This window comes from Cyclopterus lumpus, chromosome 1 (assembly GCF_009769545.1).
Source record: "Cyclopterus lumpus isolate fCycLum1 chromosome 1, fCycLum1.pri, whole genome shotgun sequence".
Lineage (NCBI taxonomy): Eukaryota > Metazoa > Chordata > Actinopteri > Perciformes > Cyclopteridae > Cyclopterus > Cyclopterus lumpus.
The window spans coordinates 10,943,335-11,226,101 of NC_046966.1; the positions used below are offsets into that span (position 1 = coordinate 10,943,335).

The 282,767-nt window shown below is 42.1% G+C and overlaps 22 protein-coding genes and 1 long non-coding RNA gene across 36 annotated transcripts; 12 read left to right on the forward strand and 11 right to left on the reverse strand.

Moving 5' to 3' along the window:
- The first annotated feature begins 12,945 nt into the window (after nucleotides 1-12,945).
- On the forward strand, nucleotides 12,946-16,091 carry fgf8b (fibroblast growth factor 8 b). The gene is made up of 5 exons (XM_034533824.1): nucleotides 12,946-13,004; nucleotides 13,090-13,126; nucleotides 13,745-13,925; nucleotides 15,463-15,569; nucleotides 15,795-16,091. The coding sequence occupies exons 1-5, from the start codon at nucleotides 12,946-12,948 to the stop codon at nucleotides 16,089-16,091; spliced, it is 681 nt and encodes a 226-aa protein (XP_034389715.1).
- A 1,768-nt stretch (nucleotides 16,092-17,859) lies between these two features.
- Nucleotides 17,860-20,615, reverse strand: dpcd (deleted in primary ciliary dyskinesia homolog (mouse)). Of its 2 annotated transcripts, none has more exons than XM_034533803.1 (6): nucleotides 20,510-20,615; nucleotides 19,835-19,915; nucleotides 19,617-19,741; nucleotides 19,384-19,517; nucleotides 19,133-19,235; nucleotides 17,860-18,670 (listed from the first exon to the last, which is right to left on the reverse strand). In XM_034533803.1, the coding sequence occupies exons 1-6, from the start codon at nucleotides 20,571-20,573 to the stop codon at nucleotides 18,566-18,568; spliced, it is 612 nt and encodes a 203-aa protein (XP_034389694.1). In that variant the 5' UTR covers nucleotides 20,574-20,615; the 3' UTR covers nucleotides 17,860-18,565. The 2 variants fall into 2 exon arrangements, with proteins under 2 accessions (XP_034389694.1, XP_034389702.1); XM_034533811.1 differs by having other exon boundaries at nucleotides 19,835-19,885; nucleotides 20,510-20,610.
- Nucleotides 20,616-20,818: 203 nt separating this feature from the next.
- Nucleotides 20,819-25,596, forward strand: poll (polymerase (DNA directed), lambda). The gene is made up of 9 exons (XM_034541985.1): nucleotides 20,819-20,862; nucleotides 21,443-21,586; nucleotides 21,663-21,960; nucleotides 22,212-22,329; nucleotides 22,483-22,821; nucleotides 23,008-23,181; nucleotides 23,545-23,673; nucleotides 24,330-24,498; nucleotides 24,587-25,596. Exons 2-9 carry the CDS (start codon nucleotides 21,472-21,474, stop codon nucleotides 24,946-24,948), a joined length of 1,704 nt encoding a protein of 567 aa, XP_034397876.1. The 5' UTR covers nucleotides 20,819-20,862; nucleotides 21,443-21,471; the 3' UTR covers nucleotides 24,949-25,596.
- Nucleotides 25,597-25,968: 372 nt separating this feature from the next.
- On the forward strand, nucleotides 25,969-37,959 carry wbp1lb (WW domain binding protein 1-like b). The gene is made up of 4 exons (XM_034538429.1): nucleotides 25,969-26,381; nucleotides 31,193-31,295; nucleotides 32,752-32,913; nucleotides 34,458-37,959. The coding sequence occupies exons 1-4, from the start codon at nucleotides 26,295-26,297 to the stop codon at nucleotides 35,276-35,278; spliced, it is 1,173 nt and encodes a 390-aa protein (XP_034394320.1). The 5' UTR covers nucleotides 25,969-26,294; the 3' UTR covers nucleotides 35,279-37,959.
- A 69-nt stretch (nucleotides 37,960-38,028) lies between these two features.
- On the forward strand, nucleotides 38,029-41,984 carry as3mt (arsenite methyltransferase). Its single transcript, XM_034538430.1, has 11 exons — nucleotides 38,029-38,195; nucleotides 38,542-38,590; nucleotides 38,797-38,924; nucleotides 39,029-39,179; nucleotides 39,384-39,520; nucleotides 39,611-39,680; nucleotides 39,852-39,933; nucleotides 40,013-40,144; nucleotides 40,325-40,464; nucleotides 40,554-40,676; nucleotides 41,586-41,984. The coding sequence occupies exons 1-11, from the start codon at nucleotides 38,179-38,181 to the stop codon at nucleotides 41,691-41,693; spliced, it is 1,137 nt and encodes a 378-aa protein (XP_034394321.1). The 5' UTR covers nucleotides 38,029-38,178; the 3' UTR covers nucleotides 41,694-41,984.
- Nucleotides 41,985-42,953: 969 nt separating this feature from the next.
- On the forward strand, nucleotides 42,954-75,133 carry cnnm2b (cyclin and CBS domain divalent metal cation transport mediator 2b). Of its 2 annotated transcripts, XM_034544652.1 has the most exons (8): nucleotides 42,954-44,564; nucleotides 63,747-63,890; nucleotides 65,654-65,791; nucleotides 67,853-68,022; nucleotides 69,189-69,282; nucleotides 70,126-70,188; nucleotides 72,406-72,584; nucleotides 73,170-75,133. In XM_034544652.1, exons 1-8 carry the CDS (start codon nucleotides 43,067-43,069, stop codon nucleotides 73,455-73,457), a joined length of 2,574 nt encoding a protein of 857 aa, XP_034400543.1. In that variant the 5' UTR covers nucleotides 42,954-43,066; the 3' UTR covers nucleotides 73,458-75,133. The 2 variants fall into 2 exon arrangements, with proteins under 2 accessions (XP_034400543.1, XP_034400549.1); XM_034544658.1 differs by lacking the exon at nucleotides 70,126-70,188.
- Nucleotides 75,134-79,301: 4,168 nt separating this feature from the next.
- nt5c2b (5'-nucleotidase, cytosolic IIb) lies at nucleotides 79,302-100,944 on the reverse strand. 4 transcript variants are annotated; one of them, XM_034531352.1, is made up of 18 exons: nucleotides 100,576-100,944; nucleotides 97,284-97,403; nucleotides 93,481-93,554; nucleotides 88,668-88,785; nucleotides 88,277-88,372; nucleotides 88,038-88,129; nucleotides 87,777-87,834; nucleotides 87,074-87,329; nucleotides 86,273-86,326; nucleotides 86,075-86,158; nucleotides 85,914-85,955; nucleotides 85,695-85,802; nucleotides 84,812-84,878; nucleotides 84,532-84,702; nucleotides 84,122-84,173; nucleotides 83,740-83,800; nucleotides 83,240-83,416; nucleotides 79,302-82,353 (listed from the first exon to the last, which is right to left on the reverse strand). In XM_034531352.1, the coding sequence occupies exons 8-18, from the start codon at nucleotides 87,218-87,220 to the stop codon at nucleotides 82,108-82,110; spliced, it is 1,209 nt and encodes a 402-aa protein (XP_034387243.1). In that variant the 5' UTR covers nucleotides 87,221-87,329; nucleotides 87,777-87,834; nucleotides 88,038-88,129; nucleotides 88,277-88,372; nucleotides 88,668-88,785; nucleotides 93,481-93,554; nucleotides 97,284-97,403; nucleotides 100,576-100,944; the 3' UTR covers nucleotides 79,302-82,107. The 4 variants fall into 4 exon arrangements, with proteins under 4 accessions (XP_034387243.1, XP_034387218.1, XP_034387227.1 ...); XM_034531327.1 differs by having other exon boundaries at nucleotides 87,074-87,167; nucleotides 100,576-100,792; XM_034531336.1 differs by having other exon boundaries at nucleotides 79,302-82,372; nucleotides 87,074-87,167; nucleotides 100,576-100,792.
- A 2,784-nt stretch (nucleotides 100,945-103,728) lies between these two features.
- inab (internexin neuronal intermediate filament protein, alpha b) lies at nucleotides 103,729-105,900 on the forward strand. The gene is made up of 3 exons (XM_034534936.1): nucleotides 103,729-104,766; nucleotides 105,228-105,352; nucleotides 105,539-105,900. Exons 1-3 carry the CDS (start codon nucleotides 103,729-103,731, stop codon nucleotides 105,822-105,824), a joined length of 1,449 nt encoding a protein of 482 aa, XP_034390827.1. The 3' UTR covers nucleotides 105,825-105,900.
- A 10,828-nt stretch (nucleotides 105,901-116,728) lies between these two features.
- LOC117737062 lies at nucleotides 116,729-125,892 on the reverse strand. The gene is made up of 3 exons (XR_004610012.1): nucleotides 125,783-125,892; nucleotides 121,569-121,735; nucleotides 116,729-116,821 (listed from the first exon to the last, which is right to left on the reverse strand). It is a non-coding gene; the product is annotated as an uncharacterized LOC117737062 (long non-coding RNA).
- On the forward strand, nucleotides 125,500-131,631 carry taf5 (TAF5 RNA polymerase II, TATA box binding protein (TBP)-associated factor). Its single transcript, XM_034542719.1, has 11 exons — nucleotides 125,500-125,944; nucleotides 126,529-126,757; nucleotides 126,877-127,192; nucleotides 127,306-127,469; nucleotides 127,965-128,100; nucleotides 128,184-128,304; nucleotides 128,423-128,552; nucleotides 129,745-129,909; nucleotides 130,031-130,208; nucleotides 130,656-130,833; nucleotides 131,024-131,631. The coding sequence occupies exons 1-11, from the start codon at nucleotides 125,518-125,520 to the stop codon at nucleotides 131,236-131,238; spliced, it is 2,259 nt and encodes a 752-aa protein (XP_034398610.1). The 5' UTR covers nucleotides 125,500-125,517; the 3' UTR covers nucleotides 131,239-131,631.
- atp5md (ATP synthase membrane subunit DAPIT) lies at nucleotides 131,621-133,161 on the reverse strand. The gene is made up of 4 exons (XM_034542721.1): nucleotides 133,061-133,161; nucleotides 132,060-132,161; nucleotides 131,845-131,938; nucleotides 131,621-131,748 (listed from the first exon to the last, which is right to left on the reverse strand). Exons 2-3 carry the CDS (start codon nucleotides 132,141-132,143, stop codon nucleotides 131,849-131,851), a joined length of 174 nt encoding a protein of 57 aa, XP_034398612.1. The 5' UTR covers nucleotides 132,144-132,161; nucleotides 133,061-133,161; the 3' UTR covers nucleotides 131,621-131,748; nucleotides 131,845-131,848.
- A 139-nt stretch (nucleotides 133,162-133,300) lies between these two features.
- On the forward strand, nucleotides 133,301-147,065 carry pdcd11 (programmed cell death 11). Of its 9 annotated transcripts, none has more exons than XM_034550329.1 (36): nucleotides 133,301-133,335; nucleotides 133,860-133,997; nucleotides 134,317-134,457; nucleotides 134,622-134,786; nucleotides 134,926-135,087; nucleotides 135,174-135,294; nucleotides 135,462-135,637; nucleotides 136,508-136,615; nucleotides 136,803-137,015; nucleotides 137,134-137,258; nucleotides 137,357-137,417; nucleotides 137,874-138,020; nucleotides 138,125-138,376; nucleotides 138,520-138,645; nucleotides 138,735-138,929; nucleotides 139,132-139,302; nucleotides 139,403-139,616; nucleotides 139,700-139,849; nucleotides 140,493-140,605; nucleotides 140,844-141,322; nucleotides 141,504-141,566; nucleotides 141,959-142,058; nucleotides 142,217-142,306; nucleotides 142,446-142,548; nucleotides 142,668-142,845; nucleotides 143,188-143,244; nucleotides 143,328-143,450; nucleotides 143,658-143,780; nucleotides 144,020-144,188; nucleotides 144,405-144,536; nucleotides 144,651-144,794; nucleotides 144,991-145,241; nucleotides 145,424-145,592; nucleotides 145,712-145,865; nucleotides 146,102-146,267; nucleotides 146,485-147,065. In XM_034550329.1, exons 2-36 carry the CDS (start codon nucleotides 133,896-133,898, stop codon nucleotides 146,654-146,656), a joined length of 5,415 nt encoding a protein of 1,804 aa, XP_034406220.1. In that variant the 5' UTR covers nucleotides 133,301-133,335; nucleotides 133,860-133,895; the 3' UTR covers nucleotides 146,657-147,065. The 9 variants fall into 9 exon arrangements, with proteins under 9 accessions (XP_034406220.1, XP_034406777.1, XP_034406304.1 ...); XM_034550886.1 differs by having other exon boundaries at nucleotides 144,654-144,794; XM_034550413.1 differs by having other exon boundaries at nucleotides 133,302-133,335; nucleotides 133,876-133,997.
- A 646-nt stretch (nucleotides 147,066-147,711) lies between these two features.
- zgc:175214 (uncharacterized protein LOC557610 homolog) lies at nucleotides 147,712-153,648 on the reverse strand. The gene is given in 8 exon segments (XM_034551124.1): nucleotides 147,712-147,865; nucleotides 147,868-147,947; nucleotides 148,430-148,512; nucleotides 149,101-149,142; nucleotides 149,650-149,692; nucleotides 150,469-150,622; nucleotides 151,742-152,110; nucleotides 152,304-153,648. Coding segments are annotated over 7 exon segments (465 nt in total). The 5' UTR covers nucleotides 151,767-152,110; nucleotides 152,304-153,648; the 3' UTR covers nucleotides 147,712-147,827.
- Nucleotides 153,649-154,487: 839 nt separating this feature from the next.
- On the reverse strand, nucleotides 154,488-158,584 carry LOC117743163 (calcium homeostasis modulator protein 1). Its single transcript, XM_034551007.1, has 3 exons — nucleotides 158,216-158,584; nucleotides 156,906-157,501; nucleotides 154,488-155,659 (listed from the first exon to the last, which is right to left on the reverse strand). The coding sequence occupies exons 2-3, from the start codon at nucleotides 157,449-157,451 to the stop codon at nucleotides 155,150-155,152; spliced, it is 1,056 nt and encodes a 351-aa protein (XP_034406898.1). The 5' UTR covers nucleotides 157,452-157,501; nucleotides 158,216-158,584; the 3' UTR covers nucleotides 154,488-155,149.
- A 470-nt stretch (nucleotides 158,585-159,054) lies between these two features.
- On the forward strand, nucleotides 159,055-162,109 carry LOC117731042 (inositol 1,4,5-trisphosphate receptor-interacting protein). The gene is made up of 2 exons (XM_034533172.1): nucleotides 159,055-159,218; nucleotides 159,535-162,109. The coding sequence occupies exon 2, from the start codon at nucleotides 159,544-159,546 to the stop codon at nucleotides 161,485-161,487; it is 1,944 nt and encodes a 647-aa protein (XP_034389063.1). The 5' UTR covers nucleotides 159,055-159,218; nucleotides 159,535-159,543; the 3' UTR covers nucleotides 161,488-162,109.
- zp3c (zona pellucida glycoprotein 3c) lies at nucleotides 161,669-162,825 on the reverse strand. The gene is given in 6 exon segments (XM_034555832.1): nucleotides 161,669-161,740; nucleotides 161,743-161,763; nucleotides 161,843-162,080; nucleotides 162,082-162,089; nucleotides 162,500-162,687; nucleotides 162,690-162,825. Coding segments are annotated over 6 exon segments (663 nt in total).
- Nucleotides 162,826-163,049: 224 nt separating this feature from the next.
- On the forward strand, nucleotides 163,050-167,801 carry LOC117731050 (ras-related protein Rab-40C). Its single transcript, XM_034533184.1, has 7 exons — nucleotides 163,050-163,102; nucleotides 163,445-163,722; nucleotides 163,808-163,868; nucleotides 163,975-164,035; nucleotides 164,121-164,198; nucleotides 164,383-164,605; nucleotides 165,769-167,801. Exons 2-7 carry the CDS (start codon nucleotides 163,569-163,571, stop codon nucleotides 166,068-166,070), a joined length of 879 nt encoding a protein of 292 aa, XP_034389075.1. The 5' UTR covers nucleotides 163,050-163,102; nucleotides 163,445-163,568; the 3' UTR covers nucleotides 166,071-167,801.
- A 1,276-nt stretch (nucleotides 167,802-169,077) lies between these two features.
- Nucleotides 169,078-171,042, forward strand: wfikkn1 (WAP, follistatin/kazal, immunoglobulin, kunitz and netrin domain containing 1). Its single transcript, XM_034537346.1, has 2 exons — nucleotides 169,078-169,344; nucleotides 169,459-171,042. The coding sequence occupies exons 1-2, from the start codon at nucleotides 169,078-169,080 to the stop codon at nucleotides 170,974-170,976; spliced, it is 1,785 nt and encodes a 594-aa protein (XP_034393237.1). The 3' UTR covers nucleotides 170,977-171,042.
- Nucleotides 171,043-171,580: 538 nt separating this feature from the next.
- Nucleotides 171,581-174,400, reverse strand: mettl26 (methyltransferase like 26). Its single transcript, XM_034537356.1, has 6 exons — nucleotides 174,061-174,400; nucleotides 173,670-173,832; nucleotides 172,537-172,596; nucleotides 172,353-172,420; nucleotides 172,008-172,086; nucleotides 171,581-171,874 (listed from the first exon to the last, which is right to left on the reverse strand). Exons 1-6 carry the CDS (start codon nucleotides 174,252-174,254, stop codon nucleotides 171,818-171,820), a joined length of 621 nt encoding a protein of 206 aa, XP_034393247.1. The 5' UTR covers nucleotides 174,255-174,400; the 3' UTR covers nucleotides 171,581-171,817.
- A 904-nt stretch (nucleotides 174,401-175,304) lies between these two features.
- On the reverse strand, nucleotides 175,305-192,362 carry LOC117725101 (girdin-like). The gene is made up of 29 exons (XM_034528584.1): nucleotides 192,303-192,362; nucleotides 192,125-192,216; nucleotides 190,526-190,631; nucleotides 188,403-188,472; nucleotides 187,760-187,818; nucleotides 187,577-187,660; nucleotides 187,114-187,254; nucleotides 186,697-186,872; nucleotides 185,711-185,792; nucleotides 184,745-184,903; nucleotides 184,445-184,591; nucleotides 184,139-184,283; nucleotides 183,090-183,767; nucleotides 182,802-183,007; nucleotides 182,481-182,675; nucleotides 181,637-181,767; nucleotides 181,393-181,534; nucleotides 181,102-181,275; nucleotides 180,760-180,921; nucleotides 180,355-180,632; nucleotides 180,114-180,257; nucleotides 179,798-179,984; nucleotides 179,408-179,553; nucleotides 179,113-179,205; nucleotides 178,423-178,634; nucleotides 177,775-177,852; nucleotides 176,957-177,208; nucleotides 176,688-176,753; nucleotides 175,305-176,398 (listed from the first exon to the last, which is right to left on the reverse strand). Exons 1-29 carry the CDS (start codon nucleotides 192,360-192,362, stop codon nucleotides 175,305-175,307), a joined length of 5,559 nt encoding a protein of 1,852 aa, XP_034384475.1.
- Nucleotides 192,363-195,169: 2,807 nt separating this feature from the next.
- Nucleotides 195,170-201,896, reverse strand: pld5 (phospholipase D family member 5). The gene is made up of 10 exons (XM_034540005.1): nucleotides 201,858-201,896; nucleotides 200,567-200,703; nucleotides 199,702-199,885; nucleotides 199,410-199,518; nucleotides 198,858-198,985; nucleotides 197,233-197,430; nucleotides 196,270-196,421; nucleotides 195,901-196,066; nucleotides 195,669-195,759; nucleotides 195,170-195,417 (listed from the first exon to the last, which is right to left on the reverse strand). Exons 1-10 carry the CDS (start codon nucleotides 201,888-201,890, stop codon nucleotides 195,170-195,172), a joined length of 1,446 nt encoding a protein of 481 aa, XP_034395896.1. The 5' UTR covers nucleotides 201,891-201,896.
- Nucleotides 201,897-209,831: 7,935 nt separating this feature from the next.
- Nucleotides 209,832-219,513, reverse strand: cep170ab (centrosomal protein 170Ab). The gene is made up of 18 exons (XM_034530299.1): nucleotides 219,409-219,513; nucleotides 219,223-219,312; nucleotides 218,427-218,505; nucleotides 218,159-218,217; nucleotides 217,562-217,721; nucleotides 217,062-217,199; nucleotides 216,469-216,909; nucleotides 215,941-216,311; nucleotides 215,683-215,811; nucleotides 215,448-215,580; nucleotides 213,699-215,168; nucleotides 212,932-213,175; nucleotides 212,600-212,708; nucleotides 212,369-212,509; nucleotides 211,845-211,933; nucleotides 211,363-211,456; nucleotides 210,211-210,262; nucleotides 209,832-210,088 (listed from the first exon to the last, which is right to left on the reverse strand). The coding sequence occupies exons 1-18, from the start codon at nucleotides 219,511-219,513 to the stop codon at nucleotides 209,832-209,834; spliced, it is 4,161 nt and encodes a 1,386-aa protein (XP_034386190.1).
- Nucleotides 219,514-223,230: 3,717 nt separating this feature from the next.
- Nucleotides 223,231-257,780, forward strand: LOC117733326 (B-cell lymphoma/leukemia 11A-like). Its single transcript, XM_034536891.1, has 3 exons — nucleotides 223,231-223,601; nucleotides 226,238-226,630; nucleotides 253,134-257,780. The coding sequence occupies exons 1-3, from the start codon at nucleotides 223,547-223,549 to the stop codon at nucleotides 255,119-255,121; spliced, it is 2,436 nt and encodes an 811-aa protein (XP_034392782.1). The 5' UTR covers nucleotides 223,231-223,546; the 3' UTR covers nucleotides 255,122-257,780.
- The last annotated feature ends 24,987 nt before the right edge of the window (nucleotides 257,781-282,767 follow it).

The window sequence follows — 282,767 nt, forward strand, 5'->3', positions numbered from 1 at the left end:
AAGACGGGGAGTCCTGTTTCTATGATGCAACTGTTGGGTTTTACAGTGACTTTTACTGCAGTCTTGAGACTGGTTTTGTCCGAGGGAACTGGATAAGGATGAAAGCTTGCAATCCAGGTGCATCACAAAAACGCTTATCACAAAGCATAATTTAATGGATGGATACATAAATAGATGGACACATAGATAGATAATAGAGTATGGCCTAACTTTAACTATATATATACAACTAATGCATTAAAAGCGATCTCTTTTTGTATTCTCAGTGGCTTGTGAGGCTAATTATGCTCCCTGTCCCACACACACTTGTAAATGGTCTAGTTCCAATAGGTGAAGTGACAAGGTGTTTTTGTGATTGCATGTCAATCCCAAAAGGGGATTTACTTGCTCCCCTCCACACGGAGGTCAGACTGCATACAGGGTCAAAAACAGAGCAGCATCCCTGAAGCTGTCAGCCCTTTAGCAGGGCAAATACTTATTGTGACACGTAGGCACATGGGCCTTTGTATTGAAAGTAACACTGTCTGAAAATATATGCAGCCTAATTGGAATTAGACTTCTATCTTGTTTTTATTCAATTACATTCCACATAACACCTATGGGGGTGTGATAGAGATATGATATTTAAAGTATAAACATGGTCATTACAACTTCCAGAACACCTGTAATCTGATACATTTGGCTTGTAGATATAATCTTTTATTCCTAATCCAAGACATCTCATAACTTAGCTTTTATCTGAAAAGAGATACACAGCTTTAAGAGCTTGTGTGATTTTCGCTTGCCTATTTTCTAGTATTTTATTGGTTGGAAATATATCACCTATTCATTTTGAGCCTATGTGACAATGGACTAGTCAACTCAAGGGCCAGAAAGCCACAGCACAATGCCCAAATGCTGTAATGTCATTGAGAAGTAAAATCTGGAACTGTTCAGCAGATGAAGGAGTGACTTTGTGAGTCCTCAGAGTATTTATTTCTTTTTATACCCCAACGAGCTTTAGTCGGTATTATTGGTAGTTATGGAGCAGAAAATGGTATTCCCAGAAAAATCACCCTGGGTGCTGTCACACCGCAGGAAATCTTACAAGTCATTTAATCTAGTTAGGGCTCTCAAAATGTTATTTTTCTTAAAAAGACAGCTGAAAAAAAATCTGCCTGTGGGGAGAAGTCATTTAACATACTTCCAATGCAAATACAGAGAGAAAACAATTACATAAGAATTTCTTTAAATTAATGAATTTCTGAAACTATTGGAGCAATCTGTCGTGTTTTACAGTATTGTTTCATATTCCAGCTAAATCTATGAGACACCCGACACTAAACTGGGAATACGTGGAATAACCTGATTTTTATATTTCATATGTTTTAAGAAAAATATGATTTCCTTGTTATGACACACCTTTTATATTGCAGACACAGTCACCATCTCGCATAGTTAATTTATTTTATGGAACAGGTCCAATTTTACATCTCCATGACATCTGTCCTCGACTGTCTAGACCATAGTAATAACACATATAAATTCCTGAAGTGACTGGCATTCCCATTTGATGGAAGCTGATCTGCTGTGTGCTTGCCAGGACTGAGTGAACAAGATCACGGCCATTATTCCTGTTAGACAATATGTTTGAAGGAGTCACAAAGTTTGAATGTTCAAAATCCTTGTACTTTTTTAAATATCACTGCAGCTGTAAAAATGGTGTGAAGCGTACTTATGTCATTTAAAAGCATCTCTAATGCTCCTTTTAGCGTTAATCTTCTAAAACCTCCCATCAGCACACAAGCAATCTTCATTTTCTTTTGTCGTTTTCTTATCTCTATAGCTGTTAAATGAATTGTTTTCCAAGCATGCACACCTTCAGCCAAGTTGAAGTACAGCTGCAGTCAAGTAATGTCACGGATAAACTATTATGGTCCAGATGTTTTGAAAAATATGTATCACAGATGTTAAATGGTGTATTCATAGATGTGTTATGAATGTGTCAAATATCTTGTAAATGTAAGCCTTTGCCACATCTTTTGAATTAAGAGGAACTTGAAATAGTGTAAAAATCTGGTTTCTCAATGTGTCAGGTCTTTTAACGGGTTATTGGACTATCGCGACAAATTTATAGAGCCCAAACCCATCCAGCAATTTACCAAAGTAATGAGAGCGACACTGTAACTAGGTTGACAGTCAGCTAACCACTGTGACTGTCTAACAATCACAGATTTAAACATTGGTTAGAAGGCCACTCTGTTTTACCTCAATATTCGTTTAGGAAAGGAATACTTGCTAAAAGTGAGAAGAGAAGACAGATGTCACTCTCACATTTGAGATCTATTTGCCATACAAACCGGAGTGGGAACAATCTTTTCATATACCCCTCGGCAATAAAGCAAATTCAGCTAATTTCACTGCTTCCACGTGAGTAGTGTTCACTTTGACGTACTATGACACTATTACTGACTCGCTTCAACTTCAAATGTGTTGCACCCATCGGTGAAAAGCAAACTATTCTGCAGACAGCGTACACCAGTCAAGCCTTAGAGAGTGATTCATCTATGTGAAGATGCTTTGCTGGGTTGGACAGGAAACACGTGTGCAGTCATCAGTTGGCTCAGTGTTAGGTAAAGACATTTTATCAATCAAAAAGTGGATTCCAGAGATAATAATCAGACCAAATTAACAAAAAGCGATATTGTACTCATATTTAAAGATACTATTTATTCTGAAAATGTAAGCCTGACATTTGCACATGAACGTTTGAAGGGTTTCAAGGGTTAAGCCTCAGTTGGTTGGAGGAGATAGGAGCTGAGAGCAGCCCATGAATCCTGCAGTCTCTGCAGGCACAGCATGGTAAAATAATTAAGCTAGCCTTTGAAGGGGACTAAACAAACACAACACCACTCAACAACAGCCCTGTCCACTCTCTGTACTTTCTTCTCTCCCGGCCTTCGAGTGGACTTTCCTTTTCTGCTTTCTCACTCTGTTACCTGCGGCAATTAGCCCCTTGTGTTAACCAGCCGCCCACCACCCATATTTCTCAACCCTTCATCTTCCTTTTTCACATTTTGTGGTCTCTGTGCAGATTCTCCCACTCAGGAGCGGTGGGAAGTGGGAGGGAGGCTGAGAGAGAGAAGGGCCAGGTGATTCACAGGTCAGTTTTTAACATCATCTACAGTTGGCTTTAAACTGAGTGGGGAAACAGAGCTGCTGGAATACTTAACAAGTAATCTATAAGCGTTATGATACTATTAAAGTCCCCACTATTAAGTGGCCTTTAAAACACTTGACAATAAGAGACTGGAAAACTTGTGATCTGATTCTTCTTGGTCGGCCTATTTTAGGTTCGGTTGATGTTGTTTAAACGTGACAGAACGGGAACGTATCTCCCTGCTGATATTCTGAGCATGAATACCTTTCAATATATGATCCTGTCAGAAGCGTAAGATGATGATGAATATATGTTGTCTGATACAAAATACTACTGAGTCGTGTACACTGTACATCACTGAATCGAATGGAAAAGAATAGTTTGACATGTCTTCGGAAATACACTCATTCGCTTTCTTGCCAAGAGTTAGATGAGAAAATTTAAGCCACTCTCATGTCTGTAGGTTAAATGTGAAGATACCACAACCAGCAGCACTTAGCTAGCTTAGCATAAAGACTGGCCCTGTCCAAAAATGTTTGTTTTAATTCCAATTATCAGCATCTTAGCTCACTAAATCATATCATATCTCATCTGCTTAAAAACAAAACCAAACTGAAGTGAATCAGTCACTCCTGCTCAGGATTGTGTACGCATTAAACAAATGAGATAAAGCCTTTGAGCAGTTAGCTAGCTGTTTAGCCCAACCTCCACTTAGCCCAGCCTCCACTCTACACAGAGCTCACAATATGACAAGTGAGGCAGCTGATTTCATACCATTCTATCGAAACCTGTTAACGTACAAAACATGTTTGTGTATGGAGGGAAAACACAAATGGCTCACACATGATATTAATTAGAATACATGTCCATCAGTGATGCGACCACCAAAACCACACATGGCACTTGTTAGCTAGGAGGTTTAGCACACCAAGGAAAGTCAATTACACCAAATTGAGCATCTGCGTACTTGACTACTCTTATTCCCACATGCACTCCATGGCCAAAGATACACATCCTAAACTTGAGATTGCCATAAGTGCACACTTATGGCAATCTCAAGCAATCATAATACCAAGTCACTACATTGATACATCCTAGCAAGCGTAACACTGTCCAACACAAACAAATCAACTAATAGAGACAGTGCACAGTGTGGCTGGTATGTCCAGAGTCGCAACAATAGAATTAGAAAGCCTAAAACTGAGCACTTATAAAACAGAGGAGCTATTTGAGCAGTACCCGTGGGGGTGGTATGGATTGTCACCAATTGCTCATATGTTTTATTATGTCTGACCACTTGGAGGAGTGTAAGGAGGAATTTCTAACCCAGGACGGTGATCTCACCATAGAGTGGACTGATGGTGATGATGCATGGGGGACATTACGTTCAGCTCCAAAACTCCAGCTCCTCTTTCTTATTTTTCAGAAGCTGAGGCCGAAGTCCGTTATGCTGGAGATGGGAAATGTGTCTATTAGTCTTTGTTTTATGCTGCTGTTAAAGTGCATAAAACCTGAGTCACTATTGTATCAGTGCTGCTTCACAAATACAGTAGATTATGTTTCACACTGAGCTGAGATCTTAAATGAATGAATAGCTGTGTATTAACGATATGCAGATAGATGCTAATTATTTTTTAATCTGCCAATGTTGCAGCAGTGGAAATCGAAATTAAGAAGCAGTGGGAGTAATTTAGAGTACAATGTTTTCTTTAAACAAATCCTCCACCAATTTATCATTGTACACCTATAACAGTGTTGGACTGAAAAATGATACAAAATCATTGCAGCAGAACCAGAAATATTATCCTTTTTTATTTACACTCAACTTTCTTGCACAGATGTGTTATGCTAGTAGCAGCTAATGTAGCCTCGAGCCGCTAGCGTCAAGAAAAATGAGGTAGGCCTACATGCTACAGAGGTCTGGTAACTTCACTTCACTAACTCCACACCCCAGATTGTTCTTCTCCTTATCATCGCCAATGTCACTTGAGGCAATTAATCTTTAGTCTTTGTGCGAGTCCCTCAGGAGCCACAAAGGGCTTTAAACAACGTTTTACACAAATGGAGTCGTACTCCACAAGGCCTGTAAACAGACAAAGATGTGTAAAATCAGTGGAGTTAAGGAGCTGTGCGTTCACAACAATTAATGGATGGCCTTTTGGTCTCAGCAGCCCCCATATGGAAACATAGGCAGCTGTTTTCAGCACATAAGCTGAATCAAGGCCTGCACATTGTGTCCAGTGGAGAGTTGAACAGGTAGCACAGGCTGCACTGCAGTAAACAAGTTGCTAGTAGAAAGGAAGCTGAAAGGGCAGACATTTTAACCCAGGAATTAATGAAGACCAAATGTGTGTTCGAACACAATGCGAGTCAAACTTTAGAAGTGCTACAATGGCATACTCTACGAATTCTATGGAGAGACGTGAGTGAGTGTGAATAGATGCAACTTTGCCCCGGGCGGCACAAGCTAGGACAAAGATGTTTCAACGTGAGTAAAAGATGTGTGTTTTAATCAATCTACTTGACTTAATCTAATGAGTCTAATGAGTTATACCATTGTGTTAATGTTCTACCATTTTATTTGATTGGGAAATGCAGACAACTTGTAATGGATTCTCTTTTTTAATTACATTTTTTAAATTTACATTTACATTGTTTTATGTCTTTTGAGTTAAAGATTTACAGATGTATGTATACTATACTGATGGAGTGTTATGTCTGATAACTCTGATATCTTTGACATCTTTGAATGACTTTGTAGATGAAGAGTCTTTCCAAACATTTAAGGATGACGTCAAAAAGGAAATAAGTAAAGAAAATAGTCATGAAATAATTCAATAAAAACCCAAAAGTTGTTGTTTTTTCATTTTGGTCACGTTATTATGAGACTAGAGAGTTTATTTCCTGAATTCCATAGTTGACCTCCATTAACGCCCAGGATTTCTTCCTGCATGTCAAATGTGTCATTTTAGTTGTGAAAAGCAGCATGTGAAATCTGTTGCAGGAGGAGATGTTGTTTAACAGACGTTTGAACGTGAAGCTGAGTTGATAGATACAAGTTGTAACTACAAGAAAACTTAAGAGAAAGAGAAACAAGCAAGCAAGAGAGAGACAAAGACAAAGTAAAATAAAGGTAGAGGGAAAGAGGGAAGGAGGGAAGGAGAACAAGAGTAAGAGAGAGGCATGGGTAGGTATGATTCCCAGAGGACCATTGAATTTCCCTTCTTTCTTCTCTGTGTTTTTCATGGTCCTCTCACTCCCGGGTCTACACAGCTGTTTCAGGTCCGGGGGCTTCTTTCTCCAGAGCCCAGATGAAAGAGCCGCCCTAAGCAGCCCTGCAGGTAGGTCTGTTAAAGCCATTGCTCTGGCTGTCCACTGCACAACACATGAAATAAAAAAAAAGGCAGAAAGAAAAAGTGGGGGGAGTGGTGGGTGGGTGGGGGAGTGTAGAAGAGGGGAAAAGAGGATGATATGAAAACAGGGGTAAAGAGAAATTCAAAGAAGCGGTAGAGAAGGAACAGAGGACACAGATGACAGAAGATGGAGAGATGGAGGAGTGAGAGGGAAACCAGAGAGGGAGGGGAGGATACCTGCCCTCGGCCACCCCAGACCTCCTCCTCTTCATCCCCCTCAGCACCCCCTGAAACCAGGAATGATGTCTGCTTTTATTGACTTTGTTAAACCATTTTCAATGCTCCTTCCTATGTGTTTACAAGACAGTAAATCATGCTCCACTTGGGGTGGGGGGTTATGGGGTGAAATATGGGGGAAACATCCAAGTCGCTGGGAAGGAGGACTACTTCAACAGAGCCAACGACAACTTTGCAGCTTCTACCTCACTGCAGGCACGCCACGCCACACACAAACCTCTCCGCAGGGAATTGAAGGGGATGCCACTGTGGGCCCCTTTGTCTTCATCGCTTTCAGTTTCTTCTGTTCTGACGAGAGCAAATGAGTAATTTAAGACTCACTGAATGATGAAACTGTTTATGAGATTCTTGAAAACAAGCAGAAACACTAATAGAAATAGCAAAACAGAATTGCTACACTCAACAGTTGTTAAAAGCTTCAGGAGCGAGCTTTATTTAATAGCACTAGGAACACCGCTAACAATGCTAACACATTTGGGTTATGGCAAAATTGTGTCCCCTTAATCACTTCTACACACCGTTGTTTCATCCAGTTAAAAAGCCATTCAAACTCTCCGCTACGCTCAAACACAAGTAAGTCAAACGTCATTCGGTGGCGAGAACTATGACTCGCTTTTCCAAATTTTCACACCATAACAATTTTTTTAAGGCGCCACCACATACACACTCATGCACACAGCACACTCACCAGATCGTCATCACTGTGTGAGTTAGCTACTCCGGGGGACTGAAAGCCCCCCCCCCCCCCCCGACCCACTGATTACCTCATTTCAATGGCACAATTACATTTTTCCATGAGTCCAAATTAATTACTAAGATGACAACAAAAAATAAGACTCTAGAAGGTAAAGAATAGGCAACATTTTCTTGACTGCCGTCAATCAAATAATAACTAAATGTACTTCTGGTTTTCCTAGAAATATGTTGCAGACAGTCATGCATATGCAAGTACGTTATGTACAAGAACGTGTCTACATTACTATTGTGATGGGAAAAAAACTTGTATCATCATTGCTTTCTCATAAATCACCCCTCATAAGGGGATTATAAATTGTTTCTCATGTTAATTACTGAGTTTTCACTTTTAAATAAACAATAATCTGCACTTACAGATATCAATATGCCATTAATAAATGTGATGAACCCTCATGTGTGCTGCTATAAATGTTATTATATCATTAATAAACTAATACATCATCAAGTCTGTTGTCTGTTGTTATATGTATGGTGCCTGTTGTTATATGGACATACACATTGCACAGAGGGTGGTCAGTAGGGGCCAAAAAGCTAATGTTAGCCCTGCCTGCTGCTAACAGATTCAACCACCCATTTATATGTCATTATTAGATGGTAATAAATCATCAAGTCTGCAGTTATAAAGGTTAATAAGTAATTGATAACAGATTGAGGCTCCAATTTTTTGGTAAGCCTACAGCCAAAGTGAATAAGCCTGCTATAAGTTGTAATATGTCTTTAATAAACCAAGTCTGTAGTTGTAAATGCCAATAAGTTGTTAATAAATAAATGTCCAGATCGTGTGCCATTTTGAAGAAGGTCAGAGGTCAAATGATCCATTGGATGAGTGTTTGGAGGAGTGTTCATAATGAACTGCAAAGTGCAAAGAAGACAAAGCAAGAGCTGGAGGAGAACCAAACACAGCCGCAACTAAATATCTATTATTATACAGCATAAATAATAATGAACATTAATAAAGCAATTCATTACAACTTGTAGATACACTATTAAGGATAAGTTAATCAGGGTGATATCCATTTTCCTATCAGTTGCCATCATAAATGTTCATCTAAATAAAAAAAGATATATGACAAAAAATAATTGTGTTTTAAAAGTCATTAATCCTCCATGTCATCCTGCACCAGGAACAAACTGTCAGCACACTCTGCAGCCAGTTCAGGGTGAGTGTGGGGAAGTGGTTACCGGCACATGATGCGGTTCCTGTTGTTGCAACAGAGCAGCAGTGCATAATTACAACAGGTGATTAAAGAGTTTCGTCTTCTTCTAAAATGTCGCTGCGGTTTAGGCAGCGAGGAACACTGCTACCAGATGACCCTGGGAATTGCAACATCCCACATTTTCTTTCCATTCTCATATTCTGTCCGTCTTCCTCACTGGCTCCGATTTTTTTCCTCGTCCTCCATGGTGTCTACCTTTCCATTGGCTCTGCCTTACGCAAGAGTGTGTGTTTTTATGTCTCACATTAGCTCGGAGGAATAATACCTCTCACTGAATGGTAGTCTGCTCTGGGGCCTTTTCAGACATTCAGTCACTCTCCCTCTAAGAATAACCAATGTGCGTCTTTGCCAAAAAGTTCCTCTTTTTCACAGTGATTGCTGTTTTTGTGCCTCATTCGCTGATATCAGGGCTTTGTATTAGTTAGCAAACTGTGATCCAAATTTGAAAAGCAGCATTGAGAGACTAAGAGAAAAGACAAAAGGAGTCGGGATCTGAGGCTAAACTTGGACCTGTGTCAACTCTTCTCAAACTCATTAAGACGGCAGAAACTCTGGTCACAGGAGAATCTCAGGAGTGAGACAGCAGCCGGTTATGTATGTTAAAAAAAGAAAAGAATAAAAAATGATCATGTTTCAGAGGGAACCTTTCATGTACAGTCTGGAGAATTTTAGCCAAACCTGTCTGACAGGTCACCTTAACAAACGCCATTTATGTTTGCAGAGACGGAATTGTTTCTAAATTGTAAATGGCTGTTGTAGATTGCAGTGAAATAAAAAAGATATATCGAATGCACAGCACTGGACCAAATGTTCTCAGTCAAGTTTTTTTTAAGCAGTAAAGACTGTAAGGCTACGGCTGTATGTGAGAATAACCAGCTAGGATGTTATGTGTAATCAAAGAAATAGTTCCACATTTTGGGAAATGAACTCATTTGCTTCCTGCTGAGCGTTAGATGAAAAGACTCCTGTGTCTGCACACTAAATATGAAGCAGCCAGCCATTGGTTAACTTAGCTTAGCATTAAGACTGGAAATGGCTAGTCTGGCTGTGTCTGAAGGTTAAAACAACCTACCAGCTCCTCTAAAGCTCACTGATTAACACGCTATGACTTGTTTCTTTAATCCACAGGTTGAGGTTTTACTCTGGTTGATAACTATTTCTTGGCCGGGTGTAGTGAGTTCCTGGAGTTACTATGAGGTTGCCCGGCAACGAGTGTAGACTTATATTGAGTGAGTGGGATCAATCTTCTCATCTAACTCGCAGCATGAAAGCAAATATGCGTATTTCTCAAATTTGTAGCACTTTCTTTCAGAAAAGAGATCAGGTAAGAATCAGTTAAGGTCCCAATGTGAAATGTATGTTTCAGCCAAAGTGACACTTTTTCAACAAAGTTATTTCCTCTGTTCGAAACACGTCTCTTTCCTTTAATTTTCCTCAGAAGGTATCACTGACAATGTGGGAAATAAACAGCTTTCATAGCAATCAAGACTTCTGTCATTGTCTGATCTTGGCTGACCCAAGAACATTACTAGAGTATAAGCATGTGTAGCTCAGAGAGAATACAACCAATATGATGCAATGAAATAGTGTCATGCTTTCTGGCATATGCCACTCAGCTATATTGAAAGAGGGATTGTTGACATATTGAATATTTGAGTTGATGGAAACAACACATTTAATTTGCACATTTTTAATATGTCACTTATTTGCTTCAGAGAAAAAAAAGAAAAAGATACGTTTGAGTTATGTCCAGCAGATTGTTACAATGTTACAGCTATATACGAAAACCCATCATCTCTCCAGGTTTCCTATTCCCAATCAAATTTTCTTTAAATGACTTGTGACAGAACTAATCTGTGGGTTCAGACAGTCAAACAAGCACTTTTGATGAGTCATTGTGTGGTCTTCATAAAACTCAATCTCTTTAATTATCATGCATGTGGATTTCAGATTTAGGATGTGCGATCATTGCTTCACAGGGGTCAAAATATGAAAGAACAAAGAGCTGAATTGTTCCAGGTGGCAAAATCACTTGTTACAATGTCCCACTGGAACTAATAAGGCAGGTCCATTTTCACCCCCTAAATCTCCTGCATTGGCTGAAATGACTGATTTACGGCTGAGACATTGACCAAATTCACATGATTATATATATAATAAAGCCTACTTTACTCTTGTACAGCTGTGCTGTGCGACGGGTGCAGAAGTTTCCCATAGTGTTCATACAACATGGGCCTGCAGTTGTGAACACTCAGAGGTAACAGTCAAAAGTTGGTTTGGGCTCATTAAGACAATTATCTATACTGTAGATAATGACTTCTGTTATTATTTAAAGCGTGCATGTAGCGGATGCTAACGATTTTGTGTTCAGCTTTGGCCTATACAATTTCACACAATTTATTTTACCCGCACACACAGGACAGTGATGAGAGTGGGGTTGAATGTAACATTTATTTCACATTTCAATCCTTTTCATCACTGAAGTTAAGTGTGGTGCAAATGTATTACATATTACATGTAGAATAAATGTAACACAGGTGTAACATGTTACATTTTTATGAGATTTAGAAAAAGGTTATCTATTATAAGCTATGAGAGTGCGTGTATATTCTTAATGTAGAGAGGGAAAAAAGCTGCTTCCAAATCTTTGTTCACAGACGTTTTCTTCTTGTGTTGGATTAAAAAAAGCACATGATCGATCAAGTTTAGATTATGGTACTGAAAACCGGCCCCGTACTTCCCTATCAGACGAGTGTGTAAAAGTCATGTCTCCTTGAAGAAAACCCCGCCGCTGTAATGTATTACTTTGTTGTCACAAAGAATAATTACAATATAATTGCATGATGTAGTGTATGAGGCCGTGCTGTGAAAGTATAGCAGACCAGGCCTTGGACACCCTTTTGAAAATCAAACCATGGTTTATGAAAAGTTATGGAAGAGTGATTGTGAGCGAGAGAGCATTTGTATCCAAGGCAAAGGCCTTAGATGTTATGTGAAAACCATTCTGTGTCATGTGTTCAAATGGAATACATATTACTTACATATGTAGGATGAAAAAGTACATCACAGTCTGTCCTGAGGGACCACAAAACAACCTCTAACCTGCAGTCAGGGAATAAGTTAATGTAACTGTAGATTTTCTTAAGTACAAGCCAGGGAATGTTTCCATGTGGACTATTCTGCTTCGAGAAAATCTAGTGCACTGAGGTTTTACATGGATGAAAATACAGTAATATGACATGTGCATCAATTAGATTTACGTGAGTGTGAATAAATGTGTATAGTTAAAAACATTTTGGACGACATGCTGCTATTTTTGTGTTGATCTAACCCACAAATAAGCTCCTCTCTTCACGACAGACTGTATTTCATATCATCATCTCTCATCTTGTTTAGTTATACATTTAACTCATTGATGGATTTCGTGTGTGGATTTGTGAGCAGATAGGTGGAGACAAAGTGTTTAATAAGTATTCAGTTTCAAATTGGCTGCAGCTCGAACGCTCCGCCTGCTCTCGCCGAGGATATTGACTTTCCCGCAAGTTAAAGTATTTAAATGTGGAGGGAGACAGATGCTGCATGTGGACTGGAGGCGGCCACAAGAAATGCACGTGTGGGAGGAAGGTTGACGTTGGAGTTTTACTATCTGTGCATCTCATGGAGCGACGGCCGTGGCATCATTTCTCAAACTATACATCAGACCAATAAAGTCGTGTTGGTACTCGTGGGATTCATTCAACTTAAAAAAAATAATAGATTATTTAATTATTCAATCATTTTCACAGCGCTCATCTGACCGTTGATGCGTAGAAATCCGTGCGTAAAACTACAAATACTGACCACTGCTCTGCAGATTGCCAGAGAGGCTTTTTTTCGACTTCAAACGAGAATCAAGAGCTACATCACTGGGAGAGTGTTTGACACGGAGAGTTTTGATGGAGGTGGTTTGGTGACAGCGACACCGGACTTTCAGTTTGGATTGGCACCGCAGCACCCTTAAATCTTCTGGACTTTTTACTGCGTGGATCCCGTATCTGCGTGGGACCCTGACAGTTTGGGATCTCTTAATTGTCACGGCTATCACCGTCTATATGTCACAACAAGGGGATACAAGTGAGCTGAAATTCCCACCAGGAGGAACTTTATTTACGAGAGCTTCCAGCACCGAATCAGTGGAGTATTCATGAAGCAATATTTGAACTATTACAAGATGAGGCTGAGAACATCGAGGTTAGGCTATCTGTAAGTAAAGAGTGTTAAGATAAAATAGCTGCCTGTGTATTTCACAGGTTAGATGTTCTAATTGTTTTCTCTTCTTTTCCCTAAGGTTACTTCAGTTCACAGCGCTTTGCTTTTACGCACAGGTAACTCATATTTTCACTCCAATAAAAAAACATAAATGATGCGTAAAGTTCTATAATTAATAGGTACAACTTAACAGGTATGCAGACGCCGTGCTTAAGCGCCTTATAGTTCAGCGTCATATATCTGCAATGGTCTGCAATAACAATGACAACATTTTATTATGAGTGCTACGGCAATTGGCAACAATTCAAACATCTTGAAAAGAGGTAAGCTCCAGCCCAAAAAGTAATTGTTAAAACACATGTGGATTGAGAACGGCTGAAATGAGAAAAAAAGAAGTCAAGAAGAGGTGAAAGATCATCGGTGGTAAAAAAAAAAAACTACCTATGAGAGGGAAATGGCATCACCGAGGGACCATGAACGCATCTCCAAAAAGATACTGTAGGCTTGCTTGTACAAATAAATGGAAGAAGAAACAGTAGGATGTATTATGTATATGTAATGACTGGCATAATGAACTGTGGTCCTGGGCCTTGGCACTTTGACTGGCAAAGTAAGCTTTAGTCTCCTCACAGTTGACTTGTTCAGCCTTTTCCCAGGTTGTAAAACAAAAAAACCCTGCGACATTAAAAAGTAATTTCATATTTCGTGACGTGTGTTTTTCTATTGTCCGACAGAACACTGTGCAGTCCCCTCCTAATTTCAAGCACCACGTCACCGAGCAGAGTCGACTGTCGGACCGCACGAGCCGCAGGTTGACGCGAACCTACCAGCTGTACAGCCGCACCAGCGGGAAGCACGTCCAGGTCCTGGCCAACAAGCGGGTCAACGCCAACGGGGACGACGGGGCGGTGCACGGTAGGACACGATGGGACAGGGCTGCATGCTCCAATGTTTAGAGAGAGAAAGCACGCCTTCATAATCACACAAAACACATTTCAGTGTCTATCTAAATACCAGCCAGTAGCAATCTATCACAATGCTTAATTGATTGAAATATTTAAAATATCGCGAGAATATAGGCGGATCTAGCTTTTAAATGTCGGCTAAATAGCCTAGCAAAACTCGTAGGCTACTTGAGGTTTAAGTAGGATTACGTATTAAAGTATAGTTTTATTCTAAATCGCGGAGCAAACGTCCACATGTGTTAATCTATTTAGGGAGATCGCTTGTTATTGTCTTTGAAATTATGAAGAATATTAAATGCTAAAGCCCCAGTGTTTATTGCCCGATCAGTCCAAACCGATGACAGCTAAAGGTCATCCTTTCTTACACTTCAATGCTTTTAGACCTCGGGAAAACAATTAAATAGGAAACCTGTTCACGTTACGAACACAGGAATTGTTTAAATCCGATGGCGCGTGGGCGGTGTTGAAAAGCTGTAAAAAAAGAAAGAAAATATGTTGGCAGCCTGCAGGAAAATGTTTGATCCAGGAGAAACAGTCCTTGCGATTGTAAACATCAGTTGTGGCATCGGTGTTGCCATCCTTTGTGGCCTTATGAAGATGATTTATTAGTTAGTGTGTGTGTACTCTATAGAAAGTATGTGACACCTGTTATGATGGACTTCAGTCTTTGCTTCTAGCATGGGAAACTGTCTTGAACTTAAAGAGAGCAGCAATCCTGTCACCAAAGGATTTGTGGTGTGCCGCGCCATCTTTCCACCACAGCCACCACCACCATCATCCCCTTCTCAATGCCTGCTGGCTGCTTTTTGGAGACGCATTTTATGAGGAATTTTCATTGCTTTACAACTCAATGTATGACTCAATTTATAAGGAGTGCTGAAGTCAGCATCTTCACTTTATACCTTTTCCTCTCCTTGCCTCTCCTGTGTGTTCTTTTGTCTTTTTAATTTCTCTGCCCCACACACACACACGCGCACACACACACACACACACACACACACACACACACACACACACACACACACACACAGAGGGAGAGAGAGTCGGTCATGCACACATTGGCTACACATCCTAAGTGGGTGTCACTCTTGTAACCGTCCCAAATCTGACCGCTGCTCTGTGCTTGTGGCCGTGTCCCTGGCCGCAGTATTCTCACAGCATTTACAGACATTCAACAACAACAATCGTGCCGTACAAAATCACTATCATTTGGTACTATTTTGCAAGGCGTGCACGCTTTGTTAGCAGCGTCTACTAGACCATAAAAGGGTTAAGAGTGAATTTATAAGTCATCTTTATGATTCTGGGTCACTGCTCATGAAAAACTATTTAATCAAATTTAATGATGACATGATGTAATTCAAGTGTATTACAGTCTCCACCATAGGAGAGTATTTGTCTCACACACTGTAACATAATAATCTGCATGCCTGCACCGAGTCAGAACTGTGTCATCTCATTATTTGTGATCTGTTTTGTCTGCGCAGCTAAACTGGAGGTGGAGACGGACTCCTTTGGAAGTCGTGTTCGCATTAAAGGGGTCAAGACGGGATACTACATATGTATGAACAAAAGGGGGAAGCTGATCGGGAAGGTAATGTGTAATTCATAGTGTTGTGGCTCCAGACAGCAACATCTTGAGGTGTGTTTGTGTCTTTGAAATGTTAGTCTAGATTTGTAAAGTATTTAGACACAATCAAAGGCAGAACAAATTAGACTTTTTTTATTTCTCTGAGCAGCCTTCTCAAGTTTTTAAAGGGTATTTGACTAAAATTGCCCAACATACCTCAACTTCTCCCCCTCTCTTTCTCTTTCCCAGCGGAAAGGACGAGGCAAAGACTGCATCTTCACCGAGATTGTTCTGGAAAACAACTACACGGCGCTGCAGAACGCCAAGTACGGCGGCTGGTACATGGCTTTCACACGCAAGGGCCGTCCGAGGAAGGCCTCAAAGACTAAGCAGCATCAGAGGGAGGCCCACTTCATGAAGCGTCTACCCAGGGGGCACTTGCTGAGCGAGAGGAGACCGTTTGATGTCCTTCCTCTCCGTGTCCCCACGCACCCTTTGAGCAAGCGGACTAAACATTCCCATCACCAGCGCTCAGGGGGCCGCTGAGCACTGAAACCACTGAGGGAGAACTGTTGACGAACCAGCACAGAAGAACCACTACAAGGGGAAACAAGTGCTCTCAGAGAAATTAACTTTTACAGTCAAGTGCCCATACACGTTTTGCCTCATTTTGTGGACTTTGTGTAATTCTTTGTACTGGATTGTATGTAACCATTGATTATCTAATCTGCTAGTTATTTCCAATTCAGACAAATTATAGGACAGATTTTTACTAGTGAAATTGGGAGGGGGGGGGGGGGGGGGGGGGGTTCAAGCTCAAAAGAGCTCAACAATACTTTCATGAATAAAAAACTCTGATTAGAAGTTAGCCAGCTCAGCAACAAAGAATGTTTAAAATAGAAATGAGTACAATGAAGCTAGAAAAGGCAGCTATCTGTGGATTTTCTTGTGGTTGCAGCATCTGAGTCTCAGTTGACATGCTATCCTGCCTTTAGGAGGCCATTCTGGAGAATTTGTAACCGTTTTTTTTCTACATATATATATTTTTACTGTAAAAATGTAAATGAATGATGGAAATATTTATTGTAGAGTGTATATTAAAACCACTAAAGAATCACTTCACAAGCTGCAAGGCTTTTCTCGTGTGGTTGTTTTGGGATGGAAAGCTAGTATACATTGTTGGTTGCCCCCCAAAACTGTTTTTTTTTTCTTCTCCAAGCTGGAGACCCAGATAACTGAGGGGCAATATCTGTGACAGGCTACTGAATTCAATGTGCTCAGCAAGTGAGACTTGGGCCTGAATGGCCTGAGCTATGCATTAAAAGCGATGAGGTCAGCCCACCATTTTGGCCCAAACAAAGGTTACCACCATGTAGTTGCATTTCTCACGATCGCACACCGTAACCCTCTGATCAAATGGGCCCTTTGTGAAACCTCATATAAAAGGGCATGTTATACAATAGTGGGTTCGAATAATAACACGAGGAGGGGTCAGTTATCAAAAAGAAGCCAGTCACACAGGGAGGGGTAAGGGGGGTGGGGAGGTTTGCGGAGAGGGAGTTGAAGGGTTGCAGAAAAAGCATCGGGTCCTGTGTGGCAAAATGTGGCATCGGCTGAAAGAGGGGGAATGGCTGGGAAGAGGCATTCGCGAATGAAAGGGAGGCAGAAAAGAAACCCTCTTCCCAGAAGCAGTTGAGCATGACCATCAGAGGCCAAACGACAGGGGAGGAAGAAGACCCTGAACAGAGGGACTCGGCTGCTCTCACAGTGCATGAGCTGGATGTCCAATTTGTTAGTTGGTGTTTGCTGCTGTGGGTTTTTGTTTTGACAGCAGCTCGAGCTTTGCACAGCAGACTGTGAAGCATTAAACTACTGTCCCGGGACAGAGGATGTCGTATGTGTGTACAGATTGTAAAGCCCTCTGAGGCAAATTTGTAATTTTGGGCAATATAAAATAAATTGAATTGAATAACAAAATTTAAGACTTCAGAATGAATGCTAGGTATAATTAGGGCATCGACTCAGCAGAACAGGCCAATCGCCTACTTATTACAATATATATTGAAGTAGCATTAATCCAGCTCCTGTTCAACTATGGATGAATGCATTTTTGTCAAATGTTTAACCAAAAAAAGTCCTTCACAAGAATTTGCAAAACAACAGGACAAGCCGGTTCTTGTGTTCCTGTTCTTTCCATCTGGAAGACAAAGCACAATAGTGAGAGAGACCTGTGGTTTTGTCTCTGTCTCAGTATTTCTGCCTGAACAACGTTTGTTTAACAGAACTTGGCAAAAAGTAGACAAATACTTTTGAATCATGGATCTGTACAAATCTTTTTTTCCTGGACATGACATATATTTAAATAAAATCCAATCGTAAAACAGTTTTTGTAATTGTCCTTGTTAGACAATAATATAAAATCCTATTGGAACGAGGCCCTGCGACCGTTTCACATTTTTCTAACTTGTGTGCATGTAGTTTTAGCAAAACAGTAACACTAGCTTGCTCGCTGACCAGAGTTTCAGTAATGGCTTTCAGGGTGGCCTGCTACATGCGAGGAACATGAGGGTATTCAGTTAACACAAATGGGATGTGCTCGTAGCAGTGACCCTGGAACGAACAGGGATGAGGCATTGTGCGTTTTGAGTGTTTTACAAGGACATCAATGAAAGGAGGGAGGTAGGTTATGTGACCCCCATCAAAATTGCAAAATACTGTTGTGATACAATTAAACTTTTTGATGTAAATAATTAAATATTTATACTATTATAAAAGAATTAATTTGGGAAAACACTCATGGATCAGCAACAAAGTGTATCAATCAGGTTGTGAGACTTAAAAATGTAATATATTTCACTGAATATGTCTGTATCAAATATAAATGGCAAGAGAAATGTAAACACTAACCGCACTAATAAATGAACCCCCAATATATAAAGACAATTGAGACGCCATAAACCATTGAAAAGGCACTGTTTAAATACAACGCAGTATTATCCTCTTGCTCCCACAGTCCAAATTCACTGAGTTTTGCAGTCAACATCCCCTTCGCCGGTCCCCTTCAGTTTCTTCAGCTCCTTCAGTAGCTCCTGTTCAAGGGTTAAGATCTCTTTGGGTTTCTTGTACTGAGAGAGAAGAGAGAAGAAAAATAATTACTTCAACATTCTCCCCGTCTCCTTCCTGCAAATCCCTCCTGGTAATCCTGTTGAAAAGAGCATGCAGTATATAAAGCAATTATCACAAAAAGAGCAATTGTTGTTGGCATTAAACATATTAGAACTGAGTGACAGGTGCACAGAGGTATAGCTTTAGTATAAAAATAACATAAATAAACATATGTATCTAATCCTTATGATTAGCATAACATGTTTTAATAATCAGGAAAACTTCTTTTTTTCCCCAGATACTTTTGCAACTATTTGGATTGCTGAGGTCAGATACTGTTTTGGTCCCTGCACTCAATGTTTTAGGTTCAGACACAAATCTAAGAATCAACCTATAATGTTTGGATCTTTATATTAAAGCATTACTCAACATAACATTAGTGGTATAGATTAATTTATTTGTCAATGTTGTGTAGGACTTACGCTGACAATTAAAGTGTTGTTGGCGTGAGTGAGGCTGAGGGCGGAGTTGTCCAATGGCAGCTGACTGCGATCTAAATCAGTAATACTGAACTTCTTATAATACCTGGGAGGACATGGAAAGGGTGTCATATGGTTATCACACTACGGTATAGCCAAAGTTATTGTAAACAGTGCCATCTATAGGGAGGACAACAGGATTACATGCAACAAGAGTGCAATAGGAATGAAAATATGTTTTCATGCATATTTACTTTTTGTTTGAGGTTTTTATGATAATGCTTCTGTCAGATGGCTCCACAAAAACACTAAAGACATCTTTGGGGTAGGGAAGGTTGCGAACTCTCCACTGAAAGCTGGTCTTTGTGTCTTTACGCAAGAACACAGGCTGTGGAGACAAGAAACATTCAAATCTATTTAACATACCATTAACTAGTGTTTTAATCAACAGCACTTTGAGTCATAGAAACCATAAAAGAAAACCCACATTGGAGCAGTTCTCCTTGATCACCTCCGAATCCGAAGAAGTGACAGGGCCTGCAGGTGACTCCCCAACCTCTACCTGCCATTCGCCCTGAGCTCCAAGTGTGCTTTTATGACGCCACTTTCGAACTGAAAAGTACAACAAAAAAATTCTAAGATACATAAACGTGTGCCCCTAAAATTCTACACGTGGCTGTGTGACACTCAAAACCTGTTACTTACCAATGAGCTCATCTGTTTTCAAGTCATACTCCTCAGTCATTTCTTTTCCATCTGTGAAGAGGAAGTGGATCTTCCTTTTATCTGGATGTAGAATTTGAAAAGAGTTTGTCATAACAACAGCAGCATACTATATTGTTATTGCACATGTTATGCTACTAACATAGACATGTGACCCCTTCTTAGAATAGCAATATATTAAATGTGTCTTCACATTTAACAAACTAAAATATGAATACATTTTTGGTAAAATGAAAACTGCTGTAGTTGCTGTAAATGCAAACCAGCATGGATGGATAAAGGGCTGTTTCAGGCAGGTAGACCATTCGTTGATTAGAGAGATCTCACAATGAGATAGATTAGATGCTTAACTAACTAGGTCGTGAAGACACCCAAAGAGCAGCGAGTCACATTGTGGGTTATTTACCTATTTTTTAGGTTGCAACTTCTCGCGACAGGGTGTTGACACATTATCAAAAAGTATTTCATAGTAAGGCGTCTATTTATGTTAACATAGGATGTGTAAATTGTGCCACCTGCGTGTTGCCTCGTGAGATTAATATTAGCTGTAGCTAAAGCTAGCGGTCTGAGTGAATGAATATTACTAACTTCAGGTAAGACGACACTATCGTTATCGTTATTTTAATGACTTGCTTTTCTTCTCTGTAAGCTACTCACCATCGTGTATGAAAGCTGTTTTTTTTGATGATCTTAGGATATCAACCCAGCTCTGCACATCCATGTTTCTGAAGATGTTTGAGTTGCACAGGGCCACTTCCGGACTCAAACCGTAACCACAGCAACCGAGGTTAATACACAAAATAAATAAAAATAAACATTTATAGAATAAATAAAACCATTAAATCGTAAACGTTACTATAATAACCACGATGTAACAACAAGTGTAATATGTAGATTGTTGGGGGATTGATTTAGACACATTTACTAAATTAAAACCAATTGACCCGGAAGAAAAACATTGAATTGTTCTCTCTTCCTGTTTGTGCTCGTATGGTTCCATCTGTACTGGGGTAAGAGCAACAAACACAACAGCTTAAATTTGGATATGTTCGAATTAATTGATTAATTGAAAAGTCAAACTGTCAATTTACTGACCGTTTGCTGTTTAGCACGTTAGCACAGGCTAAGGGAAGTTAGCTAATGCTAACAAGTCACTCAGATATCACAGACACTGCTGTGTCAGCTAAGCTAACTGTATATCTGCATACGAGCCGAGTGCTCTGTCTGCATACATGTGTGCGTTTACTGTTGATACTTGAGTTCATATAGATGATAATACTTGCATGCTTTTAATAGTTAATATTTTGAATGCAAGACCTTTTTACAGTGTAATATTGCTACTGTCAAATGGTAACTTGAAAACTACGACATAATTCAAAGTATAAAAAGCAAACAAATCAAGATTTTAACATTTAATACATACATGCAGTCATTATAACAGTGTGAACTCACTAGATACTCAGACACTGTTATAATTAATATATTTGTTTGCACAATTGATAGTACACAGCATATGTTCCAGATTTGTGTTTTTCTTCTTCTTTTTTACTAAGTTATTCAACTCAATAATTCTGCTCTCTGTCACGGAAGGCCACTGGCGCCCCCCTTCAAGAAACAAGATGGAGCATCGTCACGGGATTATGAAAGCCTTTCCCAAAGTCAAGCGAGCTAGAGTGTTACAAGGAAAGGATGCACCCCCAGTAAAGAAGAAACCTGAAGAAGTTGATACCACAGGTTGTGAGTGTGTGAGTGTGAGTGAGTGAGTGAATAATATTTTTTTATTGTAACACGTTCTTCTCTTTTGTCCCAGGAAACTCTTTTGATGGTGTCACAGTGTACATCCTGCCTGCTGGAATAGGAAATGCCAGATGCCAGATCTTTCAAAGACAAATTCGGCAGAATGGAGGACAGACGGAGAGTTCACTGTGTGCCAGTGTCACTCATGTTGTTGTGGATGACAACATGGACAGTGACAGGGCACAACGCTTACTACAAGTGGATAGTATGCCACCTGGAGTCCAACTAGTGAAATGCATTTGGTTGAGTTTGTGCATCAGTGAGAAACAACTGCTTGATGTTGACAGCTACAGCCTTCTTTTACCCAAGAGGTTAATGACCTAATATTACTGTTTTAGAATGCTAACTTGTATCTGTATCTCATGATGATTCTGGTTTATCAAACACACAGACGTGTGCTTGTCAATACACAGAGAAGCAAGCCATGGTGAATTTATATCACATTTACCACTTAAAATTGTAGTACATTACGAAAGCGGGTTGACATGGAGACACAAATATATGTTAGAAAATGCGATGACTCATCAGTTTTTAAACATCTTTTGATGTCCTCCCCACTTAGAGAATCTGAAACACTGCATGAAAATATTAAAGAAGAGCTGCTGAATGTCAAGCCCGCTGACGGAACTATTGCAGAGCCAGTGTTGGATCAGACCAAGCAAGAGAAGACCATAGACATGGTAGGTGTCCAAGTCACGTGTACAGGTTTGACATGTTTTGCAGGATTTCAGTCCGTAATCCTTTTCTACAATAAAGGACAAAAGCTTGACCACAGAACACATACAAACAACTATCTTTGTGTTTTATAGTTTAACATTACATTTTATTCTCAGACAGTTACAGACACTAAAGAGGAAGTGCAAGGTGAAGAAGATGGGGTCTCACAAAGTGACCTGGAAGCTCTGATCACTGGCCAGCACCCGAAAGAGGAGACTCCTGGCCTCAGCCTAGACCCGAGTCGAGACTCTGCTGCTCAGAAGGTGATATCAGGGAAGTGGGTCTGTGCCCAGTCCTCTCAGTCCAAAATGAATAACTTCAACAAACACATCACAGACAAACTAGAAGTGCTGGCCAAGGCCTACACACACCAAGGGGACAGGTGGCGGGCGCTGGGCTATTCCAAGGCTGTCAATGCACTGAAGAGTTACCACAAGCCTATCACATCATATCAGGTAACCTAATGCAGTTGCTGTTAATATCATGTTGTTTGTAGTGTCAGTAATGTGTTGTTGAATTTACTGTAGCGAGTACTTTTTATTGGATGACAGGCAAGTAGACGGATTGTTTTTAAAAAACAATACAGGGATTTTTTTGCGTATTTTCCTTTTTTAATCTGAAGTTGTTTTTATTTGTTTTAGGAGGCTTGTCAGATTCCAGGAATTGGTAAACGAATGGCCGACAAAATTGACGAGATCATGGAGAGCGGTCACCTGCGGAAGCTCGACCACCTCGGGGAGGCTGTGCCAGTTTTGGAGCTTTTTACTAATGTCTGGGGTGCAGGAATTAAAACTGCACGGCAGTGGTACCAACAGGTAAGACTCACACTCACACACTCACAATCAAAATACCACAGGCATATTATTGCATTTAATGTGAAATTTGCACTTCAACACTGACAAGATACGCTCTTAAACTAAACAAGTGTTTGATAATACGAAGAAAATACAGTCCAGATTAAAACTGGATTATGACCTGACTAATAATTGGGCCAGGCCTTTATAGTACCAATATTAGCTTATTGAGAGCGTTTTGAGGTAAAAATGTACCTTAGAGCTGTGGGCTATAACATTTGATCTAGTTGATAACTACGGCAAGAATGACACAGGAGGCAAAGGTATAATATACCACATACTGTTATCTTTGAAGATTTCTTAAAAATGCTATTTGTCTTTTAGGGCTTTCGCACATTGGAGGACATCCGCACAAAAGCCCACCTGAGTAACACTCAGAAAATAGGACTCAAGCACTACGATGACATTTTAGACCGCATGCCCAGAGAAGAAGCAGCAGCCATAGAGAAAGTGGTAATGCATTTTCATTTGTTGCAACATCTACATGTATCATTCTGTGATGACGACTGAAATATATTTGGATTACACCTCAATAATATGTTTATTCAAGCACATAAAGGTGAGATAAGATAAGATTCCCCCGTTTTAACCCTCAGTAATTTGGCAAAAGAAGAAAAAGTGTGTGTCAACTTTCCTTGACTGCTTGATAATGGTGAAACCAGACTGTGTTCTCACAAAGTGGAGTATCCCAAAGGAGAAAACCAACTCCTGAAACCTAAAAAAGTAGCTGCATCTTAAGTTAGCCAGATACCTGTTCACTCCAGAGCGTTGAGTACAACGCTAGTTGTTTTCATATTGTATTAACTGGATTTTATTTTTCCTTCAAAGCTGCCAGATAGAAAGTGCACATTAGATAGATGACTAAAGCATGTGTACTCCCTCAGGCTTGTCAAAGTAAGTAAGTGATGCTTTAGCAAGCCTACCTCCCAGTATTTGGCTGTAAATAGGTACAAGCTTACTTGTTTGCCAGTGGCACCGTAAAGAAAAGAGAACATACAAAGTAAACACTTTTTTTCTATTATGGATAGATGCCAAAGATTTAAAAATCTCTAGCTCGAGGATAGATGATAGCCTATATTTCATTTCTTTTTTTTTGGGTGTATGTGCAGCTGAAGAATGCTGCCCAGGCCGTAGACCCAGGCCTGGTGGCGATGGCATGTGGCTCCTATCGTCGGGGAAAGGCCACATGTGGAGATGTTGACGTACTTGTATCTCATCCTGATGGCAAGTCCCACAAGGGGGTGTTCAGTAAATTGTTAAAGAGCCTCCATGACAGTGGTAAGCTCCACCTTCTTTAGCAGGTCTTATTCTTACCTTTGTTTTCCTGAAGAGAAACCTAAAAAAAAAACAATGGTTTATTTCTCAGGGTTTTTGACAGACGATCTGGTGAGCCACGAAGAAAATGGTGAGCAGAAGAAATACATGGGTGTGTGCCGTTTGCCAGGACCTGGCCACCGCCATCGCAGGCTGGACATCATCGTAGTGCCCTACAATGAGTTTGCCTGCGCTCTCATGTATTTCACTGGATCGGCACACTTTAACCGCTCAATGAGAGCGCTGGCAAAGACAAAAAAAATGAGTTTATCGGAGCATTCGTTGAATAAAGATGTGGTGCGTCAGGGTAGCTTGAAGGTCTATAGCGGCACTCCAATTACTACACCGACAGAGAAGGATGTGTTTAGTCTTATAGGCATACCATATAGACAGCCCCATGAAAGGGACTGGTGAGCATTTGCTAATCACCAAACCAATCACAATGTCTTGTCAGGTTTTATAGAAAATTATATGATGACAATGCAAACTGCAATTAACAGACACTTTTATTGATGTATTACTGCTCCACAGATCATGCAGGAGCCTTGGTTTACTTGAATGCTGATTTTATTCTACATATTAAAGGGGGGGGGGGTTCACTCAAATGCAAAACAAATTATTTTCTTACTTTTCCTTATGTCCTCTGTCCTCCAGTCCCATATTGTTTAGATGTCCACCTCTAAAACTCCTGCTGCCACCCTGATACAATTAATTGAATTTAGTTGTAGGCTCCAGAGCCTTTAAACATTTGAATTTGAATTTGGTAGGGACAGTATTCTCAGCCGAAGGTCGCCAGATTAAGCTGAGTACCCAAGAACATTGTTGAAACATTCTTTGCTATTAAGTTTGACAAATTACAATAATAAAACCTCTATTATAAAAACCTGGCAGCAAAGGTTACAAAGCCAAGTATCTAAAAAACGTGTGGACTAACCACATAAAAGTGGAAAAATATGTGATATTGCAAGTTGAGTGAACTGGGCTTTTTAAAGACATTTTAATATAGCAGCTGCCTAAACCTGTATATTTTATGGCAATAAAACATATGAAATGGTGATGTCAGATCTCTTACTACGTTTTCATAATTTTTTTTATGAACACATTAGTTTACTTTTCTTTGTCTGAAAATTAGAAGATTATTATATTTGCAGAATAAACTGGCTTGTAGGTTTGTGACATAACTTGACAGCCCTTTGGTACAATGTAGAACTTCTCCCTATTCACTATCATCACATTTGACATCGAATACGGCCTCGTAATGGTGGATCACCATGTTAATAGGTCACGAGGAAAGAGACGACTCTCTTTTGAACGTGGGTCCTTAAAAACTCGATGAGGCGAAAACAAGAAGACAACAAGACCACGCACTAGAGACGCACCGATCGGTGATTGGTCCATCTCTTCCCAACTGGCCGGGCTGTCCAATCGCGGATCAGTCCGCAAAACCAGTGGCGATCCACGCAACTAGACGCCCATCACGTTGCGCACATGGATCGTGTCGAAGTGACCACGCCACACCCAGCAGACCGAGGCAGGGTGCCCGTGCCGGAGGAACGGCTTGTGTAACAGCTGTATCAGCCAGTGGCACCGACAGCAGCACCCGCGCCTTGTCGGAAATGTCCAGTGAGCAGAAGAGGCGTTGCATGCAGCGGCTTCTCGGCCCGACAGGGGCCGCGAAATAGTTGCGGAGAACCGTTTGTGAACAACAGGGTTCGCATGCGTATGTTTTTCGCCGAAACTGTAGCTACTTTCTTGGAGGAATGAGAGGCGTGTGTTCGGCCATGACAATGGGATTGTTTTTGCACGCTGTCGGCCCCGTCACCCCCAGCGAACCCGCAGCAGACAAGGTAAGTTGAGGTTGTGCAGTCAACAACTAGCGTTAGGGTCTCTCTCTCTCTCTCTCTCTCTCCCCCTCTCTCTCGTCCTCTCACAGGGCTGTTAGCTAGCTAGTTATCCGGATAATTGAGTAAACTATACACTTACTGGCTTATTAAACACCAAGCCCCGTCATTATTGCAGCAACTTATAGGTGTCGTGGTGTGATAGTGACTCACTCTAACTTGTACCGGGCTGTCAAGAAGGATAGCATGCCCACTGAGCTCGTGGCTAGCTGCATTAGCTCTCGTCCCTCGCTCTGAAGTAAAGGGACGCTCGTGAGTCAGTCGGGCCTTCGCTCTCCTGTGTTTATGGTAAAGGTTGACATCTGAGCCACTAGCGGGTTGCATAAACACCAAAAGCAGTTATTCAGGTATGAATACAGCCACACCGGGGGACATAACAACTAGCAATTATTGAAAAATAAATTGTGTGTGTATATAATATATATATAAGCTATATGGACTCGTGTCTGAAGAAATACAGTTCGTTATTATAATTATACACTTTATTATTGGTACAGGGGTCTTGCCAGTAAAACAGTTCTGGTAGTCCATGAACGTAATAGCTATTCTGTGCCAAGATGTTCGATGTTATTGCCAGTGTGTTGACAGTCTTATTGTTGCTATTTACACCTAAAATGACCCAGCCACCAGTCACTTGGCAGTTTTGTTCTCTATACAAAGGAACATGTTTTAAGATATTTGTTACAATGTGTCGATGTGTCATATGCAGATATTGAAGCACCGTGTCCAGGCTTTCGTCTGTCATTTGTACAATTCACACATATGTTCATCTCTTCATGCAGATAATGGAATGTAATAACATGATTTTTTTTCTTTTGGAGATCAGAGTAAAATGTGTACTTCTGAATGGACTGGATGGCAGTTTTTTTTACATTACAGCCAAGACTCCACAAGCAACTTTTCAATTCACTGTTTCAGTTTGAGTGAATATATCTGAAGAGATAGAAGTGAGCTTTAAATAACTATACTTTCTCAAAACAAAATGATACATGATGTTGTGTTTCTCATTGTTCATATATAATTTGAGTGGGTGGGTTGATGTAAGTATTAAGGATCCAGTACTGTTCCTGATCAACAAATGACAATATTTAGTCAGCAATTATTCTTGGCCATGTGACTGTTCAGTGAAAACTTAGGGGCGTGCACAGTGCATTGAGGAGCACTAACATTGAGCTGTGTAGGTTTGTTTAAGAACATGATGAGTATGAAACCACAAAAGTGCAAACTACAAAGTAAGTCTAATTTGTAACTGTATTTTGAAGAGCAGCAGATTGTGCATTATGTTGTATTTAGCATGTTTGACAGTAGCACGAGTGAAGAGATGCAGCAGCTGCATTCATGCATCTGCATTTTTGCTGATTACAGACTCATGGATGCGTCAGAACTACTTTTTCATGAACAGAGTTTTTCATGATAATCTATCTTTAGGACTTCATTGGCATCCATATCCCTGGAGAAAATACACATGGATAGCTTTGATTGATATGCTACAGACCTAAATACTTGCAGTGTTGTGTTGCCATTACTGTAGATGTGAGCTATTTGTCGGGGAGACAGTTATCAGTTAATACCCGTATCAGCACTTTAGTCCTTTCATATACAAGCTATCAACCTGTTGGTTTTATCAGTAGTTTATGTGCTAAACAAATCTGAAGGTTTACATAAGTGATGATATTTTAAGTTCCTCTGCTGTCCAAATGTCCTGCTGAGGCACACACCTTTGGACGAAATTGGGTTTCTACTTCATTCTTTATGGGTAAAAAAAAAAAATCCTGTCTGTATCTGCCATTTATCAGTGCACGATTGCACATGTGAGCATAAACCAGAGAGTTATGAACGATATATTTGCAGGCAGTCAGTTGTCTTTACTTTTTGAAACAGAACAGAAGTATGTAAGTTGTTGGTGCATGTAAGGCTGATGACCCTCGGCTACAGGGAGACGGTAGTTACATCACCTGGTCCTGAGCTATATCTGCTATTTGCATTCACCTCTCTGAGATTTCACACAATACAGAGTCAGCTTTAGTTTATCTGTGTAACCAGTAACCACTTGCATCTGTCAGACATTATGATTAACAGTATTCATTAGCTCTGTTCTCGTCAGCCATTTACAGCATAGATGATCCACTCCATTATACACTCAGTCTACTATTTTTGTCCTATTCATTATCCAAAACAAATGGTTTTTTTTTGGTCAAAGTCTATGGCTCCATAGCCACAAAAAGCCGCAAAACCTGGACCCCTTTCATGCGCTGCTATCTGTATGCAGCAAAGGCTGAGGACCCAAACAAACTAGATGGTAATCTGTATTGAATTGCAAAAAGGGCCCAGTCTGCCAAGTGGAGAGCATATGGTGGAGAGTCAGGGAAAACAGTTATCGGAGACAAAGTGGAGTAACAGAATATCATTTGTTTATTACACAGTCAATTAAATCCCTCTGGTTGTGGTGATGTTTTTTTACTTAGATGTCATGTTGATGAGGTTGAAACAGCTGTTCAGAAAAGACTATCCTGTTGAGGTTGCAGACACATTTAATGTCAGCAATTTAGTTTGTGCTGATCTGGTGCGTGACGAATCATTCCTGTGTAACTACTCTGTCTGGCTTTCTCAGTGCGTTTCTTGCCGTTCTCTCCAGGCCTCACACTTATCACACGACTCTCACCGCTCTGTGCGCCTTATTATCAGGCAGCGGCCCAGCTAGGAACTTGCCCTCCACTGCTGCTTGGAAATTTCCGTAGAGCAATCCTTGTCCACTGTTTGGGCCTGGATTAGAGTGGGGTGAGGGTGTGCGTGTGTGTACGTGCGTGTGTGTACGTGTGTGTGTGTGTGGACAGAGAAAGAGAGAGGGGGAGGCAGAGAGAGAGAGAAGGAGGCAGGGAGAGGGAGAGAGAGTGAGAGTATGTTTGAGAACTGTTTGACTTCTTTTGTGGGATAATGACCCGTGAGTTTTGAAGGACGTTTCTGGGATTTTTGGATCCTGGATCATCATGCCTCACGATCTGGGACCTGTGCTGGTAATCTAAACTATCCCTCTCTAGAATTGTGGCTAGCTAATCATTAAGCTAATCTAGAAGAAAGACTTTGAGGTATCTTGCTGGAAAAACCCACAGACCTTTCTCTTGAAAGGATTTTGATTACAGTGCTCCCTTGTCTTTAGGCAGTATGCGGATCTATCTGTTCAGATTATCGTCTCTCCCTTAGTGAGGTAAGCTTTTGATCAGGGAAAACCGCTAGTTTGTTATATTTACAGCTCAAACAGGAATATATTGTTGGAGTGGAGAGAAATGATGATCGAATTGATTCTGATAGTTTATAGTTCTGATTAGGCCTCAGCTAAACCTTAAATGGAAAATATGTATTAGATCTGTGGTAACACACTGACTGGTTTTGTGCTGGCTGAAATTCAGAAAGTTGCACTTGATATGGGCCTTACACACTGATGGAATTCAAGCAGCTTACCAGCAGCACAAGTGGTGAGGTTTTGTTTACTCCAGAGCTAAGTATACATGTTGGCTAGAAGATATCTGCAGTGTTATCATTATTCTGAAACAAAGATCAGAGCTAGGCATGTACAAATAATGCTCTGTTACAATCATATATGCTAGTCTACATCTTGATGTATGCATACTGACTTTCTTTCTTACTTTTATTAGCATACATGGTCTTTGTCATTTTACTAGTGTGGACACTACACTACTTAAAACTCCATTTAGAAATCGGTAGTTGTTTATGAAACTGGGACACGTTACATTTCTCAATAAACTGAAGAAAAAAGTAAACGATGAACTACAGAACAATTTAGATTAGAAGTAGGACTTTTTCACAGAAGACATGTTGACATGGGAAATCAGTGGGAACAATTTAGTTTCACAAGATGTAGTAGCAGTGTTAGCGACACCAATGAGAGCATGGTGCTCTAAAGATGACTGTTGGTCAGTTCAAACCACTTTAGTTTATGTGTGCTAAGGATCAACAAAAGCTCTAGTTGACCATGAAAATATGATGATTGAAAAAAAAATAAAGCTAGATCGAAACATCTTGATCTGAAATTGAGAGGCCTACAATGAGTTGAAAAATGACTGAAACCAAATAGAATTAATGAAACTGTAAAATTCAGAATAAACAAGTAAAGCTATGAATAACAAAAAATTGCAAAAATGCATAATTCATTTTGAGGGACCTCCAATGCAAGGCCACAGTGGGATTAGTGTGCTCCCTCTTTTAAGTGACAATAGCTGCATGAACACGAATAGCAGCATTCCAAAAACATGGAAAAAAAGATGGCCTTAGTTAACCATTTCATTTTTCATCCCCTGACTGGGCTGTATAGTCAGAGGCTGAAATGACAGAATGTCCTCTTCTATAATGTTGCTGTATTAAACTTAAAATCCCTCCTTTATTACACACTGGTGATCTCATTTAAACTAGTTCTGCAGCTCCTAAAAGCAGTTGACACATGGTGAACAATTCCAGGACCAATTCTTTTTTTACTTTCTAGTTGGACTTCATGTTTGTCCATTTACAGATTTCGTTTTACTTTGGCAATACACAGTGTTCCTGTTGATCAGTGTAAAACACAGAACAAATGTAATTTCACCCTGTGTGAGTCAGAAAACAAGCATGAAACATGGTGGGGGGGCTCTGCTCTTTTTTTTTCTATTGGCACTGCATACTGTAACCGGACGCCTGTTTGTTATTTTAAGTTTAGATATTGATAATACTTTCTTGTTTAAAGTGACACTGCTTCTCTCTTGCAGAGCCTACTGCACTGTGAAGGTGTGAACAACCAGAGTTACATCTGTGAGTCCGGACACTGCTGCGGGAATTCTCAGTGCTGCAGCTACTACTATGAGCTCTGGTGTAAGTATCTGCTATATTTAACAGTATGCTACCATTTTGCTCCTTTTGTTTTTTGATGCTTCCCCGGATTAACTGGTTAGATGTTGGAGGTCAAAGGTCAAGGTCACGGTCACTGCAACTAAATATGAAAGAAAGTCATACAATTGAGATTCAGGGGCATTCTGTGTAAGGCCTGGTGGTGTGAGCTGACCCTCCCTGGGTTGGATCCAGCCTGATCCAGATAACATTTTGGACTCAAATATCCCGTCAAGAGTCACTTGAAGAGTTTCTTGGTTGGCGATATCAGACGCTCAAATGATGTGCAGGATGTCATTCTACCCAGCGAGCAGAGTGGGTACAATTTACAGGTGGGTGAAAAATACATTGACCCATAAATGAGCAGCGTTTTAAATAATGTAACCTTCATTTGAAACAAATTGTAAGTTATTTGATATGTCTTTTTTTTCCAGATACAGCTGACAATCATGTGTTTGAGGCTACAGAAATGCAAGCTGGACAATAGATGATGAGCTGGAATTTGACAAAGACTACACAGATGCACACATGAAACTATTTTCACACATGCTTCCTAGATTAGTGGATGATTTGAAGGAGGATCAAGCTTTTGTCAAAATAAATGTTATGTTTAATTTAATGTCAAGCACTTTGAGCTAATTTTAACTCATTTTGAGTTATAAAAACACAGAAAATAAAAGTGATATGGGGTTGTAAGTGTCCCAGTTACTTTCCTTTCCCCACCTTGACGAAACAGATCTACAGCTCTTAACTTGTTGAATGTCATCTATTAGCTGTACCTCATTCCCATGTTTGCACATGTAACATGATGTGATGTACTGTAAGCACATGTGTGAATGCAGTATTAAATATCTAACTTCACACAGGTTATGTTTGAAGAGCTTTCTTGAAAAGACTGTGACAATGTTGCCTCAATTGTTTCATGAGGCAGCCATGGAATCCGATCTTTGACAGTGTCGCTGTCTAATCTGAAGAGTGGAGAGCAAAAGGGGCAAAATACAATATAGGAACTCAGCGGCTATCATCTCAAGATGTTTGTGAAACAATCCAGCCAAACAAGCCGTCGCTCAACTCTGGAAGTCTCGGCATGGATAACTGCTAAACCGGAGGCCAAGAAATATATCCCCTTGCCCCCATGGTGTTACCCATCGTCGGTTCGATAGCGATGGGCTCTTTTATTGCGTCTTGTTTATTCCAAAATGATTCAATGATCAAGTCACTATGATGTAATGTGATTAGTTGTGTTATGTTAACTCACATTTACTGCTGGTACAGTTCACTGGATATCGTAGAGCACAGCTTCTCCTGTCTAAACCTATGTATCAGCGTGTGAGTTTATTTAAAAATATCAAGCCAACGATCATGTTTACTTTTTATCTATTTTGTTGTTGAGTTCCACTGTAAATACAACATGACAGTGTTGATCTTCCTCTCACTTCAGGGTTTTGGTTGGTATGGGCCATAATCTTCCTTTTGAGCTGCTGCTGTGTGTGTCACCATCGCCGCACCAAGCACCGGCTGCAGCAGCAGCAACGGCAGCACGAGATCAACCTCATTGCTTACCGCGAAGCACACAACTACCCCTCGGTGCCCTTCTACTTCAGTAAGAGATACTGTACCACCCCGACACACACACCATGTTGATTCAACCTGATATGGACCTTTGTTTGGGTTATATATATTTCATACCTATGAATTATATTCATGACTGACAATTACTTTGAACGGATATGAGTTCTGAGTACTTAAAGATTCACTAATCAACATTGTCATATTACCAATGGACCCAATGAGTATATAGTGTAAAAGGGATTGGTTAATGACACAGCCACCAAGAATCATCCCCTGACTGCAGTTCTCTGCAACTCTATGGAGTTGTTTAGCGTTTTTAGTTCATTTCTTTTGTTTTTCGGCCTGCAACTTTAATGTTTTAGTTGAATCTCACTGCGCTCATCTACTATGTTGTCAGCTGCAACAAGCAACGTGTTCTGGTGAACATAGTGGAGTATTTAGCAGCTAACGAGACAGATGTTTTTCTCAGTAGTTGGAGCTGAAAGTAGAGTGAATATCTGACTAACATTTGTCAGGTGGACAGAAAACCCCACTCCAAATGAATGCTAATGTTGTGTTTGTAGCTGCCCCCAAGTGGCAAAAACAGAAAGAAATGGACTTAAAAGTAGAATTACTACTTAGTGAACATCTATTCACACCAAGTGTTAGTGTTGTAATTATAGACAAGTTAATTTAATACACTGAACATAAATGTGTGGATACCATCAGCAAAACTAAATATGTTTTCTCAAAAGTTATATTTGTTCATGCAGGTTCACTTATCATTGTCAATTCAGCTTGAGTGAGTAAATAAGGTCAGAATATCCACATTGATGGAAACTATTCATAGTTGTGTCTGGTTTATTAAAGGGAGTTCCTTCTCCTATATTTCCCAAACATCTTGGAGCAGAAACAGTTTTGGTGTGCGGAAGCATTTTTTGGTACCAAGCAAACATAATGTCACACAGTATATAAATTGTTTAGTCATTTAATCTTTTTGTAGATATTTGTATTACTGCCCAGCTGCAGTGTATGACTCACAGTACTCCTGCGTCAGGTCTGATGTTGAGGTGAAGATGTAGTCCAGTAGCTTCCTTCATTGTTTCTCAAGAGAATGGGGGGCTGCAGCCTGAAATCATCTTTTTCAAGAATTTCTAATCAGTAGTTTTCTAGTCACATCAAACTAGGGCATTTTAAGTTAGTGACAAACAAAGCAGTGGCCCTTGGCTAAAATGTAATGTTTGCACTGACATGTATCCCTGGTGTCACACAGTATCAGAATCTTCCCTGTTTGCATGCCCCAGTTTTCAGGAAACGGCCTGCATCGCTCCCTTGGTACCTCGCCGGTGTTGCAACACTATCTGCACAGTGCTGCACCAGCCTTCAGCGCAGAATTGACCCAGAAATGAGCTTGTTTTGTCACATTTTTCCCCCTATTGCTTTGGGAATGTTTGATTCGTGGTCTGGGAAGTTCAGTGAGGTCATACTGAAATTTGTTGGGGTCAGACGGTGTTTATATGAAGGGAAAACCAACCCATGTACATTTTGCTTGCTCTTTTTGTGCATTTGCAAATGTAATGTTTTTTTTCTCTTTAGGGTTTCTGCCCAACTACCTCCTGCCTGACTATGAAGAGGTGGTCAACCGGCCGCAGACTCCTCCCCCGCCCTACAGTGCCTTACACACTGGTCCGTCCGCAGTGGCTTCTAGCCCGCTGGCTCATGAGCAGCAGGGACACTGTCCAACCATCCAGCCCACCCCAGTGCCCCCGGTCTCTGACACTCTGTGTTGCAGACCCAGCATTGAGGAACCACAAACCCCCACCTTAGACTTAAGGCCAAAGCCTGACAACAAGCCCATGCAGACAGCACAAGAGGCAGGCATGATACTGCTGCCAGATGGGCTCAACAATAGGGAGGGGCTTACGAGCCAGGAGAAAAGAAATGAAAGTGGGGACGACACCTGCAAGGACCAACTGCTGAAGGGCCTGTCAGAGGGTTCTGTTGAGGACAAAGACCGTCTCCCCAATGGAAGGAGGAGGCGATTCACAGGAGACTCTGGAATTGAGGTGTGTGTCTGCAGCACACGTGGGAGCAGCGGTTTTAGTGGAGCTGGAGGGACAGGCCAGGAAGGCAAAGAGTTGAGGGAGCTAGAGAGCCTGCTGGGGCGTGATGAAAATGACGAGGAGGAGGTGGGCGACTTCTGCGACAGCTGCGGTCATCGAGCCTCCTTCGGTGTAGAGGAGGAGCAAGTGCTGGGCGGGCTGGATAGGCGGGTAGCACATGGGTCGTTGGTACTTCCTCAGCCAGCTCAACAGATAGGCAGCGCCTCGCTCCACCCTCCAGTGTGCCTCCTCCTCCACACCATCAACGAGCAAGAGGGGCCACACCTCAGTACCAGCACTGAGCCACAGGGCTGAACCGCAGTCAACGCACAGTTGTGTCACAGAGGGAAGGAGAGAACACTTGAGACAGCATGGAGGCCTGTGCTTTTGTATCTGAGCAAGTGTTTTATGTCTAAATACTTTCTGAGTGAGTATTTTATGAATGTGCTCATCTTAGATAAAACAGGTGTGGGAGCAGGAAGTGTAATCTCTACTGACTGTGGACTGAGATCCAAAGTTTGAGAAAGCCTGATCCTCCTCCACACACTGGAACAGTGGCCTTAACCTGTGTATTTGGGGTTATGTTTGGGCAGTCCATGCCCTTTAACAGCCTGTGGCAATTGAGACTTGTGTGTGTGTGTACACAAACACACACAGAGTCTGACACACAGTGAAAGATGTCATAGCTGAAGCTGGCACGACAGGACAGGACGTTCCCTGCTCTCCTCACCGGGTGCTTGCAACAATTCTGGAAAGCCGTCCTCTACAGGCACACAACTATGTAGTGAAAAAAAAACAGCAGGAACATTTTGAATGAGTGCAATGTGGATTTACCAGTGTGTGCTTATGCGAACTGGTACTGTACAGGGACACAAGAACAAGACTGTGAGACGTCCTGTTAGATTCACAATTCTTAAGTGCTTTTTCAGCGATTTAAAGACCGCTCTGCCTTGTATCTGTTTTTGTTGCTCTCTATCTGCCCCGCTAGTGATAGAGAAGGATAAGTGCATTTACAAATCTTATTGTTAGCATTTCCTATTTTGCACAAAGTGTATTTAACTTTATAAATTAAGCTTTCAGCCTCTAAAAAAATAAAACAGAACATGCATTCATTAATTCAGTCTTAAATTTCAGTACATGACTTGATGTCTTTTGTTGCAACATCTGTAACAAATGGACCTCTGTAGATTGTTAGTAGCGAATGCAACAGATTCACTTTGGAAACAATAATTTTGTATTAATTTAATAAATGTTTGTAGTACGTGCCTACCTAAGGAAAGCGCAGAACTCGACGAACAATGATACGTTTTTGTGAAACTGACAACATAAGACAATAGGTACCAAAAACAGGAAAAGAATAAAAGGCTTCTTCGAGATTGAGATGGGCAAACGTCAGACCTCAAACTTTGTGTTTCAGCCACTTGAATAGATTACCACCTTCACCAGCGATACAGTATGAAACATTTACACTCTGTTTTGGATTTTCATAGTACTACATCATTTAACATGCTTTGGTCATTCATTAATTCAACTATTATAGGAGCTTCATGAATAGTTCATTAAGGCTTATTCCAGTCAACTGGACTAGTGTGACTTTCACCATATGAATTGTTCTTTTCTTCTTTTTTAAGAATGTGTGGCCCTGTCAATCTTTTGCAATTCTCCTAATCAATCTGAGAGAGGAAATGCTCCTAATAGCCTAAAATATGTGTTTAGTGTATGTGTGTATTCATCCCATACTCAACTTTATATGAAGGCAATTATCCCATAATGTAGCCAACAAAATGCCATTAACAGCTGCGTTGTTGACTGAACAAAGTATCTCTTTGAGGACTTAAGGACTTCTTGATTTAGTTTAGAAATAAAATAAAAATAAGCAAAGAATCAGACAAGGTTATAAAACAGTTTGATGGAAGTCTTTGGTTATGCTTATTATCTGAATATCTATGAGCAAGAGTTTACATCACAAGATTTTTTTTTTCATGATGGACATACAGTACAAGTTAACAGGCAATATTTATAATTCTGAGGATTGAAAACAAAAACCACATAGTTACATTATATGTATCTTCTCAATGCCTTTTGGAGTATGACTGTTTTAAATCTAACTTTGTAATCCAAAGTGTACAGGGGCTTTAATAAAGTAGATGTTGATTGTTGATGAATGTGCCACGACAAAAATGCCACTGATTATATTATGAGCTTTTCTGTCTGAAACAAGTTACATTTTAGTTTGCCTACTCTCTGAAACTAACTGGAATATGGTCATGCTACATGTCATTGTATCATGCAAATATATGTTTTCAGATTTCCTTGGAGTACCCTCCAAAATGCACAAATTGCAGGGTCTGCAAAGCACAAATGTTTCCGCCAATTGGTCTCATAGATTTCTATTTCTACCCTAAAACAATCTAACAGAAAACTTCTAGCACAAGTTAAATTGTAACATGAACGTTTTGTATTTACATTAAGATGATTGAATCTTACCCATGAATGCATCAACACATTCTTAAGTGCTTTATATGTTAATGCTTTGTGTGACCTAGAAAGTGATATTGTGGTACATGAAGTACCCAGACAAGCTATTTTTTCATATCGGCTGAATCCTTTGAAAACATAAAATATTGGAACTGTAAAGAAATTCTGAACCACTTTATATTTAAAAATGTGTATAATATTCTATAACATGTTTGTGAACCAAATAGTTGCTTTCATATTTTGTATGAAATCATTAGCTTTATTGTTATGGACAGATGGCTTTTCTCATGTGTATTTTTTTTTCTGTTAAGAAAACGACTTAAGTTGTGTGAAGGGTAAGTGTGACAATGCAGTAGATCACTTGTTATCTTGTTACCCAACACGCGTTTTCTTTCTTCACCAGTGTGTGTGTGAAAGGTGTCTTGACCATCTTCTTTGAATGTTATGATTACAACAAGCCATTTATTACAACAACCACGCTGTATGAATGTTCAATAAACATGCCTTTTTAAAATCAAGCTGGCCCATTTGAAGTTGTTTTCGTTTATTAACTATATACGACATGAGCGGTGACCAACTGTTGTCTTTCGACCAGGGTTCAGCTGTGATTACAGGCCATGGAGGACAGGGTGTGCTCTTCGGGAGGAAGTCTCACATGAAGTGTGTGCAGAGAGCAAACCATCGCTGAAAGCCTTCCTCGACACATTGTGGACTTTGACTCGGGAACACTCGGGAACATGGCTGATGGAAACAGGTAAGAGAAAAACCCGCACACCTGCTCGTGTCTCATTTATCGGATCGTATTTTCATGACACGTTAACTTGAGCATTGTGAAACCGGGTCAATATTTCAACCATCACCCGTGACGTTAACGTAAGGCGGTATCAGTGGTTTTATAGTAACGTTGACGTTACATTACGTTAGTTACGTAAGAACGTGTAACTGTAGACTTGTGGAATACAGCTTTAACCGATAATGTGCTGTAGTTAGCCAGCAACGTCAGTTAGCCGCTAGCTAACAGTCGGTAAAGTTAACCGTCACGTAGCGTTTCGTGTAATTTGAAGTTAACGAACGAAACCTTTCCTTTTCTTTTTTTTAAGTGCGCGTGCAGGAGGCTTCGTTGACACAAGCATTCACGTGGATGTCAAGGTATAACGTGTATCACTTATTAGACCTATAGCGCTGCACATGTCATGGTCGCTAGCCTGTCCGCTAAAACACTGGCAACTTTGATTAAAAACATACTTTTGTCTTCCAGTCCTGTTCTTGAGGTGAAAGTACAGCTAATGTTGTTATGAGTCAATCATTGCACCGCTGACCAACCATAGCCAGCGTGTCTGCTCTGAAACCTTTAGGACTATTACGGCAAAGTGCTGAAGAATTCGGCGGACCTGAAGAGCAATGCCTGTGTGCTTCCGGCCAAACCCATCCCCGCCTTCATCCGCCAGGCTCTGAAGAAAGTGCACCCTGAAGTCACCGCCAGGTCACTGGACTGTTGTCTCACTCTTAGTTTGTTGCTCCAGATGTGTTGACACCGCAACAGTCACGGATCCACAGATGCTTACAGTGGGTGTCCTTTACCCTCAGGTACTATGGCTGTGGTCTGGTGGTGCCCGAGTGTTTGGAGGGCTGCAGGATCCTGGACCTGGGCAGTGGGAGTGGAAGGGACTGCTACATGCTGAGTCAGCTGGTTGGTGAGAAGGGCCACATCACTGGCATTGACATGACGGAGGACCAGGTAATGTGTATAAGCTTCACATTAAGGCCACAGTGCAGTGCCCAGTCAGCTGACAATGATGTATACAGAAAAATAAAAATAGCTCCCTTGGGACTGTCACAGTCTTGCAAACCACACCTTTCCCATTCTGCATTTAGATAAACAAAATGCTGCTGACTCAAACTGCAAATACAGCTTTAAATGCAACACTGTGCTCTCTTCTAGCTTGACGTGGCCAGAACATATGTGGACTATCACGTGAAAGAGTTTGGCTACAAGAAGCCCAATGTTCGTTTCATCCAGGGCTACATTGAGGCCCTGACAGAATCGGGTTTGGAAAAGAGCTCATTTGATATCATTATGTGAGAAGTCATTTACTCTCTCTTTGTTTTGTAATTTTATGCTTTGTAATTCTAAAGAAATTAAGTTGAAAAGGTGATTTTCTGCTACAGTTCCAACTGCGTGGTGAATCTCTCTCCAGACAAGAAGAGAGTTCTGGCTGAAGCCTACAGCGTGCTCAAGGTACACTGCCTTTGGGTTGACCTTTGGCCTCTCCTTACAATCTAGTTCAACTTGACGACAATGCTGTGACAAAAGGCAAAAAAGAAAATTGTTTGTGAATCATAAAACCTATTAGTCTATGTAGTTTGCATTGATAATCACTACATGCATTGCTTGAATGTTGATCTTTAGGATGGAGGTGAGCTGTACTTCAGTGACGTCTACAGCAGTGGAAGACTAACAGAGGAAATTAAAAATCACAAAGTCCTGTGGGGTGCGTCAAATTAATATCCTACTGCCATAAAAGCTCACAGACACGTGCCAGAATATCACAATGTAATTCCTCTTTGCAGGGGAGTGTCTTGGTGGAGCGCTCTGGTGGAAAGACCTGCTGCAATTGGCTGAAGAAGTGGGCTTCAGCCCACCACGGCTGGTTACAGCCAGCGTCATCACGGTTGACAACAAAGAGCTGCAGGACATTCTGGGTTTGAGACTATTGTTTTTTTGTTATTTAATCATTTATTTTCAACAAGATATTCTTCACTATGGTTTTTAAGGATCAGTTGTTAGTTGTTCAGGGGATATGTCACACAAAACATTATAGATTGTTGTTTAGATTTTCTGATGCATTTCACAATTCTTTCTTATCTGCCCTGGCAAAACAGGTGACTTCAAGTTTGTCTCTGCCACATACCGCCTGTTCAAGGTCCCTAAAGGCAACACCAAGCCCTGTCAGGTCATATATAACGGGAGCATTACAGGGGTAGAGGACAGCTTCCAGTTTGACTGTCAATACACATTCAAGGTCGGCACATCCCACCTTACAATAACAGCTCAATATCTTTAGCTCATGCATTGTATGCAAATGATGTCAGATGTAAGTGTATTTCACAGGTTGATAATGTGGTGGAGGTTGATGGAGAGGTGGCCACCATCCTGACCCAGTCCAGATTTACGGAAGACTTCACTTTACAGCCACCGGGACGTCCCTGTGAGCCCTGTGGAGCCAAACCTAAGGTCAGCGTTGCAGCTTAATTCCGGGAAATGTCTTTGTGTGATTTTCCTTTGAGCACTAGAGGTCAGTGTGTTGGTCGTATCCGTTTCAAGTGTGTGACACACCCAGAGAGCCCCACTGTCTAAACTGTGCACAGAGTCACACACGCATGTGTGCACCAGGACGCATGCTGCAAGTTCTTACACACACAAACACTCAAACATACTTACGCACACATCCACACGCACAAGGTCAAGCAGCTGTCTTGGAGTCATAACCAGACTGTGGAGTCATGCTGGGGAACCTTGAACAGGAAGGAATGTTCTCTTTTCAGCTAATGGAATGCCATCTTATGAGCGCTCATGGTCGTCCTGTGCACACACACACATACATCTACAAACACCACTATATGTTTTTCAATGACTACCCTAATGCTGTAATCACTCATTATATTTTATTCTACTATTGAAGGTTTTTTTTGTGGAGAAAAGAAGTCAATTTAAAATGCCAGTGATGTATCTAAATTGGTCCCAGGATTTAGCCTTTGGACTGCCCCTCTGAAGTAAAACGTGGTCAAGATACTTTTCCCTAATCAACACGGCTAGTTGGTGATAATAGTAATAAAAGGCCTTTGGTCTTGTTCTTGAAAGTACAGCTACTGTGAAATACTAATTTAATGAACAACCAGTGCGTGATAAAAGACACACTGATATCAGGTGTAAACATGCATTTAAAACCCTCGGTGTACAACAATCTTTATTCTGCCATTACATTTAATGTTCAGCATAATAATTGGTGTTTAATTCTAAGAATCAACTTTTCTGAATTCTTTACACACTGTCTTGCATGAACGTATTATGCATGTAATACTTGAAAAGAACTGGATGTAGTAAACTCTGACTGATTTCTACCTTGTTGGACAACTGACACAGGCAGGCATTGTGGATCCTTTCGAGCTGGTCCTTCAGCTGAAGAAACAAAGTCCGGGTTCAGCCACAGGGGGGTGCTGCAGCACACAGTCCGCTGCCTGCTGCAAATGATGGTGGGAAGAGCGCTGAGAAATACAGGCCCAGCATCATACTGTGTATGAATAATGAAAGATGTTCAAATGTACTGACTTAAATCATGCCTTATGATGCAATGGCAATATGTTGTGTCTTATTAACATTTTAAATTATATTTCAGGCAGGAATTAAAAGGAATCACTTATACATAAACATGTGTCTTATTGATGTTCTGTGAATACTTGCTTGTCAATCCTTCAACTTGCAAAACAGAAAAGACTGTAAACGTTCATTTAATTTATTTGACTAATAAAAAATCAAAATGCCCACAGATTCAAAACCTATTTATAATCTTGAACAGTATTGGTGCCTTCTTCCTATATGGCTATTTGTCCCAATCTTAAACATCTGAATTATGTATGCATGCCATTTACACCTTCATCAGGACTTTTCCACCTTTGCTACCTGTGTTTTAATACCTCAAATTATATTGATTTGTTTAGGCAGTTTATTGACAGGTTTTGCATTAGTGTGAGTTTCACAGAAGTGCTCAAACTAATAACAGCATTATTATATGTTAATTTGTGTTATTTCTGTCATGGGACAATACATATTAAAGTCATTATACATTTTTTCACATAATATTGTGAATTATTTACACCAGTATTGCATAAGGTGTCTTTAAGCCAAGAACAAGTGTGCAAGGTATATGTTTAATATGAATTAGGCCTTCTGTTGTCATCACTGATGACTAAACACCTTCTCTGAAACTATATATTGTAAGCAATGGTTCATAACCTTGGTGTTGAGACACCCCATGGGGTTCGAAGATGCATCTGAGGGATCAAAAAAGGAGAGAAACAAATATATATTTCTGCTACAAAATAAAACTTTTTTGTTTACAACTTTTCTATAATCATGCTTTATCTCATGAAATATAGAAGACTTTCTTCAGTAAATATTATTATTACTATTATTTAGTTATGCATATTGCGCAGTAGCTCATGTTTCTGTGTCTGTCTTTATTGACGAGTACTCATTATAATCATGTACAATCATGTTATCTCCTGTAGTAGGATGTATGTTTAAAAAAAGTCAGCAGAGTCTCGACTGTCCCTTAACATGAGGTGCACTTGTTTTGGAATTTGATTCGCCAAGGAGGCTGCGCACGCCCCGCCCCCGGCCCAACGGCCTCTCTTGATTGGTCGCCGCCGTCGCCTGTCTCGGGGACATCAGGGGAGGCACGAGTTGGCCCATAAGCCTGCGCTCGCGAGTCATCAGTGTCGGACACGTAGTGGGAACGAGCAGGTCCCGATGCACAAGTCACGGCATCCCTCGGCGGAGATGAAGGCGGACTCCGACTGGCTCTGATTTTTAAAAGCCCTTTTCATTCAGGACGTTGGTTGCCAATGGTTATCGACATGGCAGAGCCGTTATCCCAAGCGCCCACCGCTGCAAAAATGGCGTCACTTAACCGGGTCCGAGTTTTGGCGATGATTTTCTTAACTGTCACTGGCTGTTGTGTCACCCCGACAAGTGGCAAGGAAGGGTCCGAGGAGACCGTCATCATAGGGCTCCGACTGGAGGACACGGACGACATTTCCTTCATGGATAGGGGCTACCTGCGGGTGAGTGAGCGCTCTCGGGTGAAATTAAGGGTGTACGGGCTGAACATCAACAACGAGACCTGGTCCAAAATTTCTTTCACGGAACACGAGCGGAGCCGGACGGTAGGGAGCCTTGACAGCTCCTCGGGGGATAACCAGAGCCAAGAGGACTCGTCCGGCTTGCACCCTTGCGGTATTAGGACTTCGGATATAATTATATTGCCCAGCATCATCCTGAATCGAAAGACGACCGGAATAGTGGAAATTGAGGTCAAACCGCTGCGAAAGACGGAGAGGAGTAAATCGTATTACCTTTGCATCGCCACCGCGTCCCCGGCCTTGGGCGGGATGCTCGACCCGTGGACGGAGAACACCTGGATCTACCACGATGGGGACGACACCAAAGTGATCGTGGTGGAGGAGAAAAAGTTTCTGCTCCCCTTCTGGCTCCAGGTCATCTTCATCTCCATGTTGCTTTGCCTGTCGGGTATGTTCAGCGGGTTGAACCTGGGGCTCATGGCTCTGGACCCCATGGAGCTCCAGATAGTCCAGAACTGCGGCACGGAAAAGGAGAAGAATTACGCCAAGAAAATCGAGCCGGTCAGGAGCCAAGGGAATTACTTGCTTTGCTCGCTTCTGCTCGGCAACGTGTTGGTGAACACCACGCTGACCATCCTGTTGGATGATATCGCCGGTTCGGGGTTGATCGCGGTGGTCATGTCCACCATTGGAATAGTCATTTTTGGGGAAATCGTGCCCCAGGCCATCTGCTCCAGACACGGCCTCGCGGTCGGGGCCAACACCATATTCCTCACCAAGTTCTTCATGCTGCTCACTTTCCCTGCCTCCTACCCGGTGAGCAAGCTGCTCGACTACCTCCTGGGACAGGAGATAGGAACCGTGTACAACCGGGAGAAGCTTCTGGAGATGCTGCGAGTCACGGACCCCTACAACGACCTGGTGAAGGAGGAGCTGAACATCATCCAGGGCGCGCTGGAGCTCAGGACTAAGACGGTGGAGGGCGTGATGACGCCGCTGAGAGATTGCTTCATGATCCCCGGGGATGGCACCCTCGACTTTAACACCATGTCCGAGATCATGAAGAGCGGCTACACGCGCATCCCAGTCTTTGAGGGCGAGAGGTCCAACATAGTGGATCTGCTCTTTGTCAAGGACCTGGCGTTTGTGGACCCGGATGATTGCACCCCTCTCAAAACCATCACAAAGTTTTACAGCCACCCCTTACATTTTGTGTTCAATGACACCAAGTTGGATGCAATGCTGGAGGAGTTTAAAAAAGGTGAGACAACTAGATAGTGCACATGCTTTCCTATTCATAAGACTCATTTGTTCGTTATTATTCTGATGCCAAATGAACAGCTCACTACACAAGCCTCCTCATTTTCAGTTCAATCTCTCTCCACTCTTACGTGTCAAAGGTCGTTGCACAAGCTGGTTGGCCTTTCACCTGTCCACCCCTTGGATTTGGGAGGGTAGACGGGTGAATTATTTCAGGTAGTATTGAATGCCTGTTCTGCTCTGTCCATTCAAAAGGTCAAGGTGTGTGATTGAATCTTAAATGCCTAAAACCTGATCTTCGGGAATAAAAGGGGGAGGAGCATTTTGTGTGCTCTTGATTTCAAAAGAAATTCCAGGTATAGGGAAGGAAAAAAAGAGAAAGGGTTGTTTAGGCATTTCTTATCTGGCCCGCCTCACAAAGCAATGGAGCAGCCACATCAGTAGTGAGGTGCACTGGTCACTTCCTGTGCAGAGGAGGAGGCGTCGCTATCTTTCTCCATCGCTTCCATTCAGTGTTAACGTTCACACGGTTTCTCTCTCTCTCTCCTCTTGCTTTCCTCCTCGTACCTTCCCCTCTCATTCAGTCTTGTTGCTCTTTCCCCTCCGTCCTTCTCTCTCTCTGTCTCTCTCTCTGATTTGTGAATGCATTAGGACATGTGGGAATGGTGCAACGGCAGTGCTAAGGTTATCAGGTGGTGGCATCCTGTTTGAGAACCTGCTTAAATCCCTCTTTACCTCTCTTGTGCTTGCCTCTGAATGATGGTGGCGATAACTCCTTTTGTCCAGCCCTGGAATGCAGTCGTGTGGATAATGAATAACAGCCTCTAACACCCTCGAGCCCCCCATGTGTTGTGTGTGAAATGTGTATGCGCATGGCATTTGAGAACGATGTTTACCTCACCCACGGTTTACCTGACGTTTCACATAGCCCTCCCCCTCTACGTTGTTGCCTCTGACTAAGTTTTTCCTCACAGGATGTCCAGATTTGAGGCTAGTATTTTCTACCTTTAGGCCCAGAGATGCTTCTACAGGAGTGATCCTGTGATACGCGGGAACACCTGTACAGCAACTGATTCATAAATACTTAAAATACACGAGTGGTGCATTGCGTTACTTTAAGAGGATTAATTGGGAGGAAAACAGAGCAAATCATTGAGCTCCATTACCAGAAATTAGGTGTAGTTCTCCATGCCAAATTACCATTACATAATAAACTAGTTAGGGGGGGTTGTTTGTTTTCATCACAGTTGACTATTTACAGACAGGTACTAGCAGCAGCTTAGTTCCCTTGACCTTATTGATCTTTTTTTTCCAGACAAAGAAAGTTTGACAGAATATAAGTGTTACACAAGAGCATTGTGGCATGTTCTGGTACGTTATTGCAATAACATTATCACCAAATATGATCCTTGCAGTATCTCTCGCCTTACTTATGACACTGGACTGTGACCATCTGATGGGTGACATGTTGCTTTTTAAGTGTTGTGTCGGTTCTTGACTAAAAGTCACAGAGCAACTTCACATTGAATTGACACACAAATTAATTTGAGCTCCAACAGAAACTTTGATTAGGTGATTCTCACCATTGAGCATTTGCTTTGCTGATGCAGGATCTGTGACTGATCACAGTTCACTACGTGTTTGTCATTTGTTTTGAACACACATTCTGATTCGAGTGTCATCTTTGTAACTTATGATGAAGTATAAATATTGGAGTTTAACTTCATTACTCTTTAAGGAGCTGTCATACATGGTACAGTAATAATGCAAAACCGTCACTAAATTAACTATCGAATGAAGTGGAGCCAATAATGTAGTGTGGAAAAAAAGTCCTACCACAATCAGTGTTTAGAGACACCCGTATGCATCAGGTCTAATCTAGCTACAGCATGTGCCTGTTGTTGATAATACTTCTGTTGGGTCCGGGAACAGAACGATTCTAATTCAGACACGTGTTTCACGAGTACATTAAAGTTACTGTTGTCGGTCTTTCAGCTTTGTGGGAACTTGTGTTTGACACAGTGAGCGTGGGCAGGAACGTGGTGTTCTGTATAATCAATGTGTCCATCTACCAGATATGCAGCATGTTTTTATGTAACGATATCAAAACTTTTACTTGCTGATTTTCAGCATATCCGTGTTGTCCAAGTCATTTGGCTCTAATGCTAGTATGACACTTTATTGTAACTATTTACTCAGTTTAGTCAGTTTTTATTTAGTGAATTCTGTGTGTCTCCTCCCGCTAAAAGAGAAAACACGGCATGGTCGCACCATGTTGGCAACACAGTTCATATAGGTCCAGTCCGGGGGTCAGAGTGTTTCTGCGGCTGGCCCTGCGCCAGAGGGAATTTGCCAGCAGCCTCTCATGGAAGTCATAAGCAACTGTTGTAGGGAGGGCTGCAGGGTCAAAGTTTCCCGTCAATCTGGCTCTGGTCGCAGCACACACTCAGTTCAAAGTGCTTTGTATTCTAAGTCATTGTTAATTAATTTGATGCCGCTTGCGGAGCTGCATAGTCGTCTGAAGTCTGCTACAAAAAAAACGAAAGACAAAAAACTCATATTAGAGACTGTCGGAGTATTTGGTCAAATCTTTCTGATGACTTTCAGGTGGTTTTCTCTTTGCACTTTAGGATATGTAGGATATGCTTCTTCACTCCACTCATAGGAGTTATATCATTAGGTCAATCTACTCAGAGATCACACTGATTTAAAGTTGTCCTCAAAAAAGAAGAAAAATATGAATAGTTTAATAGTGACGATGGCAGAGCGTGATCTTTAAGTGTTGAATTTTGATCAACATTTTCTTGGTAGTGAAAATAAAGTGCTGATCCCAACGGTGAAACATTATGATTTCCCCAGCTCGACCCAGACCCTAGGTTAGGGGTTACAGTGAGATTCATGCAGGAGCTTTTTAATTCAGACAGACACCCCTCTGGAAACTTCTGACCTCTTCATTAATTACTCTCCGTCTGCGATTGCAACAATTACTGTCATCCAGAGGCTGCTTGTCAAGCTGCAGGTTTAGCTGTTAATGAGTGGGTCAGTGTGTGCCATTTGGGACCAAAGCAAGCAGTCGAGTCAGAAACAGGAATTCAGATGCCCTTCTGACTTTGTGATATTCCTGAAAGTGAAAATGACTCAGACACTCACCCCATGCAGTGTAACCAGTCTTGTGAGATGAGGAAGGTATCTGCTCTATGGATGTTTGGAGAGCTCAAATCAGGTTATGTGTGTTTTCTGCTCCTGCGGAAGGCTTGAATATGGGAGTCCAGAGGTGGACTGGAACTTGACCCAGCAGAGCCAAGAAAAACCTTTATCCCCAAGTGTCTCTCTGATTTGCTAACAACCGACACACAAAACACACACACTCAGTACTTATCTATAACCAGTAAACTTGGTGTCTAAATTGATGTTGTATCCCTGCTTATTCCTTTGAAAGAATCTTATAGCCCAGGGTATACATGCTCCACTGTTGGAGGGTAAGGTCCCCAGTGTAAAAGAGCCTACATGAGGCCTGGCACGTCTTGAACTAGTTCCCTGATTGCTGCAATATAGGCCAATCTATGCTTAATTCAGATTCAGCAGCCTTCACGGTCTCTTTGCTCGGTGCTTTGTCTTAAAGGGGAACTCTTTTCTCTGTCGGCCTGGTTGAAATACCGACAGAAGCTTTGCTTCAGATGCTGTTATTCCTCCTGGATGTTTGTGCAAAGCGTATCATAGCAAATGTCTAGAAATTGTGTGTGTTTGCCTGGTAACCGTTGGTGCTAATGCTGCAACAAGTGCTGGATTTCATGGCATCGTGTTGGTAAGAACACTTAATGTTTCCTGATGAGGGACACCCCTTTGAACTCTGCATTTCACAATACTTTGTGTGGAATGTCATTTTACAAACAGCATAGATAACACATTAACACATGCTGTCAATTTTAAAAAGCATTATATCTTAATTCATATACATATACTGTCAATTGCATGTTCATTTGTCCAGTCACCTGTGCTGTCTTTTGGGACTTAACCCTCACTAAATAGTTAGTTTATGAAAATATACATATTCAATATAATTAGCACATGGGTTTCATTTAAGTAACTGTTTTGTAATGCAACCCCTTTGGCAACACTTTAAGAGAGGAGGCAAAAACTGATGCTGTAGAAACCTGTTGCATGGTAACTTTTCCTCTGTTGTACTCTTGACTTTCAATATTGTTTTGCATCTTGTAGCCCATTATACTACAACTCATGAATACTTTATACTACTGCCAACTCTTTTTTTTGCAGAGACTTGAAACCTTCTGGAAGTCCTGTAGGTGATCCATCACAGATAAAGTGTTTTTAGTTTTTTTCACAGCATGTTAGCAAACAGTTTCCTATTCAGTAAATTCAATCTTTATGCATCCAGCAGACATGCAGCGACGTAAGGAGTCACGGAGAGTCATTTATTCCAGTCACCTGTCAAATGTGATTCGTTCATCAATCTATTTCTAAAACTCTGTTTTACTCCAGAAGGAAACATCTGGCTCTCAATCCCAGTATGAAAGCGTCTGTGGTCCCTAAGTGCACAACCAAGGAGAGATTTCAAAACCAACCCAAACAACTGTTTCGGCACCCCACAACAACATCATTTTGACAAACAATTTAGGTGATGAAATGTTTACTTTGTTGGATTTTGTCAATATGTGATCGAAATTATGAGTTTCCAATTGCAATGTGATATATGAATAAGTGACTTCACGATTGACTTTTGGTGATGTAGATATTGTCTGGGTTGAACTCTTGAGTTTATTGTGTTAAAGACTGGCTTTTGAATTGGCCTACATTCTTCAGATTCTGGTACAACATGAAGTAGGCTTTTAAGACCCGATTAGTACAACAGTTGAGGAGTGTGAATCTAGGCACAGTGCATTCCCAAAGCATGTCTGATCTGGCATTATGACTTTTACTTTACGTGTATATATACTACGTATTTAACACAAAACCACCATGGGTTAGCTGTTCGGTGATCGTACGCTAAGGAGAAAAATGGTTGCTTTGTGCATAGTCGAGTCAACAGGTAGACTGTATCATTATGGGATGCTACCCTACCTGTACAACTCCTGCTTTTGTTGTTCGCCGTACAAACAACGGTGTCAGATTCAGCTTGCTATATTTGGCATTCGTTGGCAAATGCTTCAGCTCACATCAATCTCTGCTCACTGGGCAAACCAACACAAGGTCCAATAGACCATACAAAGTGCTACTGTCTTTAGAAAGGTACAACAAGGTCCCTGTTGCATTGAAGATGACATGTTCAGGAAACCTCACTTTGAAGAGCCAATTGTATGAATTTCTTTCATGTAAGACTTTTGATCCCAGCCTTTGTGATCTGGCCTCCTCTGCTCTGTGTATCAAAAGACTCCTTACAATAAAAGTACAATGGGTTACTTCTGAGTGTCTACTGAAATAGAGCCAGTTAAGAATATGTCCCATAATATACCCCAAAAGTGATTCATCTGAGGTACTTATTGCCACTTGTATACTGGTCTTTCTGTATTTCTATGGTTTCTTTTATGAGGAAATCTGTCCACAGAAATCACAGCAGTGTAAAGTATGATCTAGATTGCACACATGTCTTCAGCACAGTTGCACATGTTGCTTCAAGTCTTTTCTGGTTAACAACTTCACTACGAGACTCGTTAGCGGCTCACTTCATTTCTCGTAAGCGTCTGTGATGATTCCTGAAGAAAGGCTTTGGAGCTTTTTGTGTGTTGTGGATGTAGTTAAGGAGCTGAGTCTGCTTCCAGCACATGTTGCCAAGGATCTGTAGCCATGCACTACTGAGGAAAATGTGTTATTACGCAATCGAGAATGCAACCACCCCCACGTTGCTTTTAATAAGCTGTTTCCCAAAACAGAGATCACACTGGACCAAGGCGTAAACAGAGTATTTTGACTTTATAATTTACATGATAGGACAACTATTACCATGACAGCAGACTAAGAATAGTACTATATATGCTTGTAAACCAACAGGTTATTGCTTCTATCTAAATAAATGCCAAATGAGTGTCGATGAGTTGTGTATATTGATCACAGTACAGATTTCTTCCTTAGTTTTGTGGTCTCAAGCATTATGAGACCCTTGTTGACGTCCACGCTGCTGATTGAAGGCAATCATTCATTTAATGGCGGATCTCAATTAAGAATGCAATGAAAACTAATTCCAGACGATTCAGTCAGCGTTGCAAACATCAGACACTCATGACCAGACTGCCGATGCTCTTTTTGCATTCAGCGGCGGACATAAAATAAAAGTTTATTCAGATTTCCGTTTCTTGTCAATCTTTGAAACTGTCTTTAGTAAAAGCCTATTCTTTTTGTGTCTGGGGAGAAGAAAAAGTCACAGACATGTTGTTTTGACTGCTGTTATGTTTTTAAGATATTATCATAGTAATTTGGGTGTTTTGCATTATGCCATTCTTATCAAATGAAGGGAAATTGCTGCTATTAGTGTCGCTGTAAGATGATTAGGAGGAGAAGAATGATGATGATAATGATGATGATCACGGTGTTGCAGTGAGGGCTGACATGTGCACATTTATAAAGCTGCCTCTAAATATCGTTGGTGAAGTTACTGAGCTTCAGTGCAATAGTGAAACAAGGAGGTAGTGATACTTTTATGAAAGTTATCCATTTTGATTCACTATCAAACACTAAATCTTGTACAGTGTAGAGCCGTCCATATTGGATTTATTCTTTAAACCAAGCATTTTCTCTGCATTTGCACCGATATGAATGCATCCATAGCTATATATCCATATGGTTTTGACTTACTTTGACTAGCAAAAGGAAAACTAAGGCCCTTTCAGGCTGTGCCTCAGAGGGGCAGAAAGCCCTCCAGCTTGGTGAGCCCAGTAACCAGGCTCTGTGCAGCACACTCAGGGAAGCAGAGCCACTTGCTTGTGCAGCAAGCAGTCCCATCCCCCTCCTCCCACATTCCCTCTCTCCCACTTCTCTCCATATTGTCCTCTTGCCCATTTCCCTCAGTGTTATAAATTACAAACGACACAAACCTCCAGGCCTAATGCCCTGCCATGGACGCCTTCCAAGCTGCCCTTTTTGGAGAGCCAAGAGGCTGGCTTCATTGATAACACCGGGCACACTGTCCGTCTCTCCATTTACTTGCAGGAGGAAAAGCCCAAGACACAGGCTTCACAGGCCCGAAAGACACCAGCGCTGTTTAGAATCAGCTGATGGAGAATACTTTCCTGAGACTTCAGCGGCGCCAGTGTTTCATTTCCGCTGGCCATGTAAAACACATCAATAATAAATAAAACAACAAGAAGGTTTGAGCATCAGCTTAGTCTTCCTCTTACGAGATGCATTATGATTTCATAGATAGATATACAGTAATTAATACACTAAAAGTGGCACTGTATACTTAGTACTTTACACTGACATCGCAGGCATAACAAAGGGTGCATTTGCTACTTTCATTTTACAAATTGCAGACATGTCAGTCACTTGATGCACAGCTTCAGTTGCATGTCACTTCTATCCGACTTTTACACAAAGGCCATTTGCATGTAACAAGCTCACATGAAAATGATGGGTGTTGGTCATCAACTAAAAGTTGTGTCACATCGGCTTTTATGATCTAATTTGGATGTTTTTTCTTACACATTTACTATGTAAGCGTGAAGGGGTAAAAAGTAGTTGGAATACACTCCATTCAGACGAAATCAGATCTGCATTTGCATTCGCATTGTTGAACCGACCAGTTCTCTTAGTATGCCTCCCCCTTTTTTCCCTCTCTGGTGTCTCCCGGCGAACAGCAAGGGGGGAAACTGCTAGTAGAGCCCCACTATGGTCTGCAGGCCTCTGCCACTGCTCCAGCTGACCCTCCAGAAACCAGATCCAGGCTCAAATCCTCAACCCCATCCACAGCTGAATTATTATTGCTGTCCTGTTTGAAACCATTGCAGGTGGTGATTTAGCTGGGCTCATATAGCATGTAAGGGAGTTGGGTTTAGTGAGTATTAGGAAGTCTTGATGTCCGGATTTCTTGCTTCAGGTGACAGTTTTCAGTGTTTGTAGATCTCATGTTCATGTTCAATATTGTTGGAATAGCTGTTCTATTTTAGAGTGGATGAGAGTTGCGTTTGAAGCCACGTGTCATTCTTATAAGTATTGGTTAATAAGTAGTCAGTAGGGACTTCATGTTCAGAGAAACAGTTTTAATGGCTCTTTGAGAGTTACAGGGTAAGTATTTTTATTGTTTGAGCAGCAATATATTGATTGGATGTTCTCTTATATATATGGTTAAAATCATTCCACTGTGGCTGGGTGGTATTTGAATGAGCACAAGCATGGATACATTGACAGACTTTATTATTATAGAATTAATTATCACTGGAAGGTTAATATTTTGATAAATATTTACAGCTCTGTTACACTGAGACTTAACTATTAACTTGATACTTGTTCAAATGTTAATATATCACTAACATGTCCTTTAAGCTCCAGTTCTTAAAAGCAAGAGCTATAATCAGTTTCACATCGATAGGTTTGCAACCCGTCAGCCATGCACCATGCATTTCCATAATTAATCATTATTTGAACAGGTAGCTGATGAGATTTACGGTAACCACGCATATTTATATAAAAACAGCATCATATTTTTCTCATCCTGATTATGTATGTAGTCAGTAATGTAATAAAAACAGCATAGGTTTCAGGATTCATGTTTTCCTCAATAACCCACATCCTCAAAGCCTATTGCACAAAGCACGGTACTTAGCTCATTCTAGCTTTAAGGATTTTGCCTCAGCTAATTGTTTTTATTGAGGTATTAATTATGAGTTTTAAAGCTTCAAGTACTCGCTGCCAAAAATGTGTGTTTTCAGGTGTTTCATTAGCTTGCTCTCTCTGTGTCACAAGTGAGTTAAACGATTCGGCTGCAGCAGTGACGGTAAAGCTATGCGACATATTATTCCTGCTGCTTAAGTTTGATGTTAGAAGTGTTGTAAAAAACATTTACGTTTATTTCACCTTTTATTTTAACAAGATATTTCCACCTTGAGGGCCAAGGAAGTCCTGTAAGAATGCAGCGCACAAAAGGTTTCTCCTAAAAGGACAACAAACTGACTGAAAACAAAACAGCAAAAAGGTTCAAACAAACATCATAAGACAATTCAGCTAAAAGACACACCACAACATGCCATCATGTCAGTGATTTATTACACAGTCATGCACACATTATTTGGTTGCATTTATATGGCACTTGTATCACACACACACAGACACACACATACACACAGGCGGGGTTTGAATGGCTAACACTGGGCGATCCGCTCAAATGATCCTCGGCTTACTGCACACAGAATATCCTCCTTTTAATTAATTTAATAAAAGTACGGAAAGTCTTGCTTTGAATTCAACTTGAAACAGCGTCCAGCTTAAAGTCACATGAGAGCAGCAGTTGAAGTATAATGTGAAGTTTTTAATGTAAAACAGAATAGTGGGTCGAGTATAAATATTGCAGGGCTTAAAGTCAAATCCCTCAAATTAGATTTGATTGCTCAAAAGTGGACGAGGCTTAGCAAATATGGCACGATACGGAGCTGTAGCCAACTGTTTGCCTCGACCTACACATCACTAGGGATGTGGGAGAAATTACTAAATTAGACCTGAACAACGCTCTTTGATAGCCAAGGTCACTCAAATCATAACCTTTGTAATCATTGTACTTTGTGGATATGCCCCCAACTTCAAGATCATTAAAAAAGTGTTAATGTTTTGCAGGAAAAGAGAGATTGTGATATAAAACAAATATTGTATTTTTTGACATATCCTAAGAAACGATGCAACAATTGACACAGGAACAAAGGAAATGTATATTTTATTTCACCATGTCTTTATAGAAATAGTTCAACATTATGACAATTCCATTTATTTACTTTCATTCTGAGAAAGAAGGCAGAGTATTGATCAGTAGGCAAATGTAACTTTTACTGAACAGCGCCCACTGTGACCGCAGGTGGAAATACAGGCTTTTAATTTGTACATTGTCAGTTCCTTGTTTAGTGTTTAAAAAACCGTGACATGTTTATCTGTAACATTGAAACATAGTGTCACAGTAACACAAGCCCACGCTAGCTGACATCAGCCCCCTTAAGCGACTGCTCATACCAGACCAAGGGAGGCAGCAAAACTCATGAGGCTGTTAAATCGAGTAACATTGTATTTTATTGCTCATGAATACAACTTTTATTTCTTCTTTAAAAAGTTACATGATCTTGCTTTACAGAACAAGATGTGTTTAGCACCGTTTAGCATAAATACCAGAGAGTAACAGTGTGCCTTGTTTTGTCCATAGTAAAAAAAGAAGATGTGGCTCATTGTAACTATTTCTGCACTGGCTACTTTTGTTTTACACACCCACCCATTTATTCTGTGGGTCTTTTCAGCTACCGTGTGGGTTGTCTTTTGTGTGTGTATTCTAATTGAACCAATGAGATACAAGATACAGTGTGGCTAGTGCAGTAAGCTTAAGATGTGTTGAACCTTGGGCCGAGACCCAAGGCCAAACACCCCTTGATGCCAGGTCCGTACTCAATGCACCGAAAAGAGATTGATAATGGTCGTAAAGTCTCTTGTATAATATTGTAGTGTCACACAGGAAGTGCTTTTTTAACTATAATAAATAATAATAATAATGTGAAAGTAATGCTTTTAGAACTCCACATGTGTTTAAAGGCGACAGAAACAACAGAAAAACCCAACCCAGTGTTGCCAACTCTTGAAAGTAGTTGATGAAAGTAGTCAGCAGCATCCAAAAGTCCCTAAATCTAGCAACACTGACAGACCTCCCTTCAGGAATCCCTCCACAGCCACTCCCCCAAAATTATCATTATGAATGTCAACGAACATGACTATTGTTAGTACTCACACATTAAATGATTGGACTACTCCTGAGACAGCCACAAATACCAGATATCTTTGAGTATTGGATTCATTGATTGCTGTCAAAATGTAATGAGAATTTCGACAAAAAATATCAAAAAGGTTTTTCTCGAAGATTACCAACCCTATCTTTAATGATTCAGAGTGCAACAGACTGCAGTTGCACATTTCACTTTCAGTTCAGGGTGCTGCTGTAGCTTGGAGATCTGAATAAGTCACATTGTCATTGTCAAGCAACGTATGCTCATGTTTGCCTGTGTAGAAATATTCTTTATACCGTGTGAGCAGCCACACTTAACCCCAAGTGTAAGAATAAGGAATCAAAATGAGACTTGGGATGAAACATGATGGAAGCACATTGACTGGTTTAAGCTCTGTCAAACCAGTTGCCGTTGTTTATGACAACACAACCTAGTTTTACACACTAAAGCCGAACATCCTAATGGACACAGTTCTACTTTCATGTGTTTTGCTACTCTAAAACACCCCTCAGTTCTTGTCATCGTTGTGTGATGTGCTCACCATTCAGCAGTTGCAACACTCACATAACAGAGCAGCACCTGACCACAGGCCCATTCATTTATCCCTACTGGTTTCCCATTGATGCCTCTCCTTATGACTGAGGCCCAAAGGAATCTCCACCCAGGGGACCTTTCAACAACAAACGCAGCCAGCTACGACAGCAAGCTGCTTCTCTGAATGAACAACAATGTCATTCCAGCCGTACACGAGTGTGTGGCTGTACTGTAAGTGTGTGTGCGTGTAGTGAAACACCACTGGCTAGTAGCAGCAGAGTGATCTTGTGACCAAGGCCCCTTAATGACGGTTAGGAGCTGTGAGCAGACTCAACTCGTCTGCGTTCCCCTGATAAGTCCATACGGTGCAAACTGTATGGTTTGACCCAAAGGCCGAGGAAACAGAGCCTCGGGCACTGAAGGCCAGTGGTGGAGTGTAACCACATACATGCACGCAACCACGGCACTTAAGACAATTTTAAAGTACTTGTACTTGTGGAAGATTTCCATTTATACTTATTTTTCATTACACTATATTCATTTGATAACTTAAGTTACTTTGCAGACTCAGATTATTAATAGCAAAATATGATGGATTTCTAAATCATGCTAATTATTATAGATTGAGCAAACCATTAATCAATTGAAATCAGGCCCACCTTACCCATCCATCTAATTATAATTCAACATAGAGTATAATAGTGTGTATGTGTATATTATGTTTGTGTGATGTTTGGAGCTACTTGGATCCTGAATTTCCCTTAGGGGATCAATAAAGTACTTATCTTTCTACTTATCTACGATAATTGTTATAAATGAGCCATTCAGCATAACCCAAGTACATTTTGATGCTAATGTTTTTGTACTTTGACATAAGTAACATTTCCTATGCATGACTTGACATGCTGTTACACTATTATTATTACTATTTTTACTAAAGTAAAAAAATGTAGTCCTTCTTGCAGCACTGCTGCAACACAAACACCATGCTGGATGAGTCGGCTTCATAGTGCTACTGAGTTAAAGTTATCGTTTTACAAAAGGTTCAAAGAAGCCCACAGGTAAACATCTTCTACTTGATGATTTCTGTTGTCCCTGAGTGTCACCGGCTCCAGTAGGACAGTGTCTGTAGCCACAGGACCCCCTACCTCACTATCGGATGTGACTATTTCACTTAACCACCTTGATAACAAGATTGCTGACTCAGTCTGCCGCTGAATTGACTGATATCTCATCACTGGTAGCTGTTATGGCTCTGACTTTGTTGATTACTCTAATGCACTGTTTTAATTATTTGATGTGCTAATCCTTTTGTTATATAAAATTAAACCAGTTAAAGGCCATATTAGACCAGCAGTAGTCATGTAAGACTCCATGCTGTGTCCAGGAAAAGTCAGGTGATCGCCAAACTCAATAGGCAACATCCTATTTGGACTATAAATGACAACATGAAATGCATGTTATGTTTGTTTGACATTTTAGTCTAGAGACATGCTGCAAGCATGACTAAAACTATTTGTATAAACCTTTAAAAATCCCATCTGATAGTATTTGGTGTCAGCAGTCGAATATTGTACCTTTTATGTTATACTCATGAAATAATAGTAGAATTATAAATTATGTATGAGATGTGAATGTGGAGACATGAAATATACCTACAGTTTGTCATCTGTAGTTCCTTGTGTTTACTTGTCAAGGACTGTTTAGCGTTGTCTTTGTCTGAACTGTGTATCTGTGTGTGTGTGTATGTGTGTGTGTAAATAAATTATGTCTTTCTTTCCCAGCTGTCTGGCTGGTTGACCAGTGAATTAATTACAAAGCATTCCCATAACTCAAACTATGAAACCCTACTTGTTTACAACTAGAACATGAAGTGCTGTGGTCTTGGACATACACTTATTTTTCCTCTTGAGCATTACGTTAGAAAACATTGACTATCACAATCTGCAATTTGTGAGGATGTTGTGTACGGGGAAGCACACACTTTGCAACTGTTAGCATGCTGCTGCTCGGGGACACCTCGTATTTAGTCCCACTCCTTGTTGCTTCTGAGGGATACAAATCAAACACCAAGACAGGAATTCTGATAAGACAAGTAAACGCCTGAAGGGCCACAGAGAGAGAAGGGAGCTACGAGCAACCCGACGAGCTACCTGTGTCCCAATGATACTCGAAGCAGTTGGACAGGTAATCACGAGCCTCTCCGGAAATTTGGTATTTTCCTTTTGAGCTTTTAATCTCGATGGGTAACTATTTCAACAGTTCTCACAGAATATTCTACGCAGCCTCTCCAAAGCAGCCGCTGCACTTCCTCTTCACAGTACATGACTGGATATGGTTGATTTGTTCCCTTATTTATCCATCCTACTTGCAGACAAGGAAATATATACACTTATAAACACAAACAGACAGAAACACACACATTCCACTAATGTCTCCAGATAATACAGGCCAAGACACAAAATGATGTTATCTTATTGCATGTGTATTCAGACTAAATGTTTATGTATATGCAGGAGCTTTAAATAGTCACCATGTCAACCGCATCAGGGTAAAGTTTTTGTCCATGTCAATGGAAAAATGGGTCAGAATGGCTGGAAACTTTCTCTGGAGGTAGATTTAGAAGAAAGATGGGTTCCCATCACCCTAACGTTGCACTATATTTGTCAGTGCTCAAATATTTGGAAAAATAGGGGGAGAGAAAGACAGGGAGGGGGGCAATGATGAGTGTCCACAACAGACACTGACCCCTCATACTCCCACCCAAACCCTCCAAGCCGTACATGCCTATTTATAGAGGAAATTGTGCTATGGAAAAATATGACAAAGCTGCATTCCATAAATAAGCTGGGAATGGTGGAAAAGAGCACACGGCTCGGTCTCTGTAGGCCGGGGTGGAGGTTCTCAGGCTTGGCTTTGGATTACGGAAGAATGAATGGATGGATGTAGGGCTGGGCGATAATTCAATATGATAATGTATCGTCTCATTTGTCAAGTATTTAATTTACACGGGAATACAAAATCGTTATTTATTTTAAATTGACTATTTATTTATTGAATCACCAGAAAACATGCTAAATCGTGACATTGTCGACGACATGTCAGTATATATGGAAGTGTAATGTTGATTTATACTTTATACTCGTTATTTCTTTTGCAACCACTGCACGGCATATATTAAATCAACCTGTATCTTCAGAGGCTGTACGCCTCCACCACTTGGTTAGCAGGGCTGTAGCCATAATCGGGGGGCAGAGGTCATGTTATGTGTGTTTTTTCCACTTAGAATAAAGGGCCCGTAAGTCTAGTTCACATTTTATCATTTAAAGTTACAAATGGTGGGATTTTTAAAAGCTTATACAAATAGTTTTAGTCATGCTTGCAGCGTGTCTGCGTGTTTGTTTGTGTGTTTGCGTCTTAATGTCACCCAATCATAAATGCAAACTGAAACTGCAATATACAGGTCTAACGAAACAACCATTATTCCTGGAAGTCTTTTGACCCAAAAAACATGCTTCCTTAATGGATAAAATTGAAAGTGAATTGACCCCTGACCCTGATGTCTGCAGTGTGTCTGTGTGCTGGACTACCCAGCATGCATTCAGCCTCAGCCCAGCTAGAGAGCCCCAGATGTCAGGCAGCAGTCGTGGCTTAGGACCCCTGACGACTGGTCCTCGCAAGGACACACTCTCCCCGTGGCCCACTGCCAGGGTCCAGAGGGTCCAGAGGGTCCAGAGGGTCAGCCTCCCCACTTTACCTCCAGTCCCCTCTCACAAAACCCACTGCCATAACAGCAGCCAAGGAGCTATGAATAAACAGGGTGTCATTGTCTCATTATATATTTATGGAAGACAGAAGCTGCATTTTTGATGTCGCTTGTGTGGTATTTTGTCTTTGTGGGAAACTATAAAGTATGCATTCATCTTGTGGGATTGCGAGACAAACCGATTTGGCGTAGAGCTACTGTGCGAAAGACGCGTGTGTGTGTGTGTGTGTGTGTGTGTGTGTGTGTGTGTGTGTAACATTGACTGAGACAGAAATTTACTTCCGATAGAATTCAAAACTTTCGAAAATTCGAAACTATCATTTTAGAGGTTCATGGTGCTCAAAGGTCAGTTGATCAAGCCGATTTCAATTTTCAACGCACTTTATGAAAGTCACTACCGACAAAAGCCTCTGCAAGTACTCATAATGCAATTATGTAATCTAGACCTCCACCTTGAAAAGTGTTTTATTTCGACAAAAAGTCCAATTCTACTGTACGATTCTCTGTTGTCCTTCTCAGTAATATATTAAGTAATATATAATAAGACTAATATTCTCATTGTCTGCATTTATTTATGTCGGCCTGTCAGTCCACCCTTTTGATCCAAACTGAAATATCACAGGGTGAGAAATCAGGGGCTCACAAAGTGATTACAATTCATGCTGAGGGGGACATGAATGTGGAAATCCATCCAATAGTTGCCGAGACGTTTCACTCTAAACAGATTGGTGTCAGCCAATGGTGGTACTAGAGCAATTGTCAGGGGATCACCAACGGCATAAAGACTTATTATCTGGGACCATTAATGTCTCCAGAAAATGTTGTGCCAATCAATCAAGTCGATTCTTTTCTGAAAATATGGAAAAGCTTTGATACTAAAGGGAAAGTCAGGGGATCAACAAAGTTATGACAGCCCATAAACGTAAATGAACCTCTTAGTAGTCTTTAGGATTCATCATCCTGTAGCCATGGATGTCTGTTCCTGTTAAAGATGGGACTCTTATTTCACAGGATAAGACATTTGACCTGCTAGTGTTGCTAAAAGTAACGTAGTGGCATCATCAAAGTGAGTGGGCTTCGTCCTCTGGGCACCATGAATTATTCTTACTAACTTCAATAGAATTTCAATTTAATCGTTGTTGAGATATTTTGCTCTGGAACAAAGTTTTCGTTGAGTGACTGATAATGCCATCACTGGAGCCACGGCACTAGCATGGCAAGATATTTGCTCAATATATGTCAATAGTTAAATATGTGGCCTCATGATTTCCATAGAAAATATACAACATAATATAATAGGGAATGGTGGTTGTATGCTTTTTCTTTTGCTGTCGCTTGCATGGAATTCATGAAATGTCCTTCTTAGATGTTTGCTCATGGGACAGACTCTAGAATAAACACTCTTACACTTTGCATCAACATGCTTTTCTAAGTCATTTCTACTGAATAGCTTCCCATTCATGTTTTTCTTGTGTGTCATTCTTTATTAATTGTAACTAGTGACCCATGCAGCCTCTGTTCAAGCTCTTGCAATGGGTCATCTCTAATATTTAACCCCAAGTAAACTCTATCGAAGGAGGTGATGATAAGTGTTCTCGATGTAAACAAACATCCGGATGGGATTCGTTTAACGAGACTCGTTGCTGTTACATTTGTGTGGTTCATGGGGTGGGCGTAATAACAAGAATAGTTTTATAATAATAAATTCAATTAAATACTACATCCCTGCCAAAGATATTTAAATGAATCATTTAAAAGCTTTTAATTTCATGATGTTGAGGTCTGGATTACTTTGTATCGTACAGTACAGCTTCCTGTGTTTCTGTCCATTCTGTAGTGGGTTGAAATAGTAAATAATGTTTGATTCATTTCCCAAGTATCGTTGGAATATAGCTGTTTTTCTTTCACACAAAATATTCAGTGGGCTTAGATATATTTGTTAAAGTTCATTCCTAACCTTGCTGATAATCTTAACCCAAGGTCCATTTACCAAATTTATTCTGAGCTCTCAACCACATTTTACAGTATTTTCTCAGTTGTCATGACCTGTTTCAGTCATGTGATAACAGCTGGGCGTATATAGGGGGAGATCATAACCATTCATATTTTTAGTAACATTAATGTATGTATTTATTTTTTTAGAATCATTTATAGATAAATTGAAGAGTTTGAATGCTCTGGAAAAAGCTAGTAGGTCCACCTTGTTTTAAAATTATTTGACATTTTGGCTGCTGACCGTAGCTTCATATTTACTGTACACAAATGGAAGTGTAATAGATCTTCTCATCTAATTAAGAAGGAAAGATAATTACTGTACTTTCCAAAATGTTAAACCGTTCCTTTAAATGACAAGAAACAAATACAGTAGACTGCAATGTTAATTTATACAAAAAGTCGATTCTTGCTCAAAACAAATCCTTTAATTTTCATGTTCAGTTCATACTTTCAAGATTAAACAGCACAACCCTCTTTGCCTAGAAACCTACATTTGGAAGCTTTGCTTCTAAACCTGCCGTGAATGTAATGGATGCCATTAATGAGAAGGACGTGAGCATTGATCTGTTTCACTCCATTTGCCTCTCCCTCTCTGGGCAGTTTAGAGTCACTGCTCAAGGACTTCTGAGGCCTGATTGCTTTAACCCACTGAGGCTCCATTTGTGTTTTAACCCCAACCCTCAGTCATCAAGCAGCATGCTCAAGATGTCATTGACATCTAAACATCTTAAATTGACATCTTAAATGAAAAATTAAATGTAATGTAATATAAATAACCCTTGACAATAACCCTTGAATATGGCCTGCTGTTTGCAGACTGTTTGCAGACAGTAATGGTAGATTTGTAGTGTTTACATTATTAATATCTCCCTTTACCCCGCCAGCCTATTAGGTGTAGCCTGAGTATATTTCTTGAAAGCATCAATTCTGCATCTAATGCTCACAACATTCCCACATCCAGACTCCCAGCCTCTGCACACTGCACACCAGTGAGCTGTCTCTGCGCTGTGAGGTGAGCTGCAGTGCGATAAAACACTCTTGGTGATCAGCCCTCAGTCCCCTCAGTCTGTGCTTGCCTGCACCAACGCAGCCGACATTAGCTGAAACAGCATGTGAGCACTGACTCAGTGTACCTATGTTCTACAGAAATAAGCACACACACGTCCGTGCACCCACACACTCGGGCACTCTGACCCACGTGCATGCACACACACACAAGCGCACTGATGTCCTCCATTATTTACACCGAGGGGCATCTGCATGCAAACGGCCCATTCCGAGACAATCTGATCACACAGCAGAGGCTTCGCCCAGTCTGTTCCTTCGCTCGGTGAGAATATCGCCGGGGCGGAATGGAAACTTCATTTTGCAGGGGCTAATATTAGCCTGGGCCTCTGGAAAATTCCTTTTAAATGATCACAAGCTGAGAAAAAAGGCAGAGAATTTGTTTAGCGTTTTACTTGACAGTATTCTCTGCATACACGGCAGTTTGTTTCTTTTCTTTTTCCCAGTTGGTGCTCACAGGAGGATCCTGGGAACACAGATGTAGAGGAAGGGAGGGCTAAGGGGACTCGTATGATGACATTTAGACTTGTTTGACTGTCAGGCTGTCTGTGTGACTGTTGAGTTTCTGCCATTGTCCTGCTGCATCCCTGGTCCTTTACCGGACACAGTGAACAGATCACATAATGTCTCCTGCTCTGTGAGTCATCTGGATTGTCAGACTGCTGTAATACACACTGCAGCCTCAGTGTTATGACAGCCAAAACACTCTATTTCACAATATGAAATACAATGTATAAAGTATTTATCCTGGATACTTGGTGTTAAAATGGGTGGAAATAGCCTTGTGTTTCCCTGCCTGCCTGTTTGTTTATTTGTACCTCCATCACTGCCTGACCTATATTTAACCCCCGTTATAATTATATGACCCTAACTTTATAACCTGTGTTTGTGTGTGTGTTGCTAGGAAAATCCCACCTGGCCATAGTTCAGAGGGTGAACAATGAGGGTGAGGGAGACCCTTTCTACGAGGTTCTGGGTATTGTCACCCTGGAGGACGTTATTGAAGAAATCATCAAGTCAGAGATCCTGGACGAGACTGACTTGTACAGTAGGTTCCCCTCTCGAACCACATATCCCCTTAGACTGTAAAGCCTCGAGGTAACCCCGGCCTGTCACAGCCAGAGCACCAGTCTGTTATAAACTGATCCAAGCCCAGCAGTTGGGGTCTTTTTGATGGATCCTTTTACACTGTGCCCATTTAAACCAACTCAATGTGGGCCAAAGACATGCAGAAAATCTAAATGTCCATTTTTGTAAGTTTCAAATAATTGACACATTGAAAAAGGTCATGGCACAGTAATTCATGAATTAATGTGAAGCAGAACATTTATTTTTATTTTAACTAAACAACATTGGCTATTGATCTAACAACTATTTATCCTCTGGGGGCAACGGTGTAGCCAGCTGATATCCACATGACGGATACCCGGGCCAAGACTTCCTCTTCCATATGCTGGTCATTGTTTACAGTTCGATTAGCAAGTTGAGACGCAAGTCTGCAGTTGAGAGACAATGTTTACAACCAGATGGTTTAACAAGTAACCAAGTTACACTGCATATGATTTTTTTAAAGCAAATACGAACCATCACAAGACAATAGCCACAATTTCCAAGATTGCATTTCGACCAATGCGTTCCACTGTCTCTTTTACCAAAGCCTGCTTGAACTGGATTAGTCGATACTACTCGGTCTACATCCGATACCAAACTCTTGACCTGATAGATTATTTATTCATACGCAGTTATCTGTTGATGGAGATTCACTGCATACTACATGCGTAGCACCAAACAGCAGACACACATTTAGCGACTATCTTGTGAACATAGGGGAGAATTTAGCAAATGAATATTGCCGTTGGTCTATTCTTCATGTCTACTCGAGGTGTAAACAAGAAAGTGATTGCTAACACGTTAGCCAATCTGGTCTGCTGTCCACCAACTGCCATTCAGGGAAAACAGCTACCTGCTATATGAGACTGAACCAAAAGAATAAAGTTGCAGCAGGAAAACCAAAACAAATTGCTGAAAAATACAAAAACAAGGAAGAGCTGAGGGGAACTTTGGGTTTATCACTTTAGGTGATCCCTTTCACATTACATGTAGATCATTGTTTATAGACAAATATTGATTATAGTAGCTTTAAAAAATGTCCTCATCCTAGGCCAGAAATGTAAAATCCATTTGTGTGATAGTGTTTCAATCTTAGGTTTGTGGCCGGCTGAGGTGAATATTACTCTAACTAGATTGTTCATAACTGCTTTAAGTGTTTCCTTCAAGAGATTCTTATATTTGCGTTGTACACCAATTCCTACAAAAAAAAACTTCTTTTTTTTTTAAAGTAACAACAATTACAGTTATTTTTAACATTGCCTCTGTGAAGAATAGATATTTTGTACAGTCACTATTTGTTTTACTTAAAATTGTCATAAATGTTTCATCGCTGTCCATCTGAAACCCCTGTTTCATGTATCATGAGCCAAACCCATGAGCTGACCGTATGGTTACATCTCTAATGGTATCAGTAAAGGTTTGCAGACATGGAGTACGTGCCAGTCATTTTGTTTGGCTTTAAGTAATGTTAAGAATGTGGTACGCTAACAATGTAGCCCCCTATAGCTCTCTTTTAGTTCTGAGAAGAACGCCACAGCTACATTTTGAGAAAAAGCAATAAGCTTTGGGTAACTCAAGTTTAGTCACCCTACGACCCGAGAGGAGTTGCTCACTGTCCGTGGAGTGGTGTAGATCAACCTGTTGTTGCATAAAAGGTTTTAGTTTGTGTCCAATACTCTACTTTTCATCTTCCCTCCTCAGCTGACAACAAGACCAAGAAGAAAATCACCCATCGTGAAAGAAAGCAGGATTTCTCGGCCTTCAAACCTACCGACAATGAAATGAAGGTTAAAATATCACCTCAGCTTCTGCTGGCCACCCTGCGTTTCCTAGCAACAGGCAAGTGGGCTGTGTTGCTGCTTGTATTCCCCCAGTGTGCCCTCACCCCCTCAGTGTGTGTGTGTGTGTGTGTGTGTGTGTGTGTGTGTGTGTGTGTGTGTGTGTGTGAGCCGTTTGTGTGTGCATGTGCCCATATGGGCTTTGGGGTTTGGCGAAGGGGGTGCAGGGAGGCGTGAGTATGTGTGTAGAATGAGTATCTGTTGTTTGTGTGTGTGAGGGAATGAGTTGTGTGAGGACTCACAACGAGTGTATGTGTGTGTGTGTAAAGAGGTGGAAGGCCTCTCGGGAGCCCTCTGTGCAGACTGCGCGCGGATCCAAAAAAACGCAGGCGTCTATTTGCTTGCGTGTCATGCACTGAAGGTTACATGTTGAGATCTTAGCTCACAGCTTTAAAAACACCACCCTGTTTGCTTACACGCGTTCCTCAGTGACATCACGTCCAGCATTTTTGGCCTATGATCGGGTTTCTCACAGAAGTCGACATACTTAGTGTAAAATGTGAAAAATGTCACCCGCTTTCCCTGGGGAAATGGATTTCCGAACCGGCTGCTGAATATCCTAGCACTACTACAGCAGCAGGAGCAGCAGCAGTTGACGATGTCTCAATGCAGTTGGATTTGCTTCAGAACTTTGACCTAGCAGCTAAGCATTGATTAAGTTCCTCTAAAGACTATTAGGGAGTTTAGTTCCTGGCGGTGGAGCCAGCAGCCAGCTGACACATATCACCACCGCTCAGATGAAGGAGCCGATTGGCCCATTAGGTGGTTAAGGCAGACCAGTCACAATTTAGACACAGTGTTTAAAAGTTATAAATTAGTTTTTGGTTAGTTTGCTCAGGCATATGTAGTAAAAAATACATTTTCTTTTTGGATTTAAACAGCCCAAAAATCCCAAATATGCCTCAAAGGGATTTACAATCAATAGAACACCCTCTATCCTTAATAAGGTAAAACTTCACAATTAAAGACACTTCTTGAAACAAACCTTTAAGAAGAGTGACACAGGAGGATCGCTCTTCAGGTAGGAAAAACACACAATAGGTGTCATATATACAGAGTAGACTAGCAATCGTGTAATTAATTAATTACAATATAAAGAAACGTTTTGGGCCTCGTGGAAGAACATTTTAGTTTTCTTAATCAAAACTCGTCTGAGTCAAAAGTCAGATTCGTCAAACTATCAAGAACTCCCAGAACTTGTCTTGCTTGTTTCAACCTGACCAAAGCAATGAAATTATGAGATTTCACCGTAATTGCCCTAAAATGGCCATATAAGGATAATTGCTTGGCTCTGTTCATGACACACAAGTGTAAAAAGAAGAATTTCACAACACAGAGCTTCCATTCCTGCTGTCGGAAATCAGCAGACAAAAACACAACACATTTAAACACAGACACAGAAAATATCAACAATGTGTCATTGGAGCAGGAACAGAAGTGAAGCATGAATCGTGGTCCATGACTTAGATGGGAAGCAGTCAAGTGGTCATGACAGGAGAATATTAGCCCATACAGCTGCATTGCAGCACTGTCCAGTGCAGGAGGGATGTTCACCCGAACAGCAACAACCAACTAGAGCTCATAATAGAGCCCAAACGTGCTCCCGCAGCTGTGCCTATGGTGTATGAATGTGTGTGAATGTTAGTTAGTCCTGATGGGCAGGTGGCTCCTCCCATCAGTGTGTGAATGGGTGAATGACATCATGTGGTGTTAAAGCACTTTGAGTGGTAGAAAAAGTAAAAATAAAACTACTTTGATCAAACCCCCAAGTTATCTGCCAAGCCGTTGATCATATACTGAACAAAATATACATGTTGCTGTTTTTGCTCCTATTGAGAGAGTGAGACTGTCAATAAAAGACATCATCAAGTTGCTTGTATTGTCAGCCCAGCACTCCAACACTTTAACATGTTCTTATTTATTGTGTAACTACAATATTGTTTGCCAATATATCACTGACTTTTTTTTAAACTCTCAAATATTGGTATTGGTATCAGCTCTACATGTTTGGCTCCAGTTGAAGCTCCTCACAGTCTTTTCCTCCTTCTCTCTGGTTGTTCAGAAGTCGAGCCGTTCGCACCGGTGCAAATGTCAGAAAAGATTCTGCTGCGCTTGCTGAAGCACACACACGTCATCCAGGAGCTGAAATACGATGAGAAGAACAAGCGGGCGGCAGAGCACTACCTCTTCCACAGGAACAAGCCCGTGGATTATTTCATCCTCATAATGCAGGTGTGTGGGCGCAACGGGGAACCGAGTCTGAAATGTCCACCGTCGGACCCACCGGTCGCCTCCCACGTTAATTGATGTCACTTCCTGAAGAACAATATTACAGTCGTTAAGAGAATAAGAACAGTATTTTTTTACTCTAACCCAACTACACTACACATTGCACTAAACACATTTAGGACAGGGACATGCTGCTGTTAGTACTTCAGTACAATCTATTGTTTTCCTTGTTCCCACAGTTTTTCACAGTATAGCCAACCATCTAACAGAGCTGTACTACAGGTTTTGTTCCCACAGGGGCCACGCATCCGAAAAAGGTATGCATGGTATGATTGTACTGCAGGGCAGTTTGGACTTTAAGCAAGCAACAATACCATAGATAAACAGCTCATTAGCAATACAAATGTCTGGTTCACTATAACACTTCAAAATATACCAAAAGAGGTGGTGGTCAGTGTGAAGAAAAGTATGAATAATAACCGTAGTGAAGTGAAATATATATGTAGTTCTAATTTTCATCTTGTAACTTAACCAAATTGCATGCTTCTTCTTTATTGTACTACCTTACACAATCCCTATTTTTTTTTGTGTGTGACACCTAAAATAAATCCTGTATAGAGTTACAATTATATATTTCTTTGAACAGAACAAAACAAGTGCTGTTGACCTTCGGGTAGCCTCACAGTCTGAAGACTGGTCTGAAAGTCGACTGTCTGAATTTGAGTTTTCCTCGTTGGTATCATGTTTTATAAAAACAACTATTACTAACATTGACATACTTTGTATATTACCCCGATCAGTCCACTAAGTCAATATGTGTAATAGCCCTGAAGCAAATGAGGTCTCACTGCCCTTAAGACTGGGTTGAGAATAGATTGTGAGCTATTAAACAGAGTACAGATTTTCTACAAGTAGTAAAAAGGAAAAGAAAGGATGAATAAATATATCTGAGCAGAAAAAGTGGCAAATTTAGAATATTGCGAAAGTGTAACTGCAAAGCGGATAGTAACCTAGCACTAATGCTCCAAACTGAAAATCTGCAATAGAGAGTTAATTAGAGATAAAACAGGTGTAACACCAAATGTTTAGTCTAAAAGGATGGATACAAAATAATGACATAGTGTTTTTGACTCTTTGTTCTTTGTCGTCTCTGGATCTGTCCGTCACAGGGGAAAGTGGAGGTGGAGGCAGGAAAAGAGGGGATGAAGTTTGAAGCGGGACCATTCTCCTTCTATGGGATGTTGGCTTTGACAGCCTCGCCAGGTGAGATATCTGACCAAAAACACCTGGGCGCTGCCCAAAATAAAATCAAGTTGTAATTAATTTTTGAGGAAACTAAAAGAATGCAGCTTTGTTTGCAGGTCTTCTCTCTTTTATAAAGAAGTAAGCCAGTCTTATCGGGTTCTACTGGAGCTTATGTCCGATCAAAATAATTAAAAATAGAGCTGCTCTTTCATTACTGATGGAAATGTGTTCACGAGCACCAAGTACCCAAATACAGATTTGTATTTATTCTTTGCTCTGATAAGCTCTTATAAAACATAACGTAGCCAATTTTAGACTGTATTTTGTTAAAGTTAATGTAGATCAGTTTAGGACCTTCTGTGATTAAAAGCCTCCATTCAATGTAATGCTTATGAACAATTATTGTAAGACCAGGTTGTCCTGCACTGACATCATTAGAAAGCGTCAGCTAGTGAGTCCTTTCAGTTCATTCATAAACTACAGTACTATTCTCAGCCCTTTTCAACTATTCTGATTCAAGTGGGTGGTGAGATCTGAGAGACACCTACTGGTGAAATAGTAGAACAACCTTCCTGTCATGTGTGCTGGCACTCTGCAGTCAGAAATAAAATATGTTGAGATATGACACGATGTGCTCTTACTTTGACTTTATGTGCTTAGTAGCAGTTAAGCTCCTCTCATGCATAAACAAATGGTTATGGTTATACTAGACAAATGGGTGGCTATGCTAGTGCTGCTCATGCTTCCCTACCAGATTTAATCCAAGTTTACTATGTTTGTTTATGCACTGATTATTTCTCAGTTTTGACAGACTCTCCTCTTTCTTTTTCTTTTTCTTGTGTATCTTTCCTCTCGCCACAGTGCCTCTGTCCCTGTCTCGTACATTTGTGGTCAGTAGAGCTGAATCATTAGCAGGATCTCCAGGTACAGTCTATACATACACCCATCTTCACATATGATACCATGCTAGTGTCAACCCGACTAGTTAGATGTGAAACATAATAGTGAAGTGGAAATGTTGAACAGAAGCTTGTTTTTAAAAGTTGAACCCTGCATGCTTTAACACCGACATGAGTGTTTGGTCATTTTGATCATCGTCGTCTACATGAGTATATTTTTTCTTTTGTGTGACCCAAAGAAAAAGGTTGATGGGTGAATGCCTGAAACTCGGTTTGTGCCTGAATGCAACATGTGCTCTATATCCATGTGTTTATAAGTGAAAGAGAAAGAGGGAGAGAGGCAAACTGTTTCAGATTGAGACTTAACACCCTCATCCCCTGAGCCATTAGTCAAGTGGCTGAATGGTGTTGAAGACTGGAGGCCCCAGAGCGAGCCCAAGCTCCGCCCCGCTCGCCCCTAACCTCTAACCCTCTGACTACATAAACAAGACCTACAGCTACAGCCCCCTGCCGGACACCACTGAGCGCACATACAAAGACACACACGTACACATATGTTCACATGCACAGGCACATGTATGCAGAGAGCGCACAGTCCATACATAACTAAGGACATGCTGCCACGAACACAAACACACCCACATGTATCCGGAAATGCCATTGAACAAATACACTATCTTCTTCTTGAGCAGTGAACTACAGTGCACCTCTAAACGTGTTTTTTTCACTCAGTTTGACGCCCCGCTGAGCTCACGTTTGAGTGTGTTTCTGCGTGTATGTAAATACATTATGTGTGTATCTTTGACCTGGTCCCTGCGGCCCCTAGAAAGTGGAGTACTAATCCACAAGAGTTCACATGCCAAGTCTTTGGCCCACTGCGCTCGGTCTACGCACACACAAGCACGCACGCACGCACGCACGCACGCACACACACACACACACACACGCGCACATATTCCGACATGGGATTACATACATTCCAGTAGGCGTAGTAGCATTAGCGTTGGCCAAGCCGTTTCCACTTTATTGTGTGTGATTTTCACTAGGCTTCTTTAAGAAGTGGAAAACATAATCTGTCTTTAATTAAAAAATACAACCAAAATAAAAAAACAGAACAAGTCTTCTATGTAGTAGCACATAGAGGGGAAGCAGCATCACTGGAGACCACCGACTCAATACCTGCTGCTGTATGAAACTCCCCTCACCTAAAGACCTATGTAGAAATGAGATTTTCATACATCACAACAAGCATCTTTACTTGCCGGAAAAATATGACCTGGAAAATGTCACTAATTCACAGGATCGTAAGTGCTGCTCAGGCTGTTGAGCACTACAGCACAGCGGTGCTATGAGCTAAATGCTAACATCGGCATGCTAAAATGCACACAATGACAATGCTAACATGCTGATGCTAAGGAATCATGTTTACCATGTTCACCATCTTAGTGTAGAGTGTTTACATGCTAACTTTAGCTAAAATAAATATGAACCTGATAATGGATAGCACTCGAAGAAAGGTCAGAGGGTCACCAGAGTTATTCGTAAAGAGGAGAACATGAATACCTGTGACAAATTTCATATCAATCCATTGAATAGTTGTGAAGACAATTATTGCAAAAACTTCATGTTTAAATCTCATGGTGGCGCTATAAATAAAATCAAGGAATCACCAGTCATGAAACTCATTGTCCACAAATATCTTTATCGAACTTCATGGAAGTTATTTCAGTCGGGGCCAAAGTTGTTGACAAGCTGACCAACAGACCCACATTGCCACCCGGAGCCATGCTGCTGGTTTTAAAATGAGAGCTGTGAATTCTCACAGCCATTTGAGATCAGGTTAACCCCCTTTCTCCAACCCCCTAACTCAAATTATGCCGATAAGAATTCTCCACAAGCAGTTGTTCTTGCTGAGTATTTCTAATGGATATGACATAATATGATATGATATAAACAACAATAAGAAGAAAGAATAGATGACATGTCAGTGTGAGGAGGCCCTAATACACAGCTTTAGCAGAGTAGACTGAGACAGACACCTTTTTTGTTGTATGAAGGAAGTTTTGGGTTTTGTTTTTGCATGTCTTAACATTTCTGGTTGTAAAAGTCACAGACAGTCGACAAAATAGACAAAATACGCCCTAATAAGGCCAAGGTTGGAAACATGTTTCTGAGATACTTTTGCATTTGCTTGCATTACTACTGGCTAAACATATTCTCCTCTCCCATCACCTCCTTACAGAAAATAAGTCTCCTCCACGGCCGTTTGGACTCAACCACTCCGACTCTCTGAACCGGAGCGATCGTATAGACGCCATCACGCCAACTCTCGGCAGCAGCAACAACCAGCTCAACTCCTTCCTGCAGATCTATGTACCTGACTACTCCGTCAGAGCGCGCACAGACCTGCAGTATATAAAGGTGAGAACACATGCAGGTGGGAAAGAAAATGCCTAAATGCCGGTATAGAAGGTTCTTGCATATGATTACGAGGCACTTTATTAATAGATTCCTTGGACAGTTGAAAAAAGGATAAAAAAGAAAAATTCTAACAAACAATTGGACATTTAAATTGAAATCATTAAAATAATTAATTAATTAATTAAATAATTAATTAATTGATTATTTTGTCAAATTTTAAAGCAGCTCAATAATTTGTATTTACATGGACAAAACAAAGGTTTAATAAAAGTATGACCACATTAATAGACACATTTCAATAATTGGATGTAGTAATAATAATAATGATAATACAGTCTTAAAAAAAAAAGTTTTTTTTTCACAAAACCAGAGATTACAAAATGTAAACATACAACATGCATGTTACATTATGAATTTCACACATAAACCAACCTGAATATCCACATAAATAAACACATACAGAGAAATTAAAAAAAATAGGCTGACGAAGAAAAAAAACGACCTGCAGAGACTTACCAGTCCGACTAGTCCAATCAATCACAACCCTCAACCATTCAACCTCATCATGCCTTCTCTGTCACCTAGGTAACACGCCAACAGTACCAGAACGCTGTCTTGGCGTCACGGATGGACAAAACACCCCAATCAACAGACAGTGAGTTCACTAAGATCGAGCTCACGCTGACGGAGCTCCATGACGGAGTGGAGACCCCCGCTGTAGTCGTCGTCTCCACCACAGCCAGCACCACCATCACCACCCCGGCTGTGTCCGTGTCCGTGGCCAACGAGACGTCCCACCTGCTCAACCAGCAGCAGAACTGTGTGGGCCTCAGCAGGAGCAACCACAGTGCCCACAACGAGGGACCCGTCTAGCCACCGCCGAGCCCGGTGGAGACCCAGACCCTCCACCCTGTCTCATGGACACACACGGAGAGGTGGCATACACGGAGATGAGGGAAAGTGGGGAAGCGGAGGCGAGTGGAGTGAGGGTTCTGCTCCAACCAGTAGCCCCCAGTCAGTCAGTGAGACCCTTTCATGGAGGGGCAGTGGGGAAGACGGGTACTGCGTCACCCTGAACGCCCCCACCTGAACGTTGTCAGAATCCCTGCTCTACTACACTCTCTTACAGAGGGTGCACTTGGACAGTGCCTGTGACTGAGCTTCTATTTTGGGACAATCCGACACTTTCATAGCGGTGACTTGGACTAGAGGACAACGGAGTGCATGCAAACCCTGTCCCTTTCTCTCTCACTCACACGCACACACACACGCACACACACACACACGCACACACACGCACACACACACACACACACACACACACACACACACACACACACACACACACAGTCCTATTCTGACACAGTCACATTCTCACACGCACACAAATGCAACTCCCCCACCCGTGCATCTTTCAGGGAAGCTCAGTCGAATGTTGATCCCATCAACGAGGACTCAAACCCAAACAAGCAGAACGGTTGGTCAAAGACTGCACCAAAAACCGCTTTGGAAGAAACCGTTAAACCACGAACCAAGAATGTTTTCCTGTATTTATTTATTTTATAATATTGTATGTAGGCGTGTATGTAGGCGTGTATGTATGCGTGTATGTATTATTTTATAATATTGTATGTAGGCGTGGAGACATGATATGACATAAACTGGCATACAAGCATGCACGAGCATGTACACAAAGGTGTGCGTGGGGCACGCGTGTCATATCAAAAAAGGACATGCTACGTATATGGAGACAAACATCCATTCATGTATATGAGGAGGTGAGGGTCTTTTACAGATACAGTATGTATATTACAGATCTTGTTATTTTTACTATTATCCTAAATCAGGCTTATGGTACACTATCTTTTTCACCTTAAAAAAATCACACTATTGCCTTTAAGAGAAATCATATAATTAATTATTTTAACAAAGTGCGATGAACAGCAATTTATTTAAGAGATGATTATGAATTTTTAAAAATCACTGTATTATAAATTGACAGATATATTTGTATGTATATGTACATTTGTTTTTTGAATAATGCTAAACTGCAGACATCCACAAGCAAAATTGTCCTTAGTCAGTCACTCTTTCTCTTTGTCTCTTTCATGTTTCTGCATCATTTGACCTCAAAAATACGTCTTTATGTCCATATGGGAGTAATGCTGCCTAGACTTTAAGTGCCATACCTATGCATGTGGAGGTTGTGTGTCTTATTTTTTTGCCAATTTTACGCATAGTCAAACTTGATAATTGCACAGTATTAATGACCTCATCTAACATGTTGAGCATCATCAACGTCACAAAAAGTAACCTCGACATTAAACATGTCCATGAATGATACACAGCTATGCTTTTCCACTGTTTATGTGTGAACCTGTTTTTGTTTTTGATTTTGCATTTGTGGTACATGTGTGTGTCCACAAAACAACGGTTCAGTTCATAAACACCATTTTGTTTAAAGTAGTGAATGTGAAAGAGACTAGACTTTATTTGTTTTGGCTCCCCACACATTGCAGATTGTAATCCTTGTTTTAATAAGTCTTGAGTTAATTCAGTTCAAAATCAAAGATATTGTGTATATATATATATATATATATATATATATATATATATATATGTTTATTTCTTTCACAATTAGGGAAACACAAAATTGCGTTCTTGCAGAGAGTTACGAGGGGAGTGGTCTTCTCATCTAACTCGAGGCAAGAAAGTAAACTATTCCTTGAAGTCTATATCTTCTATTTTAGTTTTTTTGCTTTAGTACCTTCTTGCCCTTATTGTTTTACCTCATAAAGACAGGAATGAGTTTTACGATATGTGTGCATGAGATTTTTCCTAAAGCTACATAAGTCATAGTGTAGAATAATTCAGTTTACTCCATATCTGTAGGGGCGTTGATTTTTAACTCTTTAACTAAACACTTCTTTGATTCCACTTCCAGGCCTGTTCATTAACATTATGTGTACTGTATACGGGCAGTTTTCTTGCCACCTTACAGGCAACAACAATGTCCTGAAGCTAAATTAATTTGATATTCAGTTGCCGTGTGTAGCCACTGGTGGTCACTGTGTTGCCACATGTAATCCAACGTGTGTGTGACACCCCCTGAAACGACACACATGGACAAACAGCCCTTCCATCTGCTCCGCCATGAGGGGCATCTCAGTTGTATAACCAGACATAGAGTGCGTCTGCATTGTTTGCAGCTGTTTTCGCTGTTGTTTATTGTTTACTTGAAAGAGCTCCTATGCAGCAGGCCCACTCCTGCCCTGCAGGGACCATCACTCCAGAGATACAGCAATGAATGATGATTACAGTGTAAGATTGTGCTTGGGACATTCACACTGTGTTTTACAGACTCAGTGCCTGACAGGAGAGCAAGAAGCATGATGACAATTCAAAAGTCCAAGTGCACAACAGGAAACACTGGGGGAAGCATCAGCTGTGACTGTGTTATTTCAATATTCTGTTAAACACACGCATATTATCTTTTTTCACTTCATCTGCTGAACACAAGATTAGCATATTTCCATCATGTGAATGCTTTGCAGGCCTGTGTTTAACTGGTCCTTTGTCCATCCCAATGCTGCTACTGTACCCATGTGCTGTCCATAATGCTTCTTCTACCTGACAACAACATTCCCATTGCCTCCTGCAGCTGGTGGTTTAATAAAAAAGTGAATGATTAACAGACAGACAGTTGGTGGCTCAATGTACTCAATCTAATGTTCTGCTGCTTCTAAATGTTTTTTTTAACGAGTTTTTTTTTATTTTTTATGATTTGGCAATAAAAACAGCCAGTTGCTTAATATCAGTTTCTTCTAAATATCATATGCACACTTGGTTACTTGGTTTTAAACCTTCTGAGGAAGTCTAAGCGATTGTGTTTGTGCTGCGAGGTGTAACCTCAACACTGGAGTGCACAATCGTGGTATTTCCATCTCTTTGTGTCAGAGTATGTTCGCTACAGTGATTTCACATGAATATAGTTATATTATCGCAAATACAAAAGAAAAATACAAATGGAAATCTGATTTCAGATATGTATTTAAATTACACACAAACCCAGTAGTAAACATGACTTCATCAGGAACCCGATAAAATATGTAATGACGGGTGGATTTCTTCTCATTATTTCGGTCTTTTATGTTAAAGACTCTTGTAGTCAGATTTCTTTTAAGCACTTTCGAAATAAAAATGATTGTAAAAGTTAGCCATGTGCATGTACATCAAATTGAGGCTGCGATACATTGAGGTGCATCGAGCATCGAATCGTAAAGGACTTTTTATTTCATAAACTAAGGTTGGTTTGAACATGTGCAACATGGTTCTATGTGAAGTTAATTGTAGGTGGACTGGTGTTTAAATGGTCTGTGGGGACCAGGGAAGAGTCTTCAAGTTCATCCAAAACGTTGTCAAATTACTCATGAACATTATGCAATGCTTCACTGGTGTTGTAGGGGCTTAAACCACCTGGCATACAGGAGTATGAACAGGATATAGTGAACTATAGTCAGTAATACACCCTCCAGTATCAGTGCTAACTGTAAACATAACTATAAACATGTATTACTGTTGTATTATGTTTATTAACTGTCAGTTGTGTTGCATGCTGCATGTCTTGTTGTCACACACTTGTAGATATGCAGCCTCAATGGATGCCATCTGGAAAGAAGAGGAACGTAACACAGACCAACTGAGACAACATCTCCTCTGTGCTGAACCTCTGAGGTAGCACAGCTGTGTTGTATCTAACGTTGCAGAATAATGAAAACATACAATACATCTGAAATTCAGTAGCCTCTTTAGCCTTTTTATGAACTTCTTGAAAATTCATGAAATTATAGGATTGTGGTCGGTAATTAACATGCAGACATCATTCAGTGTGATTTACACTTCATAGAATATTGTTGTCTCTGATGTTCAGTGCTTTCGAAATGAGTGCCAATTTATGGAGCGCGTTGGTCTTCTTCGTTGGTGCTCATAGAAAAGATACACGGTGTCAGTTGAGGACATCAGGGTGAGGAGAGCTGGACCAGACGGGTTCTGGTCTTCCTCTTCTTTTGACATATACTATGACTTTTCAAAATATATTATATACGATAAAATATACTATACAATTACTTTTTCGGCATTTTTTACAATGAGTTTTATCGACATACTCTACTATAAAAAAAAACTAAACCCCATCAGATCTTGAGACCAGTCGTATCACCCTGGGCAATATCATGTGACACATTTCTGTGCTGTTCAGAAGAATATTTGACTTCTTCACTTTGGCTGATGGACCTTAAACTCAATGCACCACATAAGGATCAAGCTCACAATGTCATGTCTTCTAAGCAGTCTACTAACTACTTCTAATCAATTCAAACACACACAAAACTTCCTAAAATACTAAGCATCTTTTTTTCGGCATATGACTTCTTCAATCTCTTTTCCGTCCTTCTCAGCTCTCACTCTTAATGCTTCTCCACATGTTGGAGTTGCACGACATCCGGATAGTGTGAATTCTGTATATTCGAAATCTGCGTGTAGTTGGAAAATAATGAACGGTAGAGCTGTCGGTATTCCCGGTGGAGGGTGTGATTCCACCTGTTGTCTGTGTCCTGTTCGATGGCTCCAGGTTGTTGGTCGTCAGCTGAGCCGGGGCTGACATTACTGACTCTCTATGGTGGTTTTGTTTAGTTAATGTCATACTTTGAATAAATGTGGTTTATTTATGACTTTTCTCGCCTGGTCTCCCACCTGTTGCAGCCTTTGAGCCGGGTCGTAACCCAGAGCAACGGTTAAGGTTTGAACTGCGTTTGGCTGCACAGCATGAATTTATTGAGTTGTCGTGCTTTTTTTCAATGCCGTCCTTGAACTTTGGTTGTGTGGTATATGCATGTCTAGCATCAGTCATTTCATAACTCTGAGGACAATGAAAACAAGCACTAGAAGTATCCACAGCCTCTCCCCCTTTGCCTTTGTTTAGACAACATCTTTCACCATAGTGAAACTTTTTGTTGGAGCCCGACTACGGCCTTGACCTCCTGTTTCTCACAATTTCCAAATCAATTAGTTTGTGGTCACTTGATTAACAACACACCATGTATGTTAATAATGCAGTTAATATTGTGTTTTTGTCAGTGGTGGAAGTACTCGTATTTCACTTCAGTAAAAGTAGCGATACATGCATGTAAAAATACTCTCAAGTAAAAGTCCTGCATTCTAAATTCTACTTAAGTAAAAGTACAAAATGATTAGCATCAGAATAAGGACCAAAACTACTCATCAGAATCATATATGACTGGATTATAATTAGAAATGCATTAGTAAGCACCAATAATGTTGCAGCTGGTAAAGATGGCGCCAATTCCTTTATGTACTCGGTATAGCTACATTCATAAAAGTACAACAATTTATTAAATGATTTATATTTTGTATCAATAATTTCAATCTGCAAAGTTACTAGAAACTATGTAATATACAATATTGGCTTCCTATATAGTACAATGTAGGATACGATGGAAATACTGAAGTGCAAGTACTTCAAAATCCTATGTTAGTTCAGTAAAGTAAATGTATTTAGTTACATTTCACCAGTTTTAATGGTGCATATATTATTTACAAAGCAATTAATAAAATTTCTGCAAACATGGAGACTAGTGATTGCACACTGTTCCTGGATGGTAATCCCCCCGACAAAGTAGTAAAATATTAACAAGAAAATTATGAAAAACTATCTTTATTCTACATTTTTATGTAATTTACCTTAATGTACAGTGTGTAGGATATTTTCTGGAATCAAACAAACAAAACACTGTTCGGGAGAACATGAATTGATATGCATAAAAACAAAGGATTACAATAGTTTGTAAAATGAAAGATGACTTTTTTGGCCATGAAAACTGTGTGAGTGAAAGAAAATGTGTGAAAAGAAACTATAAGGAAATGGAAATGTCTATTTACAGTTCTGTAAACCAAAACCAATTAAAAACGCTAGCTTAGAAAAATAAAAAGAACCACAGGGTATTTATTATAGGTAACATATCTGTACTTACTATATTACTTGTAAAATTTAAATTCTTGTAAATTCTTTTGAAACATTTTTTTACAGGTGCAATTTTGTTTTGTCCCTGTGTAAACTATAATGACAAAATGTCAAAAAAGCATTTCTTTAAAATAATACAGTCCACATAAATGTAAAATCAAGTCTACCATAATCTTAGCAGAATAGATATGCCTATTTTCACATGCATATGCAAAATATGCAAAGAAAAGACAGTCGGCTATTTCCTATCGGCAAAGCAGCTGCCTCATGGAGCATATCCAGTTAATCCATGTTCAAGAAACAAAATCAATAATATTTCATTAAAAAAAGTAGAAAAGGTAATGACAATGATCAAAGAGGACAAACAGCAGAAATGTGTCAATCTTTTACCCAATGAATCACCACAGAGTGAAACATATTCACTTTTCACACATCAAGCCCAACAAAAATGATGCAAAAAGTAAATGGCATGTTTCTTCCCTTTTTGTGGCCTAAATCAACGGGCCGGTCCAACACTTACAGGACTGAGGCAGCATGTCAAGACCAAGTATAAAAACATGAGGAAAGTTAACATACAGGATACGCCGGTTAAAAGGGGAAATAGAAAAGACAGCTCTCTGTGTTCTGCATAGTTACACTAATGCATTTGGAGAAACGTATTAAACTGGAACAAATGGACATGCCGGCGATACCCGGGTTAAACATATCTGCTCCATCAGCTTCTCATTATGGCCGATGGGGTCTGACATGAAAACTGTTTTCTGACAAGGCTCGACACATTCTAATTATTTCACATGAGCGATATCTAAGCGTCTGTTTTGCACTAGTTTGTATTTGGAAAAGAGGAAGTCAAATACTTTTGTTTACCAATCAGCATTTAGCGACGTAAATCAAAGTCTGATGATAAGTTGGTGGGCGGTCACAAGCCAAGTTTCCATCCAGATTTAGCGAAAAGAAAATGCAGATGAATGCATGTCTCCCTTCACAATTGTTTTTCAAATATATGGAGTTAGAGGCAAACAGCTGGTGGCTCTACTTCTCCAGCAGGGACCACTAAGCCATTGCAGACAATGCAATGAGAGCGCCCTTCACAATAAACCTATGTAAAACATTTATGTTTGAGGAGGCTTACGGTGTCTTCATTATCTGTCACAAATTTAAATGTATATTTGTTTTTAACACTATAATGAAATGGTCACTTCAGAGTTAAGAGGCCCAACAGAAGAATACTGTACTATGTCAATGCATTTCCCAGGGTGAGCAAATAAAAACAAAATATATATATATATTCTTTTTTAATTAAAAAAAACAAAGCCCCAAAACTAGAAAGATAAACAAAGCAAGCTAATCAGTCTGAAGCTATGAACTCAGCCTTTTTACCATACAGTGTAAAAAAAAAACACCTTATTTCCTTGCATACCGAGGCTACTTTCATACTCCTGTTACACACCTGACCGACATATCACACTCTGTTGCTCTCCCCATAAATACTCAAGTTTCATCTTCCTGAATAACGGAGCAGATTAAAAGAAAGAAAACACTGCATGTTAGCTGTTCATGGCATTAAACCATGCACCCAATCCAGAAACCCTCCTGTACTTCAGGGTTGTCATGGAGTCTATTGGCATATAATACGGTTACCTCATTGTTGCTTGGTAACAAAATATCAGTTAAAGAGCCACTTGTGTGCCACAACGTGTTAACTTCAAACCAAACATGCTTGTGTGACCCCAGCTTGTGCTTCAGTTAGAATGGATGCTTAGCGTCTCTCAGAATGCTGCACTGAGTGAGACACACACAGAAACACACACCCCGACATACAAGGACAAAGAACTAGTAAATCAGACAAAAGTAAATTAAACAGATGAAAAACTGAAAGTTGTTCCCATGTTTCATAAAAAGTGTTTTCATACAGTATGTACATTTCTTTTGACTGTAGCTGAACAGTGCTTTTTGTTTAATTATAATGTGCATATTATGTCAGCAAGGTTAGTTTGTTACAATTAAAACTACACTTTACTGACCCACGTCTGATGGACATTCAGCATAAATGTGACTGTATCTATTTAATCCACCAACAGGTCCTAAAAGTCAGATTTGAAAACGTTATGTAATGTTCTGTCTGTCTGACTGTAACAATAAAAAGGAAATCTAATTAAATGATTTTATTTTTTAAAGAAAAGTTTTTTTAATTTTTTTATAATGAAGCTAGGATAGGTTGGTTGGCTTTGAGAGGACCGAGCATGCATATAGTCTTCTGAGATCATATGATCTGTCCTTTTTGAGATCTGGTCCTTTTTTTATTCCCTCAGAAATCTACTGGATTTAGGTGTGTGTGTGTTTGTGTGCATACAGTATTGATACACACACACGCACACACACACACACACACACACACACACACAGATGTTTTTTTAAAGATAAATATCCAACTCTACTGGGAAACATGAGAAGGCATAAACTTTCTTCCTCATGTCCAGCTTATTACTCCTCCTCCTCCTCTTCTTCTTCTTCCTCCTCATCATCGTCTTCGTCGTGGCAGTGAGTAATTTCCTGGGGAGTCTGGGGGAACAGGTTGGGAGGTTTGATCTCGCTGAAGGAGCGGGTCAGCTGGTTGCGTTTGCAATCCAGGTCCTTGCAGTCGCTGCAGTGGGTGCGGTTGCGTGTGGCCAGCGGCGACTCTGTGTCGATGTCCATGTGCGCGTGTTCCACCGTCGACTCGTGCGGCATCTGGGAAAAAGATGCCAGTCTGCTCTTTATTTAACCAGCGGGTCAGGCGGGCACAGTGCAGGCACGGGTACGTGCTTAAATCTTTATTAATTTCCCTCGGATGAAAACTTTAGATTATATATCTAAAAAGATTCTCTTGGTTTCAAAAGGAAGATAATATCCCTCCCCCTCAGTCCCAGGTTGACCTTATAAATACCAATAACAGAACTATCCACCACAGACTTTTCCGCCTTCAAACAAGAGTATTGTGCGTTTTATATTATCCACTGATTTAGCGATGCACTTTCTTAACATAATCAGACTTACAATGTTGACAGTTGACAACCTGGCACAGAAATACCCACAATGTATTTGGTTGTATTCGGTCGGATTCTGGTCGCGGATAACGTAGAACAGAGATTTTTCTTCAGTCCCAACTGGCTGACTGGAGTGACAACCGTTGAGGCAATTTAGCAGAATTTGCTTTATTCAACTTTTTTCTCCCACATATGTAGAGCAATATTACGACATTGATGAGTCAAATTGGTGGAGTTCCACTTTAATAGAGGTCTGATGCTCTGTGATCTGAGAAGGAAGGACAGGTGGACGAGATAAGTGAAGGAGGAAGGCCTTGAGCAAGGGGCGACCATTAAAGAATCTGAGTTTAATGTTCCTGAGCTAAAAGTATGATATTGGGGTATTTCACCAATATCAACAGTGCTAACACAGTAAAGAAGAAATAATGAGACTTATGTTAACCTTTAAAGGCCTGGCGCCTGAGAGAACTGTCTGCAGATCTAGTTTTATAATCCTAATAGTATCAGTCAGATACAGAAGTGGTATTGGCCCTAACCTTTGAAGGTGTGTGGTTTAATACAGCTCCCTTCATTTACAGTCAGTGACTCACCAGTACGTGTGCAGCTCTGAAGAGGTAGCTGAAGGGGTAGTACAGCAGGTTGATGAAGGAGGCTGCGTACAGGTCGGCGTAACGCATCACTTGAGAGGCAAACAAAGTCTGTCTGGAGCCACTGCGGAAAAGGCTACCCATCATGCCGTAGCACATGTCCATGTCGTGTGTCACTTTCTAAAAAGGCAAGAAAGGAGAAGAGAAGACACTGAGGAGCCTGCAAAATCATCATGTTTAAAAAAGAAGAAATGCCTCCTCCTGAATGGATACTAGAGAGTATTGCATCTTAATCAGGGACGTTGATGTGGTTGTTCATTGAGACTGAACTGACATCACCAGGCACTGGGAGAGGGAGTTATTTGTTGATGATTAGACTACAGTGGACACATAAGCGGTATCAAACATACTTTAAATATGGGCATTGGTAACTAGGCCGTCTCTAGGCAGCCATGTGGATAGGTCTCTTGTTGTCATAGAAACAGAGGTGATTAAGGCCGTACCTTGACTCTTCTTTGAATAGTGCTGATGTCTGGCCTTTCATTACTGCTGCTGTCCAGATGTCTGAGGAAGGACGGTGAGAAAGATGATGAGGACAGTAGGAGGGGATGCTATTGATATCAAGTCTGCTGAAAGTTAGTGTGTCAAAGAGGTGGTGCACAAGCGAGTTGTTCCAGGCTATAAATAACTCCAGTGAACCCGGTTATCAGGCAGGCCCGCGGGAGCAGACCCTTTTGACTTTACCCTCTTGGCCCTGTTGTTCTTTTACAAACACACTCTTCTTACAGCAGCGAGCAAAGAGCAGCACAACTTGTGTAAGAGACGTGACGAGGAGGAAGGTGGGACATGGTGAAGGGAGGGGAGGCGAAAGTTTGGAGTCCTTACTTGTAGAGTTCTGCCAAGAAAATGTCCAGACCCTGCAGTTCCTCAAATAACGCTGAAAAACACGAGAACGGGGTGAATCTCACGTAGATTTACGATGCATATCCGGTGCTCTACCATTGGTTAGCTTGTGTATAAATGCTCTTCATGCAGGAAAAATGTGACTATCTAGAGTCAGTGTTTTGACTTCGTACCAACTGATTATTTGACTTTTATCATTTGCTACTCGTGTCTTTAAGCCCGACCTCGGACATCGCAGCTGCTCTCCGAAGTCGGGTCCCCGTTGAGACGGTTTTATAATGCCACTAGGACGGCGGTACTTGGTAAAACATGCAGGTACATACACAGCCAGACTAGTAATTCTACATGTCACTACACACTACCCGTGTTTGTGTGTTTGAGTACAAACTTACGGCTCTTGTCGGTCCACACGTGCAACTCCTGGGCCAACTCGGGTATAACCAGGAACGTCCTCCAGCCTTGACGTTTCTTGGACTTGAGGATGTCTCCGAAGATGTGGTCCCCGATGTAGACTATGTCCTTCCCTTTGGCCGCCAGCAGGTCGCACACAATGTCGGAGGAACCTATAGGAAGATGACGAGACGTTAATTACCCGGATGTTCTTATTCATTATAACTGCTACACACAACACTAGGTCAAAGAATGTATGACTGAGGGAAAAGAGAGTCTTACCACCAGAGTAGACTATACCATGCTGCAGAGGTCCTGTGTAGGTTCCTATCTTTAAACGCCCTGTTATCTGAAATGAAGAAACCACTCAGCAGATTAGTGAGAGGAACCGTGGCACAATCCCAGAGGGAAACCGCTAACTTGGACATAATAGCCACAACCCATTTTTATATGTAAGCCTAGCTTCTGTAAATCTCGAAAACGGCATCCAGCATATCAACGTTTGCTTTTCTCGTTATACTACTGTCAGCTTCACTCCCTTGAGTGAAGCTGAATCAGAGCAGAGGTTCTTCAAATCTATGTGTCGTTTACTTTTGTCAGACTGTGCAGTTGTTATTGTGTATTTAAAACCATTTGTTCAAATGTGAAATCAAGTCTTTAATTCAGACTTTTCAATAAGTAGTGTCAGATGTGTTTGACAAGATAAATACAATTTATTACCAAAGACGACAAAACATGAAACGATGGGCCTCATGGAGGAAGCCATATGAGAAGAAATGTCCTCTTATTTTTGTTCTTAACTACATTTTGTTCTTAATTTGTTCCCAAACATTGATTTCTGGGATTCATCAAAGTTTTCTTATCTTTGCCCTCCGTTTAGGTAAGAGACATGTTTACGAGTAGCTGAGAGCACTCTTACCAAGATAAGACCAAAACATCTTGTTTTCACAATCAACAAATTAATGGTCCAACGCAAGTTGCAAATTTAGATTATTATGTAAAGTTTAGATTATTATTTGTGAGGTAAAGAATTTTTCTTTTTCACATTAGCTTAAAAAGCTAACATGCAACTGGTCTGCAACAAGTCTGGATACGTCAGCGTTCACATGCATACATAATTAACAACACCTCCTCTGTCTCAGCTGTGTGCGCTGCGTCTGCTCACCGTGTCGACTTGTCTGAGCACCGTACCCTCGCCGAAGAACAGCGGCTTCCTGGCGTCCACGAGGATCAGATCAAAGTAGGACTGCCAGGGCCGGTGGGCAGTACCAGGCTGAGTACAAACAAGCAATGAAGTCACACATACACATATGAGCACAACATATGTTGTTCACCTTCACCTGCATATAGAAAACAGTGCAATCAGAGGGAAGCGATTCTTTACCTTCGGGCCATGGGGGAAGTCAAACAGGTAGGTCATGATTTTCTGTGAGAAAACAACGCAGCAGTGTTTAGAGTCAATACAGCTGCCAACAGACCAGTATAAACTGGAAATGGATTTCAACATTATCATCATCTGTCTCACACCTGTATGCATATACTCACATTTGTGTATTTGTAGTCACTGTTAGTAGCCAAGAAAACCTTGGCTACTTCATTCATTCTGCTGAGAAGAAGAGGCAGCTTCCCCTGGTGGGGAGCAGAGAAGAAGGAAAGACTGAAAGGTCTGAAAGGACTGAAGGTTACGTCATCTGAACCAACTGACCTCTCAAGTTTTACACACTTTTATTACCAACTACTTACATCTCTCACTACATATTTCTCCAAGTTCTCAACCGTCTTCTCCTTCAGCGTACCCTGCAATGGGAGAAACAGGAGTCAGACTAAACACTCACAATCCAGATTGAAATAGATTACAGTCTGCAGCATTCTGGCCTCTTGAGTTAGAAGCATCAATACCAGTTAATTTAATTCAGTAACAGTCATGAGGGACAACCCACACAAAACATGTGACGACTTGTGGCATTTAGTTTGTTTTGTGAAAGCAAGGCAGACGTAACACATGATGTTGTGACATAGACACTGCATGTGGTTTTAGGAAGAATACAAACGTTAATCTACAATTAAATCCATTCCTGTATAAGAACCGTTGCCTTCTTGACTAATAATGCTCATAACCAGTTATTTGTTCATAAGCACTTTGTGACACTAGAGAAGATAAATAAACTGGAGGTAACAGTCAGGCAGCTGGTGCATGACCTGCTGTCAATCACCAGAGTTTGAGTTCCATGTAGCGCTGAAACTGTCCAATTACTGGTCCAGTTACCTGTTGACCCATATTACTTTAAACCTAAAACTCTTGCATGATTATTCCATGACCCAGACCAAATAAACCAAACGAAAGGTGTGAAAGTGAGTTAAATGTTAGCGGTTTTACAAGAAGTATCAGTATCCAAAGGCCAGATTTCCATCAGCACTGAGCATATTCATGCCCAGACAGGAGAATAAGCACCCAGGCATGAATGTGGAGCACTAAGCACACTTCATGTCAGTTTAATAACTGAAATACTGAATGGAAATCATAACCATCAAAAATGGTCTCACCTTGAAGTGGACCCAGTCGACAGCGTCGCGGACGTCCTGGAACATGCTCTTATAGGACATGAAGAGGTCACCATTTTTGAAGCCGGATTCACAGCTGTGGGAGAGGAGCAGAGACACACACGTACACAGCCGTCGGACAGGCCACATCTTTACAGAAGGCTTTCAAAAACATGACATTTGTTTTTTGTTTGCTTTTAAATGGGATAGCCTTCCCTTGTTGGAGGGGTCGCCAGCCAAACAGGAAAGCATTCTCCCCCTAAAAGACCAACAACCAGGTTTCAGAGGACAAAGGACATGCAGCCATTCCAGATTACATTCTCTACCAATTTACAGGCCAATATCTCTCCTTTCAGTAACATTTAAAAGATTACTGTAGAGCTACATCAAAATGTAATTGTCTTGAAATAGTTAATGAGAACATTTGTCATCCATATCTCATTTTGATAAGAATTCATGCTTTTTCTACAATTAGTAGAAGAGATTAATAAATCATTGTTATCAAAACATATATAGTCTCGTTGACTGAACTCCCATTTGATTTCCATTTTAAAACAATCAGCTTAGATTAGCAGTTGAGACACCTGGACCCTCCCATGCTGAAGGGCTTGCTCTGGACCCAGTTTGGCTTGCAACTGTCTTTGTGTCACCATGCGGTGCCCAGAAACGTGTTGCATGACGGATAGTGTTACCAACGGTTCCTTACCTTGTGTATCTGTCACAGTTGGAGAAGAAATCCACAAGGCAAGCAAAGAGGTAGGTCTCTGTGAAGGAAACAGAAAGGCAGGAGGAAGTCGTCAGTAACGATGCAGCTCCATCAAACTTGTTGTTAACCTTCGGGGGAAAGCTCTCTGCTCTGACCTCCCGGAAAACATACGGAAATGTTCAGCTTTTATTCAACAAGCTCTTTCTTGATAGTTTAATGTAACGGTCCCATGGCATTCTCCTTGGTGCTCAGAGGCCTTACCTGGCAGGTTGAAGAGTGTGTTAAGGATATAAAAGCGTTCTGTGTCATCTCTCTGGATGAACTTGTTTGGGTACCGTTCACGGATCTCAGGGCTGGGAAAAGAGAGAAGACAAGACTACACTGTCATCTTTCTTGTGCTCACACAAATGTAGACAATGTCAAATATACACAATTGACATACAGTATTCTGATTTACAATCTTTTTTAGAGGATGGGGGTGAAATGTTGGACGCGCTTACCCTCGGAGGAAGTTGAATCCATGGACACAGACCAGGATATTACCGTAGGCGTCAACCTTCAACAGGTTTCCATACATGGTATCAAACACAAGGCCCCTGAAAGGCAGATGAATAAGCTTGTATAAGTCTACAAATAGAGAATTAAAACATATCTCTTGATCATAACATATGGCCTTTTAACTGCTATCTTGTGTGATGTGATTACAGTTATTATCAGTTATTCTCCTGTAACTTTGAACAGCTTTTTCTCCCAACAACTCCCTAAGCGCTGCTTAATATCCTCCCTTCATCCACTGAGGTTAGCTCGTTAAAGGGTTGAAGATGATAAGAGCTGAGGCAATAAAAGCAGCATCATTATGAAGTATGTGTGGTGGGGGTTGATTGGTCTGACCTGGTGGGGAACGATGGGTCGTAGACGAAGCTGAGCAGCTCCTGGGGGTAACCGATGGAAACCAGGCGCTCCACTGTCAGCTCAAAACCGAGTGACTCGTACTCTGGTGACTTGTACACTGGAAATTAAACACAAACATAACCGCAGTTTGACTAAAATTACCCGATAGAAGATCACAGGACAGTTTTTTGTTTTTTGTGTGTAATCTCCTGTAAAATGGCTTTTAAAAACTATTGTAGAAGTTTATCAAATTGTTTAAGTCCTGGCTTAGGTCATTGATTAAAAGGTGAGTTTCTTTTTGCTTTCATCCGTTTCAAGTCTTTATCATTCGCCCATGTGATGGGCATTATCACAATATTCTGACATGTTAAGGCCAACACAATGAAATGCAACCCAACAAAATATAAATTTTGTTTTTTCAAAAAGACATATATATCAAAATGTATATATATATATATATATATATATATATATATATATATATATATATATATATATATATATATATGAAGATAACTACCTGCTTAAAACAACAATTATCAGCAGCTATTGAAGTGGTATCTAGCTGACATATGAAATATGGAGAGTATAGGAGAGCTTGTGGAGCACGTGGCATACAGTACAAGTTAAATGTACATACACTACTGTATTGTGTATAGAGTTGAGGAACATGACCTGTTTTTGATGCTGTACATAGCAAACATCATTTCATTAGAGGTGCCTACAGTCTGTGGAGCCTACTCGTGTTGCACGAACACGCATGAGACTTTTCTAAAGCGACTCGTCCACTTGAGTCTGTGGTGTTGCTCCAGTAGTTTGACATGTTCTCACTGTCCAGTGAAACACCCTTCAGACACAGACACGTCACCCTGCTCTCTCCTCGCTATCAACAAGGACCTCAATGTTCTGCACGCAAATCCACAAAGAAACAGGATCAGGCGTGAAAATGAAAAGTCAGTCAACCTTCAGCAGCAGCTCTAATGAATCCTTCTGAGACCCCACCCTAGAACCGAGCCAGATAGTTACCAAAACCAAGGCAGGGGAGGGCTCTGAAAATAAAAACCCAGAGTGATGCTGCGCTTAGTTTAGACTGGCAGAGGATTGAAAAGCTAAGTGACACTGGGAAAAGAATATGTCAGATGTTATAAATACGATAGAAGAATGTTGTTGTCCGCTTTCTACACTCCCAGTGAGGCGGTGGAGGGGCCCTGCAGACGGAAGACATATTGGCTGATGATGCCGGGATAGAGGACGCAGGTCTGCAGCGCAAACATGTCTCCAATGCTGGGTTGCACACAGAAACATAACAAGTATGCACAGAGTTACAGAAACATCTTGAGATCAGTAAAGCTTTGTTCTTTAGTTGACACCCCTACTCTGTAAGCCGGAGCCTGTTTCTGCATTATAGTCACGTAGTCTCTCACAGTTCAAGCCCCCCCCATCCTCCCCCGCTGTGGTCTCCCAGCAAACTGAAGGTTTGGGCCCTGTGCCAGGAGCAGTAACTTACAGCAACTTAATTGCCTTTCTTCCTTGTCGTCCCTCACTTGTATGGCATGGGGCGAAAGAAACATTTGATTTCACGATTATCTTGGACCAAATCACAATGTTATCCCGATAATCATTAAAAAAAATGCTTAAAACTCACTAAAACATAGTGGAACTTTACCACACATTTGGTTAAGAAACTAATATTGGTATTGCATCATAAATAGGACACATATTAAAGTGAAAAGGTCCAACAATCTAAAATAAGATAGTCATATTTTCCTTAATACATAAATAAATGATTATTATTACTATTTTTCACTTCTCTACTTTGATAGTGAGCTAGACAGCTTTTTAAAATCAGTCATGTGACAATATGCAGGATTATGATTAACCCCTAACCCTGTGCCATTCCATCCCTACTCGGAGCTCTGAGGCTCTACAAAGGAAGCTATTTTAAGAGCGGTTTCCCAATCCTTAACCGTTGCTCTCATCACTCTCTCTTTTCACATGTTGACCATGGGACACTGGCACGGTACTCCCACTCCCACAACACACAATAAAATCACATCTCAATCTAGGTCATGTAAAAGCGAGTAAGACTTGTCATTAAAGATCAGGAAGTTGTTTTGTTACATAACAATTAGATGAGAATATTGGACCATTAAGTGCCCTGAAAACTTTTTCTTTATAAAAATGAAATATTACTAAACGTTAAACGGTTAAAATGCCGTTAGGAATAACAATGTAATCTTATTAACATGACATGAAAAGCACCACAAAACTTGGTGTCAAACCTCAAGTATTTCTATATTACATAATATGTTCATATTTAAGGGAGCTAAAATACAAAAAAGAACTACTTAAAATTGGGGTGAGAAGCGGCCTTAGCTTCAGGGATCTGTTACCTTGAGTCTCTGATGAGATTGTTGCCAGTTAATTATACCCTCGCTGCTCCATTTGCTGAATGTGTGTGTGGTGTCTCTCCAAAGTTTATAGGCCAGGTCGGTCGCCTTAGGCCTAAATGTAATGTACACCCACTCAGAAGATAAACAACCTGCACCCTTCTACTAATAAACCACTAAATCCAAATCCTATAATGTGTCCTACACAGGAAATGTATCTGAATCATGTCACACATCAATCTATATTAGAAACCAACTCCTTCCCTGTCTTAATGTATTTGTGGACACCAATATGTGAATGTCGGCCTTTGTCACAGATTCGTGCCACCATCAAACAAATTGTGGAAAAAGGAGAAAACCTGAGCACCGCCTCGGGGACCTACATTCCAGCCAAACGTCTGTTGGAAATCTAGGACAAAACTATGTTCAGCGCTCAGTGCAATGTGTGCTTAGTGGTCTGCTTGAGCAACATGTTCTGCAGAATACTACGTGATCCCTTTAGGGGCACAACGAATAACTGAGTAAATTCACAGGCTTGTAAAACATTACTAAATGTGCAACGTGTATGTATGCACTGCAATAGGTTGCAACCTTTGATCTTTATATATTTGCATGTTAAATTTAGATGTATATTAATTATATAATAATGTTAGTAAAAGTGCATCACAGCATGATGAAACAACAGGAGCAACTAACAGCGTCTTTGGAAAAGATATCAAGCGTCACCTATTGCACTTGATAAGGTCGGAAACAAACATATTGCTCAAAATGTTAATGCTTAATAAGATTAATACTTAACACTGTCACAAAATGAAAAAAGGTGTAAAACTACTAAAACTGTGTAACATGACAGAGCAATAGAAGTGGGCAATCTAAATAGATAAATTCCTCTTATCCCATAATATGTAATATCAATATCAATGTTTCAGAAATCATGGCATATTTTTCTCATACCTCACACAAAATCCTCAGATTTGTTTTTTCCGCATATTTCCATTCTTTGTGGAAGCTCTGTCAACATTTAAAAATGGCAGTTTCATCCAGAAAGTAAGTCCTTTGCTTAAAGCACCTACTTGAACTGCCTTTGACACCCTCTAAAAGCAAACAGTGTCGTCAGCCAGGGTGCTGTGGTTAGGCAGCAGCCATGCTGGGAGACGACCAGCTCCCTGGAGTTGATGGAGTACCTCTGGGATCAAAACCTGAACACCCTCCAAAAGATACTTGATAGCCAAGCTTCCAGTAAACATTAACACTTAGTTATGAGCACCCATAAAGAGTCATGTCAACAGCTGAGCGTGTGTAAAATATCCATCCCTCTGAACAGGAATAGGGGTACAGAGCCAGAGTGGGACTACGAGTGATCCCCGTTCTCTCGGGAGACATCGCTGGTGAACTCAACAAACAAACGTGACCTGCTTTTCAAAGTCAGGGAGGATTTATTTATAGACGGTGAGACCAAAAACTGGAGCTGAGTCACAGAGCAAAGTGGCATGAAAAATCTGGATATTTTTAGGTCAGTAGGAAAAACACCATCTCAATACAATCGACTTTGTGGCTTAATATTTGTTATGTTTTAGTGTGCTCTGTGTCACCGGCATTGACCTAAATAATATAATGTGGGGTCAACAACCTGCAGTTCAGCGAGGGTATGGTAGGGTAGCCAGATATAATGTTGAAAGAGAGGATACTGTAGACTTTATCATCCACGCAAAACACACAAGGTAACAAGGTGAAAGGAGACTCAGTCCCTGGAAATTAGTTTTTCACGGATTCCAAAGATTCCAGAAAATCCCTTAATCCTCAAAATGTAGACTGACATCAACAAAATGCTTTTTTATTCTCTTATTTAACAATGTATATTTTTTGGATTGACTTTGGATGCATTTACTGCGTACCTAAACCTTTTCTTTCAATCTGGGCTATCAAGTGACACTTTGGACTCGTCTACATTATTAATATGACAATCCATGTAAACTGAGGATCTGCTTTGCAACCCTCTGGGCAACTTGAGCTACGTACCGAACATTTAAAAGTATAGTATATGGCTGAAACTTTTGATTATTTGAATTATTGTGTCAGCTGGGATAGGCTCCAGCGCCCCCGCGACCCTAATGAGGATAAGCGGTATTGAAAATGGATGGATGGATGGATGGATGGATGTATAATTTGTCTTTTCGGTTTAAATCATTTAGCCTACCAAAGTATCACATCGTGAAAGTCAGAAAATCCAATCCAGACATTCAATTAACAAGAAACTGATATAATCATCTAAATCCTCACATTTAACAGACTGTAAACAACCAACATATTATTAGCATTTTTCCCCCCCATCCTATTTTGTATACAAATAGTTTTTTAAATAAAGCAGCTATTTAGTTTCTGCACCAGGAATGATTAGTTAGGTCCATGTGTATTCAACTCACCTGCTAAAGTGTAATCCATGTCAAAGCCAAAGCATTTAATCTTCTCCATTGCCAAGCTTCTGTTCACAAACACTCTGGAGGAAACAAGTTGAGGTAAATGTTTTAGTTGCAATGCAAAATTCAACAACAAGATTATCATTTATTCTGGCAGACTCAAAAGATCTGAAAGGACCTACTGTAACCCAGATTGTGGGCTAAAATAATAGGTTCATTCAAAAAATAGTATTGTGAAAATGTACTAAAATATTGCCACACACACACACACACTTGCAAATTTGCATTAATAATTCATTTCATTCAAAAAATAGTATTGTGAAAATGTACTAAAATATAGTCACTTTTCCGCTTGTGACAAAACTGTAGAATTCAATGTCACAGTGTCACAAGTTGAGCACATCTAATCCCAACAAGGCGCCATGTTGAGCGTTATTTCATTATCTACAATTTATTATATCAAATTCTTAGAACGGATATGTTTTAATTAAATAATGGTAACATGACATAATGGTAACATGTTGTTGCTGCTTAAGCACATTAACAGCAGCTTTTAAAAAAAGATATCCCATTTAACTTTAGTCCTACTAAATAAATACTACATATCACAAGTCTTATGTCCTTAATATTGCATTATATATTTGCATCTTACATCAACATAACAATTCCAAATAAAATGTTTAAATGAATCACGTGTCAGAAACTACAAAGTCTGATTCAAGTTGCAGCATATAATTACACAATTGCGCAGCAATAAAATGGGTAACAAAAAACTGAAACTGTTGAGTAATCTAAAACCACATGTCTCAAGTCCAGTGGCTGCTAAAACCACAGGAAGTTTACAAAACTAAACCAGGGGGTTGTGAAACATGACAGATTCAGCTCAAAGCGTGTCAATCTTGCAGGAAACATGCATCTGGACTGTGCTGACTCATAAGTCAATCGGGACACATCACAGTGATAGACGATGTTTACAGAGCCTGGTTGACAGGACGTCCACAAAGGACACAAGCTGCTACTCGGGCTGTTGGCACAGACCTACGCATCTTATCTTCATCTGTAAATGTTCCGAGATACACGCGAGTCAATATTGATAAATGCTAGAAATAAGATGTCAATTGGCTAAAGGGAAATCCAATACATCACAATGAAATAAAAACTAGGTTACATCCCTCTCGTCAAGCACATTCCTGTGAAACGAAACTGACTGACTCTGCAAGGCGACTTATCTTATCAACTTATTTGTGACATCTTCACCAATCTCAAAATCAGGTGTGAAATACCTGGCAGCAGATCCATAGTGAACAAGTTCCCATTTAGATGTTAGTCCAGCAGACGACTGGCGATGCATTCTGGGCGAAATGAAACTTCAGTTTGACTCTCCGTTGGTCTGACCGGCTCCTGCTACACAGGGCAGCCACAAACAATGCCCCCCCTCTTCTCTCTCTCTCTCTCTCTGCTTTCTTGCCATTCAGACATTTTCTGACTTGTTGCAAAAATGATTGTGGCCATTCCGCGTCATTCTCTGTTGTTGTGTGTTGGGGTTAGGGTTGTTCAGGGTTGTTGTGCAGCATGATGTTTGTGGGCCCTCAAAGACATCCAGAACAATCACAAATCAGGTAGAATCAAGCAAGCCCCGCCCCACAGCCACAGCTGCTCCCCATACGGAGATATGCCTCCAGGTAAACAGGAGCACCCTTTATTATAATGCATGTTTTTTATGGAAATGATAACAGAAATAAATACCTGATTGGAAATGTTATCATTGGCAAAACGTTTTAATGGCATTCATTTTAAACCAAACTTTTAACGTTATTCATATATTAGATTTTCAAAAAGGTTTTTTCCAGTTGCTCAAACTAATAAATATGAAATCTTGCTTCAAGTTAAGTCTAAAACTTAAGTTACTCAAACTGATCAAATTCAGACAGCAATTCAGTTACATGATCCCCAAAAAATTAAGTTCAGATGAAACACACATTTTTTTGTATCCATTTGTTTGAAATAGTAAAACTTGAATATTGACATATGTACAGTTTATCAGTGGTATTTAAATTTCAACAGTCCATATTCAACATGGATTATTTATCACGGTATTCAGTTATAAGATAATCATTACGGCCTTATGCTGCTTCCTAGAATAGACAGAATACAGAAAACAAATGACCTCTGGCTCAATGCATGTGGAGAGTGAGTAAAGGGCATTCATTAATCATAATGCCTTTCATCACCTCGCCCATATTGACAATGGGTGGGGTGACTTGATTTCCAGAGTCGACCTCCTCGACTTTGACCCTGCTGACGACACCATTGCCTCAAATATCTCACATGGGCCACACCACACCCACACCACAATCCCTCAACAACTTATATTCCATCTGAGTGCAGCTGTGCGACAACAAACAGATTTTTTCCGCTGCTCCCTAATCTCACAGACAGTGATTTGAGTCCCTGAGATAGAACGTTTATCTGTGCTGGGCAGAGAGTCGTCAGCCCTCTGCTATGTGATACGCAGCTCGCTGTCAGGGTACATTGTTTTAGCTGAGCTCCCACTTTGAAGTAATGGCCTCCGTCTGTCTGTGAGATAAACACAATGTCCCCTTCATTGGCCTCTTACATCTTACAAGAATGGCTGAGTAGATCAAGCAGCCTCGCTTACTTTAACGAGACATAACTTTGGTTACAAGCATATTGTCTGAGTGAGCTCAACACCACCTTTGTACCTTTGTTATCTTTGCATGGGAGTAGCTGGAGAGCCTGGGGGGGGGGGGGGACATCAAAGACTGGGGTTCTTGTGTCAGCACACACACAGCTCACAGATGAGTGACAGTTGTGTAATCCCTGTGAGCGTTGCTTGTTATATAATGGCGTGTAAGAACAGCAGTACCCGGTGGACATGCATGTTTGAAGCCGAGTTAAACATTGAACCGCACACACGTTTTATTACTAAATGCCTCCTTACATGAGCCTTTCAGTCGGGGCTGTGTACAGGGCGTTTTCAGCCAACAGCTACAGGAACAAGGAAGTCCATCTATGGAAAGACTCTGCTGTTGTGTGAGTTGACAAAACAATTCAGTTTGATATACAATAAATGTGGAGGGTATCATTTTGCCATCAAGTCAACTACAAGCTTCGTATTCATGCGCTCACATCCGTGACCTCAGCAGTCTGGTGACATGTTGCCATGAGGCCGAGAGGAATTTTGCACGAGAGTATGAAAAACACACCCAAAACACAATCCACTGCTTCTACAGTATAAGAACCAGCCAAACCTGCTTAAAGACTTAAGCTCACAAACCTAGTAAGGATTCTGCTCTACTCAAGGACAAGTAATGTGGACATGACGAGGAGAGTAATGCGAGTTCAGCTGTACATATTCTGGTCTTAATGGCAGTTTTAACACTAAGCAATACGTTTCTAAATGTCTGTGATGATTCGTTCTGTCTCAGTGACATTACATGGAAATGACTCGTATGTCGGTCTTAAAAGCCGGAGTTTGATGTTCAGCAGCTATTTTGTTCCGATTCTGAATAAACATCCAAGTTCCTGATGCTGGTGCACATTGTTCACATTTTGCATTTGTTGAATCGATTCGTATATTGTTGGAAAATACATGTTCCGGTTGTGACCAGTTGACAACTGACTTTGTAATTATACATTTCTTCAATGTAAAAGTCTTTGGGCTATTTATATTCATAGCACAACAACAGGGTCAATTATTTAGTCTGGCTGCTACCCTCAGGTATCTCATCTAGATGTTGTTTCAGATATTCAGAAATGCACTTTGTACCTCCACATGCGTTTCTTACCTATGGTATGGCTCTCTTCTGTATTTTTTCATTGACACGCCGTCCATGTTGGCGGGTAAGTCTGCGTAGTTCTGCAGTCTGTCACTCCATGAAGTGGTCATCTTTAAAACCGTTCAGTGTCTGGGGAGAAGCAACACATATGGAGGGGCTCAGTTCAAAAGTGTAAGGTCAAACACACACACAACCAAGTACTATCACGTAAGATGTTTACTCATACAAGTGACTGAACTTTAGTGTTCTTTGCTACACAAATAGTAGAACAGATAAGCTAAATAAATCTTTTGAATCTGAAAAGAAGCACCAACATTTTTTTTGGAGTGACTGGTCATTAGCCACAACCATTTCAAAATATAGATTTTTAGAAATGGCTACAATTTTACAGATTTTTATTTTACAATATAATTTAATTTTGCGGGCTGATTTTGATAAATTGGTTGTCACATTTTTTAAATATCTTTTTATATCTCTATCTGCCATTTACTCAAAATACTTTAAAATGTAAATACACAAACACAACATTATATCAGCATTACGTTTATTAGAAATTATGTTTAAAAATATTGTAATTTTATTTGCACATGATAATCTAAATATGATCCTTTGGTTACGATTATAAATCATGTACGATGTTAGAAAAAACATATACAATGTAATGTAAAAAGTGTTGTCATATGGAACCTGAACATTTTTGACATTTAAGAAATATGTAACCTGAATAGGATGAACAGTGTGAATAAATGTATAATCAACTAATGCTCTATGGGTTGAAATGGAGCCTCATCTTCACATCTGCAGACACACGGTGCTGTGCAAGTAAGACCGAAGTGGTCGCAATTGCACCTTCAAAGGCCTTCAAATTTGCAACCAGTTGTTGGCAACTCTTTTTAGGGGGGAATTCGTCCATGAGATCTGTCATAGATCACCTTTCTTGATCCATCCCCAGTCGGCAGGAGTTTGTGTTTCTGGATCAAGTACTGATTGAACCCATATGCATCTCGCCTGGTAGGCAGCAAGCTGCACTTGCTGGAATGAAGCAGCTTTAGGAGGAGGGATGACTTGCACCACCAGCTGCACTGGACCTGTGACACATCATGACCACAAGTTGTCCAAATTGTTCATGTCGGCATCATCTGTTGTTGGTAGTTAGTGGCCGAGTTGGCTGAAAACATCGGAAGCCTTGTCACATACATCCCAGGTTTGCCGAGCAGTTTTTCTTGCCTTTATCTTGATTGGTACTTTGCACATTCTGCTGATGTCGCTCGATGGTTCTCAGGTGGCTCGTTATTCAGGTCCGTCAAACATGTACATGGTACTCTTGTGCAACAGCATCGCCGCCACCCAGTTTTGCCTAACGTTTTTTTTAAATCATTCAGATTTCGGCCATTTCATAAGACAGCCATTTGTTTTTTGCGGGGCCAATGTATTCGATCAAAAGAACAACCTCAAAGGGAGTATTTGTGCCAATTTTGGTACTTCTTTCCACTTGTGAAAGATTTTCCTGTAACAATATAATTAGCTGTTACACCACAAAAAGATGTTATACCCATTTATTTATATATATATATATATATATATATATATATATATATATATATATATATATATATATCCATCCATCCATCCATCCATCCATTATCACCCGCTTATCCGGGGTCGGGTTGCGGTGGCAGCAGGTTCAGCAGGCCGACCCAGGCTTCCCTCTCACCCGCAACACTTTCCAGCTCATTCTGGGGGATCCCGAGGCGTTCCAAGGCCAGCCGGGAGATATAATCCCTCCAGCGTGTCCTCGGTCTTCCCCGGGGCCTCCTACCAGTTGGACGTGCCCGGAAAACCTCTAATGGGAGGCGTCCAGGAGGCATCCTAACTAGATGCCCGAACCATCTCAGCTGACTCCTTTCGACACGAAGGAGCAGCGACTCGACTCCAAGCTCCCCCCTGATGTCCGAGCTCCTTACCCTATCTCTAAGGCTGAGCCCGGCCACCCTACGGAGGAAGCTCATTTCGGCCGCTTGTATCCATTATATATATATATATATATATATATATATATATATATATATATATATATATGTGTGTGTATGTGCGTGTGCATTATGCTCATCATTGAAAGTAAGCAGCTATTAACCGTTTATTATTATTTATTATTATTACCCCAAAAGATCCCAACAGTTTAATCATCATCCTTAAATCTGGAATTTTCCTGTGGTGTGTTAGGATGGGTCAGGAGGGAACATGCTGTCTACAAGAGGTCAGACCAGTGGCAGTGCAGCCTGGCACGAAGACATCTCGTCTCACTCACAAGGCAGAGTTAAACAAGGGCAATATTTATAACGTGACGAAGTTAAGGCACCAGATATCAACCAGACAGCCTGAGACCAAAGAGGACACACCACAATCCCTGGAAAGCCTTGTGAATTCCTGCCTTAGTGGAAAGCCTTGTAGGGTTTGTTTTCTCCTGTGCCAACACTTTATCTCTCTGCTGTCACTGGAGAGGCCGGGTCGCAGCAAGGTGAGGCAGAGGAGGTCAGCCTTCTCCTTCTCGGGGCCAGCACCAATGCAAATGAGAGGCATGTTGAGGCTGAGGTGAATGGTCCACAAACAGTGCACGAGAGCATCAAAACAGTCATCAATGTTGACTTCACATCTTTGGGAGGAGAGTTAACGAAATATTGTTTGGTGGGGGGGGAAGATGTTTTTAATGTATGTTTATTATGTTTTAGCTAATGTCTTTATGACAGTATGAACTGGGTCCACTGGGCTCGGGAGGAGCGAAGGTTTCACAACTAAAACAGGACTGCAAAACAACAGTGAAAAGAAAAAGGGGGCCACAACACAAGTTGTGACAGTCTTTGTTTCCTCAAAGTCGGCGCTGAGAGACTGGAGTCGACGTCCACCTCCAACAATGCTACCTAACGTCCCCCGTCAACGGACACTCTTTGAGATGCGATGCGTGTCCGAGCATCACCGCGTCGGGCTGCTCTGCGGAAACCCAGCGGTGACGGCTGAGAGATTAGCTTCCGCTAACTTGCTTGCTGCGGTGAAAGTGTCATCACAAGCTAACAGCGAAGAAAGGTTACAGCCGCACCGCGTCCCGCTCGGCGCCGGGGGACCCGTAGCCGCTAGCTAGCAGTCCGCTCGCACAGCCCCGGTCCCGCTCGTCCAGCCTGACGGTTACCGAGCAGGACGAGCGGCGGTGGACCGGGACAAAGCTAACGCGTTAGCCTTTGATTCAAGAGCAAAAGCAACAAAGTGTCGGGGAAGATTTCGCCGCGACTGGCGCTACTGTACTCACCTCTGAGTTCCTGAATAAAACAACTGCACCGTCAGTTAGTCTGAGCATGCGCCGTGAGGAGCGGAGCCGAAGTCGGAGATAAATGGTTGATGAGCGGTTTCTTCTTTCTGTCTTCACTGTAAAGCCAGGCAGCAGACGGGTATTCCTGCTGTGCCTGTGCTCTTTGCTGTCTCTCTGCCTCTCTGAGCTAACAGCTGTTGTTATGAGACGTTCAGGGGGCGGCGTTTATCGGACTATCAAGAGGAGGCGGGACTCCGTGTAGTCGTGGCACAGGAACGTGACACCGCGGTCTCGCGTCCGTTATCGGTTGACTGCAACAAGGTAGAGACACCGAGACGGGTCGCCACCTCTTCATCTTGATGCACGCGCTCATTTGCTTACAGTGGGCCTGCAGCATTGCAGAGAGGAGGCCACGTCGGCGCTTTGCTCGAGTTACAACCCTGTTACAAACTACTCACATGTATTTGTCCAACTCAACGATAACAACACAAGAAGGCACAAGCGATGTCAAGATAAGTTGTCCATTGTTTGCTGACATGCTTTCACAACTGCTCAGGTGCAGATACGTATGATGATCAGCGGTGGGAGAAATACTCAGATCCTTTACTGTATAAATACAACATACTGTAAAAGGCCTGCATTCATTATCCCCACTTAAGTAAAACGCCACGAGTATAAATGCTCCTTCTACAGGAAAAATGCACCCTAGACTGATATATGTTTCTATGTGACAATACAATGTTGCAATAATGCATTTTACGGTTGTAGCTGGTCGAGGTGGAGTGTTATCTACTTTAGATACAGTTAAGTTGTTTATTCCTGTGGTGACCAGGGTCACCAGATAAATCTGAGGATAATGATTAATTTGGTGGGAAAGAAGAAAAAGTTCTGTCTCACAGTTTTGTAGTCATTTGTCTAATCGTTGCTCTTTTTATTTGGTGAAATATTGTAGATTGTCAACAATGTATTGTATTAGTATGGGTGAAGGAGAAGGCATCTTGAATTGTATTGGAAGTTTGGAAACCATTGCTGGAGTTTCTCTGACGTCAAGGTGCGTTTTGAAATGGCTTTATGTTAAGTGTTTTGTTGTTCGTTCAAATGTAAAATGTGTAAAATGTTATGTTGCTTTTCCTTTGAGAAATACGAAAACCAGGGATACATATGTTATTGTTTAATTGTATTATTATTATTACTTTCATTTTGTGAAATATATGCCAAACGCAATAAAATATAGTTTTATTTTATGAGTTTATCATTATTTTTGTAATTTATTAACCTCAAATAAGACACGATAAGATAATCCTTTATTATTCCCACAGTTTGGACATTTACATGATTACAGCAGCAAAGGGGTAAAGTGCACACAAAAGACATAGTACAAAATAATAATAAAATAATAAACAGTAAAACAGTCCTAAAAAAACCCATTAACTATACTAACTATGCAGTAGCTGTCAGACAGTGGGGTAAAAAGTACAGCAACTGAAATGTATTGGAGTGCAGAAGAATAAAGCAACATAACATGGACATTTTAATTACATATAGAAATTGAGAAGATTTACTTTGTTACTTTCCACTGCTGGATATTAAACAATGACAGTAAGCATGTTTACGAGTATTTGGACAATAGCACATTCCTTGGGTGTGGGTCTGAAATTAAACAATGGCTTTGAGGTTAAAGTGGTTACATTCAGGTTTCATTCAAGAATTTTCAGATATTCAGAAAACATAAACTATAAAAATAGCTGTGAGTATATTTACCCTTTGGACTTGAACAACCTCAAACACAGTTAAAGCTGAAAGTCAGAATCGTAACCTCAGTCGTTTACTTTCAGATTAATTCTGGTATAGCACAGAGGCGACATTTTAATATGGCTTCCACAATTCCAGAGGTCAAAAGGGCATTTCTATAATTTGGGAAATCAATTATTTTCCATTGACATTGTCATAATAACTACGTGCCTCCCTGTCACAAGCTGATTTACTTTGGCTACTTTCAGATTCATTCTGATAGAGCACAGTGGCGACAGTATTTAATATGGCTTCCACAATTCCAGAGGTCAAACGGGCATTTCTACAGATAATTTGGGAAATCAATTATTTTCATTGACATTGTCATAATAACTACGTGCCTCCCTGTCACAAGCTGATTTACTTTGGCTTGAAGGGCGACATTCTATTGTTGCACAGACTTTGCAACAATGATATCAGCACAGATTTCGAGTGAAAGGCAGAAAGGATCTCCTCTTGTGGGGCATCTCGGAGGCCCACATTTGAATATTCTGCACCAGTATATTGTGAGTCTCACCTGAAACGGTTAGAAAATGCAAATCAGATAACTGTCTGAACCTGACTGTCGGCTTGTCTTTGCCTTTTGCTCCCTTCTTGGCAAAATCGCAATGACCCATGTCAGTTCACAGCTAATGTCGTTTTCACGTGTGCTTGCTGTTCTGCAATCTGACAGCAGAGGGCAGCAAAGGTCAGTCAGTGGGATGCTGTTTTCAAGGGACGCTGCGCAAAATGAAATATACACCAGACGAAACTGATACTATCTTAACTTTACTTATATTTAAAAAGCAACAATGAATATGAATTAAGATCTTTAACTTGTTTTCTTTTTAAAGATTCAGCTCTAAAGTCCCGAGGTGCAACCTCAAAGCCAATACTTTGACACAAGATGCGGGTTTTTCATCTTAAAATGGAAAGTCTTTTCTCGGTTCTTAATATCTTTATTGGATATACAGAAACAGTGATAGTGGTTACCTAATATACGAGCTAAAGATGTGCTTTCTGGAAAAATAATTATAGTACGATTCTTCCGTTTAATGTGTAAATGTGCAACAAGCATCACACACTGATGCACCACTGCGCCAAAAAGGACAGTTCCATCTGCTCCACACAAAGAACAATATCAACTGCGCACATCTGGACCAATGGACATATTATTGTAGATATATAATAATTGTGTTTTTAATAAGGAAATTCACCTCGAGCACAACATTCAGCAATTATTGGCATATGCATTGGGCTACCTGAGGCATGTGGAACCAATGGATCCGGATGTAACCATCGGGCATTAATGAGTGACTGGGTTGGTCCCCCTATATAAAGGAGACGCGCCCACTGCTCTGCTCTCACTACATTCAAGCCAAGATGAGCTACGGATCTGAAGCCATTTCCTCCTCCTCCTACAGGAAGATTTTCGGGGAATCTCCCCGTTATGCGTCCTCTCCGTCAAGGACAACGATGAATGTGTCCTCCCGGGGAGGTTACCGGTCCTCTTCTGGGTCCCGGAGCAACGTTTCATCCATGGCCTCGTACAACAGAAAGTCCACCCGCCTAATGCCTGGTGAGACCTTCGACATGTCCCAGAGCAGCGTCCTCAACAATGAGTTCAAAATTGTCCGCACCAATGAGAAGGAACAAATGCAGGGGCTTAATGACCGCTTTGCAATGTTCATCGACAAAGTGCGCAACTTGGAGCAGCATAACAAAGTGCTGGAGACCGAGCTGTCTGCTCTGCGCCAGCGGCAGACCGAACCGTCCCGCCTGGCCGAGCTTTACCAACAAGAGATCCGTGAACTGCGCTCGCAGCTCGAAGAGCTGAACGGGGAGAAGTCCCAGCTCGTGATCGAGAGGGATTGTATTGAAGATGACCTGCAGAAGCTCAGGGGAAAATACGAAGAGGAGTACCGTGCCCGGGAGGACGCGGAGGTCACCCTCAAGTCCTTTAAGAAAGATGTGGATGATGCCACCATGGTTCGCCTGGACCTGGAGAAGAAGGTGGAATCTCTGCTGGACGAGATCAACTTCCTCAGGAAGGTTCACGAGGAGGAGGTGGTCGAGCTGACGGAAATGATCCACGCTGCCCAGGTGTCTGTTGAGATGGAGGTGTCCAAGCCGGATCTCACCTCCGCCCTTAAGGAGATTCGAGGCCAATACGAGTCCATGTCGTCCAAGAACATGCAGTCCGCCGAGGAGTGGTACAAGACCAAGTTCGCCGACTTGTCCGAGCATGCCACCCGGAGTAATGACGCCATCCGCGCCAGCAGGGAGGAACTGAACGAGTTCCGGAGGCAGCTGCAGTCGAAGACCATCGAGACAGAGAGTCTTAGGGGAACCAACGAGTCTCTGGAAAAGCAGATCCGGGAGATGGAGGATAGACACAATGTGGAGATTGGAAACTACCAGGTAATCACCCTTTAATGACTCGTTTACCGCGTTTCTAGAAAATCTGCCATTTTATTTCTAGACATTCAAGTTTATTTTAATTGAAATGAATAACAATAACAATATGAGGAGCAGCTGAGCTCTGTCCGTGGTGCTGAAACTCATCCCCCTGGGACAGCGCGCTCAGCAGCTGCATCGGACAACGCCCACTGCGTGTATGCGCTCTAAATGAGTCATTTTAGTGTGGTTTGGGATTAATCCCTCCCAACTGTGAGTATACAGTTTAGAAAAAAACATGTCAACGTAGTATGCTGATAAATGATGAGCGATATGATATTAACCAATGGGGATGAGCGATGTGGCTAACATTATGATTGACAGAGGTCTCTGTTTGGGCACTGCATTACTCCTCTGCAAGAAATGTGACCACAGACTGTCTTGAACACTGGCCTACTTTTCTTTTCTTGTTCTATTGTCCTTAGGACAATATGGTCGAGCTGGAGAATGAGCTGAGGGCCACTAAGAGCGAGATGGCTTGCCACCTGAGGGAGTACCAGGATCTGCTGAATGTCAAGATGGCACTGGATATTGAAATTGCAGCTTACAGGTAAGTTCTTCTCTCAAAGACAACTCACACATTATCAGTTAGATAACCAAATGGAATTCAAAAACACTAAGCTACGAGCATTTAGTGGGGGAAAATGTTGCATTGTTCCTGAATGCTGTTCCTGACCATTATCTTTATGTTATCTCTATCCAATCTAAACCCTTATCTCCATCGTCCTCGCTGCAGGAAACTACTGGAAGGGGAGGAGACCCGCATCGGGACAGGGATCAGCTATCCTGGCTCCTCCATGAGCGCAAGTCTTGGGCAAGGCTACAACTACCAGAGCCGTATTTACACCAGCTCCGGCAAGAGCTCCAAGAGGGAGGGCAAGGACGAGGACCAGCAGCAGCAGAGCAAGTCTGGAGGCAAGGTGTCCCAGCGTGAAGTGTATGAGGAGACAGTGGTCACCACTACCAACAAGACGGAGAAGCAGCAAGACCCCAGCGACATTGCCACCAATCAGAAAAACTAGAGCCTACTGTAAGCTTGTTTTTCACCCTTTACCCTGCAAACCCGTACCAATTTTCATTTCCCATAATAAAACAAACTCTGAGCCTTTACACTTGTGGGTATCTAAGATGATAGCTCCTTATTATAAGCATATTAAGATCATGCTGGTTTTCATCAGCACTTTTGCGTGTTGGATGTCCACAAGTGTGTAGAGTGCGGGATGTTTGTTTTACGTGAGGTTATCCCTCCCTGTCCCCTTTGTCCCCCACGTGTGTTCCCCAAAGGAAATTCAATATAACTCTACTGTAACCGCCACTCTTTACAAAATCACAGTGCATCTGTGCTCTCTCTTTCTCCTTCACACACTCAACATCAAACAATAGCAAGCACTTACTGTAGGTAGCATTTCTCACAGAAGTGTGGTCTTATAGTATAATATAATATTCAACTGGTCTGTCACACTTTGGGCTGATGTTACTTCAATATGTGATACTGTAACACGTAGATAACAACTCTGGTCATTCACTACCACCACAAGCGGTGAGCTACTCTCAACACATTCCAATGGAAGCATGGTGTGTGCGTCCACAAACAAAACCTGTTTAGTGAGGAAGCACAAGATCAGATAAGCAATGGTATATGACAGTGTATTACTGAGCCGAGTCAGAGTTCATAAGCAAAATGTATACCTGGGGAAAAAATGTGATCCCTGTTTGACTGCAGTCCAATCAGTTCTGCATGACAACAGTATGGAAGATTCTCCTCTTCCACCTCCTTTCTAACTTCCCAGTAAAGTTTCATTCTCAAACGTGGATTCCCGTAGTATTTAAAAGAGATTTGAAGCAAAGAAGAAAACGGACGTATTAATCAACCATAATTTGCATGGTGTATGTAGATGTCATGCTTGCATGGAATCCATCGGCCCATTGCTTATTTGACACAATTTCATTGTTAAAAGGCTGGCTAATGCCTTCCTTTTTACCATTTACCGTGCTGAGCATCATCATGCACAACACTCATTCATAACTGTAATAGACGTGCTTGTAAGCCTGTAGGTTATAACTTTTACTGCAGGATGTGACTTAGATAGGCCTCGAAGCTATGAAGATAAGGAGTAAAAATCCACTTTAATGCACTTAAATATCAAAACTACCAAATTTGATGAACAGTTTGCACATTATGCTCTGGAAGCTACAGGGGAAAGTGAAGCAAAGATGCTGTAAAGGAGGAAAAATGCAGCATACATCGCACATATCTACAAGATCCTCTATGATCCACCTGGGTGTGATGAATTGAATGCATCTTCAAAACCATTTCCCTTGTGCCACCGATGATGCTTGAAGCACATTTGAGTACCAGAATTCATACCATATCACTCAGCCAGAAGAAAACCATTCCATCAATGCTCAAAATACAGACGCCACTAGACCACCACATGCTTGAATAACTGTGGCCATGACTGGACAAAATGTCTGTTGTAGCAATAACTCACCACTAGAAATCTCTTAGTATGAGAGACCTGTTGCTTGTTTTTTTTCTGCTTGTGTACTGCCGACTGTAACACAGCTTATTCTCCTGCTGCTGGTCACGGCCACCCACACCCTGACAAACTGCACATGTGATGAAAACAAAAAAACTACTGATTGTACGGCAGACTGTTGCCTTCTCGATGTTTTACTTGAGGCTTGTGATCGGTATTTTAGTACTGTAGTGAGTGTGTCTGTGTCTCTACACAGTGGCCTATTATAATTATGTAGGGGGCAGCAAACCTGAAAGTTGGGCGTCTTGTTTTCTAGATCACTGAGATCCAGTGTAGAGCTGAAGAAATGTACAAGAACTTAAAAATACAAGCCACATTTTCTCAAACACAGCTATAACAATGGATGAATGGTTCATCAAGCCTTTATCTTTATATTGGTGTCTGAAGAAATACATGTCCCTCCTCCTACTACTACTACTGCACTGCCACACTTTTCTAAGTACACATGCAACATCCCTTCATGGGAAGAAAGAAAACCATCAAGCATTTTCAGAAAATCCAGTTTGTCACCAGTACGAAACCACCAATAAAGATTTAGTGATAGAACAAATAACTGTAGGATGTGAAATGCCTTAAAACACCAGCAGCTTTTTTTCTGGCCATGTGTGTGATGTGTATGATTCTGTTCATTATGGTGTGTACTCATTCTTATCTCTTTATTAGAGCTACCATGGCTACAAAAGCATAGGGATCGAATGTAGTTAACATGTAATTCTGTTTGATGTTATTCCTATGTATTGCTGTTTGACACCATATAATAAGACTCAATAAAGACTTGAAATGATGGAGGCTGCACATGATTTCATTGTGTACTACTTTAATGCTACTCCACTCCTTTTCAGAGAGAAATATTTTTTTGTACTGTTTTTACTCCACTGCATTAATTTGGAAGTTACTGTTTATTTTGAAGATTCAAATTAATAGTATTATTATTATTATCAAAATTAATTGAATCAACAAATACATTATTACGATAGATTTGACTGATTCCTAGAGGCAAAGTCCCCCAGCAGTATATGATATAGTAATCCAAATTAGACCCATCATTTTCCAGCTGTAACACTTAAGGTGTTATTATTGTCATTGTTTTGTTTACAACTTATTCAGTTGCCCCCAAAGTGACAAAGAGGCTTGAGAGTTGTACTGGGAGGCTGATTTTGTTTCCTCTGATCTTAATGCTAAATTAAGCTAACCACCTGCTGACTGATACAACTATGCTGACTGACTTTTGCAAACTACTGTCGTCTTTTTTCACATTTCTTTTATTCAACAGCTCATATGGCTTTCAGCTGTGTCTATATATCTAATGTGTCATATCAATAAAGATAAAAAAGATGTGAATCCTGAACCCTTCCACATTTTTGAAATAATGTCTGCCGACTGTCGGAGGTCATGCAGACCAGTGCAGGCTCTTCATAATCTTGGAAATCAGTCATTATGTTCAATCAGGTTTAATTATGCACTAGGTTTTGTGGTGTGATCCCAGTTAATCCGTGCAGCACAAGAAGAAAGACCAGGAAAACATCTTTTGCAGACATACAATGCTGACTACTTATTCCTGAGAAATAGATGTAACTTAGTTATTAATGGCCTTAAAATAATATTCTTCAATGTTTCCGTACATGTGCATTGCCTACATTTAATTCCTAAGATTAATGATAGCAGATTTACTCTTTCTGACCTCTAACAATGTCACACCTGCAGCAGAGGAAATGAATGGTCACATTGGCATGGCCTAATGATGTTATATGCTCATTATGAAATGCTATATCTTATTAATTTAATTTATTTTATAATATCATTGGAAATAAGTAGATGCTTTTTGTTGGAGCATGATGTGGATACAGCATGACTTCAAACGTCTATTAAGTCTATTAAGGTATTGAACGACAAGGCAGCAGTGAAGTCCTTTTGATAATTTACTAATGATGGACAAGAAAAAAAGACAGAAGAAGCTCTAAATAAAACAAAGCTTATCTTACATGTAATCTTTCAACTCATCAGAATAGAGCTGTCTTGAGAGCTGAAACATAAGTTATTAACGCTTATCGTTGAAAATCGAAAAAACTGATCAGAGAAATCTTTTTTCTTTTTTAAAGCTTTGAGCTCTTGATTATTAATTATTCCATTTGTCACATTCACTTCTCTGACTGTTCTTTCAACTCTTCTGGCCTTTAATGCCTCATGGTACCTTGAAGAGCGCTCTTTTCGACGTCAGGTCGAGCTCAGCTTTGGATTACATTTTCATACTTTCAACTTCTCTTTGTTCTCTCTCTCAAGAGGCTGTGACACAGTCTGCAGGCTGGATGTTGAATAGAAAGCCCTGGATGGGCTCAGCTGCTCTATAATAGATTAGGCAGCAGCAGCACAGACCTCTCACCCCCAAATGAGCTGAAGGAACATTTTAGAACAGAAGGTACACTGTGATCTTTAGATACACCATTTATCTAGAAAATATCAGATAGTGTGTGTGAAAGAGAAATAACTGATTCATATCTATAATGTGTCTTTTCTCAATTGCTGACCTTTTCTTGTCATGGAATATATACCATAATCTGACATTGCTAATATAAAATGGATTTCTGTAATTGGCTGGAGTTTTATGAGGACATTGCCTTGTTATAGATTTATAATCCAGAATGTCAACATCTAAATGGATATCTTAATGTGTTAATACTGTCAGCGGTTGCACGCTGCAGCACAAGGTTACTCTAAGGACACATCCCTGTAGGTTGGACTTGTTTTGCTGCACTCCTGCCCCCTCCCGGGCCTCCTCCAACATAACGAGTCCCATCTGAATAGGGACCAACAGCACTTCTTCCTCAAATGACTGACTGTATCTCTGCAACATTTTGACAGTTGTAGGAAAGTAACAAGGATAAATGAAAGAGATTTTACTTTTAACTCATCACATATTGGAAGTAAAACGTATTATTTCTCAGCAATGCTTTATTGTTAATTAGATATAATAGAGGATGTGCATTTATGACTGCTGATGGGGTTTTACATTTTTGAAAGGCTTTTCAATGTTTTTTTTTATCATATTTATCTCAACAGTTCCTCCAGTGCATCAACAGCAGTCTGCAGAGCTTCAGTACTACTGCTTATGATGCACATATCAGTTTATCAATGTACCTTCCTCCCTCTCCACCTTTTGATGCAGCCAGCTGAAACCTAAAAATACCTACCTTTTAACATCTCATCAAACGTTTCCTGTGTAACGATGGGGTTCTATTATATATGTTTAATCACTACAGGAAGTGATGAATCACACTTCTCCACATCTGAGGAAAGACACATATTTCACCACAGCTAGACCTGATGTGACGTGCCTTTTTATAGGGTTGCATTCATCACATACAGGGCAGCTCTGTGTTTTGGTGTAAAGTTATTGCAGCATGCATATGCATGTAGTTTTCTACAAGTAGTACTCCTTTCCTGTATTCAAATAGAGTATTTCTTTTTTTTATCAGTTTGCATTTTCTAATCTGGCCAACATTTGGTTTTACTGAAGAACAAAGTCAAAGAAAAACATATAACACATCTAAAGTAGATCAAGTAAGTTAACCTTTGCTCGACAAATCAAATCTTTACACCTAAATTGAATTCTCTTGAATATTGAACAAATTTGAAGAAGAACAGTGACCATTTTGTGATTAGTGAGATGCACTTTACAGCTAAAGTAATTGTATTTGGGGTGACAGAGCCTTCTCTATATCTGCCCCCTCCCTCTGGAACTCTCTCCCCAAACTCATCCGAGACTGCACTGATCTTTCCTTATTCAAATCGCAAATCAAAACCCACCTGTTCAGAACTGCTTTTAATGTGTGATTGTTTGTTTTTGTTTTCTTATCAGGGTCCGAGCGACTCAAAGTCCCTATTTATTTGTTTTATTTGTTTTACCTGTATTTTAACTATTCTTATTTATTTATTTTTAGCTTTTAGGATGTTTTAATTATGTGAAGTGTCTTTGAGTATTATGAAAAGCGCTATATAAATTAAAATGCATTATTATTATTATTATTATTATTATTTCTCAGGTTGAATACCCCTACTATCACATTCTCAGAGAAGCTTAGACGGGGGTCCAGAATAGAGCTGTGACCTTCCCCCTCTGTTTAACATTTTCCTTCAGTCTTTCTCTCTTTCTGTCTGGCTCTACCGGCTCTGTTTCTGCTATTATTAGCACCAAGAAAAAAAAAATCCCAGCCATGGCTTGGTTTATAGAGAAAGCCACATCACCCACCTCAAATTGACTCAGTGCTTTTTGCGAGGCAAGGAAACAGAATGAATAGATAGCTTAACCCCAAATCATTTCTGAAGTGCATTTCCCCAACAGAACAGCAAACTATTTTTAGTCATATGTACCATTGTCTTAAATGTGTTCTTCATCTGCTCTTCATAATGTTTGCTATCTGCCTTCTGTATCCGTTTATATTCCTGTCTTTTGATCTATTTGTCTGCCCGGTGGACCACAAACTGCCTCTCTGAAAGGTATAAATCATCATGGCTGCTGAAGCACAGCAGGACCAACCGATTCCAAGGCAACAGAAGCAGCAACTCACAAATTAACACTTTGATTACAGGTACAAAGAGAACACATCACCAGCTGTCGCTGAGTCAACTGCTAAAATGATTCATAGCAACGATGCATTTAAAATGCACCTGGCTGCCTGTGTTTAAAGAAATATTCGGATATTTTGGGAAATTATCTCATTTAATAGCAGTTTCATCTCTGTGCAAGCTCAGTGTTGTGTTTACCTAGTTTAGCATAGCGTAAAGCAAGGTCTGTAAGGATAAACAGCTAGCTAGGCATATTTACACACGGCAACTTTTATTACATTTATAATAGAAAACAATACACTGGTTAATTGGGCAGTTAACTTAAACATATCTTACTGACCACCAGGAACCTGCGACAGTGTGGAGAAGAAGTCAAGGTGATGTTATTGGCTTCGCACATTTTCCCCAAAATCCAGTTGATTGTTGGATTTGGCGAGCCTCCTAGGAACATTCACGGTTCTATTGGAAGTAGTATTTTTTTTTACAAACCAACCAAATGGAGCTCTAGCGCAAGTTCAGACAGGAAGACCATACTTCACGGGGGGGTCTATCTCGTTGCTGATCGGGGCCGTCAGCCCTCAATTGCAAATTTCCCCGGAGAGTCCAAGCGCCAAAGACTCTGAGACTTCATCATTTCATATCATCTGTTAACAATAAACATGCATCCTTTCTTTATCTAACTGGTCTCTCCCTGATTGAATTGTAATTGTCCTCTTGACTCTCTCCTTTTTTCTCTTGTTCATTTATATAGTCATGCCTTCAAATGTTTCACACAAGTTGAAACATGTTCAACTTGTGCAGACGTTTCATTTCAGTCCACAACACCCTGGGCACACTGTCTTCATGATCTATGTCTGTTGTTGTGTGACAGTGTGAAATACAGAATAATGACATTGGACACTGTGGCGATGTCCAATAAAATCTATTGCGAATTATTTGCGTTTGGTCTGAAAAGGCCTTTAGACTTGAAGAACTTTGGACGAAGATTAAAAAGGAATGTGATCATCTCCCTGTTTAGCGTCTCACACATTCACATTTTAAAATGTCTGCAGAGACGACGCTTCAGTCCAGTTAAGAGTGATGGCTTTGATCCCAAGAAGCTGACAAACAGGTGACATTTACGGCCATGGCCCCCTCGCTCTGCTTCTTGATTCTCATTTCAACCACCATCACAGCCCCTCGCAGACACAATTATTACCAGACGGAACATAAAACATGTTTCTCCCTCAACACAATCCCCTTTATACCTCAAGGTAGCAAAGGCTATGACATGAAAAGGAGCAATTCCCACAGTCAGTAAGGAGTGTGCTTGTACAGATGATATTGGTATTCATGTGTTTGTATTGCCTCGTAATACTCTTGTGTGTTTTCTATGGTTATGAGGAAGGGGCAGAGTGGCTAAGAAGAGACTCAAAATAGAAAGTTGAAGTACTCTTCAAATTTAAAGCATGAGGAGGGAGGGCTGTTTCATAACAGGGCTTTTACAGCACGGCATCTCCCTGAATGGCTCCCACCACACCTTCTACTCAGCAGCATTGCAGGGGTATAAATCATTGAAGGACTGCAAACTGCGCCACACATGCACACCCATTAACATAGGCACACCAAGAGGCCTAAGGTCTCAATGTCTAGGACTGTGTGTGTGTGTGTGTGTGTCTGTACACTACAGCTGCAGGTAATCCATCATATGTCTTTCATGCACATCTGTACCGTGGCCCTGAGAAGCAGAATATACCTCCAGGAAAGAGGTCAAGGTGGCATTGCTTTCTGGCCCGTGTTGGTACAAAGCAATAGTTACTTTTACAGAAATATTTAAAGCAACTATTGTTTTCCTCAGACCTGAAAACAATACAGGCACTCAACATTGAACCTCACAGGTGTTCCTGCATTTGCTGCATCAATGTGCAACAACAAAAAACTCCCTACTGTTGCTAATGCTACTAAAGACAAGCATGGTCAAATCTGCTCAATGTGTTCCTATACTAATACAGAAATATTTAATATTCTCTCCACCATTTTCCTAATATTGTTAAATCACATTGACTCGTCATTCATCAGTGGTGGGGGAGTATTCAGATCTTTTACTTACAGTACTTAAGTACAAGTAGCAATATCACAAATACAACATATTTCTATACAATATACTTAAAGTATACCAATAGAAAATGAATTTTCAAATTATTAATTAAATGTATTATGCTGAAATACCCATTTCATGAAACTGTTTATTATAATATTGGATTATCATTACTGATGCAATTAATGTATATATCTCTTAATAGCAATATACACATCCAGCAGACACTACACACATATACAAAAGTATATGGAAAAGTGTAGCTTCAGAAATCTTAAGGCACTCACTGCCCGTTCTACTTTCTCTAAAGTTCTAATTTGTGGAGTGGATTTCATCTTTATCTTCGAGAGGATTAGTGCAAAGCCCCCTCACCAACAACACAATAGTTAAAAGGTTTAAGCAGCTTCTCAGGATCCTGTGATTATTTTAGCTCCACGAAAACAATCAGCAGGTGAGTTTTCCTTGTCATCAAACAAGGATACATTCTGTATTACAAACAATATCCCTTTTGAAGTTGCCCTCTCATCCAGTGTCACGCTGAGTGTGAGATTACTCTATGATGTACCTTGCATTAAACTGCCTCAGTAGCAATGTGCAGCAGAGGATGTGGGGACACAGAGGGACACTCCCTTCCCCACACAAAGGGCTGCAGGCTGTCAGGCAGGAGGAATAAAGATGACCTGCCTCCAGAGGCCGACTTATTGACAAAGCTTTCATGCTGCTCCACACGGTATAAATATAGTCTTCAAACATCCAGGAGTGCGCAGGGCAGCTGGGAGGGGAGCTGAGACTGCAAGGGGGAAGCAGAGACTTCCCCTTCCCCCTCTCTGTGAGGTGCAAACACAATAGTGACACATGCACCTCATGAGATAAAGGTGGGGTCTTGTATTATCTGCTGTGGAACCAACCTTCGACTGATAACCATTCAGAATTGATCAATCAATTGTTGTGCATGTGACAATAAACACATTTTTATAATCTCTAACTCCTTCCTAATTCCCGGAAATGCTGTAACGACGAATGGGGGAATCCTGCATCAGTCACATATATATATATATATATATATATATATATATATATATATATATATATATATATATATATGTTTCAACTTGATATATAATGAGCAAATGTTCAAGAAAACAAATGCTCTTATATCATCAAAAGAACCCTGAGAAGTAATTAATGTGCTTATGATGTTCTCAAAGGAAATGCAAGTTGCACAAAATGAACTGATTAAAAGCCTTTGAAACAAATCAAAGCACTTTAAACACCCAATACAGAATTTACTTGGCAAATATTTGTTATATTCATGTAGAATATTTAAGTTTCTCTACACAATATTCAGAGAATGAACTCGCTCTCCCTGTGTGTGTTGCTATCAGAACTTCTCCTTTCTTTTTTTACGTAGCCGGGAACAACGTGTGTGCTTTCACTGCATATTTGTGCACGTGAGCACGGCGTCAGCTGATCGGTTATGAACGTTAGCTGTGAACCATCGGCTCAGCCGTCGCCATGTTGAGAGCCTTTGTGATTTTTTTATTTAGCACCTTTAAAGAGTTTGACAGTTTTACATCAATGTTTGCAGACATTCTAAATGTAAAATGACCAATAATCATTGCCTGTGGTGTGGGATGAAATTGTTTCAATAGGATGGACAATATAGTACCACTTTCCAATAAGTCATACCTCGTAATGGACTTTTATTAGGTTGAAAGAAATGCATTTTTACTTTAGAGATCCATAAAAAGCCATTAAAAAGAATTTTGTTTTGCATTGCAATGTTGCAATGTAATAGTTAGACCCTGACACAGCAACCATCTCAGAAACCTTTCATGGAAATACGCTTATTTGCTTTCCTGCTGGGAAGATACCACTCTCACGTGAGAAAGGTAATGTCTGAGCTACTATTGTGGGAAACCCATGACCCTTTATTAATGACTTCAAAATAAGCATCATGTCTCTCTAATGCATGAACAAATTATTTATTAACCATTAATAAAGCCATTTGTTGTGAGTTAATGTATAGTAAATGTTTGAGTTATTACTTTTGTTGGTTTAGCTATGAAGTGATCAGGTTTTATCGCCCCTTTAATGCTGCACACATCCTTCAACCTTCACCCACTGAAGGTGATAATGTCTTTGTAGATGATGTGTGGGGCGGTGGTCAGGTGGGTGGTATCGAACAATACCGCCGTCCCCTCACTCCGCTGTGCACATTTGTGCAGCAATATCTATTTTAACCTTGACGCTTGAAGAAATGACATTACGATTAGCAATGGACTGCTGCTGAGTGTTTCCCTGGAAGTGAGACATTTAATCTAACCTGCTAGTCATGGGTGAGTGCAGTGTGATGACAAGGCATCATTCCAGATCAGCAGACTTATAGCGCTATGATGGTTTTAAGATTCAACGGGGAAGAAATGGCAAGCTGACGTTAACAGAGCGATTTTTCTCTCAATGAGAGCAGGGACAGTTATGGGCGCATTTCACACTAATGGCTTCTTGCATTAATCAAATGTCACCAATGATCAAAGGTATTGCCTTATTGAGCGAGAGAAACCATCAAACAGATGTTGTTAACTCATCGAATTAATTTGTTTTGGCAGGTGTGGTGCTACGGGCCACGGATGACGACAAACTATGGCAAGATTCTTTATGGTCAGCATATCCCATTTATTTCTCTCATCTCATGTGCAGTGTCACAAGCTTGACACACTATCTGCATTATGTGTGGAGGAAGGTCTGAGCGTCCATCACTTAAGATCCATGAGCATCTTTATCTCCCGCTAGGTCGTGCAGACGAAGCCCGATAGAAGACCAACCAGTGGATGTTGTCCTAGATTGCAAGAAACACACACACAAAACAGAGACAATTTATTCCATTGTGTATACATAAATACTGTTTAATTCGTATTCAGAGTTCAATCATGTTTGTCCATGTCTACATCCTTCCTCCTCCTTTTGTGAGGAGTCTCTGCCCCCTTGGCCCCACCCCTTTTTGCTGCAATACACCAACACATCAAATACATGCAATGTCAAGGCATCCCATCTCCAGGCCCACGGTATTGCATGTGTGCGTTTGCCGCCCCCGCTCCTCTCCCATCTCTGAAAGTGCTGACTGCACTCATTCCCCACCTGCTGGCATTCTGCCCAGAGGCTGATATACTGTGTCACTGTTCACACATTAACAGCTATTGATCGGGAAGAAAACATGCAAAAGCATTCCATTATCTTGGCGAGACTGTAATTTAAAAATGGCAACTCATTCTGAGCCTGTGGGACTAAACCGCTGAAATATTTACGTCCCATAATTAAGTGAATACAGTAAAAGGTCTGGCTGAGTGGTGTAGAGGTATGCATATGGTTTTGTTGTTGTGTGTATTACAAGGGCAGCTGATCCATAGTAAGCCAACGCCCCATAGTTCCAAAGCAGATCGATAGAGCAGGATCAGCTACTAATTAAAAAGCAGTTTGGAAGCGTGTGCAGTCAGCTTCTGAGCAGACGGAGAGGTCATATATCACCGTATGAATCAATTTGGAGGCCGATTCACAGGATAGTTTATCTGTTGGTGTTTTGGCTTTCTGACAAAGTGTTCACCGTGTGCTGCGAGGAGCTGCGAGGTTAGGATCCAAACTCCCCGACACACAAGACTATTATCTAACCGACTCTCAAGCTGGTGTTCGCTGTGCATGCCTTCTCTCATGAAATAGCATAATTAGTCTCTCTCAGGGTGAAGACATCCCATTATTGCTCAGGGAGAAGGAAATTACATTTTACTGTACAATAGAATCGGACATTAAGATTCAGAATCCATTAGATTGATATAAAATAAGCAGTTAACTAGTTCCTTTGCTTTCTAAAGGACACTTTATCCCTTTTTATTTGTTTTATTCCATTGTGGATTTTATTCCGGTTGAAACAGCTTTTTATCTAAATGTCCCTTTCTTACTCTTCCAAACAACTAAGTTATATTTTGTGAAATGTGTATCCAATTTTAATACATTTAATCTCCAAACAATTATGGATTTAAACTGTGGACCAAGGGAAAATTAAAAGAAATGATCACCACAAAAAGTCTATTTACATTATTTTTGCTTTGTTCAGGCAAACTATTTCTAAAGCAGTAAAACAAGATATTTTGAGACATGTTTTTAATGGTTTATTATGTCATGAGTTTTGTCTAAACTCCAATTTGAAATATAGCATGACGGCTTCTAAGTAAATGCAAACACATTTTATTTTAGGCGTGTGCTTGTGTGTATGTGTAATCAGCATGTCTTTTTATGTAGATTTACTATGTGCTCAATGACATCCATCCTGTCCACACTCACCCTCTTGGTGACAGCTGTGCCTTGCGAGTCCCTTTCCTCCATGATGACAGGCCACTGATTGGAAATTGATGTGTCCTTTCTCCCAAATTAACTAATAACCTACAGAGCGAAGGTGCTCCTGAACACCTCGGCTTACAAAGCAAATCCGGATTTAGTTCAGCGCCGCATTGACAGATTTCAGGAATTTACCAAAGCTTGCTATGTGCGAGACATAAATCTGTTTATCAGCCGCTCTATGGTCACATGAAGAAGAATCCTGCCAATGTGACACACTAGGAGGGAGGGGTGCAATATCTCCCGATAAATTATTCTAATTTATGAGGGGATTGGAAACAGCTAACAATACAACTATTTCTCTTTATTCAGGTCTTTTATGTTGTATAAACTATTCCATACATATACCCACACACACATAGAGGAAACTAACTGCATATTGTAGCTACAACTACAGACAATACAATTTAAAGCATAAAGGTCTGTTAATTATTTGTCTCTAAAAGGTTATTGTCACCATTGGTTACAAATTATAATTATTGATTTAGGCTTTAAGTACCGGACTTCTGATCTTTGGCAAATTGGAGGCCACTTATCTTTCCCTCTCAGCAGCTGTCAGTCAGCACAGTGTGTGTGTGTGTGTGTGTGTGTGTGTGTGTGTGTGTGTGTGTGTGCGCGTGAGTGTGTGTGCGTGTGTGTGCGTGTGCGTGCGTGTGTGTGTGTGCTTGTGTGTGTGTGCTTGCTAATCTTTAAACAGGCTTATTGGACCGCAGAGAAGCCTAATTTGGTAGGGGAGCTATTGGAAGGGGTTTGGAACAAAGGACAATCATGCAGTGAATTATCTCTTCTCCAGAGCTTCATTCTGTAATAACAACATGTGGTTCAACAACAAAAAATGAATTATAATAACAGCATTAGTTATGAAGTAATATGTGATACGGAGACATACAGTTTGGGGTGCATGAAATAATTAGTTGAATCAAAATGTTTCAACAGGACTCTGCATGTTTCCTGGTTTGAATTAGTTATGTCGCCTGCCTTATTAGTTTTAGATGGAGCCTGCATTATTTATAGTGATAAAAAAACTGTGGGGCACAACATTGTGTTGGGTGGGACCTCAAGTGTCTGGTTAGATCTACTGACAGAAAATGCGTGGGGAGGGCCCACGTGGGAGAGCGAAGAGAGGCTGTGCAGAAAGTGAAAACATTTGTTCATAAACACAACTCCACACGTTAGGAAACAGATGACTTTCTAACTGCATTTGAAATGCCCATCTCCCTTTGTTCTTTTGCACTTTTTTGAACTGCAAAGATAGCCCTGACCAATCTCTCACAATGGGGACCCTGGAAACACAGGGATGACACCCACAGTGGGATAGCAGTGTAGGCTATGTTGCAATATGAGCTTGTTAAAGCTAAATGATAACATTAGCACACTGAGGCCTAAGGAGCCTACAGCAATGTACATTTTCTAGATGTTACTGCAGCAACTGCCTTATTTAGTGTTGTTTCAAGACACTGACAAATAATGTAACAAGGGAAACAGCAGCACGAACAAGTGAAATTAACTTAAAAGAATACTTACATACAAATAGGTCTAAATGTATTTTCTTTATTGCCAAGACTTAGATGAACAGATTGATAGATAGATATGAAGCTGCCTCTAAGCTTGTGAGCTTAACACAAAGATTGGAAATAGAAGGAAACCAGCTAGCCTGGCTTTATCTCAAGGTTAAAAATTATCCACCTAACAAGCATCTCTAAAGTTCAGCAATTAACAAGTTATATCTACTTTTTTTCATGTGCAGCTACAAGAAACAGAGCTTATTATGTTTATTGTACAAACATGAACTTGGTACAAGTCTTCTTATCCAACTCTCAAGAAAGCAAACAAGTTCCACAAAGGTCAAACTACTCCTTTAACCTACTGAGATAATGGTTTTAGTTTTAGAAAGTTGGATAGCGGAGTAGACTGAATGACTTGTTACGACAGATGCTTTTTGCAGTGTAACTACTCCTTCAGACTTGTGTTGAAGGTTACTGTAGCAGTTGCCTTTGAGCAGACCGGGATTAAATGCCTTGCTTAAGGGCACTTTGACAGAGTAAAGACTGTATTTCATCTAACCCAGCTGTTCTGGGGGATTTGAACAAGGTTGCTTCCGTATGGCTACCATTGCACATCCATAAGGCCGGAAGAGCCGACAACTGCGTGCAAGATCCAGCCCTTCAGTTAGGTCAGTATTGAATAATGCAAGCTCCCGACATTTCATTCCCCCAAATGGGGATCGCTAGTGCCACAGCTCTGCCTTCACACCCATTATTCCACTTGAATGGGCAAAAGGCTCTAAGATGCATCAATGCACGCATGCAAGTGTGCCATCACATACACACACACACACACACACACACACACACACACACACACACACACACACACACACACACACACACACACACACACACACACACACACACACACACACGTACGTTCAGGCCAAAGAAAATAAGAGTGGCTATATAAGACAAAGAGTGACAGATAAAAGCTAACCAGAATGCTTTGAGTGAGTTACGTAAAGATGGATTAAAAAAAACAAAAAACCTAATACTAGTATTTCTAACTCCAAATTGTATGATATAGCTGGTGCAAAAAAAGATTTTCAGGTTGGATAAAGGTTTGATCCCCAGTTGCTTGTGAGAGCAATGCAAATAAGGGTTCAATATTGTGTGCATCAAGTCCAATTTAGTTTTAATTAGTTTTAATTTAAAAGTCCATCACAAACATGGCAGCTCTGTTTTACTGTTTCACTCCACTGTGAATATTAAACTGGATGAAGATGCAATTCTTCCTTGTTGCTCATGGCTACCAGAAGAGAAATCCTCATCCCCCGTCTTCCCTTTCAGCTCACTTCTCACATCACTGCAAGATATCTGCTTTACTGTGAGTTCTCTTCCTTTACACACCTTCCTTTACATCTGCCTCTCACCTCACACTTTCACAATCTCAATCGAGCATCTCTTCCTGCCTCTCTATCAACCGTACATCCTCTCAGTTTAAGGCACCATCCTTTCTTTCTTGTTACTGCTCCCCGTGCGATGCCACGCCCCCCTGTTCCCCGACCCAATCCCCATCCCAACCACCACACTGCCTTACCCCTCCTTCTTCTCCCTTCATCTTTCCCCCCACTCCCTCCCTCCCCTTGTGCTTCTCTTAGGGCATTTTCCACCTCTTCTGAGAGTCACTCCTCATGAATTATTTACCTGTGCATGTCAGTGGGGGATTTTGATGCATTTCCTGTCCGTTTCGTGCTCATAGATAGACAGGCAGTGGCTACAGGAAGGCAACAACTCATTTAAATGTGCAGGTAAGCATCACAGATCGTCTGCTTCACACGCTCGCTCTCTGGTGGACGGCTCGGTGTCCCTTCCTGGAAAACAGTAACACCATCATAAGAAAGTGAGGACGGACAAACACAGCATCCTATAAGATTATTCTTACCATAGTACCCTTTCAAAAGCAGGCATTATCTTATGGGGATGGTGAATATATTTCAAGTAATCATTAAATGCAGCTCAACTGCTCCATTTCTCGCAGCAGGGGAAATGATATACATGTGCATGCATTAAAATAAAACCACTGGAAGTGACTAAAACTGCAACGCCCCACTCTGCGCTCTCAGGACTACATCACTCTTTGTATGCACATACACACTTTGCTGCAAAGGTAATCTTATTTTAACAATAGCTTTTGCCGTTCATCTTTTTAGTTTTAGTTTTACAGCGTATGCCTTGTTAAAACTATAATCCAATGACTGAAATGTTTCATTTGCTGCTTATTTCTTCCAAACTTGGGGTGATGCCAACAATACCAATTAGCACATCTGCTATAAACCTCCCTTCCAATCTTATCAGAGGACATTTTTACTGGCACATAATCATAACAGCTTCAGGGAACTTTCATAACAGCGTATCCCCTGAAGCGCATTAACCACGTAAACACAAAGAAAAAGACTTGAATCAGAATTTGAATCAGTAATGCATGTCAGTGGTATCAGCATCACTAGTACGGCAGCAATTGACATGCAATTCTAATGTTTGGATTGCACAATATACTATTTAATTTCTCTCAAAAGGTTTGTTGTGGCTCTACAGCAATATGAATTTCAGGGGTTTAAGTGCAGTTTTCTTTGAGGGCCTTTGTGCTCCTACAGAGCTGTCTATGCTGGGTGATGCCACACCCTGCTGCCTCCTGACACACACACACACACACACACACACACACACACACACACAGAGAGAGAGAGAGAGAGAGAGAGCGAGAGAGCGGAGAGGGAGAGGGAGAGAGAGACAGTAGGTTGGTGGGAGAGTCCTCCAGCTTCTGCACACAATGAGAGAAACTGAGAAAAGTAATCACTGAGGTGTGACAGGAGGATTGTACTGACCATGTGTCTCTCGCCTCTGAACACTTCATTACTATTGTGAAGAGCATGTGAGCAGCTTTACATACTTTGAATATAAGACCACACCCACACGCACCAAACTGGCTATAGCATAAGACAAAAGGTTACGGAAGTGGGGGTTTGTGAGTTAAAATCCCAAAAGCATACTTTTTCCCAATGCTTTTTGGGATGTCACCATTTTATGGGAGAGGGAAGAAAGCTTTTTAATTGTGTACAGCTTGACACACACCAACATCTAGACTGGTTTAATACAATTGGAAGAAATCAAATAGATTAAAAGTAAATGCAGAAATACTACATTAAAAGTGAATGTCTTTTGAAATGTTCTAAATTGGTAGTGTTAAAGGGTCAGTACCTCAAAAGCCCGTTATCTCTCACTTAACACAATTCAACCCTTGATTACCAGCTGACTGCCTCAGGTTTATTTCAAATCAATGTTAACACTGGTGAGCTGCATGAGGCATTAAAGCGGCCACAAGAGATTGTCTTTTCTGTCTTTAATTACCATTCATTATTCTATAATTTCAAAATAAAATCATTCCAAATACAACATCGATTTATTGTGGCACAGGTGCTGGACATTGTAATCATTCAGCACAACGGGCTCTATGTACATCATATATGAAGGGAACATTATAGATCTTAAATCCTTAGCCTTTGGCCTGACACGTGTCCACTGGTCAACTGCATATCTTCAGAGGGTGAATACGAGAAGAGCTCAAACACACTTAGTAAAGTTGCTCATTTTAGTATTATACCACATATATTGTCACTGTCATTCAGTGACACCAAAAGCAGTAATGTCTCCTCCTCACACTCATTAGCAGCGTTGCAATGAACCTGCACTGATGACCACGCCCTGAGTTGCTGATGTTAACGTGTTTGTCTCCTACACCCACCAAACATCCCCACCCCACCCCCATCTCTCCAACTCACGAGCTACCACCGCAATGTTATACAACGCCCTCCTGCTTCTGCTGTGAACCCTTCTCCTTCTTTGTCCCCACCCCTCACTATGGACCTGAGTCTGCAGTCGTTAAACCTGCCGCAGCAGTTATCGCTCCAGTGTGGATGAGCCGGAGAGAGCGCCTTCTTCAAGTGCATCTGAGCTCGACGAAAAACAACATTGTAACATGTACATACATTACAATTCATGAGGTGTTATAATTAAGTCAGAAATTGAGCAAAATACTTAAAAGAGACTTGAACTGAATGAGAAAGGCTGCCAGTGAGTAAACAAGGGCAGTGCACTGTTTGAAAATAAAATAAAATGCTATTAAGGCCTGATTTACTGTCAGTCCCATAGAAATGTAAACAAATACTGTGCTGACCCAAATAATGCACAGTCAGCGGTATGAGTGTATCTCTGACAGGGAAGGTGTGTTATTCTGTATGGGCAGAAATACAGTGTCAGCAGAATGCAAAGTGGGTATACTGCTGATATTTGTATGTCATTTCTATTTGTCATGGGTTTTTCCCCACTGCTACAATTAAATCAATCCAAGTTTGCAAAACACAAAGTTGATCAAGTGCTTATCAAGATCACAATGCCATTTAAAACCTGTATGTTCCTCACTTTATTGCATCTCCTGTTGACTGGCATTAATAATTTGTATTTCAAATAAAGGGGACAATAGTGCATTGTTTTACAATGATATGAGACTGTGGAGCACAGAGGGATATTCCATGAACAAAAGCTGTCTTAACAGCATGACTATAAGATTCTAGGGCAAAGCTATTTGTCTCTAAATATAAAATGTTGCAAATATATATATATATATATATATATATATATATATATATATATATATATATATATATATATTTGTATGTACTAGTGTCAGCTTCCTAAATGTGAATATTATCTGGCATTTGAGTATCTTTGATATTTTCAATATTTTTACTATTGGTTGGACAAAACAACACATATGGGAGGTCCAGGAACGTCTGATGTACATTTTTTCATTTGCTAACCTTTTAAAGACAAAACAATAAAGATCAATTGAGAAAAGAATCAGTATGTTAAGCAATAATCACGATTATCATTAGTTTGGGCTCGGTTTCTCGTCAACATTTGTCCAAGGAGGTTATCTGGCGTGGATGCTCAAGACTGTGTCGGAGTTATGTGGGACCAAAGTGCCACCATCTGGTTCAAAATGGTACATCACTAATTATGAATGAAATATGCTATTCAGTTTAAAATAAACACATTAAGTGAAGTATAAATATAACTTTTACTTAATATATTATAATAGCACTTAAATGGTTCTTACTGATAGCACTTTGTAGTTTAACTTTATTGAAGAAATTGTACTTTCTCGATTCTTGTTGTTCTGAGTTTGGACTCATGGTTTAATGCACTTATTGTAAATCGCTTTGGATAAAAGCGTCAGCTAAATGACATGTAATGTAATCAGTCTTCAAATGCATACAGTTTACATGAGTTTTAATATAATGAAAATGAAAAAAGGTGCAATAGCTATGCTTGGTAAATATGGATATAGCTTATTTGAGAACTATCGGAGCTCAAATTAACCTGCTGATGATAAAATGACGGGTTATAAATTTAGATATTGTTCCAATTAACACCAGCAGACTAGTTTCCGCTGAGTGACAGACGCTGGTGGGAGGCGGGAGATCTGCTCTACACGGGATGACGTTGCATCAAAAAGCACCAATCAGGTGATCTGATCTTACACAGCGAGTGTTTTCCGTTTTTAAACCTCGCACATGCGCATTTCATTTTTAAAATGGCGGCCGTACAAGGTGGTCTGGTCGACGCGGTCGAAGAAAAAGACATAAAAACAGAACCATCAAGCGATGGCATTGGAAATAATAATGCAAACGACGGAGGACCGCTCTCTGCGTCCCCCAGCTCCAGTGCTTCGGCTGGAAGTAATAAATCGTCGGCGGGAGCCCCGGAGGACCAGCAGACGCTGCTGGCAGTACTGCAATTCCTGAAAAAGAACAAACTGACCGAGTCCGTGGACATTTTGCGTCGTGAAGCGGGATTACCAGAGGATTCTCTAGATCTGAAGGGGGGCGACTCCTCCGGGGCAGGTTCGGGTGGTGCTGCGGGGAGTGGAGACGCAGCAGGCGGGGATGCGAGCGCTCTTCTCAGCCGGGTGACCGCCTCGACAGCCTCATCCGCCGCTGTAGCCCCGGCGCCAACTAAAGGTCCGATAGAAAATTTGGCGACTGTTGTTTAATTGTGTGAAACGCTTTTGCATCGTGAATCCAAACGTTTGGATTCATTTATAAACTAACACAATAAATGAGTATTTCCCCTTTGAATCATACTTATCATGCGTATGACTATAGAGTTACTATGATCGTACTTTCAATGACCAGAAATACATGAACTACAATATGCTGATCACAAGTCCTCCGAGTCTCAGTTAAAGTGTTGTTGTTGTTGTTGTTGTTGTTGTTGTAAAGACAGTATGTATTGCAGAGATGCACGAGTTACATTATAATGTTTTGTGTTTCTGGTCATTGAGTTCACAAACTTTTACCTTTTCAAATTAACATGTACTAATTTGCATTTCAGTTCAAGTGTCAACAATAACTCAAGAAATTACTCCACTTAGCAGGTTTTTCCCACAGCTGCTTAGTTGTCATCATCATCTCGTAGTTTAAAAGTTGTGTTATAGAGCCATTATATTTTAATTATTTACCTAAATGACAGTTAAGGTATATACATTTTGATTTTTTTAAAGCTTAGCTTAATGCACATCTCACTGAGACTTTTTCTCCAACAGCTGCTGGAGAGGACCAACCAGATGTCAACGTGGTGCTGTCAGCTTACAGCCAGCAGGGAGACCCAAAGCTGTACCCGGTTTACTACAGCGGCCTGAAGAGGTTCATAGAATCGGTGTTGGACTGCCACCGAGCAGAGCTGTCCCAAGTCTTCTACCCGCTGTTCGTGCACATGTATTTGGAACTGGTGTACAACAATTACGAAAGTGAGGCCAAGGCGTTCTTTGAAAAGTGAGTTTCCTTGACATACAGTACAACTTTCTAACTATAAACACTGAACTTGATGTTGTTTTAGCATTCAATTCTGCACAGTTGATAAACCATACCTCTTTTGTTTCTCACCATCTCAGGTACACCGGTGATCAAGAGTGTTACTACGAAGATGACTTGCGAATTTTGTCCAGCTTGTCCAAGAGGGAGCACATGAGAGGCAATGAGACTCTGCTGGACTTCCGTACCAGCAAGTTTGTCCTGCGTATCTCCCGTGACTCTTACCAGCTGCTGAAGAGGCACCTGCAGGAGCGCCAGAACAACCAAATCTGGAATATCATACAAGAGCATCTCTACATTGACATCTTCGATGGCATGCCACGCAGCAAGAGCCAGATTGACGCCATGTCTGGCAGCTTGGCAGGAGAGGGCAAACGAGAGGCCAATAAGGCTAAGGTTGGATTTATACACCAACACTCGAATATGATGGGTTTTCTTTGTGTCCATCATGCATTTCTCACTATTGTTTAATTCATGACATGCTCTTTCTTTTATTATCATTAATACAGGTTTACTATGGACTACTGAAGGAACCAGAAATTGAGCTGCCTCTTGATGATGAGGATGAGGAGGCAGAAAATGAGGAGGGTAAACCCAAGAAGAAGAAACCCAAAAAGGACAGCATGGGCTCCAAGAGCAAGAAGCAGGATCCTCATGCACCGTCACAGACTAGGTAGAGAATATTTTACATTTGTAAACATAAACATTCCACGTGTGTACCGCTTTATTTCCTGTTGCACTGTATGTGAATGACAGAAGCCGACAGAAAGTAAACATGGACCCACGTTGCTGCCTAGCAATGCAATTCCATTGAAACGCTCTACGTAGCTCTGAATGTGCGCCGCCGGTCCATTCGTTCTGTCTCCATCAGCTAATGTTGTTGCCAGAGCATTATGATTCATTAGAAGTTAGCTGCAGTGTTGAGGGACACAGTTCAACATTATTGCATGAATTCCAACTTTTAATTTTAAGGAAAGTACCTATCCACGTACAGGACAAGACAGTTCATAATGTTGTTCTTGCCAAACATCCAAGTCTCTACACATTGCTATGTTTTAGAAGAGTCATAATTTCAGTTATTGAGTTTATTACTTACAAGCTCCTTTTTTTAAAATCTTTAAACTGCTTGTGGATCCACCAGTCAGTGACAGTTCACATTGTTTTTCAGGATCCCTCTTCCAGAACTAAAGGATTCAGACAAGCTGGACAAGATCATGTACATGAAGGAGGCCACCAAGAGGATCCGCCTGGGACCAGATAACCTGCCCTCCATCTGCTTCTACTCTTTTCTCAATGCTTACCAGGTGACAACTTATAACCAAGCAAGTGATGGATAATAGACAGTTCATTGTCAACTACACAAGAATAATTTCTTTTATTCTCATAGGGTCTGACTGCAGTGGACTTCACAGATGACTCCAGCCTGATCGCAGGAGGCTTTGCTGACTCCACAGTACGGGTGTGGAGTGTCACACCGAAAAAGCTCCGCAAGGTCAAGTCTGCAGCAGGTACAGAGCAAGACTGTGACCATGGCGACCCAGCTTGATGTTATTATGACTTTCTATAACATAAGTCTCTCTCTCTCTCTCTCTCTCTCTCTCTCTCTCTCTCTCTCTCTCTCTCTAGACTTGAATCTGATTGACAAAGAGTCGGACGATGTGCTGGAGAGGATCATGGATGAGAAGACGGCCAGCGAGTCAAAGATCCTCTATGGACACAGTGGCCCGGTGTATGGCATCAGCTTCAGCCCAGACAGGTATAATAATAATAATAATAATAATAACAATAAAGTCTTTATTTGTATAGCCCTTTTCAAAACAAAGTTAGTTCTTGACATAGTAAGCAAAGAACAAACAAAAACACAGCAATATAAGAATTAAACAAACCACATTAAATGTTAAAAATAGCAGAACCCAAAAACAGAATAAAAAACAGACTTGGGTGAAATCAGGTAAGGCGTTGGAATATAATAATATTTTAAGCTTAGATTTAAAAGAAGCCTGCCGTATTTCCTCAGGTTGGGTCTTCCAGAGCCTCGGCTCTGAGTTCAGATAAAAGTCAGTATCTCAAAGTGCGAGCAGGATTGTACAGAGATAACTGATCTGAGAGTCAAACCGTTTAGTGCCTCGAAGTAATTAAAGGAAGCTTAAAATAAATTCTAAAACCCACTAGAAGCCTGTGTGAATAGGCTAAAAACAGAGTAATGTCTTCAAACCTGTTTACTTAGTTAAAAGCCTTGCAGCTGAGTTCTGTACTGGGCAGCCGGTTTACCGCTTTTCTACTGAGGCGTTAGTTGATAAAAGCATGTTTGTACAAGTCTTTAAAATGGTTTCTGCTCAAAACTCAGATTAGAGTCAAACAAGATGCCAATATTTATATAGAAACAGGCCTGATGTATTCAAGCAGGTACTTCGTAGATGGAAGTAATTTAATGTTTGTGTTGCTGGAGACAATTCGATTACATTCAGTTTATTTTGTATAGCCCAAAATCACACATTAGCTTCAGAGGGCTTTACAATATGTACACATAAGACATCCTCTGTCCTGGAGCTCACATCGGATCAGTAAAAACTCCCCCCCAAAAAAACCTTTCACTGAGAGAAAAAGGGAAGAAACCTTCGGGAAAACCGAGGAGGATCCCTCTCCCCGGATGGACAGAAGTGCAATAGATGTCATGTGTACAGAATAAACAATAACAACAACTTCTGTTTTGGTTGAGTTCAATTGAAGGAAATTCTTCGCTGTCCAGTTTCTTACATATATTAGGCAATAAACAAGCATACTATGTTCACTGGGCTTATATAAACAATTTAATTACTTTTTTTTGCAGCTTACGTTACAACATTATTGTCAGTTTGTGCACTTACGTTTAGAGTATTAAAAAGAAAAAGGCACAAAGTTGAGACCCCTGACTAATATAACTTGTAATTCCTTGTTTTGACTCTCAGAAACTACTTGCTATCCAGTTCTGAAGATGGCACAGTCAGGCTGTGGAGTCTCCAAACATTTACTTGTCTGGTGGGCTACAAAGGTCACAACTACCCAGTGTGGGACACACACTTTTCCCCCCATGGGTACTATTTTATCTCCGGGGGACACGACAGAGTTGCCCGGTAAGAAACCGTTTTTTTCCTTATTCTTCAATAACACAGAGAAAAACACACTGTGGATACACAGCTGCCCTGTCTACAGATGTCCGTCATTACTTAACATTGTGCTTTCCCGAACATACAGTCTCTGGGCAACAGATCACTACCAGCCTCTGAGGATGTTTTCTGGTCACCTAGCTGATATCACTTGCACCCGCTTCCACCCCAACTCCAATTACGTGGCCACGGGTTCTTCTGATCGCACCATCCGACTCTGGGACGTCCTGAACGGAAACTGTGTGCGCATCTTCACCGGTCACAAGGTCAGATGAGTCTCCAGAGCAGAGCCCCACATCTGTGGTTTCTCATTGTGCATAGGGCCATATCGTGAACGCCTAATCGCTTGTCTAAAGTAATGAAATTAAGCATTTACAAATGTAAACAAAATCTAAAAATGTCCGTAGTTACATTTAGTTTAGTTTGACTCACACACGCCAGCAAATAGTGACATGATTCATATTCAACATCAAAACTAAGTTGATCCCAATAAATTAAATGTAGCTAGCCAATTTAACATAACATGCAGTGTCTACACCCATGAGTCTGGGAGCAAGACCTCTATAAATTCTGGTGCGTGCTATAAAGTAATGCTATTCAGAGGATTTCCTTTACACCCCCAGAGTTAAATATGCTAAAAAGTCACAGCACAGCTAACAAAATTGACTGTTGCAAAGACAACCACTCAGCCAGCCTTCAACTCTGTCTTCCAGGGTCCTATCCATGCGCTGGCCTTCTCTCCCAATGGTAAGTTCTTGGCTTCAGGAGCCACTGATGGCAGAGTTCTTCTGTGGGACATTGGAAATGGGATGATGTTTGGAGAGCTTAAAGGCCACACGGACTCCATCTACTCCCTCCGGTTCAGCAGGGATGGAGAGATCCTCGCCTCCGGTGGGTGACATCTTTTAATTTGACATAAGTAGAATATGTATTCACTGTTATGTAACTGAATGCATTTGGAGCCATTTCCTTTAGAAAAACATATTTAGAGTGATTAAGCTACAGAAGATCACACCTCTGCCGTCGTTATCCGTTAGTTCAATTATAGTTGCACTGACACTGCGTTATCTTGTTATTCCAGGCTCAATGGACAACACGGTTCGTCTGTGGGATGCTCTGAAAGCATTTGACGATTTAGAGACAGATGATTTCACAGCGGCTACAGGACACGTCCATCTACAAGATAACTCCCAGGAGCTTCTGCTGGGCACCTACGTGTCAAAATCCACACCTGTCATACACCTTCACTTCACCCGCCGGAACCTGCTGTTGGCCGCTGGTTCCTATAATCCATGAGACATTACTGAACTACGAAAAATAATCCATAGAAGCAATTCTAGTCCCTATATTCCCCAATTAATTGAAGAGATTTGAGTTGCAGTTGGACTAAAACAAAAACTGTATTATCAACAAATCACATCTGTTGAGAATTTAGCTGTGATGAAGATAAAGTGCGGTTAGCCGATTCCGGTTCTGGCCCTCAGTCCTACAGATTTGGGCCACAAATCCAAGCTGATCTATTGCAAATATCCCATCGCCATAATAAGTGCCATTGTTGATTGAAGACAGTTTTGTTTTTTTAAAATCACTGCCATGAGTACAGCTTTGTTCAACACGTGGCTGACATTTCTGTATCATAGTATTTTATATTGGTGTACACTGTAAATAAAAAAAAATGTTTTCTATGTTTTGGGCATACATGTTCTTTATTGTTAACATAAGGAAACCAAACAGTGATATTTTATTACAAGCATGTCCAGATGCTTTCTCCTCTCCCAGCTGTGAAACGGTGGTCAAAATGGACACCTGTACGGAGAAAATGAGGGCTGTGAGTTAAATGAATGGAGCATTACTTTCCTAAAGTACAATGTATTTGGAAAATAATAGGATGTAGAGACTTACATGATCACTTTTCTGTGACAGCTGCCTGTTTCTTTGGCTTCAATTTGAAGAAAAGGCCAATGGCTAGTAGAGTGGAGTATGTGGCCAAAACACACTACAGAGAAAAAAGGAGTATGGATGGGAAGTTTCAGGAGTAACAGTTTTAGCCTGCTTGACAGTTTCACTCTTAAGCATTAAAATACAGTTGATTTATAGTTAAATTGAACACAACTCACATTCCTCCTTCCTGTGATTGTGTATGCATTGAAGTACTTTGCAAACCCAGTGAACTGGTGCGTTCCTGCGTCGTGTCCTCCCATGATGGATTGTTAATGGTCCTATAACAAGAAGAATGCATGCGATTAATAAGTATGAGAGCCAAGTTAAATCTTTACCTATGTTACAGTAACCTTGTGTGGAACAAAAATATATGCAGCTGAAAAAGAACTGCCAACAACTTTCATCGCAATTTTAAAGATCCTGTGAATTCATTATTTAGACGTCTATGATGGTAACACGAATATATTTGAATTATTTCTGGACTTGTTGGTTGCACGAAGCAAGTCATTTGAAGAAGAAACCTTCCACCCTGGGAAACTCATCCTTTTAACTACATTTATAGCTGAGAAATAATCAGCAAATTTAATTTAAAAAAAATCTAAGTTGAACTACTGATATGACCTTTACATTGGTATTAGCCACACAGCATTGGAATTTACTTAAGACTCGACTCCTCTTGACAGGACAGAGTGTGAAAAAAAAACACAACCTCGAGCACGTTAACGTCAGTCAATATTCAAGTGTCATTTTTATTTCGTCCCGCTACACACAGACAACTTTCATAGAAGGTGTAAACTAACGTCAGTTAAACCTAATGTGATGTTAGCTACAGATAGAGGTCCAACCGTACTGGTGGTTGGCTTGACATGCTTCTTACGAGCAATGTCAACACGCTAAACACATGCTTTGACGCAATACGACATTCAGGCATAACCCACCGGTTTTCTTCTTAACATTTTATTAAGACTGACTTTCATTGGCCAGTAACGGCAAAGCTCGTTAGCAAGCAAGCTAGCTAGGTTCGCCTGCTAATGCCAATTAGTTGCATTTTCAGACCGCTAATTAAATACTACATTATTCCAGAGGCGTTTTAAAGATGTCGTGGGTACATTACTACTCAGCGTTGTTGAACCAAAAGTGAAGGGTGTCGTTTATGTCTAAATGTGTTGTGACTTACCGTTAGCTCTCGACCCCTGTGCAAACAGAACGAGACAAGTGTCCTTCAGCAGAGGCCGCGATGCTAGATTTGGTAGGAAGTCCCGCCTACTCTGGCAATCCGGAAGTGTGTTCGTATTGGTCCAAAATAATAGCACTCAATATTAGCGTCTCAAACGGCCACTGAGTGGCTAATAGTGAAGTCAGTCACTTTTTCTTGTCTGTGATTGGAGACAGAAGAACGCCCACTCAAGTTGTTCTTCCGGGTTGGGATCATGGCGTGTTGCTGAACAACATGTGAGTTTTGCCGGAGATTTAATGTAAGGACACGTTTCATGATAAACACGGAAAGAACCGTTTGATAAAAGTTTAGATTGAAGTCGAATTGACCTCCATCTGATAGGCCTTTTTTTGTGCTGGCAAACACGCTTCATGTTTAGCCCTAGTGCTCAAATACGATAAAGGTAGCTAATGTTGTCTCGTGCGTCTTGAGTTGTAGAGTTGTACCTTTTTATGTACAGCAGTGTTGACTCTGATTCTAGTGGACTTGGTTATATTTTTCGAACTAATTGGTTAATATGTTTAGATGTGTTGAATGTATCAAGCGATGTATGTTTAGAGAGCCCAGCAGCTGTGTGTCTCCCATGATGCTATACTTTGTATGCATCTATTTAAATAGTGATGGGAAGTCACTACAACGTAAAAAACGATGATTGAGTTAACTACTTGAGAAGCACAAGCTGGGTCTAATTATGCTTGACTACTTATTACCTCACGTTTTGTTTCATCAGCTCAGGTTAAAGGTTTTAAAACGGTGAAAGTGTCTGATTTTCTTAGAAGTTGAAAGAACATCCAACATGGCATCGGTGGAAGAAGACTTCCCTCGAGGAGGGACGGCAAAGAAGCCCACTGAGAGTAAAATAGTGGTGCAGCGGACAGAAGTGGACAACTTATTCCAGGTATGATACTAATCTTTTCTATCTTTATATCCGTCCTACTGTAAAAAATACTTAACTTTGTCACGACAAATCACAGGGTGTTGGAAAAGACTCCATCGAACTGGGTAAAAGTGTAAATGATGAGGATTTTCACACAATAACAGGCAATGTATTCCTCAAAGTGACATCAATGCATTGTGGAAGTGGTTCTTTCTCATCAGCTGTTGTGCCATCTTATCTTTTTCCTTTCACACACACTCTGTAATTAAGTATGGCTTGTAATTTGTATACTTGGTAAAATGACCTCCATAGTGAAAGATTGTTTGCTTTTCTCTCGCAGTCAAACGAACCAGCCACAACTAAGAAAAGAAAAGGGGCAGGCAAAGATGCCGACAAGAAGCTCAAGAAGCCAAAGACGGGCAAAGGAGATGGTCTGACACTGAATGCAGCAGCCAAGTGTGTGGAAATTCTACACATCAAGGTAATGCATTTGTCGAGAACCAGCCTGTGTTTATAATTTGTCAAATGTGATAAGTAGGTTAGTTTCCCAGCAAAATTATTTTTAGTGTTGGATTACTGTGATTTAAAAGCTTATTAAGTTCAGTATTGAAGTTTTAATATTGTGTGCGTTTTCTGCATTCCCAGAATTTGAAGGAGGGTATCCTGATGCTGGGCTGTGTGAAGGAGGTAACTGACTTTGAGGTGACAGTCGGCCTGCCCTGTGGCATGCAAGGCTACCTCAGCATCATGAACATATGTGACTCCTACACCAAGCTGCTTAGCGAGCAACTGGATTCAGCTGATACAGAGGTACGATTAGTCTAAAATCAGATGGTAACTTACATTAGATTAAGGGGTATACATAACTTTTTTTATGTCTGAGAGTTTACTCTTGTGCCAGGATATTTTGTAATATTTAAGAGATGTATCTTGTGTTTATACTTCACAGGACATCTGCTCTCTACAACATCTCTTCTCCCCTGGCATGGTGTTACGGTGTGTGGTTGCCAAGTTGGATGTCGCCAAAAGAGGCTCCATTAGCATCCAGCTGTCAATCAATCCAAAGCTGGTCAACAAGGCTATCACCTCTATCTCTATGAAAGCTGGCATGGTGAGTCACTAGTGATCTTCAGCTAAGTATTTGGTAAAACATTTAAATTCAACAATTTATTGTAATGTTATTTTGTGACAACTCAGGTCTTGAGTGGGTGTGTGGAGAGTGTGGAGGATCATGGCTACATAGTTGACATTGGCCTCAGTGGAACCAAAGCCTTCCTGCCTAAGAAAGCAGTGAAAGACCAACACAAAAACCCAGAAGGTATGACAAAGTATTTAATTTGCCTTTTACTGTTTAAATAATCTGCCAGTTGCATCCTTTCAGATGCATAGTAGTAGCAGTAAAGCAGTTGTTTCCCAGTTTTCAGCATTACAGTCATAAAGTAACCGATTGAAAAGAAGTAAGAATACATGTTCCCATGTCTCCAGAGCTGAAAGTGGGTCAGTATTTGACTTCTCAAGTGGAAGAAGTAAAGAACGATGGGCGTCTGGCCCGCCTTTCTGTCAGCCCGCCGACCGCCGCCCAGGCCTGTGCTGAAGCCGAGCAGGGCTGGAACCTCACCAACCTAATGCCTGGCCTTCTCGTCAAAGCTACGATCAAAAAGGTAGAGACACACCTTTTTTATTTTGGTAATGAGTACATCGTCTCTCCAATGATAAGAGGATAAGTGGCTGCCTAGAATTGTTTTATTTCATCCACTGAATGATCTTCAGTCAAGGCTGAAAATGGGCCGATACGGTCTGGTACTCCATTCCATTCAAAGATTCAGTGCTGGAATGCAGCACCTTGAAGAAGGGACAGCTGCTGCCGACCAAAACCCTTATTAAACAAAACAGTCATGATCACATTTCAGCAAGAAAACACATATGTCAATGTACAGCTAGTCACCCCCGACAAGGAGGCATCTTGGTGGCTCACTTTGTTTGTTTGTACGCACATTACAGTATGTTTCACTTTCATTAACATTTTGAGATACGGCATTCATGTAGTTTTGAAAATTGGGAAAATTCACGTGAATATAACACATCTTCTTTGTAGCGTCTATGTTTCATCAAACAACTGAAAGCTCATCAACACAACAGTCGGGTAAACGTATATATGCATCTACTCAGGAAAATAGGACCATCTGAAGAGCACGTGAATGTACCATTTGAAATTAGAATGACAACAAGTTTACCTCGGCAGTGAACCCAGTTGGTAGGATGAGGGTTAAATAAATATAGTGCAACACTTTATGTCAAGTATTTCTAATTTCTTTCTCCATCATATAGGCTTTAAAACAATGACTGTTTGTGTTCTGCTGCATGAAGCCTGGTAGTGGGAGGAGAACAGTATGAAGGGAGGAAGGCTGGGATAGTAGTACTACCATCTATTTTCACCCTTGTATATGCTTGCTCTAAGAGTCAGAATCACTATCACAACTTCAGTGGTAGCCATGTTTCATTTAAATACCGTCTACATTTCATTATTGCAGGTGACCAAACATGGTCTGATCCTGGACTTCCTGTCCTCCTTTAGTGGCCAGGTGGACGTTCTCCACATGGAGCCAGATCAGACATCCAACTACACCGAGGGATCTGAGGTAAAACTGATCCATCAATGTTTTCAGCATCTTTGATCTGGTCAATCAAATTGATATTTCAGGATTGAAATGCACATTATCAAAACAATCTTAAATAAAGGTGTTAAATGTTACCAGCGAACAGGTTACAATGTGTTTTCCTATATGAACTTGGTAGGCTAACTCTGTTTTGCATGAATCCACCCAGGTGCGAGCCTGTGTGCTGTATGTGGAGCCGTCCGCCCGTCTGGTGGGCCTGAGCCTGCGCAGCTACCTCGTTCAGCGTGGGACAAGTATTGACCAAGCTCCTGCTGGAGGTGACCGCATTGGGGAGGTGGTGAAGGGCTGCAAGATAATCGCTATGCACCACATGTCTGGAGCCATGGTGGAAATGCCAGACACAACAATGGCCTTTGTACATGTGAGTCACAGTGATGTTTGAATATTAAAGCCTGCTTTGACAATTAAGAAGAATAAATGCTCTCTGTGAATATTCTGCTGACTCAGCATTAAGGTAATAATTTAAATGTATCTGACAGAGGAACCACCTGAAGGAGTCTAATACGCCAGCTAATGAAAACAGAATGCTGGCTATGACTGAGCACACCATCAGGATACTGGACTTCAGCGCCATGGAGCAAATTTATTTTGTTAGTCTGCGGAAGTATGTTGCACCTCATTTATGTGTGTTGTTCCATAGTAACAATGGCCTCTACTGTTCCAATGTGATGTATTGACCATCGTCTTCTGTCTTGATTTCAGGAGTGTGATTGCCAGGCGTTTTTTTAGATATCACGATCTTGAGGCCGGTCAGGTTGTAGAGGTAAGAATAAAGCATCACCATCAAAGGACTAGTTTGACATTTTGAGACGCACTTTAATTTGCTTTCTTGCAGAGAGTTAGATGTGGAGTTCAATACCACTTTTATTCCCATTTGTGAAACTAGCCAGCCGTCAGTTAGCTTAGCCTAAAGATGAGAAATGGGTAAACCTCAAAAGCTCACTAATTACATTTATTTTCCATATGGTTGGGTTATATAAAAAATACTCTGATGCAATGGTTTAAAATAGAGATGTTGAATGTCTGGAGGCAGCCTGGCTAACATCAGTGTACATTTCTGCAATTTAGCCCGAAAACATAAGGTTAAAGCTGGACACAGTTAAATACCCTCTCCAATAATTGTGTTATTTTTAATATACTTTTCCTGCCTTGTTCTGCTCTCTCACTGCGTCTATTATCTGTCACACCGTTTCTGTCTTCCATGTGTTTCCCTCCCAAGGGGACAGTGTCAGTCCTGTTTGATCACGGCATGATCGTGCATCTGTCTGACCACATCAAAGGCATGGTGCCCCGGACACACCTGTCTGACATCCTCCTCAAGAACCCAGAGAAGAAGTACGTCGAGGGCATGAAGATCAAATGTCGGGTCAGTCCAGTTTGTTTTAAAGCCACTGAGATGATCATGAGAACAAGATCTGTGTGGCAAAATGTATCTTATCTTTCACATTTTGTGTGAATATGTTCCTTCAGGTGCTGTCAGTAGATGCACAGAATAAGAAGCTGTACCTGACCAGAAAGAAGGCTCTGGTTGAAAGCTCCCTGCCATTGTTCCTTAGCTTTACCGATGCCCGTCCTGGTCGTGTGTCCCACGGCTACATTGTCTGCATCAAAGAGTTTGGCTGCATTGTTCGTTTCTACAACAGTGTCAAAGGTTTGGTGCCGCTCAACCAGCTCAGCTCTGAGCCAATCATCAGTCCCGAGGAGGTCTTCTACGTGGGGCAGGTGAGGATATCGATTAGCGTGGACACAGAGGATCATCTCTAATTTCTTGTCTCTGTTCCAGATGTTTGGGAACCTTTATTAACAAGACCATGACTGAAGTATTCGGCATCTGATAAGTTGTTTGTTTTCCGTTGATTGTCCAGGTGTTAAAGGCTAAAGTTCTTAAGTGTGAGCCCGATAAGGCAAAGATGTTGCTGTCATTTAAGGCCGCGGTGGAGGGAGACACAGACGAAGCTGCCATGCCCCAGTTGAACTGTGAGGTGGGAACGGTAAGTGTCTCTTTGTTTTTACTTTGTTTTTGTCTTTCATCTCAATTTATAATTTTTTTTACCTCAACATCTCTATTTGTGTGTTGTAGAGGCTGGAGGCTAAAGTGCTGAAAAAGTCAGTCAGTGGTCTGGAGGTGGCCATCCTCCCTGATGAGATCCATGCCGTACTACCCACAATGCACCTTTCTGATCACATATCTAACTGCTCTCTGCTGTGGGAGAGTTTGCAGGAGGGAGACAACATCTCAAACCTCATCTGCTTCGGCAAGAACAAAAAGAATATTGTATCCTTTTAAAAAAAAAAAAAGTCTGTAGGTGTTTAGTTATTCTGATTACAACTGAAGAGATAACCTCAACCTGCCAAGATTGATTGATTCTGTACAGTATTAATTATTTTACCGCCCATTGATGCGTATCAGGAAGTACATTTCCTAGTTATGAAAAGCAGGGAAGTTGTTGTTGTTTTCCTTAGTTGTTCTGTTAAAGACCATCACCAAGAAACCAACGGTGAGATGGTCGCTGGAGGAAGGAGTGGTTGCCAAAGACTTCTCTGAAGTCACAGTTGGAATGCAGCTGATTGGCTGGATCAAGAACATCATGTCTTATGGCGTTTTTGTAGAATTTCCATACGGCCTTGTTGGTCTTGCACCCACGTCTGTAAGTAAAAGGGCTTTATGTTTACTACTTCTTACTCCTCTACTTCTAAGCCTTTTATCCATTTATGCTAAAATTCCTCCTCTGCTTTGCTTCTTTTTAGGTCATGACAGACAAGTTCCTCCACGATGCAACGACTGCCTTCCAGCTGGGCCAGACAGTGTTTGCTAAAGTGAGCAACCTGGATGTAGAAAAACGGCGTTTCCTGGTCACGCTGAAGATTTCAGAGGTCATATCTCCAGAGGGTGATGCCCAGACGAGACTCATTAATGGCCTGAAGGAAAGAAAAGCTGTGACTGAAATGTTAGCTATGAGAGGTATGATCTCATTGGTCTTTAATTCTTTATTTGAAGTTTGTCTTCAGTGTCTAACGTCTCATTGTCTCCATCTTTACTCTCAGAGAACAGTGATCCTCGCCAGCAGCTGGCTGCTCTGTCTGTTGGTCAGAAGCTGAAGTTGACTGTAGATACTGCGAAGGACAGCAGTGCCACCTTCAAGTCTGATGATTTGGCTGGTGCTACCATAATGGCCACCAAGCACCATGTCAAGGGTGTGTATTTAAACAGAAATGTATTTTAAATCTTGATCTTGTTCCTCACCATGTCTAGTCCCCTTTCGTTTGAAGCGTTGTGCTCCTGTCTTTCTGGAAGACTCCCAGCAGAGCTCGGGTCAAACACAGGATGCTGGTGGTCTTTCCTGTTCCTTTGTGACAATAGTCTTTGCCTTCACATATATGTTTCTTGCAATGCCTTGACATGCATAACAGAAACAGGCTGGTATCAGATTTTTATGGTTTGATTGCATCAAGCAAAATAATCTGGTAAATGATGCAGCTGCATTGTTGATCGCCAATATTGCCGAGTTGATGTATTTGAGGCTCTCTAGTATGGGTCAAACTCCAAAAACACTGGATCCTCACATAACTCAATAGCATCTTTTATCCCAAAGCTTTGGGGCCCCCTGTGGAGTAAACTCATTACGTACCCTGTAATGGTGTTTTTTTCATCTGCGAATGAACACATAATTATCTTTTCACCTATGTGAGACCTGTGTGTCCCACCCCTTGCAGACAGGACTCATATGTCATATGCTGAACTGTTATCTTTAGCATATTATGAATTTTTATTTATTTTTGCAAAATCCCTTTGTGTAAGCTGCTGGATATAATTGTCTGTTGGCTGTACTGTTTCCAGGTGTTAATTTGTCTTCGGGTCAGAAAGTTACTGCGGTCGTCCTCCATGTTGACATCCTGTCAACCTGCGTCTATGTGTCCATCCGACCCAATCTGTTGGCCAAGAAGAAATCTGTGAGTATTCTTTCTAAAAGAAAGTTGGAATGAACACACATTTCTTAACACTGCTTTCTCTGGAGCCGCCTGATATTTCACACAAATGTACTTGATATATTATATATATTTATATATTTATATTTGATATATTTATTTATTTATTTATTTATTAGAGCACTCGGATTCAGTCAGATTCTAATAATATTTTGTAGTTATCGTCCTTTTGCGATGTTGGTTTTCATCTCTATATTTACAGTTGGCTGAAGGATCAAAGTGCACAGCAATCGTGCAGTGCATCGACAAAGACTTTGCCATCATCTCACTGGGTGACACGGCACAGCTGACTGTGATCCAAACGAGCAACCACCTGAATGAGACATTTCAGTCCGAGTCAGACAAGCTGATGGCGGGGATGAGTTTGGCCGTCGAGGTCATAGAACCAAGCTGCCAGGAACTGCAGGGGCTCGCCCTCGTGTCGTGGAAGCGCACTTCACGCGCAACCTCAGAAAATCAGAAGGGTCACCGCTTTGGGGACATTGTGCGGGGTATAGTGCGCTCAGTGAAGCCCGCCTGCATTCAGGTCACTCTCGAGGATGGAAGTACGGGGAGCGTGCATGTTTCTGAGGTGGTGGAGCTTGCAGAAGTGTGTCGGGGGTCCTTCCCCACATCCAAGGTTAAAGTGGGCAGTGCGGTCACCGCCAGGGTCATCGGAGGGCGCGAAGCCTCCAGCCACAGGTAAAGTATGCTGAAGGGTCTCATGTTTGAGTGCATATTTCTTCTAATTGCAAGTTCCTTCTTTTGTCACCTTTTTATTCCATTCTTAATTAAACAACCACTATAAAAGTGGAATGTGATGATTTTCTATGTGTTATTTGTTGTATTGAACTTGAAATTAATCTCACGTTTCTTATTTCAGATTCTTGCCCTTCTCCCATCCCAGATTTACATACACCATCCCTGAGCTCACACTTGTACCCAGGTAATTGTATAGTACAGTTCATTGAGTATTGTTATTATCATGATATACTGCACAGGTACCTGAATATCTTTTAACCATGAAGCAAATTATTAAATGTACAGCGTTCTCGGTGTCAAACCAGTCATACTGACATTTCTGCTTACCGCTTGTTTGTTTAAAATATATATATATATATATATATATATATATATATATATATATATATATATATATATATCATGCGGACTATTAATGCTAATAACAATGAGATGAACCTGTGGAAATATGAGGGCTGTTCATATTTTATGGTCAGGATGTGTATTTAATTTATTTTTTAATCTGTTATCACCCCACTGCAACACCTTTTGTGGTTAGTCCATTTCTTATTTGTTTGTTATGTTTATTCTCTCCAGCAAATTGGATCAGAGTACAGATTTAGTTCCAGCAGTTCCAGCAAAAGAGAGACTAGACGCCTATACGGTGGGGGAGGAAATTACATGCTTTGTATCAAAGGTAAGTCTGGGAAATCATAGTGACTTGTCGTAGCTTGCGTTATTTCTTTACGGCAGTTTCCACAAAATGTACTTTTTGATCATAAGTTTATAAATCAAGAATAAATCCAAAACAACTTTTAAAGGAGCAAAACTGTGTGTTCATGCTTCTGCCTCCAGTTTAATCCAGAGAAGAAGACTTTGAAGGTCACCATAGATCCTTGTATTACTGGGACAGTTGACCTGCTGGCCACGATCACCGATCCAAGAGTAAGTTTAAAGTATTTCACATGTATATTGGAAGAGAATGTGTGGGATAATTGATCAGTCCAAGGTTACCATTAAACTTGACAGAAAATTAGAAAAGATTAGATGAACCTTAATTTCTCTAAATTCTGCTTATTTTCAGAATGCAAGCCACCCCGAGAGGCTGTTTAAGCTCGGCCAAGCAGTCCTTGCCAAAGTGATAGAAGTGAACTCCAAACCTCAACGTTTCATGCTGTCACTCACAGGTTTGTAGTAAACATTGTTTATTGCTTCCCATTGTTACGTTTCCCATGGCTGTTCAGCTTGTTTATCAAATACACAGACAACAATTTATCTTATTCTGTATTTCCTTTTTGTTTTCAAGGTGTTCATAAGCTGGAGAAAGACAGCGTGGCTTTGGGGATGGTGACTAAAATTATCCCACAAGTTGGCCTTCTGGTCAAACTTCCCTTTGGCAACATGGGAACAGTTGCTGTCACTGAGCTGGCTGATGCCTACAAGCCAAACCCATTGGCTGCGTACAGCAAGGATCAACTGTTGAGGTCAGGAGATGCAGCAGCAACCTTTTGGCTGAAATGCCTTTTTAATATGTGGTGCACAATGATTTATCACTGATGGTTTTTATTTCAATTACAAACTGTAACTAAGTTATTTAATTTTTTTACTGTAGTTCTGGTCAAACAGAATAAACTGTTTGGATCATTTGTTATGGTTGTAAACGCTGTTTTACTATGCACAGAATACATTTATGTGCACCTGCTTGAAACACATTGATCAACTATCAGCAGCTACAATACTCAATGTATCTTGGTACCACTATCCGACTTAATATCATTGAGATTATTTTGAAGTTAAGAGTTTATTTTTGCCTCCTTTTTCTTCAGGTGTTTCCTCCTTGGGGATACAAATGGCAAGTGGCAGTTGTCTCTACGTCCATCAAGGTAAGAGCGAGTTCCGCTGGAGTTTGAGTTTCAGGCACGCATCTCATAAAAACATCTGGTTGACCCTAACTTTGTTCTTCAAGGCTGAACCCACAGCAGACCAAGCCAGTGAAGGACCCAGAAGTTTTGTCTGTAGACAACCTGAAGGCAGGCCAGATCATCAGAGGCTACATCAAGTCTGTGGGAGAGCATGGGGTCTTCATCAGGTAAGTGAAAGTTATCCAGCACTGAACTTTAGCTTTAACTTTCTTTGGCATTAGACTGGATAGATAATACATTCATATTTAAACTCCATAGAAACATACAGACTCTAAAAGGACAAATTTGCTTCATATTTTTGTGGAAAATGTAGTTCTAGGTTCAGTTATTTCAGCAATTGTCGTCGTCATCCTCATTTCATGTTTTTCTTCCAGGTTGTCATGGAACATCACGGGAAGAGCCCAACTTCAGCACTGCACCAAGTACTTTGTCAACAGCTACACGGTCCTCTCCAAGCACCTGACTCCCAACACCCTGCTCACGACCAAGATCCACAGGTAAAAATAAAGCCCCAGGTTTCTTTCTGTAGTCGTAGAGCGTTTCAAAATATGAGAACAAAAGGGATGAGTCATCATAACAAACATAAAAAAATCAGTTTGGACAAATGGGAAGAATCTAGCATCGTAATGCTGGTGGAGTGCCTTTCCACATCTTGCCCAGTGCAGCTTTAGGTAACAGCGTTTTATAGAGTAAATGCTGTCGTCACGTCTTCAGCTCTTTCTATTCTTGTTCTCAGTATTGACAAAAAGGAGGAGTTGGTCCACCTCTCTCTGCTCCCCGGGGACACTGGGAAGGCAGACGTCCTCCCAGAGTCTCTCGGTCTGCCGCTGCGTTTGATCGGAGAGGAGAAGAAGGAATATGACTCGAAGAAGAAGAAGAAACGCACAGCGTCTGAGAGTGAGCAGGTAACAAAGGGCCACCACTCCGCCTTTACAACTATGCTGAGGTTAACTCCCTTCACATGGATCAATGCCATCTTCAGTTATCATTCATTATCCTTAAGTTTGACCGTAATAAAGTCAGCTAAATGCTTAATGGTCCCTGAGTCCCTTATGTGTGTGTGTGGGTGTTGCAATGTATTTCATCTTTGATGGTAGTCTTTACTGTGGTTCATTTGTCAGTCCCAGGTCTCAAACAAGAAGAAGAAAACAAAGAAATCAGAGGCCGATGACAATGACAGCGGAGTGGAAGTGTACTTCAGAGAAGAGGAGGATAAGAAAGAGGAAGAAGCACCCAAATCTGGTTCTGTAAAAGTAAGCAATTGCGCTGCTGTTGAGTATTTTTCACATTCATACAAATCTCCATAGATTTGGTCCAGTCATATTATTATTTAGAACCTGAAAAATAAATGTCCTCCTCTTTGTCAGCAGGTGACTCCCAGCTCGGGTCCATCCAGACTGCAGGTGGCAGCAGGTTTCTCCTGGGACGTGCATCTGAGCTCCCTGAAGCCTGCCTCTGCAGCGCAGGAGGGCGACTCCAGTGATGGAGAGGACCAAGATGGAAGCAGCAAGGTGAGCTGACCATACAAAATACATACATGTATAGTTTTATGTTTATTAAAGTAATTCAACTTTCTGTCATCGTTTTTGTAATCGGCTTAAAGATTATCTCTCAACGTCTTTGAAATTTCGAACATCTTGCCCTCTTTGTATCGAAACATATTCTACCATTAAACTCATCGTCCTTCTCGTCTTTCGCCTCTATCAGCCCCAGAAAAGGTCTCGTCATGAGCTTCAGCAAGAGCAAAAGGCAGCAGAGAAGGCCCTGGTACAGCGGGAGACTGAGCTGATGGATCCGAGCCTGCGGCCTCAAGATGCCGGCGCCTTCGAGCGCCTGCTCCTCGCTTCACCCAACAGCTCACTGCTCTGGCTGCAGTATATGGCTCACCATCTACAGGCCACCCAAATCGAGCAGGCCCGTGCTGTGGCAGAGAGGGCCCTAAAAACTATCTCCTTTAGGTGATTGAATTATAGATAAACATGTTTACGCTTTTCAACTGTTTGTCATTAAGATATTACATTTATTTTTACATGGCGACCACTAAAAATCTAATTTTGCTGGGGTGAGGAGGTAAAGCAGTATCTAGGCTGTGTTGAGGCAAGGTTTTATTTATTATTGTGTAAACCCTTTATTTGTCCAGGGAGGAGCAGGAGAAGCTGAATGTGTGGGTGGCCCTGCTTAACCTGGAGAACATGTACGGCACAGAGGAGAGCCTGAAAAAAGTGTTTGAGCGAGCGCTGCAGTTCTGTGAGCCCATGCTTGTGTACCAGCAGCTGGCTGACATCTACGCAAAGTCCGACAAGGCTAAGGTACGATCCACTGAGTGTATTTGTCGAAACTGATGCTGAAACACTGTGCTCTGTAGACACCAACCTCTGCGTGTCTCTCTTTCTGTGTGTTTGATTGTCTCCATGTCACGTTTATCCAGGCGGCAGAGGGCCTGTATAAGACCATGGTGAAGCGTTTCCGTCAGAATAAGGCCGTGTGGCTGAGCTACGGGACCTTCCTGCTCCAGCAGGGCCAGAGTGACAGTGCCAGTGTTCTCCTGCAGAGGGCGCTGAAGAGTCTGCCCTCCAAAGAAAGTAAGATGGTTTGCCCATACACTGAACCAAACTGTATTCTCACAAAAGCATTTGTCTATTTATATTGTTGTACTGTACACCCACCCACCATTGACTGAAACCAGTGCTCATCCCTTCGAATGTGCAGCCTGTGTCAAAGGGCAGTGTGCGTGTAACCGTTCAGATTCTGCTTCCCCCGTCCCAGCTGTGTACCTCCACAGGTTTTAACCTTTAAGTATTGTCATGCTTCCTCACAGGTGTGGATGTGATCGCCAAGTTCGCGCAGCTGGAGTTCCGTTATGGTGATTCAGAGAAAGGTCGCACCATGTTTGACAAAGTCCTGACGAGCTACCCGAAACGCACAGACCTCTGGTCCGTCTTCATCGACATCATGGTCAAACGTGGGTCACAGAAGGAAGTCAGGTGAGCCATGGCCCTTCCTTTGCTGTCTGTCACTTTTAACACATGTAGTTACATTCCTCTATCTTTTCGTCTAATATATGGGAACTATGCTTGCTAAGATATGCAGTTGTGTAAACTAATGAGCCGTAATGCTTTACATAACAAAGACTGATGGTTAACTGCATAAAGACCAGTTTTATGATCAGACATAAAGAGTGCTTTTTGGTGTCTCCTGCAGGGCGCTGTTTGATCGGGTGATCCACCTGAGCGTTTCAGTGAAAAAGATCAAGTTCTTCTTCAAGCGCTATTTAGAGTACGAGAAGAAGCACGGCACGCCGGAGAGCATCCAGGCAGTCAAAGAGAAGGCCATGGAGTTTGTGGAAGCTAAAGGCACAGAGGCCGCCAACTAACGACTAAATGCACACATTGTGTGTGTGTGTGTGTGTGTGTGTGTGTGTGTGTGGACTGCAGTTTGCTGAACCCGGTCTGAGCCTCACACCTGTTCACAAAAAAGCTTGTGGCTCCAGGTGCTCATACAGGTTCCTCCTCAAAATAATAAACTTCTTAGATTGTACTTTAGCTTTTATAATTTTTTTTTATTGTTGTGGACCCTAAAAGTCAAACATTTGTAAAGTGGTTGGAAAAATCTGTTCAAAGAAACTGGTATTTGACATGTCATTATAGTTACTGTTGAACGAGCTATAAAGAGAATAACTTGTGTAATAACTAATGAATTTACTGCATTTTCATTCCAACACTTGTGGGAGCATTTTGTATTAATCCGGCAAGCCTTTCAATAAATCCAACACCATTACAATACATTACGTGACGTTTTATTTAAAAGCAACAAATACAAAATAACAATATATAGGGACATGTTTACATACAATACATACAGGCAAGACTAGTTTTCTATCAGTCTCTTTTTAAAAGGAAAGAGCATGGGACACAATCGTTAACAATATTGTCTACTTAACTCGTCATGGTTGTAATCCCGCTGGTCTTGGTTTCAGCCAGAGGTGGTGGCTAACCTCTGGCTGCTGGAGCATTTCACATACATTGGCAGTATTGAAGATGCATGTGTGGCACAGGTTTATGGGGGGACCTGACATGGTTTTGTGCTGGCTGTATTGGTAACACCCCTGAGATATTCGAGGTATCCATTCTGATCCTGATGTCCTGCTCAATGCCTGCCGTGATGTTTTTCTCTGGCAGTGCTGCACTAGTCGTCTGACCGTGGCAATGATATCCGGCTCTCTAATGTGGAGCCTTTGGTCTGTCATGTTTTTTTTGGTGACCAGTGCAATATGGAAGTAGAACTAGGAGCATTTTTATTTCTTTTTTTATGAAAAGATCCTATTCATCCACCCACTCCTTAACTCATCTGACCAGATTTTGGTGCCATCAATTTCCAATTCCCAGGAAGGCATATTGCTCAAAGGTCAGCAGCAGGGCAGCCACTTAGGATCACTATCAACATTTCTTGTGAGATGTTTTTCGGATGACCGCTGCCCATTATCCCTAGTGTATTTAATGTGTGTTTTCTGTAAGGGGAGTCCGGTTTCGTCTCTCCCAGCTCCCTCACACCTCCTCCGGATCCAATGGCCCCTCAGCACCCTGGGAGCGTCTGTGTGGAGCCGGAGGATGGGTTTGTTACACATGGGGCACACGCTGCGGATCTCCAGCCACTTAAGGAGGCACCTGATGGGACATTCAGTAACCGTTAGTTACAAACAATAACACCGTAATCTAGTTTAACAGGAGCCACTCTACTGACACTCTCATATGGACTGGAGGAAGCCATCATTATGCTGGTTAGTCCAACATGTAATAATGGAGTCTTGTGGCTTTTGGGGTTAAATTGCTGTCCTGTTTTTAAGGATGGACTATTTTTAAAGTGCACTTTGAAGTCTTTAAAAATAGGAAGGAAAAAGCAGTTCACCCCTCACTGATTGAATGCGTATTTTCCAAGGTGAGAAAGGTCACTAAGTAAAATAAGCTGTATTGTTCGTTTAGTTAACGTAATCTGAGATGTAAATGTTGTATATCAGAAATGCAGAAACTTCTCGAGTCCTGTCATCTCCGTGATGCTCGTTGTTTCCTCTATTCCAGTGTCACTATATGCTTCACACTTATTGGACTGCTGTCGATCCCCATCTTATTTCCAGATTCGTAACACTTACTTCTTGTGAAATGCATGGGAGCACGGGCACACTCCCAGTTCATCTCTGGTCCTGAATTCTTCCAAACACACCGCACAGGTTTGCTGGAAAACAAACAAACACAAAATATGTAGGGTTAGCGTTTGTGATCAGATAAAAAAAAAGTCTCCCTCCATCTCTATTCACATTCATTATGTCACATTCAATGAGATACATTTGAGCAATAAATTAAGTCTGACCTAGATTTAAAGCATAACACAAGTAGAAATCTAGCACTGAAAATAGTGCTATAACTATTTTTTTCCTAGTAACAGTATAATTTTAGCACGAAAAGGACCCTTAACCACCACTGTCTTGAACAAAAAGAACTTGGAAAAGCAATATTTTTAGAAATCACAAGAGAGAAGATCTTTTTGTAATGCATTTTAAATGAGTGCAGTTATTCCTGGAGTCCTAATTCTGCTACAAGAAGGGAGCCAAGCAGGCACCCTGACAGCAGCTACAATATATATATTTTTAAATGTCTGCATTTGAGATGCAAGGTATTTTCAGGCCATCTCGGAGCGTGTGCAGCATGTTAATCACATCTGAGCTGCCAGTGTGGTCATGAAATGTGCCCAGCTGCACATGTGTGATGTAGCTCCTCATATGTTCAACACAGGAAATGCATAAAGGCAGAGAGAATGACTTACTCCTAGAAGGCTCAGTTTCTTGCTTGCTCCCTTCAGCACCACCTACAGTTGACAAAAAGGAGGAGAGAAATATTGTCATGTGATTGATGTGTTAACACACAGTTCTGTTGGCAGAAAATCTATGGTGTAAAACGAACATGTCAGATGGGTTCAATGTCCCAACGTCCTAATTCTGCAAGAGTGGTGTGTACTCTTTTATTGGTTGCATAGTTAAAAAAATGAATACAATCATCATGAATACATATAATACAGACAGCTGCAGCTGGAGTTTCACCTTCCCCGAAGCTGTGAACATTGTCACTAACTGTCACCACGCTACATTGCGACACCCTGCTGCTACCTGCTCACCATGCAGCTGGATGAACAGTTGTGAATCAGAGGGCAGCTAAGGACATGGATTACGTCAAGGTCATGTATAAATGGCTGTGTTAGATTTCACATTGGACTATAATAGTGTGAAATGCTATATTAGTAGCCTATTTATAACCTGCCTCAGAAGCTGGTGTTACATGTTCCCCCGTAGTGAGATGTACTGCAGTGACGACATACCTCATTGTAGCTGAACTGCTCCCTTGTTCCTTGTTGTTTCAACCTGAGTGAGGCAGAGGGAGAACAACATCTGTAGAGACCGTCATAACAACTGCAACTTAAGTCGGTGGTTCCCAACCTGGCGAACGAGGCCCCCGCAAAGGCTTGTGAGATGACTCTTAAGAGTAAGCAAGATGATCACCCTAGTTGTGTCGGGTCTCAGGTTTATCCAAATGAGGCCATCTGAGAAAATCTCTGACTGAACAGCAGAATGGTTACGAGGCTCACAGGGAGATATTGCTTCATGTTAGGGTGTCACGTATTAAAAACAACATTTGGAACCACTGACTTCAGTCATCCATGTTATTCATCAAAACTGTATCTATGGACTAGCACAACACTATAGTCACATCCAGTTTTAGGGCCGTTTACTAAAAAATAGCTGTCTATAGTCCGGTATTACTTATTCTTAATTAGCCCTGCAACTAGCATAGATTGATATGTTTTTATCTCCAAACAATTATAGACCATATGTAGCAACTTTAGCAGCTGTGCAGGGCACCACTACATAGATTTGCACCATTATTGCTGCTATCATCACATATTAAGATTTAGTACCGAGTGAGTTTTTAATGAATTGTAACCTGCTGCGGCACACTGTGTTGCAATGCTTGATCAAACTACCAATAGCTCTCTAACAGGATTGCTCTCTTGTTGTCATGTCAATTGTCTTTTTGCACATTCTGCTTTTTCCCATGTTTCTCGTGTACCTTCCTCACTCTCTACCCAGATGTTCACCCAATCCACTCCCACCCCCACCCCCAATCCTCCCTTACTTACCTGAAAAGGTAGCAGCAGAAGATGAGGCTGAGCATGAAGACGAAGAGGCCGATGCCCAGCACAATGACATAGACATTGAGCGGGAGGTGATAGATGTCAGACGCCATGCTGCAGTAGTGTTCAGAGCGCTGGGAACCCAAACCACACAGGCATCCTGGTAAGAGGAGTTTGCAGATATAGATTACATACTTAATGCATGTTTACATGTCTGACATGGATAAATGTAGTGGAGTAACTGTCATTATATTTTTATTTGTTTGTTTACAGCCGCAGTCTTTAAATTGCATTTTTCATCTCAACAGGGTTATGGTTAACCCCAACAGGGCAATTTGTGCAGATAGTACAGATAGCCCACACGACCAAGAGTTTTATCATATATTTGGCATGGAGTTTTACATAATATTGTTAGTGTTTGTTTTGATGCAGGTGTTTCCAGGGAGCTGTCCCCGGCACTATGGTGGCAACTGAGTCAATCACAGAGCTGCACGTTAATTGGCTGTGAACAAGACAAACATGGAGGACAGACACCACTTCCGCTTCAACACCATCTGTTCCACAGACTCTATAGAGTTGTGTGTGTGTGTGTGTGTGTGTGTGTGTGTGTGTGTTCACGCACTGGGGGATGGGAGGGTAAGGATGTCTAGTGCCTGTCTGAATTGTGTGTGTGTGTGCTGCAGGTGGCAGGGGTGGTGTGTATTAAACAGAATGAACTCTGGGGACTAGAATAATTTGGTTAAACAATAGCAGAGGAAGCCCCACTTCCACATGCCACATGTGTGCCTATTAATTTGCAGCGAGGATGTTATTTGCCAGCCTCTAAATGGCCATGTGTCTCTCTTTAGAGTGAATGAATGGATACAGCTTGCACTCTGTGGGGGGTATGGGTTGGATAATTTGACATGGCTGGGTGGTTGGGGGATTTAGAGGGGGGGGGGGGTAGTGTAGGGTTGACCTAGGGTAACATGAGAGATACAATTATGAACCAGGCAATGGATGCATTGCAGAATCAGTCAACTGCAACAAAACAAGAATGTAAGAAAGTTAGAGAATACAATATCTTCAGTTTCAGTTGTCATGGCTGTCAAACAAACATGACCTTGAATTATTCTTGTATTTTAAGTGAAGACTCCACTCAGTAATTTACCATTTCTCAAGTACGCCCACTACGGGGATCCCATAAGCCAGTAACTGAGTTTATGAGATACAAGTAAGTGCACGTGCCACCACCTCTTGTGTATTTATTGGCAGACAGCGGAGAAATCCACTCACTTACCGTTACACCATTGAGATGGTAACATGAAATTTAACTCCCAGAGCAGCAGCAGTACATCCAGGCCCTGTCCGGAGAAGGCTGGGACCAGACACGCTCGTGGTCCGAAGCTTCGGACACTGAATCTGTTTGGAACCTGGATTGAGTCCCTCTGAGCTGGATCACTCTTTTGTTGGGTTGTGTCAGCTCCTCAAAAAACAAGCGTCAAGATTTTCAGATTTGCTCAGATTCCACAAATCCTTGGGAGGTGTGGTTTGGTTGGCTCAGCAGTCTGTGCTGCCCAGCATTCCCAAATCTGGATTAACCACTCCGTGTAAGGATTGGGAGATTTAAGACTGGGGTTTGGACCGGGAGCGAAGATCTCATGTGCTCCTGGATTCCAGTGAGAATGATGTCATCACAGGAGAGAGAAGAAGAAACAAAGAAATCTTGTTGACAAGAACTGATTGTTATTCAGATACCTCATACCATGTGTTATTCAGGAGTTGTTATTGGGAAAAGCTGAATCTCACTCAGTCGCAATGTCATAAACAACACAGGCTGCTTGGTAACAGGAAATACTTACATTTCAAGCAGAAATGGGCTTCTATACTTTGCGTCTGCAGTGTTGTCTCCTCACCAAATTCAATGACATCCACCGCTCAAAGTGACAGTCCTCGTCCAATGAAGGTAATTATCTGGCATTAGTCTGGGCTTTGTCTTCCTCCTAAAGCTGCTTTTTTTAACAGAGGATTTTCACAAGTCTCATCCCCCACTCCTCTGTTGTCTCCTCCTCCAGTCCTCTGATCTTGCAGCGGGTATTCCTCCTCAGTATAGAAGGCAAGGATGTGCTGCTTTCCTCAAAGCCCAAACAAAGTGAAGGCAGCTCCATGCAATCAACAACAGTCCTCTAGCTGGGGTGTTTTGCTGGTGAGTGTGGGTTTTGCGTGTCACTTAGTGTGTGCATGTGCATGTGCGCGTAGGGGGGATCCTACTCTCCCTCTAACCATCTGCTCCTTCAATTGAGAAAAAAAAGCTGAGACAAAGGCGGTGTGTGTGTGTCTGCGCGTGTCATATTCAGACTCTTCCACCTCCAGCTGGCTTTGTCAGGGCAGGCTTCCCCTCTTCCTCTTTCAATCCGAAATGGTGCTCAGAGACAGCCAGCAATTCGCCTTTCCCTTCCTCCCCTTGCCCCTGCTCTGCTCTGGGTTTGTAAACAGATCTCTGCTCATGTGACCAGCCGTTTTGCCTCGCAACTCTCCTCTCCCTCAGCCCTCCCTCGCTACCTCAGTCCTCCAATCTGTAGGCAGAAGGAAGGCAGAATGAGCCTGACACTGACGAATCACCAGCATGCAAGCATGCTGATGTGTATGTGTCTGTATGCGCACACCCCTGTGCATGTATATGTGAGAGGGAGAGAAGAGAAACATTTGCAGCAAAGTCGAGGGAGGCCCCTGCCAGTAGCATGAGCATGGCTGATGTCCTGACAACCAAAACAAAGCCATTTTTGTGATGTGGAGGTCAGCAAAAGAATAGATGATGCAACCTCATTCACCGTTTCCTTCCTTTACACATACAGAGATTGTATTTTTAGATCTACAGACGATTATTATTCATGTTTGTTTTGTTTAAACTATATTTGAACGCCATGTCACTCCTTTGCAAAGAAAGAATAAGGCCGACAGAGAAGGGAAGATGGAAGAGACATCTGTCGATGGAGGGAACAAAGCAGAAAGCAAGACACAAAGGGAAAAACAGGGAGACCCAGAGAGAAAAGTCCCAGCCTGGACAAAGACGTTGCCTGCACGTCCACCCCCACACCAGCAGCCTTTGCTGCCAAATCGCTGAGAGAGAGAACAGCTGCTGGGCCACTGGGCGTCTGCGAGACGGTCAAGGGGAGTGCTGCTTCACCAATCCCCAGGGGGAGGGAGGCAGAGGCGTCAATGGGATTCATGCCATTTTCATTCACCATCCCCTCACGCTATTGTGATGACGTTACTGCTGAAAACAGGAACAGCTGGATTGACCGCACAGATGCATGCACTTCTGGATGTTTACAGGTTTCTCAATCAAATGAGATCTGTGTGTGCGTTGTAGCTTCAGGGCCGCGTTGTCATCGTTGGCATGTGAAGGATGGTGGTTAATGCCCTCTTGTGAAATATGATAAAATATCATTGTATCAACAGCTTCCTGAAGATAGGAAGGCATTTGTTATTGCTGTGAAATACATTGATTTTTGATAATTCCTCAATGTTTTACCGGGGGAGTGACTGATGAAACTGAGCAAGAAAACGAGGGAGCAAGAGAGATGCAAATGTGGCCTTGTTTTCTTTGTGACATGTAAATAGTTTTGGCTATCCCAGCCTTTTGTTTTTGCATCAATCATAGGTCTGCCTGTTTGGAAATAAAGTAACATTGTCGGTTTATCAATTTGTAAGACCACAAATGTGCATTGTGTAATTTGTATTGTGTAATAAATTACACAATACAAATGTTCTAATGGAAAATGTGTCTCTTTCAAAAGGCTGTTACATGGGCCAGTACATATAAAGAGTTTGAGTTCTATCAAACTGTTTAATGTGCCATTAAATCAACTGCTACTTTGGCCCCAAGTGGCAGTTACAGGACAACGGACACTGACTCAGTATTGTCACTTAGATATAGCAATATCTAGCTAGTTAATATTCACTAACATTTGCCAGAAAAGCTTCCATAAGCTACTGGTCATACCTGACCAAACAAGGCTGTAGCAGCAAAAATCATTAAATCATTTAGGAATTCAACTTTAATTTGTACGGCAAAACATTATTTGTCATTTCTTCTATCAAAAGTTACATACTCTCTCTTTAAAGCAAGAAGCTGCAGGGGCTGGACGTGCATGGATCTTTTCTGATATGATCCACGTTAACACTTTGCTTTGTGCCCTGGGGATGTTTTTGGGGCCCTGAGAGCAACACAAACATTCACAAGTGTTGTCAATCATTGACACCGGTACAGTGTGCTATCATAATGCTTTGCTCAACAGGAGCACTACTTCTGCAGACTTTCCAGGCTTCATATTTGACCATACTCTTCCCATCACAGAGCAATGGCAGATGGTTTTCAGTAATTTATGACTTGTAAATAAAATCGAAAAAAACAACAAACAGGTTTATGGCTCCACCCAGAACTATGTTAGTTAACTGAAGTGAACCAGAAATATGTTGACCATCGTGTACTACTAGAGTATTATACCATTAGTCAAACTATATATTGCAGTTAATTCAATTTATATTAATTAATATGTTCCGGTCAGTGAAGGAAAAATGTACAACTAATGTTGATAAATTACTAATACTAGTTAATAGAAATAAAATGATTCCTGAAACAATACAGCTGTCTGAAAGTTAAAGAAGAGCCAATGCCAGTTTTTTCGTTGTCCCTTTGAACTGGTCAGACCTTACTGTAATACACCGCCCATTCCCTCTTCTCCACGTCCCGGGTCTGTCCCTTTACGCATCCATTCGCTGCTCCGTTGGCCTCTCCATTCAGTCTGCCATTGGCTTCACCGTCCAGTTGGTCCTTTCTCAGAGCCAGAGCTGGTTTAGAGGTGTGCCAGTTCCATAACACTTTATTCATATCATCCTGGGCCCTGATACCCAGAAGCTTTTCTTCATCACTTCTCTTATCCTCGTCTTCATTGTCGTTGTCGTCCTTGCTGGAGCGATGGTGGTGGAAGCTGCGCATCTCCCCGCTGATGTTCTCAAAGTACTGCTGGATGCAAACCTTGGCGAAGCTCTTGGCATGTTCCTTACAGGTATCATCGAACATCTTGCGCTCAATGTCAATGTAATGAGACCAGTACTTGGTCTTGAGGAAGGCGGCTTGGGTAAAGCATGGTCGAATAGCTCGGATCAGGAAAGCCGTGAAGGTCATCATGAGCAGAAATATCCATCCACATGCCTGTAAAATATAGATATTATTAAATGTGTTAGTGAGGCAAAATTACCATTATTTTGAGCACTAAAACATTACAGCATCCAAAGAAAATATAGAAACCAGAGAGATGGACTTTAGTTGAGAATCGGGCTGATATTGTGTTTTTGCAGATACTGAAGATCTTGGAAGTTGCATAGACCAATGTGTGATTAAAAAAAGAGAAAGAAGCATATCCAGGAGCTTCCTGGCAGCTTCATCGCTCATTGACATAATCTGAATATCAATAGACTTTTCAGAGACATATTACTTTTAAGCCTGCATAAATGCCCTTGGGCTGATCAAAGACCTAAATAACAGTGTGGGTGTTTTTGGGTGGATTGAAATAGGTCCCAGTCCCATGAATAATGAATGTAGAGGCTTATCTTTGCCTCTAATAAGTGAATAGGAAAGCTTCAGTGAGCTCAAAGTGCAAGGCTAGATTCAGGGAGGGGAGATTTAAGTTAACTACAGTTTTTAAGGAATAAAGCAAGAAAAATGTAATTTGCTTGCTTTATTCCGTGCGTAATTTCCTGCGAAAAAAGTTCGAAAACTGTCTGCTTAAAGTGTCGACACTGTCTATTTATTGTGACCGATTGGTCTATGACTATCATATGTTTAAAAAAAATAATTATATATATATATATATAAATGCCATTATAGTCAGAGACTCCCCAAATACTAAAAACACAAGGATTAATAAAACAATGTTTCTATTGTGAAATCCACAAGTTTCATTAAAGATCAATTCTGAGGACATGACTCGTATCTTCAATGGGCCTTTTTCACAGCACTCATTTTGACTTGTCATAAAGCCACAGGTTGTACAATTAATATTAATTATCACTCTTTTCTGGTCAATTGTCCCAGTAAGCTGTGAGAGCGAACCAGCATCCACAACACCAGAACCCTGAAACTGAAGCAGAGCCATGGCATTTAGCCTCCATGTATTTTATTATTTATTAGTGCGCTTTTCCTACCCTGATATGTCAAAATGATGACAACAGATTTACTTACATTAAATGTCCTTGTTGTTACCATCTAAAAAAAACTGTCAAATCTCCAAACAAACATGTTTGTTTATAGCGAACAGCAGTAGCCACGTCTATTCAGATTTATTTCTCACGTTCTGTCCAGAATCCCTCCTACATTATTATTCAAATGTGCCATGTACATTATGTTTGGTTAGAGTTAAAACACAATAAAAGTGTGGGGGAAAAAATCAGAAGTCTACCTGTGATATACACTTGATGTATCGTGATGCGGCCACTCTTACTTCCTCATGCTTAAAGAGGTCTTTGCATGGAATCCTTGCCAGCAGTCTGAGCTTCTCAATCTCTGACAACCCCGTCAGCAGACTGTCATTCCCAAACTTAGCAATATCCAAGTCGATGCTGAAAGCACAGAGGAAGCTCTTCCCATCCATGAGAGTGACAGACACCCACACTGCAGGTGCTATTAAAGATCTCTGTGTGATCGAGCAAAACATGTAGCGAAGGATTGTTGGATCCTTGCTGCGTCTCCCTGTGGGTCTTTTCCATTCCTCTGTGAGCACTGACACATTATTGTTCAACACAAAACCTATCAGAAAGAACCATATCGGTGGAATAATGAGCTGTCCGATCCCATAGGTGTAGTTGTATTCTGGCATACAGGGGCAGCTGAACTCAACGGCAGAGTACATCTGTGCACTAGCGAGTGCCATGATCCCACAGATCCCACTCATAAAGGATTCCTGGTTGGATTGGAGGAACTGGAACATCATACGAAACTTATCCATTTTGGTAGATGTGGTGGATCTTTGGTTCAGATGGAATTATGTTACACCAACTGCAGTAGGAAGTTTGAAATCAATCAGTCAAAATAAATGCCAAAACATGCACATTTGTTGCATTATGGTACACATCATTTGCTTGAGAACAAGTTTCACCACTTTCCTATTGTATTGAATGAAGGTTTAGCCTGAATCACTTTACTACTCTCATATCCTCTTGACCAGGGACTTTTAATTGCAACTAATGGCTTTATTAATTATTAATAAATTGTGTACTATATAACATTAACAACAACAAAGCCTGCAATTATGAATGTTAAGTCACCAACGAAGGGCCAAAGGCTTCTCACTTTTTAATAATCCTACAGTAAAGGTTAGTAACTCATCATTTATAAGTGTTAATAACTCATTAATAAAAGGGACTAACAATAATAATCCAAGACTGTTCACAATAAATTCTTGTAAAATTTGCTCGAGATTCAGCAGACAGAGACTTCTCCAAACCTGGCAATCCAAAAGTTGTTCTTAATAAGAACGTATTGCTTTAAAGCATTAATACAATATTTAAATACATTGTAGAACTGTTATAAACCCTTTATAAATTGTGACATTTTGGAAAGCGTTACCAGAATCTCACATGCTTATAGTGAACTGTGACTGTTCTTCTAAACCATCTTTTATTGGGTTTCATGAGATTAAAAATACTGATACAAAGTCAGGCATGAATCATTGCCATAGCTCAGAAATAAAGATAACAAACACACACTCACCTATTTTCCTAATGCTGGATGAACAAAAAGAGAGGAACAAATATCATATAGCAACAAGATAGTCCATGGTAATTAACTTGCAGTTCTTTAAATACTTATCAGACATATAGCTCTGACTGACTGGAAGGTGTTTCTCAAATCCTCTGTGGGGATGTTCAAAGCCGACCACATCATCTGTCATCATGCCCCTCCCTCCACAGGTGTTCAGTGTGATATAACAACAGATTCTCATTCAACGCACACTTTAATCAAAAGTAAACCTGTTACAGTTCTCACAAACACGCTACAATTGATTCCATTTCAAAATGATGTTGTTCTCTTTCTCTTCATATGACCAGTGGTTGTGTGAATTTAAGTCACCTTAACCTCTGGGATGCAGTGTTGTTTAACAATCCAGACATGCAAACAGTGTCTCAATACATTCAAATCTGAGTGGCTTTGGCTGGAAAATGTGGTTGTTGTCTACGAGGTGAAGGGTGAATCTGTTTCCACTTGTTTCATCAGAACCAAATAAATCGAGAGACAATATCTCGGGCAAATCAGACAACTGCACCTGCTGAATGAGGCAGAGCTCGACAAACCAGTTAGAGGCCCACAAGAGGATGAAAGCCAGGGGCTTACTCTACTATTCATAAAGGCAAACCATTTTCCACACATTGTTTTTATTTTAACAATAGTGAGTGGCCTAATGGTTGGTCCTTCACAATGCAAGAAAGCATTTGTAAACTCTTGATTCATTCAGTAGGAGTAAATGTTTTACTTTGTACTATTCTGAATATGCAGTTAAACCTACAGGAAGTCTGTCTGTTTTCTTCTGTGTATTGCACAAGAAAATGTCACAGCAGAACAGATGGGTAGGGTGTGCAGGAAATAAGTCATGAAAGAAGACTGCGACGTCTAAAATAGGAAGAGATCATTGAGGTTAGTCTCTTGCTTCCTCCTTCGTACCGATTCACGCATTGCCGGAACATCGCAAAGCCAAGATAATGAATCACTTCTTTTGGTGCGTATTCTTGATCTTCTACTCTAATGTTAGGTGCAGTAATAAATGGTGTTTGATATTCAATGGGATCACAGTAACAAGTAAAGAGGATGCTTCCAGGCCATCGAGGAAGTAGCTTTGTTCTTTCTCGCTTCGCATCATTAGGAAATTTGCCTGCAGGATCATTTCTCATATATTTCACATATTTGCAAAGACTTCTATTATATCTATTAATTCTTTTCTTTCTCCCTTTTTCATATATTTTGAAGAACGTGCATTTTTCCAAATGACTGAAATTATGTTTAACAATTCTTTATGCTGTCGGACTTATTCACAGACAGTTTTGATGATGCAAGATACTCTGCTGCGAGTGCTTGTGGTAGCTCTGGGTCTCCTCACATATCCAAGGGACGAGCCCGGGGTTGAGGAATGGGACGAGATCCCCACAGTGGGCATCCAAAAGCACGAAGAGAGACTGTTGATGGGATGCGAGAACCTGGACCACAAAATGGCACCTGTCAGGGAGGAAATGATACATACCGACAAACAAGGGCCTCAAGATGATATAAGAAACATTCGGGCTGATCAACATGTTACTGAAAAAGACACAATGTCAGTCTTAAAAGGTGTGACTGTCATCCATCAAGATTTAGAGAAGGAAGTTGTTGATCGCCACTCATCAGAAAACGGACATTTGATAGAAAATTCAGATTCAAGTTGGCCTCAAAACTCCAAAAGTGAACCTGAGACTGCTCTGAAGACTTTACAAATTGACCGTGAGCCAAATGGAGATTTACAGCTGGACAAGAAGAGTAAACAGGGAGGAGACATCCGGACTGATGGCTCGTTTACAGACCCAAGCAGACCACAAAGGCAACAAGAAAAGTCTGAGGAGAAGGTGGTGTTCAGCCCCAAAGAACAAGAATCACCTCTGTCACACCATCACGCCATGACCTCCGAAAATGAAACTTCACAGGACATCGGTGACTGGGAAGGGGATTACCTCTGGTACATGTGGAACGCTCTCTCCATCATTTCTATGTTCCGCTTCTTTAGGAAATACCTCGGAAAACAATCCCAAATGAAACAAGAAGAAATCACGGCCTTCCCAGGGACCTGTACCACTGCTGAAGTGCCGCTACCAGACAACGACACTCTGCAGCAATTTCATTCTAAATGTTTAGAAGTCTCATCGGATAAGAAGTGGAAGGAGTTCTTGGAGGGGTTTACAAAGGATCTGTTTGCAGCCATGAGGACCGTCTGTGATAGCAAAGGCGGCATGGTAATTGAGGATTTTCAGATAGTGGATGTGTGTGATATCATCGTCCCCTTTACGCCACCTTATCCATATAGTTTCCAGTGTCAGCTGTGGAATGGTCAGGCAAGTGACCTGCTGCCAGATATGCAAGTCTGCGGTCAAATCAAACTGGTGGAAAATGAGAAAACCCAAAATGGCTGCCACTGTCAGTCTCCTAATTCAGATGATATGGTGTGTTTGCTGCATTGTGAGACTGAGAGTGTGAAGACGGAAATGACTGATGTTCGTGACGTCCTTCTTTGCACGAGGAACTCCCACTTCCTTTCAAAATCCATGGTTACCAAATGGTTTCAGAGCACTATCAAACAAGCGTGGGAACAGATTTCACATAAGTATGAGTTTGAACTCAACATTCGCTACATTAGCGCTCCAGGTGCTCTGACAGTTCGGTTCCGATCAGGGAAGAAGATTAGCTTCAGTGTGAATCCTGTGGTTAAAGGCAACACTGATGCCCATTTCTTCATTAATCATTGCTCCCCAAACAACCTGGATACCTCCTGGACACTCTCCCTGACCTACTATGAAGACAGTTTGTTAGAGCACATCGCTAAACGTCTGCCTGTAAACTCATGCCACAGACAAACTCTTGAAATTGCACTTTTCCTTCACAAGAGACAGACGGCATTGTCGGGAAGCAGTGCTCTCAAGGATTTTCATTTCAAAGCTGCACTAATGCATCTGCTTTTGACCAAAGACCCATCACAGTGGAAACCACACCATGTGGCTTGCAGGCTACGAGGCTTACTGGCCTTCATGGAGAGAAGCCTCAAGAAAAAACTACTGCACCATGTTCTAATTGGGAACCCTTTAAGACAGAGGTTTATTGAACTTCCTGCTGAATATACTCATGCAAAGACCGTGAATCTCTTCCATCCCCTTGTGGTCCACAACGGTATCTACAAAAATGCTGTGATGCATTTCCAGGAAATGCTTAGAAACGCACACATGCTGATACATGATTATCTAGATTAACAGCTCCATTCGTTCAAATTTGTTACCTGTCAGTAGCCTTATGTTAAGTTTAAATTATATTTTTTATCTCATCACTGTTAGGAACATGCCATTAGTTTAGAATAATTGCAGTAGAAACTTCAGATTAAAAAAATAAGCACATTTCTTTTTTTTTCACATTTATTTTAGTACTTCAGGAAACTCACGTTTTGGTAGCTTGATCATAATTGCAAGCCTTTAAACTCTGAGTTGGAGTACATTTCCCCAAAAAAATTTGTCACAGTACATGTAGAGTTGCTAAAAGACAATGGATTTTGGAGTTAACACATTTTTACTTGACATTATAGAGCTCTGAACCACTTGCTCATGACAGTACTTGTGATGATAACGAAGTGGAAACCTTGTCCTTGAAGATTAAGGTACCGACACTGAATTTTAGGACAGTGAAAGTTAGGAACTTTAATTTTTTTTTCACTTTGCTTTCAACCACACAGTTGCAATTAGAGAGAATAAAGCATGTTAACAAAGTCATGAAGCAGTTGTTGATGTACACTGTCTTCAGCTAGCCCACGGTGTAAGTTTTGGAACCAGTGATTTCGTTCCCTGATGCTGAGAGGCGTCAGTAAGTGATTTGGTTATAAAAGAGTGAAAATGTTTTCAGTGAAATAAGTGATCCCTAACTGAGCAATTAGCAGTTTAAATATACAAGTGATGAATTCCTGAGAATACTTGTTGTAGCATAGAATTCTTGCCTGTAGTTTATTTTAGCAGACCTTCAAATGCTTAAGGACCAATAAACAGTCCTTGCTATTGTGACATGAAAAGTGGAAAAAAAAATAAAATTGTATGAACTAAAGTGTTTCTAATTTTCCCATTTAGTGTTAAGTGTGAGCTTAGCACAAATGTAACTGAAAGCTGTCAATATAGTCATATCAAGCGTTGTCAGTTTCAGCTTTGCAGGGAAATGTCAAATGGCATTTCTCCTCAAACTTGACTGGTTGGATTGTAGCGGGGGCACAGGTTTTCAACCAACTCTGGTCTGGTTGCTCCACTTGAGGAGTAATGGAGGCAGTCTTCTGTCTGTTTCTTTGACAGAGTTAGGCAGGTGCCTGGCTCCCTTAGCTGGCTTGAAAAGCCCTTTCTGGTCCTCAGAGGCTGGAACGTTCTTTGCTTCAACTGTTGAAGATCAATCAGCACTTCAATAATGTGGTTTCGGGCCTCAGTCATTTCTTCAGCCATCACTGTAGCCATTCTCTCCCACTCAGGGTCTTGCATAAACGGGCCATACATCGCTCCACCTCTGAATTGATTAGCAGAACAAAACAACAGCAAAACCATCCCAGCATGCATCAGATCCATTTTAACTCCAGCTGCTGCACAATAAACAGGTTGCTGAAGGCATAGTTATCTTATTAAACCAAACATCAATAAGATTAAGAGTCTCGGTGTGATCAAAAATCAAAAGATCAGTTCAATTTAAAACATGAGGGAGAGTTGGTTGGTGAAGAAAAAAGTAAATATCATGTTAGGGTTATTTTATTTTATAAATCCTACCCGGATATCACGTAGCTGATGACGTCAAAACCAGGAACTACCAACGCAGTCCTCTTGGCTCAACGTTGTGCTCGGAAGCTCAGTATCCCTTGTTGGCTTTTTTCTTCATAAACAAAGTTAAAAAATCGTAGTTGATTTGGTAGATTGTAGTTTAAAGTGGGACTTCGCCGCCTCGTTTTTACTTCGTATCCTCTGTTTGCTCTAGAACCTGTTTTTACTGGTTTGTGCTAGCTAACAAGCCAGCTAACGGCTAGTTATGGTTGTTTTGGTTATTCATGTAAACAGTTTGTCGTGTCTGGGCTGAGCTTCCAGTGCTACGCACATTGTTTATATGATAGAGTCCTTTCCTCTGACTTCACTGAGAACAGAGTTGACGTAAGTTGGTTAGCTTAAATCATTTGTACCAGATAACTTAACTACTTAGTTCACGTGAATGTCAACGGCGGTCGCCTAGCTTGAGCTACCAGTCTCGGGACCTTTTGGGTTGTCCCTTGCCCCGAATAGTGGACGTCGGGCGAGCGTACAAAGCTCTCTGTGAACCGGATCCAATGCGTGGGATGATGGGCACACAGAGTAGTCCAGTCAAGAGCTACGATTATCTGCTGAAATTTCTTTTGGTGGGAGACAGCGACGTTGGAAAACGTGAAATCTTGGACAGCTTACAAGACGGATCCGTAGAGTCTCCCTATCCCTACAGCAGTGGTGAGTGACTGCCTCTGCTTTTATTCAGACATTGAGTTAAAAGCCTGGATTGACCAACGTTAACAAACTTGGTGTGTAATCTCAGGGATCGATTACAAAACCACCACAATTCTGCTGGACGGGAAAAGAGTGAAACTAGAGTTATGGTGGGTGCTTTCACAAAGTGGTATTATCAAGTCCAAAGTGGAGTAACGGTCAAAGCCATAGCATAGTAGGGCACTCACTGTACGTGCTGGTTGGTGTCTTCCACAGGGACACATCCGGGCAGGGCAGATTCTGCACCATCTTCAGGTCTTACTCTCGTGGAGCACAGGTGACTGCACAGCAATGTATGTGTTTTCCATGTGTTTTCATGCCACTCTGTATATGTGTCAACATGTTCGGCTTTTATTCCACAGGGCATCCTGCTTGTGTATGACATAACCAACGTCTGGTCGTTTGATGGCATTGACCGCTGGATGCGTGAAATTGACGAGGTAACTCCAGTCAACACACTGTCTGGTTGACAAAGAGATATAGGAAGTGCATGCTATATATTTTCATCCCTGAGAGAAATCAATGCATATTAGTCAGTGCAATAGCTTCAAGAAATCCTGTATACAGAATTTTGTTTACCTGACCTAAAAGCAATTTTTATTCCCACATTGTTTATTCCATCAGCATGCCCCAGGTGTACCCAGGATTCTGGTGGGAAATCGTCTTCACCTGGCTTTCAAGCGGCAGGTACCAACGGAGCAGGCGAGGGCCTATGCAGAAAAGAACAGCATGACTTTCTTTGAGGTCAGTCCGCTGTGCAACTTCAACGTTATCGAATCGTTCACAGAACTCTCCCGCATTGTGCTGATGAGGCACGGGATGGAAAAATTCTGGAGGCCCAACAGAGGTGAGCTTGTTAAGTTTTTTTGCCTCCGTTATCCGATAGATTAGGAATATATATATTTTTTGTCTATGGTAGAAAGAGGGTTCTCATAAATCTTGCAGAAAGTTTAAGTTTGGTTTGTTTAGATTTTGAGATATTTACCTCACACCACCCCAGTGTAGTGGGTATAGTAGCACTATTCAAAATATTTCAGAGTTACATCTGTCAAACTCAAGGCATCAAGAATTCCCAGAAACGGTGTCCCGATTATTGTGGATAATCCACTGTCCTCACTGTCTACAGTTTTTATTGGTACTATTTCTTTGTTAAAAAGCAGTTCCTGTTAAATGCCATTTAAAGCATGGTCTGTTAAGTATTAGTGACTAGGGGTCTAATTGTTGTTACTGTTGCCCAAGTACAACAATGAGGCATATGCCACTTCCCACAGAAAAGTTATGATCTATATAAAAAAAACTTGACGGATAGATAGTGCACACTTGTATGGACACTCATACCCACGCTTAGGCTGGTAATCGAGATGGTGATGGTGAATGGAAATGAAATGTGAGAGAACTCATCAAACGTATAACGATTGTTTCATATAACACATCACTTTTAGATCCACTTCACCACAAACAATCAAACCAACAGTGTTATTTGTGCTTAAGGACTATTGAGCTATAACCACTCAATATTTCATCCGCGCTGCCTGGATTAAAGAGGAGAGGGCTGAACAACCGCCACTCGTAGTCAGCTGTGGAGCAGACTGCAGCTGTTAAAATGATCTTCATTGGTTGTAGAAATCCAAGACATCAAATAGGATTAAAGAATTGCAAAATAAAATGTCAGTAGTTTTCATTAAACTATGCTTGTTTCAGCAAGTAGGATTTTTGTTTTCATATAGTTTTAGTGTGTAGAATTGCTGCAGTGAACACAAATTTAGTAATTTATTGGTTTACTGTATACAGCAACACTGAATAACAGCTGTCTGATGCAAGTATCAGAGCTCACTGGAGACACAAGGGTTTCGCCACATACATGTTTTTGTGATGTCCAAATAGTACAGTTTATGAGCAAGCCGAAAAGATGCATCGGAGAGCATTATGGATGTCTCATGCCTGCAGTTTCACTTTCTGTGCTATCTGACGTGACATCCACATTCATATTCCATTTTTTTTGTTCCACAGTCTTCAGCCTCCAAGATCTGTGCTGCCGCTCCATCGTCTCCTGCACACCGGTGCACCTCATTGACAAATTGCCCCTCCCTGTGGCCATCAAGTCGCACCTCAAGTCTTTCTCCATGGCCAACGGCATGAACGCAGTCATGATGCATGGACGCTCCTACTCGGTGGCCAACAGTGCAGCCTCAGGTGGTAGCAGCGGCGGAAGCAAAGCCAACAGTCTGAAACGCTCAAAGTCCTTCAGGCCTCCGCAGACTCCTCCAAAGAACTCGTCGTCATCCTCCAAGGGGAACTGTAAGATTTCATAGTGATGAGTGGACTAATGGTTGCCTCCGTAGGGCCAGCATTAAACGTGATGTTGCTCCAAGAGGTCACAAGGCCAGAGAAGAGCACGGCGAGCCACCAGCAGTCTTCACCAGAAACGGACATAGCAGTGAACTCACATTGACCTTTGGGAACTGCCTCGGCTGGTTGGATTGGCGCTTTGCTGGTGCCCTTTTGTGGACGCCCGTGCTCTTACGTACAGGGGCTCACTCATCAAGTAGAACACGATTTCCCTGGGACTAACGGATATAAATCAAGGATTGTTGCTCACCTGTTAAAATTACAAATGAGGGACTTTCGCCAGCTTTTACTTGGAAAAGGATTGTTTATTGTATTTAAAGTTGTAAATGTGCTGTGTGTGCTCGTTGTGTTGGTCATTGTTTGGTGGTTGATCTAAGCAAGGAGCTTCGTATGCTTGTTTTATTTTGGGAGATCTGCTTTGGTGTACAACTTGTGTGTCTTATGCTCTTGCCTACCTTGGAAAATTCCGTTTGCAACCTCAACGGTGCTCAGTTACTTATTTAAAACTCAGATTAGTTATTTTTTTAAATAAGACTGGCTTAAATTGAATGTCATGAGAATAGTGGGGCTATTTCCCAGACAGACTGGATTTTATACCAATTAAAAACACTTTTAAAACCATTCTTTGCCTAGCACTACTTGATGTGTGAAACTGTCCAGCAAAATTGAGCTGAATGTTCTGGTGTTCCTTAATTTTGGCCCAAATGAATTCACACTCCATCTCTATCAGTCTTTGGTTTGAACATCTGTTGACTTTCTCAGGCCATTTTTGCCTCTAAATCTAATTTGCTTAATTGCATTATCAACCCTTAACTGGTTTAAACCACCACCAGTAGGACCATCTATCAATCTATTAACCCGTGGGGCTATTCAAAGATTGCTTGGGGGCTGAGGAGGAAGCTTGTACAAACTCATGATGTGCAGATTGTGTGCTCAGTCGCGGCATTATGCCTTCAAAAGGTGCTGCAATCGGGTCTCGATCCTTAACAGGAATTTGTAAACTCACAAGACATTGGTGAGGAATATTTTAATTTGATTGCTTTTTGGATCTTTTATTTGTACCCAATGTATTTATGAATGTAAAACAAGATTAATCTGCTATTTTGCTGTGGTCATGTGGTAATATGTGGAACTGTAAGAATCAGAGGTGGAAGGTTACAGAGTACATATGCTATTGTGATATTTTTAATACGTGTTGGGTATTTGTACTGTAAGTTCATTCTTATTTTCTAACCCTGTGATCCATTTGTGTACATTAGGGTTGAATGGTCGTTTATGGTAGAGAACAATGTAATGTCAGATCAACTTGAAGACTTCTGAAAGAGCATAGGAAGTATTGGATTTTAAATAAGATGTAACTAATAATGTCTCTTTTTATTACTCAAATAATCTACCGAAATATTTTAAATCTAATATAAATTCTCAATTTTCTTTCCACCTCTGATTAACATGCTGTATTTCCACTTCAACATTCCCAGTGTCATGGCTATATGTGTGTCATATTGGGTCACTGAGGTCATAATCCATCGGTGCATGTTTTCTACCAGTTTGATGTGGTGTATTGAGAACAGTACAATGGGCGAAAAGAACATTTAAAGCACTAAATATGTAAACGTTTGATAATTATTGTTGAGCTGTGTTTCTATACATGTTCAATGATAATGTTACTCAGCCAAATAAAGGGTAAAGCTACAGGTTCGCCTTGTGTTTTCATAAACTTGTACGCTGTGCCGCAGTTATTTTTCATTCATTTATCATTGTGGGAATATCTTTTGTACCCTTTGTCCAGTCCAGGCCCGTCGGTGCTCAAGTGCAATAAAACCCGTGTGTGTGGGGGGCTGAATTGATTAGCCGCTGTCTCGGTATTGGCCACATTTGGATAACCAGCACGTCGCTGCAGCGCATGAATACAGCGCGGTCAAATGTCACCCAAAGGTCGCGGGGTCACTTTGAATGAAAAGATGCGGGCTGCTGCTTCTCATCGCCTCGAGGCTGCGCCAGGACAAAGATGAGTCGCACACTATTGAACACGTGACGCTTTACGCCTTCCCACCTGACCGTGGCATCTCTGAGCTCCGTGTGAATGAGCGCCTGTGCTCAACTGACCGACGTCTAGACAAGAAGGACGTAAACAACATGTTTTGCTGCCAGACGCGACGCGACACGCCCCGTGTTTGGTTTTCACGCTCTCCGCTTTACACGGTTTGCTCTTTGATTCGTGCAAGAAAAGTATTGGCTCCATGCATGAAGTGTGTGCTTCGTCAAAACAAATGGGTCTATTTAATTATAACTGGAGATCAAGTTAGAAATAACGACTTAAACAGCTCATTCTCTTATTTATGAACAGCACCTCTATAAATACCGTCTGGACACATTTCACGTTGGATTTCTCACCGGAATGTGTAGCTCCGTGCGCACGGTTGTTGGGACAGCTTGCCAACACGGCCCCACGTTTTTTCTTTGATGTTTTTACAATGTTTGTCCAGTTGCTTAGCGCATGGCGCTGCTTCATAAGAGTTTCAGACACTGGAGGACCATGGGGGCGGTCAGAGGGGCTGCCCTTTCCACCTCCATTCACACTCTGAAAGGCTGATGTTGCGTCTTTCTCTCTCATTGTGCAGTTCCGTTCGCTTATTTTTTGCTGTTCGGTGAAATCGACCTGAATGAGAGTTTTGCGCATTGTTGCAAGAGTTTTGGTTATCAAGGCAAATATTTCATGCAACCGAACTGCATTTTACACGCGTTTTTCTTGGGATTTTTTTGTTCAGTAGATATCCAGCGCATGGGAACTCGTCTTGATTTTTGGAATTGCTACAACTCTCCTCTCTGCGCACCGCAAAATAATTGCCACAATGTTTACGTGCAAAACGGACGACCACATGTGCACATCGACAACAGACTTGTTTCAGATTTGAAAACCTAAACGAGGAATGGATTTACTCGTTTGGCGACTCATGCAAAAAAGCAATAATGTATAAAATCCCTCTGCAACTGTTGGAGGATGGATGTCTAAAGGATACACGTTGGAACAATGCACCCAACTCAAATATACTAGTAATAGGATGGATACGTGCGTATTGGTTGATGTTCCTGGTTTGCGCATTGCCTGAACTTTCTTCGTGCGCAAGTGTGGCAGGATCCAAAGCTGAACACGAAGGATTTTGTCCCAACAAACTTAATTCCAATCTCTGGGTTGATGCGCAAAGCACCTGCGAGAGAGAATGCAACTTCGATGAGGTGGTGTTATTTATGCATTATTGCTTAACTTATAATCATCAGTTCATTTGGTGTTTTGTTCATTTAAATCTGCGTTCATGAATGCCGTTTTGTGTGTGTATTGTGTCTGTGCAGGACTGTGCTGACTTTGAGAAATGCTGCACCAACGTGTGTGGTCTCTACAGCTGTGTGGCTGCACGTTTCTCTGATGGCACCCCTGCCCAGCCAGATGGGCAGGGTGGAGGAGAAGGAAATGATGCCCCCACCTCCAACGCTACCTGTGAGGGCTTCATCTGCACACAGCAGGGAGCCACCTGTGACATATGGGATGGACAGCCCATCTGCAAGTGCCAGGACCGCTGTGAGAAAGAGCCCAACTTCACCTGTGCTTCAGATGGCCTCACCTACTTCAATCGCTGCTACATGGACGCAGAGGCCTGCGTTCGTGGGGTGACTTTAACTGTGGTCGCCTGCCGCTTTTACCTGGCAGGACCCCACACCAGTCCACTGCCTCAGGACACTACAACTAACCCCACTCCGACATCCTCCCAGGAGGATCCCTGGCCCCCCACACTGTACTCCAACCCTCACCACCAGTCCGTCTATGTCGGAGGCACAGTCAGCTTCCACTGTGACGTCATTGGAGCCCCCAGACCTGATGTAACATGGGAGAAACAGAGCGAACGGCGCGAGCGGCTGGTCATGAGGCCGGACCAGATGTATGGCAATGTGGTTATCACCAACATCGGTCAGCTTGTCATTTACAACGCCCAGGTGTGGGATACAGGTATCTACACATGCATCGCACGGAATTCTGCGGGAGTTCTTCGTGCAGAGTACCCGCTGTCTGTCATCCGCCGGGGCAATGAGGATTTCTCTGAAGATCCCGAGATGCCCATGGGAAGGCCATTCTCACCAGCAGACTGCCTGCATGAAGTCGACCTGAGAGTGTGTAGTGGTGAGCGTCACGTGGACTGGTATTATGACAGCAAGCTGGGCTCCTGCATGGCCTTCAGCAATGGTGGATGTGACGACAGCCGCAACCGATTTGAGACGTATGAGGAGTGCAAGGCCTCCTGTCAGAGAGAAGGGATGGGCATCTGCTCCCTGCCAGCTGTCCAGGGCCCTTGCAAATCTTGGGAGCCACGTTGGGCCTGGATTTCCCTCTTGAAACAGTGCCAGGCTTTTGTCTATGGTGGCTGCCATGGGAATGCCAACAGCTTCAGCACCAAGAAGGAGTGTGAGGCAAACTGCCCACAGCCCAAAAGGAAACCGTGTAAGACCTGTCGGGTGAAGGGGAAAATGGTGCCCAGCTTATGCCGGAGTGACTTTGCTATTGTGGGGCGGCTGACAGAGTTGGTGGAGGATCTGGACTCAGGGTTAGCCCGCTTTAGCTTGGAAGAGGTCCTGAGAGATGAAAAGATGGGATTGACTTTCTTCAATACCAAACACCTGGAGGTGACTATTGCCAAGATAGACTGGAGCTGTCCCTGTCCCAACATCACCATGGAGGAAAACCCTTTGCTGGTTATGGGTGTAGTGCAGGATGGCATTGCCATCATCCAATCAGACAGCTATGTCAGAGCCATAACTGAACGCAGACTCAAGAAGCTACGTGAGGTCCTAAATAAAAAGACCTGTGAGGTATTGTAGAAGTCCCAGGACTCCGACCAGTTAGCCCACATAGGGTCTGTGGTCACCTTTACCGTTAGCACTGAAGATGGGCATTAGAATTGCAAGCTGATATTTAATAACTCTTTAAATCAAATGACACAAATGTTATATGTTAATGAAGATATGAGATACAATTTTCATGTACAATATATATTCATTATTGTTACACATTCCAGGTGTGTTGTGAGTCCATTAGTATCAATGCTGAAATGTTATTATATATAAATTTAAATTGAGATATTCTTTCTTTTGAAAAAAATAAGATAGTAGCCACACAAAATGCCTAGCTTGTGCCACTAAAGGAATAGACACCTACATAACCTCTAAATTGTGTTTTTCTGTTTTATTGTATTATGTTTATTTTATATTGGGCTCTTTATATTAGTCATTTACATAGGTGTTTTATAGAGGTTTACTTTTGTAACGTTTTGTTTTGTATGATTTAAAGATCTAATGTGCAGCACATTGCTTCTTAAATATCTCCCTTTGCAAAGCACTTCTAACTTTTGTTTTACTGACAGTCTGCAAACTGAATGAATAAAAAAAAGAAGGAGTAGTTGGCAAATATAGCACGAAGACAACATATCAGTGAGCCTTTTTACTCAAGTGTGCAATACAGAAGAATACATAATGGATTACAGTATTTCAGTTTGGATCAAACAACTTCATCTCTGTCAATTTGTTTCAGAATAAGGGAAAACAATTCATTAAAACTTCTGCAAAATTTGGCAATGTATCTGAGCTTCAAGTGTAAGTTAAGGCGTTTTGACCATCCTGCTCCAATACTGGTCGGCACCCAGAAAAGGAACCACAGGATTCTTCACACCAAACTCTCCTTCCTGAACAGAAGACACTTGTTGTTTGCAGGCATGTCCACCTAGAAAAGAAAACATTTGAAATAATAAATCGGGAGGCCGACATTAGCATGACTGCATTGTATACTTTGTGACCTTTTTACATTTCAAAAAGGAACAAATTATACTGGATGATTAAATGAGTTGTTTACTTGCCATTTTCTCCAGGAATAAACCATAACTTTGTGCTGTAGAACTGAGGAGGGCAATATCCCTGAGTCCCCACTCTGAGTTCCTGTAGGATTCAAAAAGATAAACTTATAGTATATCCCACAATCACCTTTGCATTATTGATTGTACGGATGACAAAAACACATGAACTTTCATGATTATCTATACAATGCTGTTCTCACTTACACAAAGCAAATACATGCTACTGCATGTCAAAGTGAAATCTATGGCTGCCCGTCTTTTTGACAAGAGAACCACTCAATTCCTTTCAAATCTCTACATAAAAGAATTAACTTCCATAAGCATCACAAAGATTTGAACACACTTTACCTCTGCCGTAGGCTGTAGTCAAAGTCAATATTACTTTGAGGGGTGATCTGACCATTCACTGCATAGGGCTGAGCATAACAACAAAGGATGTTATATAGCATTTATTTACATACATTTAGATTTGATAATAACATCATGCATGTGGTGAGTGCATGTCTATAACAACATGTTTTTTTTTACTCACTCCATATGTCAATAGAAGGCCTTGAGGCTTCAGCACTGCCCCAGCCCCTTTGAATAAACCCTAGAAGAAAAATAATGATCACATCACATGGGGTGGGGGTTGAGAGGCAGGAGGGATCACTACTCTAGCCCTTTTATTCTTGGTCTCTTTTATAGACTAAAACATCGGAGGCAGACATTGTAAAAAGGCATTGCTATATAGTTATTATCTGAGTAGTTATGAGTCAAAAGGCTCCTACTGTATATACAGTATACTCTGGGGGGCTACTGGAGTATTTCAGCTTTATGGAAAATGAACACCTGGACCAGTCAATAGATCACTGCAAAACACTGGCCAGACTATCGCAATTTTGAAAGAAGAAATTAAACATGTGCACTTGCAAATTAAGTTGAATTCATAATCAGTAAAACACTCAACACTCAATTCAATACACAACAAGGTGTTGCTGCTCTGGTTTGGCCAATAGCTTATGGTGGCTAATCGTAGCCGATTTAAGATTGAGATTTTTCTATGTAACTGATATGACTGAGAAAGTGTTATGACTTCTGCCTTTACTATATTGTTGCTACAGAAACACCATTTCATGATTTACTCTTAACTGCCACTGGAGGCCACAATGGTCCCCGGGTAGAGCTTTAAACCACAACTATGTTTGTGTGGGATCAGGGCTTGACCCACTAGGAGGGCCTCCAGCTAAAATTAAGCAGAGGGCATCTTACAAGCAACTCATTTTGTGGCGCGTTGATTTATTACATTTTTCAAAGAAATATGTACCATTTGCACGACTTGAACTACTTGCAAATAATGAAGGCCTTAAAACTGATTCCATCTACGGGTCCCATTACTACACAGTGCCTCAAGATTAGGAAATAATGCAGGTGATGTTTTAACGTTTCAGTATATATTGTGCTTTAGTGGTGCATACAATATTACAAAAACAAATGTGCAATTTATCAAATTACCACACATATAATCTGGGGCCTTCAGGGGTCCCCAGGAAAGTTTCCCGTTTTGCCAGTAATCTAGTTTTGGGCAAGATCCTTTGGTCCTTGGGTTAGATGAAACCAACTACATGTTAATATAAGCATTTCTAAAAAAAATAAAATAATAATAATAACAATCAGCAGTCCTACCTCAGTGCAAGCCATTGGAGAAATGTGGATCATATTGATGTTGACTAGCAGATCGAGGCTCTCTGGCTGAATGCCTCCCCAGTACTGATAGGGCAGAGAAGCATCCAGGTGGATGGCAGGCCTCACATTGTGCTGCTGGTAGTGGGCTCTGTACGCTTCGATACTGAGAAGAGGAACAAAGGACATGATTGTAAAACAACAAAACCCAGTTATGCATCAGTAGTATGACATTAACTACCGCAATACCCGAGCTCAATGACCAGTGCCTTGATTCAAGTTTGCTACGCAGAAACTAACCAATACCGTTATCAACCGAGTTTATTCATTGTTTACACTGCACCACAGTTACAATGTGAATTGTTACTAACTGATACACGCACGCTGTGTTTACCTGGCAAGAGACTGGCGGTCAAACTCTGAGGGCTGCCACACAATATTGCGCAGGGCCTGAGCGAAGTGTGTGACATGCTGCCCGGTACCGGAGGAGATCTCCAGAGCCTGCAGGGATCTCCCGGTGTTCACGCTCTCCCGGAGCACTGCGAGGATGGGTTCCTTGTTCCTCTCCGCGGCGGCGGCGTTCAGCATCGTTCCAACAACCGGGTACAACTGTCGAGCTATGCGGTACAGTTTATGAAACAACTCCAGTATGGCTGGGTAACGTCAGTCCAGATTGAATAACTCAACACCACCCACGAATGTTTTGTTTTCGGCTGAAAATGGTCCACTTCCGCATTGCCTCACGTCACCGAAATGACATCCAATGGGAACACTGGACGGGCACACGTTCTCCTCTGGTGCGCTGCTTGGGTTAAGATCAATATAACGTTAGGCCGTCTTCGCCGACATAAATACACAATAAATCATAAGTAGAATGTACTTGTCATTGTTTATTTCCCTTTACGTGGCCTAGTGTTCAGGTTTTTAATTATGCTGTAACGATGTTGCTCGCATCTGTTCAATACACGCCTAACGTGCTTCTGTGTATTTTAATAGGCTTACTGCATTTAATGCAGTCTTAAATGTGCACAAAAGAACGACATCTTTTATATATGGGTCTCTTTATTCAAGGTAAAATAGCATTCAGGTACACATTCTAATTTACAAGATTTACAGTTTCACACTAACATTTCCCCAAGGCTGACATTTAAATATTACAGACAAAGCGATCAACATGTAATAATACAAAAAAACATGTCTGAGGTATAGGAAATAAATACAACAGAAACAGCAGAAATGAACAACATGTTTTGGCAAACACAAATGTTACATAACAGGATTTGTATTGATATAAAATAAACAGGCTTGAGTCCTAACACCAATCTAATGTAAAATGGGCAAATGAGTTATATAGGGCAAAGTTATATAAAAGAGACAATCAGAATGGAAAGATACTACTGTGAACTATTACTCAGGTATATGAATATGTTAGGGAACATTTGTGTGGGGAAAACAATCTGAAGCAAAGGTAACTTAAAACACTTTTTTATGATCATGGTATACTTAGGTATTCAGCAGAATAAAATGCAAACATATTATATTACAGTGACTTACATAGTGTGCTTCTGTGATGAAAAGTGGCCTTGCATATACCAACTTTACTAAATTAGACAATATTCAATGACGTGGCAGCTGCTTTCATGCAATTGTCACCGTATTGTCCTTCTCCCCCAGCCCAGGTGCATGTTCTGCATTTTGACTCTGCTCATTAACCATGCTGAGTGTCTGTGGCGTGTTGGGAGTGGACTCCTGGCTCTCAAGTGGACCATTTTGCAACAGAGATGGATTCAGACTGAGGAAGCTCTGGTTGTTTTCAAGGGCATCCAGACTGGCCATGGTCGTGACCACAGAATCACTGAAAATGGTGTTTGAGAAGACGGAGTTGAAAGTGAACGAGGAGCCAAAAAGTGACTCCTGCACGGGAGATTTGGGGTCGTCTGTGGGAACAACAACAACAACAACTGTTGGGTCTCTGGGAGGTTTGACAGGAGGCTCAGGCTCACTGGTATTCGTCTCAGGTTCAGGCTGACTCGGTGCTTCCTCCTGATTACTCGTATCTGAGACCTGAACGGAGAGCGAGTCAGTCTTGACCAGCACCCTGCACTCACTGTTTACACTGGAGCGTCGGGACGACCCCTCTGCGGTGGAAATGACACTGCTGGCTCGGGGGAGACTCGTGGGCGACCTGGACCCTTTCTGTCGCCCCTGTTTCCCCAGAGGGGTGGAGAAGCAGTTGAGGCAGCCAGACATTGATGAAGACTGGCCCTGAACATACAGCACTGTGATCGGTGAACACGCCAAGGCCCGGGTAGTTTCAGCTTTGCTAGAGCAGGATTTAGAATTCATCCCACTGAGCGCTGGGTTCATTTTCAATGTGCCCGCTGAATCTGACGAGCGACGCGCCACTTTCCCTCTCGACCCCCGTCGGATGCTCTTGATTGAGCCCCTTGTGAGCCAGAAGTCATGAGAGAGCACAGGGGCTTTCTGCTTGGCCAGAGACTGGGCAACATGGTTCTGGCTGTTGGTGACGGGCAGGGTGGACGCTTTCTCCTTGTGCTGCTTCTGTGTGTGTTGGGGGGTGGAGGTATCGCAGGGGGGCTGGAAGGAGGAGGAGCGGCGTGACGGGGGCTGCTGGACAGGGCTGCTGCCATTTGACCACGGCTCATTTTCCAGACTCATGCTGAACTCACCGCTGCTCTCGCTTTGGGCTCGACTCTGGATGCCATTCAGCCCTGGACAAAAAAAAAAGATGATGGTGCTTTTTTAAAGAGCTGCAATATGGACACACACGTTCACTTCTATCGTGAAAATGTGTCAGCTGTCTCAACATATTCGTAATGACCAACAGGGGGCAGCAGAGTCAAGTCTTTCTATAACAGTTGTTGGGCTCATGTCATCGGGATAGAGATTAATATGAAACAAGGTCATGATTGCAATTTGATGGATTTGCTCTAATTCCCGAGCTGGTAATACATCTGAATGCTTGATGAATCCTCTCAACGTGTATCCACAGGGCTTTACCATGATTTTGCAGCTCGTCGTTGTCCTCAAATCCAGATGGCACAGCACTATCATTTGAATCCTTGTCTGTGGGGCATAACATGAGAAATCACTGAATGGTTATAAGTGAACAAGACTTTTCGTCAATTTTATTTTCAACTCCTAAAATAATAAAAAAGCACAAAAGAGTGCTGTCTTTGCTCTCCTTTCCTCTGGACCGATTCTGGCATTCTAGCATCTAACTAAGGACGATGACATCAAACAAAACAGTGGCTCATGAAGGCCTCTACCTGTCACCCAGAACTCAGAAGCATCTGGAACAGTGTCGGTGGTGTCAGTGGTAGTGATGGTGACGTGGCCAGATGGTAGAGTGGTAGGAAGATTAAGGTGGAGGATGGATAAAATGGATGTGGTAAGGGATGAGGACAATGTGTTCTTCCTGTCCTCCTCAACATCAGCCTCTAACCTTTCCAGCTGTGCTGAGCTGTTTGCCCACTGCTCCTCCTTGAACAGGGCGGAGGGGTACGCCAAGCTGTTCAGGGCTGCATTGTCGGACCAAGGAGTGGAAGAAGTGGAAAGTGGGTGAGGGATAGACAGGCGAACTGGTCATGGAGATTAGGATGTATTTTTGTTCTATGCATATGGAAAACATGAGGGAGGGATTTGTTGCTTTCTCCATATACCACACAGCCATCTATACATGTGGTTTTATACTGTTAATCCCAGCAGTGCAGCTGGCTCCTGGTAGGGCAGACCTAATGCAGCACCAGTGTCCTCCTGCAATGCACCATTTATTTTACCTCTGATAAATTATCCCAGATTGTCTTCAAATATAGCAGCACTGCTAAAATGACTGCTGCAAATGAATGCTTAAAGAATGTATTATCATTACTTGAAATGAGGTTTGCATGGATGGACACATTACTATGAGTGCAACTGCTTGGAAATATCCTTACTGAAAAGTATGACTCCTACTCACTCTACGGTTACTTTGGTGTTACGTTATGTAAGAGAGTAAAGAATAAATCCTAGATACACTTAGTATTATGAAGTTAGTTAAATGAAATGCTACAGTCACAATGAGGGTAGACACCGGGGTCTTTCTTACACATGGAACGCCGGAAGAGGGACTTGACTTTGTCTCTGTCCTTCAGCCTGTTCCTTAAACGGGGGAACATTTTGGTGGCTATTTAACAGCAAAGTGCAGTGACATGGGAGGTAGACAAAGGAATAGATGCAAGCAGAGAAAGGGATGTCAGGGAGGAGAGAGGGAAGAAGGGAAGGCAAGACAAGGGTATAGACAGAAGAGTGGAGAAACACATTAAGAAACAAGAAAGACATGGAGAAGACATATTGGGGACTGTTCACACAGACACACACACACATATGCTTATCTTTAAACATTTTGCAATACCTGCATTATGTATGTATTCACAGTTTTACCTATAAAACATTTATTTATTTAAGTTTTTGTTTTTGGTGGAGGAGGAAGTATGATTTTGGGAACATTTCTGTTCTACAAATACAACTTCATGTGAAGATGTAACTGCTGTGGCTATCGGTTCGTCCATGCCGCCCTGTCCTCTGCCTGTGGACGTGATTCCACATGAAGACACTCCTGAATGATCTCTGGGGCCCTGCCTCTAATCTGACTTCCATGGCTGAAGCAGTGAAGGGGGGACTTTGGAACTTTGATGAGACGGTCCTGCCACTGCAATGGGAGATAATCAGGTGAATTCAAGAAGGTCATACTCACTGCTGTTACGTTGGGGTGAAATGGCATCACCTGCCAAGTTGGAGGCTGAGCCTCCAGAGCCATCTGAGCTGATGAAGGAGTTGTTGTCGGGACAGGAGAGGTGCGGCTCAGCGACGGCGGTGTGTGTGGGTGTTGGTGGGCGGTCGGGTCCATGCTCACGGCTGTTGGATCTAATCAACTTCTTCAGTTTCAGAGTGATCCAGTTTCCACGCCTGTGGACGGGCAGATTTACAAGAAAAAATCAATCAATCACCAATCACGCAAAGGTGAACTAAATTAGCAATTGATGATAATGTTTGCCTGATATACAGATTAAACAACGCATACTTGATGCTGCTGTTATTAATGTTCTGACAAATATTTACAGAGAATCTTGCAGCTCATTGTTTTGGCCCACTACTTTACTGTTTTAATTCACTCTCCCTGCTCTCGTAGCAGCTTTTTGGGCTGCAACTATTTTCTGTGAAAACTAAACCCATACTACTGTACCTGCCCAGGACCAAACAAAAGAGAAGAAGTTAGCAACTAGCTCTTTAGCAGCTACACATTTAGTTGCCTCATTTTGTCAAAGAGATAAAGAAACAAAACAATTAGCACATGGAAAAACACAGTGGAGCTCAATGTATTGTCACATACAAATGGTCAAAAAACAAAAAAAATAGATAATTGTTACTATTGCAGGCAACTTACCTACGTGGAGGCGATGGCTCATAAAACTTGTACTGGTCCATTATTTTTTCCTCCAGCTTCTCCTTCTGTCTCCTCAAATCATTAAGCTTGTCACTGAATAGGAAGATAGGCAGATAGAAAGCTAGTTTATAATTTATTACTGTGGTACTTATAAAGTATAAGGTACATTTTGGGCTTTTTGCAAGTATCAAACACTTCAATGTGTGAGAGAATTGCCAAATTACTGTAACATGCTGTAAATCGACACATAAGACCCTATTTAATGCTACATTATCTTGTCACGGTATTTGCTCACATATACTGTCGCTCTTCAACATGAAACAGATCCTTGCTCTCCATAGTCTGCTCCAGCAGGGTTCGGTTCTGTAGCATCAGGGTCTCGATCTGGCTGAGCAGGTGGCGACTCTCTTCCTCCAGGTTACCCTTCAACTGGCTCAGCAGCTAGACATCACACAGACAAGCCATATGTGCATATGTAAGAATATATGTAAAACACACACTATTGTGCAATTATTAAAACAAGAAATTGCATGACGATCCATAAAGTCAGCCTATTGAGCCTATGAAGCCCTGACTATGAAGAGTGTTTGTCCAGAGTGTGCTGAGGTTGAGAGGTAATTACAAGGTATAGTTATATTAATTAATAAGCAAAACTACACCAGCCCAGCCTGCTGCATGTCAATACCTCACACTGGTTGGTGAGCTTTGTTGAGGTGATGTCCAGCTGCTGAAACTCCTTCTTGAGTTTGGAAAAGTCTGCCTCCAGCCAGGTGTGCTCCAGCTTGGCCTCATTCAGCTGGCTCTTGAGCTGTTTGTGATCCGCCGTCAGCAACTCATTGTCATTAAGAAGATGACGATGTGTCTGGTTCAGCCTTAAAAAAAAAGAAGATGTACAGTGGTATAGCTCCTTGTACAAGCCCACATCCATTCATTCGCCTGGGTGTGCATGAGTGCGTGCTCTCGTGGGTGTATGTATGCGTGTAATGTAATTGCCTCCTCACCAGTCCTTCTCGTCACGGAGCCTGCAACACTCAGCAGCAGTGGTCCTGTGTTGTTCTTTCTCCAAAGCCATCCTTATTTGCTCCTCCTTCAGAGCTTTCTCCAGGTCTTCTAGCTTGGTTCGCTCCTGCAACAGGCTATTGTACCTGAAGATACCACCACATGGACATGCATGAATACACAAATACAAGAATAGGCAGGGATCTTGTATTACATTGCATGATGATAGTGCCTTTCCCCTACCTGTCCTGCAGCGTGCGATACTCCAACTCCAGTGTGCGATGGGCTTTTTTCAAACAGCCATGCTTGCCCATTAGGGCCTCGTCTTCCATGGCTTGCCGTTCATGCAGAGCTGCCAGCCGCTCGTGGTCTCTTAATAGCTGCTCTTGAACACCGCGCAGCTCTTCACGTTCCCGTATAGCATTGTCCCGTTCGCTTTCTGTCCCTGACTGCTGCTGCTGCAGCTGAGCATTCTGGGCCATGAGGGAAGCACTCTGTGAGTTCAGAGTGGATTTTTCCACCTGGAGGAAAAAAAGGGATGAGGAGTTAATGTCACATTCCATGCTTGCATACTGTTTCAGAGGCGTGAATATACTTATGTGTGTACGTTATGTGTACCACAGAGAATAGTGTCTGTTGTAGGAGCACCTGCAGGTTTGCATTGTGTGTCTGGAGGGCTGTATTGTTCTCCTGCAGTGAGGCAGCCTGCCTCTGCAGGGCGAGAATCTGAGCCTGCTGACTGTCAGACTGACTTTCTAGCTGCCTCAGCTGGGCCTGCATTGCCTGGCGCTCTGCCTCAAGGGTCGCATTCTAGGGAGGAGGAGCGGAGATTATTGTAAAATGTGATATGCCTTCAGCACATTGTTTGGTCTACTAATAGCATAAATTAACATCAAAAGCAAGTGCTAGTGTGGTTTAAGAACCAATAGTACCACTTTATAAATTGTTCACCGTATAAATAATTTACTTTGAGAAAGGCTAACCCCTTACATTCCTCTCCACTTCAATGAGACGGTCTTTGAGCTTCAGCAGTTCCCTGGTGGCCTCCTGGCTTTCACGCAGCCATTCGCTCATTGCCTTGCCAGTGTCCCTGGGAGGAGTGGAACTTAATGCTGTCCACTCTTCCTCCTGCCTCTGTTGCAAGGCCTCATAGCGCAGCTTCACCTGTGGGGTCAAAGGTCAAATGAATCTGTCGCAAAATACAATGTATTCTTTGAAGGGAGTTTTCACAGATGTGACACAAACAAGCTTCCAAAAGTGAAATCTTATGACACGACTAACAGTCTTAAGCTCTTGGCGCAGCTGCTGGTTCAGGGTGGAGGATTCCTGTAGACGGGCCTCTAAAGCTGCCATCTTGTCCTCTTTAATCTGAAGAGATCTTTTCAGAGACGACTCTAATTCTGACTCCAGCATCTTAAACCTGCTGCAAAAAGGAGAGAAGAGATTTAGTCCAACTGTGGCAATTTAACTCTCCAAATTTCTTACCATATTCACTTCAAAGGTACTGGATGGGAACGCCAAGCACCTGTTGTCTGGTGCCTCCTGTTCAGCCTCCTCTGCACTCCCCTGGTTCAGAACCCTCATTTCCAACTCATGGGCCAGCGTCTCCAGTTCATTGTATCTCTGCTGGGTCTTCAGCTTCTCGCTCACCAGCTCCTAAAGATGGACATTACATGTGGATTTCACAAAACTTTCTTGACCTTTACTGACACGTAGTCGACACATTTTGTACACATCAATAACTTTTTTAATTCCCCTGTTTAGGAAAGTATGTTTGTAAATCTTTGAAATTAGTTCAAGTGGTAGGAAGAATCTAAGCAAAGTTTAAACCAAAATGACAGTTAAGAGTTTATAAAAAAAAGTTTAATTTGTGGTAAAAAATGCCTTCAAGGTTAGGACATCATTTCAAATCCACATAACCAAATATTTATTTTTTTGTAATTACTTCTCTACTATTTAATGTTAATCTAAAGCCCTGATGAATACATTGTAATTGAATCAGCAGACCACTGCACTTGGTCTGGGTTATGGGTTACTTTATGTCCTTCATATTTGGACATAAAATGATATTCACAACAGAAGAATGCTTTCCAAACACCTGGCTAAATTAATGTCACAAAAGAAAAAAAGAAAAAGAAAATAATATTTATACATTTTACAGTATTTGTACTTGCTTTTCATTAAAGTAATAAGTATTAAAATAATTGTTTTGTTCAAGTTAGACTAAAATCAATCAAAAAGTAAAATCTGTGAAACACATGCACACTGCTGCTGTAAAAAAACATTTTCAGTGAAACTTCAGGGTATGTCCGGGTAGATTATTTTATTCAGTCAGCGTAAACTAGACAGCACAGACTTCCTCCCCTCACCTCTCTGAGCGTGGCCAGGGTCCTCTGATCAATAGCAGCTTGCTTGGTCAGTTCTCTGTTGTCTCTCTCCAGACCTTTGACCCTCTCAGCAGTGTCCCTTAACCCTTCCACCTCCTTGATGAGAAAACGCATCTCCCTTTCCAGGCTGGCCATACAAACATTGCTGCTGTCTAAATTGGCTTCCTGGATTTCAGCCTAAAACAGAGAAAGGTAGAAAATGAGCCATTTCATTGAAGAGCAACATAAGTATTTCAAACATTGGAAATGCGGTACCATGGGTAAGCAACTGAGACCTTTCCCTTCAAAAACAAGCCTACCTACCTTCTGGCGGAGTCGTCGGTTCTCTTTCTCTAGCTGCCTCTTTTCCCTCTCCAGGACTGTGGTTTCCTGCTCCAGGCTTTGCTTATCTGTTTCCAGTTGCTCCAGGCGCCGTGCAGAGATCTGAAGTTCCTCTAAAGTGGCCTGCAGACTCTGGTTTTCTGCTTCCAGCTCCTGAACCTCTGCCTCTAGGCGCTGAACTTTCCTGTCTAAAGAGATGGAGGGAGGGTTGTATGCTTGCGTAACTGAATCTTTTACGTTGATTTGTGTTTTTGGATCAACAGAACCTACCAGTGTTATCGAGGGAAGTCTGTAGATGCTGGTTAACTGTGTCCAGTGCCCTGCACTTGGCCTCCAGTCGCTGTGTGTGCTTTTTGTCATAGGAGGAACGCGTTGGCAGACCTGTGAAGATGCTGTCATGGCAGGGACTACTGCCCTTCGAGCCAGGGGAGTGATCACGCGAGCCAACAAAACAATGAAGCCTATTGTGATTGTTTTCTAAGACCTCCAGATCAGACATCAATTCTTTGAAATGGTCTCCTTGGTCTGCGTCCTCCAGCTGTCCTTTCTCCTGAACAAGAAGGTCTGGATTATCTGTGAGGAGGATCTCACTCTGGACTCGCTCCAGATCTGCTGCATGGAACAGCTGATCACAGTTTGAATGGCCGTTCAGCATCTGCTGTGTTACTGCACTGTGTGGTAATACATCAGTGCAATATTCTATATTTGAGCAGGTGGTTTGCAATCCTGTGGGTTCATCTGTTGATGAGGTACAGTTGTTGGTGCTACAGATCACCTGGCAGACATGATCACGCTCAAAGTGGTGGCCATGTTTGGGCTGCGTGTTTTTGTTAATCGAGACAGCTCTCAGTTCCTCGATGGTCCTTAAGAGACTTTGGTTCTCCTTTTCCAGCTTCAGCATCCGACTGCAGGTCCTCTCACTAACCTCCTCGCTCAGAGTCTGCTGGCCTTTACACAAACACATGGTGGCTATTAGGAGACGAGGACTTGAGACAGACAGAATGAAAGAGTTGTAAACAGGTGCCATTAATCCATAAATCACAAATGTTTGGTGAAACAAAGAGTTTATACTCTTGGTCATATTTCACCATACAAACTGTAAAATGTAGAAACATCAAATATGCATCCATATGGTATGTCTGACCCTGAAAAAAACATTTAAAAAGTGTCCCTGGGATAAAGCGCTCATGCATGCATGTATGCTGAACACAATTACATATTTCACATATGCATTTCCTTACTTACCCTCCCTACTATTCTGATCAAAACCCTCCATTAATTATCCCACTACGTCATCTTACTGGATCAGCAGCTCTTACCCTGAGAGTTCTCAGTGGTCTTGGTAAGCTGCTCTAACTCCCAGCCCAGGTGCTGGGACTCCTCCATGCTCCTCCTTTGAGCCAAACACAGAGCCAGGTTCTCCTCCTGCAGCTCCTCAGTGCGCCTCTGATCTGCCTCCCTCTCCTGAAGTGGGGAGACAAAGTATCAGCAGAAGCATGAGAACTGATTCTGTCCAGTCGCAGAACAGACGGGACAATCAAAAAGAGGACTGGGGACTCTAATGTTGAGCTCTAGATGATTTTGAATAATACTGCCGATGATCTCCTTGTGTGCAGACGTCTGACCTGCTCCATGTCATGGACCCTGGCCTTCAGCAGCAGACTGTGCTTCTCCAGCTGGTGTATTTTATCGGAGCGTGCCCTCCCGCCTGCCAACTGATCCTCCAGCACCTCTTTAGTCTCCTGTAGAACCCTGTTATCCTCCTTCAGCTCCTGAAGTACACAAAACATCCCCGGGCCCCCCATCAAAAAATAAATCAATATTTGATCGCTGCAGGATTCAGTGATTTCCTGAGGTCCAAGCATATAAAATCAAAATTCATGTATCAAAATGAACTGGTAAAGCATTTCTAAGACTACATCAACCTCCACTTTGGCCTTGTAGACCTCCATCTTGTGCAGTTGTTCCCTGTAGCGTCCCACTTCACTCTCCAGCTTGTCCGCCTTAATGGCTCTCTCTCTCAGGGCGTCCAGCTCGTCCCGGTAGGTGCGGGCTGCACGGGCGTCTACAAGCAGCTGGGAGTTCTGGTAAAGGTTCAGACAGAAGCATGGCTTATAGCTAAAAGTTATGACGCTCTGCATCCTTCTTTCTCATCTATTTGTAAGTCTTCATGTGTCTCTCAGCACGAAGTCATTGTCAGTTTGTTACCATTATTTGTAATCAAAGCTGCATTGATCTTCAAAGAATAATCGAATAGTTCCCAATTATTTTTTAATAGTATTTTTGCTTGAAATGGCCATAGCGACAAAGCTGTATTCCATTCAGTCTGTTTTTCATCAGATAATGATAAAATAAAATCTTATGTGAAATTATTATAACAAAAATGACAAATGTATTGTTTTGGCCAGACTAGATTGATGGACATATTCAATGTGAAAGGGACATTTGACACATGGATGGAACCAAATCAAAAACTCAAAAGAAATCGCTTTTTTCAGCGACAAGAATATTTTGAGTGGATGTGGACTAAAGCTTGACCAAAACTAGACTACATCTATGAAGGATAAAGATGACAAAAATGAGCATTTTCATCAATATTGTAACACTGAAATCGCTGCAAATATCAACATGTTGGAAACATATGAACCATGCCAACGTGTGCAGCCGCAAGGCTAAAACAGAGGATACAAATGAGATCTGCTGTTCAGACAAATCCATATAAGCTTTGTTTGTATCTCTGAGTTCAGAGGTTTAAATGTGCTGTCATTAAGCACCGCTCTGCAGAGAAGTATGGTGTGCAATAATCTATATAATCCGCAGTGGCCAGGAGGTTACTGTGTGCCACCATCAGAAGGAGCTGCATCTATTCTTTGTCATTTCTAACTACAAACCTCCTGCTGGATCCTCTTCAGCTCTGCCTCCATGTTCTCCAGCTCATGTCTGCAGTCCAGCGTCTGCTCACTCTTCTCCTCTCTGGTGGGGTCACATGGGCAGTGCCGAAAGGTTAGAGTGAACTACTTTCCTGCCATCATTTGCAAACGACCATATACAAATACACCTATGACATTTTGTGTTTCGCACATTCAAAAGTAGAATGATCAATGTTGTTACACTCATGCATTGTAAACCACACATAATAAAATAAAGCTTTAACATAAAGCTTCTTAAGCCCCATATATTTGTATTTCTCACACGTTGTAGAGAAACCGATGCAGCTTCAGATGTATATTATGTACATGAAAGAACAGTCTCAGGCCATCTCCATACATGATTTAAGTGGTATTGTGTTTGCTCAGCGGCAGCAGGATGTCAATCTGAGCCTCCCAACAAGAGAGGACACTACAGCCGAGTAAATGGGAAGGAGAGCAATGATGGAGCTGAGATCTTGGTCGGATCAGGGTTAGTTTGTGTGTGTGTGTGTGTGTGTGTGTGTGTGTGGGTGTGTGTGTGAGTGTGTACGTGTGTGTGGGGTGTGTAAGCACATGCAGTATTTGCTGAAATGCTGAGCCAATGTGGGTCAGTGGTGGTGCACAGCCATGGAACCTGCCAAGCAGGCAGTAATGTGGGCCAAACTCCCAGAGGCATCTCTTATCCTGTACTATCTTTCTCTCTGCCTCTCATTCACTCTCTATTGGCAGTTCCCCAGGGGACAGGCTAGCTAACATCCACCCTGAAGTGAAACTCATGATAGAAACTGTGTATATGCTCTGGCATGTTTGCTGCAAGATGATTTCATGACTGTGATTGTTTACATTATATGTAAAACATTGAGCCACAAGGAGTTTTTTCCCTCTTTTTTGCTGTTTGCTTTCTTGTCTAACTACATTGTACTCGTATTTGCTATTTTAGTGAATGCAATTAACTGTTTGGTACTCACAGTTCTTGTCTAAGTCGTCTGATCTTGGCCTTGGAGTCAGCCAGCTCCACTGCCAGGTGTTGTTGAGTACCTGTCTGCTGCTGCATGCTGGGAGAGTAGCTGCCAGACTGCGGGCTGGAGGGGCTATTGAGCAGGCTAACCCCACCTTCCTTTTCCTGCATTAGCTCTGCAATAGTCTGTAGAAAGGACAGGTTACAGATTATCATTTGACTCAATTTATCTCTTAAAGTCTTTGCACTCAGAGAAGAACTGAAGCCGTTCCACTATCTACATCAAATGTCGACATCTTATCATGCTTAGTTTGTAGCTACTTTATACCCCAAAACATCTTCATGTATAAAATATGTTGTATTACCACAGAGATATAACCTGCAGTTAATATGTATCTCTTAAATAATCAGCAAAAAACAATCATACCTCTTGATGGGTGTCCCTCTGGTCCAGCACATGTCGGAGGTGCGTGGCCATGTTCCTCGCTACGACCTCCAACTCCTCAGAGTGCATCTCGCTGGAATCCAACCACTGCAGATCCAGCACGTTCTCCTGACTGTGGGTCACCTGGTAAACATGGAAAGACGGGGAAGCAGGAAACAACACAATATAATGAGAAATGAATTCACATTGGCACAAGGATCCTCCAAATGCAGTAAAAAGGTGACATCAGCAGTTTTGTCTTTCACTTCTGAATAAATCATTACGACTTCCAACAATTTTATATAGACCATATTTGTCACAATATATGCAACTAACAATACTATATTTGCTGGTTGTGAATCCTACTGTATTTACAGTATTCTATAGTTGTATCAGACGCAAGCACAACTACACACAAACTGATTTCCTGAACAACACAGTGTTGTTATCTCATAAAGTCATATACCTCCTGAATATGTGCAGCTATGGCAGCTTTTGTGTCAAAGTCAAGTGTCTGGATCCTCTCGATGTACTCCTCCCTTTTCTCACACTGAAAATAAAAATGTAAACAGATTTAAATCTCCACATCTCATGCAGTCTGTCTGTTTCAGGATTTCTGCAAAGAAATGACAAGATAGTCAGGATTTACCTGAACTGCACAGCCCAACAGAAGTAGCAAAAGCTTCTTCATTTCCTCCAGACTTTGTTCTGTTAAGAGGAAGAAAAGCTTATTATCTGAAATATGAAATATCAGATTGAAGTACTTAGTGCTGCTGGTATGGATTAAAGTAGAATAAACTGCTGGCTGGTGAATTTGGGTCAGCACTCGCCAAAGCCTAACCATCACAAAGCAGTGTGGTTATCAGACATAGAATGCAATTTAATTCAAACTTTATCAGAAACTGTATCGTGAAACCTTTGTTGTGGAAAATGCTACTTGATTTTCATTGTTCAAATTAGAAACAAAGATTATCGCACATTTTGCATTATTTAAAATGTTTAAATGTATTTAACAATTACATTATTGTTAGTAGTTAACTTTAGTTTAATTGGATGGAACTGATAGATTGTTTTTTCAAGTTATGGATGTATCCTTTTGTCAAATAAACTTAATTTTCTCTCAAAAGTTTTAGTTTGGCCAAATTACCAATGATCTATATTACCCATGTCCTTATTTTAGGTGAGTGATTGGAAATGAATGCAGGGCTTATTGAATATCAGCAAACATACTAATCAGGCTTCAAACCACAAAGTGACTTAGCAGCTCCAAGATGAGAAATAAAAGAGCATACCACTGTAAGGAGTCCTGCCAAGCAGCAACACATTTGGCAAAGGAATCATTATTAATTGTCTCAGATTATCCTGAAAAAAAGAGAAACAGCGAGGAATGAGGGTAGAGGAAAAAAGGAAGATGAGGACATTTCAGGCCAAACTAAAACGAGGACTGTATACAAGACTTCTTGCGGTCTAGCCAAAGTGCTTGAATGGACAGGGACGTATGTATGTACAGCACATAGCAGCTGCTTAAATACATGTATAGAAACACAGCCAACAAATGGAGGAGAGCTCTGAATGGTTAGAGCCAGTTTCCTTGGTGCAGTGTTTGGTACAGCCTTGCATTTATGTCAGTATGTGTGCTGTTGTGAGAGCAGTGTAATAGTGTCTGTTATTAGCTCCTAATGAGGAAAAATGACACTGTAAAGGAAACTATTATTGATTCCCATATGCTCAGAAAGTCACAGTTGACTAGAATCATTTAATTCTTAGATGTAATCCAGTCCACCGTGCACCAATAGTTACATTTTCCTGTGGCAGATTTTTATTGCACCTTTATCAGTTGAAATGATTGTTTGTCCTGAATGTCACTTGTAAAGAAGCTCACAGATGTTGTATTTTAGATATGTATGATGTTTCAGAGTGTGTATAAAGACTCTTTAGCCACAGTGGCTACATGGCTCGAGGATGGCACTGCCAACGGGTCAGTCTGCCATTTCGGTCCGGCCTAAAACATGGTAGTGGGATAGGTAGTGGATGGGCTGTGACGGTTATTGTGAAACATCGGTACTATTACTAGTACAGACATTCCTGGTCCCCACACAATGAAGCACACTGACTTTGGTGGTCTCTGAGTTTTCCTGTTGCGCCACACTGAAGTTGACATTTAGGGATTCTTGACTGAAATAGCGCAGCAACTACAGATTACAGCCCAAATTGTAATAACTTTGGTCATCCATTGAGTTTTTATCTACTACCATCATCATGTCAAAATCTATATTGTCCACTACTTTGATTAATTACCAAATACCGGCAAAAAAAAGGAAATTCCCATCACCCTCAGCTGTACTTGCAAATTTGAGCATGCTAACACACTAAGATGGTGAACATTAAACATTATACCTGCTAAACATCAGCATTTTGGCATTGTGATTGTCAAAATATTATCATTCTGACAAAACATGTAGCCCCACAGAGCAGCTAGGATGTCTGTAGTCTTATTTTCTAACCAGTACAGAAGTCAAGTCCTTCAGCTGACCTTACACATACAAATAACCCAAATCAGATCAGGATGGGATTTTCACATGACAGCAGATAAAAGATTCAAGAGCTGCCCTACATCTACATGTACTGCAGTGTACTTCAGAGTTATTTTAATAGGAGCAAAGGCATGAATAAAAAGCTGCAGCCTGTCTCTGGCTCAAGTGAATGCTGACGTTTTTCTCTCCTGAAGGGTCCTTGGATGGAGAGCTGCATTGGTTTAGATCAACACGACTAGAAGTAACCAAACCTTGACTTTACCAAAAGTGAAATACAGTAGAAACGATAATGAGACATGATGGTATCAGATATGCTGTTGATCTGTTGTAACAAAACAATATATAAACCCAATCTTTTTTATATTCGTTATTCTTTTGCGGCGCTAATCTGAAGCACTCGATCATCCCATCCTCAGTGAAATTACTTTTCTTGTGCTCTAAACAGCTCTTAGCAGAAGAAAGCTTAGCTTAGTTGTACTTAATTACTCTTACACAGACAGCAAATCCAAGATTCAACATCAGTGGTGTCTGCCAATGAATCTCGTGACTTCATGTGCCACTCTAAAGCTCTGTCTAAGGCTCTGACTGCTGTCTGCTCGCTCCTGTGCTGATTACACAGATGTGTACATGGCTGATATTTAGGGCATGCATTTTAAGAACTAGTTGATCTGCTGTGACACAAGTGCTACCAACTATCTGGTTTGCGCATGTGTGAGTCAGTGTGTGCGTGATGGACGTTGCAAAATTGAGACAGAGTTGAAAAATCCGATGTTCAGATATCATAATCCCATGTAGAGAGAGAGGGAAAGCTTGGTGGCCTGTTTGGATACTTTATATAAAATATGGATGAGAAACAATGGGAGGGAACATCCCAAACTTACCAGATAATACATCTTTATTTGTTGGATGAGGAAGTTCAGGTTCTGGATCCTCTGACTCTGATCCTTGCTCACTTTCTTTGCACCCTGAGGTATAGCTGAGGGATTTCTAAAGGCACGACACAACACAAAGGCATTTTACTTGACATTTCTGCTATTCACAAACAAACTAACGGCTGTCAGTGGAATGGAGTGAGAGGAAGCTGCAAGCTGGTAAAAGTCTTGGCTCAGGGATCGCCATGAAAACATGTATGAGGTCTCTATTCATTCCTAACTTTAGCCCCAGTGACGTCATTCCTTTCAGCCAAAACACAGGACCGCTTGAGCCAAATGGGGTGGCATTAGACTTTTCACCCAAAGGAAACACTTTAGCTGGATTCTTGGGCTGTTTGAACGAGCCTAATGTAGTCCGGCGTTGAACAACTGAAGTGCTGTCATTCGTGAACCTTTGTGCAGTTTAATAGGACAGACCTCACCTTGTTGCTCAGGAAGGGAAACATGTTGTGTGCAGACATTAAGAGTAGCTCCCAAAGAGATGGACTGAAATTCTAAATATAGAAGTTAGAGTGAGACAGACTGACAAATAGAAAGACATCATGGATGACAGAGAGACGTAAGTGCTGCATTGTACATCACTTTTTTTTAAATTATGCCTTTCATCATCTCTGTGCTGTTTGTCCTGTTTCTGTGACTCCTCCCTTCCCTTCCCATCTGTGTCCTGGACCCACGAAACACCAGCAACCAGGGCCTAATCCCAGAGGGTCTCCCAATCCAGGAGATTATCCCGCCTCTTGCCCTCCCCTCGACGCAGCATTGTTTTGCATTTAGAGCTGGTTATTGTGACCCTGGGGGATAAGTGGGATGAATGCATACTGTAGACTTGGGGTGGCTAGACAGCATTATCCACAAGTGCATTGGGTCATCAGTTTTGTTTTACCCTATCTTTGCAACTCTTCAATTTTAGTTGAACCATCAATGTCTGAAGTGTCAACATGAAGACTAAAACCAGGGTTTACAGCAGTTTGTGTCTCATTGTAAACTGCCAGAGGACCGTCAGTTAATATTTGTTAAGAGTGAGGTTAATTCCCTCAGAACATAAGGCACCTGCATCATAATCTCTTAAGTAGGGTCTTGACAGTATCTATGCATTTCCTCAAGTTTTCCCATAGCTGGTCTATTTCATAGGTGATGGCCCTTACATTTTTTTGAGAAACATAACCTGTAAGTAATGAGGAAGTTGCATTTGAAGACCGCTGCAGACTACAAAGATACCCTTTAATACTGAAGAGTGACACAGCCAGTACTGTTGGTGGCTGGATGTAGCAGAGGCTTGATACTGCATCAGTAGCAGCATGAGGGGAGATGCTAACTAATTCTTAAAAAAAGACTTAATACAGCTTAATCGAGATGATTTCTAGTATTGGAACAATACACTTAATCATCATCATCCTTAATTGCTATTTAAAACCATGACAATCAACAGCTTCAAAAGACAGGCTACTAATCTAGATAACCATCTGGACACTGCTCAGAACCTAACTGATAAATGTGACACGTTAAACATAAGCTCCAACAACAAAGATGTTGCTTGACGTGACTTACATCTGTGTCATTATATCATTCAAAAAGCCTCCATCCAGTAATACAGACAAGTCGAAGTGCATGCCCCCATCATGTGGCACGAATGTCCTCACCTAAACAAACAAAGAGAGGAGGATGCACAGGATGACAGGTTGATATCACAGTCTGACAGCAAAGCAGAGCCTTCTGTAATACTTACCCACGTGACAAGCGGGCTGAGCATGAACTCAACACAGGGCAGAACAACTCCACTTTCCATCGCGACCGAGCTTGTGGGTGCTCAATCTCAACCGAACATCCCAACTGTCAATCAGGGGAAAGACCGGCAGCGGGCCAGCGCCGACATGTTCTTCAGAGGTCTCGCATGAGTGCACTATCCAAATGGTCCGGTCCACCTCATTTAAACTGACGTCAGTCGGGAATGTCCTCTCGGCACTGCGGTTTATATCGTCGCTGTTTTTCCAGCAGTTTAACTGTCGCCAAGCTGGTGTTCAAACATCCCGTCGGTCCGTCCTGTCCCATCCGCATCCCGTCCCGCAACACCACACACACGGTAACATCCTCCTTGGTCCTCTGCTGCAAAGGCATCTGCCCCCCCCCCCCCTCTCTCTCTCACCCCTCCCCCTCCTCCCAGCTCCCCCTGCGCATCACACAGAAAGAGTTAGCACTGATTCAAACTATTTTGAAACTATATTTCACGCTGACAACCAAAAGAGAGATGTCCAAACCTCAAAAGCTCAGTCGAGACGTCGCAACGTGACCTGCTTGTCCAGCAGACCAATAGAGCTAATAGAGATATCGGACATTTCTTTGCCGATAATCTGTCACCATGACAACCACCCCCCCTCCCCCCGTCATCAGCCTCTCTTTCACGCGACCACAAAAGGCTGAGGTGATATTTGGTTGTTCACGTTGACTATGACATAAAAAGGATTTACCACCATGTACGACGACGACTTTTACTAAAAGTTCAGAACATGTTTTTCAATCATTATTTAATTACCAAGTTTACAATGTAGCCACAATTCAAACAACAATGAATAGTAAACACAATCAAAGTTTATTAATTCAAGTTAATTCCCTCAACTTGAGTTTTCAAATCATGATTTGCTTCTAACAATAATAAAGCGTACATTATAAGGGTACTTTATCCGAGTGAAGTTCTTCACCTGAATACAAAACTTCCAAACTCATCATGCCAAGCTGAAGCTGCGAGTTAGCAGCCTGTGATTGAGCTAAGAGCGCCACCTTGTGTTTAAAACTGGAAGCAAATCTTTCATTGTTGTATTTTTACAATAATGTAAAAAAAGAAAAAACGAGTAATAATACACTTTAATTTCACTTTATAACAATGTTGTACATAATTTCTTCATATAAATAGTAATATATACAATTGTCAATTTTCTAATACATCAGTCCTGCAATAAATCCTAGCGTTATAATGTTTAGTAGTGTTTTAGGATGTAGTTTGTGGTGTTGTTGAACTGTATTGCACTATACAGAGGGCTGGTTCTACTATTTAAAAAAACAAAATAGTGTCGGTGTAACGAAACACAATTAAACAACACAACAAAAATATAAAATGAATTGTGTTATTTAAGTCTTATTATAAAATGCTTTGCAAAAACAAAAAGCTTCGTACGAATAAGACAACATTTGAACATTTCCTCGAAAAAGCTATTCCAATTTTCTAAATACATTAAAATGCCAGATGTTTTCCCTCAGTCAACAGACAGATACACAGTATATTGTCCACTTGTATTAACACAGAAATAGTTTGTGCTGCTATTTGACATACCATTAACTCTAATTATTCCATGTAATGTGAAGATTGAAATGCTGAACTTTGACTGATGGTAACTCTGTGAAAGCCAGTTTACCAACATGCCAGATAAAGTATTTTGTCAATCATCTTTTCTTTTAGTTTTTCTGCCCCCCAGCGGCCACATTTGGTTCTTGCAGTCGGACCGAGTTCATCACTGGCCTTATTAAATGTAGTACTTCAAATTAAACTGAATTTATATTTTGGACTATTTAAAATGTAACAGATACATTTCTTGGACACACTGGATATGCTCTGTTTTCCTAATAAATTACTCTAGTTTTGTAATAATGCAATATATAAAGTGTGTGGTGGGTGCAATTTGAGATTATATAATATATACTGACCTCATTACTGTAGAAATGATTGCGTGCATACATACATTATGCATTTATTTAAAAATTACATTAAAACTATGAAGACCTTCATTTAAATCAAACAATAACCGATTATGTGATTCAAGAGGCCTCCTTATGTTTCAGATCTACACTTCATTCTCCATTTGCAAGAGGCACACCGAAAAGTAACTCACAGCTCGTTAGTGACTTTGATAAAAGGAAAATATGAACAATGGTTGGACAGCACTTTATAAGTCAATGCCAATTACATTCTCTAAAACAGAAAACACGGCCATGAAAGTTTTATTATTATCCGTTAAGAAGTACCTGACCTTGTTTTGATGGGAAAAATAAACACAAGAACAATTAGGAAAAAGGAAAATTTTATAATATATATAATTTTCAATGAGATGATAAACAGTCGTCACATCAGTGAAACTACAGCCTGTGTGCTATTCATTGATAGCATGCAAAGTCCTAAATGTTATGCAAAAAAGTAATACAAAGTGTGTAAAATACAAATAAAAACAGATTTCTTTCTGATTTGTTTTGGTGAGTTTGATGGGATAGGCTTACATATTTAAATAAGATTCACATATAGCATATTGATTTTATAATCAGCATATTGCTTGTGATTGTATATAGATTGAATTTGAATATTGCTTTCAATATTCATGCAGCATTGCATGGTCATATAACAGTCAACGTGTAATGAAGCAGTTACACTATTACTGTAACTTTCAACTGTAGTGAGTCAAATTATTATTACTGCAAACATTCTTTGTTGTTTGGAACTGAATCTATTAAAATGCCAGAAAATGAATGTCAAGTCTAAGAGTATACGTCACATTCTCATATTGTGTACATGTGTTGTAAAATCTAAGGATATAGAAAGCCATTCTGTGCTTATAAAGATAAAGGGTTATTTTCCTCCTTAGTCTGCAAATTCATTTTCACTTGATGCAGTTTTCTGTATTTCCCCTGGGAATCTTTGTTTCCTTGAAGACTCTTAGCATAACGTGACCTCCAGTCTCTCTCAAAAGCAGCCTTGAAGTGTTCCAGGACTCCTCTGTCTTGAAGACTATTTTTCATCTTCACCACCAGCCCGACTCCTGTGTTGATGGTAAAGTCACTCCCGACCCAGTCATGGTTACCTGTGGAGAAACAGCAAACCTTAGATATTGTGTCTGCGTATTATCTCACAAAATAATTAGTTCCACTACTGTGCTTTTCCATTTGGAGAAATACCATTCACTTGTTAAAATAGCCTTTTAAGTCAAGAAAGAGAATGTTAAAATAGCAATTAGACATGTTATCTTGAAAACATGTACATGCACATAAAATCCCAGAGAAAATAATTTAAATGTCAAATAAATTGATTGCAAACATATTGTGCATTGCCTACCAATGTAGACAGCATTGTCGGTCACCATGTACTTGTTGTGGTTGAGTCCATGTTGAATATCATCCTCTTGCTCTTTGTGACTAAAAAACCTCTGCAAAAAAAAAGAAAGTATTAAATCATGACCAGTGTGTAAAGATACTACACTTTTTCTAAATGTGACATGAGAGCATAAAGAATACTAAACAACAGCTTTCATGAAACATATTTGGAGGAACTATGTCAATTCACGCACCACCTCTACCGAACAGTTGTGCAGCTGCATGCAGAGCGACTTGAGGGAGGTGACAAAGTTAAAGGTGAGGGGGTGAGTCTTCTTCCAGAAGCTGATCAGCAGGCGAACTCTGACTCCTTTAAGCACCACGGCCTCTCTGATCATCTCATCGATAGGTGACCAGTACCTATTGATGCAACCATTGTAATTAGACACTGATTTACAATCTAAAGGCAATGATACACATGTTTGTTTCTCAAATTTAAGATATTGAATGATTACATTTTTAAATTTTACATCCCAAGACCCGCAAAAATAGTTTATATAACGTATCGTCACATGAAACAATGCCTCAATTTCAAAGCTCCTGGAAATATAGCTTTAATATACCTTGTGACCGATGTTCCTCTGAAACTCCTGATCAACAGAGGGAGGTAGTCCGTCACAGATATGAAGATAAATGTCTTTGCACTCTGGATGACTTCATAGATGGCATCTACATCTCTGGTACGATCTTTAGCGCAGAAGAGTTCGGGAGAGGTCTGCAGACAGCATAGATCATCACTCAAACAAGTTTGTACTCACAGTGTAATAAAAATGATGAAAACCAAAGAACTGAAAAGTGAGTTCCTGCTCTTTGGGTGCAGGTACAGAACACTGATGTTCAGAAGGGGAACACCTGATCCCCACAGTCAAGGCCTTGAAAACAAGCCTCCCTGAAGACTGTGTGCTGCTGTTGTATGTACTGCTCTCTGATGAGTACAGTGCTGTGGGAATACATTTCCCCTTGGGGGGACAATAATGACTCGGATGACTTTTGATATTAAGTTTGTCCCAATTCAACAAATTAATGTATACCCCACTGGACATTGTTACACAAAGGTCAACACAATTAAGGAAAATCATTTTCCAAAATGTCTGACGGATTCAGTGTAACATTTTGACAAAGTAAAGGGCAAGAAAACAACAACAACAAGGCACACTGGCAGGTTGGAGTTGCCAGCAGCTTCTGACAGCATGGCTCCATTAGTTCCTCTCGGATGATAAATGCCCTAAAGGCCACTGATAGGCGTCTTGTCGCTTAGAGGGCAACAAGATTCATTACTGTCAAATTAGGCTGAGCTACTGAGATATTCAGACTCAAGATGCTCCTCTGCGTGATATTAACATGATTAATCACCCGCTGCATGTGTCTGTTATTAGTTGGTTAACAACATTCACCATCTAGTCCAGGAACCTTAAGAGGAATATGAAACGATTCAATAATCTATTACAAACACAACATGTGGTTTGTGAATCACTTTCTGTGTTAACGTGCAGTAAATAGGGATGCATAACAAAGTCGTTCCTCACAGACACATAAGCAGCGGCCTCTGAGGCGTTGAGTTGCAGCTCCAAGGCATCATGCCTCCCGTACAGGGCTGTGACTCTCTTCGACCAGATTGAGGGGATGTAGTCCCTCTCATGGAGCTGCCGGTAAAATGAAAAGACTCGGTGGAGGTCCAGAGCCAGACAGCTGCAGTTATACACCACCACCCCCAGTTCTTTCCTCTGTGGGGTGTCAGGAAGAAGCACACAGAAAAAGATGATGCAGCAGAGAAGTTGCAGTCTTTGTGTATGTGTGTTCATTGGATAGACATATGCTATCGCAACGGGACAAAGGAATAGGAGTTAGATAAAAGGCAACGTGATGCTGATTTTAGAGTCACAATAGTAACACTCCAGTATAGGATTTGATTATCTAATAGTAGTAATTGATTCTATTAAAATAGTAGGATGAGGGTTTTTTGGCTGTGGGGCTCGACACAGTGGTGCTGAATGCTAACATAAGCACACCAACATACTCACAATGACGATGCTAACATGCTGACGTTTTTCAGGTATAATATTTATCATATATGGTGAACATAGTAAATATTATACATTCTAGCTGGGCGTATTTGCATGTTATCATTTGCTAACTGGTACTAACAGCAAAGGCTGATGGGAATGACATTAGTTCTGCAGGCATTTGGTCATAAAACCAAAGTACTGGACTCAATGACCTCATGGTGGTGCAAGATGAAAAGGAGATGTGAAGTTAATTAAGACATTAATATGTATTCAAAATGTTATGAGAATTCATCTAATGGCTGTCGAGACATTTTACTCAAAACCACAAAAGTTAGGATGTTCACGAAAGCCGATAGGATTCTTCCTCTGGGCAGAGTGGTTATATATGCAAACTTTAATTGCAACCCATTCAATCAATGTTTTTCAGTCTGGACCAAAGCATGGCTACACACAGCTAACAAAGAGTTCTAAATATATAATCTTGCCTGGTCCTAATTATTGTTTTGTGTTTATTCTATTTTGGTGAGTGACCCAGAAGGAAGCACACAGCACTATCAATCTATTCTACTACAATGTATAGTAAATGTATGTCTTTTTGTCTCTCTTCTTACCTTCCCTTCTATCATTTGTAGGTGTGCGTGTGTCATCATTTATATATGTCTCTTTTTTCCCTCTGGCTCCTTAGTTAATTACACCGAACAGTAGTTCTACCTCAAGCCAGCGCTGAAGTATGAAAAGTGCCAGGTAATCGCTTTAAGTAGTAGAATGCTAATGCTCCCCGGTTCCTCCTCTATTGTATTATAGTGAATTACATACTAAATGCAAAGTGAAATGCTATTTGTCTTTCTAGCCCGCCTCAGACATCAATCTTGAATCATCCCTGACGCCCATTAAGAGGCTAGAGTAATTGCATAAAAAAGTACAGGTTGTAGAGTGGAACTAATCCTGACTATGTTTTAAGTCCCCAAGGAGTGCAAAAGTTATCATTTAATTAAGTTTGTCCAGCATGTATTTCTGAGAGACCAAAATTAGCTCTAGCCATTTTGAGGCCAGAAAAGAACTGCAGATCCGAGCACTGCAGCAGCTCATTTACCCTCGACGCTGACTTTACTCTGCACACTCATGTTGCCGATGCCCGTTGTTACCTTGGAGAGTGACCTCCAGTCCATGTCAGCGCTGCCGATGTAAATGTGCCTCCGATCCACTATCCAGAATGAGGAATGCAGTCCTCCTCTGGTAAGCGCTGTCATATTAACAAAATCTACCTCTGCATCTGGACAACATGAGACAGAGATAGTCGGAGAGTGGTGATAGTGGGAAAAGTGGGAAAGAATGAGGTGGAGAGAATTGTGGAAATGTGCCAGTTGGCCTTGGAGGGTCTGATGTGGGCAAAGCAGGCAGCCTGAGATGCAAAGGCTTTGAAAGGAAAGCAGCCAGGTACATCAACACATTCATGTATTTTTGACCTTCATTGTGAAGTTTGGCACACATGTTGAAGGTTGTATGACCCTTGCTGTGAAGGTGCTGGATGGGGCTCAGGTGTGTTAATGAGCCTTAATCTGTCAACAAAAACATTAACTAAAAATGTTCTTCTTCTTTAAAAAACTGGTTTGTGCAGAGTTGTTAGGAGCTAAACATCTTCATTCCTGTGGCATATTAAATTGCTTTTATAAAATTAAAATATGACAGACACTCACTGTGTGCTGCCAAGGTCTTCAATTCAGCAGAGTTAGTCAGACTACTGGCAATCTTCAGCTTTACCCCACGAGATTTCAGGCTGAGCAGTCTCTGGAACAACAGCTGACCCTGAGGAGGAGGGGGATGTTCTGTATTACAGTTGATACTTAGATCTCGGCAGGACTAACCTCATTGATAGCTACTGGAAAATAATTGCATTACCCCTTACAACAACACCTGGGAATTGCAGATGGTTCATACTCTGCATGAATGTAGTGGGACATATTCAGACTGTGTGCCATGACTTTGTACCTGTTTGGCATTGCTTGGCGTTGTTTCAAGGTCCCAGGGGTTTAAGGCCCAGACAGGTGACACCACCTCAACTGAGTGCTTTGCCTTGTCCAACAATGTATGAAAGCCAACAGAGAGAGGGAGGTGGGGTTTGCCATCCATGGGAAGAATGAGGTTGTCTGGAATATTCTCCACAAGCACGATGCTGAAATTAACACACTTCTTGAGTTTCAGGAGCCTTTAATTGTAATTCAACAACAACACATCAAAGTCTGTTTACACATCTTTAGGAGGACTACTACATGTGTTCCAAAGGGTACTGCATGACATTTGATATATTGCCTCAAAGGTGATGTCTCTGTGTCGAGCTGAAGACTACAAGTTAGAAAATAAAATCAATCTGGGGGTGTGGACAGGGTAGACCTCTGTAGCCCACTCCTCCTCTCATCTTAAGGCTACACACGCTGCTACTAGCATAACACATGAGAATCTCTGACCAAATTGTTGACATTCATGTTGTATTTTGGGTAATGTAGGTTTCGACAAATGAAGAAAAAGGCGTGGAATAAAAAAGATAATATCTCTGCTTTTTTAAAATTGTATACAAATATGGCTTTATATTCTTTAAGTAACAACACGTTGGTACAATAAGGTACACAAAACCCTAAGAAGTTACCAAGGAGCCAGTGAGGAGAAACAACCTGATAATTAAGAATCAAAGTTGTTCCTAAATAACTTTTAATTAAAAGTAGTAGTAGATAATGAGTTAGTGGAGAACAGAATTAAAGATACTTTAATAATGAATCCGTGTTATAGTTTATAGATGTTTCGCACTTTACATGAATGCCAACCTTTTTTTTCATGTCACACTTGCACAGCACCTTACCTGCAGTCTCTGCTACAGTTTTCCTCTGTAATACCATCCTCATCGTCCCCCCAAATGTCCACCGATGAGAAGATTAGCACCACCAGCACAGTAAAGCAGCAGAGGAGGGCAAAGATGGCAATGCACTTCTGCTGGGTCTGGAAGATGAGTTTGACACAGACAACAGATGATTTGCAGCACTGCAGAACCCTCCTGCTATTGTAACAGCCGGGTAACGTCTCTCAGTAAAGAGATTGACACGGCAGTTAGGTTTTAGGTGGTGTACAAAAGGGAAAGGATCAGCCATTAAATGTTAATGTTATCATTCAATATCATTGATTAAAGGTTTGTATTCACGATGGATACAACAACAACTATCTGTCTTCTCTCGACGGTAGAAACTCTTAATTTGACAACTTGGCAGGCGAGACATTCAAAAGCTCTGGAGCAAAAACAACCTTAGCTTCACAAATCCTACTTTATTCCACCGGGGAAGAGGACAAGTGAAGTGCAACGCTCTCCAGCTGAAGGCAAATTGATACACACTAAAGCCCAACTATAAGGAATACTGTAGACTCTGGTTTGCTTTTCTGTATACTGTCTGCTTTGTTGTTGAAGCGAATCCCCAGCTGAAGGGGATTTTATGACCTCTGGGCCAGCATGGGTACGCTCAATGTCGCATTTTCGACAAGCAATATTAAAGTCTATATTAGTGTGCCTGTATGTGTGTGGCATTGTATGGTATACACTGGTTGTAATAAGGGTTGAGTGACAGACAGTAGGGTCAGTGGTTACGAAGCAGCAGCCCCTTTGCCCTGATCTAGCCCGTCTCGGGCTGGAGAGATTTCCACTGTTTTAAAAGTGCAGTTCGGCACTTCTGTTTTGCTTACAACAGCTTTTCACCATTTCAAATGCCTTGTTTGGCTGCATCGGTTTTGTCCTCACGTCACATTATATATTCTCTTTGGTTGTGTTCAATCAATCAAATGAATTGTATACCACTGATTAGTTTGGCAGCATAAGCAGTAGCAGTTTCTAAATTATGACTCCCAGGTACAACTTGATGTTTTTGAATAAACCTAAAACAAAAGAAAAACACACAGTATCACGTCAGGGAGAAGGTGGGGTTTGCCAACTTGATTTCCTACTCTTCCCAACACAGTCTACCTCAGGCAATGAGTCTGAAAGACTGGTGCTGGCCAGATACACCTCACACCCTGTCTGCTGTCCACTGAGACCAGTAACAGTAATATCATGTTACATGGGACATGTCAAATAGATGCAGAGTGTAGTTGAGGGCAGTAAACATCACCTTCAAGGGCTCCTGTGTGGTCGGTCCCGCCATGAGAGCAGCACTCCTTCAAACTTCTCTGACAGGTGGGGACACTGCAGCTCAGTCACACGTCTTCATCTGTCTGTCTGTCTTCATCACCAACCCCTCAGCCTGTCTGCTCTGATGTCTCCACTCTTTGCCACCGTCTTCATCCTGATGGTTCCTCACTGTCCTGGAAGGTATGTGTGTGTGTACCTCGAGTCCTGGTCCGTCCGATGTCCTGACATGCTGCTTTCAGCCTCTGGCTGCGTGTGTGTGTGTGTGTGTGTGTGTGTGTGTCAGAGCTGCCTTTCGTGCTGCTCACTCTCTGGCTCTCGGTGGAGGTGGTGAGAGAGATGGAGAAAGACCCAACCCCTCTTGTTCAAACAGCCAATACAGAGCTGTAGCTCCGAGCCCCAGCAATCCTCCTTCTCCTCCTCCTTCTCCTCCTCCTTATCTTCCTCTTTTATCTGCCCTTCGAACAAAACTCATTTGACAGAATGCAGTTGGGCTTGGCTTAGAGGAGAGGGATGCTGAAACATGCCATTGGTGTGACAGCTGCTGCAAAATTCTCAAATTGTTCGAAACTCATTAGGTGGGACACACACACACACACACACACACACACACACACACACACACACAGTTCGATGCAGACAGAAAGTCCTATAACTACAGCAGTATTGTTTGCTTTAATCCCCACTGTATTTAAATCGGTGTAATAAATGTGCTTTTCATTAATGCACCAGATCCCGGAGTTTCACTTCCACTGTATATAGCTTTAAATCTAAAGCTTTGCATCTTCTGTTTGCACAGAAGTACATTACAAGGCCTCTTTGGGGGGAAATTAAATAATAAACTTTCTTTCCCCATTTTCTTCACACTTTTCTCACAGAGGATTACAGCATCGCCTAATAGCAGAAAACAACATATGCTGACTGCAGGCAAGCTGCTGTCGTGTTTATGACACACTGACCAGGGAGTGAAGGAAGGACCTCATGGGGGACGAGAAAGAAATGAGGGAATTATAGTTTGAAAAGCTTTCTACTCAGACTACTGGATGAATTGCTATGAGATTTGATATATTCAAGTTTCCATCAGAAATAATTGTAATAACAAGTGCAATAATCAGGGGCAAATTCAAATTTGTTAAATATTTGGACGACCAAAGGTCTGGAAAACTGACATTTTGATCAGCCTCAGATGTTCTTTGTCCATAGTGCTAATTGTCTAATATTACCGTGCTATAATGTAAAACTAAGATGTTCTTTGTCCATAGTGCTAATTGTCTAATATTACCGTGCTATAATGTAAAACTAAGATGAAGAATGTAGCAAACAATATACTGAATATCCCCATTCATGACAACTGTGCAGGGGTGAATTCTTACATAACTCCCCAGTTTAAATAATGTCAACTCAAATTGATAGCACAGTTAAACAGTTAACTAGGCTATTAACATTCCTACTGTGTTTACACAGGCTGTACATGTTCTGTAAAAAGGTGCATCCCTCCTAATATATGTAATTATTCTCATAATGCATATAAAATGTGGCTTCTCTTAATAGTCTATTGCAGACTTAACCAGCTTTCTCTTTCTGTGAGCGAGCTACGCTACCTCTGGTTGTGAATTCCTTGGACTGCAATGCCGTCTACCGCTCCCGTTGACGGTATACTTTGCCGACTTCACCTAATTTCATTGCCCTACTCTCGTTAACTAACACAATTTCCCGATTTCTTTCTTCCATCTGCCTAATTCCATGTAAATGCATGCAACAGTCTTGTTATATTCAGTAAATTCAAATTGCACAGTAATTACACTGCTTGAATTTTTTTTACTTATCTCATTGTCATACTCATGAACAATCTTTTTCTTTATCAATGAAACTGATGATTTGTCAGTGTAATTCCAAAAGAAAATGTAGAGCATATGTTTTTTAATAAGGACTTTTGGAGTACTGTGAGATTCCAGAGAGATATTGGTAGCAACAAGGAGCAACGTCGTAGCAGTGACACCGGCTGTGTTTGTCTGGGCAGGTGCCCTCACGTCACCCGGTCTGTGAGTGAAAAAAAAAAAAAAAAAAAGAGAAAGCGACAGAATGTTTGGACCATTTCCCAGGAGAGTTACATGCTCCCAAAGCTGCAAATACGGGGTCAAACCAACAATCAAACAGGAAGGTATTTTCACTGTGTCCCGGATCATCAGCTGAGACAGAACCACAGGGCAACTTCTAGCTGAGCAACATCACGAGTGAGATCCTCGTCTTAACAGCAGCGGTCACACCAAGAAACTGTTGACATAAACAATTTACCTATACTGCACAGTCACCACCATCATGCAACATTGAATACTAATTTATGAAATGCCAACCAGACCATTTTCTTTTCCGTCATGTTGAACAGCTTGAAGAGCTCTTTTTAATCTTTACAGGAGAGCAGTTCCGTTATTCATATTCCCTCTTGACTCTCTGTACAGGGCATCATATTCTGATGATGTACGGAACAGCTCTCCAACACAAGAGGCCAATTTAAAATAGACTTCCTCTTTAAGAGAAAGAACTGCGAAGGGACATTCGGATTAGCAAATGGGCGTGAACCAGGTAAATGTTTTCATGTCTTTGCCATTTCAATAAGGTTTGATACTGTTGTTTCAACCGATCCAAACACAGCCCTGTGAGTTCTAATGAAGGACGCCTCAATAGAGGTGCTTCACCTTCACACCAAATGCTCAACAGCAGGTTTCCATGCGTGCACAGGATGTGGTGATTTTCTTTTATAGTCAGGATGATATATGCTGAGTGAAGGCTGACTGGGCACAATGCAACGGAAAACAGCTGGGACCAATGCCCAAAGAACTGTGGATAGGGTGCAAATAGGGATCCAGCAGTGAGATGTAGCCTAGAAAATAAAATTCATGAACTTATGTGTCTCTAATTTCAGCTTCGATTTGAAAGGAAATGGTCCAAAGTTACAAACTAATTTAACTTGAGATTAATAGAGATGTCACCCAGAGACAATCAAGACATTCTGATGTTTAATTTCAAGATGAGAGCCTGTCAACATCTCCTCCTGAGCTGACTTCAAATCAGTTCATGAGGCAATTTATGTCTAACTTTAGATAATATTTAAAAAAGAATGACCCATAGTTATGAAATCATTCCACTTCTAATGCATACTAGACCATCTCAGGATGTCCCTCAGAGACAATCAAGACATTCTGATGTTTGATTTAAAAATGAAAGCCCGTCAAAATCTCCTTTCTGAGCTGACTTCAAATCAGTTCACGAGGCAATTTATGTCTAACTGTAGATAATATTTAAAAAAGAATGACCCATAGTTATGAACTCATTCCACTTTTATGTCTAACTTTAGATAATATTTAAAAAAGAATGACCCATAGTTATGAACAAACGTAAGATTACTATTCAGACCTACTTATGTATTTAAGTTAACACTACTTAAAATATTGCATTTGATAGTTGCATCTACTCATGTACTTAAGTTCAGAACACTTAAAATATTAAATTGGAAAAACTTGAAATTTTAAGTTAAAAGTAAGTTCTCTCAACAAAAAATGTTAAGTGCTTTTGATGTATGTTTTCAATCTATAAGAACACACACTTTCAAGTTTCTCCAATTTAATATTTTAAGTAGTGTTAACTTAAATACATAAGTAGGTCTGAATAGTAATGTTACGTTTGACAAACTTAAGATATCACTTTGAGTGAACTTCTTATCATAAGTTGACACAACACATTAGCCATTAGTTGAGTGAACTCAAAAAGGCTTTGCAGCTGGTTGCCTCACTTTTTTAAGTTGACTCAACTTTTTTTTTTTTAGAGTGTAGGAATGTAGGATTCTTGGTGTGCATCTTTTTGTGAGGGTGTGTCCTGGGTGTGTGGTAATCAATTGTCATTGGAGGGATCAGAGCTCAATTGCACACCTCCCCAGAGCTGAGGCTGCACGGGCAAGCAGAATAAATGGGGTTTCTTTTAGTGGACAAAACGAATGCCTCCTGGGCTCACAACATACCATGTTACATATCATGTGTGAAAAAAAAATCCTCTGAATATAGTTGTATGCACTTCAGATACTTCAACTTGAATTTTTCGTCACATGGCTCTTTTTACATTTATTTGATCTTAACTTTGTTTGAGGGGAACCTGACAGTTATCTCACCGGTTCCAGCTTGTCTTTGCGACGTAAAACGATGGATGCGGAGTGGCCCTGCTGTTGGACAGCACTGTAGCTGCTGCTGCTCCTTCGGGACACACAGGACAGGAGCGCTGGGGGGTAGCCTCCTGCCCCCATGACCTTGGATCATCTGACAGTTCCATTGATGACCTGTGTGCTGCTGTCTGCTGGGGTACAGACAGTCTGATGTACACATACACACACACACACACCCACACCCACACACACACACACACACACACACACACACACACACACACACACACACACACACACACACACACACACACACACACACACACACACACACACACACACACACACACACACACACACACACACACACTGTCACTCCTGTCTTCTTGCTTTTCTTTGTCTATCATTCAGTAGCTGAATCTGCCACTATTGGTCTCTGTGCCATCTGAACAACAATGTGTCTGTTTGATCAGCAATGTGTCAACACACCCTCACACACTATTTAGGGAGGGTGTGCACGTGTCTTTTTGTGTGTCTATGCAGTTGGACTGCTGCACTAGACAAGACAAGAAGAAAGCACACACACACACACACACACACACACACACACACACACACACACACTGTCTGAAATCTAATCTCTCCCATTTACACCTCACATATAGAATAATGATCTGGCAGAGACAGAGCGTCCAGAGGTACTGTAGCCTCATCTTAAGAAACCTTTTATAGCAGGCAGACGCCATCTGGCTGCTATAAAAGTGTCACACACACATAAACACACACAAACAAGGTGAATGAAGATTTTTCCAGCAAGCATAATTTACAATATGGGGACAAAAAGGTGCTGTTGCAAGAATAATTGGCACAACCCCCTGTGGCCACTGTGTCAATACATACAGAGCTACATGTCTTTTAGAGCATTTAAGCTGTTCAGTCATACCTGTCAATTATTTTGAAGCAATAGTTACTTACTTGCTTTTTTGTGGAAAGTTACATGACCAGACTGATACTATTCTCATGTCAACTCTTCTGAACTTTTGTTTTTGTACAGAAACCAGATATAACATGAAAATGAAAGAGTGTTTGAGGTACTGGTAGGCAGCTTCTGTTTCCATTGGTATTTACCTTGCATATTTACCAAAAAGCAGAACTATAAATAGTTCAGCTTTTCAACAGTGAAGGTCAAATGGACTGTAACTACTGAACTGTGTTTGTGAACTACTACTGCTTGACCGTAAAGTGGATTCAGTTTGCTGACAAAGCTTTTTTTTTTTGCCTTATCCTGTTGTTTTCCTTCCCAATGCCCATAAGTTATGAAGGTGCATCAATGAGGAGGTGCAGAACATTTAAATACCTCCAGTATCCTGCATGCACACAGCGCAGCATCATACATCTTATTAACTCTGAGGCCGCATCGGTACTATCATCAATGACAGTTCAAATTACCCTGAATCGTATGTGTACAGATTGTAAAGCCCTCTGAGGCAAATTTGTAATTTGTGATATTGGGCTATACAAAATAAACTGAATTGAATTGAATTGAATTGAAAATAGTACATAGGGCACATGCTGTGCATCACCTGACCAAAATCAAAAATGCTGCAGTGCTATATATATTTTATTCATACGCAATGAATGCAAACAGTGTGAGTGCGACAATGAATAAACCTACGTGGGAACAATTCAGCCACACGGTTCCCTCTTAGGATGAACACCTGCAGAAGCACTGATGTGCAGCAGCAGCCGCGGTGGATGTTGTTCGCAAGGGAGAAAACGCCTGACACAGCTTTAAGGATTAAGGAAGTAGGGCAGAATATCTGGAGACATAAAGTTAGTTGTGCAGTGGCTCCGGCAGCGGGGCCTCTAAAAACCTAATTTGTTGTACTTACGTACTCTGCGAAGAACAAGGGAGAGGCCAGACAGGGAGGAGGGAGATTGGCCTTCTTGTGGAGAAAGGATCATGGAGGTTGTAGCTTTGGATGATGGCTGCCAAAAGGAGATTATGGGGGTGATGAAGATGAAGTAGAAACTTAAATGGAGAAAACTGTTTTTTAGAGCTAGATGAATCAAGTTTGACCTCATGTGAGACAATTTCATCTTACTTTATTGAACACCTTTTTCCATTTAAATGTTAATTTAAAAACCAGAGGTGGAAAAAGTGCAGACATTTTTTGTCCACTTGGGGTCAGCGACAAGCTGTAAAGTTTAGCGAATTTGTTAGAAATCAGTTGTGTGTTTCCACACCCAGCAGACACAAAGCACCATGAAGGTTTCAGCTTGCTGGAGTAGAAGTGTGAAGTGGCAAACAATGGAAATTCTCAAGCAAGTACCTCGAAACTAAGCACAGTTTTACTTTCCAGCACTGTCAAAAACTATTTCAGCACAGTTTTGATCAAATGTGAACTTGCACTAATGTAAAATACAAAGAAAATAGCTCATGATTATCATGCATTTTATTGGAAATGAGACAAACAATACACAGGTATTGCAAGGTCAACACGTCATTACAAAGAAAACAAAAAAACTTCATACAAAACATCCAAACAAAAATTCTTCAAATGCTCAAACGGAATTAAAGACAAAGTACCGTAGGTGCTAAGCACAAAATGCAATTATCAATCTTTATTCAAGTCGTTTGGCTAAAATGTTCCAACAGTTTTGATCAGGTTACATTCATGTGTAAACATTGGTATGAGGCAAGACACTGGAAAACCTACAGCCATTACACTGTCCATCCTTCCGTTGCATCGTTAATGAGGAAATGCAGCTGCAGGACTTGGAGGCAGCCCCCGTCTATGCTGGTTCAAACACAACATTTTGTTTTTTTGATCAGAAAATAATTTGAGCAACTGTGCCTCTAGACTGAGACAGCTGGCTTTCCAAACCCTGCTTTGCTGTTAGTCGAGGACAACGACATGATGAAGGAGTGTCATGTCCTGGTCCCTCAGAGATGAATATTAACATATATCGGATTTGTAATGTGCAAAACAAAGTTCACTTCCACCTCTTATCTCCTTTTCACTCTAACTTCTCTCCTCTTCAACTGTAATGATTGTTTGATCCAGGGCACTTGTGACAAAATACATTTGGAAGAGTAAAACCTTTTGGGGGCTACATTTGATTTGATAGTTTCTATTAACAAACACGGTCTATCTTTGATATACTGGATTCAAATGACATCGCCACAGGAAAAAAGGCATGAATGGGAGTTTTTAATTGAACTATAATAAACATTTACACTGGTACATACTGTACATACCCAGTTCTTTCCCCAGTAAATAAGCAACATGGCCTTTCCTGGTGGAAAATCATTACTGAGGCAGGTATAGGGATTGCAATTGCAACAGGCCAACAATATATTAATTATTATAAATAATTCTATGGCAGGATAGAAGAACACTTGACATACACCTCCGCTGAATCCTTATTTGACAACTTTGCACCTTTCTAGTTTGGATTTCTGCATTGGCTTTAAATCAGCTTAAAATTGGATAACAGATAATAAGAATGAGCTGCAACACAAAAACACAGTATATTATGTCATAGATTCTTCATAATGCTGTTATGTTTTCATTTGTATAACTGACAAGAGCTGTTATTTGGTAATGTTGGACTTTAATAAAGTCCTATCACAAGTCAATTTGAGAGACAGGTATATAGTCAGGCTCCTCCATCGAATAGGCATAATTCTCCTTCCTCGCTCCTCCTTCGTGTGAAACCAACACTTCAACATTTCCTCACCTCACACCTTCGGGATATGTCCAACAGAAAGGAAGCCACCTGAAGTATGTCCTTGGAGTATCACTTATAGGATCTAGGGCTCTGTTTGGGCCCTGGGTCTCGCTCGGCCACTACTGCGTGGTCTAAAGGTCCGGAGGACTCAGTGGCCCGTCCTTCCGGCCTGGAGACTGTGTTGGAGGACCCTTCAGCTCCAGGGTGCAACACCGACGGCCCCTGCTGAGTCCCAGGGCCGATCTTCTGCTCAGTCAGAGGGCTGGTCAGGCCCAGAATGGACAGGGCATCCAGGGTGCCGTCTGGGTCCACCATCATGTCAATTACTGTAAGATTGGCAGAGAACAAACATTTAAAATGAGTTCAACGCAGCTCCAGATAGATGAACATACACACATTTGTAATTTGATGTGTGACTAAAAACTTAAGAAAAGCACCACATCCGTACCGAGCAGTTGTCTCTCCACTCTCCTCAGGTCTTGAAGAATGGTTGAAATCTCCTGTAAAGAGAACATAAATTCTGTCCGCTATGCTTTACGAGCATTTTAACTGTGGCGGACAGACATATTTCTTTGGGGGTTCACACATGGCCAGGCCCGGTTAAAGGCAGGATTTATGACACTGCCCCCGAGAGAGGCAGAAGTTTTGTGGACATTTGACTTTTTGCACCCACAACAGCTCGTAGGTGGTTTTTCTCCATCAAAGCAACCATAATTGGTGTGCTCTGCTCTCCAAAAGGGGAATTAGCTAATTAATCTGAATGGTATGTGCATGACTGAAGTGTCTTTGATTTCCAGCTGTCTATGGGATCAAATCAAACTGTCAGCACTCACTATGATTGCTCTTGTAAGTAATCAGATATTGTGTGGTTTGGACGATTATTAATCTCACCCTGTGAAAAGCTCATGCATTGTTGACATAAATAAATTCTTAGGCAAAACAATGAATTACTGTATAGCCATTTCAGTGTCTTTTTGTAATAATTTATGCACAACTAAGGCCAAAAAACAAACACTATGCTGATTAGACTTTCCCTGGAATTAATCTGTCTGATAACGGTATCAAAACCCTCTTAATTAACCGAAACAATACACTTCTTTGCACCTGCAAACATAATGGTTGTGCAGATTTTGTTTTAAAAGTTAACAGTCAATATTGTGTACTGTCCTTTAGCACATTACAGTCAATATATAAAGTAGTCGCCATATCGACCACATTGATTATTCAGGCATGACTTAAAAATGACCAGTAGTTGTCTTTTTTATTAATTTTTTAAACAAAACATTTTGATCTAGTACCGAAAACCCTTCACTTAAGCACAGCCCTGTGTTTGAGTTACATGCTGACACACTCACAAGAACAATGCTGACGGGCTGATATTCAGCAGCTATAATGTTGACCGTGTTCACCATAGTGTGTGAGCATGCTAATTAGCTCATAAAAAACAAAATAGCCTACAGCTGAGGTTGTCATTACTTTGTAAGTAACCAATTTTATGGCAATATATCTGAGATATTTAACACATTTTCTTTCAAAAGTCTTGTCTATTTCAGGGGCCTTCAGCAGATGACAGACTGTGAGAAGTGGGTGTGCTCATTACCTTATTGGAGCTCTTGAGGAGTAAGGAGTCACGCTCGACCTGCAGCTTGTTCTCAATCTCTTCCCATTTTTGTTCTTTATCCTTGAAGAGGATCCTGGACGCCAAGCCGGTACAAAAATAGATCAAAGTAAAAAAATACATCCATATTTTTAAATACTTTTTCAGAGAAGTGTTAGCTGACTGTTGGACTGATCTTATTTTGTAGATTGTGGGATTGAACAAAAAGCCTTTGAGTTGTCATCCCGTGTGTAGTAATTAGTATGACATGTAGCAGGTTGTCAGTGGAAACTCTATTATGTGCCACTCAAATTGTGTTGCTTGGCCCATTTCCGACATCAAACACACAGGAGTCTTCACAACAGCAATTATTTTCCTGCATTTGTCCATTTCTCAGGAACACATTGCATCACATATAGACCAGATTACACCAGCAGCACGGTCCTGTTTAGAGGCGTAACCATAAGATGTAACGTGACGCTCACCTGATTTTGCAGGTTGTTTTGTCGACAGAGTGACGTATCCTCGTCGAGAGCTGATTAACAGATGCTAATAGTAAACTGTCCAACACCGCCTGATGAAGAAAAAACAACAAAAATACACTTTTTATTGAACACCGACATACAATGAATGCAGATGAGAAAAGAATGTGCCATTTACAATCATATTCTGTCTCATCAGCTCCGTGTCTGTTTGAGCTGAAAGGATCTCCCTCTAGTAGCACACTGTGGTACAGACTGACATGTTAATCTGCTACTACACAATTGTTCAACAAACTGCTGTGGAGGTGGGAAATAGTTTTATATAATCAACAGTTTCAGACTAATTTTCATTGTGCGCTTACACTAACACTGTGTGATTCTACTCACACATAATAATAATAATAATAACTTTATATTTTCAGACTTAAACGAGAATCTCATGCATGATTCAAACTCTGGAGCAGCCCTCTGGTATACAGAGTGCCTCCATATTTTGAGTAATGTTTAATATTAAAACAACGACTAACATCATCTCTGTTCCATGTCTGTCGGCGTATGGAGCGGGAGCTCTGTCCACCAGAGCCCCGGGGTCGAAGCTCCACAATGCTGCTGGGCTCTGCAGGGGGACCGCTCAGGTCCAAGCTGTCCTCGAATGCACGCTCCTCCATCTGAGGAGCAGAATATAAATAAAAATCTTGATATTTTGTAGTTGTCAAAATTAGCAGATAGAAATATGAATTTAGTAAGGCGTTGACTACCGGAGCTCCAGGGTCCGTGGCTGCAGGGCTGACTGAGTCGATCTCTCCGGCAACATCATGAATTTCTCTGGCAAGCATGGCTAGGTCTTTGGCTAGGTCTTGGCTGATCCTGATAAATCATATATGATTAAATACATCTTCCTAAATGTTTTATTCAGTGATAAGTATTTTCATACACAAACTCATAACCATCAAAAACACTGCACGACCCAAAACAAAAGCAAATAATGGAAAATAATAACAGCTCTATGCAAGACAAGAGTGTTTGAATACTGTCATCATGACTCATCAGTGTTCTCAAACTGCGTGCTGAATACCTCTGCCCCACGTACCTGGCTATTTCCTCGCTGTGTGCTGTCCAGTCTCTCATATACTCGTCCTGTTCCCTGGAGTTCTGCCTCAGGGCCGATATGCCTGCAGGAGTCGGAGTTGCTGGGACCGAACCTCCAAGCTGGGCTACCCGAGTGGAGGGGAACGGACGCGTGTGGCTCTGCTTGGATATGTGGCGGTTTGAGCCATACTCGTCCTCCGAGGTGGAAGCATACTCCACAGGCACGCGGCGCCACCGGCCGCCAGCTAATGGAAGGGAGGAATGGAAGTTAAGGTTAGATGGTGCTTTAAATGTGCTGTAAACACAACATCCAGGTTGATATGGCAAAAGGGTTGGAAGACAGTTGCCTTTTTTAACATATTCTGCAGACACAGAGCAATATTAGCATTCGTTTGGAGCCACCTTTCTGGCAACTTGAAAAATTGAAGTCCAATATTCACTCTCCATATAGCACTGTTTTGGTCTCCATTAACTCCTAAGATAGATATCTGGCTCTTTAACTTCTAAATGCTGCACGATGTTCACCAGCTAGTCACTAACTTTGGTGTTTGGTTCGATGAGGTAGCCCAAAACAAAACAAAAAGCTGAAAGAATCTGAGGGTGATCATTTTCTGTGGATTCGTCACTACAAGCACATTATACATTATACATGATCACTAGACACACTGTTTAGAAAGGCAGTGCATAAAGAAAAGAATGTATGAAAGAAAATACTATTTCCATTTCCACTGGACCTGAAAGGAAATGGTTTACTGTGTAACTACTTACATGCAGGTGGGACATGTCCATAGGAGGAGGTGCCTTTATTCTTGTCGGGCAGCTTGGAGGCACTGTTAGCCCTGGCTCGGGGTCCAGAAACTGAGGTCACATTGGATCCTCTCAGTCCTTGTCGGGTGGCATAATCACCTGCAGTGCTCCGGGCCCCTAGACCTCTACTCCTTGTCACAGTGGCCTCTGAGTCACTCTGGGCTGACGGGGAGCCCACCCTCGGCCTCCTTGGCTGCGCCAGAGCCTCTATCCTGGACATGCCCCTTCTTGCCATGCCTGTCCTGGATGTGGAACTAGCGGTGGAGGCCTCCGAGGCTACCGACATCCGGTCGAGCTCAGCTGGTTCAGTATCTGAGGAGTCCCCCATTCGGGCTCGCCTCAGTAGGGACGCCCTGGTGGGCCTGGGCTTGGGAACATTTGTGGTTTTACTGGCTGCCATAGAGGTTGGTGCCTGGGAGATTTTAGCCCGGCTAGACTTGGTGCTAGCCCCCAATTTTGTGCTCCCAGTCTGGGCTCTGGTGTTTGTGCTTCTAGACCCCTGTGTAGAGGTGTGCTGGGAGTCAGAGAGGAGTGAGTTGGAGTTGACGTCATCATCAGTGAGGTCCAGAGAAGTCCAGGGGCGACTGGGCTGTGGAGGACCAGATGCCCTGGTCTTGACCCTCCTGTCCTGGGTCTCTCTGCTCCAGGCAGGGCCTTTCCCCGATGAGCACACTACCGTCCTCTCCTTCTGCTGTCCTGCAAGAATCCGCCGTTTCTGGATGACTTTCCTCGCTCCGTCAGCCTGGCTTACTGTGCTGGTTGTGTCCACGTCTGATTCTGGCGAGATGGAGCCTTCAATGGACTGACTTGGTGGGTCCCCTTGGTCTGACACAGTCGTCTCTAAAAAGGCTGCCACAGCTTCCGAGTCTTTCTGCAGCGTGGCACTGTCAATGCCAGCCTCCCTACTCTGAGTTATGCAGCCTGTGAGCCCATCGATACGAGGTATGAGCTCAATGTTGGAGCTTGACTTCTCCACAGTAAAACTCTCCTGCCTCAAAAATGCTTTCCCACTACTTTCCCTGGTCCTCTCCTCTTCCTTTTTCCTCCTCCGCACCTCATCCATTCTTTTCTCCCCGCTGGTCACTGGACGAGGGGGGAGCTTTGCCAACGCACCTGACTTGCCTGATCTCCCACCAGCACTGTCCTGCGACTTGGCTGGTGAGGAGCGACTGGGGCTGCCACCTTGACTGCCCACACCTCCAGTGCCATGACTGGGCCGAGTCTTTCCTCTGGCCATCTTGTCCTCCCGGCTCTCCTTCTCCTGTAGCTCTGTGTCCTGTTTCTCCCCCATATCTGTAAGCAGGCCTGCACCTGGGGTCCTCCTTCCTAGGGCGAGCTCCTCACCAGGGAGCTGGGGCAGGGTTCTCCTCTTACGCTCTGTGTATCCAGACGAGGCAAAGGAGGCTGAGTGGCTGGACTCACTTATTTCAGCTGAAAGGAGAGAAAACAACTATTGTTAGTAAAGTGGATCCTCTGATAAATGGGTGTTACATATAAATGGTGAGTGCTATGCTGGTGGGGTGAATGCACAGTTCAGTGATTCTATTTCTACTAGATTAACCATGAGATATCATTGGGTTCTTTATACTTTAATGAATTGTCAGGCAGTCTATCATTTTAATGCTGAAAAATGTGTCTAAGCCACATTATGTAATTTCAGATTCAAATGAGCTAAACTGTTTGAGTCTTTATTGTTCAGATTTGAAGTACCTCTGTCTTCTGTGACCATGATGTGACTCTCCCCTCCTGATCCCTCAGGGTCTGTCCTAATGTGACTGGCAGCCAGAGTAGCCCACTGCGAAACCCAGCGAGGACCACCCACCATCAGCTGCTCAGATAGTACCTGCACAAAGACAGCATGAAAGATACAAGAGAAAGAAATGTGGTCAAATATAGTCTTTAGACACCTGTCGAGCTGGAATTTAAACGTGTTGAGGTGTTGCACCTCTGTCTCCATGCGTCCAGGCTTTCCTCTGTCTCCCATAGCAGACCTCTGGGAGGTGAGCCTCTCTCCTTGGTCAGCAACCCCCAACCTGGACACACACACAGCTTCCTGCTCATCGACACCAAACACCTGCAACATACACACATGCAAACGTGAACAAGCATTCACATACATGTATGAAAAATATCATTTTGAGATATAATCACAAGCCAACTTATTATATAAAAGGAGCTTTGTTATGAGTCTCTTCTTCCCCACCTTGTCAATCATTTTCCTAGCCTCTTCCTCCTCATGATCCCCATTCTCCACCTCAATGGTATAGGTCCCTCTGTCACTATAATCATCCCCATGGTGATAGCACTCTTCACGGCCACTCTGCTGATGCGGTGCTTCTCCACATCGCCTCTCCACGAACCCACTCGCCACTTTGGAAGTGGAAGTTTTGCGACGGCGAGCGGGACTGTCCTCCTCTGCGAAGAGCCCCTCTGGTACGTTAGCGCGGCCCTCTCTGATCTTCATCCCTGCCCCGCCCCACAGCCCCCAGGAGCGTTGCTCCATTGCTGCAGCTCTGCGCTGCTCTCCAAGTGCATTCTCTGAGTCACTCTGAGTACCGTCCTCATGTTTACTGCCTGGCATGGGAGAGGTAGATCAGAAGGCAATGGGGTCAGAGTGTCGGCTTAAAAAAGAGACAAGGAGGGTTAAAATAAAATAATATAACTGATATAAACAAGCAGGAAATACACACATAACTTATGTTAATTACAGATGGCGGCACATACACCACACCTTTAAGGCTCTTCAGTTGTATAGGCACATCACTCTTCACACTCTCTCCATCATCTTCTGCAACCGTGTCTTTCAGTGCCAATGGCAGCTCGTTCTGGGCCAGCCAGTCGGCCACTTTAACCTCGGCAGCTACCATGGCGGTCTGAAGAGGACTCAGCTCCTCCCCGACAGCCCTTTTAGGACGTGGCCTGGTCTCCGGTCCAACCTTCGCGGCTCGGTCTTTGGCGGTCACTTTACCCGACGCCCCGGGGTCAAACTCAATGGTGAAGGAGGCGTGGCCATGGATGGTCTCTGCAGCAGAAGAAGCACCCGCCTCTAGTTCTTGTGAGGGGGATTCGCCGCTCACTTTACCTGCTGAGGGAGAATCCTTGGTTGGGATCTCAAAATAGCTCGGCTCCTGACTGGAAGCTGTTTTTGGGCCCCCTGCACTTTTGTTGGTGTCTGTCAGAATTAAAGCAAGCATTTATTTAGCACCAGATAGTCTATTAAGTATAAGGGAAGTAGCACATGTATTCATCAGGACTGAACATATTTAAAGTTTTGTAAAATAGAGATATTTCACAACCACATTTTTTTTGCAGCATTGTAAATACCTGTGTCAGCTTTGTCTTGCTTCCGATCAGAGCTCTTCTCCTCTGGCCTCCCGGGCTGCTGGTTGTCAGGGTCTCCATCTCCCCACCAGGCAGGCTGACCATAGAGGGGCGTGATTCTGTGCAACGCGGCCACGTCTCCTGGCGACAACAACCAATCACTTATAAACACACATTCTTTTTAGTGTCAGAAATTTGTGATTTTCAAAAAACCCAAATGAGCTCTACAGAATCTTTGGTTTGAATCACACATTAAGACTCAGAGCTCTTCAGTTTACAAAGATATAGAACTGAAAGAACCAGCAAATGTTTTCACTTTTTGATTGATAAACTAGTCAAAACTGAAATTAATCAAAAGGAATCAACCAACCTTTTCAGGAATACATTTGAACATAACTAACCGTCAATATGTCATCCTCAGACTACATTTGTGAAAGTGGCATCAGGAGCCTGATGGATATGCTTGTGTAACCTGTGTCCTGTGCATCCTCAGACCTTCTCACCTGTCCCCTTGTCCTCCACCCTGCTGGCCTCGGGGGGCTTGGCGGAGGCCCCGTCACACGCTGGTGCTGCTGCCTCGGAGAGTTTAACCTCAGATTTACACGATTGCCCCTCTGGAGGTTTCTTATGGTTCAGCTGCAGCTGGCTGCTGAACTTCTCATGCTGACGTACGGGAGGGGGAAGGAGAGATGAGAGAGATGATGAGAAAAATGATACTTAATCTATAGAAGGGCAGCCAGAATTATTTTTCTTGTTGCAAACATTGATAGCCCATAACTCCAGACTGTATGTTTTCTTTTTTTTATTAAAAGATTCAGGGGACATTTTAAATATTACTGTCAAACGTTCATCTTCCTTGGAGGAGTTTCATTGACATCATATCCTTTCTACAGTTTGCTGTGATAACTCAGCAATCTTGTAAGGTTGTATTTTTCCCAGTTAATCAGAACTCTTCTCTCTCTTAGACTAAAATCTACCTCTCGCAGGTTTTTATTTTACACACTGAAAAAAACATACAAGAGATTTCTGGCTGTGCTGTCTTCAGATGACATATTTACTTTGTCCGTTAACGCATGAACATGCACAAGGTGCCGTCTAACCTTGAGGGCCTCCTCTGGAATATGCAGCTCCCCTCGAACCACAGTGAACAGGTTGGTATGTGAGGCGGGTTAAGGTAGAAGTCGGTGAGCTGTTTGCAAGGGGGAGAAACACGCACTGATAGCCGTATCTATTATGGAGCAGGCGGAGTGCACTGAGGATTCACAGCCATTTAGAAATGGATAAAGTTACAGTGTTGTCCACGTGCACCGCCCTTGTGCTGCATGTCACTGGGTTTGACAGACACACACGATCATATTCAAAGGATATCGTATCCAAACCTCAATTTGTCATCAATTTGCAGTGTGGCGTAGATTTGCTCCTGTATTCTGACATCATTTACAAATGTCTGCAAAGAAAAAGAGACAGCAAGTAAGAACAACAGAGCTAAGATGCAGGCTGGCCACTGAATCTATCAGCATTCATGTAATCACTGAATTATGCATGAACAACAAGTACGGGAAAGAACCGATTACCAATAGTTTGGGGGCAGATGGATCCTAGTCCACTTCACTTATTTTTTTATCATAGTTTTCGTATTTTTACACTGTATTTGTCCTTTTTTGTTAGAGTTTTGTAGAAAAATATAAATACTCGTCAAAATATAATTGATTGAAACTCAAATTAGCAGTAGTATGGGAACTCTAATAAACCTCTATCTATCTTTATAACAGATAGAGGACAGCGTAGTAATGACCACACAAACAACGTCTTCTGTAGTTTAGAGATGCTGAATCCTGAAGTTCAGAAAATCACTTTAAGATCCCTCCAGACTCGTTTTGTTGTTCACTTATGGAAGTTGCAAATTGAATAATGATTGGCTGCAAACTATTTTAGAAGTTCACGCACGTGTTGAAGAGCAATCAATCTCAGTTGAGCACACAGAAACGTTTCCCCTTCAGCAGGTGAATGTGACAGCCGCTAGTGTCATATACACATTGATGTATAGATGTGTGAAGACTCTGGTTATAGCACAGTCCCTCAGAGATCTGAGATCAGATCTAAATCAGAGATTGTTTATTTCCTAAACAGACATATGAAGCCGTTAAGACACAGACACACTCACCCCATTTAAGCTGCCCAGGTCCTTCACTTTATGCTCGTCTGCATTCGGCTCATAGTTGATGACAGCGTGCTGCTTGTCCACACTGCGGGACTGAATCACACAGAATCCAGTCAATCACTGTAATCCACGCTGATCTCAATAATTCAGCCTAGATGAAGAAGTGACAGCTCAGACAGAGGCTTGTACCTGCAGCATCAGCTCACAGTCGTCCCTCCCCACGAAGATCATCTCCCTGGGGAGACGGTGACGCGTCCCCCCGCCGCTCACAAGGAACCAGGAAGTCAGACTCATCTCTGCCTCACTAGCTCACCGTTGACCCCTAATGCATCCTCCTGAAAACAGGAACAGTGTTATCTATCTGTACATCTATGAGTCTATTCATGAGTCAATCAAAATAAAAAGATGAATTACGGTGTGAAAAGGCGAGAATGAGGCACGCTGCTTTACAAAATTACAGAAAAACATCTGTGTGTGTGTGTGTGTGTGTGTGTCATATGCACAGTATCTATTTCAGGTATCACCTGAGGACACTGGCATAAATTTCGCTGTAGTGCAGTAAACAACATGAGAGGAGAACTGTAAGTGTAAAAAGCGGATTCTAGGCCTCCTACTAAACTCCCAAATTAAAATACTCACTAGAAGGAGGAAATGAGGATGATGTGGGGTACATGATGAAACACACCACTAATTTAATTGGATGCTGTGCATAACGTCAGAGACCACTCACACACAGGCCAGGAGGAGGCCGGAAGAGAGGGAAACCGACAAGATAAGATAATATTTTTCTTAGAAAAGCCACATCTCAGCTCTCCCATGATGCTCTCATATGATTCCCATTCAGTTGTCAGCCTTCTCTTGCACATGAAGCAGCACAACAGCTCTTTTCACTGAGACGAACAGCCGGTCCTCCCTCTGTCTGCAGGAGCATCATCAGCACACAGGCCTTGCTGACTCACGCTCGGAAGAAGCCATGGGTGAATTAGTGAGATTTAATTACGCACATTTGGCATATATTTGGCTCATTTTTGAGCATCAACTCGACCTGACAGACCCCCCCCCCACCCCCACCCCCCACCCCCTCTCTCCCTATGGAGGAATGGACGATGAACCCTTTCACTGGTCGGGCTTCTAGTGACCCAGATTACCCCTTTAGACGCTTGACCACACACAGCTCCATCCACTCTCATAAGACATCCATCTCCACTGTAAGTGACAAGCGGTAGCCACTGGGTTGTAGCCGGCCAATGACAGAGCCTGCACATGAGTTCAGCTAGGCCGTGTCTCAGTGCAGCGTCTCCTCTCTTGGAGAGGGACATCTCCTCAGAGGTTCTCAATGCTACACAAGGACCACGCACATGATGGTATACATAAACGTATAGCTACAGTGTGTCTGTCGTGAATGCTTACACCGACTCCTTCTGACGCGTATTGGTCCTCATAACGTTCAGGATATCCCTCTTTATATCCGCGCGCTCTTTGAGCCCAATAGAGGCTAATTTAGACATATTTCGGATAGCAGTTATCACGTGCAGTTGTACATCAGGTTATGGAGGCTGTTTGCTGTTGTGCAGCCAAGGCTCTCCCGTTATGGACGACGTGTGTTTTTTTTTTTTTTTTTGTCGCACAAACACAGCGAAGCTCATTTCCCCGTCGCCTCCATCCTCAGTGCAGAAGGAAGCAGCGAGGGACCACAGGATCGGTGCGGTATGAAACCATAAAGAGGAACATAGATGAAACTCACCGGCGGCTCTACGGACAATCAGCATTCGATACGAGGATTATGAACAACAGCGATGCTGCTCCTTCAAGCCCGCTGCCCAGCCCAGCTCCTCCAGCATCACTGTGCCTTGGCCGCACGGTGGCGCTGTGTGCTCATAGCGCATGAGGTTACGTAATACTGACTGATGATTTTGGACAAGCAATATATTTAACGTAATATCATTATTATCATTATGGATATTGTAACATATATATGTACTATTATATTACATAGTGGACTGCTTACGGGCGGCATGGTTTGTATTGGATCACAAGGAAAACCTCCTCGTAAATAACACTAGGTGGCGCCAAAGCATTGAGCTGTGATGTGGAAGAGGGCTTTTGGGGCCTGATTAGTTATGAGACGTTCACGGCTCAAACTAAAATTAAACTCGCACTTAAAGAAAATTCCAACACCAGTAATCGGTATTTGAAATATGAAAACGTATGTGTTTGTGTATTATCTGTCTTGACTGTTTTGTTTATGAGCCCTCGTCTGCATTAATGAGGCTCAAAGTCGGACTGTCTTATTATTATATGTTCACAATATGAAACCGAACAGATGTTAAAACAAAAATGTTTTTAGCCCTATTTGTGTTATTTTCGACGTTTACTTAATGTATAGGATTATAACAGGACTCGTGCTTGAGGTTACCTTCATCTACTATAACATTAATTGTTTTAGCTAAATACCCCTCCACTGGAGAGAAGTTATTAGCCTATTGTTTATAGTGAAGCCACACTTCATTGATGCATTTATCATCAGTGGTGTCCCTGAAGGATGAACACATTTAGCTTTTTCTTCTTGTGCTTTTATGGAAGATAAACATTATGCTCTGAAGCTTCTGCCAAAGCAAATAAAAAAAATAACACAATCAAAAACAGCGGGAGAATTACAGCTATATATAAAAAAAGAAATTAAAATGTTTTTGTCACAATTAGTTTCCTCCTTTGGCTCCCAGTTTCAAATGTCACTTTATTTGCCTGGTTGAATGTGATTTTACTGCTTGTGCTCCTGTACAGTATAGACTATAAAAATCACAATAAAACTATAAAAATCACAATAAAACTATAAAAATCTCAACAGCGATGCTAAATCATTTGAAGAGGCTAGATATATTCCATATGTAATACCTCAACACTATGACATAATATTACACTACAGTAACTTTTAGCAATGGGTTTTCTAATGCCTCCTTATGGCTTTGAGCATTTATCTAAGGCTTTTATGTTTGTTCTTGGATTCTTCTCTGTTACGAAATGAATGTACTTAACTGTCACATAGACAACCTGTCAGATGAAAAATTAAGATAAACCTCTGTTTCACTTTATAGTTTTGTTAATATAGACTCAGGTGCATTGTTCATATATATATATATATATATATATATATATATATAAAAACACACATTTAATGCCTTTAACACGCTAGTTAATAACATCAACTCAAATAATGATACAACCTATGAATCAAAGGACATCGGACTCTTTTTTTAGTCACCTGTTTCTCCTCATTTGTATTCATTAGTAATACAATGATCCCACAATTGGATAATTTAATATTAATACACATTTGTATCTCACTCTATGTGTGTTAACGTTTCCACTCTGGATAAAAACCAAAGCAAGGAGATCCACTTTATAGACTATAACATTCATCAATATACAGTTCAGAAAGTTGTTGGAAAGCATCTTTAACAGCTTCTACTCATTGGTCCATTATATAAAGCTTAACTATAATTTACAAAAACAAGATACAATGATCAAATACATTGTATCTAACTAAAATGGCTATATATGAATAATGTACGTTATAAATAAATAATAATAGTAATGAATTAAAAATATACACTTTAGCCCACCCTCGTGTAAAAATATAATCTCGAGTCAACACTGTACATTTACATATTCACTTAATATTCATATCAGACTGAAAATAAACTAATACATATGAATGGAGCAGTAAAGCTGGGTGTGTTACTCTACACTGCTACAAAGCGATGTTTGGTTCATGGGCTTTGCTCCTCGACTTCCTATAACTCAACTCCTCTCTTTCTTTCTCTCTCTCTCTCTCTCTCTCTCTCTCTCTTAGCCCAGCCCCCTTGATCCCCTCTGTCCATTGGTGTCTTCGGGGCCTCTCTTCTGTCCCCCCCCCCCACCTTCCCTTCATAGGTAGTCCATAATGAGTGTCCATTGGTTTTTATTACGGCTGGTCCCCCTCCCACTGGCCGCCTTCGCCCTGCCCATGTTTTCTATGTCTCAGTCTGTCCATCTCCTGACGTTCAAGTTCGCAGGAACGTCACGTCCGCACTTGAACTTGCGGCTCAGGGGGGTATCGCCGTACCCCCATCACTCTCTCTTTGCGAAAAAGTCATGAAGAGGTCCGCACAGCCCGGAGCGCGCGACGCATCACCCTCTGTATGATCTGCAGCTTTTTTTGTGTTGGTTTTGTTGTGTGCCTATTTTGGATGTCAGAGGCATCAATGAAGATATTTCATTTGGAGTCTACCTTGTAGGGACGGACTTCCCAATGTGAACTCAGCCGAAAAGCCACCACTAAACCAACATGTCTCGCCGCAAACAAGGCAAACCCCAGCACTTGAGCAAACGGGAGTTTTCGCGTAAGTGGACATTAATCGCATTTTGACTTCATTCAAGCTGTTTGTCCCTCTCAGCGAGCTTTTCTTAGGCACAGAGCAACTTCTCCGGGGGATTCGAAAAGGTAGGAGGCGGCCACGCGCGGACACACACCGCTGTCCGGAGTGAAATGACCCAAAAACGCAAACGTACCCAAGACTACAGGTTCTTTAACACCGCGGATGGGATCCTCCGGTGGAAGTTGTCAAACAGCGTGACAGAGAGCTTCAACTTGTGTAGTTTGAGCGTGTTGTATAACGCAGCCCACAAGGTTTCCTTCGCCATTAAAGGGCATGCATGGGCTTTATGGCCAGGGACCTTTGCCTATATGAAGGCAGCCCGAGCCGACTGCTGCTGCCATTCCGCTCAGAAGTTTTCAGGTGGATCGCGTAAAGCCATTCCGCCACAACGACGCACGCTCTTCGTTGTGTTGTTACAATGCATTTCCAGATGTTTGAGCCGGGTTGGACACGGGGAAGCGGTGTTTACATGCCCACTTGCCCACAGCGCAGAAACCTCGTGTGCGTTGTAGACATAATATCGTGTCTGTGTCACAGATTCCTCTCAGCTGCTGTAACAGCGGGCTTTTAAATGCGCAGTATGTTATTTCGCCTCATTATCGGGCAGATGCGGTGTAAAATACACGCGAGTGTCTCCGTGCGCGAGGCTGCTTTACGACTACGGGAGAGGAAACCGGGGAAGTCGTTTTTTACGCGCGTTTGTGCAAAAATCGCAGGACATTGATTGAGATTGAAATATTTGATTTGTGTTTCCCCGTCGAGACGCGTTCACGGGCGCTGGAGCATTGTTTCCCAGCATTCGGCTGATAACAACAGGAACTGCTTAGTGAAACGCTGGCATGGTCATCAGTGAATGCGGAGACGTCTCCACACATATTTAAGTTCTAAGAGGAGATCAGGAGGCCCCTTGTTTCATTTTGTCCTGGATCATTTTGGGGGTAGATGTGTCTCTGCACGCTGTTCCCAGTTCGGTTGAAACAAATTATGCTCTCGCAACGTGAATGCCTTCATTTGAGGGGTAATTGTCAAAAGGGTTGCCAGTGGGGGGCGCACTACGATTGTAGTCCTGGAGGCCATTAATGAACTTGAACTACTTTATCTGTGAGCTGCTTGACCAAGCCCATGCAGAGGATCGTTTTAACACAAATAAGTGGTTGATTATTATTATTATTCTATGCTGCTTGTGCTTCTCATGTGTGAAGGAGGACAACATAAACTGAAAGATTCAGAATATTAAAATGCAGACAAATGAAGTATTTTGGAGACAAACAGTTATTGGCATGTTTGGTGGTACTTTTTACAAATATATCCCCGTAAAAATAGACCCAGATCTTTGGAATTCAGTTACAATTTTGTCTGCCATAATAATTATGTTTTTATATATTCATATTATTTTTTTTTTACAAAATCCCACTTTAAATGATCTTTTTTTGGGGTCAATGTTGAGCGGTCATCACGTAGCAAAGGAACATTTAATTATGTATTTATACAGGCAGAGGAAATTAAGCTTCATGCTTGATGCATTTATTTGTTTTTGTTTTTCAATAACATTTGAATATGATAAACAATTATGGATCCATTATTGATCCACTGATATAACAAGGAGCCTTACACATCTAAACCGGCAAAGGAAGAGGGCTAATGATTCCCCTGATTGTAAAACAGACCTACTCTCTGGCCTAAACTACTTTAAATTCTGCCGCAGTCAGATGCCTGAGAAAAGGATTATGTTTTAGTTTTCAAAGTTATTCACATCACTCTCACGTGGCATCAAAACGAGATTATTTGGTTTGAAGAAAATCTTTCCACCTAACCCAGCCTCACACACCCCGCCCCGCCTATGTCCATGGCATAAGCTGGTTAAGATAAGCTCCAGTAAAATAGGGGCAGATTCCCTCATCTTTAATGCAGTTGAACATACAGGTAACAGGGCCTATCTTGCATAGTCCCTCACCACCTTCTAGTCTGACCCAACATGGAATTAAAGGTTGAACCGGCGGCAAGAATTCATCACATCTTATCTCAACATCCCAGTCGCCCAATGTCGTTTACCATGTGGCTAGATTACTTCTTAAAATGCTCTTTCTCTTTCTCTTCTCTTCTCTTCTCTTCTCTCCTCTCCTCTCTCTCTCTCTCTCTGCCAGTACTTCAGGGACCTACTCCACATCCAACCCCTCAATGTCTAACCTTGGTTCATGAGATCCCAGCACTTTTAACGAAATGGGGTCCAATCATCTTGAACTCAAATTAGAATCTATTTTTTGATTCTCAGAGGTGTTAGGTTCATTAAAAAAGCGAGATTGGCAGCACAATAAAGAGGGTCAAGAAACTAAATCGTTTGGCTGCTGCCTGCAAGCTGAACATGTCAGTCCTTATCGAAGTAGTCTGTGTGCTCTTTCTGTCTTTCTGTCTCTCTAGAAATACGTTTATACATATTTTACAACCTGACCTTATTCCTAAAGATGTCTAGATATATTGTAGCAATGAAATACACTCTGATGTGCTTTTATATTGCCTCTTCTGACACATTTGTTTACCAGCTCTACAGAATCACAACCTCTCTCTGAACTCACAATCCTCTTTCTTATCTGTTCGTGCAGCTCAGCCGCTGTCAGGTGTTTTACCAGAAGAAGACGCTCAAGACTTCCCAAGGCTGGGAGTGGTTCAGGGTGGGCCCCTAAAAGGGGACCAGGACCTGTTGACCTGCGGCCAGTGCCACTCCCGCTTCCCCCTGGCTGACATCCTGCTGTTCATTGAACACAAACGAAGGCAGTGCCACGGGAGTCTCTGTATGGACAAATCTCTGGACAGGCCACCGTCCTCCCCGCTTGCCTCTCCCCTCTCCACGTCCTCCTCGCTCTCACAGACCCACCATCAGCACCCGCGGAGGGTGTTTCACCCCGTGGAAGTGGCCGTTCAGGTGTCGCCGCAGGATGAGGATTGTTTATCTGCACCCTTGCAAGGAATAATCCCCAAGCAGGAGAATATCACAGGTAAACACAGTGGAAGCTTAAAATGTCTGCCACACGAGAGCACACAAATAAGATGGAAAAATAATTGCGGGCAGTGAGTCTTTAAGGTCTAAAGGTGTGGAGCAGGTCACACTTCCAGAGGTTCATAGAGAGCTGCGCCATGAACCCACACGAAGACCAGCCGGAGCAAAAAAATTATTGTGCGAAATGAAAACAGTTAGGGAAAAAGACCCACACAGACAAAGAAACAGACTATGAAAGAAAGAGAGAGAGAGAGAGAGAGAGAGATTGATTTATTTCGGTTTGTTGCTGCATCACAGATGTGCTCGGATCCTGTGGTCCCCACATTGTCTCTCATGTGGTGGTGAGAGATGTATCTCTATCCCTCCTTGGTTTATTACACTGCCATATCTCTCCTTCCCTCAAAAATGCGCCTGCAAAGCCTCACTCTGATGCTAAAATTAAAAAGAGATAGAAAAGAATGTAATTATGCTGAACTGTAAAGGAAGAAGCGTTTATTTGAGGAACCCTACAGCCACTAATTGTCTGTGTTTTTCTTGATTTGAGTAATTAAGGACTTCTTAAGGCGGCTGGTCGGTTTGTTGTTTGTCCACCGGGGCTCAATGAGGCTGGAGTGAAAACACCAGTCTCTGTGCAAACAAGCGTGGGTCCCTTATGACTGGTTTTACAGAGTGGGGTTTGATTCCGACCAGCCGATCTGAATGTTTATTCATCTCCTTTAACAGATCCGATATCATGTGCCAGATTGGGATGTTTGCCTGGGCAGTTTTAATTTGAAGCCAATTCAGGCTAAATGCAGGCAGAGCAGTGCTCAATAATGGGAACGGCTGCAGCTTCGCAGACGGCATTGTAAAGGGACGGCTGTTATAGTCAGCTCGCTATCATACAGAATGACCACTGTTCAAGAGTGTGCAGTTTGTTAAACATCTGCCCTGCGTATGAGCACCAACACACACACACACACACACACACACACACACACATACACACACACGCACACACACTAAAACATCCAACATGCCTCTTGGCCTTGTCAGCTGTTTGGACATGCTTTTCTATGCTCATTTAGATCATCATGCAGTAGAGTTCACGTGATATCATAAGGTCACTAGCATTGTGAGTATAACTTTATTCATAGGCCTTATGTGTCTTGGCATTGTGTAACTCTCTTGCTTCGCTTAATGTCGTGATGCATAGGTTGATCTGGTTGTGGCACCTCAACTGATAGTGCTTTAACCCTGATACAACATTATTTTGAGTAAAACCAGAGAGAATAATTTGTGGTCAATATTACAGATAGAGAAAAAGGAGAAACCTGCAAAAGAGTTTTGTGGTAAAACAGAACTGTGCAGGATAGATCACACATCAGTCACATAGGCATAAAATCCAGCCTCCGCATCTGTTTTCTGTGTCCAGGATTGATGGATACAGACTGGCAGTGCCAGCGCGCCACCCCGTGCCCCATATGCTAGCTGCCATGTTCTCTCACCCTGCTCAGTTAGATGCTGACACTGAGATGAGGCGTCTCAATACATACTGTCCCTACACACTGCGTCTCTGCCAGACTGGCTTCATGTCCACTTTTAATCCAGGTGAATGTATTATAAATTACACCCGTACATATTTACTGCATCTGCATTGTATACACTCAGATGAATATGACCCTTCCGCTCCCCACCCTCCTCCTTAAATGTCATTTGACGCAGATGGATGTCTGTATGGACAGCAGCGTATACAGACGAGGGCTTTGGGCAAGGTTTAGGAAAGAAGCTGCAGGACTAAAGGAGCTGACAACCACAATGGTTAAACTTAGAGGTGGTGGTGGTGTGTGTGTGTGTGTGTGTGTGTGTGTGTGTGTGTGTGTGTGTGTGTGTGTGTGTGTGTGTGTGTGTGTGTGTGGGGGGGTTAATACACCCAGAACCGGAGATGAGGCTGTGCCTCTCGGTCTCCGTCTTTGGGACAGCTGAGGCCGTCTGGGAGTCTCATGGCTGCAGCTGGGGCTGGGGTCTGCAGTCTGGAGCTCTGGGCCGTTAGAAGAGGGCAGAGCAGCCTGCGTGCCATCATTTGCATGATAAACAATTTAAGATATGCATAGGGACACCGTCGCTTGTCTCCAGATTATGGATGGCCCAGAAAAAGAGCAGATGACGGTTTCTCACACAAATTATGTGACTGCGGTGTAAAACTAGATTTATGTCACACGATATAACCACTATTAAGCAGGCATACTGGTGACGTGGATGCATAGTTTTAATTTGCATTCACATTCATTATTCCATGGACTAAATTGTAAACAGGGCAATAAATGATTGTTTTGTCTCCCTGCATTGAGTAATCGGAGCAAGATGCTTTTCATTGTTATGATTTAGGATGCACTATCATTTCCTCTATACTATAATTAGTAATTTTTGACGAAATCGTTTCTCTTCACTACATTTTATGAGTGTGCTTCTACATTCTTGTGCTTGTATTGCTACATAACTGTAGCCTGTATTTATCCATCCCAACATTAGCACCTCTTGCATTCTCGCCAGTGTAGCCATGTGTGTTAATGAGGCCATTGTAGCCGCTCAAATCGACCACTATCTCACACTTCTGCCTCTTTCCAGCACACTGCCTCTCTTGTAACCTGGACTCTGAATCAATACTGAGTTAATTATGGCAGCCACCTTTCCCCCTTTTTCCCTCTATGAGGAGGAAAACATTCAAAACAACTACGCGGTTTTTCTTGAACCACATCTCTGTGGCTGTAGAGTGTCTTCATGCAGCAGCTTGCCTGTCCTGTTTGTCCCTGTGTTGTGGAGACAAAGGTATTTAGCAGGCTCCCTATTGGCATGGTGCCACCTTTCTCCAACCACCCCCCCCCCCCCCCCCCACACACACACACACACACACACACACTCCCTCATAAGCACACACATATACACACTGGGTATCTGTCAGGCAGAACTGGGGGCTGGGCAGTGCACGGTGTGTGTGTGTGAGTGACGGGGGGTGAGAGGCGTCTTGGTAGTGATATCTTTCTCTCGCGTGCATACCGGTCGCTTTGCGAGTCCACATGTGGTGTGTGCCTTTGTTTCGGTGATCACTTTAATTGATACTGAAAAGGCACAGATGCATGCTATTGTAATTATTGGACACCAGCTAATATTATCAACATAAGCACTCCATTGTCGGTAAAAACTGACTCTAATTTGATCCAACAGTTGCTCGGGGCTCCGATGAAATCACTCCTATTTTTGGCTGTGGGCTCCACAAAGTTTTAATGAAGGTGAACAGGAATGGTTTTTAGGATGAATTTTTCATAGAGGACATTTTTGTATTCCGAAGCCAAACTCTAAACACCCACAAATGTTGTCGGCGGAGATTGGGCAGCCTTTGTTGTTGGATTGAGTGTTAGTGGCTCTGGCTGCATTCAAGTGCTGAAGTCTAGTGGATGTTTACATCCCGAGTGTGGATGCGGTGTTAAACTAATGTATGTGCATATGTGTGCATGTGTGTGTGTGTGTTGTATGAGTGTGGTTTTGACCACTTAAACTGTTTATAGCTTTCCGTATGTGTGTGTGAGAGAGAAAGAGTGTGTGTCGGGCTGTTTGTTAAAGCTTTACTACTCTGGGCGTGCAGGCTCAACATGAAAGGGTCTTTGACTTGGCAAGCCTCGCCTGAGGACACCCCTCTGTGGACCCTGCCAGGCCAGACTTGGCACAGAGCGCTGGGCCTGAGGGACGGGCTGGGCCTAAACGTGTGCGTGTGTGTGTGCGTGTGTGTGTGTGTGAGAGAGAGAGAGAGAGGGGGAGAGAGTCAGAGGAGGTGTATCTGTGTGTTAAAGCAATGTTTTGTGGGTTTAGGAAGCAGGACCTATGTTGAGGTGGCTGCTGTGTGTGTGACTGACAGTGGGAGTGTGTGTGTGTACTTAAGGGTAGGTATGTGTGTGTTAGTGTGTACTGTCCTCAGGGCTCCTGGCTTGGGCTTCCTGTGTCCCTGTTTGTCTTCTAACAACCACGGGAGAAGAGCCTCAGGCCATTCAGGTGGAGGCTAGTTCAAGTATGCACACAGACAGAGACACACACAAGCACAAAAAGAAGCATATATATTTGCATGCACCCTCCCACAAATGTCCACAGACACACCTACACCTGTTTTATAAGCACAACAATGCCCCCAGACACACACACTCACTCACACGCACACACACGCACACACAAGCACACACACGCACACACACGTACCGTGCAAACCCCCTCCCGTGAACCTGTGTTTGTCTGTAATAAATGTGTTGTGTCAGAGGCCCCATGATGTGTTGCGAGTTGATTAGATCTGTCAGAAACATATGATACTTATTTCAGCCCACTCCCCTCCGTTTTCCCTCTCTCTTTTCTTTTTCTCTCTCCCCTTTCCTTTCCTCGGTCTCCCTATCTCTTTTTCTCCCTCCCTCCCTCCTCACTCATACTCTCTCTCCACGCATCGCTCTAGTAGTTTATCTTGAGGGACTGGAAAGTTTTGGCTACATTAGCGTGTCTACACCTCTTAAAGGCTTCCAAGATACACTCATTCTCACTCTAGCATATTTGGCTGCAGAGCAAGCCAGAAGACACACACACACACACACGTTCTGCCTCTTTCTATCCCTTTTACCTACTGTCAAACAAAGTTATACGACAGAAACACCCTTGTTTGTCCACGGCCACGTCGTGTGGGAAGAAAAAGTATCCTCAGAAATGAGCGTGTCCTGCCGCTGTCCTGTCAATAGCGTGGCAGGCAGTCACATCACAGGGTCAGGGGTCACCTGACAGCGTCAGGGCCTGTCACGCCAGCCGCTGGCTTCACCACCTGCAGGTTAATGACTTTATTTTTAGACAGAACAGAAACAGAGAAGAAAAAGTGTCTTTGATACAGCTGTGGCCCAGGAAGTGGTGGATGAGAGCAAAAAGGACAGAAGTGGTATTTTAGGAAGTAGGCAGGTTGGTGTGGGGTGAGAATTGGAACAGAGACTTTCAAAAAGTAATTTTCTTTTTTTTTTTCTTCTTTTAAAAAGAAAATCTCCCCTCTTTCCTGTTTGTCCTCATTTAGGTCACTGTTTGATTAATTATTTATTTTCTTCTGTATCGTACACCTCCTGTATTCAGTATGTCAGCTCAACCTCTGCTGTTCCTATTGTGACTGTCGTGTTTAAAGCTGTGGTGCTCAAAGACCATTGCTTTGTCTTTCTCACACCCATGGTGATAATGCTGAGGCCATGGGAGAGCCACAGTGACGAGGGCGTCATGTTAGTCTGAACCCACTGATCCTGGTCACTATCTCTCTTTAATGCTTCTTCCTCTACTATCTGTCCTGCTGCAGGTCCCAGTGCGGGGCTCGGCCTGTCAGACCGGGCCTGCGTGTTTGTGCGAGTCTGTTTGTACCCTTTGTATGTGGCTGGGTGGTCGTCTACAGCTGTATCTGGCCAGCCTTATCTCGACCAGAGAGACACAGGACAGAGAGAGGGCCCCTGCTCTGGCGTTAGACTTGTGAAAACTCACAGCTCTCTGTTTGCGTGTGTGAACGTCTCCTGTGTGTCCATGAGCATGCAAACCATGTCTACCGCTGCACTTTTTCATAAATGTGTACTAATAGGATGCTGTATTCCTCAGGGGGGGTTTGTGTTTAAAAGCTCATTGCCTCCTAATAGCTCAAGTTACATTTGATCTTAGATTCAAATCCCACGTCTTTTAAACGATGATCAGAAGATAGGGGCCTCATTCATTTTTAAGAGTGTTAATTTGGTTATTAGAATCACTTTAGGCTGTACGGGGATGTTGATGTAACTGTAGTTTGTGCTTGGCACAAAGGCATGCAGGCACGAGTTGGCACCCCAATGAGATTGACACACTCCGTCATTACTTATGCACAGATGCATGCACACACATACTTACACCTCCATCCATCCCCCACACCAAACTGACCCCCAACCCTCACAGCGCACAGACGCACTCACATATACACACATTCATAAATGCACACTGCCGTCCCAGGCACCCTTTACTTTTGCAGGCTGAATCTCACTGATAACATGCTGGCGCCCTCATTTAAATTTGAAGCGCTTCTTTAATCTTCAAAGGCCTGATTGCTTTATGAATATGCATGGACTGAGCTGACTCTCAGTTCATTACCTTGTTGTAAATTCTAATGACCATTAGGGCCCTGCGCGGTAATTGCCAATTGTTTTGCATTTTTGATTAGCCCATTACCGGCGCGCATTCTGAACATGTCTGCCCTGCCTGCCTGCCAGGCCACGGTAAGAAGCAGCAGGAGGGAGGAAGAGGAGAGGAGAGGAGAGGAGAGGAGAGGAGAAAAAAGGGAGAGAGTGTAAGGGAAGGTAGTGTGAGGGGCAGTGAAACAGGGTTAAGCAGCGAAAATATGGATGCTCGGCTCAAAACGTTAGTTTCGGGAGCAAAGCAGGTTGAGCTTGAGGGGGGATAAAAGACACAATGCTAGAACTATAGAACTGGATGTTCCCTAAACAAGCTCCATCCAGCTTATTTCTGCAGAGCTTGAGTGCAAGAGCGTGTACCTTGATGCATTTATGTCAGCATGGTGTGTTTGTTGACTCTGAGCGCCGACGTCCGCGTGACTGTTTACATGTCCAAGTTTGCGTGCAGTTGGGTGAGTTGAATGAGGTGGGAGCGGTGGGGAGGTTCTGGCAGTGCATCCCAACGCAGGTCGTGCCTGGGACTTATGAAAGATTGATGGCTCCAAGCAGAATGGCATAGCCCCGCTACAACTTGATAACATCTAATGGATAATTTAGCGCTCTAAAACCGGCAGGCTGGTCCCCTTCTCTAGTGGGCAGGAGAGGACAGCAGCTGCTGGGCTTTTGGGGGCGGCTGTGTGTCGGAGACATACACAAGGACAAGCAGTAAGAAGAGGAAGAAAGGAAGTGAAAGTGGGATAGAAAATGGGAGTGGGCATTTGTGCGACCATGATGCGAGTCTCTCTCTCCCGTGCCTGGAGTGAGCTTGCGGTGTCCCAATTGTTGGCCAGGAAACTCTCCGCCCTTTACGACGTGCACCGTAACCTGTAAATGTTCCTGAAATAGTCGGCATCGGGTGGGAAGAGGAGCTGGAGCCCTTAGACGTAGCTTAATTTCTGGAAATATTTCAACTTAGGTTGAGTGGAAACACAGCAACAATTACATTATATTTAATTTCAAGAAATCTAAAATGAATAATGAATGCTTTGGTTTTAGCTACAACAGAAACAATGGCATTGCACTGAAGAGCTCCCCATAATGTAGAATGTAGTGCTCTGGTCCCTAAAATTATACTTTTTATTATACATTTAATTGCAAATACATAATTAGTAACAAAAAAAGATCAACAGCAACACAAACTACCGCCTTCTCTATTATATTATAAGAAGGTATTAAAAAAAACTGGCTAAGATCTAAACTCCATCGTTTATTTCAGCCTTTGTGACATTTCACTCTTCTTCTTGTGGTGTCCTTATTTTCCTACTTGCTGCCACCACTAATGAGCAGAAAATAATGCATGGAATACCACATCACTTGGGAAAACACCTGCCACAGAATATTTCCATACAGCAGACCTGTGCTTGAATGCTGAAAAAGACTACCTCGATAATTGAACCCATAAATGTTGCAGGATCCAAGTATGAAGGGGGCTTATCTCTTCCTATTCTCTCTCTCTGTCCTGTGTACCATTCCTAATCTTCATAGTGTTTACACACTTCTCCAAGACCTACTGTCTGTCTCTTATTCTCATACTATTAAGCTGTTGACAGTTTGGTTAATCGTCCCGCTGTTTGACTTCAGGGGAATCGGAGAGGGGTCAGCGGAGTCCGTCTCCGAGGTGTGGAGAGAAAGTGGCCCACGCGTGCATGCTGTTCTTCGCTCTGTTGCGTGCCTCCGTGTTATGAGTTTGTCTCCTTTTAACAGGAGGGGGGGGGGGCATTGGCAGAGGAGATGAGGGTGGGGGGGCTGCCTTTGCTCTGGATTTGGAGGGGCCACACACACAATGGAGAAATTGTCCAGCTCAGGATCAGTAAGAGCAAGTAGATAGTCAGGGTTAGCAGGCATTATGGCTGGTCTCTCTCTCTCTCTCTCTCTCTCTCTCTCTCTCTCTCTCTCTCTCTCTCTCTCTCTCTCTCTCTCTCTCTCTCTCTCTCTCTCTCTCTCTCTCTCACACACACACACACACACACACACACACATTCAGATTGGGAGAGAGAGACATAGCAGCAGAGCCCGCTATGGCCAAAGGAGTCTCAGGCAGACAGCATGATAGATGGCTTTGTTAAAGGGTCCCAGGGTGTCCCCTGAACTTGAAGCACTCTGTTTATCTTGAATAGGAGAAGCCCAGAGTGTTGGGGGGCAGTGAGGAGGAGGACAGGGAGAAGGGAATGATATAGCTTTCAGGGGAAGGGAGAGAAAGGGAGTGGAGGAGGCGGGAGAGGGAGAGGGAGAGTGAGGGCCTGTATCTGGGCAGTCCTGGCTGGGGGTTGGGGAGGTTAAGGGGGGGTCGTGAGCAGGCATGGCTGCTGGAGAGACATGGGGAGGGAAAGAGGGGGGATGGGGCAGCTCTCGTAGTAGCTGTCCATTAACAGATGAACTTGGCAATGGTCCAAGCCTCAAAGGTCTTGGGGGACAGGCGCACACACACACATGCACATACAGACACACACATGCATGCACGCTTCCCTAGTACCTGCTGACTGTAGATGGAATGCCACCATCTACAGTCAGCGAAAGAGGACACATCTCTGGTTCACCTATGTCAGAACCAGTTCAGACCGGTTAGCCAGCCAGGCCATAGGAGGCAGACGGACAGGCCCAGTTGCCCGGCCCTCCTCTCATTTTTTTCCAAGCTTTAGAGGAGGAAACAGAGAGAACCTCTAACCTGAGGGCACAGGACAATGCGAAGGAGAGAAAAAAGAAGCGAGGCGAGCGTGGGAACAAAGTGAGAGACGAATGGATCTGCTCGTAAACAGGGTGGGAAGAGGAGGGAAAAGTGTTTGGTTGTTGTTGGTGCTTTCCTCTTGATGGGGCAACATGAGCTTAACACCGCCGCTGCTATTGTGTACTGACAACATTACAGCAAACATGAGAGTGGTGAAAACTGGGGGAGAGAATTTGATATGAAAGATGTACATAATGGACCGTTGTGCCGTGTGGGCGAGAAACCTTCTATTTGTGTCAACTTTACATGCATGAATAAATACCCTTGGATCCATGTATCATATATGTACACATGTGGCAGTAATGGAAATCGTGTCTGTGAATGTGTTTGTGTCTTTGTACGCCATAAAATATGGACGCAGATCCTCTCCTAATTACAACCCGGATGTGTCCCTTGAGTTTAGCGAGCAGGCTGTTCACCATTTCACTTCAAATGCTTTCAGCTCACGCACAACCCTGCCTCGAGATGGCAGATCAGAAAGCTCCGACACATCATGAACATCTAAGGAATTCGAGTAACCGAGAGTTTATCTCTGCATGATTGTCGAAATCCTTAATTTGAGTTCCCTTTTAAGCTTTAACTATCATGTGTCTTAGAATTAAATTGTTTATGTGATTGATTTAAACATTTGCAGTTATGGACATGTACATGGTTACAATATCAAGTAAAAGGGAGAAAATCTGATCACGACCAAAGCAGAAGTGAACATAAACTGCTGAGGTGAGAAAGGTGTGAAAAAATGTGTGAAAGGTTGTTGTAGAGAGGTTTATGTAAGAAAAGAAGTGGATTAGGTGTCGGCTTTCCAGTTCGCCTTGCAGGTGTCTCTCGCGCTCTCTCTCTCTCTCTTTTTCTGTCCTCGCTCAGAGCCTTGGGATTTATGATTATGACACATGGACACGTGACAAAAGCCAAACGTCGATTCATCTTGTATCAAATATCGTCATATTTTTTATTTCCTTTGATTCTTTGAGGTTTGGTTGACATTTATGAATGTAAACGTGTAATTAATGTAAAAACTAGGGCTGGGCATCGCAAAAGGTGTCAAATATCAACATTTTGCATTGCTTGTTCAGATTTCTAGGCTTCTTTACTCATTCTTTGTTCACATATTACCTGATCTAAATCAGGAAACTTTAAAGCAAAGTTATTTGGTTAACACTGATGCATTGACCATCAATTTGTTAAAGTGAGAACAGAAAAAGACATCCGGGTTACTTACCGCTTTCCTCAGAACAACTATCAACAACACAGGTCACACTGCATTTTGTTAGTGATACTTTTGTGGTAACTAGGGATAGCTACCGATAGAAAACCAAAGCGCTATGGTCTTCCTGTTTTGTCTTTGTCCCGAAAATCTAGCCTTCATTTTCCCGGGAGATTGCGACTCCGTGGCACCCAATCTAAATGCAGAGGGTGTCATTATTCTATAACGATTACATAGTTCAATCAACCTTTACTTCATAATGATAATTTAAAGCAAAAAACATTGTCTATTGCCTTTATATTTTAAGTTATGGCATCCTCTCCTACCCGAGGTCATTCAAACAACACCCATCTTTATACCCACAACCTATAGAAAAAACTGCATGTCCAAACCTGCCAAAATCAAATAGATGATGATCAACTGATGTCTGGTGCATCATGGTTAATGTCTTGGAGGGCCTCCTGCCCACATGTGATGTTGAATCAAAGCACAGTCGTGATGCATCCTGTGTCATCTTGATTGAGTGACTTTTTATGTATAAATGCATCACATGCATGCTGCGGGGCAAAACACGGTTAATGTATGTTTGCGTGCCTGTGTTTGCATGTGTTTATGTGCGTCGCCTTGTAAATGCATGCAATGCCATTTGCATGTATTTCACACATGCTCACATTAATTTGTTATTTATAAAGAAGGTTCTTTTTTTCATCTTCCTCTTTTTCTGTGCTCTTTTCTTCCAGCTCTCCAGTTCTTGCTCTATTTCTCAGAAACACGTTTTTATTTTCCAAAACTGTTGCGTGGCTACTTTGGTGCCGAAGCCAACTAAATATCTTGCTTCTATGTGTGTGTGTGTGTATGTGTGTGTGTGCGTGTGATGATGGCTGTTTTTATAATGCCCCCCTGCTAATTTGCATATGTATATGTGCAGATTGTACGAGAAGAGCTCTCACACTTGGAGCAGTTGGATGGGGCCCGTTGCAAGGGTTATGTGTGTGTGTGTGTTAAAGGGGGGTCGTGTTGATGCTTTCACCCCCCCAGACAAAGCCGGCCACTACTCCCAGATGGTAGTCTGCTCTCTTCGGCCATGTGTCTAGTGTGTGTGTGTCAGTGTGTGTGTTCATGGACAGAGACAGATACAAAGAAGGAGAGAGTGAGACATTTGTGAGCAAGACTTCGTGGATGAGATGCAGAGGATGCTGATGGTGGGATGCAGAGTGTGCCATTTGCACTTTGGTAAATATGTGTGAGAGTGTGAGACTTAATGGACTTACACAGCTCCATGCAGCACCCTGTGCACGATATGTGCGGTCTGCTATGTTGTGCGGTCTGCTATGTTGTCTGTGCCTTGTTCAAAATGCATAATGCAAGACAGATGGACAAAAGAGAGAGCTAGACATAAAAAGAGAAGCATTGAGAGGAAAGGGAAGAACAGAGGTAAGGATGGATGATTCTTTGTCTCAGTGACCTACTGTTGAGATGTCCAATAGACGTCATTCTAATGGGGTCAACGTTTACGAGAAGGCGTCAGGATTATGTTTACATCAACTGTCTGCTGGACAGTGAGACAATGAATGAGTTGGCTGTTGTTTATTGTAGAGAACATGACATGAAATTGGCCTGATTGATTTTCAAAAAGTCGTAGTCCAAATCAAGTGAGGAGATCATGAAGGAAGAAGCACTGACGATCTGTTATGAAATGATACATCATTTGTACATCAGTGTCTTTCTGATGTCAGGTGAAAAGTCTTCAGCTTTGGAAAGAGCCCACAGGTCCAGAAATCCCACCTACGGGTTCTGTCTAAATGCTGCTGTCTCCCCTGGGGCCATATGTTAAACAGGCCTGCAGCCCTGTTTCCAAAGAGGCTATCTATCGCTTGGACGGACTCCAGCCTCTCTGACCTTGATGTTTGTTTTCCTTGTATCCCCAGACATAAACATGGCTCTTGCATCCAGACATACAGACAGACAGGAAGTTATCCTCTCTGATGTCTTTCTCTTGCATCGGGTCCTCGATGAACACCGGACAGACTTACTCGGTTCGAGAATGTGTGCGTGCATGAGTAGGGATTGTGTGAATTTCGTCAGTGTGCATTTCTTCATCCCCACACCTCCGGCCCTGGCCCTTCTCCTCTCTCGTATACCTGTCTGACTTGTTCTCTCTCAATTTCATTAAAGCGAAGCCCTTTTCCGTTTTCTTGACCAGGTAGTATTTTGTTATCAGACAAGAAACCAGACTCCCTTATGACAACCCTTTACCCCATAGTTCAAAGTGCCAAGATAATCATTCTCTATTTATACCTTTTATTGAGGCAAGCCCTTCTCTGCCAGTGAGCGGTCTGGCAGGGAATGCTTTCCATGCTGGACATGCCCTGTTCTCCCCAGGCTCTGGTACTGCTGTGGTCTGCCAAGTCGCAGGGCCAGATTGCCTGTAATAGGCCTGCCATTTCCCTCTCATCATCTGTCAGCACTCTGGATCCAACTGCAGGGTCCAAAGAGGACTACCACTCTCCAATTAAAAAGGTTAATTTGCCTTCACCCATCTCTCCCCCTCCACCCCCTTTACAGCTTTCCATGTCTTCATTAGTACTCATTTGTACTTCTGTGTTGCTATTCCTTTGACTTTTTCTTTCTTTATCCTGATAGTTGCCTTTTGTAAACACTGTTTTACATGGAAAAGGTAAGGGTGACCAGAAATTAGCATATGTTTTTCTGAGCCAGCTTGTTTATTAAATTGTTGAAAGTGCTCTTTTTTTATAGCCTCTCCCAAGCAATTTAAGTTACAATCAGCTCAATTGCTTTGCACGCTATATGCCCTATTTGATTTCACTTTGAACTTCCAGCACTTCAATCTGACCAGCCTCAATAGAGGAAGCAGGAGATTAAAGACATACTTGTACAATTTGGGAAATATACTTGTTTTCTTTCTTTTTTGAGAGTTAGATGGGATACCACTCAAAGTTTAAATATGAAGCTGCAGCCAGCAGCCAACTAGCGTAGCTTAGCGTATACACTTTAAGTGTGGGAAACGGCTAGCCTGGAGTCCTGTTGTCAGTGTAAGGTTGCCGAGACACGACTCACTCTTTCCCCAGTCTTCATGCTAAGCTAATTGGCTGCTGGCTGCAGCCAGTACAGATATGAGTGTATTAATCATTTTGTCTAGGTAACTTTTGTCACAGAAGCGATTCTATCCCTCATAGCCCCTTTGAGTTAGCAGTGAATCTAGTCTAACCAGGGGTGGAGCACTAATAACATGTAGCGCTCCCACCACCTCCCTAAATGTTTTCTCTTCAGCGTAATCAATCAGTAGCATAAAACAAATCGCATTACATCACACTAACTTAAGACTTTTGTTGATTTGACATTGAAGGGAAAAACCTGCCTGTCTTGCTCGAATAGGAGAAAGGTGTTTGACAACTGCTCCCATTTATGTGTTAGCCATACTTCATTGTCATTATCCTCACACACTGGTGGCAGTCTCTTAAGCCTAAGCCAAACCTGAGAGGATGAGCAGTATGCAAGTGAGACCTGCTCCTGTGGGATAAAGAGTCACAAGCTTACTTTCCTTCCTGTGATTTGACCCATTCAGATATCTGGTCCGGACAAACACCTCCCTGCCTCGATATCTCCGCTTGGTGCTTTGGCCAGTTCCTGGCTCCTCTCAGTTCCCTCTTCCTCCCTCACCCCTTTAGTTATCATCACTCCTGCCATCTTATTATCTGAGAAGTCGAAGGAAAGGGGCCCCTGCATCTCCTCCTCCTCTTCCTTTTCTTAATGACTTAAGCTAGAGAAGTGGCATCACATGGCAGTTTATCTGACTAAAATGCCCGTGGACGTACGTGGACACACCGCTTTGTGAACCCAAAGCCCTGGAAGGAAGCTGCCCTTAACCGCTGCCTGTACCTCTGCTCTCTGTCAGTTACAACTGCTGTCAAAGCTCCATTACTGCGTCCGGCCGACACGGCCAGCAAAATTTAGTCTTTTTTCTGCAGAGCAGAATATTGAGATACATTTGCTTGTAAATGATACTGCTGGCATTTCTACTTTTAGCCAATTTTGTTTGAGGCTTGTTTAATTATAGTTTATAGTACACTTTAGGTCACTTTATATAGGTTAGATATAGGTTTTTAGCAAAAGTGATTCGGCAAGCCTTCATCCAGAGGGTGTAGGGTGCAAAGCACATTTGAACATCATGCAGTAAGGCAAAGAAGTAAGTAAAAAGAGTGTTGCAAAATCTGATTTTGAATTAAGATACGTATTTCAATAAAATATATAATGATTGGATTTCAAGTTGGAGAGTGTGGGCAACTGATACAAATTAGCACAAGATATAGGCCCAGTCGTACAATTAGTTCACCTTAATAAATCAGTTGTAGCAGCTGCGTCGTCATCTGCTGTTAAGTATAGTGGCATACTAAATGAAATTGGGGGTCACTCTTGCTAGTTTTAGTGATTAACATAAGCTAATGACTTGGACGGATGAACAGGAGGTGGAGATAAAGAGGGGAGAGAAGGAGGGAAGAAGGGGGACGTTGTCTAGCTCCCTCACCCGCCATTAAAGGCCTGCCCCTGGACTTGGAGAGCGGGCCAGTTTCCCAGGCACAGTCAAACCCTCTTTGGTTACACAAAATGTCTGCCTGTATGGCCACGGACAGAGATATTATTAGCGTTATTTTGCCTCAGTTATCTGAGAGCATGGTGCTTTTAGGCCCCCTTGTTTGAGTGGCTGACAGACACTTGAGTTTCTGCAGCAGATTAAATGAAATTTTAGCAGCTTTTTCTTGGGGCCAGGCCATAAAACCACACAAAGGAAGCAGCTGCCACTAATGTAATCTAGAATGGGGTGCTGCAGTGTAAAGCTGTCCACCACTCTTTTGTTTTTCCCTTCTTCTCCACTCTACAGCTTTTTACGCCGTTCTTGACACCCTTCAACTGCACCCTTCCTCTTCAGATAATATCCCTGTTCTTTCACTGCTCTTAATTCCTCCTTTCATCAGATACCCCTCTGTGTACTGCAAAGGTGATGAAACCGGATGAGAGCAATAAAGGTCATGTGTTTTATGAGCAAACATATCTTTTTATGTCTATACACATCCTTACTGTTGTAGAAAAAGTGCACAAGATAGCCATTGGGTCATCTGTAAAGTGCTCTCCTCCCGGGGTCTGCAGGCCGACAGCATATCAGCTGGACATTTATGGAATGGGCATATAGGGTCTTTACAGTTTGACCTTGCACAAGCCGACAAAGTTCATTTCTCGGAATGCAACACGAGCAGTCTGACGGGGTCGATGCCCCCACAACCTCTGCGAGAGCCGGCCAGAGGTTGTCAGCTACTCTCAAAATGACAGGGTGGATCTTGAAAACCTGAGTTCACGTTGGCCGGCAGTGGAGTTACAATCCTGTCCGGGCTCTGTCATTGTACAAGTGACACGAGAGAGAGAAAGAAAAATATGTAGGGGAAAGAAAAAACAGAGAAATACTGCAGGAATGCAATATGATATCCTATAATGAAAGCCGTTTGTTAATTAAGAATGATTTGGAGCAGATATTTGCATTGGCGCGGCAAAATGTTTGCATGTTGGAGATGTCATATATTGAGGCACTGTTGCCTTCTGTAAATTAAGTTTTATAGTCTGTTAGAGAAGCAATGGCACAAACATCTGTTCCATAAATCTCAGGTTGTGCTGCAGAACGCAGCCAGAGAAACCAGCTTTACCCATCCCCTGATCAGCCATTAATCAACATTTCCACACTTCCACACAGACTTATTTATATACGGCTGGTTGGCTGGTACACTTTCCAGGACTTCAGTGTTGCATTGTAAAGCGCTGCTATACTATTAAATGTGACAATGGACTACAGTACAGTTTAACACATTGCCTGAGCAAGAGCTCTGACCTCTTTGTGTGGCTACATGATATGCTCTAGTGAGTGTGTGTGTGTACTTGCATCATGCCTGCGTACTGGCTGTGTGTAAGTATGTCTTGCCCCTACCTGTTGTGGAATGTCTGAGTTCATGGACCTTTTCTGTGCAGAAACAATGGCTTGAAGGTGGACTCAGTCTGCCATTCAGTCAGTCAGTCAGTCAGTCCGTCTTTACATATGTGTGTTCTCTTCTGCAGCTGTCTGTGAATAAATCCTTCTGTCACCAAAGGCACACAGGCTTTCTTCACGTATCCTGTTCATCAACTCTTTCCAAAGTCTAAAAGCTCATTTTAACGTTTCTCTAAGATAATGTACGTCTAGGGGGAAAGAAAGGGAATTCCCGTTTTTTGCTGACGGCCCTTTGCCTGTTGCTTTTGTACCCGTTACTGACGTCCCCCTTCTCCGTCTTAAGTCTTTGTCTTTCTGTCTCTTCCGAGCTTGTCTCATCATTTTTCCTTGGTTACCTTTTCCAATTATAAACAGTCCTCGTAAAAACAAGAGCATTTTTCGTGGTGCAGCACGTGTGCGTGCGTACAACACACATGCATACTTGCACCTTTACACAGCAACACCACACATGTTTACTTAAACCTGATGACCCAATATAAATAGTTCTTGCCCCCCCCCCTTTTGCCACCCTCCTTTTCTGCTCCTCTGCTCCGCCCTCCCTCCTTCCTTCCCTCCCCAGGGTAGATCGCTATAGTCCCCCTTATAAACATTGTGATCTATAGGAGCCCTAGACCCAGACAGATTTTTGGCATGGCTGTGCAGGTAGCATTCCAGCACGGTTTGAGATCTTAGGGCCCTAGCCTCGTTAAAAGCCTGATTTATGCTCTACAGCTGGGCACAAAGGAACCTACAGGTTGGCTACCTTAATTAATATCACGCTCGCTACTGCTTGGACCTATGCATGTTCCTGACACACCTCTAGGGAGAATAAGCGGAAGAGTCCACAGGCTGTATTTTTAACAGGCCGGTGACGGTGTGGGCGTGCACGACATGTAACTGAGAAGTTACACGTAGCCTTGTTAAACATGATTATAAATTATTATTAGAGTGCCACAAGGTTAAACGTATCATTTATATAAATGCAGATTCTCAGGAATACGGCTAAGGGTGTTAACTTTCTGGGCCGCAATGGGTCCTATTGTCCACCATTTTACCCGCCTGTCTTAGTTGCTATGGCGGCTGATCAGAGCACATGTCTTCAATTAGTAGGCTGGAATCTGGTACAGGGAGCCTCGGAGATGAAGAATTGTGTGGAGCGTGGCCTGCCGTTGCCAAGCACATGGCTCATTCATCTTACAAACTGTTATTGATGGTAAACGTGACATGTAGGTATTAACTGGCTGAATTCACCCTGTTCTAAGCCTACAGTCTTTTCTCTGATGGTACAGTCCATTTTTGTGTCATTTTGGAGAGATTATTGTGCCCTGTAGTGTGCAATCCAACTTTGACCCATTTGTTTGGAGCAAACCAACATGTCTTAAAGGTCCTGCCCCTGGTTGGTATCGTGCCTCTAGTTTAGTCCTAAAAGTTTTAGTCAACCTCTAGCACCGAGTAGAGGAAAATAAAGTGACCTACAAACATTTGTAGGTCACTTTGGATATCTGACCACTTCCTGCTTCTGTCAGAATGTCTTGAAGGGACTGAATTAGGGCTGAACAGGAGGCCATTTTGCAATTTTAATTAGGATTTGGCAAGTGTCTGGGTTGAGAAGTGGCCCAGCAATGTTTTCTCCTCGATGAATTAATAATGGGACGGGGAATGTAGGGTTGGATGAATGGATGATGGTGGGGACATTGCGGTCTCACTGTTAGTGGATGTGTCCTTATTACAGGACCAGGGAACATCATGTCTTAGACCTTACTTTTTATGACATTACAATGAATTTAACTTGTGATACTGTACCAACATCAAAAAAAAAAAATGCTGAACTTGTGATACAATCAGTTTTCATCTAAGCCAGATCTGCGGTCACCGCATATACAAGCATATCTCTCTCGACTTCCCACTTCTCTGTATCTTAGGAAATTGGATTTGCGAGCTACAGCTGACCCTGAGATACCCCTCGATCTAAAGAGTCCGGCTATTGATGCTCCCATAACCACTCGACCACCGTGTGCACAGTCACACACAGCAGATGGGACGCGTGTTAAACCCTCAGCCTCCACTGCTCCGGGCCACGGGACACTCCAACACACTGGCCCTCTTGTTTTAAAGTGCCATGTCCCTCCACAATGCCTTGAGGCTCGTATGCATAACGAACTGCTATGGTTGGCCCAAGCTCACATGCCCTGGTCCTCTCACCCTGAGGTGGTAGGGCAGGGTGAAAAATAACTGCATGTTTAAAACAGCCCTTGTTCACTAGCATCTAAATGATGGCCCATGCTTTAGAGCTTCCGGGGCTTCTTGGAGCGAGTTCAGGAACAAACAACTGAGGTCAACACTGTTTCTTAACAGTTCCCTACTTCCACTTGACAATGTGGTGTTTTAGTGGTGATCCAGGTGCATTCCAAACCCCAAACCTTAATAAAAGGCCCTCAATCCATTCCACCTCCAGCTCCGTCCCACAGAGATTACGGTAATGATGGAGTGTCTCTCTCTCTGTTTTGCCCGCTCTATTTTTCCTTTCGCTCTGTGTCTCACTTTCTCTGGAAATATTATTTACAGTCTCGGAGCACCTCAGGCAAAGGCAGGAGGAGAAAAAGAAAATACTTGTACACACTGGCCTAACGGATTTTCTGCCCGTCACTAAATGAGTGGGTGGAGAAGATGAGAGGCGTATCGTGGCACAGGTGTTAAGGTAGTGTGACTGTCAGCTCAGGGAAACAACGATTTGGAGAAACTATTTGTGTCGTTATTTCAGAGGAAATGGAAAAAATGTGAAGGAGAAACTGTGTTCGTGTGTATGGGGGTCAGTGTGTATTTGTGTGTGTGTGTGATTGTGAAAGACCCACTTTAACCTCTCTCAGTGCTGTCATCAGCGTGTTAAGGAAATAGCGTGATAGAAGGAGGAGTAACAAGGGAGCATGCAGGCTGCATGAGGGACGAAGAGAGAGAGAGAGGGAGAGAGAGGGAGAGGGAATGGCTCTATCCTCCAGACAGGCTGAAGTGTTTACTCAGGCCAGACACACTCAGTGTGTGTGTGTGTGTGTGTTTGAGTGTGTGTGTGTGTGTCCGGACTTCCATGAGCGCAGAGATACCCTGACTGCAGGTCTGTGCCTGTAGATCAGGCAAAGCCACTGCCCACTCTTCCTGTTGAACTTTTCTTTACTCACTTCCTCACTTCATTTTTGTTCATCCCCAACATGTTGTTGCACCCATACTCTTTTGCATATGATTTATGGCAGTAAGTCCACTTGTGGCCTGAATATGGGGGTAAAGCACACAGAAGGTGGACAAAATGACAGAAACACAAACATGATATGGGCTAAATGTCACAAATCTACGGTCATAGAAGATATTCAGTTTTTGTATAAGTGGTGTGGACAGACATTTTCTTTTGTTCTTAACATATTAGAGAGTCACACTTCACTTGCCAAAAAGTTCAGTCGTGTTTAGACTAAGAGAGAGGGGAGGCGGAAGATAGTTCCTCCATACTTGATCCAAGGGTGCTGCGACCTGCTGATGCTATGTAGAATAAATGAAGTCTATAAAAAAAGCAATACATTCTCGTTCTTTGGCATCATATAAATGTGGACTCACAGTTAGAACAAAAATGAAACAACAACAAAGATAAAACAAGACTATTGTACATTTGCTCCTTACACAAGGTTATTGTGTGTTGGTGTCAGGGGGCTTAAATATGACATTCCTGACACATCAGTCTTATGATGACAGTGCAGTTTTTGTGCTGTCGACATTTTTGAATTCTTAACTTGGTATTTAATGATTGTCCTATTAAGTGCCAGTCACATTACGGTTTGCTTTGACATACAGTATGTTGTAGTTGTTAGTTTTTTGTGACAATATAACAGCCACTGACATGTTAGCGTACATGATTTCTTGCTCAGCATATTCACCAGTAAAGCTGTTGATGGTCGGAGCTGTATCGTAATGTGACTGTAATGTCTTCACTTCTTCAAAGTCCTTTTCCATGCAGTGTTTGTGTCGTTCTGTCCAGCTCCCTGGACACATGTCTGTGAATAAGACTGGAGTGGGGGAAAGGAGGCGAGGTCCGATACAGGGCCTTGTATGCTCTGGTGAAGCCAAATTGCGTCCATACCAAATGGTATGCAGGCTCATAACGCGCTCCACTCGTCCAATAGCCGGAGACGAAACACTTTTGACAGTGTCGAATGCCTTGCCCCGGGGGCCTTATCATCCACTGATGCTGCCTGCCTCCCTACGCTGTTTCTGCTCTCTTGATGCTATCTATCTGGAGATTTATGCAGAAATGTGCAGCCAGTCGACCTCCCTGGTCCCCCTCCATCCTTTCTGCAGGGACGCCGGCCTGTCAAAAGCTGAGCTATGCAGAGATAGTGAAGCTCAGGCGGCTGGCCTCATGTCTTACGGAGGGCTTTCTTGTCTGTACACTTCAAACAGGGATGAAGCTTGTAAGGAAAGACAGCAGATGCTCTCATGTGAATGTTGCAGCCTGTATTTGAAAGTAAAGAAGACAAAAAAAGTCTGTTCTCTGGTGAGCAAATTGTATTCTATTGAATTCTGTTTTATTCTGTTATTTTCTTCATTAGCCTATTTTACTCTACCCTCCTCGCCTTAAGCTGTAGTTTATTGAGACATGTCTTTTCTTTGACAGAACACTTTTCACATTTCCCCTCTGAAGTGCTGTGAGACTTCTTGCCCATCTGGGATATTGCCCGAGTCCAAAAATACTCCTGCTTGATTAAGTCTTCTTATGTACCTGGATATGTGTGCTTAAACTGACACTTTGCAGTTTGCAGTTTCTTTGATTCCACTCCTTTATTTAATACCTACTCCGTTGAGCGTTGGCTTTTGTTGACGGCGGTTTGATCCTGTGAAGCGGATCCCAACTCAATAAATAATCTCTGCGGATGCTTACATAAGCGATGGTCCATTTAATTAGACTGGTTAAGCTTAGAAGCCCAGAGGTCTTTTCACTGTACCATTAGAGCTAGGATGAGAAACAACAGCGTGCGGCCTCCCACCGTCTCTGGTAAGCAGAGAGCAAATAATGATCTGCATCAGAGGCATGGCTGGACCAGGCTATTATAAGGTCTGCCGGACCGAGCCGCACCCAAGCACGAAGCCGTCCAGCTGAGCTTAGCTGGAATGGATGGATATATGGAGGGATAGAGACACAGACGCACGGACGGATGGATGGGTGGGTGGATGGTCAGTTCAAATGCAGTTCAACCGAGCATGGATGAAAGGGAGTAGGGTTACGCAGGGAAACAGACAGGGTAGAGCGATGCTAATTTTGAAATAATTGTAGCAAGTGTGTTACATACTAATATCCACACACACACACGCACACACACACACACACACACACACACACACACACACACACACAAGCACACACAACTACGTGCATACAGAAATGTGGTCATACTCGCCAATGAGCATGCATGTCCATTAGAAACTTACACGCATGCAAAAGCACACACACATGAAAAACACACTGACATACCCAGCACACACACACACACACACACACACGCACACACAGATCTGATGATATGCTTCCCCCCTTGCTTGTTCATGCCAGCTAGACTTTTCTTGTCCCAGTCTACCGCTCCCTTCGCTCTCCATTCTTTCTTCTTCACACTGCCTCTCTCTCTACGTCTCCTTTTTTTCACTTCTCTATGTGTGTGATGTGTGTGTAGTGGTGATGTGGTCTGCTTCTCCCAACCGTGTCATGTGTGACTCCAACACCAGGCAGCATCGCAGGCCCCTGGTCCACATCACAATTGTAAAAGGTTGCGATTCGGGCCTGTTCTATTCCCTGGCTGGCTTTCTGTTTAGTAAACCGTATTTCCTGCATCCGGCTTTGTCTCAGGAACAAGTGTTGGTCAAACAAGCCTTTTGTCTGTGGCCAGTGGCTAAGCACACCACAACGAGTCTGGCCCAGGACAAAGAAGTGAGTGTATGAGCCCTGGTGTGTGTGGTGTGTGTGTGTGTGTGTGTGTGTGTGTGTGTGTGTGTGTGTGTGTGTGTGTGTGTGTGTGTGTGTGGCAGGGAAACACAGACAAACAGAGAGAGGTAGAGAAGTAAAGAGGAAGGTCAAGGCCAGCCAGCTGCTCTATTAGGTATTTTCACAAACGGATGCAGAGACTGATAAAACATCTTCGGGTGATAACATGTATGAGACACCAATGAATGCAATGAAGTAAAGCTGCTCTCACACTCTAAAGCCCCTGGCGACGAGTGATTATAGTTCAATCCTTTTCCACTCAGACCTTCAAGTCAGGTGAAAGTCATGTACAACAGACTGGATTAAGAAAAAGCAGGACACTAAAGAACGGCTCTAATGTGTGCCTTGTGGAGCCTCCACAAGTTCCCCACCGTCTTCCTAAACCTGTCCTCTGCTGCTTCCCCCTTCACCCCTGTCCAATCTGTGACTGTGAATACCCTAATGACATAAACAGAGTAGTAATCACATTAACGCCAGTTACGGCTGAGGCACTCTTAAGAGGCACTGTATTGACAACCCTCCATCTTCCCAAGGCACTCACTCCTACACCTATAAACACTTATGAATATTGGCAAAGACCCGCTATTAGCATAATCACTTTTCAGGTGTGTGTGAGTGCTCTAGAGCCCCAGGAGGCTGATAGCTTTGGGAAATGGCGGAGATATGCTGTGTCCCGAGTGTCTCCCGTTTCTGTGCCTTCCCCTTCCTCTTTCTCCTTTTGGAAGGCCTGTGAGCTAATCCTGTTAGCTTGTTCCTCCATTAGCTAAATGACCAATATCAGTGAGAGCTGCGTGGTCACACCAGGACGGCCTGTGAGTCTTGGTCAAGGACAAAACTTAATAAAACGGAGGTCAAGCCAAAGTCTGCAAGCTTTTTGGATGTATGGCTGGAAAGTTTGAGAGAGTAGGGACAGTCGATGGGCGTTGGGTTTGATTGAAAGATGAAGGGAGCAAGTCTTTAACCTGCTAATACTGGGTCAAGGTCATTGTTGTCTTGGCGTCTGTTGTTTTGTTTGTTTGCGATTGTGGCTGTGTTTTGGCCGTTGGGGATATGGTTCCTCCGTGTGTGTATGTGGTGATTGAGAGAGTGCGTGTGAGACTGGGTTTGGGGGTTGGGTCACTAACAATAGAGCACTCTGCATGAGGGAAGTATACATGATGCCTCAGCCTCCTAGACTGCTTGTGGGTATTGCTTTGTCTGGTCAACACTGCTGTCTGGGACGGTGGTGTGAACATGGTGTCAGCCGCGCAGGCGACCAATATCCGCTGATTACAGTGCCATCATTTCCCCACTGCCCTTGTGACCGTTGTCTTTTGCATTTGCACGAGCCCTGGATCCTATTCTCTTCCTGATATCAGTGCACTGGGTCTGTTAGACACAAGCTTTGTGTTGCAACATTCTGAAATGGCTTTGAAGGAGTTGTTAACGCCCCTCTCTTTTCCTTCGACTGCTCTGCGTCTCTCCTCTGTGCTCTGCCTCTTTAGTTCTTATATTTTTCTTTTTCGTGATTATTGTTCCTCTACTTTTTTCTGCTCCTGATCCTCCTGCCATCTCTCACTTCTCATATATGCTTTCTGTCTTCTCTCCCCCAAAGTCCCCTCTTTCAGCCCCTGCCATGAAATGGTAGCTAAGGGGTTGTCAGTGTGGTTTCTCCTCTCTGCTGATCCTATTTCAAAGGGACCTGGAGATCCAGCATTAGCCCGAGCTCTCCTGCTCTCTACAGACTTAGAGTTAATGGAAGGAGAGAAACAGACGGTCAGAGTGAGAGGGAGCTCTCCTTTATTCCATTAGAGGACAGACTCGTTTATAAGATCATCCTTTCTCCCTCGCACAGTTCTCTCCTCTTCTTACTTGCAAAAAGAAAAAGGCCGTCAGATGCCTTGTCAGAATGCCCTTTTCTCCTTTTTAAAACCCGTCCTTCCATCCCTTCCACTACATCTGTCAAGGACAGTTGTGGGGTTATTTAGACATCCTCTCTGCCATTGTTGTGAATCTTGGCATGCTTTGCTTTGGCTTGTTGATGCCCATCAATGCGTCCACTGCCTGGATGGGAATAACAATTATTGTCACTGCTTGTGGCATGAGCACAGTTTGTCAAATGTCCATAGATGGCCCATGATTGCATAGCACAAGACATGCTGTTTCTGATACACAAGAAAATGGATTAACTACAAGCTTTGAAGTGTTGTGGCTCTGGTGTCCTTCAGAAATGTGGTGGGTTGTCATTAGGAATGTCCCCTTCACGCCACACTTCTCTCCCTTCCTTTTTCCCTGCCTCCTTCCTTCACTTCCATGATCCCTCAGTGCTTTCTTTCCTCTGACAAACTATGTCTCGGTGGAGAGGACGACTTTCGAGCCAACCCCCCAATCTCCCTCTCTCGTCCTTCACAATAACAGAACATTTCATCTATTTTCAACCTCATGCATATGCACTCTCTGCTCACACATTAAGACGGGGATGTGGAAGTGTGTATAGGCTGCAAATCAAAGCAAAGCGAACAGCAGAGGCCAGGTTATTGCAAATGTTTTACGAGAGATATGGGGCTTTCTATTTAAAGCCATAAAAACACACACATAATCATAGGCAACATACATATGGCCAAAGCCAATGTAATGGGCACAGTTTATTTGTGCTTATGAGAGACGGAGCAAAAACGTGTACGGGCAAATGGCTTTTTTATGATGGAAAAATTCCATAGTGGGTCAAAGCCCCTTGCAGGTGGCAGCAATTAACTGTAATTTTTGCAAATTGTAATGATCCATAATTTACCAGTATAACCCCCTTCCAACTCTTTTCAGTCAAGAAGGTTTGCGTGGAGGTTTGATTGGGTGCACATTTTATGCCGTGTGCTGGTCTTTAAGTGAGATTGTTCGGAGGGGGCCGTGGTGGCCGTGGACACACGAGATAGAAAGGAGAACCACAAAACAGCAATCTGTTCCGTCTATTGCTCATCCACAACATCCCTCTTTTCGCTCAGTAGCCGTCTTCTCTTTCTGCCCCTTCTTCACCCCTTTGTCTCTCTGCCACAGTAGGCTTAAAACATGCACGACTGTCCATCCACCATCTTAGGGATCATTTATAGTCGCAATCACACACACACGCACGCACACACGCACACACACACACACACACACACACACACACACATGCGTGGCCTATCTTCGTCTCTCCCTTGTTCTCCCTGTCTGGCAGAGTATGGCCATGGTTTTGGGTTCAGTGTCTGCAAATGACTTCAGAAAAATGCCCTCCAGTGAAAAAAGAAAAAAGAGAAGAAAGGATAAGAAAGCCAAAAGATGAAAGAGGGAGCACATTTGCAAGTGGCGGATGCTTCTTATTTTGCATATCTCTCACTTCTGCTTTCCCCTTCTTCTCCTTTTCTATTCACCTGAGAGGATTTAAATAAATCCATAAAGCATGAAATATCCGAAATAGAAAAGTAATGCATGAAATGCATTTTTATAGGAGCCTCCCCACCCACACACAAACAGTCAAACACAATTTCTCCCTTCGCTTCTTTTCGCTGTGAATGTGTGTTTTCTTGTGATAAACGCTGGTACAATTTATCAACATGTGACCTCTTATTTGTATTCACCATTAATATGCAGCATCAGATACATGTCCAACTCTAGCCTTGCTAATTCTGTAAACATGGCATTGGAGGAGAGATGAGTGTGTTTAACGAGATTAGGCGTGCGTTGTCAGGCAAATCTCCGGTCAGTGTGCAAGTGCTATAGTTAATTATTGTTTGAAATATTCCTATGCCTTCTCAACTGTGTACATTGTGTACTTGCTGCCTGAGTTATCTCATTATTGTTTAATTAATTATCTTGTTAAGTGTACACCAATTGGAAATGAATGCTGGTTTGAAAAAAAATTTAAAATGCACATTAAATCTATCACATACTGTATGTTATAGTTCAGGATTTCAGAATGTGTTGTTTGTTTAAAATTATATATTATACAGTGTGTTAGGATTCAGTCATGCTTAATGATCAAAAAATAAGAGGGAAGATTTATTTATCTGTGGAAATAAAACATTTTTTATCCAATATGTTTTTTTAGCTTCCCCTAATTACGTCGTTTTTTGGCCAGGAATAATTGGTGGTGTAATGGGGTTTTAGTTTGAAAGTGCCGGAGATGAAAAAATAGCTGTGAGTGAACTCGCATTCTCTCAGGACATTTTGCTACTCACTTTCATCATTGAGTCATGATTCTACAATTAGTTGTTCGTCAGTAAGTGTTTTGAATTTTTTGTCAGGTTAATTTTAAATGTGTTCCTTCTTGTTCCTTTGTTTGTCAGATAAAGATGAGCCCAGCAGTTACACCTGCACCAGCTGTAAGCAGCCCTTCACCAGTGCCTGGTTCCTGCTCCAACATGCCCAGAACGCCCACGGCTTCCGCATCTATCTGGAGAGCGAACCCGGCAGCCCCCTCACCCCCCGTGTGGCCGCAGCTCCTGGGATGGGGGGTGACTGTGCCTCCTCCCAGCCTCCCCTCCATGCTGTCCACTTGGCTGATGGCAGTCCTTACAGCCTCCTGAGGATGCCGGGCTCTGGATCTGGCCGGGATTCAGCATCCACACCTCGCGAGGGCCGTTACCCACGGACCCCACCGCTGTTCAGCCCGCCACCGCGCCACCACCTCAGCCCTGATGACCTGGCCCTGGCAACCCACCATCCCAGCGCTTTTGACAGGGTGATGAGGCTCAACTCAGTGCCACTAGAAGCCCCTCCAATGGACTTCTCTCGACGTCTACGTGAGCTGGCTGGCAATGCCACTGGGGCTTCCCCGCCACTCTCCCCTAACAGGCCGAGCCCTATGCAACGACTGCTGCAGCCATTCCAGCCAGGTTCAAAGCCTCCATTTTCAGCTACGCCTCCCCTCTCCACCTCTCAGTCACCTTCTGGATCACGCTCCACCCCCAATCCCGTATCCAATGCAACCCAACCAGGCACACCTCTCAAGTCAAAGTCTTGCGAATTCTGCGGGAAGACCTTCAAGTTCCAGAGCAACCTAATCGTTCACCGGCGTAGCCACACAGGGGAAAAGCCATTCAAATGTCACCTGTGTAACCATGCCTGCACCCAGGCCAGCAAACTGAAGCGACACATGAAGACACACTGTCAGAGCAAGTCTTCGGTGCTTAATGCCAAGTCAGATGACGGCCTCTCGACTGCAAGCTCTCCCGAACCTGGCACCAGTGATCTGATAGGCAGTGCCACAGATGCTCTCAAGTCAGTGGTGGCCAAGTTCAAGAGTGAGAACAATGGCCCGTTGCCTGAAAATGGAGAAGAAGAGGAGGGAGAGGAAGAGGAGGAGGAAGAGGAGGAAGAGGAGGAAGAAGAGGAGGAAGAAGAGGAAGAGGGAGAGGAGGAGGAAGAGGAGGAAATTGAGACTAAGCCTGGAGTCGAAGAAGAGGAGGAAAGGAATGACTATTGTTTCAGCCTGCGGCTTGAAGGGGCCCGCCACCACCAGAACAGCGAGGCCCTGCACCCACACCGCAGGAGCTCGTCCCGGGAGCCCGGTGACGAAGACTCAACCCTGGAGTCAGACCGAGCAGAAGTTGGGAACACCACTGCCGTCAATGGCCTGGGTCCTCTATCCACTGACAGCCTGTCCAGGAAGCTGCTGAGGGGACGGGTCAGCCCTGGCTCCCTCAGTCCCCTGGCCAAGCGCATCAAGGTGGAGAAGGACCTCGACCCCCACACGCCCACTATCCCAAACACCGAGAACGTCTACTCCCAGTGGCTAGCTGGCTACGCTGCCTCTCGACAACTCAAGGACCCATTCATCAACTTTACAGGTGGGGACTCCAGACAATCGCCCTTTGCCTCCTCGTCTGAGCACTCGTCAGAAAACGGCAGCTTGCGCTTCTCCACTCCGCCTGGCGAGCTGGACGGGGAACGAGCCACTTCAGGACGCAGCGGTACCGGCAGCGGGGCCAGCACTCCCCACGGCGGCAGTGGGAATGGCAGACCGAACTCCAAGGACGGCCGCCGCAGTGACACCTGCGAGTATTGCGGCAAGGTGTTCAAAAACTGCAGCAACTTGACAGTGCACCGACGTAGTCACACTGGGGAGCGGCCCTACAAGTGTGAGCTGTGCAGCTATGCGTGCGCCCAGAGCTCAAAGCTCACCCGCCACATGAAGACCCACGGACAGATGGGCAAGGACGTGTACAAATGTGAAATCTGCCACATGCCTTTCAGTGTATACAGCACTCTGGAGAAACACATGAAGAAGTGGCACAGCGACCGCCCTCTGGATAATGACATTAAGACTGAGTAGGCGAAGAGCAGCATGCTGGCAGCTCTCTCTCAGCTCCCCTGGCTAAAAAAAGACCCTGGCTAACTAGCCAATAAGTGAGGGGAAAGGACAACAGGGTTAGAAACCAGTACACGGTACAGCCCTGTTATCATCCCCGACTGGAAAAAGCTGAATGCATGATCCATCATTGGGCAATACTATTGCATCAAACGCAAAACATTTTGAGCCTTTCTATTGTGCAATAATTTACACGTTTTGTATTTTTTGTAACTGGTCGGCATGCTCGGTGTGTTTTGGCTACTTAGAGAGAAAATTGTCGTCGGCTGGTGGGTTTGGTTGTACATGTGTTGCTGTTGATACTTTTGTATCTTCAACGTAAAAAAAAAAAAAAGAAAAAAAAAAAGTTAATTATGAGAACCCATGCTGCATACAGTACATACTGTTTTACATATCATGTACAGTTTTGTGTTCAAACATAGTGGACAGTGTCATATTATCAAAACATCAAGAAAAGCAGGGTCACACTTAAAACTGATCTTTGTGAAAGATTTTCCATGCAAGATTGAGATAAGATATATATATAAATATATACATATAGAAATTGGGCTGCCTATGAAATGCTAGGCACTAGCGCCATTAAATATTTCTTTGACAAACAGCAATGAAATTAACAATATGGTGTAAAATGACAACAAAGAGTGCCTTGGATATTTTACCTGCATTAGTTAATCCTCCTTTTTGCTATAAGCTCGGAGTTTCAGCTATAGAAGATTACAGGACATTTTTGTGCACATATGAAATAAGCAGGTCCTTGCATCAAGCACCTGTACAACCCTGTCGTTTTGTGACTTAGCAGAGCATAAGGAACCAGCTGAAAAAAAAAAATGAAAAAAAAAAAAGATTATGTGTACCTCTGGTAAATCATTTATCTGCCTGACTCGTGTATATTGTTATTCTCCAGATTATGATTCTGTTTACTGGCATGTTACATGCTAAAAAGGAGTATGTGTGTAGAGTTTTGGTTTAGGTGTTTATGTTTTCTGGTACATGTGTACCAAACTGAGAGGGTAGTCTGACGAGTTGTTTTAACCAAACGTAATGCTCTTAATTTTCCAGATTGTTTATTTTCTTTGAAAATTAAGAGTTGGCTGGTTTTTTTGTTTGTAAGTAGCGCATAATTATGTTTCTTCAGTGTCAGCCACGCAGCAGTGTAGCCAGCAGCCACTTGGAGTTGTCCTAAGCCAGACAGATTTTGGGTGAGGGTGGGGGTTTGGGCTGGTGTTGGAGGGTAAGGGTAGCGGGGTGGGGAGTGGGTTGACCAGGTGTCTCTACAATTCAAAGGTGTATGTCCTTATAGCGCTTATTCTCTTTACCGCATTCGAAACCCTGAAGTAATCTGAAATCTTTTTTTATTAACTCATTGGAAAGTATTTCAAATGTAAGTCAAGATCTAAAGTCAAGAATCAGAATTTAGAAAAAGGAATTCCACAAATTGCCCATTTCACACAAGATTTTAAGAGTCACATTTTCATTGTGTTCTTTTCAGTTAACATACTCTTGACCTCATTGTGGTAGTTGTATTTTATTTTTATTTAAAAAAATCTCCATCCCGTCATTGTTAATGATATAGCACTTGTCACTCTGCCTTGGGTTCTGTATCTGTCTCTCTAATCGGAGGTACAGTCGGTTGAGTATAAAACGAGGGCCAGATTTCAGATCTGGGACTACCTACATGCACTGTTCAATTTTCCCAGTTTACAGTCGGACGCTCAAGGGAAAACTTGCTCTTATGCTGACAGATTAGTGTGGTGTCATTGCTTTGCATTAAAAAGAAAAAAAAGAGTTGAACTAGAAACTGTCGCCAGCCATGTCTCCTCCCGAGGAACCAAACATTAGTTTGGCCCTTGGGGGTATCAATGCAGGAACCGCCATAGAAATATCCTGCTTCATACCGACTATAGAAATATACTGCTCAGTACAGAAAGGAAAAAAGTCTACAAATTTGATTTAAAAAGATAAGTAAATGGTGTTGTTGATTTATTAAAGTAACACTTCAATATCTTTAGGGGAGAATCTTATTTGAAAAAAAAACATTTTTTTTTTTTTATTGTTTATTGTTGTTTCTCTTTTCTGTCTTGGTGACATCTGGGACTTGATCACTATGTAATGAATTGTAATGAACATGTCTCTCATCTTTTTTGCCTTTACTATACACAAGTCTTCAGGTTGAACACACATTTGCATTGGGGAGAGATTTATGATATATGAATATATAGAGAGAACTTAAAACACATAGGAAAATGCACACTCATGTAAGTTCCTATGTTCAAAACACATTTATGGTCTACTTTTTTCCTGTATTTAGAATGGTATTTGAAATTAATGTTCACTTAGTGTAGGCACTTATAGTATTTATGTTGGAGCCTGTATTTTTAACTGTTTTGCCTGTACTCTTTAAAGGTTTCAATGTACCCTTTTTTCTGTAGTGAAAAAAATCCCAACAAGCTGCCACCGTATATTTTCTTAATTTGGCAGGATAATATAGTGTGAATAATTTGTATGCTTGAAAATAAGTTTGTTTTTGAAAAATAAAATGTTGTGGAGTTCCCCCAAGGGTGAAAGGTCATATAATGGCCTTTTCAGGCAGTCCCGCTGGAGTGACCACAATGAGGTAAAAACAGGTGGTTGTACATATCTTTTTAGTTTGTTTTATATATTTTTCTCTCCTGCCATTTATATGCAGTAATACAAGGCTATTGTTGGGTTTTCTCCGGTAGCCAACTTTTTACTGTCCTTGAACATGTACCACCTAATAACATTCCAACCGTTTTTGAAAAAGACCTTTCGTCATATGCAATCAATCCAACATTTTTTTTTGCTACAGTTTTCTCTTTTTTTCTTTTTGTCATTTTTAATTCCTTTTTTCATTGCCAAAATAACCATGGTGCTTTATAATTTAAATATGGTACATCTCATATGCAAGGCATATTCTAAATAAATCATAGAATGAAAAAAAAGAAGTTTGGTACATGTTGCTGATGGTTTTGAGGTACATTTGAGTTTTCAGCCTGATTCATCCTGTGTTCTGTATTTACTCTCAAGCTATTTGTTCTGAACTGAACTTGAAGTTGGCCTACGGCATTGGTCGACATTATTTATTATGACTATACATACACATGCTCTGTTCAGAACAGAGTCACTGCAAAACAAGTCAGTTAATTTTTCTCCCTCCTGATGAATTGTGACGGCTTAATTTCTCGGTTTGATGACCAAAGGTCATTGACGACATTCATGAGTTTTTGCTCGACTTACATATTTGGTTGTTGTTATTTTTCAGTTATGGAGATGCCACTCTATTCTCAGCTGTTGTCTGCATTATTCTCTTCACTCAGCCATTTTGTCTTGAAAAAAATAAAAGTATTACATACATATTTGAATTTGGCTGCATTTGTCTTTTTTCTTGTGGTCTGCATCTTCAATGTCTAACTGAACCAACACTATATAAGACTATCCAGAAGCACCAGCACACACACAAATGCTCTTGCACCCAGGTGTGTTTGCATGGCTCAGCTTGAATCACCCATTATAGGGGGTGGAAGTTCACCAACATATCTCTGGTCTGTGGCCTTGTCAGGTCAGCGAAGCGCCTGTTATATCTCCAGCAACCCTCCCATCCCCTCCTGTCTCTCTCTGTCTTCCCTCCCTCCATCTCTTTTTTCTTCCCCCCCCCCCCCACCCCCGACCACACTGCCCTTTTTTTTTTATTCCTTCATGTTTTTTTCATTATGCTGTGTCTAACTCTATATGTCCTCCTCTGTCCCAATCTCTCTCTTTTCTTCCGACCTTTCCCTTCCCTGTTTCCTCCTCTCCCCGCTGAAGCACTGGAGGGCAACGTGACAGACTAATCGCTCTCCTTGTCCGAGCCCGCTGCTGTTTGCCTAGCAGGGCCAGATTAAAGTTCACAGATAGAGAGAGGTTCCTGCTTGGGCCAGGTGTTGACAGTTAAGATAAAGCAGAGTCGCAAGGAAGTGGAGGGGGTGGCTCGGTGGGTGTTGGGAGCAAGGAATTTTTAGCCTGTGTGTGTTCTTGCACATATACACATTTATAATGTTTAAGAGGGTGGTTACCCCCTCTCCTTTGTCTCCGAACCACCAAGTTCAATGTCAAGAGAGCAACAATGCTCCGGCCCACAAATCCCGCCACCAAACAACCCCGTGCATAGCAGACATACTTTTCCCATAGCAGACTCATGACCCTTGCCTACCAGGCCCTGCCCCCCCCCCCCCCCCCTTCTCCTTCTTGTGTAGACATATGTCCTTAACTCGTAAACGCAACAGTCGGGATCGGGTGATTGAAAGAGTTTCCAAGAAGGTTGTCAAGCCGAAAATAAGGCGCACAGTCCTGTTTTAATAGTTTCTTCGTCAAATGTGTTTTTCATTCGAAAAACAAGATGTTGAAAAAAAGTGATATTTTTGCCACTCTCATTTCTGGCAAGTCTAAGGAGGATACACTGGCTGTGTGTTGAAGGGCAACGATTTATTAGTTCATTATGTTAATCAAAACTAGTTCACAAACACTCTTGGAAAGATAAGATACCTCCCTCCCGACCCCCTCCCTATTTTGCTCTTCTTCCCCTACTTCACCTCTCTCTCTGTCCTGACTTGCCTGTGTGTTTAAAGCAGGGGAGGCCTCCCAGGCATAGCTGGGGAAATCCTGTCCAGTATAGCCGGCGCGTTGAATCGACTCTCTAATCCTCCTAATATGCCACTTCTGGCTGTCGACTGCTCTCCTATTCCTATTCTATTCCCTTGCCTTCCTCTGTCTCCTCCTTGTGTCAACTGTCAGTGGATCATCACTCTTTCTCCTATCCCAACTTCATTTTCTTCATTCCCTACATTATACTGTCATGCTTCGTTTCTTTGTCCATTCCTCTTCCTCTAGTTCTTTGCCCCTGTTTCGGGGCTCCTTTTTCCTTGGGCCCGAGCCCGTCCCTCGAGTGTCAGTGAGTAGAGGAAGGCTGAAGAGCAGCGATGGAGGGGCAGACTGCAGCTGTGCTGTGCTGCAGTGAAGAGGGGGCCTCGTCCGGGCTCCTTGGAACAATATAAAAGCACTAATCACCCAGGACAGCTGACACCCAGTGCCTCACACATATACACACACTATGCTCCACACACACACACACACACACACACACACACACACACACACACACACACACACACACACACACACACACACACACAAACACACACACACACACACACAAAGATCTGAGGATTGCCAGTACAGGGTGGAAGTAGAGGAGCTCTGCCCAGACAAGACTTGCAGGTCTGGCTCGGCTAGAAAACAAAGTCTGTGTTTTGTCTATGGGCAGCAACGCTTGGGGGCTGAAAGTGCTTTCTCCCAAACATGCGCATATACGCCCATAGACTGTGCCTATGCATGCACACACTCATACCTACTGTACAGCAGACAGGCAAGCACACACACACAAAAACTTAAAAGGCAGTTAAGTGCATAGGAGTATACAGGCAAACTTCCCCTCATGCACTTTTGTACGCAGACACAGAATCAAACACACATGCTGATCCTGGAACACAAACCACATAATGGATCGGGTGCACGCACGCACGCTCACACACACACACACACACACACACACACACACACACACACACACACACACACACACACACACATATACACACACACACACACACACATACACGTGTGTACACAAAAGTGTCTTCGGGAATGTGACCTTTTCCCAAAAGCCTCCCTTTCCTGCCCCGGCTCCCCTCCCCCTCTGGCTGTGTGAAGACTGAAGGGGTCAAGGGTCAGGTTTTGGGGGGCTGGAGATTAGGTTTCACATGACTGAGCACCTTTGTTGGGGCAGGCCGGCAGAAAGGAAACGTCCAGGAGGGTAGCTGTGTCTGTCTGAGAAAAGAGAGAGAGAGAGGGGGAAGGGAGAAAAGAGGGACAGAGGGATGGATGGAGGGACGAGGTTTAAGTTGAAGTTTGGTCAGGCTGAAGTTGAAGTGCAAGAGCGAGGAGGGAGTGTTTGAGAAGCACAACGGAGAGATAGAAGAGACGAGGAAGGAGAGTGAGAAAATGTGAGAACATAAAAGAGAAAACCAGAATAACCTCACCCACATTCCTCACCCTATAGCTCTGCTTGGCTTTCTCCTTACACCTCTCCCTCTCTTAACTCTGTCTCCTTCTCTTTCTTTCTTTGGCCATGTGGCTTCTGTGTCGGGCTGTGGCCAGCCAGTGTCCTCTGTGCCTGCTGGCTGCGCCGATCTCCCCCATGACCACACAGCGAGAAGAAAGGCCCAGCCAAAATAGTAAACTGGATCACAGCAGAATCCCCCTTCCTCCTCCTCCTCCTCCTTCTCCTTCACAACATCTGAGTCGTGGTCTGCCCGCTAGACAATATGTGCTGTAACTGGCAGTGAAAATCTTGGCAGAGACCCGGATTACCTCGCTTGTGAAGTATTGCTTTAAACGTCCGTGGATGAGATTTTTTTTCTCCTTTTTCCTACTTCTCAGAGTTAGAGAGAAGGATTTTAACGACGTGCAACAGTTTCAACTAAATGAGTCACAGAGGTGGGACTGGTACTGCTGATGGCTTCCAGATAAGGTGAAAACTTTGACCCAGGAGTGAAAAATAAAGACAGGGGCTGTGGGTTGAGGGGGAAGGAATGTCTTGAAAACTGCACTGACCATAATTGAGTGGACTCTTTGGGTTTCATGGAGCGCAATCAGATATGAGCCTTATGGTATTGCCTTTATTACTGACCTTTGGTTTTCTTTGTGACATTCCTAAAATCTCTACTGCATATTACTCGTGTTATATGCAGTATAACACAAGTATATGTTGCATACTTAAGTGTAAGTGTACAGTGTGTCCACTAACACTTAATCCCTGTGCATGTCAGCATTATCTCAGCTGCATCAGCTACAATATCAGTATGCAGTTGGTCTACCGCCAAAGGGGTTTCCTTTGGCACACTGCAGGGGAAGCTCATTCCAAAGCATGGGTGGTTAAAGGAGAGGGGAGGGTCAAGGGGTGAGGGAGGTGGGGCGGGACAGGGGCAGTAGATTCCTGGGACCCACTGATCTGACCTTGAACCGCGGGGCGTGGAGATCCGAGAGTGGCACTATGTTCTAACTGTTAAAGCCACGTTTTGCAGCTCCTGCTGCCAAATACTGTACGTTTGCGAGTCATGCCTTGTTACTTGTGGACGTGTTGCACATGCGGATGTATACATCTGCATACAACTGCGTTAGTGTATGCTCACGGTCATATCTTTGCGTCATGTGTGTGTGTGTGTGTGTTCTCCAGGTGCAACGCCGCTGGCAGAATTTATACGACCAGTTAAACAGGGTCATATTATCAGTGCTCTCTGACTTATGTGTGCTTTTCAGTGCACCTGTATGTGTGTCTATGTGTATGTGAGCTGTATGCAGTGTGTGCAGTGGGAGACAGTAGGGCGCCTGTTTACGGTCCTGTGAATAAAGAGGCAAAGTTCATCCTCAGGCCTCTTTATGCCACTATATTTCAGTGTCAGCTAAGGCTGGACACGACAGCAACTCAGCAAATACATCATTTATAGATCGTAAACTATGTCAGTTATGACAGTTGGGATTTTCGGACTGATTGATCTTGGCTGATATTCAACTGAAGTATACAAGAATTGTCGTTGTTGATATTTTTCATCCTGTCTTTGACATTTATTGTCCAGTGCTGTAGCTACCCCTGTGGACACCAAGGTCATGTCACCTGTACATGTAACTAATTTCTTTCCCTAAGCGTAACCATGTGTTATAGTTGCCTAATCCATAGCTTAACCTTAGTTTATCTGCTATAACCAAAATATGTCCTTGTATCTAAACATACTGTAGTCTGCTTAGATATTGTAGCAAATTTGAATTTGAAAGACATTGGCATTGGGTGTAAATGTCCAACATTGCGTGAAACTCAGCCCTCGTTGTATCCTGTTCACATACATCGTTCTTTTGTATTTGCATATGTTTACTTTCCCTATCCTTTCTTATCTATATTTACGTAATATATATATCCTCATGGTTGTGTCCCTCTGTGTGCTTGTGTGAGTTAAAGGTGTATATGGCAGCCCTGACCCTCCCTGTTGGGGCCAGCAGAGCTCTCTGAGCTGCTACAGCTGCTGCAGGGGTGACAGAGGCTAAGACTGGCCGAGGGAAAGGGGTGAGAACTCTGGAAGTTTCTGAGAATTGCCCCGCCACTCCTGGTTAATTCCTGAGGCCCAGGGGTCAAAGAGAGCGGGACGAGGGGGAAGGGAAGCGGGGCTGCAGGGCCACAGTCACATGCTTCACCTGCCAGACTGACCTTAATACACCCTGCATATACTTCCTTCTGCCTGCAGTATTTACAGTTTTTGTGTTTGGGCTTGTATGTTTTGGAACTTTTCCTCAGGATCCAAGAGTGCATTTTGTCACGGAGAGAAGGAGAGATAGTGTGACAACCTTATATTTCACAGCCTCTCTCTGTTCTCTTTCTGTTCATTTCTTCATATCTTTCGCTCTCTTTCAGAAACACACTTCTTAAAAATACACTTTTTCATATACACTTTGAGTTAGTCTGTCCAGTTAACACTTCACATACACATAGTAAGAGCATTGCCAGCCTGCTGGATGGTGGTCGCAGTCCAAACTACTTCAGGGGGTCGCAGGAGTGCGGCCGACTCTCTTGGACCAGGCAGCCTCTAATATTCTGGTCTTTATAGGGCCAAATGGTGGTCTTTAGTGGGGACACATTCATTGTGGGCCTCCTGTCCTACAAAGCGCTTGTCAGTCATTGTGCTGAACTTGTGTTGTTTCTATGCAGTGCTCGGCAGCACAGCTGTCGTCAAAAGACCCAAGGCTACTCTACCCTCGCCTGAAAGAAATAAACAAACAAAGCCGTAAAACAAGAAAATGAAAGACAAAAAAGGGTCACAAATAATGAGTGTACAAAAACCATCTTGTCGAATTGCACCTTGGGAGTCTGTCTTCAGGAAGACTGAGGGGTAAGAAGCTTCTGAGCGGACCTTGGGCACAATGGGACTTGGCCCCTCCTGTGTTACTGTTAGCCAGGCCCTTTGGATGAACTTGTCTCCTTTCAGTTGGCGCTCTTATGCCCAGGTGTGTCCTTGTGTGTATGTCCTTGTGTGTGTGTGTGTATGTGTGTGTGTGTGTGTGTGTATCCACAGCACTGACATGTCTTTGGCCCCAAGTGCTCCATTGAAAATAAGACGGAGAGCGGAGCGAATGAAAAGAGATAAAGTGCAAAACAAGGATGAGAGGAGGAATAAAAGAAGAGTGGCTTCCTTGCTTTTCAAGGCAAGGACAATGTTCAGGCCTTTCTCCCACGCTCTGTACAACACTCTCTCTGCCCCCGTGGTCTACTGAGTGTCCAACACCAGCAGTTTGTATTTTAATTTATTGAAGGGCATTCAGTAATTTCATGTTCTGTGAGCAGCTTTCTAGTAAATATTTCAATGATGGAGATACACTTTTAAACGTGAGTGAATGAGAATGAAAACCAATGCAAACAATCAACTTTTTATTGTTGAAGAAATGTAATTGTTTACATTATAAAAGTACCAAAAATGAATGATCCACAATTGTGCTTGCTAAATAGTTGCCTCCATATTGGCTTAACACATTTGCGACCCTGTCATTAAATTAATACAAACATTTTCCTCAATATTCAGAACTAATACTCTGTCCATACTTTCCCAATATTGCAATCATTGTGTAGATCTCTTGGGTCCAGTAGCCAGCCAGCCGGCCAAGCAGCCATCCAGACAGGCCAGTGAATGGCTCGATGCCAAGGCCAATTGAGAGGTGCTGCTGTGGTGGAGAGCCAGAGGGGAGATGGTCATCCATTATTCATCACTAAGCCAAATAATCCCCAACAGAATTGGTCTGGTCTTGTCTGGCCCAACGGTTGGGAAATGGATGGGATGGTCCGGGGGGCAAGAGGGGAGGGTTTCTGGTGCTGGGGGATGGCAGGTTTGAGGTTTCTTTCGGGGGAGATTTAGTAGGATTTTTTGGGGGGCCGAAAGGGGGTGGCGAGCTCTCTGTAAGGGGTGGGAGGGAGGTTCTTTGAGGATTAGATGCAAATATGTCTTTGATAGCTTTCACAGTCTGGGAGTCCCATTCTGTTTATGGATATTCATATTAAGTCTAATCTTTGGAAACAATCCCTGGCATGGAGCAGTGAGAGGCTGCTGGGATGAGGATGGAGCAGAGAAGCAGCAGGGGGTTCTTGGGGATGGAATGGACCTGAATGGGGACTCCCGTGACCCAGATCAGGGGCAGGACCACCAGAAACCCTTATGGCGTGTGTGAACCACCTAGTGGATCAAGGACCAGGTAAACACTGACCCTGTGTCCCATTCACTGCAAGCACTGATGTGTAAATATGTAAACACACTTAAACAAACTTAAACACACAAACATGCATACACACACACATACACACACACACACACAAACACACACACACACACACACACACACACAATCATGCAGATTCTTGCACAGACACACGCACAAACAAACACCCAGACAAAGCGATTGGCACTTCATCAGTGTCCCTGACAAACAACTTGTTCAGACACAATATAGCCTTCACCTTCTCTCCCGCTCTCATTTTCTCTCTTTGAGACTTATCTGTCCTTGACATGGGTCCATGTCACTGTTTTGTCTGAACATCTCTCCCTCCAGGCAGCTGCATTCAGAGTGGCAATCACACTGAAGAAGAAGAAGAAGAAGAAGAAGAAGAAGAAGAAGAAGAAGAAGAAGAAGAAGAAGAAGAAGAAGAAGAAGAAGAAGAAGAATCATGTCTCGCGCTCTCATTGGCCGTAGCTCCCTGATTAACTCCCCAACATTCATTTAGTATAGATATCTGGAATGGCTCTGTGCTGCACCATCATTCTACAGTTCACACATTGCGTTGAGTGCCATTGTGCGAGTGCTGAGCCAACGCCTCTGATTTGGGGGTTTTATCGGGAAGCTCCAAAAACTTGTCTGCGAGTGGAAAATAATGACAGAAGTCGCGTAGCGTGAATGAGGCATTAACAGGTGATCTGCAACATGACCTGGTCAAGGAGATACTGTAAATATATTGCATTGTATCATAAGGTTAAGTATTGCATATCAACTCAGAACCATGAAGTATTGGTAGCATAGCATGAAGTCCCTGTGCATCACCTGGTTATCAGGGTTACCTGTTTAACATCTTCTTGACAAGTCTGATGTTATGTATAAGTCAATTAATTCAGCTGATCATTTCCTCTATGACGTATATGTTATTAATGTGTGCCTCACAGCAAAGTGATATCATGCAAAGTTTAACTTCTGCTCCTCATGTATCATCATTTATCAATTATTCTAAAGTTGACAACTTGCTCATTGCTGTAATTCATCATTAGTTTGAAGTCAGTTCCTAACAACAAATACTTTGCACCAAGGGAAAAAAAGTTCAGGTGGCAGTTAGTTAGGACAGGAAGATGGTGGGTAATCTGTGAGTCTTTTGGCGAACACATTGGATAGTTTACCTGCATGTGTGGTGGGTGTAATGCAGAAAATGACACTAAGCAAATGCACATTTCTTCCTTTGGGTCCTCTCTGCTAATACTTGAAAATAATGTGTTTTATGCATTTGAATAAAATTTAAAAAACGATAAACAATGCAAACATCTAATCTAATATAAATGTATGAAAACAAAAATTGCTTGACAGTTGACAATAAAAACTATATCTAGCACCAAAATCTAAACTCAAGTCTGGTGTTAAATACAAGCAGATATGCTATCTGGTAGCGAGTTGGAAAGCCTGCTCAGTGTAACATTACAATATTTGTTTATTACATCCAAGTTCTCAACATTCTTCCACCGTTGTGGAATTAAGAAGTAAGTGTCAAGGGGGTCTACACTGCAGTGTCACTCTTTAGATTGCAAGATTGGGTCTTGCAATAAACTAGCGTAGTTGTGTACAACAGAAGTTACCAGAAACAAGTGCCGGACAACTCATCCACAGCCCTGTAGTGGACCAGACATGACAAGTCCTCCTCCTCGCAGCAGGTCAGAGAGCAGAGGGTGAGGTGAGGAGGGGACGTTCTCATTCTCCTCCCCCACCCCAGCTGGGCCTGCGGTCTCTCTCCCTCCCTGTCCTGGTAGGCTGTATAGGGCTCCAGGTCGGGAGGTTCATGAAGGAGGGTTTCCCTCTCTATTGTAGACTGTGTGTGTGTGTGTCTGTGAGTGTGTGTGTGTGTGCCTGCATGCATGCGTGCGTGGTGCAGTGTCTCAGGGGCATCGGGGGAAAAGGAAGAGAGCCAGACAGCAGATCATCTCACTGCACACCCAAACATGTAGACACAAGTGTGTGCATATAGTGCTTTATTCTAGATTCTAGTATTGAGAGGACAGCTGACCAGAAAGTAGAAATACATTAACTGTACCAGCACACATTTTTTACTGTTTCGTATTGTTGTAAATGTGCAAGTAAAACATGATAGGTCACATGACAGTAGATATGACATCACTGACAATGAATGACTGTGTTATTATCTGCTTTTGCTACAATTGCACATTTCTGTTTGCTAGCGAGTGAAGCTATTTACATCGTGAGGAGACAAAACACAATGGACGATGTTTTCCATCTGAATGTGTTCACTCTCTTCTTTCATTGGGGGGGAGTTATAGGGAGGTGCACTGTCTGGGGGTGGGGGGGGGGGGGGGATGCGGCTGACCACATAAATTTCTCTCAGGCCCCTCACAACACGTGCAAAACCACTTTGCTGTGCGTGTATTATTTCATATGTAAGTGTGTACAGTATTGGTGAATTATGGCAAATTCACATGAAAATGAATGGACTGGGCTGTTGCATGTGTGTGTGTGTGTGTGTGTGTGTGTGTGTGTGTGTGTGTGCGTGTGGATGGAGGGGTTTGGGGATCCTGGGACCCCTTTTCCCAGACATGCACTGACCTTTTCAACCAGACAGGGATAAAGGGACAAGGAGGGAGGGCTGAGGGCATGAGGGCACTGGAGTGTGTATATGCGAGTGTGTATCTGTGTGCTTATTTGCGTGTCTGTGAGTGAGTCCATCGGTGTATCCTTGTGTGTGTGTGTGTGTGTGTGTGTGTGTGTGTGTGTGTGTGTGTGTGTGTGTGTGTGTGTGTGTGTGTGTGTGTGTGTTGGTAGATGCTGTGGACCTCTGAACCAGCCAGTTCTCCCTGTCCTGCTGAGTTTGGCCTGGTGCAACCAACCCCCACCCGCAAATGCGCACCACTCCAACAAACCTCCCCCTCCTCTTTCCCTCTCTCTTCATCCCTCTCTCCTCTCTTCTTTTGTTGGACCGAGTCATTGTGCTATCCTCGCAGCGCTCTATATGCAAAAAAGGTAGTGCTCTGAGGGTTCGCCAGCTCCGGACCCTTGCAAATCAATTTGTCTGTGGAAAGGGTGAGGGCAAGGAGGTGGGATGGGGGATTGTGGAGCACCGAGGACAAGTGGGTGAAAAGCCTGAGGTATGCAACTCTCCCTCCTGAATATGTCATAGTCTCTACTTGTTTGTTACAAATTAGGAAACTTTCAATAAGGCCAATTATCCCAGAGAGGTGTTATCTTTTGTGTTCATAGTTTGAGCATCATCAAAGTCAAAATACAACCGAGTCTCAATTTTGTGCGAGACCTTTTTTTTTTTGTGTATACGATTTTTACAGAGCTCACTTCATTTTGCCCTTTTCTATCAGAAGCATCATTCTTTTCTTTATGTGTTTTAGACTGAAGACACTAAAAACATGACTATTGACATTTTGATGTTTTCTTTATTTGGATGTTTGTTTACTGACATATCTTATTTTACCACTGTCAGTAAGGAACAAGAAAGAGAGGTGAATCCAAACTGACCCCTACGCTCTGAGGATCAGACATTGATTGTGGTTGTCCTCTCCGTCTCTCCCCCTGGATGCAGACAGGACTCTCCCCAAAGCACACAGGCTTGAGAGGGTCTTTGCTTGACTGGAACAACGATGATCAATACCTGTCACTTCTGTCTGGTCTGGCCAGAGCCCTGCTCCCCTGCTCCCCTGCTCCCCCGCCACCCCCAACACACAGTGGGAGAGCTTGATGATGCTTGCACACACGCACACACACACACGCACACACACACACACACACACACACACGCACACACACACACACACACACACACACACACACACACAGGCACATATATGCATATGTGTTTAAATAGTTAAATATAAATAGGTGGCCCACATGCATGTACACATGGGTATAAGAGGTTGAGTGCACAAGCACAGGAAGACATATGGTGTGAATATACAGAACACATAGAGACGTACACACAAAGCATCTTGTCAGATGGACAAGCACACTCACACACACACACACACACACACACACACAAACACACACACACACACACACACACACACATGCTGTGACAGCGAGGTCAGACAGGGCATTCAGACCCAGACACCAGTCTCTTCTCTGGGGTCAGACCACAAGGCCAAGGTCTACTCCCTAACCCCAGTGGCCCTACAGACACACACACACACACACACACACACACACACACACACACACACACACGCACACACACCAGCCAGGGCAACATAGAGGGGGGTGAAGAAGGGAATGATGGGGGGATGGTTCAAGGAAAAATAAATGGTTTTGAATACAATAATTGATGGTAAAACATGGGTTCATATTGTAATATGCAAATATGTATTAACTTGGCAGATTAGTTAATAAAGAGCACCGTTTCTATCATTTTAATACATGTAAAAAAGAAGTTCCTCAACCTTGAACTATCATTATTCAGTAAATGTGACTTAATCCAAGTAATCCAGCTATTTTCTTTATCAGCCTGGCGGTGTGAAAGGGTGAGAGAAAAAATACAACGTTTTGGGGTCGCTGTTTTAGAAGAGAAGGGAGGAAGTCATAAGTAAAGCCTGCTTCCTTTCATAAACCTGCCCATTCATTTGCTTGAGGTCTCCTTCCCTGTTAATTTTTTTCTTCTTATTTTCATCTTTCTCTCTCTCTCTCTCTCTCCTCCTTGTGTCATCCCTGTCTTCTTACTCAAGAGACCCTTGCTCTGCCGAGCCAGAGAGATAAAGAAGTGGAGGGGCCAAGTTTACAGCTGCAGATAAGCTGTAATTACAGGGTACTAAAAAGATTGGAGAAAAAAAAGAGAAGAAAAAAAAACGGAGAAAGAGAGGAAGAAAGAACGGACACAAAGAGGTGAATTGATCAGAAATGATTGATTCGAGCGTTGACACTCCAGCTCGCTGACAGTTATCAGCGAAGCCAACCTTTGGCTCCTCTCCGTGCTCTCCGTGCAGCAGAAGAGCCGGTGGCTGCACTCAAACAATAACGGACAGCCTTGACCTCTCTGATAAACCAACTAGCTGAACAATCACTTCTCTGTGCTGCGACGCCACTCAGCCAGTGCTCCTGTAAACGCTGGTCGTTAACATGGACATTGTGTTCACACACATAAAACCAGCTGTTCCACTTTTGAACATTTTTGATGGTGTCGTAAAAATAGTAAATCATTCGAATGGCTGTTATTGTTTACTGTCAGTCAGCAGAGTAAACAATCTTGTTTACCATATTTCACCCGGCTGTGCCCCACAACAAAGTGTTTCATGAAAGCGCTTTTCAGTTTTAAAGTGAAGGCTAAAATTAAAGCTGAGGATTGCAGTTGTTTGTTTCCGGACAAATACCCTCTACTGCGCGAAACAAAACAATAGCATTTTATCGTCCACATTTGTATGTGTTTCTTGAGTAAAAATTAAAATGCAATAATCAAATACATTTTTTCCCGCACACACACACACACACACGCACGTGTTTGACAATATTAAAATGAAAACGCAAAAGCTGACATTTACCAGAACCGTCTGTACAGTGGACATCATTCAAATGTTAATTAAATGCAATATAAACAATGTATTAAAGTTTTCCATTTGCGGAAGTATGATCTAAGTCATAATTAAAATGCAATCTTCCAACTTTTCGAAAATAAAATTGAAAATGGCATTTGACATCTAATTTTCAAAGAATTACAAATAAGGAGAGTTTCTTCCTTAAAAAACAACTGTATTGTTTTTTCACCAAACAATATGTTCATAATTTAGGTTTGTAACAACAATGAACTGTCCTAATAGTCCATTTGTTCTGAGTCATATACACAAATTAATTATCTCATTTGTTATTTTTATTTCACTAATAAAGGGATGTCCATGCACAATATCCCTGTTAACAATCTTTCTGAGCCGCTGTTCAGATTTGTTTCCCATTTCCCATTTATGTCTGACGTTTAGTGCTTTCCATTCTATGAAACTAATGATGGAGATGGATTTAACCATTTGATATTTGTTTTGTGAGGAGTTGTTGAACATATAGCTGTTACATCTAAAAATAATTGTGTCCTGGTTTTCGACTTTGTTTTTCATACAGATCAAAAATGTAATAATTTTTTACTTTTATTGTTGACTTCTATTGCTTTTGAGTTTGAATATTTCTAATATTAGTATGGTAATGGTAATATTTAGTATATTTGGTATTAGTATTAATATTTATTTTATGGGGAGCATGTCCAGTGATGATCTTTGGAATATGGAATATAAAGTCTTGTCAGCCCAAACTCTGAAATGTCATCTACTAAAAGATTTTTCCAAACACCTTCAGGACTCAAATTACAAAAACCCCGAAGCGAAGCAACATATTTATGTTGTGCAACAACAACCCAAAGAAGAATTTTAATGAAAGTTTGTTTCTAAGAGAAGTTTCCAGGTCAAATGTCAAAGTTTCAAAGCCAAGCTGCATTGTTGATGTGAATATCTTTCATGGCGATGAATAGAACGAGCTTGTGTTTGATTAGAAAAAGAAAAGAAAAATGAATACCTCCACGTATTTCAATACGACGCTTATTTATTTTGGAGGTTGCGCTGGTGAAAGGAGAAGGCATATTGTCGAGTGTGACAGGCAGGTTTACCGTTGGCGTGCTGTGTGACCACCAGCCCATACTTCCTTCCTCTCTGCTGGCCTGGGGAAGAGTGTGTGTCCTGTTGCTCTGTTCCTCTGGGGGCTCGAGCATGCATGCGTGTGTGTGTGTGTGTGTGTGTGTGTGTGTGTGTGTGTATGTTTTTGGTCATGCTCCGACACTCACGGGAGGTCAGGTGAGATTGGGTCTGGTTCCTGATTCCTGGAAGAGTGGACAGCTGCAACTTCTCACACATGCCGTGACACAAGACACACAAACAGAGCTCAAACTCATCCTCATTATTTATCTCAGACCGTCTCTCTGTCTCATTTGTATCTTGTCCAAAACGTAAAAACTTCTCCTAAATTTCCATCAGATGCCTGGTCTTCATTTTCTTAACTTATTCTTTGATCAAGTAGTTCTGGATTTCAATATTTATTTTGGGACTATTTTAATAATGCAAAGTGCTTGTATGTCTTTCAAAGTTAACATCAGACAACTTATGTTGTCAAAGGTGCTTCTTCTCCATATGTATGTGCTGACTGCATGGCAGCAATATGGAACATAATATATTCCAGTGTCTGACCACCTTTTTAAATCTAATAATGTGTTATCTTCCCACCTCACTCTCCTGTACACAGACTTATCTGAGGGGCCATTATAGCAACTTCTCCATATACTCCTATCTTTACAGACAGTGATAAGATACCTGGGAGGGATGTAGACCAGAGAAGGGGCCTTGCAGGGTCTCCCTCACCCTCTTTCTTACACACACACACACACACACACACACACGCACACACACATGCACACACACAAACACACACATACACACACACACACGGCCATAAACAGGTTGTCTGCGTAGTATCAGAGACGCGGTTTTGCTGTGATGCACTGGAGGAGCTGCAGTCTCCTGCTCTCTTAGCTCTGTGTAAATACACCGCTCATTGTTTATATAGCGCGGTGTGGCTTCAGGTTCCAGGGACCATCACTCTGGGTCTGGGTCAGATCGCCAGAAACACACACACACACACACACACGCACGTGTGCACACACACACGCACGCACGCACACACAAACACACACACACACACACACACACACACGCACACACACGCACACACATACACGCACACACCTAATGCAAACCAGACTCCCTCTCTCCCTCTTTTCTTAGAGAGAGAGAGGGAGAGGGAGCGCGAGTAGGGAGACCGCACAGCGTTGGATCTCGGCCAAATGGACCAGCGGAGCTTGTTTGGAAAGCTTTCAGTCAGAAAGCCACTTTTTGGCAGGGGCCCTGTGAGTGCTGCTGAGCCCTCTGAAGCAGGATGGAGCTGCTAAAATAAATAATGGTTAGGGCCGAGGAGGTAAGAGTGGCGTTGGAGGGTAGGGGGTAGAGGGGTAGCAAGGGGGAAAAGGAGGGGTGGGGCCAGTGGAGGGCGGAGGGAGAATTGAGAGGGGGTTGGGGAGGGGGGTTTAGAGACCGCTTCTGTAATTATATCTGTCAGTCGACACCAACGCACTTGGACCGCCAACGCTCACGTTTCCCCCACGCTCTCTTGCTGTCACCAGATAGAGAGAGACATGGAAAGAGAGAGAGAGAGAGGAGGGGAAGCATATGTACGTTTGTGTGTCTGAATTCTGTACTACTGCATACAAATGATTATGAGTGCATCAGCACGAGTCTGTGAACACTCTTGCTAGCTCTGTGCGTAGTGTGTGTGTGTGTGTGTGTGTGTGTGTGTGCGTGGGTGTGTGAGAGTGTGTGTGAGTTGGTGGGCCTGCAGGGAAACAAACCTGGTCATTCTGGGAGAGGGAGATAAGGAGGTGTTTCACACAAGAGTATGTTGGTCTTTCAGCAGGGAGGCCCCTCTGTACACTGGCTCGCTACTAAATTTCACACATTCGCTGAGTGAGGCATGTGCACTAGGTATGTGGAAGTGCACTAAAATGGACTTGATTTTGTTTATTTGTTCACATTAAGTTCACAGGCAAATCTGTTGATTTACCGGATTTTCTATATCTGTTTATTTGGAGGTAAAACGGAAACTGAGTGCGCTCAAAATGACGCTAACAATCCCTCATGGCCGAGGAAAACCACGGCAATGACAACGCAGTGAAGTTGCATGAGCTGCATTCGTGTCTGCAGAATAGGAAGGTCAGCAAAACCTCTTGTTAATCTGACTTGGGACTGTTCACACATTATTCCAAAAATGCTTACGCTAACTGCTGTAACTTGTAGTCGCACCAAGCCAACTAAGTAAAATGTAAACAATGTAACATAAGTACGGAAAACACGTCACAAACGTCATTAACGCAATTTAAAAATAACTCTGGTCTCCTGGCTAAAAGTCCCCTCCTGCCTCAAGTGTTTTAGGTTCTCCAGTCTTTATTCTACGTCATTGGTCATTTTCTCTGAGCCAATAATTACATGGATGGCTTTACATTGTGGTTGCTTGAAAGCGTGGTGCGTCTTCTCCAGACGCTAAAGGGAGCCTTGTGCGTTGGTATAAGATGGTGAGTTTCGTGAAATAGCGTTCGTATTTAAGAGTGGGCTTGAAACTCTTGAGATGTCTGGCTCGGAAATTATAACCAGGAGACCGACTGATTATTTTCTTCTTTCATTCACTTCCAGATCTTGACAATTTATTTTGTGAGTACAATGCCACCATTACTGAAACGAATGATGGCCAAAACCATAAGAAAAAGACCAATACTTGAAAGGTCACAGTGACTCAATAGACTTTTATTAACAGAAGACATTTTGACTGGGAAAGCAGGTGTTACAAGTAACATTAACCATGGCCCGAGGTCCCAGTAAGTCGTGACAGTTTAATAGTGAGTCAGTGTACACTGTATCTTCAGTATGTGGGTCTAATCTGATCCATGTAGTCATCCTATTTAAATAAATTGACCCGTTGCTACTGTTAACACTGACTGTATAACATTGAATAATTGTAGTTAAGGTATGCATGTATCGATTCACTTTGAAAATGACATCAACCGACATTCGAGTGCAAGCACAGAGCATTCCTTTGCTCTCGCTCACTAATTCTTTCTCTTTCTCCCTCTGCTTTGTAGTGATCTGCCTCGCTCTCTGATCTCAGCCAGGATCAGGTCCAGGGATCTCACCCCAGAGACACAATTACCACACCGGGCTAAATGTGCCGCCCACAAGCTACAGTATCCATCAAAGGCCCTGTGCACTCTCTCCAACCCTCGTTTCCTCTGATGCTTTCTGTCCTTCTCTCTCCATTATCAGTGTATCTCATTCACACACTCGCCCTGCTTGGTCGTCTTTCATTCCTAACGTTGCTCTCTCTCTCTCACTCACTTTTTTGCTCATCATCACATGATGCTTGAGGTGAAATGAAAACTCAACACATATTGTATCTCGGAAGGACATAACAACAATACTAACAGAGATTTTTAAGAATTTTGTTTTGAAACTACTGTCGAGAGCTGAAATCCCACCAAGAGGGACAGTCAGATCGAGTGGCAGACAGTCGGCCGCGGTGTTCTGGCTAGGAGTGTGTGAGAGGTGTTGATTTAGCTGTAGGAAGGAGGATTAAATGGCTCATTGGCGGGGCTAGAAGGGGAGAAGGTGCGAAGCGATCAGCCCTCCCTCTCCCCTGCTCTCGCTCCCCCTCTCCCTCCCTCAGCCAGGAGAAAAGGCCATTGGGGCTGAACAAACAAATCACATGGCCATCAAACACTACTCACCACTGCTGCACTGGGACTTCATTCAGACAGCATTTTACTGGTCTCTGCAGTGTGCTCATACACCACATCCAAAGACGCACACACAGTATGAACACACACACACACTCATGCACGCAAACACACTGCAGTCTCCCCATCAACATGACAGTGGTTTTACAAGTCCCCGTAGTGTGAGGTCTCTTATTCCCCGAGTCGCAGTAGAACAACATCAGCAGAACGAGCCGGGGGAGGGGGGTGGGAGAGGAAAAGAGAGGGACAATTCAACTATTGAACTGCTGCTGCTCCGCGTTGCAGGGAGGGTTGTCAATAAAGCTCATAAAAAGGTTGTGAAAGTTGTAACTGTTTTGTAATGGGAAGTTGGTGTCAACTCCCTTTAAAGTTATGGCCCATTTAAAGAGAAGTGTGCTTAGACGTGACAAGGATGCACCTTGCAGGACATTTAAGATTGATGGGGAAGACTGAAAATGGCCGTTACGTTTGAAACTTCAGTCGTATGTGGGTGTGCATGTGCATGCGTGTGCGGTTTGGGAGGGTGTGTGTGGTACGACAACCTGCCTGTAACAGAAACCTCGGGCTGGCATTTTCTTTTCGAAAACAAAACTTTCACTTTCATGTTCTCTCCCTCGCCCCTTGGTTAGCCACTAAATGTCACTCTCCCCTCTTTAAAACAAACAAAGCTAGTTGAGTCTAGCATTAGCTGCTGTTTGAAATGGCTCCGAGCCCTCAAAAGGAACCCCTACAATACTTTAAAAAGTGTATCATACACAAAACACGGACCAGCATGCTATTAGTTTTAAAAAAATCTGATGGAAAATATCAGAGAAAATCTCTGACTTGACTGGATAATCACAGCCGTTGGTTATTAGAGGGCTACCGTGGTATTATGGAGGGATGTGGGAGAGGCTGTGGGAGACACCGATAGTGGTAGAGAGAGATAGAGAGTCAGGGGGAGAGAGAGACAGATAGCAAAGGGCACAGACTCTGGTTTTAAGCTACGCTAAATACCAGCTACCTCCAAACCACATATGACATGGAGCTATCGCCAAAGATAAGTCTTCAGTGTCATAACTGTCATAACATAATCACAAGGAGCTTATGGTAAAGAGCTCTGTTGCCATCGGTTAATGAAAACATATCTCAGTAGCTACTGTGTTTCATCTGCTTCTATAAAACACATTCTCAAGAGGCCTCCCAACACTTAATACATTCACAGTAAAAAGCTGTGGTTTTAGTTGTGAGATTTTACAAGATAAGGTTTATAGTTTGTCTTGGGTTGGGTTGGATGGACGCTCTTCTTGTTCCACCAGCGTTTGTTGTGGGACTATCGTGCTCTTTCTTTTTGTTCAGAATATCTGCACATTAAAAGCTGCCAAAACTGAATGTTCAGAGGCTGAACCTACTGTCCCATTAGGACAAAAAATAACCAGCAAAACAACAACCTACAAGAGATTTAGGCTGTAGAAGGGGCGGATTTAGTTTTTATTCATCTCCCTATCAGGCTTCACTGGGAAACAGCAAGAAATGGACCCAAAAGCAGGACTCACAGACCAAAAGTACAAGTGAAAGAAACTTGGCAAAAACAGAGAAATGTCCATGGGAGACTTTCAAATGAAGTCAGACAACAGTCCCAAAAAACAACAAGCAGAGTCAGAGTCAAAATGCAGAAATAAAATCCAAACCTCTTGAAAACTATTTTAGAAATGATCTAGAACCCTCACACAAACAGTAAAGATGAACTAGCATAGACAAAGAGGAGCACACAGACTAAATACACAAGGAAGGGTAATCAGGGAACTGATCAGGGTGGGGCAGGCAGGTAGGGAATCACACTGGTGGGAAACACACAACTGAAACTATACAAAGGTGAGTACCAAAATAAAACAAAAAATACCTAACAAAAACAACTAAAAACAAGAAAACTAACCTTTATACCGGAACCAGAATGTAATATTCTCCAAATAACACATATTTCACTTATTGATCTGAAAGCAAAACAATTGTGTGTATTAAAGGGACACTCACTACAATTTTACACATCAAGGTTAGTCAAAGTTTGAGAAAATAACCCTGAGGAAGTCTTACCCTGACCCTGAGGAAGGGTCATCTCAGATTTAACTGGAGACGTCAACATTTTTAACAGAAAGTAGTTTCAAATGGAGGTGGGGGATCATATGATTAAATGTAGTACTGTTTTGGGTGCGACTCATGCTCTGAATTTAAAGTGAGGGGACAGTGCCCACCCGTTGCACATTGAGTGCCCCAACAAGATGCATCCCCCAACCTCCTAACATTTGTTTTCAAATAACAACAGAAAATAGACTGCATCCAATGCAAATTGTGAAAATTCGTTGAGAGTATTGAGAAAAGTTTTCTCCAACCACTGTCGATTAATGCATCATGCACATCAGACACAGCTGGTCCTGATATATTCCACAGAGACACGTCGGCCTCAGACAGCCTCGGGAAGGGGAGGTGCTGAGGGTGCTGCAGCAAACCCCCACCCCCAGGCTGAGGTACATGTGTACTGTTTTTCTTTTTTGTGTCACGTTACACGTTTGTTTTAATTATTGCGGCTGCTTTCCAGAAGATTTCCTATAATATTTTGTGTAGTGTCTGTCGTCCTTTGTCTGTAGGCCTGTTGATCTTGTGGTAGTTGAACAGACTGGTCACAGAGGTTCAGAACTCTCTGAAGAAACCACAATACCTTTATACCCTCACCCGCCACATAGAAGTGGGGGTGAGACATACATGGGTGTCATCTTTATGTCTGTTCATGGATGTTAACCATCTTAAACTTAGGTTTTAACCTAGAGGTCAGTTATTTCAGACAGGGAGAGATGCTGAGCACAGGCATACGAAACACAAGTCCATATATGGAGATGGTCAGAACATAGACATGCAAGACATTGATCTCTAAATAGAAAAGAGTTGACCCCACTGGTCAACCAGATACACCTGTTTAACTAGAATGTGTCCAGTCACCCAGATTTCATCTGTGAATATCAGTGTGTGTAATTCTACAACAAAGCTGGACATATATACTAATACATTGTGTTGAGACCTCTCATAAACTGCTATATTACATACAATGTTATCAATCTTAACATGTATACAGGAGATATAAAATATCTCAGCAATTTGTTGTGGCAGGAATGTTTGGACTGGATTCAGGCGGCTTTTCAACGAACAGCACCAAGCACACAGAAATGTCGATGGTTACACAATGGCTAAAATAGCCATTTCTGAACTATGCTGTTGTCATACTGTAATATTGTTTCGCTGTTTAAACGTCATATGGTGCTTTCAAGATGTGATTGACCGTGCTGTCAGAGCATTACGTAAGTCTTTTGCACAAAAGTGTAATTAATTCAAACTAATAGTGTGGTTTTATTCGCCTAAAATACAAATGCACATTGTAAGTAAGAAAGATCAGCTCACATAAAAATAAATCACGATGCAACAGCTTCTCACAAAGTTAAAGTAACTTCATCAATTCCTCACTAAAGTATTTGATATTGAGCAATTACATTACATATATCATTTTTAATAAAACTTTTAAAAACATTATTACACGTGTTGTAACATATTGTATCGTGTGTCAGACAGCTTTTCAAGTTCCAAAACAAAGGTTTACAAAGTGTTTTAAAGGTTTTTTTGTCCGATACATTTTATTTCTATCACTAGAAAAGGGGAGATACAAGGAGTGATTAATTGCTATAAGCTTGGCTAATGCACAACATCAGCTGCATAACTCATATTCTGGTGACAAGCAGATATTTGAAAGCTACAAAAATGAATTTTGCTCCACTTTCCTCTCAGGGTTCATGGTGTTTTTCAAATCTCTGTCTCTATTGGGACGCAGTCTGACATCTGTAATGCCTTTTTTTGTTCTTTTTGCATGATTAAGCAAACTTGGCATGCAGGTGCTACCCAGTGGACTGCACCAGTACAACACTATTCCCAGAACAAATTAAAGTAGCTGTCATATGGATCAGTCTCTCTCTCTCTCTGTTCCTCTCTCTCTCTCAGACACAAACAAAACCAACCCGAAAACAAATTAATGACACAGCCAATCTCAAATCACAGGAGAATAGCAGAAATCAAACAAACACAGATTCCCAAAACTACAAATCTCTCAAACTTGGAATAGAAGGGTCTAGAGAGTGCCTTAGTTTCGCTGTATTTGTGAAATGTTTCCTGTCTGCTGTGATGCTGGTACATCAGCACCATGGGCCCACTCACTACAGGAACGGCTAAAGTGAGGCGGCGCAGCAAACCCTCTAACCCAAATGCACTGCATCCTGCTCCAAGAGTAACGATGAAGGGGTCTCAAGTGACATCACTAATGCGCTAACTAGTTTCAGTCCTCCGCAGTCTCATCACTTATTCAGATGAACCCAGAGAGAGAAAGAGACAAATATAGAGAGAGGGGGAGAGAGAGGCGACAAGCACTTCGCACTCTCAATTACACAGTGGAGCTCATCACTTGGCAATCTGTCCGGATCGCTTTAATTGGCTTGTAATATTGCCTCTGATCTTGTCGCCCAATTAACAGGCCTGTCTGGCAGTAGGTCCGGGAAGCCGGCAAACATGTGATGCCTCCCGATCTGTGCCATATGGAACAGAACCACTGATTGGCTACTGATGAGGCACCGCTTTGCTCCTCTCACACCAGGCCACTGTATGACAAGGCTGAGTGTACGTCCCTGTGTGTGTTTGTGTGTGTGTGTGTGTATGTGTAGGCATGAATAACTCTTGTTGTGGGGACATGAATCTGTTCACACACTTACATTGTGTATACTTGCCATCCTTTTGGGGACCAAATGCAAGTCCTCATAAGTATTTCTATATCGATGAGACTGATTTTACTTCTCAGAAGCATAATGAGAACGTTCATCAAAAGGGACAACTTTTAATAATCAACTTTGTCAGCACACGTAGTATGACACTCAGCCTGATGGTCCCACTGACTTTAACTGAAAGCAGCAAAACAGTCCTCGTGGAGACACAAAAGAGGCAAAACGCATTGGCCAAAAAGCAATCTGGTAACCCACTGGCTATTGTCTGATGATGTCTTAGCTTTTTGTTGGTTTTAAATAAGCTTGTGAACTGGCTACTGGGGAAACAATCAGGTTGTACATTTCCTCTCTCAACTCCATTCTTACATCCTAAGTTGCTAGTTGGACTTTAAACAATAAACCTGGCCTGTTTAACCGCTGGCTACACCAGAATCCTATAAATATAGCCCTAAAGGCTTATCCATTGTCAAACTGATATGTTCCAAGATTTTATATCAGTCGAAATATGATACATCAGCTAGATTGGTCCACCTTCATCTGTATTCTCGATATAAGTGGGTCCCCCAGGGCTCTATACTTGGACCCCTTCTTTTATCAATTTGCTCCCATAATTCGGATACATATACTTATATATATATATATATATATATATATATATATATATATATATATATATATACTATATTTACTTTTTTTGTGGTAATACAATTGACAACACTTTAATTCTCACAAACTGATCGACAATTAGTGGCAGATAAATGGCAAATAAGGAGCAAAGTGCCCTCTAAATCAGAGGAGGAATAATAACATGTAAATGCAGTCCATCTTTCATTTACAACATGGATGTAAACATTGTAGGTTTCAAAATATTCAAAACTATTGTCTTTCCAAAGTTTAATGTGGAAGGGAATGTAGTGTGTGAGGCCACATGAATACACTCTTTTTGACTCTTAACATAAGTGTCAAATCCACATAGTATCTTTTCCAGCATATCAGGACATACATTACTCTGTTTGGATGTAAAGGAAGCTCTGTTGTCGCTGGTCCCTCCATGGTGAGATTTCTCAGACCTAGAAAGGGAGAGAAATCCAGTGCCCTCTGTCATTAGGCATGGTGACGACGGAGGGCCCTCAAATGGGAAGCTGATCCTGTTTTCAGCCTGAGGGAATCAGACAGAGATTCACATGGGCAGAGGTTGAGAAGACGAGAAAACAAGAGATCAGTATTCATAGAAAGATCTACCTGCAAGTTAGCCGGAATATCTTGCCCTCACTTTCTTTCCGGTCAGTATTATTTGCCCTGCAGTGATCTCACTATGCTGTAGCTTAAGCTGTCTCTCTTTCTGGAAACATAACAGCAGCAGGACACAATATCTCACATCTCATAATTTCTTTCCATTTCATCCTTCTTTGCCTCAGGACTCTGTGACATAATGTTCTGCAAAGATCATACAAGTCAAATCACTGCAATGCCTTTGATTTCACAGTCCAAGGTGTTTAACTTTCAACTGCTCTGCCAGCTGACCAGAGCACAAGCTCCAGAGGCCTGGGCCCCAGCCAGTGTACCCGTGCCAGGCGAGTATCCCTGGACGCTGAGCACTTGGCAGGGAACCCACTAAACAGTACATGGCATAAAACCCAGCCCTGTCCAGCAAAGCTGCACCTGAGAAGAGGAGACGGCGGAGAAAGGGCAGGGTAGAGGAAGTGGCAAGAGAAGAAAGAGGAAATTGAGGGAGAAACAGTGTGGAAGTGGTGCAGAAGAAAGGGGCGAATCAGAACAGGAAAAAGAGACAAAGAACATGAGGACATGAGTGAGCCTGTCTGGCCCTGTCTTTGTGTCCACAGCGTTTCATTTGGCTCTTTTCAACTGAAAGCCAGGCGATCCCAGCACTGCTTTTTTCCCCATTAACAGGGGCCCACATCTGTTTCTCTCATTCCAGCTGCACTTTAAAATCCCTGAAGGTGCAGTTAAATTAGAGCCAGCACAGGTTTATAAATGTAAAATCCTCCAATAATCTGGAGCTGACATGACCTCTAATCTTCTTGCTCTAGTCAGCATGGTGAACGGTGCTAACTGAGGCTTTGGCAGCACCAACATGTGTTTT

What these genes read in the sequence shown, in the direction of transcription:
- mettl26 (XM_034537356.1), bottom strand. Translation starts at nt 174,254, where the DNA reads ATGCTGAACGCCGCCGCCGCGGAGAGGAACAAGGAACCCATCCTCGCA. An exon ending in GACCGCCAGTCTCTTGCCAG is followed by an intron (nt 173,833 to 174,060) that starts GTAAACACAGCG and finishes TCCTCTTCTCAG; the next exon opens with TATCGAAGCGTACAGAGCCC. An exon ending in CTCCAATGGCTTGCACTGAG is followed by an intron (nt 172,597 to 173,669) that starts GTAGGACTGCTG and finishes TTTTTCTTCTAG; the next exon opens with GGTTTATTCAAAGGGGCTGG.
- wbp1lb (XM_034538429.1), top strand. Translation starts at nt 26,295, where the DNA reads ATGAGAGGCGTGTGTTCGGCCATGACAATGGGATTGTTTTTGCACGCT. An exon ending in GCGAACCCGCAGCAGACAAG is followed by an intron (nt 26,382 to 31,192) that starts GTAAGTTGAGGT and finishes TCTCTCTTGCAG; the next exon opens with AGCCTACTGCACTGTGAAGG. An exon ending in CTCGGTGCCCTTCTACTTCA is followed by an intron (nt 32,914 to 34,457) that starts GTAAGAGATACT and finishes TTTTCTCTTTAG; the next exon opens with GGTTTCTGCCCAACTACCTC.
- wfikkn1 (XM_034537346.1), top strand. Translation starts at nt 169,078, where the DNA reads ATGTATAAAATCCCTCTGCAACTGTTGGAGGATGGATGTCTAAAGGAT. An exon ending in GAGAATGCAACTTCGATGAG is followed by an intron (nt 169,345 to 169,458) that starts GTGGTGTTATTT and finishes GTGTCTGTGCAG; the next exon opens with GACTGTGCTGACTTTGAGAA.
- dpcd (XM_034533803.1), bottom strand. Translation starts at nt 20,573, where the DNA reads ATGGATGTGCAGAGCTGGGTTGATATCCTAAGATCATCAAAAAAAACA. An exon ending in TCAAGGAGAACTGCTCCAAT is followed by an intron (nt 19,518 to 19,616) that starts GTGGGTTTTCTT and finishes TTGTCTCCACAG; the next exon opens with CCTGTGTTCTTGCGTAAAGA. An exon ending in ATAAAAACCTCAAACAAAAA is followed by an intron (nt 19,236 to 19,383) that starts GTAAATATGCAT and finishes ATGTCCTCCCAG; the next exon opens with GTATTATAAGAAGTTCAGTA.
- poll (XM_034541985.1), top strand. Translation starts at nt 21,472, where the DNA reads ATGGAGCATCGTCACGGGATTATGAAAGCCTTTCCCAAAGTCAAGCGA. An exon ending in TGAAGAAGTTGATACCACAG is followed by an intron (nt 21,587 to 21,662) that starts GTTGTGAGTGTG and finishes CTTTTGTCCCAG; the next exon opens with GAAACTCTTTTGATGGTGTC. An exon ending in AGCCTATCACATCATATCAG is followed by an intron (nt 22,822 to 23,007) that starts GTAACCTAATGC and finishes TATTTGTTTTAG; the next exon opens with GAGGCTTGTCAGATTCCAGG.
- LOC117725101 (XM_034528584.1), bottom strand. Translation starts at nt 192,362, where the DNA reads ATGGAAAGTGGAGTTGTTCTGCCCTGTGTTGAGTTCATGCTCAGCCCG. An exon ending in TCAGCCCGCTTGTCACGTGG is followed by an intron (nt 192,217 to 192,302) that starts GTAAGTATTACA and finishes TTGTTTGTTTAG; the next exon opens with GTGAGGACATTCGTGCCACA. An exon ending in GACTTCCCTCGATAACACTG is followed by an intron (nt 183,008 to 183,089) that starts GTAGGTTCTGTT and finishes CCATCTCTTTAG; the next exon opens with ACAGGAAAGTTCAGCGCCTA.
- cnnm2b (XM_034544652.1), top strand. Translation starts at nt 43,067, where the DNA reads ATGGTTATCGACATGGCAGAGCCGTTATCCCAAGCGCCCACCGCTGCA. An exon ending in GCTGGAGGAGTTTAAAAAAG is followed by an intron (nt 44,565 to 63,746) that starts GTGAGACAACTA and finishes GTGTGTTGCTAG; the next exon opens with GAAAATCCCACCTGGCCATA. An exon ending in ATCATTAGCAGGATCTCCAG is followed by an intron (nt 70,189 to 72,405) that starts GTACAGTCTATA and finishes ACCTCCTTACAG; the next exon opens with AAAATAAGTCTCCTCCACGG.
- taf5 (XM_034542719.1), top strand. Translation starts at nt 125,518, where the DNA reads ATGGCGGCCGTACAAGGTGGTCTGGTCGACGCGGTCGAAGAAAAAGAC. An exon ending in GCATCTTCACCGGTCACAAG is followed by an intron (nt 130,209 to 130,655) that starts GTCAGATGAGTC and finishes TCTGTCTTCCAG; the next exon opens with GGTCCTATCCATGCGCTGGC. An exon ending in TGGAGAGATCCTCGCCTCCG is followed by an intron (nt 130,834 to 131,023) that starts GTGGGTGACATC and finishes TTGTTATTCCAG; the next exon opens with GCTCAATGGACAACACGGTT.
- pdcd11 (XM_034550329.1), top strand. Translation starts at nt 133,896, where the DNA reads ATGGCATCGGTGGAAGAAGACTTCCCTCGAGGAGGGACGGCAAAGAAG. An exon ending in TTTCATGCTGTCACTCACAG is followed by an intron (nt 142,549 to 142,667) that starts GTTTGTAGTAAA and finishes TTTGTTTTCAAG; the next exon opens with GTGTTCATAAGCTGGAGAAA. An exon ending in CAGCGTCTGAGAGTGAGCAG is followed by an intron (nt 144,189 to 144,404) that starts GTAACAAAGGGC and finishes TTCATTTGTCAG; the next exon opens with TCCCAGGTCTCAAACAAGAA.
- LOC117743163 (XM_034551007.1), bottom strand. Translation starts at nt 157,451, where the DNA reads ATGGATAAGTTTCGTATGATGTTCCAGTTCCTCCAATCCAACCAGGAA. An exon ending in ACATCAAGTGTATATCACAG is followed by an intron (nt 155,660 to 156,905) that starts GTAGACTTCTGA and finishes TATATTTTACAG; the next exon opens with GCATGTGGATGGATATTTCT.
- fgf8b (XM_034533824.1), top strand. Translation starts at nt 12,946, where the DNA reads ATGAAGCAATATTTGAACTATTACAAGATGAGGCTGAGAACATCGAGG. An exon ending in GGACGACGGGGCGGTGCACG is followed by an intron (nt 13,926 to 15,462) that starts GTAGGACACGAT and finishes TTGTCTGCGCAG; the next exon opens with CTAAACTGGAGGTGGAGACG. An exon ending in GGGGGAAGCTGATCGGGAAG is followed by an intron (nt 15,570 to 15,794) that starts GTAATGTGTAAT and finishes TCTCTTTCCCAG; the next exon opens with CGGAAAGGACGAGGCAAAGA.
- nt5c2b (XM_034531327.1), bottom strand. Translation starts at nt 97,384, where the DNA reads ATGACCACTTCATGGAGTGACAGACTGCAGAACTACGCAGACTTACCC. An exon ending in CATGGATTACACTTTAGCAG is followed by an intron (nt 88,786 to 93,480) that starts GTGAGTTGAATA and finishes TTTAATTTCCAG; the next exon opens with TGTACAAGTCACCAGAGTAC. An exon ending in TGGTATAGTCTACTCTGGTG is followed by an intron (nt 84,703 to 84,811) that starts GTAAGACTCTCT and finishes ATCTTCCTATAG; the next exon opens with GTTCCTCCGACATTGTGTGC.
- as3mt (XM_034538430.1), top strand. An exon ending in GCATTCACGTGGATGTCAAG is followed by an intron (nt 38,591 to 38,796) that starts GTATAACGTGTA and finishes TGAAACCTTTAG; the next exon opens with GACTATTACGGCAAAGTGCT. An exon ending in CACCCTGAAGTCACCGCCAG is followed by an intron (nt 38,925 to 39,028) that starts GTCACTGGACTG and finishes CTTTACCCTCAG; the next exon opens with GTACTATGGCTGTGGTCTGG.
- pld5 (XM_034540005.1), bottom strand. Translation starts at nt 201,890, where the DNA reads ATGGCGGGACCGACCACACAGGAGCCCTTGAAG. An exon ending in ACTGGAGGTCACTCTCCAAG is followed by an intron (nt 197,431 to 198,857) that starts GTAACAACGGGC and finishes GACACCCCACAG; the next exon opens with AGGAAAGAACTGGGGGTGGT. An exon ending in ACAACTGTTCGGTAGAGGTG is followed by an intron (nt 195,760 to 195,900) that starts GTGCGTGAATTG and finishes TTTTTTTTGCAG; the next exon opens with AGGTTTTTTAGTCACAAAGA.
- cep170ab (XM_034530299.1), bottom strand. Translation starts at nt 219,513, where the DNA reads ATGAGTCTGACTTCCTGGTTCCTTGTGAGCGGCGGGGGGACGCGTCAC. An exon ending in GGTGGAGGACAAGGGGACAG is followed by an intron (nt 217,200 to 217,561) that starts GTGAGAAGGTCT and finishes TGTTGTCGCCAG; the next exon opens with GAGACGTGGCCGCGTTGCAC. An exon ending in GCAAGACAAAGCTGACACAG is followed by an intron (nt 216,910 to 217,061) that starts GTATTTACAATG and finishes TAATTCTGACAG; the next exon opens with ACACCAACAAAAGTGCAGGG.
- inab (XM_034534936.1), top strand. Translation starts at nt 103,729, where the DNA reads ATGAGCTACGGATCTGAAGCCATTTCCTCCTCCTCCTACAGGAAGATT. An exon ending in TGGAGATTGGAAACTACCAG is followed by an intron (nt 104,767 to 105,227) that starts GTAATCACCCTT and finishes TATTGTCCTTAG; the next exon opens with GACAATATGGTCGAGCTGGA. An exon ending in ATTGAAATTGCAGCTTACAG is followed by an intron (nt 105,353 to 105,538) that starts GTAAGTTCTTCT and finishes TCCTCGCTGCAG; the next exon opens with GAAACTACTGGAAGGGGAGG.
- LOC117733326 (XM_034536891.1), top strand. Translation starts at nt 223,547, where the DNA reads ATGTCTCGCCGCAAACAAGGCAAACCCCAGCACTTGAGCAAACGGGAG. An exon ending in GAGCAAACGGGAGTTTTCGC is followed by an intron (nt 223,602 to 226,237) that starts GTAAGTGGACAT and finishes CTGTTCGTGCAG; the next exon opens with CTCAGCCGCTGTCAGGTGTT. An exon ending in CAAGCAGGAGAATATCACAG is followed by an intron (nt 226,631 to 253,133) that starts GTAAACACAGTG and finishes TTTGTTTGTCAG; the next exon opens with ATAAAGATGAGCCCAGCAGT.
- LOC117731050 (XM_034533184.1), top strand. Translation starts at nt 163,569, where the DNA reads ATGCGTGGGATGATGGGCACACAGAGTAGTCCAGTCAAGAGCTACGAT. An exon ending in GGATGCGTGAAATTGACGAG is followed by an intron (nt 164,199 to 164,382) that starts GTAACTCCAGTC and finishes TTATTCCATCAG; the next exon opens with CATGCCCCAGGTGTACCCAG. An exon ending in ATTCTGGAGGCCCAACAGAG is followed by an intron (nt 164,606 to 165,768) that starts GTGAGCTTGTTA and finishes TTTGTTCCACAG; the next exon opens with TCTTCAGCCTCCAAGATCTG.
- LOC117731042 (XM_034533172.1), top strand. Translation starts at nt 159,544, where the DNA reads ATGATGCAAGATACTCTGCTGCGAGTGCTTGTGGTAGCTCTGGGTCTC.
- atp5md (XM_034542721.1), bottom strand. Translation starts at nt 132,143, where the DNA reads ATGGGAGGACACGACGCAGGAACGCACCAGTTCACTGGGTTTGCAAAG. An exon ending in CAATCACAGGAAGGAGGAAT is followed by an intron (nt 131,939 to 132,059) that starts GTGAGTTGTGTT and finishes TTTTCTCTGTAG; the next exon opens with TGTGTTTTGGCCACATACTC.